This window comes from Mastigoproctus giganteus, chromosome 11 (genome assembly GCF_048544385.1).
Source record: "Mastigoproctus giganteus isolate SK-2022 chromosome 11, ASM4854438v1, whole genome shotgun sequence".
Taxonomy (NCBI): Eukaryota; Metazoa; Arthropoda; class Arachnida; order Uropygi; family Thelyphonidae; genus Mastigoproctus; species Mastigoproctus giganteus.
The window spans coordinates 18,919,533-19,207,890 of record NC_143585.1 but is presented as its reverse complement, the minus strand read 5'-3'; the positions used below and the strand labels follow the sequence as shown (position 1 = coordinate 19,207,890).

The window sequence follows — 288,358 nt, the reverse complement described above, 5'->3', positions numbered from 1 at the left end:
ATGTAATGTATAATGTAATGCATGTACAATAATGCAATGTATAATGTAATATATGTACAAGAATGTAATGTGTGTACAGGAATGTAACGTACAATAATGTATTGTATGTACAAGAATGTATAATTTACAATAATGTAATGGGTGTACAATAATGTAATGGGTGTACAATAATGTGCAATATAACAGAGCCTGTGGCAAGAAAACAGTTGTTATTTATAGCGAACTCACTAAAGAAAAGATTGCTTGCAGCGAGCGACAGAATATTATTCTCTCTCTCTCTCTCTCTCTCTCTCTCTCTCTCTCTCTTTCTTTCTCCCTCTCCGCTTCTCCCTCCCCTTCCGAAACCGGAGTCGCAGCAATTCTTTCCGAGTCGCCTTTCTCTTCTGATAACATCGCCTCGAAAACGCCCGCTTGACTGCGTCGGGGTGGCTTCGCCGTTGTGAAAAGGTACACGGTTGGAACGCTACGTGCCGCTACTCGCCAAACACGTGTAGCTGGTAATCGAAGACGTCACCGGGATATAAAGTTTCTGTCACAGCTCATTAATGTATTGAGCGAGACGCGTCCTCCGCGACAGTTCGAAGCCGTCACTTTCAATCTCGCCAACACTCCGCTTTTCATCTCGGCCAAGTCGCGGATGACGGACCATCGCGATGCTGTCGTCTTCAGACCCACTTAGCCGTCGATGACCAGATAAGTGGACTCTTCGCTCGCGATGGCTGCTTCCAGAAATTGACTCGAGCACTTCATTTCGAAAACAAAACTGCAAATGCTCGCTCGTGCGTAGCTCAAAAGGCAGACCTGTACCCAGTACGAATAAAATTTTGGAGTGCAGGTTTTTATGGTTTTTTCCCCTTCTCATTAGGGCGTTAGGATACGTCTCAGAATTTTTCACGAATACTTTTGAAACGGTCTGTATTAAAAAAAAAAAGAAGAAAGAAAGAAAGAAGGTCACCCGTTAGACCTCCTGCATAGTGGAAGTGGGAAGCTAAGTGAGTGATCCTGAACCGCCTGTTGCTTTCTCTCTATTTAGTAAGGAACGTGACTAGCTGTAATGGAAGAAGAAAAACCCCTGGTAATGTGAACTTAATATCATCCATAAACATCTGTTTATGGATGATATTAACCGCATATTTCATGAATTATACCCTTTTTTCCCACCGGTACCCGCACTGGTCATTTTTAAGCTTTCATTATTCTCACCTGTCTTAACGTTATGTCAAATTTCTCAGCAGCTCACTCAAGCGCTGTATGACTAGCCACGTGTGCAATAACAGTTTGTGCTCAGTTTATTGAATAAGATATAACTCTAAAAGAGAGAAATTTAAAGTTATTTATGTATAATATACGAGGGGTGGTCATTTAATTCGCGGACTGGTGCAAGATCTTATCTTAATTTTCATTGCATAAATATTATGTGGATTTCTCCTTCTCGAAATACTCTCCCTTGAACTTTATACACTTTCATCCTCCTTGTACCTAGGCATTAAATGCGTCTTGCAAGCCAATTTTCGAAAGACTGCGAAGTGCTTCCGTTGTGCCTCTGGGAGCAACTTTGTGTCAGACTTGCCTTTTAGAGCTTTCTTCAGACGTGGAAACAGGAAGAAATTACCCGGGGCTAAGTTCGGTTAACAAGGGGGATATGACGCAACCTCGGCCCCTATGGCAGTGATCACTGCCTGTACAATAGTAGCTGTATGTTGCCTGGCATTGTCTTGTTGCAGAAACCACTTCACACCAGAATATTAAGAGCTTAATTTAGTAAATAGTTATTGTTAGGTTAGTTTAATAAAGTTATAACCTCCAGAAGCAGGAGGAAAACATCTGATCCTCTGGCCGAAGTGCCAGAGAATCAGATGTTTTCCAAAGTCTCATTTGAAGGCGGCGGAAGATGCAGATGAACAATTGTCTGACATTGCTTGAGCCCCTGCGCCCGAAGGGGAGCAAGTCAAGTGCTGCAGATGCAGCAAAGAATCAAGCTTCAAAGACAGTGAACATGGAGAGGTCTTCAATGGTCTGGGAGTTCGTAAAGAAATAAGAAAAAGGCTTAGAGATCTTCCAGATGAAGAACTTGCTCTTTCAAGAAAGGTGATCAAAAGGGTGCTGTCCTCTTGGGATTTCGTGGAAGAACCAATTCAGGAATTGAATCTCGAGAATAAGACCTTGGAGGCTAAATTGAACTTATTACTTGAAGGTCGAGAACCTCAAGTAAAGACTTACGCTGAGGTAGCCAAACCTCAGATAGAGGAGAGGCCAAGAACTGAGTCAATTATTGTGAAGGCCAAATCTGAACGATTTACTTCAAGAGATCAAATTAAGACGGAATATGTTTGAGAATGTAAGACCTGTTCTTCCAAATACAAAGATAACCGCTTTAAGACCGATATGGGATCGACGAGTGGCGATTGAAGACGCATCGTACCATGATGTGGTCAAAATAATTGAATGCTCGCAGGTAAGGGAGCTAGACCTGGAGGTAGAGCCCCTCAGGAGTTGCCCAAAACTTGTGGTTTTCGACGTTGACAGGATTGTAACAAAAGATCATTTTCTTCAGGAGCTTCTGGGATGGAATACCAGAAGCTCCTGAAGTGCTTCACTGGCCCCTAACTATGTTTGGAGTCTCTGGTGCCATTAGAAGAATTAGCCTGCAGAGTGGTTATGTTTGATTGTTGCTAGCTGAAAGGATTGTTATTTTAGTAATTTATGATGAGGAATTGCAGACAGCAATTGTCAACAAATGTATGTTGAAGAGAGCGATCCTCCCTTCCCCTACCAGACTTGAGTTGGTCTCTCGAGCAGGACTGGAGTGATAAATGCTCGCTCTAATAAGACTTATAGCTGGCGGAACAGATTGTATTAAATTTTATTTGATTAACGAGTTGTCAATCGTTAAGAAAAGTTCCCTGGAGAGGGAGACCTACCTCCTCGTGGTGGGGACGGTAACTCATGGTAGAGGAGGAGACGCCATCTCCGCTGCGAGCCTAAAGGTCGTTTCTCTTCTTTGTTATTAGTTATGTTGAATATGTGATGCACTAACCGAGGCAGGGTTAGATATAGCCAAAGCTGAAACCATTCGGTTATGGAGAAAACAGGGCATCTTGTCAATTTTCAGAGAGGTTTTACTGTTGGAGCATCTTTAGCGGGAGCCACATTAAGAAAAATGGTCAAATCTGGAGGCAGACTTCCTCAGACAGGTAATGGGATCCACGCCACGACTTGTGCGGCTATAATTTGGGGAAAAAAAAAAGGTTTGCCCTACTAGATATTGAATGAACGTTTTTAATTTTTTGGCTTCCTCAGCGAGATAGCCACATCTTCAATACTCAGGATGGTAAGTCATCGCCGTTTTGATCTTGGAAATGGTGGGCCGTTGGGCGACTTGAAGCCGGCCAATCGCAGACGGAGGTGGCACGTTGGCTTAATGTGTCACCTGGGTGTTGTCTAGCCACTAAGGAAGCAGTTTCAGGCGACAGGAACCATTACAAGATAGAGCTGGCCATGGTAGCCCGAGATTACGTCAACTAGAACACACAGCTATATGTCCCTATCAGCAAATCGGAACCCTACGATGTCCTGTCATCAACTGTCTCTTAGGTTGCTGCTGCCAGAGGTGAAAAAATTTCCAACTGAACTGTTTTAAGAAGGCTCGATTCCGTGGACTCCACGCAAAGAAGCCAGTGGTTTGTATCCCATTAACCCCACACCACTGCAGAGCTCGTCGAAACTGAACATGTGACTGTTTTCTGATGAGTCCCGTTTTAGCCTACAAGCGGATTATAGACGTTATTTCATCTGGAGATAACGATAAATGCGGTACCATTCCTCCAACATCAGAGAAAGGGACACTTACGGTGGAGGTGGTGTTCTCGTGTGGGCCAGAATAATGATCAATGGCCGCACCCATCTTCCTGTTTTAGAGATGCGGCTGAACTATACGGGAACTATAGTTACCCCTATAGAACTATAGTGGTACCATAACTGCGCAGAGGTACAAAAAACTGGTCTTGGAACCCTATGTACGACTTTTAGGGGTGCTGTTGCCCCAAATTTTATTTTCATGCACCACAAGGCCACTGCACATAGATCTCAAGTGGCGGAGGAATATCTCGACACTGAAGATATCCAACGACTGCCGTGGCCCACGATCACCACACTTAAATTCGATCAAATATGCGTGTGATGCCATTGGGCTTCGCATTGCACGCAAATAGGCAACTCCTCCGTCACTTGGTGAGCTTTGGTGGACGAATGAGATTTGTTGCGTTCAGTCTGCGTAGGTGGAAGAATGGGATTTGTTGCCACAGAATCTTATACACACCTTTATATCCAACAAGGTTCGCTGCTGTTAGACCTGTGCAGCCTTTGGAAAGAATCATCCGCAGTACTGTTATGCGACTATATTTTCAAGGACCTTGTATCGACTTCCATAATGTGACCTTTTTTGGTTATTCTTATACAACTCCTATAAATGTCCCTCATACCTGTCCGAAATTTCATCGCTGTTCTATGCTGGAGGGAACTGTGAATTTATTAATTCATTCTGCATATAAACGTTTTCTTAACTATTTTATAAAGTTTTCCTATTGATTAATTCTTTTTGAGACAGGGAAAACATTTTTTTTATCCATTCTGATCCAGTTAACTTGCCTCGGGTGAAGTCTGCGTGTTTTTTAACTTGGAGTTTTTTTTTTTTTTTTTTTTTTTCATCTAGAAAGAAAATGAAGAAGTTTCCTGGAGTTTTTCATCTCCAAAAGCAACCATTTCTATTGAAGTTCTTCATGCCGAAAAGCAGACAAATCTATTAGACTCTCTCATCCTGAAAAACAAACAGATCTATTGGGCTTTTTTAACCAAGAAAACAGAGAATTCTTCTGGAATTTCCAATCTGAAAAACAGACAAATATATTGAACTTTTCCGTCCTCCAAAATAGATAAACCTACTGCAGTGTTTCCTGCAGAAACAAAGACATTTTTTTTTAATCTTCAAAAATACAAATCTAGTGGAAATTTCACGCAACTATTCCCAATTCGAAAAACCAGAAAAATTATCGCAGTTTTTTATGTTGAAAAACAAATAAATGCACTGGAGTTTTCATATCTAAAATAGACAAATTCATCTGTTTTTAAGCTCGATAAATAGAGAGCCCAATTTTTCATCCCGAAAAATAAGCAAACAAACAACGGCTACAAAGGAACGATAAATATTTTTTTTATATAATTTATTTTAAATACAATAATTTCAATGTTTATTCGATTCGCGATTTCCAGGATCTAAAACAGCAGGGAGGTCCTCAGAAGACCGAATCCTCAGATCTTTTTCCTTTAAACTGCATTTCAATTTCCAGAAACAGAAAAAAAGTAGCATGGTGCCAGATCAGGTGAATATGGAGGCTGTTCCATTGTTGTAATTACCAATTTTAACTAAAAAATTTAATAACAATTCTTTGCTCTAAATTTTGAGCTGTCATTTTTCTTTCTAAGGGTTATTCACTTAAAGAGGCACAGTTGAATCGATACTTAACCGATTACAACGAAACAGAAACTGATCTGTGCAGGATAAAACAAGCTACAACATGATATGAACGTTATTGACATACGCCGTAGTAAAGCGTTGCTAAGCAACGATTCTCATTTCATTTTAACCCACCTTGTATCTCCCGTAGTTTTTCATCCCGAAAATAGACATCTGTAGATTTTCACCCCGAAAACGCAGACTTATCTCCTGTAGTTTTTCATCCCGAAAAATATACACAGTTTTTTATGCTGAGAAACATCCAAATATGCAGAGATTACAACCTAGTAAATATATAAATCAGTTTTCATTCACAGAGCAAAAATGGGTGAGGCTCTTATCAGTAAATATAATGAACAATCATAGAGGGCGTTGTAGAAATAAGATGAAAAAAAAACGCGAAAAATTGAAAAGTCAGTTTGCCAGCAAAGTAGCTTTCTCCATCCGGTTCAGAGAGAGAGCAGACAGGGAACACACTCTCCTGTGAATGTAACAAACTAAATTTCTCACTACCTCTTATTGAGCCCCAATTTGTCCCCAATTTCTTTCAAGAAATAAGATGGACCAATCTCCTTAAAGCGACTACTCGCTTTTCCAGATTGTCCCGGAGAAAATATAAAGGAGGAGAACATTCCATCACTGCTCGCGAGAAATTTAATCGGCCGTGTCTTCGACAGCTCCCTAGCACGGTTGGCCAATGTCAGGAGATAAAAAGAGATCATGAAGATGGACTCATCATTACTGCAGTCCCGGATGTCCAAGTAATATTCTTAGAGTCGCAGCTGGGTGAGTGCACTGCAATACGTGGAAAATAGGATTAAGAGAATCGCAATCTCCACCGTTGTTAACTAAATCTTCCTCTGAGGAAGCTGCTTCCTGGAAGACAGAAATTTAAAGTCTTCTCGGCTGTTATCTTCCTTCAGGTCATGGAAAATCAAATAAAAGCAGACAGCACACGGAAAAGATAAAAACACAAAAGAAAAAATCGTTCGAGTTGTACTGCGATGCGTTTTGTTTCTGAGATCTTCACCTCTCTTATGTTAAATCTTATTTATCCAATTTATTCTCTTATAATTTGCTTTGCTTTATTTAATTCGTGTCTATTTAATTATTTTTATTTATTTTATGTATTTCTTTTACTTTATTTAATTTTATTTATTTTATTTTCATTAATTTTCATAATTGTATACTTTTATTCATTTTTTCTGAGCAGGCGAGTTGTCCTGGTGATTTGTTTACACTCTGGATCCGTCCAATAACGCCACATGGTGTTCCTACTTGTAATACTTTCAAAAGAGAATAGAATATTGGACAACCACCAAGGACCATCTTTAGGTAATCTTAATATTCATCATGTTGTTCTTAATGGCCAATATCGCTGGCAAGTGATTTATTATAGGATTGCGACGGTAAAATGGACAAGTGACGTGACCTAACTAACTTCGAACGTGGAATAATTGTAAATGACCAGAGCGTAGGTCTCAAAAAATCATCGCGGCAATGATTTCGGTGCCAGGAATGATATGCGGGCGATTTTTAAAAGTTGGAGGCTTTAGGAAGGGTTTAATTGAGGAGTCTGGCAACATGTTTCAACACAGTCCTCTTTGGAGTCAATACACTTTTGTCACCGATATTGCAATGTGTTGATTCCAGCTATGAACAAAGTTTTCTCTTGAGCCCCCAGGAATATGTCCACTGTGGCATAGGCATCACTGTCTATGAGAAAATGAATGACAGATTGGAATGTTTTCAAATTAGGAAATAGGTGAACGTTCAATGATGCAATTTAGCCATGGCAATGACAGTCTTATGAGCAGGAACGTTGTCCCGGTGGAACAAGACTCCTTTGCCGAGTTTTCCTGGTCTTTCTCTTCGATGTTTTCATGAAAACGTCTCACAAAGTCTGCGTAATAGATTCCTTTAACTATGTAGTCTTTCTGTAGGCAATCCACTAGCAACACTCTATCAGCATCCTAAAAAAAACGATGTCATCACCATGCCAGTAGGAAGAATCGATTCGGCTGTTTTTGGATGTGGAGAAGAGCTGTGTTTCTATTGTTTGGACTCCGTTCTCTCTGGCTGAAAGTGATGGATCCATATTCGTCCATTGATCTACTGTTAACAACTTTGCGACACGTCATGTTGGTGCATTTTTCATAGAGAGAACGTCTGTTCTTACATGGTACACAAGTTCAGATGAGACGCTCAAGACTTGGTGGTACATTGAACTATCACTATTCGGTAACCCATTACCAGATCATGAACACTTTTGGAGGAATGGACATTGAAGGTCTTCCACGGGCGGGCTTCCAACTTCCAGGCTCTTCCTCCCTCGTCTAAATTCTGCTTCCCACTTAATAACCAAGAGCACCTTCCTCCAAAGTTGTAACCATATTCTCATGAATTGCCTTTGATGTTAATCCCTTTTTTCCCCTAAATGTTGGATAATTGCACGCTGAATGATTATATCCATCTTTCCTCATTCACACAATTTGTTGAATTCAGGAGCTGTAATTAAAAAAAAAAAAAAAAGACAATGACCCCATTGACCCTGTCTAATTTCAGTGGAACTGGACACTAGAAATGGATAATACGTCCTGACCAATTCCATCAAGCTAAAACACGACAAGGACAAATGTATAAAAGAAAAGCGTGAAATCGTGCACTTATCATCCTTGGTTAAATATATTCTAGGTGGTCCGGCCAAGTTATGATATAACATGCTTGTTTTGACAGACACTGGCCATCCTTTGATGTCGGTGGACCACTTTGCAACCCGGTCAGGGTACTTTAATACTGTTATCAAGATAAATCCCATCATGGTAAATCTTCCAATAAAAAGCGGTTAATGGAGTAGGATGGTGTTCCTAATAATCCGTCTACTTAGTATATATTAAAAAAAAAAAAAGCTGTAATTACTAATAAATTATTTTCACGTATTTTAGCTGCTTTCAAAATAATGACAAACAGTGCCCTCTACCGCAAATAAATAACACTAAAGGGAAGAACAGGGACCCGATTTTGTGATATTAATATTCAGATGTTTATTAAACTAGAATTTTTCATCTTCTCTCTCTCTTCTCACCTTTGAAAATTAATCTTTCATCCACTTCGTGATAGAATATCATGAAATATTTAAACTTCACACCACCTTGAATAGAAAATCTCAATTTTGGTCTTCTTGAAGAATATAATCGAGCCACGAGAATATTATCACTCATCCAGGGGGTTCATTTATCACAATCATCTTTTGGCGTCGTATACAATTCATAATATTATTATCTTATCACTTATCTGACACTGAGAAAACTTTCATTTTTCATTTTAACCTCAATAAAAAAAATCCTGGAACGTTTTAAATTGAACTTCGGAAAGAAACAGTTCTCTGGGTTCTCCGGATTTTATCGTCTAATTTTTGTATTTGTTAAATCTTTTGGTTTTAAAATTAATTTAAAATTAGCGTTCTCGTTCTTCACGGATCGATTCCTTGTACGTGTCTTAAGATAATATAACCTGACCTTAGAAATTAATTAAACGAATTTAACATTTCAAGCAAATTTCTTCTCCCAAACGAGCAGAAATAAAAAGAAAAGAAACAGTAAAGAGATTAACAGCGAAAGTGAAGTAATTTTAAAGTTTACACACAGATAGGCTGTAATAAAGCTGAGAATCGATGCTCAACCAGCTTTACATGGCTTCGAATAATGTGAGGGATGTGGAAGTTGTAATCCTTTGCAGCAGACGATCGTAGTGACTCCCAGCTGTTACATGTTCGCACTCAAAGCGAGCATGATGCGTGAAATGGACAAGTTTGATGTGACGCAACAATGGAACAGATGTTTCCTTTCTTTTCCATGTCACTGCCTGAAAGCGTCTGCTTCTGGCGGAGTAATTGTAAGTGGTGTCAAAAAAGTTGAGTTACTCCATTTTTATCTTCATCGTGCACGTGAACAGCCACAGCGTGATGTTCTGCAACAAGGAAATAGGCGACTGTTTCTCAGAATTTAGGGTGCAAGTTGAAACTCGTAAAATGGACATAAATTCACTCCATCTTGGTAATATGCGGGGAGTAATAAAAAGACGCAGAATTTAGGAATTATTTTTCCATCTTTTTTTACGACAAGAAAGTGTCGTTTGGTTATGTTTTTGAAGAAAAGGCGTCCAACATAAAAAATTCAGTATTAAATCGTTTTATTGACGCATTTAGAGCAGATTCTTATCGAAAAACAAGATTAATGATGCGATGTATACACTGACCTGATAGAAATATCAGGACGCCCCTCCCTTGATTGATGGTTACCATGTTGGTTACGTTCTACCCAACCACCACATGTCAGACAACAATAAATAAGCTAATAGGCCCTAGAGGAGACCAGTATGACTCTGAGTGCAGAGATCGATGGAGTTAACAGACTTCCATCGCGGCATGAGAATAGGATGACACATAATTAGCATTAGCATTAGCATTAGTAGAGGCATTTGATGCAAGAAAGCAAGCTTATGCAGCATCAGCCAAAAAAAAAAAAAAAAAAAAAAAACATAAGCAAGAGTGATGGCTGAAAACGTTACCATACGACAGGGGAAAAAAATCTATGAAGCTGAGGAAACGCGGGCGGAGAGCTCTACAAAAAAAAGTCCGCTCGGAATACCAGTCAACCTTGTCGCAGCATATACAGGTCTTGCATAGTGTTATAGGATAGGCGCCTACGGTGGTTTCCCACATCCGCACTATATAAACTCTGTGGAGATAAACTATCACTGTGGAAGTCAGAAAGTGTCGTGTGTTGTAAATGAAGTGTATTTTGTTGGGTATCCTTGTTTTGGCCGCAGGGCCTCTGGAGGGACCCCACTTTGCCCGCACACGCCACTAAGAGGTAGCCAGATTGACCATAATTGCCTGGATACAGGTCTTGCAGTGAGACAATTGAGCACAAATCTGCACCAGTATATAGTGTTTCTTGTCTAGTGGCACCCGGGGGTTCCCCCTAAAAACGGCGAATTATGTTTTGTGGCGCAGTACAAACTCTGTAAATGCCAGAGATAATGTAATTATTTCTGTTGGTTTGCGTAGTGTAGAGTGGGTTTATGTTGGTCTGTTGTTCCTTCGGTATTTAACCACCAGCGACACTAGTGTACCCCCGCGTTTCTGTCCACCCCCTCAGAGAGGCAACCGGGTACACTAGAAGAAAGACTTTGCCAAAGGTGAACCCTGGACTGAGTCTGAGTTCAGTCTAGTCTCAGTCCTGAAGAAAAGACATGAATGGGGGTGACAGTGGAGGAGGAGGAATCCTGAGGAAGATGCCCATCATCCACACGGGGAGGACTGACAAAAACAGTAAAAGATTCGTGATGGTAGGAATCACCAGGCGAAAAATAAGGATGGGAGGTGGGGAGGAGAGTATGGGTAAGTTAGAATAAAGCATAGGGCTAGGGTGCCCTATGTTGGGCGAGTCGGCACCAGTACAGTGAGCAGGTAGATGCATGATATGGGTTACTATGGTCGTGCGGCTGTACGCAAGCCACTCATTACTCCTAGGAACGCCAGATGCCGCCTGGCTTGATGTAAGGTGTGCCATTCTAGGACCATAGACCAATGGAAAACTGTGTATGGTCGACCAGTCCGATGGTTTTGGCTGGGTGTGGTGGATGCCCAAAGAAAGCTACCTGCTGGACTCTGCAGCCTGATGGTGAGGTGCTGTTTTTCATTTCTAAGGCAACTAATGGCTGAGGACCACTGACTGTATTGGATAAAACCATGAATGCTGAGGGCATCTAGATGTCTTGGACAATAAGGCCTTACTACATTGTAGAAACATGTGGATGAAGGCCCATACCATATATCAGTAGGACAACGCTCCAGGTCATACTTCTCGTATTGTGAGCGACTTGTTTGAGAACATGGTCGGCGGAAAGTTGGACTGACCAGGCCAGAGCCCTGACTTCAATCCTATAAAAATAGGATTGAGGTGAATTGGATCTGAGATGAATTGGATCTGGGATGAATTTGGATGAGATGAATTGGAACTGGGCTGAATTGGATCTGGAATGAATTGGATCGTCCGGTCCATGTGAGGAGGGACGGCCCAATAAACAAAGTTGAACTCGTCGTGGTTTGGACGCTGAATTGTAGAAAATATCGGAGGACATCTACAAAAGTCTGGTGGAGAGTGTTCCACGGAGACCACAGGCTGTTATAAAGGCTAAAGGTGTCAGAACTCTATTAGTTTTCCTGTAAAGAAAAGGTCTTTGTAGATATGCAGTTGTTCGGATTTTTATGGAAGGGCAGTGTATAATAATTTGTCATTTGTCTGATATTTTAATATAAATTGCAGGAAAGACTCTTAAATGTAAGACACCGTTTAAAACATCGCATTTTATTAATCATAATAAACATCGATAAGTATTTCGCAGCTTATGATGAAGCGTGACGTATGCGATCATGCTTCAATCATGAGTTGAAGCTTGTAATAATTCTGACTGTTTCTTAACTTTGTGTAATTATTCTCAGTCTTTCTTAACTGTATGCAGAGTCACAACTTATTTCTCTTCCAACTTGATCAAAGAATGAATATGTGGATATTGCAGTGTACATCCAAAGGCGTTTTTTAATCTTCCAAATGCTGTATAAAGCTTGATCGATTTTCTTCCAGGAAAAACGAGCTTTTTTAGAATGATTTTAATAGGAGGGAACCAACACAGCTTCATTTCCAATGCTGCTAACAATTATTTTTATGTGAGCGTACTTTTGATGTTTTTTTTGGCTCAAATCATATTACTGATTTCATTTATTTCTAACTTTAACCAAGATCTTTTTTTTTGCCTTTTTCAGGGCGGTGTGGGGGGAGGATATTCAGCTGGTTATAAAGCGAGAGAGAGAGAATGCAGTACTCATTAAAGCAGATGTTTTTTTTACCCTCGTTTTTTAATGGAAAATCAACATTGAAACCGGATATTAGAATTCTAGCTGGAGATGAAAATGCAAACACGAAATTGTAGAGCTTTTTGTCAAATCTCTTTGACATTCGAAGTGCAGTTTTGACCAACTGACCTTGCTAAATAAAGGCGCAATTTCTTTAAATTACAATTAATTAATCATCATTAAACATCGCCCTAATTGGCAAAAATATATATGGAACTTCGCCAGATATTTCAAGCTTTGTATCGCAAAATGATGCAGTCTATTTCTTTAGAAAGAAAGAAAGACAGAAGAATTATAATATGGCAGATTAAAAATACAATTCGATGGATTACTAACGAAATAATTGAGGTAATTGGAAATTCATGGAAAATTAAATTAAAATATGTATCCATATGTACACTGGGTGGCCATTTTATTAGACATACCCCTTTCATGAAATAGACGTGTTTCTTAGCAACATCATCACGCATTCGTGGAGTGTGACATGTGGGTGGATACGTAGGGGTGCTGTGTGGGAGTGATTAAGTGTGAGAATACGAAAATGACTTTGAATGTCAGCAAAACATGCCCCATATTAAGTTTTTTTCTTGTCAGCGAAATATGCCTCATATTAAGCAACCACCGGCACCAGCCTCGACAGTGGGCTCCTTCCACGATGGGTCCATGGGCTTGTGTTCCTTGAGCCACACACCAAGGCGTCTGTCGGTGTATTGCATCAGGTATTTGGACTCATCCGTCTAGCACACTCGTTTACAGTCCTCCAGTGTCCAACCAGAATGGTGTTGTCTGTTGTGGAACCTCATACGTCTCAGTGTGGGACGCTTCGTCATTTGTGACATTGTTCTTGCATATCCTCATATTCCCCATCATAAACAAAGATACTGTGGGTCCAGATGGTGTTACACTTTTCTTAATAAAAATATGTAGCGCATGCATAGTAGACCTTTCTTTTACATCTTCAAACAAATTCTGCAATCTGGAATCGTTGCATCAATTTGGAGATCATATGACGTCAAGCCTCTTCCAAAAATAAACCAAAAAGAAAGGAAAAAGAATATTAAGTAAAATTGGATTAGGTATGTGATGATGTCAGAGAATTTATTAAGGGATGGAAGTTATTGGAGAGCAGTTGGGAAGAGGCCGAGGAAAAGAAGGAAAACTGAAAGATTTGTAGCCTGAAGCAGTCTTTTAACAACGCATAGGCCATAACCGATACCCTTCTTGATCAGATAAAACATGCATTGAAGAAAATGAAGAACCAAAAAGCCCCGAGTGAAGATGAAGTTATTGTAGATTTGTTAAAATTGGGAGGAAGAGACACGACACAGAAATTGGCAAAGAATGGAAGAGAAGCTAAGAACGACACAGAGAAGAATGGAACGAATTATATTAGGAATCAAATTGTTGGATAAGAAGAGAAACACATGGATTAGGCAGCAAACTCAAGTAAAGGACATTCTTATCAAAACTAAAGAACTAAAATGGTCTTGAGCAGGACACATAGCTCGAAGACATGATGGCAGATGGACTAAGAAAATAACAGAATGATGCCCAAGAGGAGCTAGAAGAACACCTCAAAGACAAAAACGGAGATGGACAAATTAAATTCAAGAGTTCGTGGGCAGTAAATGGATGGCCATTGCACAAAACAGAAGCAAACGGAAAGTTGCTGGAGAGGCCTTCATCCTGCAGTGGATTGAAAATGGCTGATGATGATGACGATGATAATGATGAACAGTCTTTTAGATCGCATTGATCTACAGAAATATTTAAACATGATCCGCTCGTGGGTTTTGGCAAACAACTTAATTATAAATAAATGCAAAGTCTTATCATTCAGTTGTTGTAGTAGGGTTTTAGGAGCATCAGCAACTAAGGCCATATTCCTCCTGTATACTGTCTGTAAATTGCGTGTGTTCTGTGTTCGATTTTCTGTCGTGGGAAGTTTTTAGAATCCCTACTACAGCTTGATCAATAAAGAGTTCTTTTCTCTTCCACTAATGTCCCAATACATTTGATAACATAGTATATACACTGATGAAAGAGATGCCCTTTAAAGGTTTTGTTTATATGGCTGCACCTGCATATGCTCCGGGTTGTGGAATTAAAAAAACAAAAAAAAAACCACTTCACTTCAGATAGCAGCGCTGATCTAAGAAGTTGGATGTATAAAGATCTATGATATCAATCTTATTGGGACAAAAAGATGCCATCAATAGCAGAATTCGTGTGAGCAACGCAGAGGACAGTACATTTCGGTAGTCTTAGCGAGTATCCTCCCATAAAGGCGGAAGAACGCATGAAAGGAACCCAGGCGGACATTCTTATTGACCTCACAGGGTTGTCCCTTTATATAGCACTGAGCCGCGTGCAGCAAATAAGCTGCCGATCTATTAGTCCTTTCTACCATCAGAGGCATTACTAAGAATAGAGCAGGTTTCCCAACAGACGAGATCGAATTTCACCTATTGAAAGAGCTACTGGCAGTAGAGGAGTGAGGGACGGAGCAGTGTACGTGCTATTGGCTATTCGCGAACATCAATACAAGAGAGAGCCACTAGTCTGTGCCCGGACCAGGCTAATCGAGGTAATGGGTTCCGGCTGCTACTAAAAAGGACCCGCTTTTGTTGTTACTTTACTTGCCAGAGCACCCTCCTAACTAGTAAAGGGATCTACGAGAGAGAGTTTGTTGTTAAACTATCGTATCTTTTGTTGGCCTGGCAGCAAGGGACCTTTTTGGAGTGATTAGAGACTGCAGAGAGGGGAAGCTGCTTGAGAATGTGATGCGGAGTGAATGAATAAGAAAAAAATGCAGTCACGTGAGAGGGGTAATCTCTACAGCTGCCATTTGTTCGCCGAACAATGAAGGAAGCGCATTATTAAGCCGAACCACTCACGTTGGAGAAAAAGCAGAGAGCCAGTAAACTGAGATATAAAGACACCATTTTTGAAATGACACCTTGCGCGAGGCTACAGTGAACGGGTGCCAACTCGCGTTCGTTTTAACGCTTTATTTTCTATAAATAATACTGATCCTTTTCGCCTTTAGCTGCCAATTCACCGTGATGTTGTGCTCGGGTAAGTCACGCTTACCATAATCCTTCTACTGAAGGGATTCCGGAATCCATTTAAAGTAAATCCAGACATGCATCAACGTTTCCGCAGGTTTCACCAGGGTCTAAGCAAGCGTTGGCTCCCTAATTTTGTAGCCAGTGGGTTGATCAGTAATATCGAGTGCTAGTACCGGAAATGGCTTCATCCAATAAGCTACAAATATCCCGGGTTTAATTTATGTTTTGGTCTCACTACAGTTGTCAGAGATAAACAAAGCTGGAGCTGTTTAAATATACGAACTGTCTTGGAGATTTCGAGAAGCCCTTTGAGTAGATTAACCAGTGGGTTGTTTCATTACCTTACTAGATATCGATGGAGCGCGCTACACCCCGTAAAATAAGGTAGACGTTTCAATGCGTCATACTGTGATGCGAACTAACGCTTTAGTGGAACTAGGTCTAATTTGAATTTTATTTTTATTTTATTAACAACAAGATACACAACAGGTAACCATTAACAGTGTATCTGAGAGAAGAACAATGAACACAATTGATAACAAAAATATGAAATCCAACAGGAAGATAAACATTGATGTAGATTTAAAAATTAAAATCATATGTACAAAAGAGGATTGCATTAAGTTAAGTTACCGGTAAAATAAATAATTAAGTAATTAGTTAGAGAATAGTAAAATAATTAAAAATAATAATAATAATAAACTACAATAATTAGATGAGAGCTAGTCACTTTGCAGTTTAAGAGAAGAGGCAAACTTGGGGATGGAGTTCGTCATCAGCGATTGGGAGTTGTCAAAGAAGTCAATGAGAGAGTCATTTGCTGATTCTGTTTAGTGGACTGAACTTACACATGGAGTCAGTGGTCGCAGAGTCAAGGCGAAACAGAGTAATGTTCCTGACTTGTCTACAAGGAGCATTGAAATTTATTTTACTCAGGATATCAGATGCTTCATAAGTTCCAGTGAGTACTTTGGCTAGAAGGATGATGTCAGCAATAACTCTTCTTTTGGTGCACAAAGGTCTCAGATGTAATTGCACAGCGATTCATAATACACCGAGTGATAGAATAGAGGATTACGGAACGTAAGGTAACGGACAAAATTTTTTTGGACTGCTTCAATTTTGTTAATTAAAGTTTTTGTGTGAGGATTCCAGATGGGTGAGCTGAATTCAAGGACTGAGAGAAGTATAGTTTTATATAGTTTTATAAAGGATGATAGCATATCTGTAGTTTTTGAACTTGTAGGTGTTCCGTTTGATAAATCCCAGTGTTTTGAATGCTTTGCTGGTGATTTTAAGGACATGGGCATCAAATTTAGCACTGCTGGAGAAGAAGAGAATCCCAAGTCGTTAACTTGGTCACGCCTTTCGATGATCACAGATTTAATAGTGTATGTACTCCGTATTTATTAGTTGTGGAGATCTGCAGGATGAGAAAGAGATTACTTTGCCATTCGAGGGATTAGCAGACTAGCCATTCAGAGATAGTCACAGAGAGAATTTATTGAGAGCACATTGAAGCTGTTGAGAATCGGTAATCTCCTTCACTGCTGAGCAGATCTTAAGATCATCTGCATAGAGAGCAACTTGAACATTGGAGGTGTAGATGAAAGAAGGAAGATCATTTAGGAAAACAATGAAGAGAAGGGGACCTAAGGGGGAGTCTTGTGGTACTCCACTTAGTGGTATAAAACAGTCTGAGTTCACTTGATTGATGATAACGCTCAAGGAACGATGCGTAATATAGCTGTGTAGCCATGAGAGCAAAGGGTACGATATAGCTTAAGTTTTTCCAGAAGTTGTTCGTGCGGGACTTCATAAAATGCCTTAGATATATCTGTGTAGACTGCGTCAACTTGAAGGTGGTTATCAAGGACTTCAGAGGTGCATTGCCAGAAAGGAAGCAAATTTATGACCACTGACTTGCCACTGCAGAAACCATGTTGGTTCTGATCAATGAAAGGCCTGAAGAATTCGAAGAGATGTTTGTGTACTGCTGTGTCGAAGAATTTAGCGAGACTGTTTTGCTAGGATATGGGTCTGTAATCAATTACATCGTTTTTATCACCTTTTTAAAAAAACATGGAACTATATTGACCTGCTTAAAGTGCTTAGGATACTTCCCCTGCTTCAGAGACAAGTTGAATATATTCTCAGTATGAGTGGTTTTAAGGTAGCGACAGTCATTTTCCAGAATAAGCTAGGAATGTTATCTGGACCTCTAGTATATTCATTTCTCGTGCTTTTTAATGCTGATTTTAAATCATCATCTGTGATAAAGATATTGATGAGAATATCATCTTTAACGGGTGTGAAGTCAGGAAATGAGGCAGGTCTCAATGTATCGTTTGTTTGGATTCTGGAAAAAATGTTTGGCAAACTCTTGAGCAATACCGAATTCGTCCGATAAGAGAATTCCATCTGCGTTATGCAGTTGTAACTTTCTACTGGTTATATTCTTTTGCTTCATGAAATTCCAGAATGGTTTGATATCTCTGTGAGTAAGCAGACTATCCTGAACTGACTCTGTGTACATGTTGTAAGATATGAGGGTTTTCACTTCTTTTCGGAGTGGCCGAATATTTCATAGTATCGACTAATCACCTGATTGCTTATACTTGTTTCTATAGAATTCTTTGGATTTAATTTTATGTATTAATTCGCTGTTAAATATTACAATTTAACCCCTTAGTTGAGTTTAAAACTGTTTGAACACTGCTTGTAATAAATAAATCATTTATCACAATATACCCCCCACAAGAATTTCACAAAACTACAGAATACAAATTTATTTCTTGAATATGATATCCTGGAGGCGAGAAACGTCTCTGGGCAGGCAGTCTTCTGATCTTCCGCGCGTGTTTCCAATTTCAGATGTGAAGTTCCCTGAGCAGTCCAGAGTGGCTACCAGGACAGCTTACGGGGTTTTATCAATGATATTCGGGAACTTTGTTAGAAGGAATAAGAAAGTGCTTGTCCCATTGTACCACACCTTGAGTACTGCATGCAGGTCTGGAGACCTCATTTTAGGAAGGATCTGATGTGCTGGAATGAGTGAAGAGAAGGGCAACGAGATTGGTGAGCGGAACAAAGGGGGTAGTCTTACCAAGAAAGGCTTTAAATTGCAGGGTCTGGAGATTAGGCACCTGCGAGGTTATTTTATCGAGGTGTTTAAGGCTTTAAATGGTTGATCAAGCTCAATGCTGATGGAATTCTTCCTCTTGCTCAGATGCTGCACCTGGTCAAAAATTCAAGTTGAGCAAGGATGGTTGTAGGCTAGATGTGCTGGAATTTGCCTTCAATCAGCGCAGGTCGTTTATCATTGGTACTAACTTCCATCTGGTGTTGTGGAAGTGGGTAATTTGAATAAAATCAAGAAAGAATCTGACACACTGTTAGAAGGGATGGATAGGTGATATGGGAAATGTTCTCTGTTTTCCTTTTTTTTTTTAAACTGATGCCGCACAAGCTTGTTCTTTTTGCATTATTTGTCAATACTAATACTATCCCGCCCTCAGTGGGAGGGCGGGATTATTGCATCAAGAAACCTTTAGTGTTTCTAGAGTTCAAATCGCAACTTTATTTAAAAAGACTGTTCGTGAAACAAATTGCTTTCTTCTACGCGTGTTTGTACTACTTCAGTGTCACACTTGTCCTTTTTGTTACACGACTTTATCCCTTTCTTTCTGGCTTTGCAAGTGACAGATGTAAATTGAAGATGATTTTTAACAAGCTTTTCCACTTTTTGCATTACACGCAGCAATTTTCTGAGACTTTCCTCGAGTGAGAAACCGAGCTGGTAATATATCTTCATTCTCTAAACGACAAACTCGAACCACTCTTGGCCTCTACTTACTCACCCTGAGAAATAGAATAAAGAGTGACTACTTTTAAATCAGTGTGTCCCTTAGGAATCGGTGGACTTTACAGACATGTGACACTCGGTGCTAATTAGCAGAACTACACAGAAACCTACAAAGATACCAGTAGAAGTCAAGTATAACTGGTACACATCTTTTATGATTGGAAATCACACCATTTATGTGATTGAAAAATTACTAAAGGTTGATTTACATCATAGATAGCTTTCTCTTGTTAGCGAGGGTGCACCTTTGAGGTGCTGATATATTAAAGCAAGGTTTATTGCCAATGTTCATCTGGCGTGGACCTTGGGAAACAAGCTAACATTTTACACGCATCTGGTACACTTGGAGAAAAAAAGTCAGGAACTGTGTTCAAATGATAGCTAATAATAACTGCGCTGACTAGGGCTTGAAGAAGAGGACCCTATCTCTTATTTATAAGGTAATTTTCCATCCAGCAGGCATATGGTTCTCTAGATTCATCTTAGACAAAAACAAGAAGAAAGTAAATTCTATCCAAAGGATCATTTTATTAACCATCACGAGGGCATGTTGCACGGTCAGTACACCTGCTTTGCAGGCCCTGGCAGGAACATTGCCCATAGATTGGAAATAATAAGAAAATGCCTCAACTATAGAATAAAGAGGCAAATCCCCATTTATCTCGAGAATAACACTTTACCTTTCAACAGATGTAAAGCATCAAAGGAAGAGAATCTTCTGTATTCTTTACCAGCTGTGGCAGAATAGATGGAAAGAGACATCTAAAGGAGAGTCACTAGGAGGTTTCTGACTCAGGTAACCCCAGTTTCTCCCAACTCACTTTTCTGGTTTGCCTCAGGACCTGAATGGCCTGAAGAACAACAGACTAACACATTCCAACACTACTCTACGCAGAATACATAAACACATATACACTATCTCTGGCCTTTACAGAGTTTGTACTGAGACACAGAGTAGCCTACGCGTAGTTGGAGTTTGGGGCCCTGTTGCTTGACACTGAACACTGTGTGCGTTATCTGCTGGAACACATCTCTGCCATCCACGAAGAGAGTCACCATGAATGGGAGCAGCTGATCAGCCACAATGTGTACGGTAACATTCAGGGTGCGGTCTTTGGGTATGAGTACTCCAAGGGATTCCTAAGGAAACATCCTCCATACCAATATACTGTTGCCACCTGCCTGGATATCGGAATGATTCCTTTCCGGTTGTCGTCTCACCATCCATTTACCATCCACACAGCATAGCAGGATTCATTCAGAAAAGGCAATTTTTTCCAGTCATCGAGATTCCAGATTCAAACTTTAGGCGCCGTTGTCGATGGCTGTCCATAAGCATGGATGGATGGATACCTTGAAAGGGTGCATAGTCCGAAGGCCCATACGGAGGAGGGTTTGTTGGATCATGGTTTGAAAACACTGCTGTTCGTTCCCTGGTTAAAGTCCATAGTTCCACCATTTTACGTCTATCGTTCACACAAGGCGGAACAGCCTACGTTCATCACAATCGACGAAGCCTGGGAGCCTGCCATTGGCAGGATGACTGCTGCTCTGTTCACTATCGCTCACTTTTGGAACACCTTAACTACAGCAGCAGCACGCGAACAGCCCACAAAATTCGTCGGATTCAACTCAAATCGCGTCCTTTGCCCATATTGACCAGGTAATTTATACACACAGTTTTGAATTTCGTTAGTATCGAGGAATTTTCAGAACCTTCGACACCCGTCAAACGCTGTTCTGCTCCACGATATCGTACTAATTCTGCGCGTTTCAATTAGACCTGCCGATTGTGAACATCAACCCCACCTTTCATGACCTTTAATGATACCTACGTCTGCGCACTCTTCAAATAATTAAGAAATGGCTCCCATTTCTTAGTGTCCCGATACTTTTGTCGACACGGTGTATATATATGAAGGAGTCCTCTCTGTCAGTGTGCTTTGTTGCACTCATTTTCTATCTTTCTCTACAAATACAAAAACTTCGCCGGACTCCATTAACTTTGTAAGAGTTCTGCTTTCACGAGAAGCCGATCGAAGTTCATCAGCTCAAAGTCTTCCCGTAAAGATCGCTGCAGATCATAACACTCGCACACACGCGCGCCGTAACTATTTCCTTTTTAATACCGCATCATTGCCGAGGTTTGGAGTGAAAGGTAATTTCCACTCTGGGGTATTCGCTGCTCTACAGATAGAGAGCGAGAGAGAGAGAAAGATATTCGTCTCAACTCTCCCTTTGAGGTCGTGTCCTTTCATGCGAACGAACACGCTCTTCTAAAAATATCGTAAAACACGTGTTTCTTTTAACGCTGCCGCAACTGAAAGTTTCCTGAAGGACTATAAAAAGGGAGGTGGAAGTTTGTTTGCTGTTTTTTTTTCGTGCTGGTTGTAGGCTTCTTTTTTTTCCCGGATGGCAATTGATCCGCATAATTTCCCCAACAATTTGTCTTGTTTTTTGTGGGAGTTTTTCCATCGAGGATGAAAGAGGGTTGGCGTAAAGTTATGTGGAAAAAAATTAAATGAAATTTGCGTAAGAAGTTTCTACTTATGATTTCCTCTTTAGAGTTTTTTTCAGGATTCATTAATTCTTTCAGATAAATAGGTTTATATTTTAAAAGCCCACCGCCCGAAGATAATCAATGTTGATGTGTTTACGCGCTCTTCGAGTGACATTTAATAGACTGAACACTCAGAAATGCCCTGGAATTAATTAATAAGTGAAGAAATGGGGTATATTTTCCCAGGTGGGAGAAATAAGATTTAGGGATCACAGATATATAATATTTTGCAGGCAGTGATGACTGGCATAGATGCCGAGGTTCTGCAACATCCCCCTTATTCAGCAGACTTAGCCCCATATGATTTCTTCCTGTTTCCACGTCTGAAGGAAACTCTGAAAGGCAAGCCACAAAGGATACATTTCTCAGTCGTTCGAAAAATGGCTTGCAAGAAGCATTTAATGCGTGGGTACGAGCGTGGCGAATGGGTTCAAGGAACAGTATTTCGAGAAGGAGAAATCCATAGAAGATGTAGATGGTGACAATTAAGATAAGATCTTCCACTAGTCCACGATTTAAGTGATCACCACTCGTAATATTTTGGAGAATACCAGAAGACCCAATGAATTTATTTTGAGCAGCGTGTTGTAGGTCTGCGGGTAAAATATTTATTAATGGCTGAGGTGGAGAGTTTGGTAAAGTTTAGTGTGGAATTAGGCAGTCGCTGTTAGCAATGGGCAAAGTATGACTGATTTACGAATTTTATTTTTGTCAGATCTTAAAAAAGCCTGCGTTCTTGTACCGCTTAGCCTTTATAATGATAATATTTCAGCGTGAGTATTGGAGGGGTGCAGGTGATGAGGTCAAGAACATTTGAGGTCAACTTTAAATTGGAATTTTCGCTGAAGATATTATTCCATCACATCTTTAATGCGTTTTATTAGATTTGAGTGTAATATAGGCTTTTAGAGCCGTGACTGGGGTAGGGGATGACGTTCCCTCAGATTGAGGGAGCGTCATTTGATGTTGAACTTAAAATAATACTCATAATCTTTCTATGAAGTGATATTCTGCTTAATTTTGAACAGTGATTAAATATATTAATCGTTATCTAATTCAGAATGCGATCCCCACTCTAAACTCCCCACTAAAAATATTTACAAAATTAAAAATAATGTTTTTCAGTTGTTTTTCATATCTCTACCAGCAGATGTCGCCACTGCATGCCGAGTGATGAGCTTTTCAAAGAACCGTGCGATCCTACGTTGTTTTCTAAAAAAAAAAAAAAAAAAAAAAAAGAATCCCAGAGGAAATAAAAACTATATTTTGATGCAAATTATTTCCCATAAGCACTCAGAGCATCAGTGTGATCTTTTCCATTGAAACTCTTCCACGCTTTCAACAAGTCAGTGTCCGCTGTTTCATTCGGTACCCCGCTCTCATTCGGCGTCTGTGTGCACGGAGGCACAATCGAGGAGGAAATCGCTCTGTCGGTGGCCATTATTCACCGCCGCGAAGGGCAGGTCACGTATAGCAATCCACTCAAGCTCGCAGCATCATCAAAGAAAGGAATATTACCACGAAAACGATCCACTTAAGGAAATGGGAACAGGTCGCACGACAATGCTCGTGACTGGGATTGGGTGGCGTGTTTACAGGTCGCCCAAGGAGAGGAAAATGCGATCGAGAAATCACCGGAAAAGGCGGCGGTACAGGGGCGGCGAGTTCGGTTACAGGTGAGCACATCCCTTAAACCTTCCACGGACGAAGAGCTGATTAAACAGTCTTATCCATTAGAATGTTCTTGTGGACAATCAATGTAATGCTCCACCTCCTCCTCCCCATCTTCATCTCTCGCAGGAGCATCAATTGTTCTCTGCTGTATACTTTCATCCTCGCGTTTCTCATATGTCCAGATGCGAGCTGAGCTCGTTATAGCTGTCAAGAAGTACTTCTCGTAATGATCTTAGAGTTGTTATTGGCACGTTCTCTTCTTCTGCAACCCCTCTCGTTCTCTGGGGTCGTTTAAATTGATGAGGGCAAGAACATTTCTTTTAAGTTTTCCGCTAGTTTCGCGAGTCTCCAGATTTTTAACTTCTTTTCTCTTCTTTAAGATATATGACACTCGCAATGTAAGACACAATCTTCTGTCTCGAAATGTGCATCTGAAATGAAACAAAAAAAAAAAAAAAAGAATTCTGACTCGTATTTCGCGTCCTTCTTCTCTTAACCACAAGGGTATCATACTTCGAGAATCTTAAATTCTTTTTCCATTGAAACATTCATTCTGTAAGACAACTAGACTTCGTGATCATTTGTAGAACTGTAAGACATTCCAAGTAAATTGAAAGAGTTTCTATTTGTTGATTATATCGAGGCAACGTTAAGTGGCCTTTGACGTCATTGCAAAAAACTGTCTCGACCACTACCAATCTGAGTATTCGCACATATCAGCCACCCAGAAGGGTGGGTTTATTACCACCCTGCTTAACAGGGCATATCAGGCGGCCATGTTAAATTGGAAGCGCCATTTAAAGATCATCCCATGGTGGACTCCAGAATTCACCTCTCTCCGGAAACAATTTAAATTCTCCAGAAAGTGAATTCAAAACGAATTCAGAAAATCGTCAGAAATAAGCTCAGCACGCCAGAAATCATTAATTCAACAACTGAAGAGGGATTTTTGGAAACCACTAACCGGTCTGACACTATAGAGATGAATTATGACCCATATCAAAATTCTCCACAACAAGATGCACTAATAGCACAAAACCAGCTTTAAGCTCAAAATGGCCAGAGTCCATCGTGCTCTTCCCTATCCTAGCGAAAGTGTTGGAGAGATTCCTCTTGCCTACGCGGCTAACTTACTACAGAGCCAAAGGACTCCAGGCGCAAAACCAATGAGCGGCCTAACATTATCAGACGAATCAAGCTGAACCAACTATCTCCAAATGTCATCAGTCTGTAAAACACAGAATAATGGAAATCCAAATTGTCTCTTATGGGGTCCCAGTCTGGTTTCGCAGAGTAGACAAAGTCACAATTGAAAACAAACTTAGTCATATCCAGAGACTCTTTGTCCTTAGAATGATTAGGGCCTGTCGTACAACCTCTAAGACAGCCCTACAGATTACCGCCGATATGCTACCGCTGGATCCATATATCGCCTTCCTTGGACTGACACACAGATTACATCAATCAGTGGAATGTATAGGGCTCTCTACCATGCTCCATCAAGAAACAGAAAGAAGCGGCTATGGGCCAAAGTACACAAACTTTGGCAAACTCGGTAGATTCTTATTAATAAAGAAGGGCTCACCTGGAACTTCATTCCTCAGATAAGCTTCCTCACTCCCAGCACCCTGACCTGGCTAACCCCTAATTTGGAAACCACCTACATTATAACTGGCCACGGTTCAATTAGAGCTAAGTTAACGTATCTGGGACTGGACAATGATGATTGCTGTTTTTTGCGATGAATCAAAGGATTGGATCCATCTCTTACAGAACTGTAATATTTATCTTGATCTCAGAAACTAACTTGTACTGTCTACCAGTCTTACTTCGCTTGAGCCTTACCACAGTCTCATCAACAGTAAAAAGCCTTCACTGCTGAAATCTTTTTTAAGAGAAGTTCGCCCCCTTGAGGGGCAGGATTGTGGAGTAACTTGGTGACTCCACTCCTGCCTCCTTTTAAACTGTCTAACTACCCTACTCTTCCCCCCACTTTTAACTATTACCCCTTCTATAGGGCTCTCTACCCACTAGTGGTTTTTCACTTTTACTCACTTGGGACCGACATCCCTTGTTTGTCTCCTCCTTTCCTTCCACTTTACGTCCACCTCTGTTCTTGAGACATTTTCCACCAGAAACTGTTTACATCTTGCAAAGTCGCCTTAAACCAGCAATTACTGTGATATACCATAAAATTCTAGAGGTCTGCACTAGTAGCTAGCAATACCAATAAGATTAAATTTAGCGCCTCTCTGAAAGACTCTCCAGCGAAGTCTTATCTTATCTGCTCGTATTGACGTAACTTTTTCCAAGCTAAGTGGAAATTCTCGACGAAGAACGAAAACACGTGACCCCCATTGGGCTTCCGAGGTTTTATTATTATTACACCACCGCACTGGGGTTTCTATTTGTGCAAAATTCTATCTCACAAATCTCATACTTGGGAAAATGATAAATATGCAATACATTCCTCCACGTTTTTGAGATAATTTCTTCATATGTACAGAGTGGGCAAAAATATTGAGCCCAGTACGAATATATCAAATTACAGTGGTCGTATTTGGCTCAATATTTTGCTCTCTGTTAACATTTGGAGTGATTCTTGTAGATTTGACGTTGCTGAATTCAAACATGGCAACCATATTGCTATAACGCCCACCAATTTTAAGGGAGAAGCGATTGAATTCAAAAACTAAGATTCTAGTACTAAATATTGAATAAAGGATCTACCTTATTCTATTTACAAAAATGTTTATCTGATAATAGAACACTTATTTGTCATTTATGATCGTCCATTGATATCTCCTGTATGAGATTCCAACAGTAGTCGGCATTTGGATTCCACTTGGAATCCAATCACATATTTGGACTCCATTTTCCCTGGTATCTTTTTTTTTCCTTTTGAGAAATATATTGGTGAAACCTTTCACCGTGTTCGTCTGAGACCACTCCCAAGTTTTCAGGAAAAAAGTCTAAATGGGATTGTAGGAAATTAAGCTTTAACGACATGCTGCATCCCAACCCTCTGTACACTAAAATTAATTCATCCATAATTTCGCTGACATTTTGTGATTTCTCATTGCCTAAAACATTCCGGCAGACATTTTCCAATGCCTTCCAGGCTCTTATTTTTGTAGCATTTAACTTTTTAATGAATTCCTCTTCTTGAAACAGCAGTTTGATTTGAGGATCCACAAAAATTCTCTCTTTTATCTTAGCCTCACTGATTCGAGGAATATTTTGCATCAAACAGGAAAGTCCTTCTCCATTTCCGTCCATTGCTTTCACAATACTTTTATCAAAGCTAGCTTGTCTGAACGGTCTGTCCATATTTTACGCTGTAGTGGCAATCCTTCGCTCGACATTTGCATAAAGAACAGAAACTGCTCTCAGACTGACCCTGAATGAATCAAAGAAAAGCCTCCACTGCTCTGTGACGTGCTCCAGATGTAACTCTTTCGTTAATTCCTGTAAATTATTACAAAAAACCAAAGCACCATCCATGGAGTAATAGGCCGTTATGTTAGATTGCCTCGTCCTATAAAAAGACATCTTGGCACCCTTTTCAAGATTCCACTGCGGAAGCCATGATCCTAATAATTGAACCTTGGTTTTGGAGATAATAAAATCTCTGACCAAATCATTCAATTCTGCCTTAGTAATTAGATTCGGCTTTTCAGTATCGAGTTGAAAAGTCTGGATCTGTACTCGTTCTCTGTTCTGCATCTTCTGAACACTCCTTTTCAGATCCTGAATCAGAGTCAAGTCTATAGGTTCCTGGTAGCTTTGGCACTGGCATTTATCATAGTGAGAAACCGGCCTCAGAGCAGAAAGTATGTTGGAGTAAGGTGCAAGGTATGTTAGTGTTTAACGGCTCCTGGAATTTCTCCCATCTCCGCGGGTGTATATTGTATCGGGCCAGAGATTTGAGGTGTGTGGGGGTCATGTGCTGTGTATTGTGTTGTGCCCTTTGTTCCTCCGGTCTATTAGCCACCAAGCCCCTAGTGGGACCCGACGTTACCACACCGTGCCACGGGGAGGCTGACCGGGTGTACCACTGATGCTAGAGTTCTCTGGCGGGTCCTGCCACCTACTTTCCTGGGATTTCAGTAGCTAGGGCCAGATTTGAGAATGAGATGATCGCTGTTTCTTGAGAAACGGTTGTAATTTTAACAATAACACCACAAGGAATCATGACAACGTCATGGGAGCAATCCATGATGAATATCTTGGATACTCTCTTTATCAGCGACACCGATCATCTCACAACACAACAGCAGCAAATTTGTCTAGATAATGACAATTACCACATTGACTCTGTGGAGGAAGACTTTAATACTGAAGAACTGCAGCAAGCCCTTGGCAAAATGAAGGATAAAAAATCCCCAGGACTAGATCGCATTGAACCAGAAATACTAAAAAAGTTCGCTCAGGTAAATCCCCAATTTCTGCTTAACCTGTTCAATAAATGCCTAACCCAGGGATCCTTCCCAGAAAGCTGGAAAATAGCTGAATTAAAGTTAATACTGAAAAATCCATCGAAGCCTCCAGAACAGCCTAACTCATACCGACCCATTGCCCTCTTGTCTACATTGAGCAAACTACTTGAACGCCTCCTCCATACCAGACTCCTAACACACTACACAGAAGCTGGCCTACAGTCCAATTCACAGTATGGATTTCGCCCAGGACGCTGCACAGAGGATGCTCTCTACCAAATAACCCAAGCTGCAGCCAACACTAATTACAAGTACTTTCTCCTCATAACCATTGACTTTGCCGGGGCCTTTGACATGCTCTGGTGGCCAAGCATTCTTCGCAGGCTAAGATTAGCACGCATACCAGCCAACTTATACAGGTGTATAGAAAGTTACCTTTCCAACAGGAAGATCACCATCTCCTCACCATACCAGAAGCTCACCAAATCTATCTACAGAGGCTGCCCACAGGGTTCGGTCCTCGGCCCGTTCCTCTGGAACATCGTCCTTGATGAGTTACTTGGTCTGGATCTGGGCATTGTTACTATCCAAGCATTCGCAGATGATATTACCATCTCCATCGCAGCGGACACCAGAGCAGCTCTCGAGGCCGCTGGAAATCAGGCACTACAGATCTTACAGGACTGGGCAACTCTACACAAGCTCCGGATTTCTCCACAGAAGACACAATCCATACTTCTCAAAGGCACCCTACATATATCAAGGCCACCTCAGATCAAGGTACAAGGAAAAACCATCAAGCTGGTAACTTCCCTAAAACACCTGGGTATCATCCTGGATTCAAAGCTCTCCTTCTTCCCGCACCTCTCATACCTTCAAGTAAAAATCAGAAATTATGCAGCCTTAATCGTCCGAGTAAGCAGGTGTGACTGGGGTCTGAACCGGAGAACACTCAAACTCCTGTATAACGCTATATTCCTCCCTGTTATTACATACGGATCCGGGATTTGGTACCATAGAGCAATAATTGTTCGCAATAAATGCAAACTGGAAACAATTCAGCGAAGTATACTGCTTGCCATTACCAGGGCCTGTTGCACAGTAAGTTCTCCGGCCGTACAGGTTCTTGCAGGTGTCCTCCCCCTTGGCTTGGAGGTTATCCGTCGAGGATTGCACTACTGCCTGTTGCGGGGAATCCCAGCTACCATCTTTGGACATACCATCGACACCCGCACTGACTGCAAGCAAGAAAAGAAAAAACTAGCTGCCATGCTACTACAAATCTGGCAGACAAGATGGGAGGAGACAGACAAGAGCCTGATAACTAAGAAATTCATCCCGGATGTCAAACTAGTTTATCCAAAGTCGCCGCCTTGGTTCTCTCCTGGCCTCTACTGTACATATATTATAACTGGACACGGTTCTATAAACCATAAGTTGACTACCTTGAGAATCATCAATAACCCCTACTGTACATGTGGAGAAATTGAAGATTGGGACCATCTTCTTTATAACTGCCCAATTTATAACGATCTTCGAGGAACACTGTACACCAGGCTACAACACATACCTCAAGGACAGGAGCACCTGCTAATTTCTGAAGAACAATATTATAAATCATTAACTGAGTACGCACAGAACCTCTTTTCTAGGCGCAGGACTCTACAACCAACTCAAGCCAGGGATAGAAACCTGTAAAGGACTTACTCAAACTTGAAATAAAAAATCTGTACTTGACTGTATCAGCATCGACTTGCTAACCCTGGAACATCCAAAGTAGGTTTTTTTTTTTTTTTTTTTTTTTTTTTTTGATTTGGTAGTTGTTGGCGCATCGGCTTCTGTGGCCATATTGCACCTCCCAAGGTTTTTGCAGTACTTTGATCCAAGCCCGAGGCGAGAATCGAACCCGCGACCTTTGGGTTGCCGGGCAGGTACTTTACCCACTCGGCTAGCCCGGTCGGCTTCCAAAGTAGGATTACCTGCTAAATTTCTATATGGTTTGGTAGGCTCCAGTGGTCTTGACCACTCCACCACAAAATATAAGTCACACTCAGCACTCTCGCTGAGTGGTTTTTCTACCCTTCTGGAGTTATCCCCTCCCCCTTTTCTCCTGGTGGGGCATATGCTCCACCGTCAATTTACGGGATGCCCTTACCTACATCCCCCATCTTCTTCCATACACCCTGTATTGCCGCACTCTACCTTATTTTTTATTTATTTTTATTATTTATTTACTTATTTTATTTTATTTATTTATTTATTTTTATTTTTTTATTATTATTATTATCATCGGTTTTTTGTTTTTTTTATTATTATTATTTTTTTAAATTTAATTTAATTTTATTTTTTATTTAATTTAATTTAATTTTATTTTTTTATTTAATTTAATTTTTTTAATTTTTATTTATTTATTTTTCATTAATTTTTTTATTATTATTATTTTTTTTTAATTGGTCTCCTTTCAGAAATCTCAGGCGACCCTGACGGAGACTGCCAGAGAATAATGGGCAGCCTGGCTACCTCCTAGTGGTGTGTGCGGGCAACGTGGGGTTCCACCAGGGGCTCTGCGGCCAAATGCCAGGACACACAACAGAACCCAACACAAAACTACACATTCAACACAACACTTTTTCTGGCATTTACAGTGTTCTGTATTTCTTCACAGTGTACATATGGCGCAGATGTGGGAAACCACAGGTGGCGCCCGACCCTAACACTATGCACACTATGCAATTTTAACGGAGCGTAGGGTTGTTCGCTGATAACTTGTTCTAGGGCCAAATAGGTCGGGCAGTAATTTTGATGTTTTTAGATTTAGACCTGTAGGGCATATATACAAAAACATTGTATATATGCAAAAAAAAAAACATTGTGTAAGAGAAAAGTAAGAAAAGTAATATATATACACATATATATATATATATATATAAAAAAACAAAAACCCGTTGTGAAAGAGAAAAGTAAGGGAGGAAGGCAGAAGACTGGAGGGTAGGAAACAGAAGGAAGGGGCCGACAGGGAAGATGGCCCCTGCTGACAGTGTGGCATGCCCAATGCCTGACCAGAGGGAAGAGTGGGTTGGCAATGGGGAGGGTTGAAAACCACCCAAAAAAAAAAAAAAAAAAAGAGAGAGAGAGAGAGATACCCCGCAAGTGCAGGGTAGGTACAGCTAGCACGGCCAGTCAGTAGGAGCCGACAACTTGGTGGAGATCCGCCAGCGTGAGTGCTGCTATGATGGATGGATCGGGTTTGGGAAGTCTAGTCCAGGTGTCGTCATTGGGACTCCATTTGGCGAATCTGTGTCGCATCCAGATTGAAGGCTGGTCCAGTATTCCATGATAGCGAATAGTGGGGAGGTCAAAACCAGGAGTCCAAGATAGGATGGTCAAGTCCACGGACCAATGGTAGGTCTCTTCTTGATGAGATGTGTCACGACCAGTGGGGAGAAGTTGGGCCAGGAGTCAATGATGAGGAATTTGTCAAGGTATGCGAGGATCTTGTCTTTGATTGCACCGCTAGTATTGTCACAATCAAGTGTGGGGAGACCAGTTGGCTACTCAAGATGTGAGGGAGCAAGTTGGTTTTGTACTCCGGATGATTTGTTGGTCAAGTCTTGTGTAAGTTGGTCCAAGACGTTAGCATCCATGACTCAGCGATGGGCAGCAACAATTGGCAGCCATAGTTGTTTTGATCTGTTGATTCGGACACTATGGTGGTGGTCGCGTTTTCTGCCTGGTAAATAGGTCCATTACAAATTAAGTCAGGGCTCGGTAAGTTTCTTCATTCTGTAGGATGAGGTTTTCTTTTTGGTAGTTGAAGCGTAGTTTCGTTATTAGGATCCTCCTGAAGTCCTCGCAGATTTCACAGCTGTGGGCAAGGTACTCCCACGTCTGGTCCTCTCCACAGTGGCAGCGGGGTGAGTCTGAAATTCCGAAGTCATGTAGTTTTTTCTGGAAGGAGCCATGTCCAGTGAGGAGGTATGTAGCATAGAGTCCCGGTGAAAACCAGCCAGGTTCACACCTGGCTGGTTTTCACCGGGACTCTATGCTACCTGACATTCTACTACCTGACATTCGGGAGAAATCTTTTGGTGACAGCGCCTTTACTTGAAGTCTGCCATCTTTCTTGCCATGTGTCTGTTAGATGTTCATTAAGTCTCTTCTTTTCAGTGTTTCTATTTGCTGGGTCAGTGGTGAAACCGGCGCAGGCAACTGTTCTTCCTTTGGCTAATTGGTAGAGCAGCCCATGACGAACAATTTTCAGATCCAGTGAGGACCTGGAGAGCATGGGTGCTGACAGTGCGACAGGCACGTGAGGACAGAAGGAGGAGAGAGCGCTGGATAGTTCCTAGGCGTGATCTGTTTACAACTGTATTGGCCTTCTTGTACCAAACTCCAGAGGCATAAGCGATAACCGGGATGAAAACTGCCTTATAGAAGAGGGAGAGCGTTCTACTTCTTCAAGCCCCCCCAGTCCTTCCGGGCAACTCTTGAGACTTGGGCAGCATACTTCCTGATCTTCATTCTGAGTTGGTTTAGATGAGGGGTGAAGGAAAGGTTTTTGTCTAAGATCAAGCCTAGATATTTAAGCTCTGTTTTTAGTTTGACTGTAACACCACTGACCTTGATTTGGGGTGGTCTTCTCAGATCAAGGGTACCTTTTAGTAGGATCGAACTGGTTTTCTCCGGGGAGATTTTTAGGTTGTTATGATCTGCCCAAGATTGAAGGGTAGAGATGGCCTGGTTGGCAGTCGCTTCCAGTTGGGCTCTATTATTGGCAGAAAAGAGTATGACCAGTTCATCCGCATAGGCCTGGGTCTGTACATTGTTGAATTTGGTGTTCAAGAAATCATCCAGCACCTGATTCCAGAGGAGAGACCCCAGGACAGACCCCTGAAGACTGGTCTGGAGACACTGCAGTGGGGAGCGGAGACTGTCTCATTCTCCGTGCAGAGCTGTAGCCGTTCCGTTGTGTGTGTGTGTGTCAACAGGCTGCTGGAATGTAGCGTCTAGAATATTATTGGCACGATCTGGTGTAAAGACCGTTCGGTAATTTTGTGGTTGATACGACCTGGCCTCTGGGCAGCTTGTTTGTGGTCACGTTGTCCACAATTCCCCAAGGATCGGCGTTCCCTTCAGTGCTTACCAGAGCTTCCCCTCAGCGCCTTTTGTGCTGTTTTATTGTTGTGATGTACTGAGTCCTTGTCACACGATATTGCTGCAGTAAAGCCTCTCTTTCTTCTGGAGGCCATGTTCTCCTTGCACGTTGATAGCGTTCTCGTCGTTAAATGACTTCGCGTCTAAGAGCCTGGAGTTCTGGAGACCACCAGGGGAGACAGTACCAGGCGTGAATCTCTTCTTTTTGATAGCCTTGTTTGCAGCATTGGTGATGAGCTGTGTAATTGCACATTGACGCTGGTCTGGGCTGAGGCCGCTAGAATCGAAGCGGCTGGATGCGCTGGTCAATTCTTCCTTAAAAAAGGTTCCAGTCAGCCTTATTCAGGGCATATCTTCTTTGTTGAGTTTGGTTGGTTGGTTAGATGACTAGTGAACGGTCTAGTTGGAAGGTTAGTACCCTGTGGTCAGAGGTGGTCCAGTCCTGGCGGACTGTCCAGGTAGCAAGGTGCTGGACTATGGAGCTTGAGGTTAAGGTCACATCTATGGTAGCTTCTCACAGGGTACTGGAGAAAGTTGGCAGGCAGTTAGGTTTGTTTAGAATGACCAGGTTGCTGTTAGACAGATAGTCCTCAAGACGTTGGCCATTTCTATTTCCTCTGTGATCTCGAGTCCGGCTGTGCCAGGCTGGGAATCTGCAGTTAACATCAGTCCATACAATGAGCTTTGCATTTGGAATTTGTAGCTGGATGGTTTGTAGATATCGGGTAGCAGGAAGAATATGTTCTCTCGGTCGACAGTATATCGAAGGTACTTAGAATTGCCCTAGTGGTCAAATTACATGGACGCACACAGCCCAGCTAGTACACAGATCGGTGATTTTCGTGACAGTCAGTTGGGGATTGCGAACGACGGTCGCGGCCCAGGGTGTGTCATCATCAACTTGGACCACTTTAAAAATCTCAAGGGGTAGCCTTTTACCTCCTTTTTGTGAGCGTATGGCTCCTGAAGGAGCAGTTCATCTAGGTTCTCTTCATCTGCCTTTTTAACCAGTTGCGCAGCAACAGCTTTGGACCTCTGAGCGTTATGTTGTGCTATTTTCACGGTGTGATTTAGGTTTGGTCTGTTACTCCCATTATTCTTGATTGTTGAGCGCTTCTGGCTTTGAGATAAACTGGGCAACTGCTGTCACGAAGTGAATGGTTGGCTGACACCTTTAGGGCCTTGCGATTGGCACATGTGGGAGGTTGAGACCTTTTTGGGTATGTAGCGTATTCATTCCCCATTTCGGCACAGTGGCCACAGGTGGACTGATTTTGCCTGCACGTGTGCGTGGTGTGGCCGAAACGACAGCACCTGAAACATTTGGGGACGGCCTCATGCTCCTTAAAGCGATGGCTGCCACAGTTGATGTAAATTCTTGTTTGCTGGGAGAGGATCTTCCAGGCCTTCGGTGATAGCTCAAGGACCCAGTTAGTGGCGTGCCCAGCTCTGTGTTTTGTTTGGAATTTAGGGACTATGTGAGAAGTAGGTTCTTCTTCCGGGAGTTCCTGTGGAAAATTTCGTTTTGTAAGTCCTCTGGTGGGAGATCCTTCTCCACGTCTAGTACCAGCATAGTAGCGCCCTTTTTTCTGGGGGCTCGGTCAGGAGTCCCAGAGATGGTATTTTAGCTTTCTTAACAATCAGTTCAGCATCCTCTTTTGTGGCTGTCTCTACAATTACTCCTGTATTTCACGTTTTGCGAATTGACTTGATTTTAGTGTTTTTGAAGTTATCTGTCAAGGAGTCCATGACGGTCTTTTTGACCTGCTCACTGGACATACGACCTTCATTGGTGAGAGGTTTAAGTACCACTAGGTTAGGTCTGGGTGACAGCGTTTTCTTCAGTGTAATCTATAGGTTGCATCCGAATTTTTTGTCTGGTAGCCCAGCTCCTGAGATTCGGGAATAAGCAGCGATTCCAGATTATTCCATAGGGATTTCTGTCTTAAGAAGAGTTGTAACTCTGTTAGTTGGCTCTTTGAGCAAGTTCTCCAGTGCTACTTTGAGTTGTAGCGATTTTTTGGATAACTGTCCCCTCGGGCATGTTGGGGTCCAGAGGGAGGTCAGGTTGTGTCATGTCTGTGTACTCGGTTTGGGAGACGGGGGGGAATCCATCGTCCCTCTGTCTTTAGGTTTTGACCTGGTTTCCCGATCAAATTTGGTACCGATTGGTTTTTTGTTCTTCTTAATGGGGGGTTCAGTTTGAGTTTCTTCGTGTTGCTCTGCTATTTTAAGGTTGTCGATCACTGGCAGGGTTGTGTTCGCAGCCGATTTTCTCGATTTACCCTCCATTTTGAGCAGATACGGATTGGCGAGTTCACTGCGGATGAGCGAGTGGCGAGACAGTCTCAGGAAGGAGATCAGAAAATGAGGGCAGATGATACCCACTGCAAGTTAGTAGTTGAATCAACTTATGAAGTGCTACACCACCAATGGGATTTGCAATATAAGTCACGTGCTATTCTATATCGCTATTATGTTATTACTGCGTGTCCCGGAGGCACAACCATTTATCTTAAATATTCTGTACTCATTTGCATATTACGTTGATTATAAAAGTCAATCGTTATTACCTAATTTTCACTGTAGTGCAGTTGGTGATAGATCTCAGCCAATGAGGTGGTCAGTTTTAGGTCACGTGATATGACATCAAGAGTCAGAAAACAACAGCAGTGAAGGCCCTTTGTTCTTAGCACTCGAAGAAGACGATATGGCCGCCTCGAAGTGACATAATTATTTCACACATATACGTATAAAATTGGCAATAAAAACCAGATGTAGTATCAATCTTTATAAAAATCATATTTTCAGAAATCGGTAGTTTGTCTTGATATCTGAACTCAATTAAAATTAATTATATTGAAGGAACAGAGCAAAAAGCATTTAACCAAGGAACAGCGTATAAAGCGTTGCCATATTGCCTAACATACGGCGAAATCAAAATTTTGAAAAAAATAGTCATATCTTTTGGTTACCTTTGTCGATCTTGATGACATAGATGTCTGCAGATAGATCTCGACGAGTGGAACACTCAAAACACAGAATAAAACCAATTCAAACACTTTGGAACCCTATTCGACACAATATTCTGAGGAGCACAAGAATTGCATGTATGGCCAAGCACGACTGTCAGCGCCCTCCCTAGTATGTTGGGCTACTCTACTTTATGCTTGGATTTCCCCAAAAAAAACCAGAAATATTAGTCAGGAAAAGTAACAATCGTTTATGTGGTCTCGTGGTTCTCGCCATATCACTGGAAGTGCAAAAGATATAGATTTATGACTACATCTAAGTCAGCCTGTTGATGTCCTTGAACGTGCGTTATTACAGGAAATCTTTGAAGCCCATACTTTATCTTGATCTCAATATTCTTGAACGTTCCGGAACATTTTCGAATGTTGTGGTAGATCTCCCGAATATGCTATAAAAAAAGAAAAGAAAAATAAATAAAATAAAACAGATGGAAAAGATGATTAAACCAACTACAAGTCTTGGTTTTCTATCATTAACCAACGATATTTGAAAACTGAGGGAGCTGAGAAATAAATTTTTAAGTATATATCTGAGTTTTTGAACATATACTTCCCTAACATTAATATCCGGACACCCCTCTGTGGATGGGGAAACAGGTTCTATGCATACATCGTGTCACAGAACTTGCTATAAATATGCACACTGGGCTTCGAACAGACAATTGCAGAAGTGGGCATGCAAGATGACACGTTCAACAGAATTAACATGGTGTAAGGAGAGCGACTCCTGGACTGTAGAGCAGTGGAAAACAGCCATATGGCCAGACAAGTCGAGGTTCGCACTCTGCCATTCTGATCGCCGTTCCTGGGTGTGGCGAATGCCAGGGGAACAGCTCCTTATTGATTGTATCCTTCCAGCGATGAAATTTGGTGGAGGCAGTGTCATGGTATGGGGGCTCCTTTCATGGTTTGGCTTGGGCCCATTAGTCGTTATCGACAAAACAATGAATTATGGCAATACTTCGGTGAAGGCTCATACCTGAATCAGCAAGACAACGCGCCATCCATACTGCTCGGGTCGGAACAGAGTGGTGTAAGGATATGGGTGTGGAAAAGTTGGATTGGTCAGCCCAGAGTCCTAGTCTGAACCCTATCGAGCGTCTTTGGGATGTATTGGGTCATCGGGTACGTGTACGTGATCGCCCAAAGAACAAGGCCGAACTGGTGGCTTCCTTAAAAGCCTAGTGGAGGAACATATCACGTTACATTTATAAAAGGTTGGTTGAGAGTATGCCACGAAGATTGAAAGTCGTTATAAAAGCAAGAGGTTTCAGCACAAAATATTAAATGACTCAATAAAAGCTCTTTTTTGTCTAAAGGCAGGTGTCCGGGTATTAATGGTAGGGTAGTGTATTTCCTACGGAGAATCTGTGGAGATTATTTCAGGGAGGAATTGATGTCGAGCAGTGTAATTTTTATATTGGATAGAAAATTTATTTAATACTTAAAAACACGTGATCTCTTAATATTCGAATGATTTGTAGTTGATATATTTTAAAAATGCAAAAATTGAATGAGTTTATGACTCAATGAATCCTCCTTGCCCAATAATAACGCATATTACTTTCGTTTTCTAGGTTAATAATTTTTATCTCTCTTTCCTGGTATCAATTTTTCCTTCGTGATCGCTCTCCTGGCAGAAAAATTCCAAGAAAATGGCGATATTATTGTTGAACAGTTTAACTATTGAAATGTAATCAAGATAAGAGAGAAGATCAGAGAAATGATTAGAGTTATCTTTACTACCTCGAGTAAGAGAGGACACTTTTAAAAGTGGAATAAAGATTATGATCATTTACAGCCTCGCGACAAAGGTAATGCATCCAAGAACTGCATAAATGTAACACGATTTTGTTTATTTCGAGAAGCGAAAAGGATGCACATCTGGAGAGCTGGATCTCAAAAGTATTCCCATTCCATACACATCAAAGGTAATTGCGAGTTGAGGAATGAAAATAATCGGAAAGAATTCGATCGCAGCTGATAATGGGCATAGTTTTAAAGTTCACTGACCATGTTTTTCCCCTTTAAAATAGGCACTCGATCAATAGACATGTAACTGAATGCATTACATGTGGTAATGGGCCATCGAGGTAGTTGTTTATCGACCGAGGTCACATCTAGGGGATTTACAAGTAGCGCAAGAAAAAAAGGAGACAATTTTCGAACTTCGACGGGAGATTAAAGTTTGAGGGACTCTTATTTCAGTTGAAAAATCCCGTTATAATTGCTTCATTCGCGTTGCGACATCGCTGAACTCTGCTAAAGCGGGATGAAGGATTTTTAGTAAGAAGAGCACCTCAAACTGTAGGCAATGTACCTTTAATTTCTTTAATGCGTTGCCCTCCCACATTTCAAGAAGAAAAACGGAACGAGGCAATCCCACACACGAAATATTCACTTAAGTTGGATTCATTGATCAACCAATTAGAAACCTTTTGCAACTGACGTCAAAATTAAACGTACGATATGCAAATGCCAGTTGTCGCATGGTATGATCACAAGTTCCTCGATATCAGATAAATACTGTACGCTTTTCAGGAACCCAAAGGGCGGTCAGAATAGAATCTCCAGTGTGAGGCAAAAGAGTGGAAAATTTAAATGTGCAAAGAAAGACCCGCTTCCAAACGAATTGCGCGGTGGAAGCTGAAAAATTGGGGAACTGGTAGTTGTGTACCTTCATAAAAGCCACTTTTTTCTGTAAAAAAATAGAAAGATTGGGTTGCTGGTATCTCTAGTGCCAAAACTGGACTATAGAACAGTGGCAAAAGATCATATGGTCTGATGGGTCTTCATTTACACTGTCTTTTTCGCGCCACTTATACAACGAAACGGTAGAATGATCCTTCATCATGAAGTCGTCAATCCAGACTAGCTCATGTACACCACTCAAGCGGCTATCATGGTATGAAGCATGTTCTGTTGGTAGGAATTGGATCCGCTCGTACCATTAGACGATCGCATTAGCTTCATTGAATATCATTCTGTCGTAGAACGAATTTCTCTCTGCAATACTTCATTTTGACTCGATTCCGATGGATTTTTTCAAGACAACAACGCAACTATCTGTCTTGCAAAAATCGTATCTGAATGGTTCAAGGAACATTCTCAAAATTTGCGATATCTACCGTGGCCACCTGATTCTCTAGATCTGAATCCAATTTAGAATATCTAGGTTATGTTGGAAAGGGCAGTTCCCCTTCTCAGTTCTCAACATACCATAATAAAGCAGCTGAAAGATATCGTGATGAAACAATGGTCAAATATACAGCTAGACTCCATCAGACATCTAGTGGAATCCATGCCACGATATGTACTTGTCGTAAATAAAGCAAAAGCGGCCATTTTAGATATTGAATAAATGTTTCTAATTTTTTGGCCAGTGAAGTGTTAATATTTGAAGGAGTGGCTATATTGAAGGTAGAATTAGTTGTTCAACGATTAGGATTTAAAAATTAAAATTATTAATTTTAATGGTTTTTAAATTTTTATTTTAAAATTTAAAATTTAAATTTAAAACCATCAACCTCATCATTACACCAAGACAACTCATCATCAGCCATAAATCTTTCCTATAGGAGTGCGTTATAACGCAAGGAGTACCGCAGGCAGGTGTCCTGTCCGGTCTGCTGTTCGCTGCTGGCCTTGAACCTTTCCTCAAAAGATAAGCTGATTTTACATCATATGCGGACAACCTAAAATTATACATAACATCAGAAGACGCTGAACAGACTCACCTCATTAATCAGCGAGTCACCGCCCGGATTAACAACCTTGTAGTCTGACTACTGCAAATAGGTTTGGCGCTAAACATATCTAAATCAGCTGAAATTACCTTCACGAAAAAGAGAATCAGAATTGCATCAGAATTGCAACGGAATGTAGATAAAGACGTGAATCTCACACAGACCTCAGCTTGACGGTGGAGATGAGTGGTACCCCCTGGGCCGTTAGGCACAAAACACTAGACCTCAGCTTGACATGGGACAAGGATCTCACGTTTCAGAACCATTTTTCGGTCATAAAAACGAAAACTTACTCGGTGATGTAGTAGTAGTAGTAGTAGTAGTAGTAGTAGTAGTAGTGTCATGTGATGCAAGAAAGCATGTGTATGAGCTTATGCAGCATCAGCCAAAAAAAAAAAAAAATCACACCATTCCCTCCAAATGCGTCCAGTTCCTCCTTAAATTTATTCAAAGTATCAACTTCCACAACGACAGATGGAAGTTTGTTCCAGCAATTAATTTCCGCACATTTATTCTACATCTGTCCTTTCTTAATTTGAATTTATGCCCCCTTAGGTTCGTAATCTGAACAAGTGGAAGGATCCCATCAGAATTCAGCGTGCTCAACCCATTCAAGGCCTTATATACCTCAATCAGATCACTGCGCAGGTGCCTAGTCTCCAGCCACTGCAATTTGCAGAACTTAAGCCTCTCTTGATAAGAGGATCCCTTCATTCCCCTCACCAATCTTGTTGCCCTTCTCTGTACACGCTCAAGTAAATCTACATCCTTCCTAAAATGAGGCCTCCAGACGTACGCAGTACTCAAGGCGTGGCCTGACAATTGCCTTATACAGAGGGACAATCACCTCCTTTTCCCTGCTAGCAAAATTCCTATATATCATTGACAAAACCCCATGACCTGCCCTGGCAGCCTGTCTGCATTGCTCAGAAAACGTCATATCTGCCTGCACAATTACTCCCAGGTCGTCGATGTAGTCGGGAGATCGTCCAGCGGTGCCTACAACCAATTGCGCCGTACGCATGGCCAATTTGATCTTCTGTCCCGCCATAGATTGTAAAGAGATTCCTGGCAGTGAAATACTGGATAATGGGATGGATCGATGAATGAATAGGGTCACGGTAAACCCATTCACCATCTCCAGGGTTGTTTTCTATACCAACTAAAATATAACCCCCGGAGAGTACAGATAACATCCAGCAATATTCTTCTTCTATCTCAAATGCTTACTGGTGTGATTGACGCGCCGAGTCTTCAAGGATTTACCTCTACTCCACGTTCTGGACGCATCAATTGCAATCCCTACGTACCGTTACATTCTATACCGTCCAACCGCTCCTGGCTAAAGAATTTAATTCCAAACAACGCAGTCAACCTTTTTAATTCATTGGCAAGCATCATCATCATCAGCCATTTTCAATCCATTGCACGATGATGGCCTCTCCAGCAACTTTCCGGTTCCTTCTGTTTTGTGCTTGGCCATCCATTTACTACCCACGATGAATTTCATCTGTCCATCTCCGTTGTTGTCTTCAAGGTTTTCTTTTAGCTCCTTTTGGGTACCATTCTGTTATTTTCTTGGGTCATCTGTCATCATGCCTTCCTACTATGTGTCCTGCTCAAGTCCATTAGCAATAGACCCTGTGAAATACTCTCAAAGCAAGCAATACAGAGTGAACAACCTATCTGAAGCCCACAGCATACTTCAACTATAAAAATGGGATCCCCCGTGGTAAAATTCCTCGGATAAAGAAGCTGGAACGGGACATAATACTCTAATTAAGAAGCAATTGCCTGTAACAAGTGAAAATGTATCATAAAGGCAAAATAAAATCACTGTTGAACTTTTACTCTTTAAGATACTGTATATAATTATTTCTGGTAATACTGTCAATAATTGCATTTTGTAAATATTGTTCATAATTGATATTCTTGCCTTTTCGTTTACCCATCTAGCCGGTAGGCTAAGTTCAGACCATGTGTTCCAGTTGGGGATTTCTCCATAATGAAATTATTTTCTTTTATTTTGCGTGGGAATTATTTTTTTCCCATGCTGGCAATCCCATTATCTAGAGTAATCCATTTTGTGACTTGTGCACCAGCAATTTATCCTTCTGTCTGGTTTTCTGCCAAGGGATGAAGTGGACGTGTGTTGGTGAGCTATTGTACCGCAGAAATGTCCACGTGGTATCGAAGAGAGAGTCGGGTATCGTCCTGTACTTAGTAATTAACGACCCAGATAACAGAATAATTCCCCGGACGATTGACACTCCACCCCGATGGACATGGTGATAGATGGAAGCTTTCTCTTCCACTGTCTGTTTATATGATTAATTACACTCAGTGATATGTTTCTGGGTCACTGTGTCATCTGAAGGGTGTCGTGGCCAAGATACAGTAATTCTTAATTTCTTGGTTATATGTCTTTCCAACTTTATCGCTTTCTCGAGGATCCTTTTTCACCTTTCTAGGGACCATAAACTCTTAAAGCAAGTTTCCAGATTCTGCAGTTTTTGATTTAAATAAATAAATAATATTATTACGAATTCACCACCAGTATTACAGCCATCCGAGAGCGAACTCGTCTACCTATGTGTTTGTCCAAAAATTGAGTGTGTTCTCTGGTCGGGTTGCCTGAGTTGCTGGAGGAAAAACCTTGCTATTCGCGCCTTAGACCGACTAGTTCACCAATAGAATGAAAAAGCTCATAAAGTTCCGCTCGTCATTGACCGAATTCGAATCAGAGGTTTTTACACCCGGTGTGGGGAGGATGATGATTATAAACATTGTGCAACCAGCGCCGACCGCCGTAGGGATGAAATATGTTTACCAAGCATCGTGTTTTCGTTGTGGTATTTTACTGATAATAACTTTATATCTGTTGGATATTCCATAGCCCAGCCGCTGTCAACAAAGTGTCACATACGAAGGTCGTTTATTCAGGAAAGGCCTTGAAGCAGGACACTCTTCGGTGACAGCAATATGCGTCATCACCTGCTACATTCAAAAGGGATGGAACTGAAAGCCATTAGGAAAATACGCCACTCGTACATTTGCGGCTGTATACTAACAGCCGCAAACCCCAAGTTATATATTTCGGTCTGGAACAGGGAAATCAAAGCGTTGGCTCCGACATCTGTTTTGCTGACACATTTTCCAGCCGCCTAACGGATGTAGCGTTAGTCTGTCAATCGATATTATGCTAACCCCTGCATGCAAATTGCCCTTCACTTCTCATCTGTTATATATAGACGTATATTTATAGTGGCTGCGGAAATTAATTCTAAACGAGAATAAATAAATATAGTCACTGACCAGGAGACTATAAACCTTTATTCAGCATTTAGTAGGGCCAAATGTTTCCCAAATTACAGCCCGTACACGTCATGCCATGGATTCCATTAGGTGTCTGAAGAAGTCTAGCTCCAGATTTGGCCATTCTTCCATCAGAATACTTGTCAGCTGCTGTGTGGTGATCGGTGGAGCACTACAAACTCAAACTGTCCTTCTCAGTTGGATTCAGATCTGCAGAATTAGTCGGCCAGGGTCGATGTTGGAAATCTTGGCAATGTACCTAGAACCATCAAGATACAATTTTTGCACAGTATATTTCTGCGCCGTTGTCTCCAAAGAACCCGTCGGATTCCTGCTAAGAATGAAGCATTGCTGACTGAAATTGGTCAGATACGAATGAAAGATGCTCTTTGGAGGTAATACGATCTTATAACAATATAAAAGGACCCCGTCCGTACCCACAGAACGTACTCCATACCATTATACCATCTACAGCCGCTTGAGTGGGAGACACGAGAGTAGTCGGGATGCATGAATGAGTTCACACCACTCTTCCATCCTACCATTGGTGCAAAAAAGGGTAAATCGAGATTCGTCAGACCACATGCTCACAAAAGATCGTGGGATCAAGTACACTTTTATGGCTGACACATATTCTAACGAATTCTACAGTAAAAAAAACAACGGGTACAGGAAAAAATGCCTGCAGACTGCTTCTTTCGAATAGATGACACATTTGATATCACTCTCTGGTCACTGGGCTGATTCTTATGAGAATTTTGAGATCATCTGAATAACAGATGACCTCAAGATTCTCTTCTAGAAAGGGAACGAGTGTAGTTACGAGTACTAATCCCGAGAGAAGACATCCCATCGCAGTACTCCTGCTGAAACGTTTCTTGACCACGTGTTATGATGATGTTGGAGAATAACTCTTCTTTCTTGTAGGATGGCACTGAAGAACATTACCTGTGGTTGCGAAATAATTGCCGAACAGATAGATGAGAGTAGGGATACTCACAGTATCAAATGCTGTTTGGAGGTCAAAGTACGTGATTCCAGTACGAAATAACTTCTGTGGTGATGGCTGAGGAACTAGTAATCGTCGATTTTCCGTGGCTTGTACAGTGGACGTTATGATGGTGATATGCTAAGATCTGCGTAGTTATGTTGGGAGGATTGCCTTTTGAATGACTAAGCAGACTGAATGCAGTTCCGATGAAACGGACCTGGTTAACGATGGAAGCACCTAGGCATTTCGATTTCAAAGTTCGGTTACACCAGGCTAGGTCTGAAACAGCATATTCGCTACAACAACCACATAATCCTTTTCCATCCTAATGATGCCACTGTTAATGCAGCTTACTACCAAGAAGATTGAAAGCTAAGAAAAGCAATCTACCATACACCGAACTTTTCCATCACACCTGATGATTATTATTCCAAGGCTTTGCTACTACCTTAGCTCAAATAAGTTGCACACGTTATTCAGAGATAGTTATGCATCTCCCTCCTAGTCACACTAGAATGAAAATATATAATCATTACTGAAATTAAAAGAAAACACCGCCTTGGGTGGCGAACTTTCAAAAGGAAAACGGAATATCATCCAGCCCTAGTCTTAATTCAAACATACGTAGAGATCCCAGGAAGTTCTGCCTTCCATCCAATTACATTCATCTGGATGCACGAAAGAGCTTTCAATAAACCATAGAGAACTCACAAACTGGGAGGAAGTTTATTCAACTGTTTATAAATTTTAAAATAAGAGGGAACTGAACTATTAATCAAAGAGCAGGTTTCGGTATCGCATACAGCACGAGATCACTAAATAAATACTTGGGAGCAGCACAACCATCGAAGACGCGGCCTGAATAAACTTAAAGCTCTTCTCAATTACAGTATTATGGTATCAACGTGCGGTCAAAGACCTTTAACATAGATTCATCACCTTGCATTGTCGATATGCGGCCTTCCTGTCACAAATTAACGCTAGTTACAGAATTAATAGTTTCTTAGCGAGGTACACCCACAGGGCACTTTATATCGGGGGGAATTGCAAGGACAAAAGTTACGGTGGGAAGAATCGATAGGCTTGTTAGATGCGCAGATGGCTGTGAAGTAATTGTGACAAATTACCAAACACCTTAACTCTTCCAACAGGATGAGTTCAGTGGAGAAGATTAGCACTTTCTCGTTTTAATGTGTTTTTCATAAAGCAGATTAACACTCCGAGATTTAATCAGTTTCAAAGGAGGTTATGATAATCGTGTTAGGACTTGAATTTCTTTAGATTGTAATTTTCAGGAAATACGTGTGAAGGAAGGTTGTTCCAGAAAAATGGAAGTTGAAGGAATAAACGAGAAAGATGAAAAATTGGTTCTGTGAATTTGAAACTGGAGAGATAAAGGGAGCTTACTGGTTCAAACATGTGCTTGGACTGTTTTCCAAGTGAGAGGGAATTCAAGAAGTCGATTCAGATGAACAGTACCAATGGAAGTATCTATAGAAAAGGTATGCAGCACAAACAGAACAAATATGTGACAGAGAGTGGAGAGACTTTGTAAAGGATGGATCGTTATCCTAACTGCTCCCAATTGAATGGAGTTTAGAAGCCCGAGAGAGGTTATGACGACACCCACCCCAGATGCGGGAACAATATTCCATGGTAGGATGGATTTGAGTTATATACGTAATTAATGCGAGCTGTATGTAAGAGCACTTACAAAATCGAACACCCGTCATTCTGAAAAAGTGTTTGGTGTAAGTTTTGTGATAAATATGGCAAGAAATAAGAAAAAAATAGGTGTTTCAGTTAACTGAATACAGACTGCCATTCGACTATTGAAGGACAATAGCAATTTAAAGGCCAAATCCCGATCAGGTCGACTTCACTAAGAACGGAAGAACAAGTTAAGACCATAACACTGATTTCGATAAAAGCAATCGATGACTTACTGCACCTGAAATCATAATCATAACCATAACACTGATTTCATAAGACCATAACACGACCATAAGACCATAGCACTGATTTCAAAACGCAATCGATGACTTACTGCACCTGAAATCCGAGCTGAGTTCTATAGGAGCAGAGCAACTCCCGTTTCTACATCCATTGTAAAACTTCGTCTTAAAAAGTAGGATTTCATTATCTTGTAGCGGTCCGAAAACCCCTTATTGAAACCGGGAAATCAAAAGAAAAGGTTGGCTCAGGCTAAGTGCCATCAACGTTGTGCAGTTCAAAAGTGGAAAAACCTGCTATGGACGGATGAATCTCCAAATTTGAAATTTTTGGATTCAGGCGTAGAGCTTACGTGAGAGGATCAACTGAAGAAAAAATGGTGTGACGTTGTCACGTTTTGATCAGTGGTCAAAAAGCGAGGGAAAATGTGCAGAAAATCATGCAATTGTGGTGGTCACACCACAATTGCATGATTTTCTGCACATTTTCCCTAGCTTTTTGACCACTGATCAAAAACGTCTCCACAGCCCTTTTTAGAGTATCTTCAAGAAAGGGAATGCAGAGCTGGAGTTATGAATTTGAAGCATTACTATAAAAAATACTTTGAGTTACAAGAAAACCACTTCGAAAACAAAATTGTAAAGTCAACACCAGATAATTTCTTCTGTGCTGGACTAGAAATTATTCAAACGACCCTCGTATTATAACTCCAAATGTCAAGATAAACGTAGTTTGTAATGTTCTTGTTTATACTCCGGCTCGACCACCAGGTCAGCAGAGTTTACCATAAATCATCAATACAAACGTTAATCGGATTTAGCAGTCACGGGCCCGGTCCACTCAAACAGCGTATGCTACTGCACTCTCGCTCCTGACCACTCGGCTACGTCAGGCCTTAATTGGTACCATCTTAATCCTCCCCAGACCGGGTGGAAAGACTTGAGTTCATGGCTGAGTTACTTGATCTCGGGCGCGGGCATTTGTACATTTTATGGCGTGGTTGTGGCGCACCATAGCCTTAGGCGCCAATAAAATCCAAATCCAACCCTACCCAAATCTCGGGGGAGGGTAGCATGGTTTTTATTCTTCTGGCAATTCGGGTTTTTCATCCAGCAAATATAATATAAGTGCAGTATTATTTATTATTATTATCGACTAATATATGTTGCAAGGAAACCTGAGGCTTATGATGCACCAGCCAAAATAAAAATTCCCAAGGTACCCTGAGAGATAGAGAGAGAGAGAGAGAGACAGAGTTTTATTTTTGCTGTGCGTTAGAAACAGCAACTAGAAATCAAGCACCGTAGCTGAGCCACTAGGGATATAATCGTAAATGATCAAAATGGACGAGGCCTAACCAATCTACTCAACTGGATGTCGTCACGCCATTCTAATCAATCAAAAAGACATTGCTACCACGTCCTCCCAGTGATAATTCTGCGTCTAATTATTTTAATAATTCAGACGGGCGGTTCTGTGAAATGCCTCGAAATAATAAACATTATGCTGATGAAAAGTCCTAGAATGAGTCATCAAGAAAATGTCTTTATCGATCTGGTTTTTCGTATAAATCGACAACACCGTGCACAAATTCATGACAATGGTATTCTGAAAAAAAAAAAATCTCGATTTTTTAAAAAAATATTCTACTTATTATTCTTGCTTTTATTTTTTTTATTTTTTCATCTTTAATTTACACTTTAATTAAATCTCGCCATAAAGTTCTTTTGAGTTTGCTTTTTTTCTATTTATTTTTCCCATTTCAGAGATTTTCTTAGTGTTTTTGTTTTCTATTTCTGCAGCGCCACCTTTTTTTACGTTTATTGATTTCATTTCGTGACACTGAAGTGGCGCTGCTTTAATTATTCCATTTCCTTATCTCGCGCATTTTGCTTTCGAGGCTACTTAAAATTAACAATGCGATTAATTCCAATATTGCACGCTGTTCTCTCGCTGTTTTCTAAAAATTAATGAATGTTTTCAGTTATTTAAATTAAATTACAAAATACGCTATAAAAAATAAAAATATTTGTTGTTAATGTTTTGGAAAGTGTTCCCAAATAGACTGAGCTGTGAATTCTCTGAAATTTTTCATTAAAAAACGAAGAAGAAAACATTTTCTGTCTAAAACTGAGGCTCTGCGCTTGGATTCTCTCAAAGTAATGGTTTTGTTGGTTTAAGAGATATTACTTCTTTGAAAATCATCCATCTCTGTAAAGTTTTGAGAAAACACAATTGTTCACTGTATTACCATGAAGTTATTTTGTTTCTGCGTAGGCTGATGTTTCAATAGGGGGTTGTTCTCTTGTCTCTACAAAGTATTCTTTTGTTTTGTTTTTACAGGTGCGTTTCTCTAACAGAATGATACACAAAGTACCAGCAATAAATTAAACGCACACTTACCTAACCATGTGGATGCCAGCTATTCTTCTCGCTCATGTTGCCAGGGTATACACCAGGACAAAAGCAAGCGAACAATCGTTAAACTAATGAAGCCCCATCTATCTCTCCGGTCCTCTCTCCGTCTTACATTTTCGTGGCGCGCGTGGCAGTTCAATAAAGATGAATTTTATGGTGGGGCGCAACCTTACCGATAACAAGAGGAAGCCCAGGTAATCAGTCGGGGCCCCGCTAATCAATGTCCCTATTTCAGAGAAGCTTTGCAAATATCGGGGTTTTGTAAACTAATAGCTTTCCATTATGTTTAAGATTAATAACGTACTAGGTTTTTCGTACGAGGCTATTAATAATCTTGTTTATGACCTTCCAGACGTTGCTGGGAATGAAAAGCAGGGCTATTCTGGTAGTGATTGAGTCGATCATGTGTAGAAAAGAATTGGGATGTTTAACCTTTGCGGGATATTCAGAAATATCTTTGCGATTAAGTCGGTGACCTTTCTCTTTGGTACGTATGGCCCATCTTACAAAGTGTAGCTGCTCTGCTATGGTTAGAAGGCCACCAATCCATTCTTTAAATTGCCTTAAATGTTATTTTATAAACGCAATACACAAATGACTCAAAATACTTTAAGAATAACATTGAAGCCAATATAGTTTCGCCATTGAAGTTGCAATGCGTTGATTCCAGCTACGAGCAAAGTTTTTTTCTTGAGACTCCAGAAAGGCATCCAATTCAGCAATGACGTCACTGTTGGTAGGAAGCTGGATGCCAGACAGAGTTTTTTTGTTTCTTTTTCAAATTAGAAAAGAGTGAAAGTCCGATGGTGCTAAATGTGGTGAAATGGGAGATGATCCAAGATTTAAAAACTGCACTCATGTGGTGTAACCATGGAGCGTAAACCTGGTGGAAAAATTACTCACTTACTGAGTTTTTCCCTCTGCGTTTGTCTTTAATGTTTTTATGCAAATGCCTCACAAGGTCTGCATAATATGCTCCTGTGGCTGTTTGCCTTCTTGAAGGTAGCAACCCTAGCAACACTCCAACAGTATCCCAAAAAACTAATGCCATATCCTTGCCAACAGAAGGTATCGACTTGGCTTTCCTTTGGAGGTAAGAAGAGAGCTGTGTTTCCAATGTTTGAACCGTTTTGTCTCTAGCTGAAAGTGAAGGAGCGTTGTTTCAACATGATCGCACACATTGCAAGGACATTTGGTCGATCTGCTTGAAACTGATGCAAATATTCCCTTAACTTCACAACTCTTTCGTTTTTGATCTGCTGTCAACAACTATGGGATCCATTGTGCTGATACCTTTTTTTATAGAAAGAACTTCTGTTATTATGCGTTGCACACTTTCAGATGAGATGCCCAAAGATGCTGGTAATGTACCGAACTGTGACTAATCGATCACTCATCACCAGGTCACGAACACTGTCAACAGCTTCTGGAGTGATGGACCTTGCAGTCTTCCACAGAATGGGTCATATTTCGGGTTCTCCCTCCTTCATTTAAATTCTGCTGTCCATTTCTTAACCATGAAATATGAAGGGGCACCCTATCTGATTGCATGGGGCAGTATAAAGAAGGTGGAAAAATGACCAAAGATTTAAGAAAATTTAAAGGAGGCATAGTAGGCGTTTCCAAGAAAACCGGGCAAGTGCATTTGAGAAACTAGAAGCCTGTTTGGGTTTTCTGTAAACTCCAGTAAGGTTGTAGATTGTTATCTCGTGTGAATCGAGATTGGTCCAAACCAAATAAGATAAGTCAATGGTAGTCTTGTGCTTGGAAATAGTTCTTCATTTGATCTGAGACCATCTAATTTGCAACAACTGTGGGAAGAAATTGCATCAACATAAACCAGTATCCCTGTAGCACGATTACGATAGCTGAATGTTGAAAGGAGTCCAATGGGGTCCATGCCATGACGAATCAGAGTTGTTCTGAGGACTAAACGGGAACTTTTCATTATTAGGTTGGTGTATTTCTAATGATGAAGATCTGCCACAAATAAAACATGAACCAACTGAAAAGTTAGAAGAATATTTGAGTTTGGGGATACAAACAGAAAATGTCCAAAATTAAACTCCCTAGGATACAAAGCAAAAACAGCTCAAGAATATATTTTCCCTTTATAACAGATTAATTGTTTCACTCGCTTCCTTTTTATAGTGCTGCTTAACTACCAAATCTTAGAAGAATACAAAAAAAGGTAAAAAAGAAAATACAGCTCACTTCGAGAGAGTTCTTTTTCGGGACAACGCGGACAGACTTGATGATAAAATCAACAGCGGTCATTATCTTTTTGGATATCGACACTGTTCGCGAATCAATCGCGAATATGGCGAAGAATAAATACAAAGTTTCTTCCTTCCCCTAACTATCCGCCCCTAATCTCAGACTTACCCACTTAGGTAGTTTTTTTCTTTTGTTGGCAAATTTTTCTGAAATACAAAATCTGAAATTGTATATGTGATAAGTGGTGGCAAAAACAGAAGCAACAAAAAAACTTTCCCTCTTCATATTACGCTGCCGGTACGAATAAGAGAACGAACATCGGAAATTCGATATAGAAACGCTAGCCATTAAGGGAAAGTTTGGTATAATTTGCCTTCAAGGTAGTTGGAAGCTGTCTTGCGAAAGTAAATACAAGAGATGACTTTTATCGGGTTTGTTATAAGTGACGATCCAGTGAGACGAACGTCGGTCGACTACGAAATGGGTAACACGATTTGGATTGGAGTTTGGTGTCCACTTTGTTTCTGTCGGGATTAACTTGCTGACGAGAAATGCAAAAATCGTCAATGAGAGGTAAAAATAAGACGGACAGCCGCATCTTTATATGAATAGATTTATCTGAAGAAAATTCAAAACAGAGAGCGAGTTTGCATTGTTTTTACACTGGCTTGCGCCAGCACCCTTCGAAGGTACCGACAGATATTTTAAATCGAAAATTTTTAACTTCGCATGAAAAACTAATACCGTATATGTCCGAGTATAAGACGTTACGATACCGAATTGGCCGAGTATAAGATGATATTTGATCAGTTGGGTGGATGTTGTAGGATTTTAGGCGTATCAGCGCCTTAGACCATATATTATGCCTGGAAATAGTATTCTGTGTTCGATTTTCCCTGCTGGACGAAAAACCTGAATTTCCGGGCGGAAAAACCATGCTGTCCTCTCCTGAGACCGACTAACATAGCCACGCTGCGAAAAAGACCTATAAATTTAATATATATTGAGAATGGCTTTAAAGTACACCCCTCCACAGAAATAGTAGAGAACTTTTCTAACAGTACGTAGATCCACCTTTAGGGCAATACTTCATGGCATGGATTCGATTAGGTGTGCGCTGATGCCGCTTAATAAAAAGGTATTACATCGCAATGGAATCCAGGTATTCCGCTCGTACTTTTGCAGAAAGAATGTGATCTTGATATTCAGATTTATGCTCCCCGGTGCACAGGCAACTATGAGGTCGGCCTTTAATTACTCCATCAACTCACTGTAATTGTTCTTATAGGTTCTCTGTGAGGGTGTTTCTTCGCACTTTTATATTTACAAATGTTCAAGGTTCGACAATTTAGGTTGGAACTGAGTCCATTGCAAAAATATCTAAACAGCTATGACCAGGTATGACCTTTATTAAATATCTAGTAGAGCCACCTTTTGGCGAAACACCTAAGGTTTCACCAGGTATCTGAGGGAGTCCAGCTCCAGATTTCACCATTGTTCCATCATGATATTTGCCAGCTGCTGTATTGTGGTTCAATTTGAAGCCGAACTGTCCTTTCTAATACATCACAGACATTGTCAATTGGATTCAGATCTGGAAAATTAGGCAGCCAAGGTTAGGAGTAACATTGAGAACATTCCTCGAACCATTCAGATGCAATTTTCATGGTGGATAGTTGAGTTGTCATATTGAAACAATCCAAAGCGATCCGTGGTGGATTCGAGACAGTCTGAATTCATGGCTTCATAAGGTTCACAGAACGCATTCACTCTGCCATTGGTGTAAAAAAATCTAAGCTGAGACTCTTCAGACCTTTTAGAGCTGCATTTTCCTTTTGTCTTCCATTCAGTATTAATATCGAGGTAATTCCTTTCGATTTCCTCTTTTTTCTCAATTGTGACTCGTGCTGAACGTATTTCAACAATAAAACTTTTCTGAAAATCGAAGAGATCTTCTTTAAAACCACAGATTCATCTGTGGTTTTAAAGTATTCATCGGACACCAAGGAACTTGTGATAAAACCACATGATGACTTATACTGTACATTAAATTATCTATTGACGCTAATTGCAAAAGGTTTCTAATATTTTGGACAGTTAGTGCATATGTATATGGTTTATACAGCTACGTGTACAAAATGAAGAATAATTTATTGAGGCTATCGTAGTAAATGTTGGAAAGGACGCGTGATTTTAATGTAAATTAATTATTGTAGAAAATTTGCTCTCAAACAGCCTTTTTCCCCTTTTCTAAAATTAATTACCCTGCCTGGTTTCTCCTATTAGTATGACAATAATGACACACGAGGGAGCTGCTGTTTCCATTGTTGTGCCCTGTACGATGGGACTCCCAGAAGAGATTCAATAGCTTTATAACCATCGGAGGATCCTTGGTAATAAAGCCAACAAAAGGTGCTTATACAGAATCATGTTACCTTCATTAGTTTCGAACCTGCGCTTTATTGCCTGCCATTAATCATAATCAAAATTGAATAAAATTGTTCTGAGCTTTCCAGGTGGAAGAGCAAAGTGCGCATGTTTACATGCAGAAACATTTTCATTTTGTATTTAGGAATGTTTCTTATTGTCTTTGTCTTATCTACAGAAAGCCTGGAAGAACATTTTAAAGCATTTATCAACTAATTAAATAATACTGAGCAGTTATGTATACATCTAATAATAATTATCGCGCTAATTAGAATAATTAACAATCCCCTAGAAAAAGCAGAGTATTTCTATCCGGTAAGTTAAATTTTTATAGAATAAATTGTCTATAGGTACACAGGCCGTTTAGTTCACTGAAAGGCAGCACCACCGTACAACCACTGAGGTTTGTGAGAACTACCGATAGATGGCAGAATAGTATAAACTGCACTATCAATATCCGAAAGTCCTTCTGTTGATAGTTCTTGCATCCTACAGAAGCACCACGTGATAGACACAACTATAAATATGCTCGTAGACCTTTGAGGACACACTAGTATGGTTGTTCATGCAAGAGGCCGCGATTGAGAGAGTTAACAGAGTTCCAGCGCGGAATAATAATAGGTTACCACATAAGCAATCGGTCTGTACGTCATATTCAATGGCACTGAATATCCCTAGGTCTACGAGGGGTGATTAGATGAAACGATCGGGAAAAATTCCGAAGTTGACAGAACGTGAGAGGAGGGCCCTGCAAAGAATCGTCTGTTTGCAGAGCAAGTCGACATAGTCCCAACACACAAACCCTCAGTGAGAGGATTGGGACACATGTCAGCACCATATACAGTGTGCAGGATGCTGCATATGGGTTACCACGGTCGTGCAGCCGTCTACAAGCCAATGATCATCCTGACTAAAGCCAGACGTCTTTTAGTTTGGTGTAAGGTCCTACTTTGTTAGATTGTAGAGCAGTCGAAATTGTGATTTGGCATGACGGATCACTGTACATGGTCCACCAGTTTGACAGTCACCCTGGTTGTCCTTTCCGGAGGATGTCTGGGAAGGCTGGCTATTGGAGTATATCACACCAACAATGAAATTTGTCGAAGGCAGTGTAATGGTCTCGGGCTGCTTTTCACGGTTTGACCTGGGACGATTGGTTATTTTGGCCAAAACCATGAATTCCGAAGTCTATTTAAAGGTCCTGGACAATAATGCATTGGTTGGGGAAGGTCTCATTAGATCCTCCTTGTCTTGGTGTACTTTTTCACAATTATCCATCCACCGACGTCAATTCCTCTTGGTAAGCTTGCTTGATAACTCTCTTCATGGAAATAAGGTGCATTAAACAATTTGGAAAGAATGGCGAGGTTCTTATCCATTAGAAGTTGATTCTCCGGGGTAATTTCCAGATAATTAGCGTCCAGTGACTCGGTAAAGTCATATCATCTTCCAGTATTTTATCGTCCTAAATTTCTTGATGAACCATGGTGAACTGGTTTGGGTAAACTAAACAGAATTTAAAATATATTAAAATTATCTTTAATTATTTGATATCCCTTCTTATGGTCTGAAAAATCGAAATTAAAATATAATGCTACTGATTCCGTGCAATGTAAACAGGCCGCTAAGATGGTATATAGTGTTCTTGTCTATAATTTATTAGACCTTTGGAATTAGGAAGCAGGACGTCATGGTCTCTCTGTATAAAAGGACGATGAGATCTCATTTAGAACATTGAATTCAGGGCTAGTGTTTGTACCTAAAAAAAGACGTAGAGTTTTAGAAAGGATTAAAGAAAGGTGACCAGATTGGTGAATTGCACCAATCGATGTCTGTATGAAGAACAGCTTAAAAGGTGCTATCGGTAGGTTACTGGGCTTCTTGGTGGGACCTAATTGAAGTAATATAAGACCCAGAAGAGGACCTTAAAATTAATACAAATATAAAATCGCATGAAGTTTGCCTTCGGACAGTGCATTGTAGATCGCTGGAATAAATTACCTACCAAGTGGCAGAGGTGGAGAGTTTGGTTAAATTCAAAGCTGGGATGAATGGTCACTTTTCGGGGATGGAGAAATTATGAGTGATTGGGGAATTTAATTATCTTCACTCAGTGATCAGTGAATTATGATTTCCCCATCCGTAAGATGGATGTTTGTGGTGAGCGAAGGGTGGAGTGCGTAGTACGGGCCACACCAGCATGTCAATGTGTGACCGTTGATATCGCAGTATCATATGGGGAATGGAAGAACAATACATCAAAGGACGATGCGGCCCACACTCAAAAATATTGAGTTCCATAGCAGATTATATACAGTAATCTAATTGGTCTGATATATTAAATGAACTATGAGTAGACACAATTTGGCCACAGTCGCCCTTGTGTCCCTAAAAATCATTCTAACACAAGCCTTCGCGGGTTGCTCAAACAACACAAGTTCATGTAACCATCGTACATAGTGCCCACTATTAAGACAGGTGGCGGTAGTTGCTTAATATGGGGCACGTTTTGCTAGCAAAAACCAGGATCGCTGGTGTGCATGTACGAAAGTTTCACTGGCGAGGTCTACTGGCAGCTTTTAGGAGACTACAGCACCCTGTCACATTACATGCTTTCCCGGACAGAAACAAGATCTTCCAAGACAATAACGCTGTGTCATCTGGCGCGCACTGAGTAGGAATGGTTCGAGGAACACAATGAAGATATCACCCATCTTGATTGGCCTTCAAATTCGCCTGACCTCAATCCAATTGAACACATGTGGGATATTTTGTAACAACAACTGAGACGTATTGACACACAACCGTCATCTATTTTGTCATATGATGCACCCTATTGGAGTGTCCCACTTATATGACCAAAATCCTCATTCTAGTGAATTTCCTCCATGGACGCATCCTCCATGGAGCATGGACCATTGCGGAAAACCTCACTCATTCATCTACTCTGCTCAGACCTCTATGGAGCAATTCGCCGTCCTCTCTAGGTGGAACCGAACTGAAGTCCCTCCAAAAGCTTTTTCCCATACAACATACTTGACTCCTTCAACCAACTCCAGATTGTGGGATATGTGTGAAGAAAGTTTATCTGACAACAACTCTCCATTAAGACGTCCTCATTTTTAGCCATCATGATATGAATTCGGACACCCCCTTCGGACCAAAGAATACATACAATTGGAGTATTGCAACGTCACACAAGTAATGCTTTAGATCCTGCCCCGTTGGGCATTGCAGATGCAGACTCATATACGTGATTTTAATAATCTCAATAACTTACTACTGCAATTGTTCTTTTCTGCATCCTCTGACATATGTAAATACCAGATGAAGTGATGTAGGACTCAAACAACAGACAATTGAAGATCTGAATGCTAAAGATATTAACAATCATTCTGATACTAAATGAGCTATGGATGTTTTTTTGTTGATTTCTGTTTCTGATCATAAGAGGAAGAAGTATCCAATGAGAAGTCGATGTTTCTTTTTGCATCATAAATGAGAATGGACTTCGCGTGGATGTGCCAAAGAGGCTACAGGGATAGAAAGTTGTCTGTTGTCATTTAATGAAGGTTTTAATATTTAATTCATCGTGACATCTGCGCTAGGATTAGAGACCAAATTACGAAGACTCGAATAACAATCCGAATTAATTGATTATTACTCAGAGGATTAAAGTGATTGGTGTCCCTTATTTCAGAACTGCCAGACCTTCAGAAGACCATGGAAAGAATGATTTTATACGACATATTTTTGTCGTGCAGCGAGGATATTGGGGACGGTCGCTAAACACCGGCGTTGTTGACTTCGTAAGTCGCGTTTCTGTTCAAAAATAATTCTTCGAAAGATGTCAGGAAATGAATCAATTATGTGGCTTCGCCGGCAGAGAATGAACGCAGTTTCTCCTGCGTTGCCAGATTACTGCACGTGCTGTAGGAGATTAGGCGTGTCAATAATTCAAAAGTATAATCCCTCATTAAACATACACACGTCATGAAGGAGATTATCGAGTCACACGTCAGAAACTGAGGATATATTTAGAGGTATTTTTAAGATTCACATTAGATCTTCATTTGGACCAGTGTGTTAGTTGAAATCAGCATCGGATTCGATTTTTAAGGAATCCTGTGTAGAGTTATAGTGAGCTGGTTATTTACAATTAAGCCAAGGAAGCTATGGTCATAATGATCCAGCATATTATCTCTAAGGAGTCCGCCCAGGAATGAGTTCTCATCCTCTCCAACGATCAGGAAATGTTTCAGTAAAACGTTGTAATCTCGTTGTGAAAATAAGGCAATGAGGGGACGAGCTGTCCAGTTGAAGCAAAGCATCTGGTTTTCCATCTAGCAGTTGTATCGGTTACAAATCTATTGTATCCTAATATACACCGAGTGACTTAATATAAGCCACATCTACCCTCGTTGGGTCACCTTTTGCCCATAATACAGCTCGTAAACGCCTTGCCATGGACAACACAGGGTGTTGCAGGGGGGGGGGGGTCTTGTTGTAGTGCCACCATTGCGCAGCTCATTGTGTTCACTAATTCTCGCACTTTGTCTGATGAATGGGCGTATAATCGAATCTCCTTTCCAGTAGCTCCAAAACATGCTCGATTGGGCTTAAAAAAGGTCCAGATGGGCGATCATGGGATGATGGAGAATTAACTGTCATGTTCTGAAACCAGATAGCAACTTGCAGGACCTTGTGACATGGCTCATTGTCTTGTTGACGGATGCCCTCTCATCATGAAAGGATGTACTTGGTCGGCGACGATAGAAAGGTAGGCATTCCATCAAGCCATTGATTAATCGTGGCCAGAGGAGACAGAGCATGACAGATCAGTCCCCATCACCGCTTCCTGCCTGCCGACCACCAATAGTGTACCTGGTTGGATGCACTGTTGGTGGTCGGCTGTTGAGTAAGTTACGGTAGAGTCGTGACACCATAGAACGGGAGCGCTGAACCATGTTATCGAGATACTGGAACCTCCACGTCTTTCCCCCACAATCAATCCAAGTTCGAAGTTGGAAAGATCTCGATAACCACCCATCCTTCCTTGGAGACACTCAAAAACTGATCGCCACTCGTGCGAACTACAAATCTATATCAGCCGTTCCCGACTTCGTGCCTTCACCAGCATCACAGACCACTCCATTCCAAAACAAGGGACGTTGCTGATGCAAAGTAAACTCACCATTACAGATCATATATCCGTCAGCAAGATAGACCATGGTGTCAATCAGTCATGTGAAGTGTTCAGAACAAGTAATAAGCTGCCTAATCACTGGGTGGGTATGACTTATACCATACCAGATCACACTACTGGCAAAGCAGGAACGACATGCAGTTATACAGATTTTGGGTGCAGAAGGCTGTCAGCAGGAGCAGATCCACACGTTTTCTTTCTAAGAAAAAAAAATCCAGCGATGTAGTCGAGGGATGAATCGTTGACCACTTAACCAACATAAAATCACACGACTCCAGCATTCAAACAAAACCTTACTAAAGAGGCACATGTTCCCTAAACCACCGTGTTTCCTTTCTCACCTCTTTTGAAATCAGCTACTGAATAAATTGAGAGCCGAAGCAGATAATTTTCAAGTAATTATTATTTTTTTTTTTAATCGGGAAATCCAAGGTCTTCTGTGTCTCTTTAATTCTTTAATGAAAAAGATAGCTTAAAAAAAGATAAGAAAAATGGAGATAATTACCTACAACCCACTATTTATCTTGATTAACTGCAGAAAGTGGGAATTCTCTGTTTAATTCGTTCGTGGTGTCTACACCCCTTTTAAAGTGCACATCGCACCAATACGAAAGACGCCATGAATTAATTAATTAATATTTATTGCTTGTAGAGAAATTAGACAGAAAACAAAGCCCTTAAACTTAGGGGTAGCCGGGAATTTCACTTAAAATGGATGTAGCGAGATTAGATAGGACCGCGTTTTATTAAGTTTCGTTAATTCTGCGTTATTTTTAAATTACGAGTTAAAATAATGTACAAAAGAGCTCAACCCGCATTTATAAAACAGGTGTGCACGGTTTCCGTCAATTTGTTTATCTTCCCTAAACAGACATTGCTTAAAACTCATTTTAAAGTGCCCAAACAGGTTAAAAATCGAAAGATGCCATATCAGCACTATACGGAGGATTTCTGATATTTCATATCTAAATTTTCACTTTTCCAAGTGCGGTCTTCCAAATGACTTTTATACTGGGACAATGAACTCCCTATTTAAAAGCAAATGATCGATAGGACATCATGGACCTCTTAGCCACCTGACTACACTGCTCAGAGAACTTCGTGTTCTCTAGTATCGTACACCCCAAATCCTTTTTTCCTTACTGTTTTTAATTCAACCTCGCGAAGTGTACGAATTATTTTAAGGTTACTGTTTCCGAACTAAAATTATTAGGGCCATCCGAGGATTAATTACCTCTTCTACCCATGTGTATTAGTTCTGTAAATTACGTGCGTTCTCTGGTCGGTTTGTCTGTTTTACTCAACGAAAAATCCGAGATTTCAGATACAAAATACTTGCTGTCCTCGCTTGAGACTGACTAACTCGGCCATGGAATGAAAAAAGCCCTTAAACGTTCTTCGCATCATTGACGAGATTTGATACCCCGTCTCTTTCACTCGGTATGGAGAGAACGGTGATTATAACCACTGTGTTACCAACGAGGACGCTATTCCCCAAGCATAAGACCTTGAATTTTATAACCTTTAAACTTAGCCTTCCCTTTTCTGACTATCGTTGAAGTCTATCTAAGTCGTCCTGATACGCTCTGCTTGGCGCTTACTGCTACCACTCTCCCAATCTTTTCCCCACTTGCAAATTTCGACATCACGCCGTTTATCCCTTTGTTGACATCATTTGTGAAAATCAAAAACAAAAGTGATCCCTGAACTGATCCTTGAGGATCATAATTCCAACTTTAGACCAATTTGAACAGTAACTATTAATCACAACCGCCTGCCTTCTGCACTGCAGCCATTCTGAGATCCATTTAATGATTTTCCATGTGATTCCAGCATGTTTCCGTTTATTTAACCAATTTAATCTGTACGAGGGACTAATTCCAAGGCTTTGCAGCAGCCGAGATTAACATTGGCCAACGTCGAAAATATTTTCTTTTATCTACACGGGTGTGCAAAACTTAACGACCAATCAGGTTTTCACCTGTAGCTTCTCATAGGAGTGGCCTGGATATGAGAAAGGCATACCAAAGGAACCTCGTGAGGTACAGAAATCACGAAGGAAACAACATCGACACAAAAACTGAAACAAAACGGTACAGAGGGACTTTATTCAAAAATGGCAACATAGCACTGGCTGCCATGATACAGATGCATCACTGCCAAAGATGGAACAAAGGGAATAGGTGGTCCTCAGTAGGAGATATATCACCCCCCCCCCTAATGTCGATGCAGCCTTTGCATCGCCTGTCCATACTTAGAACAATGTTGTTGATAAGTTCTTGTTGTAACATCGTCCATTCCTCTGTCAGCGCCATCTTCAGCTGGTGAGCATTTTCTGGTGGGTGTGGACGTTCCGCTAGGCGTCTCTCCAGAGCGTCCCATATGTGTTCGATGGGATTTAGATCGATGGAACGGGCAGGCCAATCCATACGAACAATGCTCTCACTTTCCAAAAGCATATCAGCAGCTGTAGTGCGATGGGGGTGTGGGATTACCATCCATAAACACGAACTCGGGGCCAATGGCACCACAGAACAGACGCACATGGGGAAGGATTATCTCTGTACAGTAGCGTACACCGGTTACAGTACCGCCTTCCCGTATCTGGAGTTGTGTACGTCCATCCAAGATAACGCCTCCCCAGACGAGAACACCTCGACCTCCATATCGATCCCTTTCAGTGATGTTTGTGTGCTGATACCGTGTGCCAACCTCTCACCAGATTAGCTGACGTCCAGAATCGCTACTGAGACTGAATCTACTCTCATTAGTAAAGGGTACCTTACCCCATGACGCTACTGTCCAGTCCTTGTGTTCGATGCATCACTGTAAACGGGGTGCCCGATGGGCAGGTGTTAAAGGGACACAGCGTACTGGCCATCGGGCAAAACGTCCACCTTTATGGAGTCGCCTGGCCACAGTAAACCGCGATATCCTGCGTCCTGTGTAGTTGGTTTGCAATGGATCCCGATGTCTGGTGTCGGTCCCTCTTGGCCTCTAGGAGTATATAGCTGTCATGATTGGGCGTTGTTTTTCGTGGACGATCACCACTGGTCCTTCGAACAGCTGTGCCTGTCGCTCTGAAGGCCGACCACGTACGTGAGACAATGCTATGGTCGATACCAAACTCTGCAGCCACACTCCTCGCACTTCGACCTTCCCAGTTAATCGACCCCGGGTAAAGTCATCCAGATGTTGTCTACTGGCCATTTCGTTGTCTGTAGCACTGTATGAAACCAATCGAACGTCTGTATTAATCGTGCTCACCATTCGGTAATTTGCACATAACTGCTGAACTGTTACTTTTATCTGTTTATGTGAGCCCTCTCATCACAATTCAAATTTTTGCATGTGCTTTCTACTCAACGGCCACAGTTATTCAAATTGCCACAGACTGTTTCGATTGATTTTCTGGTTGTAACCTTTAGAAACAGTGTTGGTCCTTAAGTTTTGCACACCAGTGTAAATGCCAGAATTCCATTTTTATCTAAATGACCCTGTCATTTAGATAGAAATGAAGTCAAACTGGAAACGAGTGTGATCAATTGAAGTCAAACTAACCGGCGTGTAGTTACCTACTTCACCTTTGTAGCCTCCTTTATATATTGGCAATACATTGACACTTCTCCAATCCAACGAAATCTCTCTCTCGGGTCCAGTGATGCCCTCATAATTAACCTCAATGTTCCAATGTACTCGCCGGCCGCCCCCCTCAAAATTACTGGGTATATTCTATCAACTCCAAGAAGCCATACTTACCTTTAAGGTCAAAAGTTTTTCTAATAAACAATCATTTGCAATTACTCAATCTCTACTTTTATACTGCTCATCTGCCCAATCCCTCTTCAGCATGAAGGGTCTTTCATCTGTAAAGATTGATGCGTAGAATCTGTTCAGTTACTCAACACCATCAGCTGGATAAACTCCGAACTTCCCACATCTATAACAAGTGTCCGATATGATTCACTTATGGTTTCTCATACTCAGACTTCTCCAATTTAACCTTTCCTGCAGTATTGTTGCAGTTCAACTTGTACCTGTTGTGGGCGTCATTAATTTTCATATTTTTGTAACTTTCCCATTCCATCTTCTCTATGCTATTAAAATATTGAGTTCCATATTCGTCCATCTCACAATACCGTGTTGACCACCGTTCAGAGGGATAACAGCCTTTATTCGCCTAGGCATTGACTCGACTAGATGTCTGAAGACGTCCACCGTGATCTGCATGGGCGTCTGTATGGGCGTCTTCAGACAACTGCAAGGCTGCAAAGCTTTTCACAGTGTTAGCATAGATGACGGTTGAGTGTCCATATGCATCCCTTCCTGGACCAAAACTTCTAACAGGAGTTCAACTGTATTGAGGTCAGACGAATTTGGAGGACAATCAAGGTGGGTAATATCTTCACTGTGCTTCTCGAACCACTGGTGCACAATGCCAGCTGGTGAAACGACGCTTCGTCGTCCTTGAAGATCCCGTTTCTGTCCGGGAAAGAATTCCAACATGGCATATAGTCTTCTAAGAAAAGCCGGTTGACCTCACCAGTGAAACGTTGGTGTTACGCAACCACCACCACCTGGCTGGATAGTGGGCACCGTGCACGATGAGTCCATGAACTCGTGATGCTTGAGCCACACACAAAGGCATCCATCGTCGTGTTGCACCAGGCATTTGTACTCATCCTTTGATCTCACTCGTTTCCAGTTCTCCAGTGTCCAACCAGGGAGTTATTGACACCAGAACATTAGCCGTCGACGATGATCAGCAGTGTTGATGAGTGATGATCTTTGGCCAGATCATCACTCATTTGAAAAGTCAATGTCAGCGCCAGTTCTGCCAATTTTATATGGCGGAAACTACAAACAAGTACACCAATTGGCCAAAATTTTGGAAGCCTTTATTCAATATATATGTTACCACCTTTTTTTCCCCAGAATACGCTGTGATTTGGACAAAAGGTAGACCTATAATATGACACGCAGTATATGTAAAGGAAATTTTTAAAACTCATGAAGTGGCATCCCGTTTGCAGCACCCGTTTAACTGCCGTCTTCTGTTTTTGAGTTTCCTTTTTCAAAATCAAACTTGCCCTTAAAAACAACCCGATGGTTAAATAATAGCGGAACAGATACAGGGCCGGTCGGAATTTATTTTACTCCAAATTCAAAATTAACTTTAACCGTGGAACAGTGGAAGATGCTTATAGAGAGCGATCCTGTCTTTGTTTCGCGCGTTAATTTTTCTTTTGGCGTCTGATGTGCGGGGCCTCCGGGGAATTATTAGCTCTCAGAGTAGCAGGGAATGGCTCACTTAAGCCTACTTGATTTCTTTCAAGTGTGTTCTGATGAGGAGGAAATGAAGCTGAGCTTGTTAATTTAGGGCTCTGAAGCAGCTTGGGCCCTGCTGCACACGATCTTAAGCTTTGTTGTTTTGTTTTTTTAACTTTTCACTGGTTTCTTCGGAACCAATAAGTCGATGGAAATTGGTTGTTATCTCTCTACAGTCAGCAATAAATGAACAACTTATCTACCAGAGTTTTAAACAGACAAGGACTCTTTTTTTCTTACTATTTGGTAAAAAGGAATTAAAGCTGTGGTTTAGGTCTGTTTCAGGTCTGTAAATTGGATTTATTGTGACTATAATTATTAAACAATAACTCGTGGAAAGTATTTCAACGAATGCTACGAAAAGTTAGTTAATCATTTTTTTCAGTGTTGGGGTGGTTGTTATGTCCTCTTATTATTCTTGGTCCATGGACTCTGAACATCCTACAAGTGTTCACCCTGTTCCCTGCGTTGATGTACTGGATTGTTTCTGGGGCCAAGTGACCTCGTTGACATATGTCATGTGGATTACTTGGTCCTAGCGAGCATGAATACTTCGATGTCTGGGAGAGGGTCCCGATCGTGAATCATGCGTTCAAAGGCCATATTATCTCGATTATCTTGATGGAGGTTGATGTCTACCATGGAGGGTCCATCGTGATCTGCAGTTTATATGAATTCTTCTGTTTATATGAATAGTATTTTCTTTTTATGGTTCCACGGTGCGTGCCGTTTGCCTATCTTCCATATGGCTTGATGTATTGTTCCATATGGCTTGATAGATTGGCGCTGGATTTTCCTGGAAGTAATCCCCCAGGTTCTTAATCGCCTTCTTCTCTTGTTTAATGAGGTTTCTCAAACCCCTTCCTCCTTCTTCCAGGATTATGACCAGTTTCTCGATGGCCAACTTTGGTTGGTGTTGACGGCACTTAGGTTATGATGGTTATCCTGGTCGAGCTGATAATCTCCTCGAGTTCACTGTTAGCCTAATCTGTGATCCCGAAGGAGTAAATTTGTATTAGGACTGCGTAGATGTTTATGGCTCTAACCATTTCCCGGCAATTCAGCTTTGGTTTTAGCAGGCTTCTCAGTCGTTGATGGTATTTCTTAGTGAGGCAGGCCTTGATCTCCTTGTGTTCTAGCTGTTGAATCTGCATCATCCCCATATACTTCTAGATTACTCCCACTGTCATGACTTAAATCTCTTCACCGGTTTTCAGTTGATCGTTCGGCCGACTGGATTTCCTGATGCAATCCATGGTCTTGCATTCGTCTAGGCCAAATTGCATCCTGATGTCAGTACTGAACTCTTCGGTGATCCGGAGTTGCTTTTGGAGTTGATTCTCTATTGCGGCATACAGTTTGACGTCATCAATGTAAATCAGCTGAGGGAGGGTGTAGATGTATTTAATATGAAAAATTGTAATAGTGCGGCTAATCTAAAGACACTTGGTGGATAAATACGTTATCTTTAACTGGTCAATTCTTCTTATACAGTTCTTCACTAGCGGTGGCGCCCGGGATTAAATTTCCCTTCTCTTAGGGTATATCCGTACATGCCGTTGTTGAGCATAGTGGACAGTGGTTTGAGTGTTACAGAACCCTAGTGGGTTCAGTGCATCTCCCTAGAAGATTCCCCTTCTGATTGCGATCGGTCTGCTCTTGATGTTCTCGACCTTTTGATGGTGGTCTTTAACGTAGCTATGGTTGCTTCTAGGAAGGGTGTCAGTGTCGTGTTGACTTTGTAAATATTTAGCGTCTCTATCAGCAGGCTATCGTGCAAGCTGATGGATATTACATTTAAAAGGAATTACAGGTATTATTACTTTTTTTTTTTTTTTTTTTACCTAACACTGGTTGCTATCCTGTTTGTAGCGAAAACGGTGGTGGGGCACCTAACAGGTGACTATTTTCCTTTGGATTTTTGGAAAACGCATTTTTTTATATTCACTTGAACAATGCCAATATTTTATCTTCTCTTAATGGATTGTAGTACTTATTGTATGTAACTTTTTAAGTTAAAAAAATAAAATTAATAAAATTTTTAAGAAATTAAAACAAACAACTAAAGTTTTATAAAGAAGCCTTGTGTTTTACATCTTTTATTAGGAAAAAAACAAAAAAATAATAATATTCCTTTTGCTAAAAATTACAAAGCAAATATAAGAAAGAAAGTCTATCTATTAGGTTTCCATTTTCTGATTTAATATATTTTAATTAAATCCGTGAAATTTCAAGTGGTATATTCATTTTTCAAGTTTTTATTATTCGCTTTGGTAATGGCTTAGCTTTATATTTCTTAGTGCTATATCAGAGTCGCGAGTTGCCTTGGTATAGCACTACGTTAATTAAACCGCACTCTATAATCGTTGAAATTTGGGGAAGGGAGATCAAATTGGGAGTTCTGGTGACTGTGGAGGCCATCGTAGTAGACACGTTCCTGTATCAATCGTGTTATATCCACTTGCTAATCTCGAGGGCTGCCTGGTCGGAAACAATTTTGAGATAACCTGTTGCATCCAAATATTACTCTACTATTATCAGGGATGGGATGTGCACCGCAAAAATGTATTATCCATCCATCTGGTCCATCCATCAGCGTGGCACAGGAGAAACCGGGATTCGTCCCACCAGCAACATTTTATTCAATCCTCCATTGTCCAGTATTGATGTATCTGAGCCCATTGTAACCGCATTTTCTTTCTTGCTGACAGGAGTAGAAACCAGTTCGACTGTTGGCTGCTATACTCAATTCATGACAAGATAAGACGATCTGAGCTTCTTTGGTTGTCATTGTTGTACTGGATGCTTATTTGACTGAGTGTAGCATCGCCATTGGCTCTTTTATCAATAATATACACACACTAGCCAAAAAAAGGCGAACCTTTGTATTAAGATAGTCACAGAAAGAAGAATCTACACCAGTGTTCAGCAATTAAGGTAACATGCTTCTTTTTTGTTGTTAATGTATCACGATATATCCCGGGATGACCCCAGTATGGTCCCAAGAGTTGGATAGCGATAGACATTCAACGTTCTTTCTTTCTCACTGTCTCACACATACATATAATTTTGTATTCCTACAGCAATGGATGGCAGAGTGGGTCGAAAAATGGAGTTATGTGTACCTTTTGTACACATAACTCCATTTGTCCAATAAATCGAATCCATTTGTCGAATAAATCGTTAGACATTCATAGGAGAAGATAAGTCGTAGCTCACTTTTGATAGGAGACTGATAGGCCACACCGCATTAAAACCTTCCATTTATAAAGAAGCCGGTCAAGTTGAATTAAGGATTCTATTTGTTCTTGTAGAAATATTTGAGAGCAGTTCGAAGCCACTTTAATCCCCTCGTAATGCCCTACGCTGTCAGCATCCGCTCGAATAGCAATCAATAATATTGTCAACGTTCCATAACATTAATACACAAAGGATATTTCAGTCCACTACACGAACATGATCAAAAGTGATTGGCTGGGAAAGAAATTTGATTAATTCATCCACACTAGAACATGACAGGGCTACTCTACTCAAAGATGGCTTCCGAAATTTAATCCCGGGCGCCACCGCTAGTGAAGAACTGTATAAGAAGAATTGACCAGTTAAAGATAACGTATTTATCCACCAAGTGTCTTTAGATTAGCCGCACTATTACAATTTTTCATATTAAATACACCGTAGGAAAGGGTTCCTAATATATTGGCCACTCAGTGTATGATAGGTTCACACTACTCTGTTTATTTATCGTACTTGTGTTTTTCCTGTGCTGCATTGCAATAACTATTTTGCCACTATAGAATAGTACGATTATTTCTCAGAAAAGTGTGTTTATTCCGCATCTCCATCTCATATACACTATCCTATCAAAAGTTATGTGACACCCCTCTGCAGGAACTTGCTTCTAAAAGAAACCTTGCAGCATTTTAAAGTGTTCTGCGTTGTCTTTATGGAAAATAATGAGGAAAAAAGCCATTTTTATTTCATATCTATTTTTAATTTATGCAAAAGAATCTGTTTTGTTTTTTTGTGTTTTTACAAAATCTTCTGTATACAATACTAGCCAAAGGAGGTATTCACAGGGTTCACAGGACACGTTATTTATTGATAGACCAGGTGAAAACAGCGAATGTGTACTTGTATTTATATATATACATATCGATATACAAAAAACAATTCGGTCCGCGATGACTGTGGTCATGAATAGGATGATGAATCAACTCTACAAATCGTCAATTATACCAAAGCTGGAAGGAATTCGTCTTTTTTTCATTTTTCCAGAGAAAATAGTCCTCAGTGATTTGGCGCACGCACACACACACACACTCACACACACACACATGATGAAGAAGTGAATCAGATTTGAAATGTATGAGCCTCTGAAAATATGACTGACTCTGTCTGTTAAGGAACCCCTTTAAGTCTCCTCACCCTTAATAACATAATTAAAGTCTTTGAAGGAAAACTGTTTCCCAAAGTTCGTAATTACATTGATCCTAAGAAGTCCATTGAAGACTCTTTATTTCTTCTTGAAACCTAAGAAGTTTGATAAAAGGAGATTACCGAAGAAAAAATATTTAGTGGATGTATTTCAAAGGAGACTTTTTTTTTGTTTTTCCCTCACCGAAATGGAGTTTATTTAAATAGCATTCATTTCTTGGTCTTCTCCGTTCAACGTTGATCACTGGCACGAAAGACAGAAAGAGATAGAGGCACGCGCACTTAATTTTCCCTATGGATGCCTCCCGTAATCCGTTCATCGAAGTACCGAAAGAGCCGCAGTGTCGCGTGTCTTTGAATTCGCTGTTGGAAAACTAGGAGACGCAGATATCTGACTGCGTAATTAGTTTTGGAGAGGGGGGAGGTTCCTCTGAGGGCCGGCGATTCGGTTTTCACTTGACGCACACCATATGGGAGTACATGTCACATTCAGCATCGGATATTTCGTAGGAATCACTGGCACTTTCTTCGCTTATGTTGTAGTCCCTCTCTTGGTTGCACTCGTGAGTAACGTACCTATGAAAATAGATCAAGATCGATGAGCACCCTCACAACATTTGAAATATCAAATAAATAAATAAATTTCAGTATAAGTTATATTATTTAAAAGAACGTAATGTTTATACATTTGTACTATTAAATTTTAAGGAACTTAACAGGAGAGTTCTGTAAAGAATCATCCGCACAGAACGAAGGTCGAGGTTGTCGCAGCACATATAGGACCTCAGTGAAACCATTGAGACACGTATCAGCATGTACTGTGCGAAGGATGCTGCATGATATGAGTTACCACAGTCGTGCAGCCGTCTACAAGCCACTAATAACTCCGATTAATTGCAGAAGCTGTCTATTTTGATGGAAGATCCACCATGTTTGGAACGTAGATCATTAGAAAGTCACCTGCCAGGCTGTATCGTCTCGACATTGAAGTTTGGCAAATGTAGAGTGGTTTGGAGCTGTTTTTCATGATTTTGCCTGAGTCCATTTGTTGTTTAGGACAAAATCATGAATACTGAAGTCTATCTCGATGTCCTGGACAATAGTGCCTTATTATGTAGGTTGTTGCAGTAAATATGTTGAGGTCCACATATGTATCAGCAGGAAAAACACTCCATGCTATATATTCGCGTTGTAACATACTGGTTTGCGACAGAATCTTCGAAAAATTAGAAAAATTGGATCGTTTGGTTAGTGTGAGGAGAAACTACTCAAAAACTAGAACGGGACTAGTCACTTGAAAATATTGGAGGATATTTATAAAACAAAGAGGTGTAGAGTGGCCTTCAGAGACCAGAGGCTGCTATAAAGGCTAAAGGTTTCAGCACAGATTATTATTTTTCCTATAAATAGAGGCTATTTTTAGATGCACAGATGTTCTGATATTAATGGTAGGGTAGTGTACATACAAGGCTCAGCTAAATGAAATGAGAATCGTTGTTTGCTAACGCCTTACTACTGCGCATGTCAACAACATTCTTATCATGCTGTAGCTTATAAAGAATTGTTATTAATTTTTTAGTGAAACTGGTAAAAATGGTGCAGAAACGTTGAAGATGTTATAGAAAGCGTATGGTGAGGAACCTATACGGCAGATCACAAGCAATGTTTGATGATTTAATGTTTTTTTCTATGACAATTGAGCTTTGCGACATCGTGTACAAAAATCGAGAATGTTAGAACGAATAAATAAATAGCTTGCGTGAATAATCAACATCAACAATAATAATTATGGAGAGAATGCTTCGAGCAATTTTGGTTTTTTTTCGGTGGAGTATTTAAGACATTGTGTAATGACAAAGTCTGTTTATTATTAATTTGCATGGTGACAGTTTCATGAAAAATTGCTGGAGAAAAATAAATTCCCCTAATTTGTAAAGAATAGAAGGACACATGCTGTTTTGGTGAAAATCTTTTAACGAGTTTTTATTCTTTTTAATTTACAACCCACCGCAGGATATTCAAGTTAATTGCTCCTACTTTGTGCCTGATTTAATTACACTTTAAGGCGCCTGCGAAAAGTTACATCTAAAGAGGTATTTACCGTTTACCTCCAATTATGGCAAAAAGCGATACCTGGAGGCTGCGTAAATCTCTCTCTCTCTCTCTCTCTCTCTCTCTAGAAAAGTTTTTGAGTATTAATTACAACACGCGATGCTGTATATACATTCGCGAAGACCAAATTTCGTACAATCTTTGGATTTTAGCACGTTTTGATTGATAGAAAAAAATGCAGTAAAATGCATATTTTTATACGCGTGTTCTTTGGCAGATTTTTTGTTTTACTGGATGAAAATCCCGTGTTTCCGGGAGAAGAAACCATGCTAGCCTCGCTTGAGACCGACTAACTCAGCCACGTTGTGGAAAAGGCCCATAGGAATTCGTCTCAACATCGACGGGACTCGAACCCAGGTCTTTTCCAAGCAGTGTGGAGTGGATGACGATTCTACGAACTGTGCTACCCACGAGGGCCTTTTAAGACATGAAGTTGTGACTTAAATATGTAATTCCTTTGTAACCCTGATTCAATTGGACAACTGTGGAAACTTCTACTTCTATATTTGAATGATTTACGTTAAAAGTCTCTAATTATTACACGGATAATGGCAAGAAACCTTGAAAATTTAAGAACCAGAGGATTCTCGTTTGAGCATTTTTAGAATTTTGCTTATCTAGATTCGTAGATAGTTCAATAGGTCTGTTTAATACTTAGCCATCTTATTCAGGGTGCGGACATCGTAAGATTTGGGAATAGCCAGAGACACCACTGGTTAGGACATGTCATGAGAATGGATGATAGCAGAACAACTGAGAGTATAATGAAGTGGAAACCTACAGGGAGGAAGACCATGAAAGAGATGGATGGATGGATGGATGGATGGATGGATGGATGGATGGATGGATGGATTATAAAAGGACGTAAAGACCATGAGAGTAGGACGGTGAAGAAGTTTAACTTCTGGGAGGGGTTATTGATGGAAAATCTTCGAGAAGACTACGACTCACCTTTTAGTATTTTGATGATCCACGGATAGTCTTTCAGCAGGTCAACGAACTCTGTTGAGCAGTGAACGCTGTTAACCAATAGTTTTTGTGTTTTGCTCTTTCCACTGGAAACCAAGCACATTTCTGCGAACTAATCAAGACTGATTGCTCCTTCAATTTCAGTTTTCTTAGCTGTTTGCCCTTGTGAGTAGCATAGTTGGTAAAACCACCGTCCTCTCCACAGCAGCTGGAAAAGACCTCAGTTCGAATCTCATCAATGACGTGAGAAAATTATGAATCTTTTTTACAACGTGGCTGAGTAATCAGTCTCATGCTCGGGTAGCATGGTGCTTTCTCCCTGAAATTCCATTTTTTGTCCATAAAACAGCGAATCTACCACAGAACACGCGTAATTTACAATGCAATGGGGCTTAAGTTGCTAATGCGCCTAAAACCATACCACCAACTAGAAACTAAACTACCTCAGGAAGTTTCCACGAGGATTTAAGGGGATCTATCTAGTTCCTCAAAAACATTCACGTACTCTTCTTCCCTTTAAAGCTAATAAGGGTTTAAAGCTTCAACCCTTAACTGGGATCGATTTTGACACGATAAGACCGTGGGAGAGTTCAAAGGCTAATAACTCCTTAAATAAAATTATAATTTTTTTGAAAATTACTGTAGAAGTTATTTTATTTCTGGAACTAAAACACTTATCACTAAAGTCATGGATTGAAAAGAGAGGCACCTATTAAAACATTTAATATTCAACGCCTTGATCAATTTCCAGGAATCGAAGAAAAAAGAATGACAGTGGAGATTTATTTTGCGAGTTTATGAAAGAAAAGAAATTAATCTAAGCCAGCCTCAATTGCTCTTAATGAAAGGCCTAAAGCTTGACGTATTATCAGGCTAATTGGGGAGCTACTGAAATGCCTAACCGTGGTTTAATAAACAAGCCAGCGTTTGGAAATACTGATCATCAGCTGCATCCACACAACACTTTTCCTTCGTCCAGTATTTTAGGAGAGGAAGCGTGAACATTTTACGTTAGAAGCAGCTTTCATTAATTACAACGTTTAAAATTAAGTTGATTTTAATGAAAAGTGGATATACAAAGCAATAATGGTGTTTTCATTCAGGATTTTTAAGAAAAGAAACATTTTTTTAAAAAAGGATAGGTCCCAAACATGCTCAGTTGGGTAGGGATCGGATGAGTTGGTCAGCTATGGGAAATGAGAAAGGAGAATCTATTGTCATGTCCTTGAAACCAGTTAGAAACCTTCCAGGCCTGGTTGCATGGCGAGTTGATGGACGTTGGAGTTGTCTGGGTACACTGCCATCACGAATGGGTGTTCTTGGTCGACGACAATAGAAAGGTAGACATTCTCATTGAGCCTTTGATAAACGGTGATCACAGGACCCAGGGCATACCATGAAAACAGTCCCCAAACCAAAACACCAACACCACTGCTTCCATCATGCCGATCAGCAACAGTGCATTCTGGTCTCACGTTTCTTTCTCCAAATGCAGATACGCCCATCAGTGTAACAGAGTTGCAAACATTCATCAAACCAGGCGACAGATTTCCATATGTCGGTGGTTCAGTGTGTGTGTTGGTGCTGTCGTGCCCATGCAAGATGCAATTTCTTGTTTCGCACTGAATTTGGGAACTCATGACGGCCGTCAACTGCAGAGTCTATATAAGCTACTATCGGGCGCAGAGTTATGTGGATATTCGTTTTGCTGTTCCTGTGTTTCACTGATTTTTTTTTTTTTTTTTTTTTTTTTTTGATTTGGTAGTTGTTGGCGCATCGGCTTCTGTGGCCATATTGCACCTCTCAAGGTTTTTGCAGTACTTTGATCCAAGCCCGAGGCGAGGCGAGAATCGAACCCGCGACCTTTGGGTTGCCGGGCAGGTACTTTACCCACTCGGCTAGCCCGGTCGGCGTGTTTCACTGGATGGTTAGCTGGATCAATAAGCTGTCCAACGAGTGAGCTTGAATGATAATTTGAACGCTGTGGATTCAGTCACAGTAGACTTCTGACACCGCAGAACAGAGCATATAACCATGTTGACAGTTATCGAGATACAGACACCTGTACGTCTCGCTCCCCACAGTCACTCAATGTTCAAATAGGGAAAGATCTCGACGCACACCCATTCTTCCTCTCAGACACTGAATTAAACTTTTGTCGAGACGATCTGTTTGAAAGAATTCAGAACAGAAAAGTTGACCCTGCCTGAGACCGAAGAACTCAGGTTTTTCCATCCCGTGTGGGGAGGACGGTTATTCTACCAACTGTGCTATCCACTAGGGCTTGATGTAGAGGAAGCAATATTTGAGATGTGCTTATACCAAAGGGGATTAGAAGTTAGGGTAATCCCTAATAGAGATAAGTGGTCTTGTCCAAACATCGGAGCAGCACACTCTTTTTTTTGAATAAGACATGATTGACTTCTAGAAGGACTGCAGTCAACTAAGTTTTCTTTGCTCCATTTGAGAATTATCTGAAGCTCAGCATTTAAGGAATTGGAGGCAAATATTTGAGAAGCTGTAGTTTTTTATGTAAGGCAAGGTTTTCAACGCTGGTAACTAGAATGGAGTGCGTTATCATCAAATAAAATATAAATTATATAATGTAAAATAAAAAATATTCATAAAAAAATAATTTTTTTATAAAATTATATTTTTAAAATATAATTTTTTGCCTACATAATTTTAGGGTTACTTCGTAAATTTTTCTGTAATTGTATATATGTTTTAAATTATATAAATATAAGTGTTTTATTATTTTATATAAACATAAGTATCTTGTTATTTTATACGAATCTTATTATTTTATATAATTCTTTCGATTATTAATTAAAATGACTAAAATTTCCTTTCTAAATTTTAAATTTTCCAATTATATTTTATAGAGAAGATTCTAATTTAAGAGAATGCGATTTTTGAGAAATATTATTTCCTTATACGTAGAATAATACTCGTTTTTTCCTTTAAAGCCTATTGTGATCTTAACTTGGTTCTCAGTAATGTTTTATATATTTTTAATTATTTTAAAGTCGTCTCATAGAAGCAAAAAAAACCAAAATAAATTTAATTTAAAGGACACATTTATTTATCTATTTAAATAGAGAGCAAAATTAAAAATAAACAAATATAAATTATAATATATTGCATATTACAGCAAACTGGATAAAAATTTAAGGTCTTGCAAGGAAAAAAATATTAAAATGAGGTATTTCTTTTATCGTGCAGAAACCATTCAATTTGGTAAGACAGAATGAAAATTATAATAAAATAAAATGAAATAATACAATAAAAATATGAATTGAATAAACAAAACATTTAGAATTTTATTTAAAGATAAACTAACTAATACAAACGCTTAGGATAGGTTACCTAAAGTAAGCAAGAAAACCATGCCTTTATTGATTAAATAAGTCAGTGCACATTTTATAACTAATAGTAAAATAATTAACAAATTTTAATGACTGATATGTGGATTGAGCGAATTTTGAATCACACTATATGACTATTTGCTTCTAAACGTACTTTTGTTATGTTTAATATAACTTTTTTTTCTAATTTCCTTTTGTAACTTTCCAAACTATTTTAATTTAATAGATACAATATTAGAAATATACTTAATTGAGAAAACATTTGACCAATATTTGAAGACACCTCTCGAAAAAAATAATAGTTGGTTGGAACAGAAACCATTGTAATTAAGAATTAATGAATACAATGGCGCAAAATATCCATTACACCAATGTATATATTCCTGGAATGTTCATGAACAAACTTAAAGAAAAAAACCATTTTTTTAATACAACGCATTATATTTTATTGGGGGGAGGGCTATTGATTTTCGATTATATCGTAGCTTACGAGGAATCAGAGATATTCGCTGCGATTATTATTTCAGAAAGTTCATTAAAAATTAATACAAAAACGTATTTCAGACTTAATGGTCTTAACCATAAACATTAAGCGTACCATAATGATACTTTCAAACATTACCCATAAGACAGAATAAATTATGTCTTAACTGTTAAAAACCAGAGAAACTTACTTTGGCCTGAGATCATTGCCCAGACTGTAGACATCACGAAGATTGTGTTTTTCCTTGAGTTTCCTTCGAGATCTGTGTTTTCTTTGTGGATGAAGATAAATGTATCCTTTGCTATTTATTGAGTTGTCCGTGAAAAAAACCTTCACTCCATTTGGCCTGTTCATTTCTAATCTCTGAGGTTCATCTACTAGTAACAAGAGAAAGGGAAAATAATAATAATAAAAAAAGAACATTGGTTCTACAGTAAAGAAAAATTTCCATTTAAAGTAGGAGTCATTCTCCTCTGTACCTGCTATCAGCTAATGACAGGTTTTCTTTTGAAGTGATGCACAGAGGGCGAACATAATTTTAGCGAAGTTTAATCTTGTGGTATGAATAAGATGGAAGTTCGAAAAAAAACAGGAAAGTAGATACATCTCGGTTGGCACAAAGGGTATTTTTGGGTTCTATTGAAAAGGAAACCTTTGAAACTTGATAAATTATATTGTAATGCTATCACTCTTCGATGTTCTTTTAGAAATCGGATTTTTTTGCTCTTTCTTCAAATGCTCATGTTTTTCTTTCGGGAGTTCATATTCAAATTGACCACAAAGGTATTTCGATCAAGCAGAACATCGATTCTTTATTCATATATTGAAGTGCACGCGTAAAATTTATCGATTATTAAAAAAAGTAATAAAAATAAGCCAAAGAATATGTACCAAGAACTGTACGATACATTCTTCTGTCCAATAATGCTAATGCAATACAGGAATTCAATTCTCAAGATTTGTTAAAAAAAGAAGTTGGAAAAGAAATTGTTTGTTTAATTCCATTAGAACGATTGCTGTTTATATTAATAAAAAAAACTACGAAATGAAAAGTGGATATAAGAATTTCTGACTTATTATTTTGGACGATAAACGCCTCAAAGTGGTCCATTGCAAATTTGGGGCGTTTATCGTCCAATATCCTGTGTTTAAAAATAAAATGTGAGCTTTTGAAGCCTCTACTTGAAATGGAAGCCAAAATTTGGTATGGTGGGTACAATATAAGGGACATTTACAGAGGTTGCAGAAGAATTACCAAAAATATCACATTACAGAAGTCTATACAAGATTCTCGAAAATATGGTCACATGACATCAACTTAGACGTATGATTCAAGTGACCGAGGCGTTGGCTGTCTGCGTGCAATGCGACGCCCAATGGCCTCCCACACAAGTTCGATCGGATTTAAGTCTGATGATTGTGCTGGCCACGGCAGTCGTTGGATATCTTCAGTTTCAAGATATTCCTCTACCACGTAAGCTCTACGTGCGGTACCGTTGCCGTGAAAAGAAAATCTGGGCCAATCTCACCTTTAAAAAAGTCGCACGTAGGGTTCGGGGTACCTGTGCGCAGTTACGGTAACCCTATCAAAAAACATGAAGAGTGGTGCAGCCCTTGATCATTATTCCACCCCCATACGAGAACGCTGCCTGCACTGTTAATGTCCCTTTCTCTGATGTTGAAGGGATGGTACCGTGTTCCTCGTTGTCCAGATGAAATAGCTTCTACAATCTGTCTGTAGGCTAAAGCAGGACTCATCGAAGAACAGAAGTACACCACGAGTTACACCTCGTTTCTACATGTTATGTTATTTTTTTCGAGCAGTGTAGTTTTGTTGTTGTCACATATGTCTCTCGTACTCTTCCCAAATATGAAAAAGATTCTAGGATGGAATAATAAAATTTTCTAGAGGATAAGGAAGGAGATTTCTGCAGTTCACCGCCATTGAGCCAATGGTAGCTGTTTAGTAAATTCTTTTTGTTGCCAAAGTGAGGTATAGAAACTGTTGCATCTGTTGGAACACGTGCAGAAGAACTGGGCCTCGAGATTTTGATCCTTGAAAATGACTTTTTGAAGTTCTACGCAACACATGGAATCATGAATATGGTTGACCGAGAAAAAGTTTCTCAAAAAAGTGCAGCGTACAAGATGTAATCTCTTTTTTTTATTCTACTTATTTGTAGGAATCACTGTTTTCAGCCATTAACATGTTAAATCAAAGTACAGATTTAAACTTACTGATGTCACCTTGAGGACTCTGCGTGAAAGAACTCACACTGCATTCCCAAATTCGATTGAAATATAGTGTCAAAGATCACATTGGCTTTCCATGGGAAACTCTACCAACCAACCAACCAACCAAGCTCATATGTTTGGCTAGTTGGTTCTTAGAGTTTCCCATTATTCTGTGGTCAATTTGCTGTTTGATGGACTAGAAACCCGAGTTTCAGGAATCAAAAACCATGCTGCACTTGCCAGACACCGACGAACTCAGCCACATTACGAAAAAGATCCATAAAACTCCTCGCATCATTGACGAGATTCGAACTCAGGTCTTTACCACCCGTTGTGGGTGGGGAGGACGGTGATTATACCAACTGTGCTACTCACGAGGGACTACTTGTAGGTATAAAAAGGTTGGAATTGCCGGTAGGCATAAAAAGAAAGCTAGATGAAAGGACTCTAAGTTTTATGTAGCTAATATTTTATTGCATAAATAATAGCTGATTGAAACAGAAACCACACCAAAAATATTAGGTCAGTAAGACAATAAGAAATAAAAATATGGAGCCATTACAAATGGTTGTTAGGGCAATTGCGGATATTGAAACATATTGTTGAGCATTATGATCTTTATGTCTAATCATTGTCAATTAAGATAATCTGTTTTCACGTAAGACCTAAGACCATTTGGTCCTTGAGCCTTGTCACAAACATTCTCTCAGGTATGACACACTTGGGCTTGATACCTGGGAGTCTAAAATGCTGATAGAACTGATATTCAAGTGAATTTGAGTCAGGCGGACTGAATTTTGGTGAAGTCCGGTCGTTCTGTGGCAGCCAAATCCTCTGCTTTGCATTTACACGATAGTGGGACTGTTACGCCGGGTATAACCCATGTGCGCAAATCTTGAAATGCTTCACCTGGTATACGGGTTACGTTGGCTCATGCCTGGTGGCCACCCAGGCATGAGCCAACGTAAACAGGGATTGAGGTTTGATGTCCACAGCGCACAGAGGAATGCCCCCTCTGTGCTACTAAACAGTAGCCCTTCGGACCTTAGCCGAAGCTCACCGGACCGAAGCTCACCGGACTGAGCTTCGGCTAAGGTACAATATGGATACTTTCACTGTTCCTATACTGTGGTGACAGTTTGAGGAAGGGTTCTCTTTGGTTTCAGCATGACAGAGCTATGTTGAAGGAGGAAGAGGTCATCGAAGGAAGGCTTAATTAATTTACTACTCCTTTCAATCGCATAGTTTTAAAGTAAACCAACCTGTTATTTTATAACGCAAGATAAAGTTTTTTCACTTGCTTTGAAAACAACGAAAACACTTCCAACCAATTACACTGATGACAGATTCCTCCCATATAGCTTAGAGTCCGTCTTACCATACCTTTGCCGATTTTTAAAAATTCGATTTTAATTATTAAAAGCTTATTAAATATACTATTATCAAATTATTAAATGCTAAATTTCTACAAAATAAAACAAAGTTCAAATAATTTCTTTAATTAAAATACTTATTTAAGATATTTACCAGCTGTGATATCCCAGTATCTTCTGATATCTTCTTTGGTGACCTGGGTCTTCGTATCCTCTGGCATGACTGTCTGCACAATAAATCACTGAGTCTGGGTATGAACGAGAAAGGTCCAATTGCGTTCCAAACCAATTTATGCACTGAAGTTTCAAATAATTCTGCTTGCAAACAATTAAACACTTGGAAGTTTTTCAAAAATACAATAATATCTCACCACATCAAAGTTAGTCTGGTTTAGGGAATTCTAAGCGTCATCGGGGGTAGCTCGAAATTTCAGTAGCACTACAATATGAAACAAGACGAGAAGTAACTGTCGTTAAATAGTTTATCTTGGACAGACTCTGCGATATTCCTATCAACTACACAAACACGTTTATCAGATCTCGGTGTTCCCCGAGGAAACTTTAATTTAATTCATTTCGAAATCAAGAGTAGAATGGTTTCCACTGGAAACAAAGCCGGTGTATCCAAATCCCCAGGAGAAGAGAAAGAACTGCTTTCTTGTTTCAAAAGGTCTTCAATGATTTCTTTTTTTTTCTCTATTTCTCATTACATCTTCGCTCTTTTCTCTAATTTCTAAACTAAAGCCAAATTCTTCATTTTCTCATTACGATACCATGCTTATTTTAAGCAAAAACAATTTAAAATTTCTCAATTTATTTTCAAACTCTTATAGTTTAATCAGTATTCCTTATCGTAATTTTTTTATGAGGGCTGTTCAAAAAGCAGTGGAAACGTTCGCGAAAGAAGTGACAACATTACTGTTAAAAATAAACTTTATTTAGAAAAGTTTTGTTTAAAAATATAATTAAAAGACGGATAATCAACAGTATGTCAGTGGGAACCCCATGAACGCCCTTCGTCCCTCTTGAACTGATGTTCGGAGAATAGACATTTCGGATCGTTGAGGATTTTTTTTTTGAAGGAATATTACTTATAAGTACACTGTAATGAAAGTTCCTTTTTTACAACAGTGTATTATCACTACTTTTTAAATAGCCCTCGTATTAAAAACAGTTACCCTTTTTATCCTTTCTGATGACAGCACGTGTTCAGTAATGTTCTGTTATTTTAATCCAGAATCAGTTCTTTCTTTTACCCTTTCTTAGCGTTGAATATTTACTGCCATAGTTATAATAATTATAGTATTATAATTACGTATATTATCCTGTTAGACCACACTTGTTCCATTCATAAAGACAGTCACCATGAAGGGATGTACCTGATTAGCCCCAACGAATGGTAAGTTTGTAGTAGAGTCGGTCCAGGGATATGAGGACTCCAAGACATTCCCAGGAAAATATTCCCTATACAAAAGCAGTGTCGCTAGGAGCCTGTTTCTGTTGAATCAGGACATCGGAGTGATTCCTCTCAGCAGTTTATAGCCGTACCTTCCACAATACAAAGCAGGAAACGTGTTTAATTGGAAAAGGCAACGTTTTCCATCATCAGTGGTCCAAGGACGCAGTTTGGATAGAAACTTTAACCCTCATTGGCTATGGATGGCCATGAGCATGACCACCTTGACTGGGCGGAGGAGGAGGGTTATTTGGATTGTGGTCTTGGAAACACCGATAGTCATCTCCTGGTTAAAGTCCATGGTCAGCCGTTCCACAGAATTCCGTATATCGGCTCGCACAAGGTGGACAGCATACGTTCACCACGAAGGTGTGGGCACCTGCCATTGTCACAGCGATTCCTACTATGTCCGCCATCCATCCACTCTTGGAACACATTAATTGCAGCACTTCTAACAGTCCACAATATTCGCAGATTCCGTTATACTACCATCCCTCAACCGGTATGCCGTCGAGCTCACCTTGATTAATTAGAGCGGTTGCTTATGTCCAGTGTATAAGAAAAATGCTCTTTCACCAGCTAGCAATGGCCAATGAGTCAGAAATAAGATGGCAGAACCAATATTCAAATAAAGAGGTTCTATTTCTTTGGTTCGTTGGTAGTAGACATCGACCAATAGGCTTACACAATATGTACCCAAAGGCTAATCTGTGCTTCTAGGAGAACTTCAATTTTCAATTTGCTCGCCTAATATGATTTCTTATTTGGGGAGAAGTAATAGCAAATCTCACAATGCTCCCTTCTCCTAAAAGCTCTTTGTAAAACCAGCTTTCAGATTCTCCTCTAATGATTCGGTAATAAAATAATCCTATTCAAACGCTGTTAGGGATTTTAAAATATAATTTACTTCCAAGATCAAGATTAAGCAAGGACTGATTCATTTTACTTTGTCCGAACTTGCATACCTACTATACGTATATTAATATCGCACATACAACAGCGTCCCCTACAGTAAAAAAGAAGATTACATGAACTCTATCATATCAAAAGTTAATTCCGGGACTCCTTTTTGTAAACAAGCAAACCAGACCAAAATGATTGGCGTCTCCAAGTATCTTTACAGCCTGCATCTTTTCCGTCTTTTCTCCAAGCAACAAAATCATCCAAATACCAAAGAAAATTCCTTTCAGACATTATTAAGGAGACCAGAAAAATATTGCACGGTTCATAGTTCTTGTGTATATTGGATACTAGATCCTATATTTATTAGACGGTGCTCAAAAGATCAAACCACAGTCTCGAATCTTTTACTTTTTTTTGAGAGAGTGAGAGAGAGATGCTTCAAGTTTCTAGAGAGTACAGTACTATAATTAACTTGTAATTGCATTTGGGGATTGCTAGGAGAAATACTGAAAAGTTACAGAAGATAATCATTTCATTTTGACATCATTATTCTCGGACGAGTTAGAAAATTGTGCAATAACAGTATTAATGGATAACCAAGGAAAATTTTAGTAAAATATTGTTTATACAAATAATGGATTTCAAAAAGACAAATTGAATTCAAATCAGATTTATTAAAATTCCTACTGATCCATAAATTAATGAAATATTCAAAATTTATTAAGTTAAACATTTTAATATGTTAAACGCTATTGATATTTTTTGTTTGTTTACCTGTCGGCTTGCTCTAAGCTCTATCATGAAATTTTGCAGTTCTGGGAGCTGCACCACAACGGACAACTACTTTAATAAGGGCTCACGAAACTTCCAGACAAGTGGAATCTATCGATAAGTCCGTTAATGCGTCTACCTAGATGTCCTAGACTTTATGGATGATATTCAAGTTGGGGGGAGCAGATGAACAATGAACCCTTCTCCCACAGCACCAATAAAGCGAAAGACTATGTCGCAGAATGATGTAGGGGATCTGTACACCTCCTACAAGTGCTCCACCACCATCGAACTGACCATTTACGTACAGAGGGTTATTTTGGTTTCCTTTTTCGCACCACGATAGTACCCAATAAGAGAACCAGAAGTAGATTGAGAAGACGGGCGCTCTATAACAGTAATTGGTATTTTTACAATAATTATAGCATTCAGCAAGGACAATAGTACTCTGCAATAGTATTTAATGATCTCTTAATCAACAGAATGAAAAACACACCATTTTTACGTTGTCCTTGGTCCAAGATAGGCATGCCGATTCGCATTTTGCTGAACATGAGGAGGTGGACTTGATGGAGAATTGCTGTCTTGTAGGCTTTCTCCAAACATATGGGTTCAAAGCCGATTGGAGTTGGTTGAAAGGAGTGAGCATATTGCATGAGAACAACTTCTGGAGGGACTTCAGACGGATTCCAGTTAAGAACGATGGCGAATTGCTGCTTCGTAGTGGTCTGTATGGAGTAGATGGCTGAGTGAGAATTTTCTTCATGGTAGGTACCTCCATCGTATGCCAGACGAACTTGAATAGAGTGAAGATGTTGGTCTTTATGAGTAGAATTGACCAAGGGGTCCATTTATATGGAAGTGTAGAAGATGTTTTCAAAATGGAGAATGGCCTTCCCAGGGAGCGATTTAACCAAAGCATAAGCCATAGAGCCACGCCCTCACAGTGGAAGGTTCCCTTAAGCTCCATTTGGTTCTTGACATTGTACCTAAGGCAGTTCCAATGTGCGCTTCAAAGGTCAAATGAACATTTCAAACTATCCCAAGTCGGGATGTTTTTTTACTTCTTTTGATGCTGTGTCCTTATGATTAGGACCAATCCAATATTGTTGAGGAATCTGACAGACGCAGTTGTATTTCACGAATGAGAGGAGTCAGCGACATGGTCGAGTATTTAACGAATTTGTCGAACGCCTGAATTTGTACGTTCTTGGACTGACGGGTTGCAATGACCCATCAGTCCAAGAAAATTAAAATATTCCAGGTAATCTGCGCCCCTCCTCCCCACAGAAAACAAATCTTTCCCTTTCAGAAGGATCTAAATTTAATTCGTTACCTGTTTGGATGGAAAGGGAATCTCATACGTGTGTTCTCCCTCAATAGGCATTTCAGGCCTCCACGTCGACGGTGGCGCCCCCTCGAATTCACCGTTGGTAGAAAATACAGATATTCGACTTGTAGCGTAAGGGGAAGGAAAGTATAGCTGCTCCCTACTTTGACCTAGACGAATGTCTGCCTGTGACCTTTTCTCCCACACGTTCAGAGGAACATTGTCAACTATTTTCATATTCTCGTGCTCCCTGGATTCTTCAGCTATGGAAGAAATTAATTTATATAATATTATTGCCATAGAAAGAAACAACAACAACAAATAATAAATTTGATATAATATTTAACTAAAAAGACATTTTTTTAAATTAAATAAATAACTAAACCTTAATTTTATTTATATAAATACGCTTTTAATGGCGGACTGTTGTGATGATGACATTTGAAAGTAGTGTAATACTCAGGCAACTCGTGGTAGAGGAGATTTACCCGTTACTAACAAAATTGTAATTTTATTTATAGCGCAGATTAATTCAAGGGAAAAAAACCAAATTTACGAACAAAAGTAGAGAATTATACCCACGATCGTTTTATCCCAAGGGATAAAAAATATAAATTACTTTTCTCACATTCACACACGAAAATATAAATAGCAATTAAGTTGGCAACAGCCATAAATACATCGTTGTGTGATTTCCTGTATGCTAATCACGTTTACCATTTATGGAACAGTAATGGCTTCTTTCTATTATTCACAATCCTCCATCCAAATTAAATTTGTTAATTTTATTTATTAGTGGAGCTTTACATTGAACGTGTGTTACTCTATTTTGACGGTTGAATGAGCCCGAATCGCTCTCAGCAGTCAGTTATTACGCCAAGCATCCCCCAGACACTAATAATTAAACTACCAGTTTCATACGCTATTATAAAGTTAAATCATTTCCTTTTCAATTACACTTTAATCAATTCAAAACGAATGAAATTCCCATTAATAATTACTAATGTATTAACTGCTCATTCTATTTAAACTATTGTTTACAAAACGTATCAATCTCTTAAAATAGAGAAATTTATATTAGCCGAAGAGAAATATTAACATTATTCTAAACATAAAAGGACATACATACATATCTCAAACGTTTCGGGCCATTAATTCTAGTCCTTCTTCAGTGGTGAATACTAGAGATAATCATTTATTTGTCCATTGTTATCTTTATTTCATTATTTGTTGATTTTTAGGACACGGGTGGGGAAATCAACTTGATCCAAGTTAGGGGAGGGTTCGTAGGCTGTCGACCACTGAAATACAGTAAATTGTTAACCAATAAGGCATGCGTTTCATAGTTCAATGAGTTCACGCGTTTTTTAAACGTTTAAATACAATGTTCTGTACAATATTTTTAAATGCAAAGTACTTTTATAGCTAATGGCTGCGTTTGTTTCATTTCTGAATAAAATATTTTCATTAGAGAACATATTACAAAGGCAAGTAGGCAGTGAGGCGTGAAATTCGTGCATAAATCAATGCGCACAGGCATCTGGGTATTGACATAAATACGAGCATTAAAAATATTCTCTTTTCATTTAAACAAGAGTTTAAATTTTACTTTCAGTTCATCCAGATTGAACTTAATATAATAAGGAGGAATAAGTCACGGTAAGTAACATTCTATTTAAACGACTGTTTACACAACGTATCAATCTCTTATTATTAAACTGAACTATGGAGGAATTAGAGAATATTTCTATAATAAGCCAAAGAGAAATATTAACACCGTTGGATATTAAGTCGGTTTATTCTGAACATGGCAGGACATACGTACATATCTCAGACGTTCCGGACCATTAATTCTTGTCTTTCTTCAATGGTGAATACTAGAGATAGTTCATTTATTTGTCCATTGTTAATTTTTATTTAATTTTTTAGTTGAATTTTAGTGGACGGGTGGGGAACTCGACTTTATCCAAGTCAGGGGAGGGTTCGTAAGTTGACAACCACTGTAACGCAGTAAATTTTTAACCAATGAAGCATGCATTTCATAGTTCAACGAGTGCACGTGTTTTTTAAACGTTTTAAATACAATTTTTTCTACAGCCTTTTTAAATTAAAAATTACTTTTATAGCCAATGGCTGCGCTCGTATCATTTCTGATTAAAATATTTTCATGAGCAGAACAAGAGAAGTGGAATATATTACAAAGGCAAGTAGGCAGTGAGGATTGAAATTCTTGCACAAATCAATGCGCACAGGCATCTGGGTATTAACATAAATACAAGCATTAAAGATAGTCTCTTCCATGTAAACAAAAGTTGGAATTCTACTCTCAGTTCATGCAGATTGATATTAATGTAATAAGAAGGAATAAGTCACGGTCAGGTGCCACTTCACCACATTCAGAAATACGAAAAATATTTCTTTAAGTGTCCTCAGTGCAGAATGAATTGTAAGAGAATAAATATTCTTACAACTTTGCGCATTAGTGCTATTATATCTGAATGCTATTCCTATAGTATAAACAGATTTCAATTTGAGTAAAACTGCGGTTCTAGTCAGCCTTAGGACACAACTGAATAATTTAAAGAACATTCAACCAGTTAAGTTCATATTGACAAACTTAGTAATGTACTTTGTAGTTCAATAATGTAGAGAAGAGAGGCTTTGATTTATCAAGGGTACTAATTGCCTTGGGGAATTGCGATTACAGGAATCATTGTTTGGGCAACTGGAGTACTCCATCAAATGTTTAACTGGCGCGGAATAGTTAAGTTCTCAACAGACGCTCTGCCAAAATTATCTGCCAGCTACTCACAATATGCAATGGCAATAAATGCTGTGTAACTAGCAATATCCATAGATTTGAAGAGCTCGAGGTTCATATGCATCTCCATTTTTCACTCTACTTCCCATAATAAGAGGGCTGTTTGTAAAGTAAGGTGGCGGTTGTTAACCATGCTTTCCCAATAGTGAAACTTTGCATGACTAAAGGTAGATCTGTTTCGTTTATTTTAGTTACTGGACGTTGTACACCTTCGTTGACATTAGCTAAGCCAACAACCTGGCCACTTGAAATTCATCAAGGATGAGTTGTGTATGGTCCAACAATCGAGGCCGAGAAAAAAAAAAAAAAAAAATCTGTTTATGGTGCATTCCGTTCAGGCACTGCTGTCTGAACACGATGATTACAACATTGCAGATGGAGTATGCATGTGACCTTACTTTACAAACAGCCCTCATATGTGCTATTAGATAATCTGTTTTGATGAATTTTGAATGATTTCTAAATTATTTAAGAGTTAAAAGATCTTTAAGCCATCACCAGCTACGCTAACAGAATACAAGATTTCACACTGGATTTCAACACTAATACTGCTCATAATAATCTGTGCTTCTTTTTAGGCACGAAAGAATCCGTTCCATTTTGGGACACAAAGCTGTAAATATGTGGCGAAGTTCAGTCCATAAGTGTTCTAATCAGGGCTTGTAGAATTTAGAAGTTTATTTTAGTAATAAACATAATTAAAAGGGTAAATTTTAAAGGGAATAGAAAACCAAAGAGGAAACAAAGTAAGGGGTTCACTTACCACTTGGAAATGGGTGACTTTCACGTCCGTTTCCTCTTAACCTGATATGTATAACGCATGCAACGGTTACGATGATCACCAAAACAACTGTAGTACACACTACTGGGATGATTATCTTCAGATGATGCAAAACATCATTGTCCCTCTCCGGAGTTGCTGGCAGTGGAGAAAGCGTAACTATAGCAACAAAACAAAAGAGAAGCAAAGTTGGAATTTTACGTTGTCTTTCATATGGGAGTATCAATATAGATTAACATAACAATAAACTTGTACTTTTGATGTGAAACCATCTCTGGTGGCGCCTACTACATTTTTCGGACTGATGTAAATCCGACCGGTAACGAAAATGCGAGACGGAAATTACGCAAATGACGTCACTTCCTAAACGATACTAATGACGCTAACTCAGTCACTAACGTTGATTCGGAAGAGTAAGTAGTGAGCGTGAGCTAAAACGTTACATCGTTCATAACTTCAGTTCCAGCTGTTCGATTTTAAAAATTTAAACGGAAAACTGACGCTAATGACGTCACTTCCTAAATTACAGTAAATCAGTCATAACGTTGATTCGGCAAAGTAAGTGGGTTTTAGCATAAAACGTTACATCATTCATAACTTCGGTTCTAGCAGTTCGATTTTAAAAATTTAAACGGGAAATGACGCTAATGAGTCACTTCCTAAATTACAATAACTCAGTCACTAACGTTAATTCGGCAGAGTAAGCGGGCGTGAGCATAAAACGTTACATCGTTTATAACTTCAGTTCTAGCAGTTCGATTTTAAAATTTTAAACGGGAAATCACGCAGTACACGTCACTTCCTAAATGACGTCAACGAGAGTAACTCAGTCACTAACGTTGATTCCGTAGAGTAAGTAGCGGGCGTGAGCACAAAACGTTATATACTTTATAACTTCGGTTCTAGCTCTTCGATTTAAAAAAAAAATTAAACGGGAAATTACGTAAATGATGTCACTTCCTAGACGACGATAATGGCACTAACTCAGTCAGAAACGTTGATTCGGCAGGATAAGTAGCGAGTGTTAGCATAAAGCACTACATCATTGATAACTTCGGTTCTAGCTGTTCGATTTTAAAATTTTAAACGGAAAATGGCGCTAATGATGTCACTTCCTAAATGACAGTAATTGAGTTACTAACGTTGATTCGGCAGAGTAAGCAGCGGGCATGAGCATAAAACGTTACATCGTTCATAACTTCGGTTCCAGCTGTTCGATTTTAAAAATTTAAGCGGTTTTTGATAATCCTCAAATATGTTGTCACATAAAATAAAACATCTTTTGTGCGTACAGGGAGCACACGCGTTTTTTTTTTTTATTTTTTTTTATTTCACTTCTCCCACGAACATAAAAGAAAATTGCATTCTTTTGGTTGTGTGGACTGCTACGAAAAGTAGATATAATTTAAACGTATTTATACGTAAGGAAAGCATTGTGTACACATACGATGTAAGCGCGTCTGCTTCATATCTATTCTCGTTTGATTTCCACCGCATTGGACCTCCAGGCGAAAAGGCAAACGACCCTAATTTATCCAACTCCACAGCCGGCAGCGAATATCAACATGTATAAGCGATGTAATTAGGCTTACCATGTCCCGCAATTAGTGATGTTATCAGAGATTCTTTCGCCAGTCGAAATTTATTCGGGGGAGGGGGGGAGAGATAGCATTCGACATTCTGACGTATACGGAACTTAAAAACGCACGGCGGACCCACGACGGGGATAATTATCGTCTGCTTACGGATTGAGCGTTTGTGACTTTAAACATTTTATAACTGTGAGCTTGAACACAAGGGAGAATTGTAGAAAATCATTGGCATCGCACTGTTAACCTCCCTCTGTATGTCAGTGCCCCTAAAGAGGTGTTGGGGGGGGCGGTGAAATACTTCTGCTAACTGACGATCGATTTTCTGCATACCGTGAAGCATCGGCGTAAGATTACGGTAATAACGAAGCAGCGTACAATAAAAGCGACTTACCAAATTCGCTACACTTTGATAGGCCCATTTGCGCCTTCCCATAAGTGAGATAAAGGATTAGTTAACTGTCTTTTCACAGCCCGGGATTTCATGGGACCGTTCTGGGTGATCAAGGATTGAACTGTGTGGTTTGGCAAATTGCCAAGCATCTCTTAATGTTCTTTTGTTCGAAAAGGGCAAATATAAAGTGTCGCATTTTAGCTGCGTTGTAATCGAGGAAACTGTAAATATTTAATGGATAGAATATTTTGTAAAACGCAACGACTTTTATGCGCAAACCGAGAAAATTTCGTTTCTGCTCATCCGCCACATTGGCCATTAATTGTAGCTAGCACAAGGCAGCAAACATGGCAACAAATAAAAAAAATAAATAAATAATACTTATCGGATTTATATTTCAGTAGTGTGTTATCCTATAGGCAAAAAAGACATCTGCCTAGGGCCCCGATCCGAGGGGGCCCCAAAATCACTGTTTTAAAAGCTCATTGCTGTTTTTTACTAATATTTTTTAAGCTTTTTTTTAAATCGGAAACTGAACTTTCTACCTGCCAAGGTCAATGAACTTGAAGATTAATTTTAAAATTACGTTTTTTTCAAAAATGATTTTTTAACCGATTTCGATGAAATTTTATATTTAGTTGTTATGTCAAATAATTTGTTTTGTTGTCACAATAAAATGAAATTGAAAACGTTCTTTATTAGTTTTTTTTCTTTAGATGGGTCCCCATGAAGGTATAACGCGCCACTGACGATTTTAATCTACTGTTTTTTCTAATAGAGTGAAATATGATCGTTTGTGAAAATCCATTTGGAGTTGATTTATTGCATGCGGACGGACACACAAAGAAATAATAATTGTCAGATTACTATGGACCAGTTTTAATAGAGAATTTGAAATGTCTTGAGAAATCTCTTTAAAAGGTCGAAATATAAAATTTAATGATATGCGGATGGACGGACGGACATGGTGAAGACATCAGGCACATTATACGTATATGTCAAAAAAAAAAAAAAATGTCTTACCTCCTGTTATTGTCAAAGTGGCAAAGATATATTCGGCCTCAGTGGATCCTGCATCATTGTGGGCGGTCATAAATAATGTATACCACGTGGCTGGGATCATGTCAGGTATGATTAGAGTCTTCTGATCTGGAGGGATGTTATTAGACACCAAAATCCACTCGCGTTGATCCCTTGGTTTGTACTGAACAACGAAGAATGTGATCGGACAACCTCCACTTTGCCAAGATGTCATAAGAAGGGTCACAGAGGTCGTGTTCACTCGTATGAATGATCTCCTGTCCGGAGCCACGGGTGCTGTAATAATAATAAAAAAAAATGATTTACATAAAAGAATGAATCTAAGATAAAGTAGTTTATATATTTCACTTAAAACTTTACAGCCTCTCCATTCTTCCTACACTATGGCTGCAGTATGAGCTCAGCCCTTATCTGTTTCAGCATGACAATGCGCCATCTCATACTACACGGCCTGTTGTAATAGTTTGAAGACACGAGCTTGCCTTAGCTTCATCGACCTGCTCTCAGAGCCCGACCTCAATATTAGGTTTATTTAAACTTATTTGGATTGTAGATAAAGAAAATTAAAATGAAACATCTGTACTTGAAATAAATAAGAAAAAATGCAATCGTGTGCTGAAATTTTACTGGAAATAGCAGGGGAAGCATGAACCTGATTAACACCGGACATTTAGCAGCCCTAAGATGAGATGTGTCGACAGGGAAACTCACTTAACCAAAGAGGTACCATAAATGGTATAATAGGAGCAAATTAAAACCGAGCATTACCATTTAGAAGGAGGATTTCAGACACTCAAAAGAATTACTTATGCGCAGCTTGCAAACTAAAGATAAAAATGGCTTATGCAGTTCATAATTGTTATTACAGTCTAATTGCAGCCATACAAAATGAGTTGCAATCTTCTTAAAGGAGAATTCTGCATCATTGTTACCATCATGGCCCCAGAACAATTAGTTTCCTTTATGATACCAATTTTACTCGCAAACTCTCTCTCGACAACACAGAGGGGGATCGTTAACGTGGAAATATTTGGACATTCCAAAAAAGAGTCTCAGAACAGACACACTTTCTTTGAATTAACTTAAACAAGCTCGAATATCAGTAAAAGAAAGCCGTAAAGAACCTCTGGCCAGCCACTACTCTACTAATTACTCTAATCAAGTTCTGAGCAGAAGATGCTTGAAGGGATTTCGGCTAAATTGGAAGTAACAAGGATCAGGTGGCACTCGGAGCTGAGAGCCAGAGAAATAGAAGCTGCTGCTAAAGCGAAGTAAAAACTGCAAAGACAGATTAGCAGAAGCCATTGGAGTGCAGATAAGCGCACCGAAAGACTTTCCTTCTAGGATTTTTACGACTATGGTTAGGTTGAAGGAAAAGACCAGAAGATGGCCAACTCTATGCGTAAAGAGGGAAAGAGAAAGAGAAATAAGAATTATGCACTCACTGGCCAAAATATCAAACACCTTTTTCTGTTGACGTTAACAAATAATTAAGTGTATGGTATGCAAATATAAGTTGTCTATGGTATGATCACTGAAGAACGTCTTTGTCTTTTGTGGTCAGTATTATTACAATGTGTGCTCCAAGCTGCAACTCAGATTTAGTAAATCATTCTCTTCTTCTGTAGTTCTCATAGCAAAGGGACTTAGAGACCATCTTGTAAACCTAGAAAGGATGCGTGACTAATACCAATTTCTTCGTAAACACCAATCAAATCAGAACAAAAGCAATTCTGAAACAGCGTTAAAATGTGTTCATAAGTGGCATGTCTTTTTTTGTAAGTGGAAGTCTTGGAGCTTGGGTCCAATAGATTTCACTCTTTTAAACGCGATTTCAGGAGTTCACCATTGGATTTTATTAGACCCGATTTCTTCACTAACCCATCCAAATGCCCTCGTGAGTAGCACACTTGGTAGAATCGCAGTCATTTTCACACCGAATGGAAAAGATCAGTTCGAGTTTTGTCGATGACGTGAGGAATTTTTATGGGCCATGCTCACAACGAGGTTGAGTTTGTCGGTCTCAGGCGTGGGCAGCATTGTTTTTTCTCCCAGAAACTCGATTTCGTCCAGCAAACAGAAAATCGACCACAGAACACGAAATTTAAAGACAAAGAAATTCAGATATTCGAGAGAAATTAAAATAAGATAACGATAGTAAATGACATAAAGCAGTATCAGAAAATATGGATCAGCCACGTAAAAAGAATTTAGAGAGAGATGTGGGGACAAGAGAGATGTGGGTTGGGCAAGACAATGATGGCGAGATCAAGAGCTACAACGGAACAGGTCTTAAAAGACCTAAGCAGAATCAAGTTCATGACGATGATTAAATTATTATTATTGACTTATAGTGCAAAGAAGCCATTCTTTTGCTGCGTCATCCAAATAAAAAATAAAATTAATCAATGCATTTATAACGTAAGATATCATAAACTAATTTATACTATCTTATATTTAGTGAAATGTTCTTTTTCTCATTTTGTCTTAAATCTTTACGGTAAAGCCGAATTTTTGAAATAAAGTGGAAAAGCGTTTTGTTGTTTACTGAAACACTAGAGCTTTTGTAAATGAATCAGGAGCAGAAAGAAACAAGAACTAAAATTCATGATTTACCCTTTCCTTCCGTTTTGGCTGACATTACGTCACTCGGTTGTCCCCTTCCTGCTTTGTTGTACGACAAGATGTAGAACTGATATCTCTGGCCACAGTGTAATCCTCGGAAAGTGTACGAGTTTCTGCTCTCGGGAACCAGCGTCTCGGTCCATTCTCCATTCTCGATCTTGTGGAAGATGATGTATCCTGCTTTAAAATGCAAGCTTTAAAAAGCATCCCACAGCCAAAGCATCACTTCATATGACAAACTTGAAATGTATGCACATAATATAAATACATTTCCATATTCGGATGGACGAATGGAAGCACTCGGGAATTAGCGAGTGACAGCTATAAGCAAGTGCGAAGCAGACATCCTCTCAAAATACATACGCGTGATTTTAGTTTCGCATTTCTTAGGGATGAGTTTTTTAAGTTGCGAGAACTTTAGATTTACAGAGTTTGATGCGAGATTTCCTTCTCCACTTACAAGTCAACCGCACATTTCCTACTTTAAAAATATATATATTTAAAGGTAATAAAACATCAATTAGTTCAGATGGTACTCGTTTAAATAATAATCGGTTTAATATATTTAATTCTATTATTATAAGAGAACATCTGCTTCGATGGATTGTAATTATTATCAAAAATAAACTTTTGGATGTTGCACCTTACCCGTAACTGGATTGTTTCCTTCGTCTACTGAATCCCAGCTCAGCTGAATGGTTGATCCCGTAGATGAGATCAGTTTTAAGTCGGGTGCAGTCGGTGGATCTGAAAAGACATTTTAACATTCATCATAAACGAAGACACAAGTCGAAATTTGATGTGTGGAACACCAATCTATAAACCCTAACACTGTTTTATTTATTTCGTATTTATTACCCATGTTTATAAACAGATGCAATTAATTTAAACAGAAATTACCAAATTCCAGAGTCTGTGTGATCGTTTCTTCGGATGGTGGCCCAGCCCCTTTGCGATTGAACGACTGCACAACTATACTGTATTTAGTGTACTTCTGGAGGCCAGTTAACTCGCTTTCGTGCTTCACACCTTCTCCTGTTGCCACTGTCTTGTAAGCAAAGGGTTCCGATGTCCCAGATACCTTATAGCCGACGTAGTAGCCTTCGATAGCGCCAACACCATCCTCGCTGTACGAAGGCTAAAGAGAGAGAGAGAGATGGTGGACCATAACACTTGTTGATTGAAATTTGAATCAGATTTCACTAATTGAAGCTTAGTAATATATTTTTGCTTATCAGGTGAATAAATATATTACTAATCTTGTAATGTTACCAAAAACACCATTTATCTTTTTTTGTAGAGCTTAAGTAGATTAAGAATTATTACCTTCCACGTCACTCTCAGAGAACTGGAGCTGGTTGCAATTACTCTGACATCCACTGGTGGGCCAGTTGGGGCTGTTGAAAAAACAATTACATAAGTTTCTTTCAGTACAGCGAATTAACTTAATTTAAATAAATATTTAAGTACATATTTGATCATTCGTTCCACGTCACCCCAATTACTGATCAAATATGAGACGAAGCGGACGGACAAACTTGTGCCACAAGCTATACACTCACCAGATGTCAAATGACATTTGACAGGTAATGCAGCTTTATACCGTGTTCGCTTGTAAAGTATTCTGTCCTCCATATGCCGATGATCAAGTAAATACCTGTCATTTTCTCTTCTTTTCATCTCCAGAACCCCAAGCACTCCTTCCTTGGTGTCGTTCATGAAAAGATTACTTATCTCAAAGAGCGACACTGACATCGTCTTGTAGCCGTAGGGGACAAGCGTCTGTCTCCATTGCTCCCGAACACCCATCGATGGATGTCACACTGAAATATTAAGTCTCTCCTTATTTCAGAAGCTGTCTTTTTAAATCAAGAACATAATTTACCAAAGGATGTCCTCGGGCTAAACTTGGTCATATTATTTGAAGAATACCTTCACTACAGATGCAGCAAGAGGAACAAATAAACAGAACTGATTTCTTTTCTTTACTTTTTAAAATGTTACTGTTCAGCAAATATTAATTGAAGTATCGGCTAAAAACAACCTTTTCGAAACTCATTTTGAAAGGATTCTCCAACTGCCGGCTTTGAACTCATTTCAAACTATACACTGCATTGCTTGCTGATCGAGTCCCATCGCCACTTCAGTTCAATAACAGTCTCCTAATAAACAAACTGCCAACCAAACTAGCAATAATCCGATTTCAATTCCACCAACTTTATACTCCAGCATTGAAATGATTGAGGAAATAGAAGCGTACTGAGTGCCTTTGAGCTTCCAGTTGTTTTTATAAAATTTTATAAAATATCGGGAAAAATATTTAAAAAGGGGCAGATTTGTTTATTCTAACTCTCGTATTGTGCCCCTGTTCATTAGAAACAGGGCAAACGAGCTCTCCTGTTTTTATAAAACGAGTTACCCTGTTTTAAAAGATCAGTGACCCAATACGAGAGTTGGAATAAACAGATCTGTCCAAAAGTATCGCACTGTGTGGGAGTTGCTAGATTAAACCTCAAAGAATTATTTTTAATACCACTTTCGCATTTTATTGGGTAATTGAAGACGACAAAATTAATTATTTTAATAAAGAAAAAAACATTATTTGTCAGTATCGTATATCGCACAGGGAAACGAGGAATGTTTAAGACTTAATTATCTTAAGCATATAAATAAGATGAAAGAAACCTAAATTAATCAACACATAGGACATAAATCGATTTATTTTTGCAAAACTCCGAATTCAGTAACTCAATTAGGACGTTGGATTCTTTCTCAGCGACCAAATCTAATTGTCCAAATTCCATTCTAAGTTAATACGCTAATTTTCCATTCTCCGAGTCTATGATCAATTGCTGGAAAAACAAACCAAAAAGAATGCATTGATTAGCGTTTGTTGTATTCTGTAGAAGTTACAGCCCCTCTCCAATTCACTAAGGACCCACAATCATTGTCTCTAGACTAACTACGCCGGTATTTTTGGCCACTGCTCTCAGATAGGAGGCAGATCGAGCATTCTAATTATATTGCTCTGTATTTTTATTAAGTTAATAATCATTATAGTAGTGGATATAATCCGGTTTACCAGATGTAAGTCCGCATTTCTGTTTCATGAGGGATTGTCTATTTTCTGTGGAAGAATTTAAATCATTTTTTGTAATATTTCTGGCAACTGTCCAAACTTGTCTGACGCAAGATAGTAATGAGGTCCCCAAGTCACGCGGGCTTTGTACCAAGTCATCAGTGTGTGTGGGCTTAAAAAATCGCCTTCATAATGTTATTCTGTGGGGTTTCTGCTCTAGAGAACCAATTCCGTTGGCTTCTATGCATAACCTTTTGTCAGTATCAGCGACAAAAGGCACTTCCTACCCAACTGGCTCACCCTTCTTTGTCCCAGTCAGTTTTTCTTTCTTAATGTCTTAGCTAAGTCAGGAAATGAACTGCGAAGTAAAAATTTCATTCCGATGTTCCGTTTAAAAAGATTTTTTTTTTTTAGCTAAAGAAAATGATGGATTCAAACCATTTTCTTGAGATACGTACTCAATTCTTTCATCTGTTTCTCTTGGCAAAAGTTCCTTTCGTATTTAGATATCACCCATTTTCAGTGACTTCCTAAATGCATTGGCAATTTTTTTTATAATATATATATTTTTTTACTTTTATATGCCACTATCAAACCAAGATGCAAAGCATACACCAAATAGGCTTAGTCAATTTTAGAATTAAATTTTATGAAAAATAGGCTTAATGTTTTTTAGAATTAAATTATGAAAAATAGGCTTAATGTATTTTAGAATTAAAATCATATATTTACTATATCTTAGTGTCGAATTCAAATTATCCATCACTGAAAAAAACTTGGGGAATTAATGAACTACACCATTTATTTAGATACATAATATTTTTTAAGAATTATATATTTTTAAGACTTAATCTGTAGATGTCGCTTCGATTAGAAGCGACATCTACCGAATAAATCATTCCCCAACATTCAGTTAAGAATTTATAGCTTTTTTTATTATTAAAATGTTGTTGTTGTAGTTTCACACTCATCCAAGGTCCAACTCAATTTCGAAATAGAGTGTAAATTAAAGAAACAAACTATTCTTCTTTTATCCAGTAAGATGAAGAAATAAAGATCCTTCTAGAGGATCCAATGAAAACTGTAATATTTGCTCTGCTTTTGTCAAATGTGATGTTTCTTTCCTCTCAACTTTGCAATTAACCTTATAGGAAACGGCGCTGTTTTTAACAAAGATCTTACCTTCATCATCTGTCATGCCTGATACCACTTCGCTGGGTTCGCTGGTCCCTAGGGCGTTCTCCGCTATCACTCGTACGTGATACGTTGTTTGAGGCAGAAGGCGAGAAATCACATAAGAAGTATCGCCACTCTCAACTTTGGCAGGTTTCTTGTTCTCCCAGGTTTCTGAAAGATTAGGGGATTAAAGTGAAGAAGAGAAAGACTTTTGACTTCGTCCTGGATCAAATGGAATTACTCTTGTAATACTATAATGAATATACAGTTATTCGACGAGAGCATTGCACTGTTTTGTTCACTGCTCTGTATTGCTATTCTTATTTTAAAAATTTTGAAAACAGTTTTTGGAGAGAGACAAAACAGGTTTATCTTTTATTTAATGTTCACTCGAAACAAATTATATATTATTATTGTACAGAAAAATTACACTCATTATGTATAATTTTCTTAATATATTTCAATATACGGTATTTTATTTTCGCACGTGTTTTATATACACTTATGAGCCAAAACATTATGACTACACCTATTTTCACGAGTAGACGCATCCCACAGTACCTGGGAGTGACATCGTCGAAGGGTGCAGCATGTACAGTGACTGCAGGGTGGTGCCTTTCAGTTTATCACTGTAAAGGTCGTGCAATAGGGAAAGGGAAGGACCTGAGAGAGTTTGAACAAGGAATGATTGGAATGAAAGACTAAGGGAGTAGGCGACCTGTTCATGTCCGCATGTTGAACGACCGACTGTCATCCACCCCTCAGCCTTCAGTGGGCACGAGAGCACCGTTCTTGGACATTGGACGACTGGAGAATAGTCGCCTGGTCTGATGAATCAAGATTCGAGCTCTGTCGTTCTGGTGGGCAGGTGCGTATTCAACAGTGAGCAGGTGAATAACTCAACTACTATGCACAGTTGGACGAAAATAGGCATGCCACGATGGTATCATGATTTGGATGAGGTATTTTTATGGATATAACTGTGTCCCCTGATTCTCAAAGACAACATCCTCACCTCTAGAAGAATCTAGAGGTGAGGATGTGTATCCAGCTGGTATTGAACTCTTTCTACAAGAAAACGCACCATGTTAAAAGGGCCGCATTTTGCAGGAATCGTTAAAGGATCTTGTCGAAGTATTTCGTGTGCTCTCTGGCCGCCAATTTCCCAGGACATCAATCCCATAGAGCATTTGTGGTACATGGTGGAGCTTCATATTCTCCAGTCCACGCAGTTGCCTAGCTGCATCGTCGAACTCTACGAAGTTCTTCTGTCCAGCTGGTCCATAACACCTCAGGACACCTTCCACGGTCTCGTGAAGTCGATACCTCGCCGTTTCAAAGGCGAAACGCGCCCAACACGCTACTAGTAGGCTTGTGCGCATATCATAATGTTTTACATTCTGTAGTTTTAATGAGCAATGGGTTATTTTATTTAAGCATTAAATAATTAATTTTAATAAACAAAATATTTGGTAGAAACAAACAAGTTGAAGTTGATAAAGGATACTACGTACCATTGGGCTGTTTGTATTCCACTTTATACCTTATTATCGGACTATTTCCACTATAGGGGTGTGTCCAGGACACAGTAAGGCTCCGACTTCCAGATCGGGATATGTACATATTTTTAGGAGGGTCCGGAGGTTCTGTAACAATTAATGAAACTCAAATGTATAAAAAAAACACCATCCAGTGAGAAGAACGCAAATTTACTCTTATAACAAAAAGAATTTCTGGATACTTTTTCAGTCCAATAACTTTCGAGTCGCATAAAAGAAAACATCGATATTTAAACAGGAAAATGAGCACTACTTATTCTCAACATAACTATTTCTAAGAAAGTCTAAGACTTTCTTAGAAATGGAGTTATATATAAAATACTTCGCTCCGTTTCCATTGTACATCACGGTCTAAAACTTCTTTCATATTGAAGTTTCTCCCTCTTTCTCTCCTTTCCTCGATCTGCCCATCGTGCCGCTTGAAATATAGCAGAAATGCCAAGGAAGAAGCGAAATACGCATGGAAGCTGTCTGTCTATTTCAAAGAAAGATAGGATTTGTGATGCCACGTTAGTCAGTCAATAAGTAAACAGGGACCTATCACCCCTTCTCTTCCCCACTTCCGCCTGACGGATCAGAAAGGAAGGGCAGATATTGAACTGGGTTTCTTATTGGTCACATGTTCAGGGAGAAAGAGAGAGACAGACAAAGAGAGAGGAAATCAAGTATGAAATAGCAATAAGGGATAAAAAGAGACGGTTGATCGCGGCGAAGAGTTTGCACATCAAGAACAAAGATTTATTTTACAAATACTTGCACATGAAACCACGCTGGACCACCTTTGAAATGCTCTTTGAATATAAATCGAGAAATAGATATATATAGATATATAATAACTACAGCTAAGGTCAAAGCCTGTTGCTGTCACGGTACTCCACTTACCGGCGTGTCTAACTGATTTAATTATGCCAATAAATATTTATAACAGCTTGCATAATTATTTCGCGATTTGTGGCTTGATGGAGGAGGTTTGGTTAGAACTCATTTAGTCTTTTTACAACCCTAACTACATAAAGAACCTAACTTTTATGTGCGATCAACTGCTGTGTACCTCCCAAAATCCACTGTGGCGAATGTTATTCAAAAATGGGAGCCCATGGATGGTCTGAACAGCTTCACAAATCGCAGATCATGATCAGCGAAAGGGGGGGGGGGTAGTTTATTCCTCACGCATGTCATCTGCAGAAAACATCAATTAGTGAGACCAAGAGGCCATAGGCACATCGGTTAATAAGTCAACCAATCCTTAGAGAGTGGTACAGCCATAGGTTTAAAGTAGTCTGATGGCACATATGCCAATATCACGGTTACCAGTGTACTCAACCTCCGTGAACTCTAGAACGGAGACAGAATGGAGTGACGAATCGCTCTGTTTGCAGAATATTTTGTTCCAATGGACTTTGAGTATGGTCAAAATCAAAGTCAAAGATGGCTCTATTATTTATAAAGGTTTTTGAATTTTTTTGTAAGCGAGGTGCGTGTTCCGAATACTTTTTGTCGTATGATATAAAAGCAATCACAATAAAGAAAAACGCAACTAGGCAAGACAGACAAAAAAAGGAATAAATATCAGAAAGTCGCATAAATAGACATCTCGAGAGAAAGAGAAAATGCTAGAAGAAATCGCTGGATCAAGAGAAGGATTGTAAAGAAATGGAAAGAATACTTCCATCATGGGTCAGATGTACCACTTGTTTTCGCGTACCATTTTTCTGTTCGAAGCTGGATCTTCATCTCACGCACATAAACCACACCACCGCAGATAATTTAAAGACGGAGAAAAATTGCAGCTGCAAATGAAGTAAGTATAGGTGGAAACTCGGTTCAGTATCGCATTTGTCATAAGCATCGGGGTTTTTCCCGTGATGTTATTAGCACACCAAGTTTCCGCTGCGAAGCACGCAATAGCCCGCTGCTGGCTGTCACGTTAAAGTTTTAGAAGCATGCATAATACAGACAGGTAAGATAGCGAGGGGCTTATTGCTCCAACACACAACGGCTGGCCGAGAAGATTCTTTTTTTTTTTTTTTTACTTTGGCTAAGATTTAATTTCTACCCACCTTCGTGAAACCTGTACTCTCCCTTCAGATGAGAATACTTCCAGGATGTAATGGATTTCGGGTGAGAATACAGCTAGGAAACTTTTTGCATCCCATATCTATTAGTGGAAGACGCCAGGAAAAATCTTACCCTTTTCTTTAGCGTAAAAGAAAAGGGTAAGATTAGGATATATAAAATAAACGTGAAATGATTAAAATGTAAAATAATATTCACGAAAATGCGATATTCTCTCGTTGCAATCTTTACTGACCTTGCTCAAGGATGTGATTTTAATTTTATCCTTTAAACATTTTAAAACTTATCGAAGTGCTGAGGGCATTTTTTCTCTTGGAAGAAAAACCTTCGAAATTCGCACAATTTTTTTTAAATCACGATGAAATGAAACGTACTTCCATTTTATAATGAGCTTGGTATATTAAATAAAATTAATTTCAAAATTTTGATTTTTTAAATTTCAAAATTTTAAGTTTTTAAGTTTATAATTTTTAAATTGAAAATTTTGTTTTTTTAAATATAAATTAATTTTTAAATGTTTGATTTTTTTAAAATTACAAGATTTTTAAAAATATTTAAATTTCTATTTTTTTATTTTAAAATTTATATTTTTTTAATTTCAAAATTTATATTTTTTTAATTTTAAAATTTATATTTAATTTTTTTTAAATTTTCATTTATTTTATTTTTTGAATTTTAATTTTAAATATTTTTTCAATTTTCATTTTTTCCAATTTTCATTTTTTAGAATTTAATTTCTACATTTTTTTATTTTTTTCAATTCTAAAATTAATTTTTAATTTAAATTTAAATTTTTTTTAAATGTTTTTAATTTTATTTATTTTTTAGTTAAAATTTTTGTAATGTTAGCTTTTAAATTTTTTAAATAGTGCCTTTTCTCTGCTTAAAAATATTTTAGAAGAGTTGAAAGGGAGAAATTAGGATAGCTTAAGAGACCTAGTTATGGCGGGAGGTTTTTAGTCTCCCACCATAACTAGATCTCTTAAGCTATCATCATTATGGTGGGAGGCTCAATTGGACTGAACACCTCATCCCACAGGTGTTCAGTCCAATTGAGAGCTTATGGGATGAGGTGAACCGAACTCCTTGGATTAGAGATCCATAACCATCCAATTTAGAAATGTGCAAGCAAATTCAGGCGGTACGCACCACACTCCTGTGGCACTCTTTGGACGTCTCGTTGAGTCCATGCCATTAAGAATCGAGGCTGTCTGACTGAATAATAATAAAAATTATAATAATGAAGTTTTTTGTATTATATTTCCTGAAATTAATTTAAAATTCTAATTTATTTAATATTTAATACTCAAAATTATTTTATTTATTGATTTATCTGTAATAGTTGAGACAGAATTAAGACTGGTTACCTCTTACAACTATCTGGAAGTTTGACTCATCTCTTCCGTAAGAATTTTTAGCGTGGCAAGTAAAGAGAGAAGAATCCTTTCTTTCAGCGGAAGAGATTCTGATGGTGGATTGGACGGAATCAACTGATACATGCTCTTCGATGGAATATCTGAAAGGCACAAACAACATAGAATGCTCTGGTTTTCCTTTAACTATTTAAATCACGCTTAACTCATTATAATCATCGACTCACCTGAGCTCGGTACTGGGATTGAAGGCGTGTCTGTCTTTGGTCCAGACGAGAGAAACTGGTTTATCTCCATGAGCTTTACATTCCATCGTAACGCTGTCTCCTTTGCTAACGGTTTTAGCTTGGAATTTGTGCTGAACATAAGCTGAAACTAAAAAGAAAGAAACTAAATGAGATTTTAAAAAGCTTCACGATAATTATGTGCTTTAATTTTTTATTAATTTTAATTAATAAAGATATCGTTCTAACTAGCACTTTGGTTGTCCCCAACAAGACCAAAGAATACTTTCAATCCAGTCAACACATTATGACCACCTAAGTAACAGTGGGTAGATCATCCTCTTGCTAACAGTACTGATGCGGCAGGGCTAGGTAAGAACTCTATAGGACCTTTGAATATTGCAGGAGGTATGTTTTACCATGTGGCCAGGGTATTGAATCTCGTAGATATGGAAGCATCCGAAAGTGGCTTCGGCATTCGGCGAACCATTGTTGAACAATACTGGCAAATTGAAGGCGAATTATCCTGCTGGAACATAGCTGTGTTATCTGGGAAGACAATCACGATGAAGGGGTGTACCTGATCAGCAACAATGAATAAGCAATGTTTAGCATTCGGAGTGCAGTCTAAGTGTATGAGGGTTCCAAGAGATTTCCAGGGAAATACCCCTCATACCAAAACACTGTCGCCACTTACCTGTTTCTGATGGACCAGGACATCAGAGAGATTTCTCTCCGCAGTTTGTCTCTATACCCTCCATCTCCCTTCCAAACGGAAACTTGATTCATCGACTGAGTCGTCAATGGTCCAACCTCACCGTCAGTTGCAAACTTTATCAATCGTTGGCGTTGGATGGCCGTAAGCATGGGTACCTGTACTGAGCGCCTGCTCCAGAGGTCCATAAGTAGAAGGATTCGTTGGATCTTGGTCTTGGAAAATCCATGTTCAACGGTTCCACCATTTTAAAGCTATCGGTGTGCACAAGGCAGGGCAGCCTTATGTTCACCACGACCATCGATGAAGTGTGGGCACCTTCCATTGACCAGGTGATTGGTGCTTTGTCCACTATCGGTTCACTCTCGGAGAACCTTATATACAGCACTCCCTGAATAACCCAAAAGATTCGCAGATTCCGTAATATTGCAATCAACCTTATTGAGAAGTCAATCAGATCACATCCTTTTGCCCATGTCAATCAAGTACTTCGTATGGACTGCATGCCACTAATCTGCAGTGTCCCAACTATCGGTTCTCAGAGGGCCACCAGACGGGAGGAATGCTGATTGCTAAACACGGAGTGGTCATAATGTCTGGACAGTGTAATATTATTTTATTTATGTGTATGACTTATTTTAATGATTAATTTTTGGAATTAATCTTTGAAAATGAGGGACAATAAGTTGTGGGTAACAACAAAGAAGTACGAACTTACCAGTCTGCATCCTCTAGTCACATCATGGTGTAATATTTCATCAAAGATGCAGATAAATTTCTGATACTTTGTTGTTTATGTTTACATTAGAGTTTGTCTTCTAAGTTGGATTTGTTATGTGAAAGTAGCATTCAATAATTAGGCGTTTCTTATGCAAGGTAAAGTTAGATCCGCTTTCTCTTGTGGATGAAAGCATCGTGGATGCACACAGGACAGAAGACTGGTGATTGAAGAATGCGCAGGTATTGTGAAGTACAAAAGAAAGGCAGCAGTGCTCGGTAAACATCACTCAACCCATTTTACGCTCTAGTTCTTTACAAGTCGTAAGGAAATTTTGCAACCAAACTCTTCTGGGATCTCAAAGCTTTCAGAGGTTCTGGGAGTCGCAAACAACAGAGTTAATGGGAAAACTACGTATGCTCCATCTAGTGGTAAAGAAGAAAAACAAAGTCTAATCTGCATAGCTGTAGAACTGAACAGAATACACGTGCGTTTAAATCGGTGTTTGTTTGTTTATTTTAACAAGCGAAAGATCGAGAAGGTTTATTTTTTGTTTACTTTTAGGATGCTTTGCCCAGATATTTACAAATATGGAATAATAAACAAACAGCTGGAATATTTTGTGTTCGGCAAACAACATTGCTACCTCATTGTTTCGGAATTAGCACCAAGGTACCTAAGGATCTGCGGTTACTATATTATGTCTGTTAAAATTCCTCCTACAGGAGCCCAAGGACAAAAGAATATTGATATTGGTATTTATGTACTCACCATGGACGGTTAATTGAACAACCACACTAATTCCTGGTCCGACCCCGTTTACTGCTTGACACATGTATCTTCCTGCGTCTTCCTTGGACGTTTTTACTACTGTAAGTGAGCCATTCTCGAGACTTTGGATAGTAGCATTGCTGATGATCACGTGAAACTCGCTCTGAGCGCCACCTAGATCATAAAAAAAAAATGTACAATAGATGGCTCCTCTCAAGGTGAAGATCTGAAGGCATCATGCATAATGGGTTAATGTAAATGCATTTAATATATGTTTAAATAAGTAGTGAGGTCCATCTTAATGAAACAACCAGTTCTTACTTGGAGCCTTCATCCATCTTATAACTGGTTCTGGATATCCACTGGCTTGGCAGTCAAACGTCACCGGATGACCCACAACTACGGCCTTATCAGTAGGCGAGACAGTCCACTTCGGAGGCACTAAAATACAAATACCATGAAGTGAAAAATCGATACATTTAATTAAATTTATTTAAATAAATATAATGAGCCAAAAGTGATCTTACCTCTGCGGAAGGATATGTATAACGGTGTCCGCAACGTTGAGTGTGTTTAATGCGTTATTTTAAATTACACACCGTACCGGTTGAAGCGGTTTTAAAGTTTATATTTTAAAGCTTAAACTGTTTTAACTTTATTTAAATTAAATAATTTAAAATTTTGAAACTCAACGATTTTAATTAGACCTATAGGATAAGCATTCTTTTTAAATTTATAACGTTCACTAATATAACGTGTTAAAATGATTACAATTTATTTATTTAATTTTAATTCGTGGTCTTACTTCTGAGGAAGGACTTGTATAACGGTGTCCGAAACGTTGAGTGCGTTTATTTAAATTTTAATTTATCGGCAAATATCTTACACGAATTAATCTGTGGTCTGAGATTGTCAGATATAAATGGAAAGCAGGATCACTACTAAGAAAGATACTTTCTTACTTTTAAAGTCGTTCGTTTATTAGATCACAAAGAGACCACCTGCTGATTTTCTAATAGCAAAGAATTATATTCTTCGATAAAAAGACTTGCTACAGGAGACAGATTGTTCTCGAGATGGCAGACAGATGACCGAAATATAAATCTTTCTGGCCTTCATAGAGAGCAACATTTTCCATCCACTCAGAACTAATCACTGAAATAAGTTTATGCTCTGGAAAAAAGAACAAAGTCTTTTGTTTGTCCTAAATTTGCCGAGAGGTTTGGCAGGCATAAACTATGCGAGTGTGCCAGCGAAAATTGGGTCATCGTGTCAAGGCATAGGAGACATTTTAGAGGGTCGTTATCGGCTTCTTTGGTTCAAACGCTAGCAGCATCATAACTCTGAATCTTATCTCGTTTATTAACGAGGGAGAGAATCAAAATATCGACCACCCTCGGTCCAAAGACACCAGCAGTTGCAGAACAATGCTGGGGAAAGTTAATTAGAGACAAGTGGTTTGCAGAGATTGTCACTCTGTGGGCGGAGAGTGGTGCAAAAGGGATGTTTGATTAATACGCATTATTAAAGATGCTCGAGATGAATGCACACTGACAAAAGGATGGCTGTCATCAAGGGTGCAGTTTCTCCGCGGCTTTGTTAATGTATTTATATCGGCGAGATGTTAACCTCCCACCAATCAGAGACGCTGGAGAGAGGACCGTGTTTAATAGTGTTCGATGCGATCCGGCGCGCAAACCCAGTATTTTTATTGGTTTTTCATTTGTAGATAATTTGAAGGAGGCGCTCTCTGCTAGAAATGAATCCAGCCGTTCGAAATAAGAATGTCTGAATAGAAGTCGCTTCTTTGGCCTGCATCTCTCTCTCTCTCTCTACAAATTGCCACAGTCTGTTCCAGGCGATAACACCCGTCTGGTAATCAAGGGAACGCCACTGAAATTCTTCACGTGTTTCTAGACATAAGTCCGATGATGTCTTTCCTGTAATTCATTTGATTATTTTGTCGATGTACAGTAACGAGAAATCTCTGTCTTTCCTTCCCTCTTTGTCTGTTTATCCATCTGTTAATCGTGTCTTATGAAATCTGCGAGGTGCTACCACAGAGTTTCTTCGATCTCTTTTTGGTTTAGGATGATGGTATAGAAATCTGCCGCTAGAGGGTGAGAGTGTATATATCTAGATTTCTTCATTGATATTTTAAGTACCTGCGGGGAAGAACGTGCTGAGTACCCTTCAAGATTTTTTTTTTTTTTTTTTAACTAGGAGTTGGAAGAAGGACTTTGTACTATAGCATGTTACAACTTGGACTGAAAGGATGGTTCTGTGGAACTGATTCTGTTTAACTCCATCGAAATTCTGGTTTAAATTCTGAAACGCTGTCCAAATAGTGCCCCTTCAGGTGGGGTTTCACTCTGGGGAACAGAAAATAATCAGCAGGTGCCAAATCTGAAGAATACGGGGGATGGTAGTGCACTGTAACGCCCTTTCGTGTAAGAAACGGTTTGTTTGACAATGGTTGTGTTTTGTGAAGGTGAATTGTCATGAAGCAGGACCCCATTCTTCTAACTAGGCCACTTCTGGTCTACTTGCCAAATTCTTGTCAACAGTCTATCCATCACGAATCCTTTATAAAACCCAGTGAAAAATGTTGGATCGTGGTTGTACCTCATGTCGATTAGCTGCATTCACCATTGCAGCCCTTTAATTTCCACTTTTTCCTAGTTTAAAAAAAAAAAATACTGCATTCTCTACGTCCTTATCTTTAACTTAAAAGTCCTTATCTTAAAAGTTTTTATAAGCATGGACAATATGGTGGATGCCAGAAAAGAGAAAATTCTCGGTTCACTTATTGCGCATCTACTAGAAAAAAAAAATGGCTATTTAGAATACGTTTGCTATATTTAACAGAAACAGGGCGTGCCATTACGTCATATACGTCATACACGTCATGAGCTGCATGCCAAGTCACGCTTTTGTGTGGGGAGTTTATTGAAATCTGTACTGTCAAACTTATCACATTTATTCTAACTTTACAGATTTGTTCAAATATATTTTTCTCTGTAATTTAATATTATAAATAAAAAAAGGCTTATACGAATTAAACGAGAAGTTGAATTTATAGGAAAGATAGATAGAGGTATTAGACTGCAGTTGAGGGATGATGTCGAATACGAAGCATCTCGAAACAAAACAGTTTAATACAAAGCAACATGTTGCCCGAAGTGGTGTCGTGGAACATGACAGCAATCCATGCAAAGAATAGGAAAAAGGCATTCACAGGAACAGAGCAGACTACAATGAATGGGGTCTTCGCAAAGAGAGGCGAGTATTGGCGTTTGTGAGCTGCAGTCTGATATTTCCTTTGCGGGTTAGCGGAGCAAAACTTTTCCATTACTTCGTGCAGGTTTTATTTTTAAGCAGAGTGAGGTGAAGAGTGTCTGTCCGATATTTCAGCACTTCTATTCACACACACACACACACACTGATAATCTGCAGCCGACAACGACGGGTATCCTGAAGTAAGTGGGTCCTAAAAAGTAGGAAAAGGAAGATGGATGTAGTGCGTGGATAAAAGGAAATGAGACTGTCTCGCTTTCCGGATACCATCTCCACATTCCGTGACTGCATTAGCGGAGTTTGTTTCCTCCTGCTTCAATCCCCCATAAATTGTGCACGACAAGAAAGTTCTGCTTAAAGTCGGGCATCATCGGACGATAGCATCGCGGCAACCTTCGAGAGGTAAATCCAATTTAATGATTACCGACAATAAACGTAGCCAGTCGCACGGGGTGAGGAGGTTGGGGGGGGCGAACACGGTTTGTTAACGAGATGGAGACCGCTGTACTTTCAAACATGTCACTGGCTCCGGGGGTTAAATGATTTATTTCACCGAGTCGACTGTTGGTAGATCTAACAAACAAGTGAGCAACACTTTTTTTTAGACAGTACAAGGGAGAAAAGAAACAAAGAAGGAAACAAATGGATAGAATAAGACAGCTCCCAGAGGGAGACTGTAAAAAGAAATAAAGAGTTGCGTTATGGTACTAAAGTCTGGGTATCCACCATCCTTCTAATTCCTAACGGGGCAAGGAAATTGAGGACACGAGACATTTGCGTATACGTAATTATTGCCTGATCGTTGTCAAAACAGTGTACGCCAGCAGCAGATGTTGTCCACAGTGGCACTTCCCCGCTTTGTGAAATACGTCACAGAACCGATTTCCAATTATGTATGGACCAATTAGGATGTTCGTTGCGCCTATAATGCAAGAGGAGACTGCTGATTGCGGTTGGTGCTGTTTGGCTTATGCGCCGCCGCTCTCCCATAAAAACCTGTGCTTTAGACCGGTTGACGTTTTAAACTGCTGGTTAATGTTTTGTAAAGATATCTAACGAGCTTGTAGTATTACCCTTCTAAGTACCACTGCCACGTGGAGTGAACTTCCATGGTTTTTTGTGCATTGCACGACAATGGAGACACTGGTGAGTCATTTGTTTATCTGGGTATGCCCAATGGACTATGAAAGCCGAGGTGTCCCAATACTTTTTTTGGATCTAGTGCACAATATATATCGTTTTTATTATATAGGAATTTATTTTATATGTCTGCGAATCTTGATGAGCGTTTCTTCAGATTTTATATAAAAAATATGTATTTTTAAATTTCATTTAAAATAATAATAAAATATTTTAATTTTTAAAATTATTAGTTGGAATATGCAAATTTATTAAAAACACTTCTTTTTAGAAAGAGTACTTTAAAATATCACAGTAGAGGCACTTATTAACTTTTCGTGATAAAAGAATGCATGCCCTTAATGAATTTTTTTTTTTTTTTTTAACAGGTGCGTTTCGAAATGTTAAGTTTCTGCGCCAAGTTTTTTTTTCCGCAATATTTTAATTTTATTTCTTCGAGAGAAGCTTTGTTTGCTTTGCACGTGAACACAGAAAGCTAATTTCTTCATCCTTTCCGAACACAATGAAATTGTGAAATACCGCCGGAATGTTTGGCAAAAATGAATTGTCATCAATTGTATCTTGCCTCGCAAGGGCCGGGTAATGCAGCCTAGACGCTGTAATCCTTTGCAGCTATTGGTGGACAGTAGGGGCGTGCATGTGATTGATCAACAATAGACGTACACTTTTGACAATTGCGTAATAACCCCTCGCAATAATATTAATCTCGCACGAGGTTGTCTCCCTGAAAAAAAAAAAAAAAAAGAAAGAAAAGAAAAAAGACAATAGCATGGTGGGAAGCATTTTATGTGATGGGCCTAGATGTCATTTATCAAAGCGCTCATATTAATAATGGAAATATGGAGTTTGCGCAGTAAAACACTTCAAAGTATTCTCGGTTATGATTCTCAGTTGAATCATTGAATAATTTCAAATATCGATCGTGCCTTGCTGATGAAGTACAGTAGTTTAAAAAAAAATGGGCACTCTCGAAATGCAGAAGTACTCACCTTGCACCACCATAGGCGCTGTGTAATTAGCAGAAGCCACTGGATTTGTGGCTACACACGTGTAGTTGCCAGTATGAAGTTTTGAAACGCTGGGGAATGACAGAGACGCTGTAAAATCGGTGGCCATCCCAACCATCGGCCTTAACTCGGAAGTTATTGGTCTTTCATCTTTTAACCAGCGAATATTGATTGGAAGATCCCCCGCAGATACCACACACGCTACTGCTGCTCTTTGACCTTCAGTTAACTCGGACGGGAAAGAAAAAGGCCCAACAGCAGGTGGATCTAAAAAAAGAAAAGAAGAAAGAAATCAATTTTGATAAAAAAAAAAAAAAAAATACTCATTTAAAATGGTCATAAAAAACGCAAGAACTCCTTAGTTTAATAAGTTATAAATCAAGTAAAAAAAACTGAGTAGAACACACGCTCAATTGAAAGCAGTCTGTCACAGGGGGCGCTCATTACTCGTGAAATGCACAAGTGCATAAATGCAATTGGTTAGTGCAATTCTCCCTAAACACGTGGGAAACAAATGAACGCAATTTGATTATCTTGCGTGACTGCCTTTCGTACAAGATACAAAAACTTTAGCGAACAAACTAATGATAATAAAACACGCACAGCTAAAACTGGAAAGCTATTTGCTATAACTTTAATTACTACGTAATTATGCAAAAAAATCAGCGCCATCTAGTGTCTGTTCTGATTAGACTTTATTTGGCTGAAAAGTCAAAACACCTGGTCCGAGACCAGTCCATACGACACTTACTCATGATAGTAACGGCAACGTCTCTCCTCGCGCTTCTACCTTCTCTGCCTTCTGCTAGACACGTATACACACCACTATCCACAGAAGCTTGAAGAGCTTGTATTGTCAAAGTTCCGTTTGGAAACACCCTCTGGCGGTGGTTCTGAGGCAACCTTCGTCCATCTATTAAAAAAAGGAATTATTAATAACCAAAATTAAATAAATTTTTCAAACTAAGAAATTTACGCTGATGAAGGTTAAACGAGAGACACACCGAAACGTTAAATAAAAAAAAAGTGACTTATTATGTCGATTAGCTCTATTTTCATGTACAGAAACATTTAGACAGTGAATAATTGATAAAAATAAATAAATGAGGTAGAGTTTCAAGGGAAAGTGGTTAATATTTGAACAGCCAGCGGTGGATAGGTTATATACTTAACAGACATGGCTCATTATATGGAATAAAAAATAAATAAACAGAATGCGTCTCTGGAGACTTTGAATGTAGGGTTTGAATTAACAGACTCGTTCTCCAGATGTGACCTAACTCTGTACGAACGTGCTAGTGTCAATTTTATTCATTCTCTCTCTCCCTCTCTCGAGTAGCTGGAGTCATCTAAACTAACTCGCAGAATAACGTTAATTATTGAAAGGGCAAAGTAAAAAGATGCTGATAATGATAATCATGTGTTCATTACGCTGAATCTAATGAGTACCTGTACAACAGCAATTATAGTAATTACACTTATTTTATGCGTTGTGTCAGGAATGTCGCGATAAGGATAATTAAGATGGAGAAAACATAACACTCGTTAGAGAACGGGGTTTTGTTTCCCAACTTTTCTCTAAAAGAGCAGTTAGATTTTATTATGGTACAGTTTACGCAGAAAAATTGTACTCGGCCAGAGTACAATTCAGTTCAATTTTAGATAGCGAGTAACAAATTGCTTTTCACTTGTAAACAAAGAGATTTAAAGCGCATGCGTGCTTAGAATGAAGAGGAAAGCCGGTTTTAAATGAATTGTCAGTTTAATTCGCATTTATTAAACTTAAAAAATAATAATAATAAATAAAGCAATAATTATATACACGCATGCGTGCTTTTAACAAAATCAGACCGAATTTTTAATATCTGCCAATTTAATTCGCATTTATTAAAATTGGCAATACATATAATGATAATAATAATAAAAATGCGCATGCGTACTGAGAACGTTCAGATCATTTGGAGTTCTTCAAATATAAACGCCCAACACGCATGCGCGCTTGTAGTCAATGAAAATGTAGTCTAAAATTTCATTTACACTTAAAAAAATAACTAATTGCTGAACTGCAGCATCAGCAAATCAACAGTGTAACAAATATATTTTAAAATTTAGAGTCACTAATGGAGGAACGGCCTTATTTAATTTTTTTTTCTTTTTAATTTTTTGGCAACGGTTTAGTAGAACATTTCTGCAGGATGTTCGCTTTGACATTCATCCATTTTACTTTGACAGGAAGATGCAAAATGATTCATGAATGCAAAACAAAACCACATCTTTTGAATGAAACTGGATTTTTTTTTTTTTTTTTTTTGGCAAGGAAGAAGAAGAGAAAATAGACGCATGGTAGATATACAGTGCAACTGTAGACTTGTAGTACTTAGGAGACTTGCCAAAAATCTGTATTCACCCAAAGAAAGATACGGAATTCTTATGGAAAAATGGACAATACGATTTCCTGTCATCGGCTAAGAATAACAAGGGAAGAAAGAGTACTACCAGAGAGGGAGGACTGACCCAAACTGAAAACTTGATGATCAGACTGCCACTGAAGCCATTTTGAAATCTGTGGGACGCCATTGCACGCATTACATCATCTCGATGTTGTGATGACGTCATTTTCTTATCCGATAGGATTATAACGAGTTAGGCAAATAGATTGGGGATGGATTCGAATGGGATATTCAATGCCGCATTCAGTACGTTCCATCCTATTAAGAGAGGTTGACTGAGTGCCCCCTGGTGATACGAATACACACGTTTGAGAAATGGTTTTCTGCGTCCGTTGTTATTCGGAGAATTTAGCGACATAGTTGGAACCTTGGAAAGGTAGAATAAACGTAGATTAATTTCGTTCTCTAGAGGAGGGTCTCGAAGCGAGTAGTATTCTATGGCATTAATTCTACGGGTGAAATGGAAGCGGACTATTGAAAATCATGTATTCATTTACATAATCGAAATTGCTGTGCTATAATTGTGGAGAGTCACGTCTCCGTGTAAACAATTATAACCGGAGAATTAAACGACAAGGCTGATGCACATCTGCAAATATAGTGGGGTTGCCAAGCGCATAAATTCCGAAAATAAAGGATATAAAAGTTCAAACTGTAGTCTTTGTGTCTCGTAAGTCAAGATGGCAATACCAAAATGTGTAGGGTGTAACTAATTATGCTGCGTTGCATATAATTAACGCATATATTATGCTACCACAAATATTAGGCACATAGATCGGTCCCTTCCGGAGATATTAGCTAACCAACTTCAAAATGCAGCCAGGACCAAACTTAAATCCACACACACAAATAAATAAATAATTACAACAAGGAACCAATTGTTATGTTTAAAAAAAAGATCGTTATCCCCTCTCTCCATGATTCTCATGGTTTATATACTGGATTCGATCGCTATCTATCTACACCGTGGAGAAAAAGTCTGGGTTTTACCTCAATCAATTTTGTATTAGACTTTCATCCAGGATTTGATGAAATCGTATTTGAAACCGTATTACAAGGATCTTTACATCTTTTCTGGTGGTTTATTTGGTGACTAACTTTCTTGTTATCTACAATGAATAAACCTAAATAGCTTAGTAAGAGAACGAAGCAGAAAAGACAAAATAAAATCCTCATTTTGGCTTCCTTTACAAACATCATCCGTTTACTGTACAACCTTCCAACAAGGTAATCGTTATCAGATATATGACATTGGACAACGGCTGGAATTTCTGTTTATTCATGAACCTAACCCTCCCATAAGATCTTGCCTTCGGTTAACTTAAGGCGAAAGTTTTAGGAGATTTCTAAGTGTTCCATGCTATTAATTATTAATATTTTGAGTAACTAGTTGCTCTTAAATGCGTCCTCTGAAGAATCTTTCACGGGAATGGATGCTTCTAATGGATCCGAGATGCTTTCAGACTCGCGGACTCTTCGGGAGTATAAAGAAAAAAAGTAAGAAACCCACTTGGCATGAAAGCTTTTGAAAAAGATGAAATATTCAAGATGTTTTTAAACTTCTCAGAGGAATGGATCTATGAACGAAGTGTAGTTCATTTGTAGCTGAAGACCCAGACGAGCAATTTTCTAGTGTACGAGAGAGCGAGAGTGAGACGAAGTATTCTAAGAGTTCGCAGATTGTGTGTGGTACTGACTAGCGAATTTCTTGGTCGCCGGGTGTTCGTTCTGTGCTTTAGCACGAGATAGCGAGGGAGAAAATTATACGTGTGGCATGAATAATCGATGGAGACGTATCCTATTCTCTGGCAGTCCGCTCTCAGAGATATACGAAGCGGGATTGTGTCAGTAATGACAGATTTGTCCACACATGCTTTGCTGGAAGGAATTTGTCTTCTCAAAATATCCCTTCGGTAACTGAACTCGTTTTTTTTTTGTTTTTGTCCTGTGTTGAGGTATGAAGAAGGGGGGGGGACTAACTGTTTTAGTATTCCAAATTTTAAAGAAAGTACAAAGAAGTTGGGTGTTATGCAAATATCGAGCAATGGATGTTTTGTAGATGACTACGCAACAAGGTAAGTTTACAGCTTTTTGCTGTTATGGAAGAAATGTGGAAGTACATTGTTTTTATTCTTCAACCTGATGGCTAAGTGGATGAAATTTTATTTATAAATTTCCACGGATTACTAAGACACTGGGTAATATCGAAAAGTAGATTTTTCTTGTCTTTCTTTTTTATCTGAACATAAAGGAGTTTTCTAGAAGAAAGTACTCTCTTTATTTTTTTTACACCATACTTTCCGTTTATTTTTATCAGCGTTTATAAATGTTGCATTCGTCTTTCAAAATGCACCATTTCCAATCTGTTTTTCCAACATGAAATCTAGAAGGAAATTGGAATTGCTTAATTAAATAAATACGGGGCAAAACTTAAAATGATGGGAAGCTAAGAAAGCTGTCTTGTTGGTATATGCGTCTGTGGCCATCAGGATTTAAACTATCCATTTAAATCATTACTCACAGAACAAACTTTGCTTCTACGACTGGTTGCCGTGGTATGGCATTGTAAATAGAAATTAGAGAAATCTGACAATTGACAGGAAATTTCAGGGACAGGATTAGTGGGGTGTCCCTTATTAAAAAAAAAAAAAAAAAAAACATTGTTTGACCTCAATATTTCAAATTTCAAACGATGTCTAGAGCTCGATCAACAAAGCAAAGTTGTTTATATTCGCCGATGACTCAAAAGGTGGATTTTCTTTTTAAAATTAAGATCTATTAGAAATGTATCGAGTAATACAAGAAAGAAAAAAATGTCTAAAATCCAGGGGAAAGTGTCCTTCTTCGTCCATCAAAACCTACTCAGAAACTACTTTTAATTTTATAATCTTTGAAGCACCATGGCTTTCTAAAACCTTCCCTCTTTGAGCATAGTCGCAGTGGGCGAATAAAGCTCCACTTCGCTCTTCAAACATTAGGAATTGACGAAACAATCACTATCTATCTTGGTCTACAATTTTCTTTAATGGAAAAAGAAGACTACGAGAGGAAAAAATTGAACTGATTTTGTTTCTAAACATCATAAGATCCCTGGGGTTAGCAGAGAACGGGATGGAAATAGATGTGTGCGTTCCTACAACCAAATCACCTTGCAGCTAAATCCGTAAAATTTGAAATCTTCTGAAGTGGAAAGTTCGAATTCTAAAGTTGCTTTTTTCATGTTATTTTTTTCTTTTTTTTCTTTTTTAACTTCCTCCTATTTCAGTGGCCTGGAGCGTGAAATGAAGTGATCGATAAACAACCCAGTCCATGTTCAGTTGTATGTGTTCATCCCAGCATTGCTCTCCTACCCGACAAATCTTAAAAGAAATTTTTCGAATGTTTGGTAGATATAAAGCCATAAAATGTACTAGTGCTCGAGTTTTATTATATCGTGTTTCGGTATGGGGCCAGAAAATTCGATTGAAGTCATGTTTTGAAAATTCTATTAGAAAATTAGATGAATTTTGATCACTTTTCAAATTCAGTAGAACCGTTAAAAAAAAAAAGAAACGGTTAAGAATCAATCTCCTGACGTCCTGACGTCACATCAACCATTAACAATCAACTCTGCATTGTTGATCGCGCGCAATGACGTCACAAACAACTCTGCATTGTTGGTCGCGCGCTATGACGCCACTAGCAACCATTAACAAGCAATTTTTGCATTGTTGGTCGCGAGCTATGACGTCAGTATCAACCATTAACAAGCAACTCTGCATTGTTGGTCTCGCGCTGGTGTTTTGAAATCTAAATTTCTAAATTTTGATGATTAAGCGGCAGACGATTGAAATCTACATTTTGACCCGAAGTCAAAATTCTGATGATCACGGGACAGACGCTGAAATCTACATTTTGACCTGCATTCAGTCGTCTGGTTTGCTTATCGTGATTTCAACTTACTGTTGTAAATTATCTACGCTTGCGGTAAAACAACATTTTATTTTTGCATGTGTTTATTTTATTTTCAAGAAACTAATGAATATTTTGCATGGGCCCCATAGAAGAAGCAATTTTTGCCTACCTTTTATCTACCACTATTTACATTGTGCGATTCCGTTGCCTATCTCACCAGGATATTTATCACAGATCTAATTTTAGATATCTGGAAGAAATAACAGCCTTCTTATTCCCTTTTCTCCCGCCCACTAGCACGCGTTCATCTTTGTAAACGGGCAACCCCCCCACCGCTCATATCTTGCATTCTTCCCATCCCAAAATAACATTGTTTTATTTCATGACAGGCTCGGGCCGTTAATTTTCGGAATAAAATATGGCCGACTCGTAAAACCCAGCATGTCAGCATTTATATCTGCTATATTGCCGAAGGTCGCGCAGCAGAGACAGCAGGCAGGTCCAAAGAGGGGGATATCAAGCGACTTTTATATGCATTTCACACATGCCTATGTTTGCTAGGGAGGTTTTTCAGAAAGTATTGCCTTGTACTTGGACGCTGGCTGAATATAAATTTTAGAATTAAATTCGCAGCATATCTTGGAAAGACCGAAGTTTTGAAAAACTTGTGGCAGATAAATGATGGTGCTGTTTATATATATATATGCATGGAACATTGAAGTTGTTTTTGGTGTTCCGATAGTGGAAACTAATTTAGGTAAACGCTGGGGGCTAGATTTTGGGGGAGAGAAAAAAAAAACTAATGGATTATTTTTGCTTCAGTAGAAAATTTCATCCTTGTGTTTAAGGCACGTAGATCTAAACTGATGCGCAATAATTTACTTTCGAGTATATTTAAATATAGAGATTTATCATTTTTTTTTATTACTTTTAAATTCTGTGGATTTACAAATGATATTGTTGGCAAAATGTAAGCAGACGACTTTGCAATACTGATCGCGCGCTAGATAATCTATTGTTTGAAATCTACATTTTTATTGAAGACAATTGTTACTAGTTGCTTATCTGTAAATGCGACTGATCTTTTGGTTATTTTTTATGCTTGCAGCAGAAGCTTCATTTTTCTTTTATTTTCCAGAAAATAAAGATTATTTTCCGCAGTAAAAGAATTTTTAATTCTAATTTACCTGACAGTAAAACTCATAAATTTAAACAACACTGTGAACATATCTTGCATTTAAATACTTTGATAAATCTTAAAGTATCTTTTCGTACCCCAGGATACTGTTAGAAACAGTTGTTACCTTCACTGTTATGGTAGCCACAAAACGGCGAAAAGTTGATATTGAGTCAGCGCAGAATCCGGATTTGAATGGCAGATCAGAATCACAACTAGTCTCTTTAAGGCTAAATCTAATGAGGATAACTCAAAGACATTGGAACATATAAGATACTAATCCAAAATTTTAAAAGAAATACTTTATTCGCCAAAAATATTTCAAAACTAACTTTAAAATAACCCTTTAGATTTAAATATTAACATTAATAACTATACACCAATTTTAAGTTCATATGTTAAAATAGGATTAAAATAGAAAAATAAAATTCTTTGTCCTGTCCATCAAAGACCGCAGAAACAGTAGACTTCAGTTCATTTTCATCAACAAAGCGATGTCCACGTGCATTCTTCTTTAGGTGTTGAAACAGGAAATAGCCATTAAGGGCCAAATCTGAATAGTAAGGTGGATGGGTAAGTTCTCTAAAGTTACAGTCTTTCAAAACAGCAGCAACCAAATGTGACCTGTGTACTGGTGTGTTGTCCTGAAGAAGCAGCACATCTCTGAAATGTTTTCCATGGCGTTTTATTCTTTAGGTTATACAGCAGGGATGCATATGACTCCCCAGTGACTGTCTGCTTGGATTCCAACTAGTGAATGTACAAAATTCCCTCAAAAAATGGCCATAATCTTTCCAACTGAACGTTGTGTCCGAAATGTTTTGGGTGGGGAGAACCATTAGGCTGATTCTTGCTTGGTCTCAGGATCCCAGTAATCAACCCATGCTTCATCACCCATAACAATTCTTGAGATGAAAGTTTCAGGATCCATTCCATAAAGAGAAATCTGGGGACCCACCTTGCACTAACCTTAGCCATCCACAAATGTTCATGGAGGATGGTTATAACCGTTCTCTCAGATCATATTTTCTAGATATTTGGGACATTTTTAAACATCTGTAATTCAGTACAAGGGTTTCCACAGCTTGGCGCATTTCTGGAGTGGTTGCTGTCATAGGCCTTCCTGGACGTGGATCATCTTCGATGGACTCTCCATCCCTCTTGAATTTTTTTTTACCAGAATTTCACCTGATACTCTGAAGGTGCACTGTTGCCAGACACAGCCACCATCCTTTTATGAATGACCTTTGACCTATTTCCTTCTTTGGTGAGAAACTTGATGACTGAACGATATTCCAATTTCAGCAAATCCATGATTTGATACAAGTGTCTTCCTTCTTTCTGTTACAGCAGCACAACCTAAAAATTATGGAATCAAAATGAGCTTGATTCAAGTTGAGATATGTAGGGACATGATAAATCATGAATCATTGAAATATAACTATGGGAAGTACCTTAGGTAGATAATTTATTGAACGCCCCTCCTATATAAAACGTAACAAATCAAAGAATAAGTAAATCTGATAGCTCTTAATGTCCTGTAAAATAACATGACAAGGTACAGCTGTTCATATAGAAAATCCAATTCTGTATTTATTTATAATTTTTTAAGCATTTTAGGAATAACACTTTTTTTTAAGAGAGCACTTTTAATATATGGCTACAAGCATTTAATTGGGGATTGGTACCCTGCCCTGACAAGATTTATTAAACATTTTGAAAGTAAAGCTATATATAACGCAGATACACAGCAATTATCCATATATTGCAATGTGAACAGAGCGAAAACCGTGGTTCAATTACATCAATGTGTGATCTCACCTCTTTCCCAAGAGATCTTCTCTATTGGGTATCCGACCACCGGACAATGAACTATGAGGGTGTGGCTCGCCAGTGCCGTCATGTTGCGTAGCGGACGAATGTACGGAGGCCCAAAGATATTTAGTCGTTTGAAGTGGCTGACTTCTCCCGCATCGTTTTTCGCCACGCAGGAATAGATGCCAGCGTCTTCGATGGTAACACTGCTAATATTGACATAGCTGTTGACGTTGTATTCTTCGTTGACATAGTCGCCGATCCGCACGCGAAATGCTTCGGGAACGGCCACTCCGTCTAACGCCCACGTGATCTGCGGTAGGGGATTGCCCAGGGCCGAGCACTTTAAAGAAACTGCAGTTCCGGGTCGAACTGACTGCTCCTGGAAAGTGGACACGAATACAGGAGCATCCTCTGAAAGAAAACAAAGTAAGATAACGAAAACGCAATATGCGCACATCGATTTAAATAAATGATTAACAGACGGATGTTCTGTTCAGGAGGTAGAAAATTACAACATATTCAGGAGATAAAAGATTACAACAACCAACCTTTTTCTTTTTATTTCAGGAGAAATAGCCCTCTGCAGCTATTCAGCAATGGGAGTAATTTGCATTTTATAGTGCAAAACGAACTAAAAATAAATCACATTACTATATACACTACCCTCCAAAATGTATCGCGCTAGTGATGGTATGCACAGCCGAACTAATGGATTTCGAGAGAGCTGTTATTTTGGGAAGTCACATTTCCAGCTTGTACATTTGTGCAATTGCTCAACGCCTATCCATCCAGAGACCATCAGAGGTGAAATGGAAATGTGGCGGTACCACTGCCATCAAGCAACGCAGAGAAGACTAAGGAAGTGCTAGTCAGGTGACCAGAGGGTACTCGGAAGGGCCGTACCATAATCTCGTGGAATATCCCTGAAAAACGTCATCAGGCTTTTAAGCCGTCAATAGATGAGGTTTGTATGAACACACTATAGGAAGTTCACAAGTTCGGTTTTCATGACAGAGAGGCGGCGCATTAGCCAAACATAACTAACCGCAATCAGCAGTTTTACCTATTATGGTACTTCCAACGCTGTGATTGGTTCACAGATCAGTAGAAATCACTTCTATTGTGACGAATCGAAATACGTCATATTCCGATTGATGTGCAAGATGTCAGAGTGTATTATTCCAACATTGAAGTACAGAGGATGTGGGATTATGATAGTGTTGCTCATGAAATAGCCTGGGATCTGTGCTAGTTGTCGAAGGAAACCATGAACAGCAACGCCTTCCTTAAAACTTTGGACAGTTCGATGCTACGTACGATGTGATAGTTCTTTGGTGAAAACCGCTGTTTGTTTCAACAGGATAACACCCTCTGTGCTGTTCGAGGATGGTTTCATAGGCATGGAATGGCCTGCGGAGATTCAGATTTGAACCTTATTGGAACACCTATGAGATGAACTGAAATGTCGGATCAGGGCCAGACCAACATATTCCACATTGGCGCAACTGGTCACACGTCTGCAGGAGGTATGGAAGACCTGCTGCATTCTATCACTTTTTGATGGAAAGCTTATTCAGGAGGGTAGAGTGTGTCATAGGGCAAAGGGCAAACCCGACAAGGTACTGAAGTGAGTTTCAAGGACGTCAGGATGATACGGACGTCTGTCCAGATACTTTTTTGGAGGGTAGTGTACAATTATGAGCACTTTAAAGATGATTTTATAGGTCTTTATATACATCTTGATATATTAAGTATAGAAGCCACCCTGATACAGTTTATGATAATTGCGTTAAAGATTTATAATAATTAAAAATTTGTTTTAAGCTTTTAACCCTAAATATATATATAAAAGCGTAAATATTGAAATTAAGAGAGCATAATGAGAAGAGTTAAAATAAAATAAAATAAAATAAACAGATTAATAAACAATTAAAATGATTTTAGTTTATACATAATTTAAGAAAATATATGAAACTGTAAGAATTTTTTTTAATGATATTACGATTTTTAAGATTAAACATAATTAATATTTTTATCTGGACTATTTAACTGCAAGTTAATTAGTTCATATAAACAATAAATGGAAAAAGAATAAATCAGATAAATAGTCCAGGATAGTTAAAATCTTAATTATAATTTGTATATATAAAATTTGCTAATTTCAAACGTAGAATTTAAGCCAGATAATAAATAGCTGTTTAGCAGAAAGAAAACAAAATTATCGTAATGAAAGTGAATAAACAAATAACGAAATCAATTTTAAATGAAGAATGTAATTTAAAATATAATAGAGAATAAAATAAATGCAAAAGAAACCATAAAAAAGTACAGAAAAGAACCTTCTAATGAGTTGGATAAAGTAATATTAAGCTTTACAGAAGTGTCGTTAAAATAAAAGCACGCGAGAACTTTGTTTCTGGTCGTTAAAGGATAAATTAGTTTTAAGAATAAATAAATAAAATATTCCTGAAAGTCTAACTATTGACATTAGCAGTAATAATTAGGCTGCAACTTCAACCATCGAATTAATTGAAATGCTGAATTAAGTGCTGTTTAAGAAGAGCAAAAAGAAATATAAACCAGAGTGATATTTATACACAAATGATAACGAGAGATTAGAGCGCAGGTGGCGACATCTACTAATTTGTAACAAGTGAATATTTTTTTAATTATTATTTTCAGGTTAATTTGGAATGCGTAAACTTGTGAGATCCGCCAGAGGGTGTTTGGTATATCATAATCGTCTGCGAAGGCCTAACCCGTTATTTATTCTTTAGTCCATATTTAAATGACCACTATAAACCAAAATAAATGCAAAACTACAATTTATTTAACAACATAATTAATATTTTATTCATTTTCCCAATTCGAAAAATTTATGGTGTTTGCATCGAAGTTAGGAGCCGTTCATTAGTATAAATGCGAATAGAAATGTGTGAATAAGTTGAACGGTGCAGTAATGTGTGGCCTTTGGTCGTTGATAATTTTAACTTTGTTGGGAAACCCATTGGGTCATAATTACCTCTTGAGCGACATTCCAATTCTGGTCCGCTGGAGCTTTCCCAACTTAATTTGCGGTCGAAAGCGAAATAATTATTTCGTCCGTTCCCAAATGCTTCAAGTGGAACATCTGATAGTGAATTTGCCCGCAACAAACATGTCGTGATAGCGGCGGGAGAGAGAGAACCCAGGCTCGTTACTATGGCAACGCCATCATTTCGAAATGCCGTCTATTTCTCCGGTTTTCAATGCGGTTTGTGGCACGTGACTATCTATCAAGTTCACGAGTTTCGCGTGAATGCTGTTTCACGCGAGCACGGACTAAAACTGATCAATCCTATCGCATGCTGGACACGCTTGGGCACGAGGTTTGTTAACAATGTAATGCACGCTGGAAATTATGCTTGGATCACGCGCCAATTTGTTACGTCGTTAATCTCGGACGTACTTGAAAGCTAAAAACTTTTGGTTTAACTACCTGGTGGTGTTTAAATAAGAACGCTGCGAAATTAATAAATAAACCGCGTCATGTGATGTTTTTACCTTCGATGAAAAGCTCCGCTGTCCCTTGAACTACCTCGACGTTATTATGAGCGAAGCATTGGTACATTCCTCGATCTTCCCTCCTCACGGGGAATATTTCTAAGGCGTGTCCTCTGCTTAGGGATATTCTACTGTTGATGAGCAACGGCTGCGCGTCTTTAAACCACCGAACAGACTGAATGGGATGGCCGGAAATTTTACACGACAGAGCCGCTCGGCGTCCGACATCAGCTGTTTGGATACTGGGGTCGACCTTCACAGATAGCGTAGCTGTAAAGAACGAGAAAGGGATGTTAAAGTATTCGAGAAAACGAGTAAAATACATCTAAATGTACCACGGCTTTTGACCTGCCGAACTTACATCGTACTACAAGCTCCGTAGACGACCTGTCTTCTCCGACGCTGTTGTTCACGTAACATACGTAACTACCACTGTCCGACACCGCTGCCCTTTGCAATACCAGTACCTCCCCTCTCTGAATAACGTACTGGTTGGACTGTAAAGGGGTCAACAATTCTTTGTCTCTTCGGAACCAAAAGTGTTGCGGTGCTGGATGACCCTCGCTTATACATGGGAGATGAACTTGCTCCATTTCTCGCACTGGGAAGAACGACCTGCTCTCTGTGATTCTTGGAGGAAGGGATGCGTACGGTTCTGTGGGAATATAATGGGGGTCAGTTTTTAAAAGAAAATTAAAAGGAATTTAATTTAATCAGTTATTAAATTTTTATTTATTGACATTAAGCATTAAATTTTAATTAAATAATTATTTAAAATATTTTAATAAATTATATTCTATATTTTATTAATTTTAAAAATAATATTTTATTAAATTATAACGTGTTTCATTAAATCATTTATAAATTATCAATAATAAAATAATTCATTTACTTCTTTAAATTATTTTTTTATTACTGGTGTGAATAAAGGGATGGTTGAGTGGGATTCGAGTGGTTAATGGACACTACTCTTCGTGGAATAATGTTATTAGGGCTCCTAGGGCTCAGTGCGGGGTCCATTATTGTTTTCAATATTTATTCATGATGTTCATTAAGGTATATCAGGCATAATGTCTAAGGTTGCAGACGACACAAAGGTTGGCAGAGTGGTTAATGACAGTAATCAAAGTAAGCTACTACAACAAGATCTAGAAAAACTTGAGCAGATTAGCTGAGAAATGGCAGCTCATCTACCCAAGAAGGGCTGCCATTAGCAGTACATCCAACTAATGGAAGTACTTGTTGACGTAAGAACTCGATGGGAGGCATAAGGAATCATGAAGCCTACCAAGCAGGCCGCAGCTATCAGTGATTACGCATGCGGTATAGAAGAAAGTGACCTAAATATAAAGTCCATGCTATTGCTGTTGTTGGTTTTTAGGAGCATCAACGACTTTGACCATATTGTTTCATTGTGTATTATTTCTATACAAATGTACGTGGAAAACCCAGGAATAATTTAAGGAAAAAACCTGCTCCCTCCTCTTGAGATCAGATAAGTACAGCCCCAATTGAAGATAGAATCGAACGCAGACCACTACACTGTCACGGAGGACAAAGTCCATGTCCACGATTTCGTGCTGTTATGAAGGCTAAAGGAGATGCTACTCATTATTAGATCGTTGTACACTCACTGTCCAAAAAAATATTGACTTTTTGCAACTGGCATCAACAAATAATTAAAGGTATGTTATGCAAATGTAAGTTTTTACATGATTCGACTGGAGTAGTACCTCCAATGCCAAGGCTGGACTGGACTGTGGAACAGTGGAAAAAGACCATGTGGTCTGACGATTTTTGATTTACAATTTTTTCCCCCAATGGTAGGCTGTGAATCTGGCTTGAACCTCATGACGCCATGCGTCCAGACTGTTTCGTGTATACCACTCAAGTGAATGGAGGTGGTGTTATGGTATGGAGCTTGTTCTGTTGGCATAGACAGAATCCACCCATGCCTTTAGAAGGTCAGCGCAACTATCCGTCGTGCAAAAATTGTTATCTGAATGATTCCAGGAACATTCCAAGATTTATAACATTTAGAGTGGCCAACTAATTCTGTATCCAGTTGTAGATCTGTATCCAGTTGTTGTCCAGGATATGTTGGAAAGGTCAGTTCACCATCGCAGTTGTCTTCCGACCACAGTGTAGAAGCTGACAAATATCCTGTTGGAAGAATGATCAAATCTGTAACCAGACTCCCTCAGACTGGAATGGAACCCACGGCACGGCATGTACTTAATATAATTCAGGCAAAAGATGGCTTTAATTGAACAAAGTTTTCTAATATTTTAGCCAGTGAGTGCACCTAATAACCTGGCCGTCCAGAATATGTCATCCGTGATAAATAGAAAAGCTGCTTTCATATGCCCATATGAGTTTGAATAAAATCAGTCTCATTACTCGGTAGTGTTATTATAAAATAGAGGCGTGGCTTACTTCGTAGTAGGAAGACAGAGATGACCTATCGATCGAAGTAATGCGAATACGCCTTCAGCCGAAAGCGTATTCGCATTAATTATGTGGTATTAAGCGAAGCGGCTGGAATCAAGCAAATATTGGAAGTAAATGCCATCTGCATATGAGGCAGAAAGATAAGAAATCAGTCCTAGGAAAATTCTTTCGCTGGAAGAGATTATTACAGCTAACTACTGTCTTCTTTGGGGATACTGTGATGTGTAATTGTCGGAAGAAGGAAAAAAAAAAGACATTATCGTTCGTTTGTGTGCGGATGCCAAGGGATTACAGTATAAGTGAATTGCACATTTAGGACATTAATGTATGATGACTCGAATTTCGAGGGAGGGAGTTCTAGGAGGGGAGGGATAACGACAGTTGAGTAAAGAGGGGAAGCTTTAATATCGAGTTTAACTTCATACTGTTTTTTTTTGCATTTCACTGCAAAAAAAAAAAGAGTTGGAAACTAAAAATTCAATTTTCCCAGCATTAGACCCAAGCGCTATTTTAATACAGCGGATTGTACAAATGCTTTTAGAAATTTGTGCAGTCTACTTAAGGACAAAAAAGCTGCCTTTTATCTAATTTACCAAGAGAGAGAAAGAATAAAAACAGAAGCTATTGTTACAAATAAGAAACAGGGAGATCGAACAACGTGGTCAGGAAAAATATCAACTCTAAGTAGAGTTGAATTATTGTCAAGTGCTTTTGTAATATCAATTTATTTACTTTTTGACTGGCGTCTGTATCAACCCACTCGTATAAAATAAACTCGTTTGCGTTTTTGTACATAGTTGGGATGTCCATAATACGGTCTAGTTATTCACCAATGAGGAGGCGATAGCTGGATTCAAATACGATTTTCTTGAAACTGTTAATAAGTTTATTGAATGTCGTTGTCACTGGAGATGAATCTTGGACTCTCTACCATGATCCGGAAAACAAGGACAGTTGGAGGAATTCAATATAGTGAATACAATATCGGGTACGGTTAATATTGCAACTGTCTCATCAAGGCCAGAAGACAGGGGCGCACGTCAGAGTTAAAGTGGATGCAAAGATGAGCATTCTTATCCATATAAAACAATATGGCGACAGACATTGAGTTTTGTTTTAAAATGATAATTAATGTAGTTTTAGCCCTCCCTCCTTAGGATACTTCGAAATTTCTTGAATAAACATCCACTTTATTCAAAGTACTGCACCAGAACTGTATAATCTTAACGGAGAGTTTTTAAAACATGCATTTAAGTGGTTGCGAAGTGAATGAGGTATGGACTGATACAAATTTTGAAGCCTAACTAAACACACAAGTATTTGGTTCTGTGGAAATTCTCCGGATGCTACTAGAAGTGGGTAATACAATCACTCCAAGTGGAATGAGCGTAGAGAAATAAGATACGAACACTTAAAGGCCTTCTAGAAGAAAAGCTAGCATTCAGCGAGTAGCTGGCAACGCTCCAATGGTGTGTTCTAATTACCATAATTATAACGCTGGCTGTCGACTTTATTTAAAGTAGACTATGAAGAGTTCATATTTATACAGCATCCCAGCTCTTCTAAATGACACCCAAGAGGATAATGTGGTGCAGAGTCGTATCTCACTTCAGCCACTCTCCAGAAAAAAAAATAAAAGAAAAATGAGATCTAGCGAAACGCGCAAAGTTTGTCTGATGTTGGCTGATAATTGTTTGGCCACACTTCGGGACAATTTAATTATGCGCACAATGGAAGCAGTCTGTCGAGGATGATGGGATGCGGAGGATGCTGCATCCTTAATAAATAGCCACTTTAATGCAGTTGTGTATGTCGTTTATGGCTTCGATGGACTATTTAACACTTTTGTTTAGCATCGGCTACATACGGGGAGTTTCCAACACCCTCGCGGTATTTTTAGTCAAAGTCGAAGTTTTCTTCGAACCATTATCGTCAATAATTTTGGGATGTTTCGCTGATTGTCGACTTCAGGTGGTCCCCTAATGCGAAAACTCTAAAAGTCCATGAATCTCCAACGGATGGATCTGTGCCAGCTTTATCGGAGAAGATATCTTTAAGTGCACTGACGACCATTAGAAACTTTCGCCATCCCACAATCGTGTAAGATTGTTGAAATGTTCACACACTGGATGCACATCGGCCCCGTCTCTAAATTAGAGATTAATTAGTCGACGCCTAATTAAAAGCCTTTCCAATGTTTGCGCGAGGAGGGAAACCCTCCTTTGACTACATCGTAATCCAGTTAGAGATTAGGGAAAGATGATAATCGACGTGTTCCTGTTCCTGCAAACAAGCACTCTCAAAGCTGATTTGAAAGCGAATAAGATACGCAGAGGGATTATTTTCAGAAATATTGACTGCGTGAGCAGTTTTTTAATGACGCTAATCTTAAAAAGTGAAGGAAAAAAAAGATCAGAAGTCTTACATATTCATAATTAAAATGTGAAAGAGATTTTTTATCGTTGGATTTTCTTCTGCTTATGAAGGGGTGTAAACGGGGGTGGGGGGGGGGTAATCGGCTGACAGCTCTGACAACGCTACGAACGCGAAGGGTGCTTTAAACTCCAAATTCAATGAGCACACATTCGAAACGAAAAAAAATGCGACATTTTCATTTGGCTCTTCTTCGCTTTAACTATTTTCATCTCACCTTCTGTCTTTTTTTCTTCCCACTGGATTTCTTCTGTCACCACTTTTTCTCTCCTTCACTTTTCTTTTGCGGTGTTTATTCGAACTTCTTTCTCACATTTTTCTTCTGTTTTCGCTGCTCTGTCCGATAGCCGTTTCAGTTCTCTTTTTGTTGGTACACCTATCTCTTTCTTTCTCTCGTTCTCTACGTACACATCATTTTTTCATCTAGTTTTCGATCGTTTGCTCGGTGTCACTCTCTCTTTTTCGTTTTCCCCTCTCTCTTTCTTGCTTTCTCGATTTATCTCTGCTTCCATCTCTGTATTTTTCGACCATTCGTTCTCTTGCAATCTAAAGTCCTTCTCTCTCTAGCTACACCGATCTATCATTCGATAAATCTCTTCTGTTCTCTCTCTCTCCATCTATTAATCATCTTGGCTTCAGGGTAGGAGGCAAAAGGTTGTGATAAATAGTTATTCCTCTGATTGGGTTGATGTAAGAAGTGGGGTTCCCCAAGGATCAGTATTAGGACCATTGCTGTTTTTGATTTTCACAAATGGCATCGATGAAGGGATAAAGGGCGTGATGTCTAAATTTGCAGATGATGTAAAGATTGTTAGAGTAGTTAATGATGGTCGTTGCCAAGCAGAGCTTCTTCAGAATGACCTAGATAGACTTCAGGAGCGGTCAGAAAAATGGCAGTTATGCTTTAATCCAGTAAAGTGTAAGGTATTGCACCTGGGGAAGAATAACCCCAAAATAACTTGTACACTTGGTGGAGTTGAACTGAAGTCAGTAGTGGAAGAATGGGACTTGGAAGTTACGATACAGTCAGACTTTAAGTTGTCTGAGCATTGTAAACAGGTTGTGGAAGGCCCATGGTGTCCTATCGATGATTTATCGAACAATTGCTAGTAGAGATAAGGACGTCATAATCCCATTAAAGAAGGCTATTGTTAGATCACACTTGGAATACTGTGGTCAGGTATGGAGACTGTACCTAAAGAAAGACATTCTTCTTCTTGAAAGGGTCCAAAGAGGGGTAACTCGCCTGGTCAGATCGGCAAAAGTGCGTCCATATGAGGAAAAATTTCGAATATGTGGGTTGCACAGCTTGGAAACCAGGCACCTTAGAGGAGACTTCATTGTGGCGTTTAAGGCTCTGAGATGCAAAAGTAAAATGAATGAGGACTGAATTTTCACGGTTATAAATGATTCTAAAACTAGGGGCCATAATATCAAGTTACCGGGGGGAGACTGGATTGTAGGAGGTTTTATTTTAGCCAGCGAGTTATAAATTACTGGAATAAGTTGCCTACATGGGTGCTTGAGGCTGCCAGTTTGGGAAAATTCAAAGATCAGCTGAATAGTTACCTACGGGAGGAGGGAAATGAATAAGTTGTCCATTTCTTTTTCTCTTATTATTATTTATTAAGTATTTATTGTATTTAATTCTATTATTATTTATTTTTATTTATTTATATTTTTGGCTGGCGATTACATACGGCGATTACTAATACTAACTAGTTCATTCTTTACTCTTCTCTCAATTTACAAGTGTTTTTATAAATCTCTGTGTTAACTTTATAAGCAGATAATTCTAGAAATATTTTGAAACATTGCTTTCTGTTTCTACCCAAAGATTCACTTTAGATGTCCAGAGAAGAGCAAATATCATCAAAGAAAATGGTGAAAAGTTGTTACCACTGACACTACGATTTCCGTCCCCGCAAAGTGGTAAATATCTTCATTCCTGATCGTTAAACTTAAGACAGAATCTGATGAAAGAATACACCTACGAAGAAAATAATTTATTCTAGAGTTTCCCCAAGAATATCTTTAAAAATGTTTCGCAATTTTTATAATGTATTTTCCCGTACAAATAGTCTCCTTCCCTTTGATGACTCCCCCGGCGTTTTCCCTCCCACAGAAACACGATGGTGTTCAGTGCAACATCCAATTTCAAGTGTTTGCGCACTGCTGAGATGTTGACTTAATTCTGTAATCAATCCTCCCGGTTGATGCAGCATCCCCTATTATTTGTCCCCAGACATCCCGCTGTTGCCTTACCTTTTATAGTCAGCTTGCCAGGGGTGATGCTCCTCTTCGTGTCACCTGTGAGACGGTCGTGGACCTGACAGTGGTAGCTCCGGAAAGCGTCGGATGGTGCCGTGTTCCTAATGAGCAGCTCCCCCGTGGGCAGCACTGCGTACTTGTCTCCTGCAACACACAGAACACGTGACGTTACTCTTTCCCCAAAATAAATTGTCGCCTGCCGCACAACAGCGAGAAAATAAAATGAACCAACACGGATAAAACCTCAGTGACAGTTCGAGTAAGAGAAAGAAAGATAGAACTGAAAAATAAGAAAGAAAAACGTAAATGAAAAAGATAGCAGAGAGACAGAGATTTTTCACAGATACAGCTACTCACCAAGTGCAAACATATATATACGTACGTACGCTGTCTGTCCAAAAGTATCTGGACACTCCAAAGTATTTTTAAAATGAGATAATAAATTTAGTAATTAAAATTCATTTATATTTTTCCATCTTACCTGTTTCTCCCGGAGATCCAATCGTAACTCCATCATCCCTTATCCACAAGGTGACCTTGACGTAATCCTGTACAAAGGCAGGAGCGTGACATCTTAGCACTGCTGTATTTCCTTGTATCACAAACTGGTTATACACGTGGACTTCATAAGGCTGTAGGACAACTGCAACATAGAAAAACTGAACGATTTACTGACAAACTATAATTAATATATGGTTGGAACAATACAGATGTACAAGGGAACATTCCAACTACTCTAGAAGATGAAACTTGCATCGTGGATATCATATTTTATAATGCGAGATGGTTCTTTCCAATGATACATTTTATTGCCCAAGGTCTGATGAGAATTACCCAATCCTTAGTTAATGGCTGTGTTCCACGGCTCCCCAGAGTGCATTTCTTTATTAGAAATAATTCACTTCGCCTCTTCTGATTACTCAGAAGGAGACATTTAAGAGCGTTAAATGGCATAACCTTCAGCTATTTTGCTATTAAAACTAATTTATTTTCACCTTTTGGAATTATATTTGAAAAATAAACTGACGTTTGAAAAGAAATTAGAAAGGGATGGATACAGAGATTTGAGAAGAAAATATCTCCCTGTTCATAATGAAACCTTTTTTTTATTAGTTATAATTTAAAATGACCAGACATTCGAGGAAAAGTAAATTACTGCTGTACGAATGAATTAAAAATGTAAGCCATCTGTGTGGTGACGTCACAGCGAGAGTTTCGTATTTTATTGTTCGCACGAGCCATGGCACACGTGATCAGCACTTAACTCGCTAATTTACATACAAAATCCAAAAAGCATTTTGTAGAAACCAGAATTTTTTTTTTAAATGATATCAAACGTTGTTAATTGTTTTGGCGTAATTAATTTTTTTTCTATTTAATAATAATCCAATTACACCGTTTAATTAATTTACACTTTAATAGAAATCTAGTTTTTTGTTGAGAAATAGAGAATTGACAACAGTAATTTATTATTCGTCTCAAACATATGCTTAAAACATAGAGATTCAATTAACAAACTTATATAAATGCATTATTCTCACATTAGTAATGACTTCTAGTGTTAAATTGGCTTTTTTTTTTTTTCAAGGATTAGAGAAATTTTAGAACTTTTACCCTCATACGATAATAATGACTTCAGTAATTTAATTGGATTTTTTTCAATATAATACTTTTTTTTTTTGAAGATACCTTTTCATTGAAGAACCGCTTTTCCCAGGGTGCATGATTTTTAAAATGATTAAAAATTAGCTGTATATCAAATTTTATGAGAAAAACCTAAACAAAACTGAACAAAATATTAACAAATTTTACCAATACAGTGGTATTATATACGAATTATAATTATATTATTAAGATATTTCAACAATTTAAACAAAATTAAGCTCAATTTTTTTTAAATATAACTTTTTTGTTTAAAGTTTATTTATTTATTTATTTATTTTTTGGTAATACCTTTTCTTGAAGAATTGCTCTTCTCAGAGGGTATGGTTTATAAAATGAGTTAAATTTAACTTTATATAAAATTTTAAGGAAAAACCTGAACAAAATCTTACGAACTTTTCCAGTACAGTGTTATTATTTGCGAATTATAATATATCACTAAGAATAATTCGAAGATTTAAACAAATTTGAGCTGATTTTTTTTAAATATTCCCAGAGGGTATGATTTTTAAAATGAGTTAAATTAAACTTTGTATAATTTTTTTTTCAGAAAATCTAAACATAATCGTAAGAAAATTTCTGATACAGTGTTGTTATATACGAATTATAATTATATTATTAAGAATAATTCGAAAATTTAAACAAAATTCAACTGAATTTTTTTTTATATAATATGGTCCTTTTTTTAAGTTTTTTTTTTTGTGATACCTTTTCATTGAAGAATTGCTTATCCCATCCCAGAGGGTATTACTTTTAAAATGAGTTAAATTTAACTTTATATAAATTTTTTTGAGAAAATCTAAACAACATCTTAAGAAAATTTCCGATACAGTGGTGTTATATACGAATTATAATTATATTATTAAGATATCTTCGAAAATTTAAACAAATTTTTTTTAAATATAATCCTTTTGTTAAAAATTTTGGTGACACCTTTTCATTAAAGAATTGCTTTTTCCAGAGACTGATTTTTAAAATGAGTTAAATTTAGCTTTATACCAAATTTTATGAGACAACCTAAACAAATTCTTAAGAAATTTTTCCGATACAGTGTTATTATATAAGAATTATACATATATTATTAAGATATAATTGAAAAGGCCTATGGTACCGGGTTCCATGGATAAATGAATAAACAGTACAGTACCGGTTGCACTGTACTGTTTATTCATTTATTAAGATATATTCGAAAATTTAAGCAAAATTGATCTGAAAATGGCAAGAACCTATTTGAGCTTTTCAAGATGCGGTACAGCTGCCATTTTGTGTAAACTTGAAAACCATAACAACTGCTATTTCTTATTTTCACCCATTAAGAACGAACAAGTTGCAGCATTTGATCATTTTGCCGGTATATTTAAACTTTTGGCACTCTTCTGTTTTATTTTATATTTTCGGTGCGAAACTGCGAGGGACACCTAGTCATTTGTCAACCACTTGAAAGAATAGTAAGAAAAGAAGAAGATGGAGAGAGAAAGGGAAATAATAATAAAAAAAAAAACTGCTTTGCTCTTCTCGATCGACAAAAGAATGCTGTGTTCGCTTGGTGAGATGAACACGTTCAGCCAAGGCACTAACTCGGTGCAAAAACTAATCGAGTATTCTGTGATGCGCAGAGCGAGGGGTCGCTCTGATATATGATAGTATCCATGTAAATAGCTTGTCACGACCATTACATCGAGTTTGTATAATAGGATCTGCCACTAGGGATGAATGATGACACTCACATCATCCCCTGTACGGTCCATCTCTGCTTTAGAAAATCAGCAGGGAGCCGGTTGTTATCTGGCGTGCTAGGTGTATCTATTGGTTTTTCCTAGGAAGTTTCGAACGAACTATTAAGTGGGATAAGATTTTTGCATTGCTAGCCCCGTCTTATTTTTAAAAGTAACGCTATCAGATGAGACCATCGGACCAACTTCGTAGGATGGTACAGTTGGTCATGACTGGAATCTATGTTTAGTAGTAAAATTAATTAAACCGAAAAAAGAAAAATTTCTAAATTTAATGGAATTTTATCTCAAAAACTACGTGGGATATGATTTTAATCATTATATACAACGATACTTTATATAATCATTATTACACAATAATTCATAATTACTTATTTTAGTGTATTCGCTAAAACAGCTATTTTTAGTTAATTTATTTATTTTATTAAAAAGAAACAAAAATAAATATTAAGATATTTTAACTGTTACTCTGGTATTGAGAATACAATTATTTTTTCTAATAATGCCTTAAAACTGTTACAAAATTAAAGGTAAAATTTCCAACTGTGGAAATTGCTTACAAGAATTATGGAGTTAAGCATGAATCATGTGGTCAGTATTTGCCAATGATGTCAGGTATTGACTATACAACTATGAATCCCCCTTTTCAATTTTTAAAAATTGAAATTTAGAAAATATATTAATTTTTATTTTAAAATCGGGAAATTTCTGAAATTGAGAGAACATAAATTTTAAAAAATTTCCAGATTTTAGAAAAGTATGCTTAGTAGTTGAACAATTTTAGAGTACTGCATTTTAGTAAATAAATATTTAGACATAAATAATAATACTGACAGCAATGATTTGCTGTAGTATTGTTCGCCCTGGTAATTGCAGCTTTCATAATTGTGATGTACTGCTTCTTTATAATGAGGGACCAGTTAGTTGAGAAACAGGCTGTCATGGCAGTGTTATCTTTAAAAAAAAATGAGCATTTAATGTTTTGGTGAGGCCATCTGTTTGAAAGTAGTACAATACCAGGTAATACGATGTAAAGGGAATGTCTGAGAATGACCACCGTTGAATTACCTATTCATTTAAATTTTTCTGTGCCCTCAAAAGCAGATAATAGGACAAGTTTGTCCTTTCAAACATTTATAAGAAGAAGAAATGTCAATATTTTTTGCACAGATCCTTAAATACATCAAACGAGTGTTGGATTATTTTACAGACTTCAAGGTATATCTTAAATAAAATAATTCAATAATTTTAAACTTGGCTGAAAGAGGGCGTAACACATTTCTATTTATTCCTATCTAACGCGGCTTTATTATATTGCTAAATTATAATTCCTGCATCATTGTATGTAATTTTAAGCTATTTATTCCAGGATAGCTCTTATTTACTTAATTTCTTCTCTATATATTTCTGTAAATTTGCTAAATTACGTGACTTTCCACTTTCTCTGATATAAATTTAAACCAGTATTTTTTTGGTTTTGTTAGATGAGCTTGGAAAATACCTAATCCTATCAATTTTTATCACCTATCAGTTTCTATCGGTTTTCGAGTCATTAACTGGATTCAAGATTCCATACAGTTTAGTTATCACTCACATACTTTGGTAATAATTCTTGTCCCACCAAGGACCTTAGGAAATAACCTCGTAAAGCGAGATCTTCTTTGAAAGTGTCACAGCTACTTTAAAGACTGTTTTCAGCCAGGTTTCGATTGCTCCACTTTGAATGACGTTTCTAACGACATCCTCCTGACAGTATTGGGTTCGCCATTTGTCACTCGTTTCCAGAGGTCTTTGTATGAATCCCATCGGAGACTAGAGGATTTTAGCAGACCCTTTCAATCGGTGTTGTACTTAGTTGACCTCAGGCGAGGGAGTATGGATTCCTTCATCTTAAGTTATTTCTGGTTTTACAGACGCAGAACTCATATTTGGATGCAAGTTGTCTGGGAGAGTTATAGGCTATTGCTTGACACTGCTTCCTACGATAATTTAAAGAAAATATGTAATAAAGTCACTGATGTCGCTTTTGGTACAGTTCCCTATGGGATGTAATTGTACTTGTACAGATTAGAGTGGGTCCAGATAACAGGTAATATCCATCAGTAGATAGTAGTAGAATATCCATCTACTTTACTCCAGTTCATTCTTATATTAATTATGAAGGTAAGTTTTGGGCAAAATTCAGTCTCTCAGAGATCAGTCTTGACCTTTTTGTAAAAAAAAATTAAAGCAATCATTGGGAAACACTACTTGATCAACTTTGATTTAAGAAAACGGATTCTTGGAGGTAAAGATCCTGTTTTCCTACCAAAGACTTTAATGGAAAATTTGAATCCATTAAATTTTTTTTTTAAAAATTCCTTGGATATAATTTATTATGACACGCTAGGAATATTAGGTTGGACTATCAGGTATCTTGTTTGCTGGCATATTCTGAATGATTATCATCGGCTAAAAATAACTCCGAAAATAGACATTAAACAGGGAGGTGATGCTAATCATTACCTATGACTCTAAAGGTACTATCCTTCTCCTCATTCCTTTAGTACCATCAGTTGCTTTGCACGGCAATGCATGACATCATGAGGAATCACTAATGGGCCGCAACTTTTGCCAATCTGAACTCCTACGACAGTTAAAATCGTGATGGTTCGATTTCCTCCTCAGCTAAAGAAAAAGCCGACTGTCTAGTATCCTACTTTTCTTACAACTCTTGTATTGACGATCTTGGGAAACCACTTCCTAGCGTTCCCAGTACACTCCATTCAATTACTCCTGTGATATTCTTTTGAATTTCGTCAAAAGGATGTCAGAAGGATTTTGAACAATCTTGTTATCCAAAAATCTCTAGGTCCTGATGGTTTTTTCTACACATTTTCTCCAAACCTCTGTACTGAGCTTATTCCTGTTTTCTCGTATCCAGCCAGTTCCTTTTAAGGGTAACAAATCCTTCTCATCCAATTATCTTCCTATTGCAATTACTTCTACTCTTTCTAAAGATGGAGAAATCAATTAATCGGTAACTCTGAAACTATCTAGAAACCTTCCATCTGATCAACGATTGCCAGTATGGATTCCGTCAGTGTCGATCCACTGGTGATAACCTGGCTTATGTTACCCAAATATGGACAATTCAATGGAAAAGTTTGGTGAAACTGAAGCAATCGCTCTTCACATTTCATATCTTCCATCGTATTTTTCATACCTTCCATCATTCATATCTTTCATATCTTCCACAAGCGAGTGATGGAAGATGATTCTCTGTCCCTTAACATCTCTGGTAATGCTTGGTGTTCCCCATAGTTCAGGCTTTCTCCCACTCTTTTCCTCCTTAAACTGGAAAGTAGATTGCAATGCTGATAGCGCATTGCAATCTACTTTCCAGTTTAAGAAACCTTGCCTTGCACAAACAGCTTAAACTTCTCAAATATCCTTTATCAATTCCTTAAAATCTGATCTCCATGGGACAAAGATAACTTAGTTAAGTTCAATCCTCCTAAAACTCAGTCCTGTGTTATAACTGGAAAACAAGTATTTACTACTCCTGTGCTTATATTCGATGACACTCAGTTTTCTAGATGAAATCACATATCTCTACTGGCGATTAATTTCCCTGATTTCTCATCTCTCTTGGCATAAGCACTCACAAATATTGCTTCCTATGCATCTAAAAACCGGTTTTCTCTCTTTCTCACTCGGCATTACTCTTCTTCTAAATACCTACTCACTCTGTACAAATCTCAAATCTGTCCTACCATGGAATATTGTTCGCACATCCGGTGGGATTCCTCTAAAACCTTTCTCTCAGGCTGCTGGACTCCATTGAAAAGTGGGCAATCAGTTTAATTAATGACCAGTCTTCTGCGTAGTCGCTCCAGTCTGTGTCTTATAGGCCTCCTGTTTTTGTTGCATCTTTTTTTATAGCTACTCCTCAGTCTTCGCAGTTGGGTCAGGGTTATAATCATCGTCCTCCCTACACTGTGTGGAAAAGCTCAAGTTCGAATTCCATCAATGACGTGAAAAAATTTTGTGGACTTTTGTCGCTTCATGGATGAGATAGAAGGTCTGAGGCGTGGATAGAAAAGTTTCCCCTTCCCTTCCGGCAGGGAAATCGACAAGGGAACACACGCAATTTACACGTGGGCAGATAAATTAGTTTTCATCTGGCCCTAATATTACACTTTTTTATTATAGATACTTCCATGGGGCACTGTTCTTCTGAATTACCAGCTCTGGATTACCAGCTCTCACTTAGAACCTGGTCGAAACACGATCCGATTTAAAACTCACAGAACCGACTTTTCTTCTTCCTCACTTATCCCTTCAACTTCATCTTTCTGGAACAACCATTCTTCACGCGTATTTCCATACAATTACAATCTCCAGAAATTCAAGTAGGATGCCAACAAATATCTTCGTCGGTTTTTCCAATTTTAACCCACACACGTCACCAAGTACTACAGCTTATAATATCTTTAGTGTTTGGGGATTTTAATAAGAAAAAGGGATTGTATCTAAAGAAACTTGTGTGATCAAAGGTAAAAGCAAGAGATTCAACTTCAAAGGAGTGGACTCTAATGGACTGAGATATTTTTTGGGATCTATTAGTTGGAATGACTACTTTGTGGTATTGGATACAACTGTTTTATTGGAAATAAGAGATTAATCCTCGAAGCCACAAATCTTTTCGTACCGGTGATCAAATTCCTTATACTTAAGATACCAAAATGGTTGGCAAGTGAGGTTTATGTACTGTATATGCATTTGGGCTTATATATATTCAGCTATAATTAAAACAGGCTTCATGTGAACCTATCACACAATTTGGAATGCTAATATGATCCTCATTAAACTGTGTGAAAAATATACTTGGACTAGAGAAGAGCTAATATCTCCTCAATAAACAAGGGTGGTGCAAAGAGAAATTGGGTAACAATCGGCCACTGAGTATGACTTCCGTGGTATGGAAGGTCATGGAGTTTGTAGTGAAGGATGTGATTCAGTACTATCTTAATAAGAATGGTATCTTGAATAAATCACAGCATGGGTTCGTTCAGGAAAGATCACGCTCAATCTATCTGATAAATTATTCAAAACATTTGGATTCAGATAATAGCTTTGTGATTATATATCTAGACTTTAGTGAAGATTTTGAACCGTTTCTCATGGAAGGCTGCTATATAAACTGGAAGAAATAGGAATTACTAGTAAGTTCCTACGCTGGATCGTAGACTAGCTGAAAGATAGAAGATAGAGAATTTTTATAAATGGTCAGTCCTCAGGATGGACCAGCCTAAGAAGTAGGATTCCTCAGGGATCGATGTTCGTCTCCTTCTGTTTATAATTTTCATAAATGTTATAGAAGAGGGTATTCAAGGAAAGATTTCAAATTCTGCTGATGATTTGAAGGTGAGAAAGATGGTTAACAATTAGAGCCAGGCCATGTTGATTTTTAAAGGTTAGATCGGCTACATATATGGTCTGAAATATTTCAACTAAAGTTCAATGCTTCTAAATGTAAGGTTATAATAATTTGTTGATGTTTTTTTATAATAGTAGGGTTTTAGAAGCATCAGCGACTAAGGCCATATTGTTCCGTTTATACTGTCTGTAAATTGCGTGTGTTCTGTAGTTGATTTTCTGTTTGTTGGCAAAAAAAAAAAAAAAAAAAAAAAAAAACCAAACCTCTGTGACAGAAAACCATGCCACTGTCTCTTGAGGCCAACTAACTCAGCCAGGTTGTGAAAAAGGCCCATAGAAATTACTGATATCATCGACGGTACTGGAACTCATGTCTCTTCCACTAGGAGAACGGCGATTCTACCAACTGTGCTACCCAAGAGATCTATAATTTGGGAAGAGAAATTCTGGAGTAACGTGTAAGCTAGAGGGGAGAGGAGCAAAAGTGGTTCAAGATGGAAAATGCTTAGAACCGCATTTGAAATATAGTGTTCAGGTTTGGATACGGCATCGGAAGAAAGACATACTACTTTCAGAGCGGATTCAAAGAATGGTGACCAGAGGATTCAAAGAATGGGGACCGGATTGGTGATGAATGCAAATCGATACTCATATGGAGAAAAGGCCTGGACTACATAGTTTGACAACTAGACATCTGACGATCTGATTGAGATTTATAAAGCTCTGAAAGAGTTGAGTTAAGTGAAGGTCTGTTTGTAATTCGTCGTTGGTGAGACAAGAAGCAGGGAAAACAAATATAAAATCTCAGGAAATAACATAAGATTCGATCTCATGAAGTCCACCCATGGGCAGCGGGTTGTTGAACAGTGGAACACGATGCCTCCCAAGGTGGAGGAAGTAAGGATGGATTCTGACTCAATTTAAAGCAGAACTGAGTGAAAGAGAACTTTCACGGAAGAGTGTAAAAATTCTGTTTTATTTGAATTTTTATTGTTTATTAATTAATTTATTTATTATTATGAAAATTATTTATATATAATAATACATTAGCACATCTTCTCTGAATGATTCTGTTCTTCAAAATGGACTCGCACATAAATTATTCTAATGTGGGTTTCTTCATCCGCTTTTAAGATGATAAAGTGGTTTAAAGAACCAACCATGGAAATTTCTATTTTAAAATTCCATCGTCAATTTTTACAAAGATATCTTCAAACAGGCCTATGGGGCTGGGAAATTCCATACTGCAATAATTAAAGACCAACACCAGCCAGGAATTAAAAATTTTACTATAAAAATAAAATATACAGAATATAATGAAATACTGTGATACACTATCGGAAGACTAAAACATTACAATAAAATAAACTACGATAAAATGTTAAAAGTGTAGTTTGCAATATTTTTTTTTTAAAAATGGTGAACATATCTCCACTCGCGCATGGGGAAATCCAACTGATGGAACACAATGGTTTCCAGTTCCTCCATTGCCAAATTGGCCACAATGGCACTAATGGGGGAACCCATTGCCGTGCCATGGACCTGCCATGGACCAGTTTAGTAGTTAAAGATAGCAAGGAATTTGTAAACTTTATAAGAAGCCAGTCTATAGGTGAAGATGAACGTATGATCTCGTTTGACGTTGTATCTTTGTTCACATGTATCCCCATTAGACATGGGGTGCATTGTGTAAGGTTGGTCTTGGAACAGGATGATAAATTAAGTGCTAGATGGTTACTAAGTATCGATGATATTTGTAAAGGCGTTGAGTTTTGCCTCGCTAGCACTACCATGATCTTTTTTGAAAGATCACTACCATGATCTTTCAAAAAGTTACGTACAAGCAGGTCCATGGCAGTTTATTTTATTGCAATATTTTAGTCTTCCGATAGTGTATCACAGTATTTCATTATATTCTGTATATTTTATTTTTATAGTAAAATTTTTAATTCCTGGCTGGTGTTGGTCTTTAATTATTGCAGTATTTTACAAAGATGATTTAAAATCATTCTGTACACCGTATCTCCAGAGGACCTTCTACGAGCAGGTTTCGATTGTATTTCAATCAGATTGCCACTGAATAATAGATATCTTAATTTATCCAAGAGTGAGTGTTGTCGCTTTGGTACTCTTTCTGCTAACGCATCTTCGTCGACTGTGAGGATATTGTCTGGTTTCGGTACTAGAAGTGCCCGAATGACTGCCTTCGAAGGGTGGAAACCCATTTTATTCTTTTCCTGTTTCGCAGACATCGCATATCGTTTTATCGTAGGGATTTCTGAAAATTGAGAACGGCATTTATTATCATCCTTTCTTTGTCACAATTCCCTAAAAGCAACTGGGTTTATACTGAAATGAAATTTCCGTAAATTGCAATTCTGGGAAGCACCCATTTGAATAGTTCTCTCCAGAAAAGAATGGGATACATGAAGAAACAGAAGAATAAAAGTTAGTTTGATAAGATTGGATTCGGACTGTTTTATTTATTTAGGGGGAAATTAAAAATAAACTAGAACTGCTCACTCAGAAGAACAGTGTCCATTCCATAGACGTATGAGTAGAAAAGGAAAGCACCAGCAGAAAACGCACAGAAACTAGGCTGTCTTACCATTAACAATGAGAACCACCTCTGTTGATGATTGGTCACGTTTTACCCATGCACCACACGTCAGACACAACTATACACAGGATTTCAACTGTACTGAAGATTGATTCTTTGGTTAATAATTGGTGATGTGATCTGCAAATGGCAATGGACTGGTTATGATAGCTTCAGGAAACTACCCGAAAAACCTCCTAAGTTGACGAAACGTGAAAAGAGAGCACTGCAAGAATCGTCAGCTCGGGATGCAGGTCGATGTAGTCGCAGCACACAAAACCACAGTGGAAAGATTGGGGCACATGTCAACACCAGTACAGTGCGCAGGGCGTTGCATGATGTGAGTTATATCATGGAGCTTTCCACAAGGGTTGTGCAGTCATCCACAAGACGCCGCATAGCTTCGTGCAAGGTCCACTGCTCTTGGACCGTAGACCAGTGGAAAGCTATGCTTTGGAGTGACAAGTTATGGTACGTGGTCTACAGTCTGATATTGCCTGGTTGTGGTGGATGTCCGAAGAAAACCAGTTGTTGGACTGTATTTTTCCAACAAGGAAGTTTGGTTGAGGCAGCATGATGGTCTGGAGTTGTTTGTCATGGTTTGGCCCGGAACCATTGGTTGTTTTGGATAAAACCATGAATGCTGAGGTGTGTCTAGATGTCCTGGACAATTGGTTTGAGGACATGAGCGGCAAAAAGTTGAACTGGTCAACCCAGAGCCCAGATCTCAATCCTGTAGAAAGCCTCTGGGATGACTTGGGTTGTCTGGTGCGTTTGAGAAGAGACTACCCCAAAAAAAAAAAAAAAAAAAAAAAAAAATCAGAGCTGAACTGGCCGCCGCTTTGAAGGCTGAATAATGGAAAACACTGAAGAACATTTACTTACAAACCTCTGGTGAACAGTGTTCCATGGAGACTGGAACACTCTCCACCATTGGATGCTAACAGTTTCAGCATACTTTATTATTTTTCTCGAAAAGAAATGTTAATTATAGTCATGCATGTCCGGTTGTTAGTGGTAGGGACGTCTTCCTGATAGGTCAAAGACATCAGAATTAAACCAAAAGATTAAGTCCAAGAACAATGAAAAAAAAAAAAAAGATTTTCCCGGTTTAAGAAAGATAAATTTTGTCTCTGAATAGCAGTGAAGTATCGTGTTTAAAATAAAATTGATGTGATTGCTTTATGATTATATCTTCTTTTAACAACAGGTAATAATAATTCTTTGCTGTTGCAATCAACTTTGTAAATAAATCGGGGGCTCTTTCCAGCCATTTTTATACTCAATAAAACTTTATTTATGAACATATTGCTCTCTGTGTCGCATATTGGAAAATATTAATTACTAATCCATTTAATTAGAATTTATTATAACTAATATCTTTCACGGTGAATGTAGCTTATTAATTAATGCCAGAGAGGGAAGCGTTTAAGTCATAAATTCTAATTAGAGAGGAGGGGGAGTTTCTAATTTAGAAGGCACGTGTGAAAAAGCAGGATGCGTGTAAAGTGGAGTACAAAAATTATGCATTACCAGTTTTCCTTAAAGTTCGTTTGTTTTTTTTTTTTTTTTAATTTTGGACCATTTCCAAAGGATCGTAAAATAAAACGATATTATTAGGAAAGCTCTAAAATTTCTGTGTATTAGCATGGCCAAACAATAAAGAGATTATGTATGATGTATAATTAAAATTCTGTACATCATTAATCTTTGCATTTTATCCCGTAAACCGAACTTCCTTTGTCCTTATCTGAGCTTTATCTTTCTGTACTGTAGTGATGGGGTTTTGTTTTTGGCCCAAAACTGAATTCTTGGAGAAAATATGAAAAAATTGGGAAAAAATTATCGTGTTATCCAGTAATATCCGGACATCTGCGTATCCACAAATAAAGTTTTTAATTACCTTTAGCTTTTTTTGATAGCCTCCAGTCTCCATGGTACACTGTCCAACAATCTATTGTAAATGTCTTTGGATATTGTCCTCCATTCGGCCTTCAAAGCAGCGACCAGTGCAGGTCTGTTTCTTGGGCAGTTTCTTCTCATAAGCACTCCGCCATACCAATTCATCCTAGAAGTTCTCGAGAAGATTGAGGTTAGGGATCTGGACTGGCCAAGCCAAGTTTTCAGCATTCATATGCTCAAACCAGTCCGCCTTCACCCGAGCGATATGACAACGTACGAGCTAGCACAACTCATTATTGTCCAGGTCATCTAAACAGACCTCGGCATTCATGTTTTTGTCCAAATAACCAATGATCTCAGGTCACACGAGGGACGATACATCCCAGCAGTAGTTTTCTCCGAGTATCTTCCTCATCCAGGAACTACCATCAGAATGGTAGACCATGTACTGTGAATTGTCTCTACAAAGCAGTTTTTCTTTGGTTTACGGTCCAAGACCAACAGGCCTTGCACTCTGTTATAATTCCATGCTGGAAGCCTGTTAACTCGTGCCATCTTGTATTCAAAATCGTACTATGGTGTCCCCGAAGGACTAAAGGGCACATTTATAATTGTGTCTGTAGATGGTGCTTGGGTAGGAAGTGGTTGATCATCAACAGATGATTGCCGGATATTTAATGGACAGTGCCATCTTTTTCATGTACGTTGTTTTAATTAAAAAGATTAAAACTTTTAAAAAAATTAACAGTATTTGGCTGATAGTAGTGAAACTCATCGAAAAGAAGTAGCACATTATTTAAATAGATTTTTATCCCAAAGGATACAGCAATAAAGCGAACTCAAGCCAATCACAGACCTTAGTAGAGCAAGGTATATTAGCCGCCGGTTAATAATCCGGCTGCAACTGATTAATGTTTCTTTAGGGTAGGTTATGTCAAAACACGCTGTGGAAGTGTTTCGGGGAAGTGTTTAAAATCTTGTCTCTGTGGGCGTTGTTCTTGCTCAGTAGAATCCCTGTAATTTAAAGCTATGTAGATGAATGACTCTTCAGACATTCCAGCAAAAGACGATTAATCTAATTTCTTATACTCTGCGAGTTTTTCTCGAAACAAAAGTAGCTGCAACGTCTGTGGCATCATTAACACAATTTCCAGCTTGCTTCGCTTGCAAAGATCTCTTCTTTATTCGAATAAACGCTAGGGCAAACAAGCGAAAAGAATTAAGAAACCCCCCCTTCAAATGTTCATCGAGATTTAAAGACATTTCTATTCGTTCCACCCAAGCAAAGATAAAAGATAGGTTTTGTATTTCACTTATAATCTCAATTTAAAGAAGTAAGGGGTGTTATCTCCAGAATTCATTAGCGGACACCCTAATTAAGAGGACAACACTGCCTTTTCATCCTTAACTGCATTTGGAACTGTGCCAGCTCAACAGATTCTAAGAGGACACTTTTAGTACGCGGATATTTTTCGCAATCATGCCAAGCTGTTACTTAATACTTGATTGTATTTTAAAGACAGGACCCAAGTTCTTAATAAACAATTAAAATTAAAATCACACCCAACTCCAGCGATTAAAGAAGAGTCTCTTCTTTGCCGGTTCTTTCATAAAGAAAGTTCACGTTTCTGTTAGTCTCTGCCTACTTACAAGGCGTGTAAGAAGAGAAAACATTCTTCAAAAAGACCTCAAGTAGAGCTCCCCCTGCCAGCTTTATTTCCACTGTATGCATATACACAAAAACGACTGGCGTTTGTTATTTTTTCCGCTACAATCTTGCAAGGAGCAACATAAAGACTTGGCCACTGTAATCGATATCACCTGAGAGATGTGACAGAGAAAATACCGGATGGATGAGGCATGCTCCTCCTGTTTTCTTGCTTCGAAGCACTTTGGTGGTTCGTTTTCTTCTACTCCCACAATCTTCTCTCTCTTGGCATGATTTTTTTTCCTTGTTCCTTCGTACTTTTAGCTTTTCTTTATACCTTCACCAGCTCTTTTACGGCTTGTACAACTGCTAGACTTCTCTTTCAGGGCCCCAATAACAGTCTACTGTGATATTAAAAGGCTCGAGAAGTAGATGTTTTACTGCTGGATTTATTTCTGCATAAAACCGGGTTACTATAGATACGAAGAGATAAAGCTGACGCTAGTACCCTCCTCCTGACAGATAGTGAACATTGTGCTCTGAAAGCGCTCGAAAAGAAGCTCTTTTGCCATATATCGGATAACATGTGCCGGTTTCCATGACAATACCTTCTCACAGTTATATCCACCTATTGTTTACAATTTTTTGACAATAGGGGGTTGTTTGAAAGGAACTTATTGACTAGGCAACTGTGGCTTTTGTGAAGTTTGATGATCAAACTGCTGCAGATTATAGCTTCGGGTCAATTGTATTTGCAATTCCTCTTTAAAGCTTTTCTTCAGAATGGTGTGCACTCTACTTGATTATGGGAAGATAAATAAGCCAGACAACTATACCCCCCCCTCTTCGTGTATAAATTTACGACAGTTCTTCTTTACTGTCACTCCAACATTCATTGTCCATTCTCTACTATGCCCCAAAGTCTTTCCATTTGGTTATCTGATGTCACACGCACCGCCTGACTTGAATATAAATATATTTTTTGTCCACTACTGTATATGCCGTTTTCAAATCCTTAAGTCTATGTGCAAAGCGCACACTGGGGTGCATTCAAGTGATAGAAAGCAAGATAGTGATAATACAAGAACGTCATTCTATTTAGCAGTCAAGTTTATTGCTAAATATAGTGATGGTCAACTGAAACGCGCGTACTACTCTACTCTCTCGTTTCACTACTCGAATTCGGATATCTTACACTAAATAGAAATAATTGGAAGTAGAAATTGAATCGTTATGGTGCTATTACAGCCGGAAAGGGAGCTCGAGAACGCTCAGAAGAGCGGTACTTATATCTCATCAGTTCTCATTGAATATTGCCAATCAAGAGTTCTGTGGCTGGCCACAGAATCTGATATTAATACATGGACGATACGTAGGAAGTTACAGATTTGAATCCTATGGAACACTTGTGGGATGAACTCTTTAACAGTAAGAACTCGAGATTTCTTTAACAGTAAGAACGCATATTTGCTAAACTGAAATGTGTTATGTTTGCTATATATGCGTGTTAAGCAAAAAAGCAACTAAGGCTATGAGGAGTCAGTATATTGTCTGTAAATTGCGTGTATATGCCGTGATCGATTTGCCTGTTTGCTGGATGAAAAATCTGCCCTTCATCTAGCTCAAAGTATGACGTTTTTCTCGTCAAAGATGTTCAAGACGTCGTTCAATCACATTGTCTTACGATTAAGAAATAAAAGTTGGCATCATTTTTTTCGATTTATGAAATGTCTGTACGAATTGTGTGCACTCTTAAGAAATATATAGATTACCGGCAGCCAAATACGAATTTTGTAGAAAGCCATCATTCTTATTGTAGACGTCAATCTTTGAAGGTTATAACAGGAAGATTTATGTATCGAAGTGTGTCTGGTGGAAGCAGACAGGGATACAACGAAAACAATAAGATCGATGTAAAAGTCTTTTCAGATTTTGTCATTGCTTAGAGATAGCTTACAGGAAATTTGTTATGTACGTGCAAATTTAAGAACACAGATGTCGACACAATGGTTGCATGCATTCAATGCTTGGAATATGACACTAATGGAAGCGCCTTTGCTATATAAACATGGCGGTGATGGTTGTGAACTTCTGCTTCTTTCTTATTTGATTAAAAGGAGTCGAACATGGTCTTATTTCGATTATTTAGTTAACAATCTGTTGGCACGCTTTTCTGATCAACAGTCAGCAGGTACTATGTTTTCATTTGCACCCACAACGAAACAGTAACACTCACGGGTCAAAAAAATATAAACTTTTGTTCAATATCCAATAGGACCACCATTTTCTGGAATCACATTCCATACACGTCGTGGCATGAATTCCACTAGGTGTCTGAAGGAATCTATCTCCAAATTTGGACCATTCTTCCATTAGGTATTTGTCAGCTGTTGTATTGGGATCCATAGAGATCTGCAAAGCCGAAACTGCTCTTACCGACATATCACAGGCATTCTCAATTGCAATCAGATCTGCAGAATTTGGTGGCCAACGTAGATGTTGGGATCTTGAGAATACCATTCTTCGGGAATGGATGGGTCTAGTATACCAACAGTGCATACTCGATGTCACGGTTGAGCATCCAGCTGCAGCTCTATGTCCAGCCGCTTGAGTATTGAACACGAGACGGTCTGTATGTATGGCTCCATGAGGTTCACGACAAGCTTTCTCCCTGACATTGGTCGCAAAATAAAATTGTAAATTGAGACTCATCAGATCATATGTTTTTTTTTCATGGTTCCACAGGCGCCTTGGCGTTGGCAGAACAACTCCACTCGAATCTTTCGATATTTTTACAGAAAGAAGCGGTTTGATTATACACTGCCCTACCATTAATATCCGGAAACCTTTTGCTTTTAGACGGCCTTCAATCTTTATGGCATACTGTACTCTCATCCAGTTTTTTTTATAAATGTCAGGTGATATGTTCTTCCACTCTGCCTTTAATGCAGCCACCAGTTCGGCCTTGTTCTTTGGGCGATCTCGACGTGCACGTACCCCACGATCCAATACACTCCAAAGATGCTCGATAGGGTTCAAATCAGTACTCTGGGTTGGCCAATTCAACTTTTCCACACCCATGTCCTCAAACCACTCTGTTACGACCCGAGCAGGCAGTATGGCATGGCGCCTTGTCTTGCTGATACAGGTATGGGCCTTCCCCGAAGTATTTTCATGATGTTGGAAATGCATACTTGTCCAGGTTGTCCTTGTATTGCGCAGCATTTATAGTTTTTTCGATAAAGACTAATGGGCCCGAGCCAAACCATGAAAGGAGCCCAAAACCATGACACTGCCTCCACCAAACTTCATTATTAATGGGCCCAAGTCAAACCATGAAAGGAGCCCAAAACCATGACACTGCCTCCACCAAACTTCATTATTGGCAGGATACAATCAGGAAGGAACTGTTCCCCTGGCATTTGCCACACCCAGGAATGGCCATCAGACTGATAGAGTACGAACCGCAACTCATCTGTCCATAGGACTGTTTTCCACTGCCCTACAGTCCAGGATTCCCGCTCCTTACACCATATTAATCGGCATCTAGCATTTGTTGAGATGATCAATTCTGTTGAACTGTTGAGGGAAATCTGTTGAACGTGTCATCTTGCATGCCCACTTTCGCAATTGTATATTCGAAGCCCAGTGGGCATATTTATAGCAGGTTGTGTGACGTGTTGCATGAATAGGACCTGTTTCCCCCCATCCATGGAACGGTGTCCGGATATTAATGGTAGGGTAGTGTAGTCATGATTACCAAATCTTAGATCGTTACACTCCCACCGCATAGTTCGTTTGAAAATGGTCCTTTCTTTGCATAATTCAAAAAATTTTAGTCATTTTATACACACTGGCCATTTTATTCTGACACATAATTCGCTTTAAATTCTTGGGATCTCCTCTTGGAGTACCTCATTCTGCATCATCAATTCTCCTTTTGGCTCCCATACATTGCATACTTTATTTTTTGGCCAGTGAGTGTACTTGTGTATTGGCATTACGAATATTGAGCCTTTTATCAAGACTTGTGAAGTCCTCTTTTTTCAGGTGGAAGATAGAAAAATCCATTTGATAATTGCAAGATGAATGTGTGGTTCATTAAATGAGATGAACGCTTTAGAGAAAGAGGTTGTCTTAAAAAACAGCGTGTGTGTGGAGGGGGGAGGGAACGGATTATTCGATACGAAGTACACTTCCTTCCCTTTCTTTATATCCCAAATCACTGATGAAACTGAAATGCAAACTTTGTCCAGAGCATATTTGTTTATGCTAATCGCAATCTGAGCAGCGTCTTTGTAATTGGCAGCAGGACGGCCACACCGTGCTTCGACCATGTACGAATTATGCGACTGTGATCGCCAATAATTCCTTTATTTACCCTCCTTCGTGTAGCTGCGTAATTAGCAACCCGCTCTCTTTTACCCACTACATATTAACGTATACCCACGTTAACAACATTCAGTGCCAGAGTGTACATTCCCCGAGAGATTTGATTCGAAGTCAATTTATCAAAACAGAGACAAACAAGAACGTTGGATAGAGCGAATACCAAGGAATGTCTGAGTGGAGAGAACAAGCCCCCATTTTCTTTATTGCACAATGATTTTTTGAAGTCGAGTTTTCTGCTGTTAACATCCGATTGAAATCAGATATTCGCAAGGTTGCTGTTTAAAAAGTAGTGGATTGTAAGGGTGCTGTTTGAAAAGTAATGGGTTATAAGGTTGGTGTGAAACGAATCGAAGTTGTGAGGCTCTTCGTCTACTGTCTGTCTGTATTCTATGGTCCATTTCGTTCTCGGATGAAAAACCCGATTTCTGACATTAACTCTACAGTCGCTGCTTCCTAATTGTTGCAAATATGGTAGCGCTACACCTGATCGGTGTAGCTTAAATGATTTGAACTAGAAATAAACAAACAATTCCAAGCTAGGGAGCATCAATAGCAGTGAGTTCCCACTGTACAGTCACTACTAAGTAATAAGTTAAAAAATGTGATGGGACCCTACCTGTTGGGTACAATGTACAATTGCACCCAAATGCTTCCTAAAATTGTTTTGTGCAATTTTAGGAAGGTACAGAAAATTATTTTCAAACAATTAACGCGGGCTCATTATTTCTAGTTCTACTTCACAAGTGTAGCCCCACAACTGCAGGGTAAAAAGTAACGATATCCATAGTAGAATGATTAGTAATCGAGAGATTTCAATAATCGAATGATTTGACAAAAAAGTGAAGTTCTCTGACCAGTGCAGACAGGCTTCCAGGAGAGCTAATAGAGTTTTGTCAATGATATACATGAACTTTTCTAGTAGAGATAAGGAGGTAATTATTCCATTGTATGAGGTCAGACTACATCTTGAGTACTGCATCTGACACGTCTGGTGGCATCATTTTAGGAAGAATGAAGAGCTGCTGGAACAAGTTCAGAAAAGGGCAACGATATTGTGGAAGAGAACAATATGGTGGACTGCAGTCTTAAGAAGAAAAGCTTCAGTTCAGAAAATTGAGGTTTTTATGACTTTTAATGGATTAAGTCGAAACTGGGGCCATGAACATGTGACTTGGAGCCCTGACAAATGGGGTACATTTCTGTTCTCTGATGAGTCCCATTTTAGCCTAGAAAGAGGTTCTTGACTTTACTTCATCTGGAGACAACGAGGAATGCGGTACCGTTCCTCCAACATCAGAGTAAGGGACACTTACGGTGCAGAGTCGATGTTCTCGTGTGGCCCTAAATAATGATCAACGGCCGCACATCAAGAACAGATCCTTGAACCCTATGTGTGACGACATTTTAGGGGTGCGGGTGCCCCAGATTTTCTTTTCATGCTCAACAACGCCATTGCATTTAGACCTCTAGCGATGGAGGAATATCTTGAAACTGAAGATATCCAACGATTGTCCTGGCCAGCACGATCATCAGACTTAAATCCGATCGAGAATGTGTGTAATTGCATGCCAACTTGGTGAGCTAAGTGTGCGCTGGTGGAAGAATGAGATTTGTTGCCACAGAATATTATAAACACTCTTATATCGAGCATGGTCCACCGCTTTCAGTCCACCTTAGCCGTTGGAGGGAATCGTACACCGTGCTAATGTCATGTAACCATAATTTCGAGCATCTGGTATCGACTTCTGTAATGTGTCCTTTTTGGTAATTCTTATACACCCCCTATAAATGTCCCCTAAACTTGTCCGAAGTTTCTCGCTGGCTCCTCATTTCATTGTTATTCTATGGTACATCACCATATCAAATTTTGTCCAGCTTTATCGCAAGCTGCAAGAGTTACACCACGTTTTTGACGTGTTCTGTTACTTTTGCCAAGAAGTGTAGATAGATTATTGGATGGGATGGACATGTGACGTCCATCCGATTAACTCAACTGCCGTTTGAACAAAGCCCTAGACAAGTTCCACATTCCAAAGAGCACGGTCCCACTTAGCTACCTGCGCAGGCTCAGAAGTCATCGAGTTATGATATCATTTGGTACATCATCAGCAATGTAGCCTGGCGCGTGTCGATAACATGTACAAACAATTATCTCCGAATTCCTGATTTTTAAAAAGTTGATTAAACCCTGCGCCCAAATTAAAAATTTTCAACAGATTAACGCGCAGCTATCCAAATGAATAGTTCGTTAAGAAACGCATTGCTCGCCAACCACATCGAAAATGAAAACAAAACAAACACGTGATCAAAATTAATTATTGTTCGTAGTCTTAGGCAACGTATTAAATGTTATCTTTCTTATAACACTTCCTCGCGCGACATTCTACAGAAATTCCATCACATCGGGCTTCTACGAAAGGGCGACCTTTTTTTTTTTCCGGCCCGTTACAAGGAACTTTGACACCATAAATAATCCAGGAGGTATAAAAGATAAAAATTGTCTGAGAGCGTTTCTTTATGCTTAATTACATTTTCGAATAACAACTATTGTAGTTATAATTAAACTCGTGGCTTAAATAGCTTTGTGTGTGTGTGCGTGCGTGCGCCCGTGTGTGTGTGTGTTCGGGATGTGAGTTTCCGCTTCGGTAGGTGCGTTGCACGGTTGCTGAACGAGCTCCGGTAATATATATTCCGTTTTTCTCTCTTCGTTCCATCGGTTTGGACTCGGAATTAAATTATCTAACCTGTGCAGGGTTTGTTAGATGCAAGAAGAGTAATAAAAGAGCGATGTACGATTTATCCAAACACCCGGTTGAATGGGGGAGGGGGGTGCAGTGCCGCGTTTAGAAAGGAGGGGATGAGGTGTGGCGGGGGGGGTCCGAGAAGGTTCGAAGTGTTTATTAACTTCATTACGCAGGCTATGAGCAATTTCCAAAATGAGTTTAATTTAATATTCTCCCTCTTTGGTCGTCAACTGCAGAGTGGCACGTGAAGAATAGAGCAGAGGGCGCTTGTCAGACGCGATAAGAGAGAGGGAAGATGAAGAGCAGTTTGGGCGGAATCCTTGTTGGGGCTTATCTGTGAAGAGTGGAAATATCGTGTCTGAGGGGAAAGGCCACACGAGTGTGACGAGAATATTAGAGCGGCTAGGAGAAGGGGATTGAGAGAGAGGGGATTCGGGAGGGAAGGGAAAAGAAAGTGGCAGAGATAAAAAGAAGGTTGCGTGGAGTTTTTTGGGACATCGACTATTTCGATCACTGTGGCCCGTTCTTGTGGGTTACGCACTGTCTGTTAGGAGGGTGGACGCGTGCATTTGTGTTCAAGGGACAATTTGTGCTTTGTGTGGACTGAGAAACTCGGAATAATTTGTTTATCGGATGCGCATTTCCTCCACCAGGGGTCCGGTTAACCACAGCCGAGTGAAGTAACCCTTAAGAATTATTTCAATGCACGAAAGGGTTCGAATGCGGACTTCTACAAACAAGGAAAGTTTAGTATGCTGTTATGCAGAACCAAACAGAGAGAGAGAGAGGGAGAGAGAGAGAGAGAGAGAGAGAGAGAGAGAGAGAGAGAGAGAGAGAGGAGAAATGAGAATGACGGTTAGAGAAGGAATAAGAAAATGAAAATGACAGGAAGAATTGTTATTAGAAAGAGAGATTAGGGTAAGGAGAGAAAGGGAATGAAAGAAAAACAATATAAAGAATGAGGGAAAAAAAGTTGATACAGATGGTAAAGGTGATAACCAAAGAGAGAATTAAAGAGATTGATGCGAGAGAGCGGGAAAAATTAAAGAGAGAGAGAAATGAAAGATGAATAAAGAAAAATTATAGAGAAAGTTAGAGATGTTCACTAACTCATTGTAGCATCTGGCTTTCTCAGCTTTTCAGTTGGCGTCAAGATCAAGCTCGATGTCAAGGAACTTAGTGGGGATGTTGTTTTTAATTCTAAATAATAGTCCTCTGTAGGCGGCACGCTAATACAGAGGAAGAGTTGCAGCTATGACATGGATGGTTGCTGTAGATACTATTCTGAAAACTCTAAGGGTTGCCAGTAGCATTGTACGTTGGATGGAACTCAATGTGTCTCTCATCTTGGCCAAGCCAGCTTGGTGAAACCAGGCATCGGCTGCATATGTCACGATCAGCAGGAACACTGCTTTATAGTAGAAGCGAAGCGTCTTCTTGGAAAGGCCCAGTCATTCATGGAGGTACGAATGATGGAGCGGGAGAGCTTCTTGAATTTTGATCTGAGATGGGTGAGGTGTGGGAGGAAGCTCATAGCTTGTGCTTAAAGAGCATCATTTTGGTTTTACTTGGGTTAATGAGGAGTTTGTTAATCAAGGCTGCCCAGCTAAAGAAAGGTTTATATAGTTGATGGGAACAGGAGGGAGACCGGAGGCTCTAAAAAGGACCTCTTCACAGGAGAGTTCTGGTGTGAAGCCACATTGACGTAGAGAGATTAGAATTTTCGCCTGGAAGAGTTCCAAGACTCTGAGGACCATGAGACGTTCGAGAATTTTTTCCATAGATTTGCCAAGACCGCAATGGGACGGAAGGACAAGGATATGAAAATCACTTATGTGGTATCTTTATCAGGCGCAAAAGAGCAGTTTTCCTAGCCTTGGGAAATAAACCTTCCTGGAGGCATTTATTGTACAACAGGAGGAGGTATAGCGGCCTTAGTTTAAACAGAAGGAAGACGAAGGTGTACTCTGTGAGGTCTACGCCATGGCATTTGTTTTGGTTTACTTTGTATAGTACTGCGAAAGGCTCTTCCAGGGTGAAAGGATCCATTGGGCTTTCAGTGGCGTAACTGCGATTTGCTCTTCTGATTGCTGTATGCTGTAGGAGATCCTCAGCAACATCGTCTGAAGTAAACAACCTATCAAGGATTAGGTTGACTGAATCGAATCATGCCAGTTGGAGGCTTCCTGGGAGTTAGCCTGTACAGTGTTGAAAATTTCAGGGGTGAAGGTTTTTTCTCTCGTGAATTTATATACTAAGCCCCAAGGGTGGAGTTCTCAGTTTCCTTAACAAAACTCTGCTGGCCGTCGCTGGTAGTAGCGGCGGCCCACAGTACCAATCTGAGAAGTTTATTGTGATCACTGGTCCACTAAATGTAGACAACAGGTCGGAATATTTTATTTTTGGCAGATTTATAGGATGTTTTGAGGATTGCTTGTTGGAGAGCAGTTACCAGTTCATTGGCTTGTATGGATTCATATAGATTTGGATCACTTGCAGGGAAATCTCATTTAATAGAACGTTCAAAGGATTGCCAGTCGGCATTTCTGGTGGAGAACCTCACAAGTGCAGGCTGTCCTTTTTAAGCGGGGTTAAAATAATGAAGAAAAGTATGACTCTGTGGTCCCTGAGGGTCCAGTTTGGGATAAGCTTCCAGTCGGAGACCAAAGGTCCAAGGTCCCTATGGAGCCGCTATACGTGGTGTAAAGACTAGGTTGTTGTGCATTGTGAGGTTTCTATTCAGGAGAAGGTCCTCCAGAAGTGATCTAGGGACGTCAGCAGTAGGGCAAAATCAGAACCCGGACTTGACATTAAAGTCAGAGCAAATAGGAGAGATTCTGACCCGAGGAATTCGAGAGCATATTCCAGGAAGTTAAGTGAGTTGTTGAAATCAGCTTATGGGGGACAATACGGCGACAGCGGATAGAATGATCGCATGACATATGTGATCTGCACGCAAGTGGCAAATTGATTGCAAAGGCCATGTATTACGAGGACGTCCAAATCCTTGTTTAGAACGACGATGCATGTCTTTGGGTTCTCCAAGATAGGCTTGATGACTCGAGTGTGTATTGAAAAGCCGGTGATTTTGGATGTGTGGTTGGATTGGTTTTTAGCAGCATAAGGGTCCTGGATTGCAATCACATCCACTGCATGCAAATGCGGAGCCACGCGAATCTTATCGACAAGAGCTCGAGACCTGTGCCCATTGATTTGTATGGCTTTGAGGCATTGGTGGCCGGGTGTGACCGTGGCAACAGTCTCCGTTGGAGGGGAGAGAGTATTTCCTGGAGGCCGTTCTCTAGTTCTAGTAGGAATGGCTTTGGGGATATTCATCAAAGGTCCTTAGCCCTACGAGTTCTAGAGCGTTCTGATATTCCGGGCACGCTGTATCCCGGACTGAGTGGCACCGTTGCCTCTTGCAATTGAAACACCTTCAATTGCTCCTCCTCATAGTGCGCACAATTAGCATGTACATGGCCGCTCCTAGTGCAGTGACCACAGGATGGGGAATTATGGGAACACCTCTGGGAGGTGTGACCATATCCAAGGCAGAGGAAGCATTTCGTAACTGTTTTGAACTGGAGTAATCTGTGTACGTAGCAGCCTAAGAAAATTCGATCTGAAGAGAGGATGTACTTAAAGATTCGTGGAGTGAAACTTATTACGTTATGTCCAGTAGCACTAGACTTAGATTTGGTACTGAATCTAAAGGTAGTCTCCGTCTTCACTTCATCCCAAGTAAAGTCTATTAGGTTCTTGTGGAACAGGTCTTCTAGCACCTCTTTAATAAATCAACTTTTTTTCCTCCCAAATGAAATCCTTTCAAAACTTTCGCCTCAACTCAAAATGTCTTGTTTCGCGCCGCTTGGCTGCGCTGCAGACGTTGTGGGCCGGCTAAAAGCTTTCGAGATTAGTTTGCCGTCGGGGTTGTCTGATTCGATATTTCGCTCGTGGATATTAAACGCGTTTAATGTTTTGATAATTTGCCGCTGAGGACCGAACGAGCCACGGTCCGGGGAAGATTCAATTACTCCGAGTGAGAAACAACTGTTATCTGTTGCGGCACGACTTAAAGCAGGCTCGACCTGCACGTGAAAGGAGCTGCGGGAAAGACTGGTACGCGTCCAGTTTGCGTGTACAAAAGCGGCGCGCGCATTGCGTTATTTGCCGACGAGATTTGTCTCATTGACCGCTCGCGAAGCGGATTGAAATGCGCGAGATGGAATCTGACGGTTAACCCTTTGTTGAGTAATTAATTTGTCAAATGACAGAGAAACGGAGGCATGATTTCTCGGGTCAGAGGTCAACGAAGATCCAGAGGCCGCTTGATTAGGTGTCAGCGATAATGAGGAGGACAGCGGAGTAAGCGCGTGCGTCAGAAGGGGTCAGCAAAATGTGCGAGGGATGGAAAGGGTTAATGAATAACTGAAGATGGTCGCCCGTACTAAGAACTGCTTATACGCAGCTTATCCTTCGAATATGATGTTCCCATACTTTTGGACATGATATGTAATTTTATTTTTTATAATAGATCAAAGGTAAGAAAATTTTAAAGTTTATTTTAATATCAATAGATGTTAATCTTTGTTTGCTTCCAGGAATTAAATTTTTCTGTTGGGCTCCTTTTGGGCTAAATTTCAACTGTTTGTTATTCGGCTCCACTTAGGTCTGGGCAACCTGAGCACGGGGTTTTTCATCCGCTGGTTTAGCACTGTCTCCAGTGGATGCTGATTTCTGCGCCTAGCACAGAAAGGGACTGAGGCCCGGCTCCTCGTGCCGAGGAATGGACACCAGGCAGCAACTGCCCAAGTGTCCACTGGAGGCAAAGTGGCCTGACACACACAGCAGTACACGCATAAACTTATACACAAACACGCATGTGCTATTAATTAGGCCCGTTTTACAGTTTCTGTATGCCATATGATACAGGATAGACATACATACATATGTCTGTCTCTTTCTTTCTGTCTTTATTTCTCTTTCTGTCTATCTCTCTTTATTTCTCTCTGTCCCTCCGCCTATCTGTCTTTCTCTCTCTCTCTTTATATCTAAATTTGGATCTCTTTCTTTGTCTTTTGGACTCTTTCTCTCTCTATGTCTCTTTATTTCTCTTTCTTGCCATCTCTCTTATCTTTTTCCTTTTCTTTCTCTATCCTTTTTCCAGCTTTTGCTCCGTATGCTTGTCTTTTTCTTTCACTTTGTTTGTGTCTCTTTCTCTCTCTTTTTCTATTTGTCTCTGTCTGTCCGTGTCCTTTCTGTGTATCTTGCTCTGTTTATTGTCTCTCCTATCTCTTTCGTTGTCTGTCTGTTTCTTTCTCTGTCCGTCTGTCTGTCTTTGGCTTTCTCTGAATCTTTCGCTTTTCCCCTTTCTGCTTTTTTATCTATTTCATTTCCTCTTTCTCTCCTTGTCTATCTGTCGGCCCCTCTAACTTTGTCTGTTTTTCGTTCCTTCTCGCCTCTCTCTTTATTCTTTCTATCGCACTCTCTCTTTTTGTTTTTCTATCTTTTCCAGTATTTTTTCTTTCTTTTCTCTCTCTACTTCTTTCTGTCCTTTTCCTTTCTTGTCTCTCTATACTTATTTCTCTCCTTTCTTGTCTGTCTTTCCCTTTATCTTTATGTATCTATCTGTCTCTTTCTATCTGTTTTTTCTTATCTTTCTGTCTCTTTCTTTCTTTTTATTTGTCTTCCTGTCTCTCTCTTTCTTTCTTGATCTACCCATCTCTCTTTTTACCTATCTTTCTCTTTATTTGTTGCGTTCTTTTTCTTTCTCTACCTGTCTGTCTTCCTATTTCTGTGTCAATCTATTTGTCTCTCTTTTTTTCTCTTGCGTTTGTATGTGTCTCTCTCTCTTGTTTTTCTCTTAGTCCCTACGTTCTGTTTCTCTCTCAATGTCTCTATCTTTTTCTCTGCCTGGCATTCTATTTTCCTCTCTCTCTCTCACTTTCTCTCCTATCGTTCTATTTTCCTGTCTGTCTCTCTGGCCATCTCTCCCTCCTATCATTCTCCTTTTTTGTCTGTCTGCCTATCATTCTCTTTTTCGTTCTTTCTGTCTGTCTCTCTTTATTTCTCTCTGTTCCTCCGCTCTCTGTCCCTCTGCATCTCTGTCTATCCAATCATTCTCCTTTTCTGTCTAGCTCTTTCTCTCTCCTGTTTTCTCTTTTGCTGTCTCTCTCTCCCTACTATCAATCTCTTTTTCTGTCTATTTTTCTCTCTCTCCTATCATTCTCTTTTACTATCGTTTATTTCTCTCTCTCTCCTATCATTCTCTTTTACTATCGTTTATTTCTCTCTCTCTCCTATCATTCTCTTTTTCTGTCTGCCTGCAACTCTATCTCTCCAATCCTATCATTCTCCTTTTCTGTCTATCTCTTTCTCTCTCATGTTTTCTCTTTTTCTGTCTCTCTCTCTCTCTCTCGCTCTTTCTCTTCCCCTATCATTCTCTTTTTCTGTCTGTCTGTCTCTTTTTCTCTCCTATCATTCTCTTTTTCTGTCTGTTTCTCTCTCTGTCTTTATTTAATTCTCTCTCTCTCTCTCTCTCTCATCAGTTAGGTATCTTAGTTGTAGTTTTCCCAAGAGTGGCTGAACTGACTCATGAGCACCAGTAGCATCTTTCATCTTTCATCCAGGCCGACTGAAGTCGAATTGCGTTCATTAAGCAGACGCCGCTGGAGGGATTCATTGGCGCCGACCCTTGACGGGCATCAAACACCGAGATTTGCTGAAGGCAGACTATGGCAACCATTGTATACAACCGCAATGTACAACGATGGAACGCAGATTGTTATGGCGGATTAGTCATTTCGATATGCGGAATTAGTGGGGGGGGAAATTAGCGTTCGACGGAATGAGCTCTCGAAATGGGTTGTTACGGGCATAAATTGGTTCAGAAAATGTCCCGACGAATAATAAACACTCAGCCGATCTCGAAGATCCTTAAGCCCAACATGAAAGCCAAAATGCGGCAGACGTCTGCGTTTCCCTTAATTAGTGAACCGTTCCCTCTATTAAGGGGTTACAGCAGTGCACTATTTTGGAGAATGCCGGCATCATAATTACTGCATAATTATTTTAAATAAATAAAAAAAAGTTTTGCAAGTTTACGAATATAAAACTGTGTTGTTCGTTAAAGAAAACGTAAATATACGTTCTGCGTAATTAATTAATTTTATTTAACTTTTTTATTAAAATCATCAATTTTCATTAAACAAATAACGTCAGATTTAATTAATTAACCATTAGAAATTATTAATTCTCTAACAGCAAATTCAATACAAGCTCAATATAAAACTCGCATTTTGTTTTCTAAGTTACATTCATAATTAATTAGAAGATGGACACGAGTAGTTAATTATCTGCATAAAATGAATTCTGGGAACCTCCTGCAAATAGTAAGCATTGCACAAGAAGCCACTCCCTCTGCACATCCGTGTCTGCCCAACAATAACAATCTCTTCAGAGTGGCTGGGCAGAGCAGTACGCTAAAAAACAGTATGGATGGCGGATCGGAACTTACAGACTTTTGATATGGAATGATGATTGAATGCCACATTAGCATCTCGTTTGGACCTCCTAAATTCACCTCCTCTTATTTAAAGATGGCAGTACTTAGGCGATACCTCAACCAAGAAAATGTTTGGACGACTTCACAAAATCACGACATTGAATGCGCAGGAGCGTTCTACGCATGAAACAGCTAAAAGGATTCAATGTAATCAGTCAACGATGGCACGTTGAGTACGAAACTTATCAGAAACTGGCAGTCTAAATAGAAAGAAAGGAAGTGGATATCAGCGAATATCTTCAACAACGCAGAAAAGACATCTCTTCAGTCTGTGTTTGCGAAACAGAAGATCCTCATCGACAGATCACAAAACAACTTGGGAGGAGGGGTCAGGAGTAAGGGCAAGTGCTGCTGCAATACGTAGACGCCTTTCCTCATCGGGATTAGTGGCACGGCGCCAAAGAAGACAGCTACCTTTGACATCTAAAGTGGACAAAAGAACATGCTAGTTGGTGTCAGGATCAGTGGAAATATGCTATTTTCTCTGATGAATCAAAATTCAACTTGAATGGTTCGGACGTGCCAGATGTTAAAGTTAAAGTGTTACTGTTAAAGTAAGAAGGAAGGAAGAATTCTATCTCGACTCTACTCTCTCCACAGTGAAACATTCTTCATCTCAAACGATATGAGCTGTATTTTACATAGAGGAGTTGGTCGTTTTGAATTTGTGAAGGTACAGTGAATGCTAGGGTGTACAAAAACATCCTTAAGACAAAACTGCGTCCCACAATTAGAGATAACAAAGGAGTAAAAATGGTTGAAGTATAAATCGATTCTCACAGTAACATGGCCTGGGAACAGTCCAGACCTTAGTTCAATTGAAAACTGTTGGAAAATGGGTGTGAAATAGAAATCAAAAACACTTAGAGAGCAGCACGAGATATTAATACGTGTTTGGTACCATGCGATTTCCCAGGAGTACACTCAGAAATCAATCAATCAGCTCCAGTTCGGTGGTGTCACTAGTGTACTCTGGCTGGTTCGACAAGGGTTGAACAACTAGGCAAAGGTCACACGTGGGACAGCCACGTGTAATCGACATCCGTGGTAAGCGTCGTGTGTTTCGTCTAGTAACACAGCATGATACAGCACAGTGGCCCAACTAACCACCCGGTACAGCATAGGAACAGCAAGACCAATATCCACACGGATTATGTGCGGGACATTAGCATGTACGGCAGTTGACGTCCGTCACGAGTACTTACGCTTATTGTGAGTTACATGAATCTGCACCCTGCGTTGGTACATCAGCACCAACAGTGGACCAGAGACACGTGGAAATATTTCGTCTGGTCTGATGAATCCCGTTTCCAGCTCTGTTATACTGATGGGTCTATCCGTATTTCGAGAAAGCAACATGAGGCCATGACATCTGGATGCACTGTTGGTGTTCGGTAAGTTGGAGGTGGTTGTGTTATAATTTGGGGACTATTTTCGTTGTATGCCTTGGGTCCTCTTGTCATCGTTAATTAACGCCTCAATGTGAACGCCTACCTTTCTATGGTCGTCTCCAAGTACACCTCTTCATGATGATAGGTATCCGGCGTCTATCAACAAGAAAATGGGCTGTCCGACAAGGCCCGGCAGGTTGTCAACTGGTATCAAGAACATGGTAATGAATTCTCTGTCCTTCTCCCATGGCCTCACATCTCAGCAGATCTCAATTTAATTGAGCATGTTCGGGGCCTACTGGACACATTGTGCAACCCTGGGTACCACTATCACAGGAGATCCTGTAACGCTTTGTGGAGTCCATGAATTTTAAGAAAAGAATTGGATTTACTTTGTGGAAGAAATTTTATATTTCAACAAGACAGTGACCCGAAGTACAACTGTAATCTGTGCAGGAAATTTCTAGAAGTTAAACAACAGGTGGGGTATTGCAAATAATGGTGTAGCAGCCCCAATCACCTGATTTAAAGCCAATAGAGTTATAAAGGAATCGTCTAGACCGTCAAGTCCATGAAGGTGTCCATCGTCTCAAGATTTTTGAGAACCTTTGCTCTTGGAACTGTTTCTGATTGAGAATTTTGTAGAAAATGCTGTGAAGTGGGTCAAAGATGAAGAGACTCGTACATTTTATAAGGTGCTGTGATGCCTTTTCATAGCCAGAGATAAGTAAGGCTGGACTGTGATTTGTGGATCAGCCAGGATATCTAGATATGTTCATGGCTAGGATGGAATTTCGTAACATGCTTAATCCAGGAAATCCATGGTGGAAGATTTTCCCTGATCCAATGTTGGATTAAAATATTTCGTAATGGCAATAGACTTATCGATATTGGTCACAGCTCTGACTTTTGAATAAGTGGTTCTACGTTACATTCCAAAACGTATCTAGGAACTCTTGTTTTCATAGGCTTTTGGGAATTTTCGGAGAAACATATGATTCAGTATGAACTGAAGAGATAACTATGAAATTGATCACAATGCTGAGGTTGGGGCAGCATTTAGGGACCAGACTTGAGTTTGAATATTGATTCGTCACCTCCACACATTTTAGGTTCTCATGGTAGAGCGGCGGTCACATAAGCGAAAGATCTCTAACCGCAATCAGGGTTTCGTCTTGTATGGTTCAGTGAACGATGTAACTGATCCATAGAGCAGTAGAAATTGGTTATACGCAGTGAGGAGTATCACTTTATGTGAAATCGACATATGTCCGTATACTTTTTTTCTGGTAGCGTACCTGATTAGTTATCTCTGTCTTTCTGGGTTTTGGGTTTGGACTAGCAGTTAATTTTGCAGCAAGTGCAGTTGAATATGAAAGAATTTTGAGATAAATATTTTAAATTTATAGAAATGTGATCAGAAGGGAAATACATTTCCGGATGTTAGGTGATGTCAAAACGAATCTTCGAAAGGTTTCAATTCGATTAGGATCTCCTAAACTGTGATTGAACAAAGCAAGGCCATAGAGTCAAAAATTGTCGATAAGGAAGGGAGGTCTAGACAGGGCAGATTGTTAAAATTACCTAGCATGATATTCGTTAGAGGGCATCTAATTTACCAACCCATTAGTTACGTCTGAAATAGCAGTTGAGTCAAGAAAATGAACGTAAATTGTGTGTAGTAGGCAAATTTTGAGGTATGATTCGTTTGGCGTGATGGGGAACGAGAGGGGAATGGCAACATGCGTGGCATAATTTTATTCTAGAGGGGTAAACAACCATGCTACTTCTCTGAGACCGGAGAACTCAGCCATGTTGTGAAAAAGGCCTATAAAAATTCTTCAGGTAACCAACGGGACTCGAACTAAGGTCTTTTCCATCCGATGTGGGGAGGCTGGCGATTCTACCAAATGTGCTACCCACGAGGGTTTTGTTATGCCCCAAGTATACAATCCAAATGGATGACTGAAGGCACACATTCACATTTATATTGTTTTAGACATTTTTCTGTTTAGAATACATAAAACACGACTATGCAACGCTCAAGAAAAGAAGACTGCGTATTGCAATGAGGATAATATTGAACATGACATGGGATTATGTTTCCTGACATTGATGGTTCACGTCAAGCAAGAAGAAAACTAACTGCGAGTTACGCTAGCTTACTAGTAAACGTTTCTCTTGGTAATAATGGCGTTCCCTAGCTGGAGAGGTATTTAAGGGAAGTATCTAGAAGATTGAGAGAGATTGTGGGAGCACTATCTCAGACGTGGGAACAATATTCCACGGTTGGATGGATTTGAGGCTTGTACATATATATTCCAGTACCTGCTGAGAGGAAAAGAAACAGCGAAAGATAAAAAGAAAACCCAGTTTTTATGCAATAGGAGTAATATTTGTGATCTACTTATGCCAAGAGAAGTTAGAAGTCAGGGTGATTCCCAATGAAATTTCTAATCTTTTCAGAGAATCGGAGTGTATCTATCGGCTTACTCGTTCTTTTTTTTAAAGAAGGAAGGCAGAGCTGAGCTATTGTCTCTCCAATGCAGAAATACTTGGAGAGCATCACAAGGAACTAATGCTTCATGAGACATACACTGAGCTGCCACTTTATTAGCTACACCTACCTAGTAATGTGTTGAGGCTCCTTTAGCCTTCAAAACAGCCTGAATTCGTCTATGCGTGGATTAAACAAGATGCTGAAAACGTTGTGCAGGAATGGAGTACCATGCAGACATGAAAGAAGTAACCATCTGACTGGGGATAAACTATCAAAATGAACGGATGCACTTGGTCAGCAACGATATATAGGTACGATGTGGCAGTCAGACGTGAATCTATGGGTATCAATGAACCCAACGTGTGACAAGAAAACATTCCCCATATCATAACACTGTCCCCACTACCTTGCACATTAGTCGTCGGACAAGACGGGTCCATGGATTCATGTTGTTTTCGCCAAATTCTGAGCCTTCCATCAACATGATGCACCAGGAACGTCGACTTGTCAGACTAAGCGACTGTTTTCCAATCATCATCGATAGTCCATGGTGTTGCTGTGTCCACATGCTCTCTTGTTCTTCATTGATAACAAAGGTACGTGATATGGCCGTCGGCTGTTGTAGCCCATTCGCGACAAAGTACGACTCGTGGTCGCACTTTGTCGTGAATGGGCTACAACAATGGACTACCTCTAACCTCTCTCATCAAGAAGTGGTTTTCTTCCACAGAAGTGCCATTGAGAGGATGTGAGGATGTTTTCTGTTCGTTGCACCATTCTCGATACACCCTTGAAACTATGGTGCGTGAAAAGTTCAGGAGAACTGCCGTTTCAGAGATGCTTTGTCCAACAAGTCTTGCACCTACTACCATGTCACTTTCGAAGTCCGTCAGATCACTCCTTTTACCCATTTTTGCTACGATTAGTACACTTAACTGATACTAGAACGGTTGTTCTGCTGCATTTATATCCACAACTGTGGTCATGTGACTTCCGAGGTTGCGGGACAAACCATTTGTGTGCACAGCAGAGGTGTACCTAATAAAGTGGCAGCAGAGTGTTTATGACTCCTGAGATGATTTAGATGATGGTTTGAACCAAGAAGAGCAGTCTGCAGTCATCTACCAAACTCTGTAGACGATTTTCATTCAATGAAAGGTCAAGAATACAAGAAGAGAGGAGAAGGTGAAAGATGATTACTTTGAGAAATATCAACATTGGTTGAGAAGTTCCAAGGTAGCCTTCTGAATTATCTTACCAAAAGTATACGAATACCATCACGATTGTAAAACAAAATATCAGTTTTAATGAACAAATTAATAGAGTGTAATTCGCCTTTGGTACTAATGACACCATCGATCCGGTCTGGAACATTTTTGAGCAGTTCCTTACGGTGAAGAGTAGCAATTTATACTGAAAGAACTCCTTTCAGTGCACTGACTAGTACAGCTATAGAAGATGGGTGCATTGGACGCGCCCAGATCATATTATCTGAACAATGAGTCCGTTCTGATTTGGTCGACTTCGTTTTCTTCAAACCAGAGTTTTTACACTGCTCACTAAAAGGGATGTAGCATTGGACAACATTGGACAAAGTGATGGAACTTGGTGTGTTTGTATAAGGAAGTAGCTGCTTACTGAATTCGTACTACTACGATGGAATAAATCAGAATTATGATTAACAACCTAATACATATACTCCATCTCTTTTGGATTTCATTGTGGGCATAATATCCTGCAATCGATGACGTTCCAGACGCTTCCACTCAGATTTTATGTCCAAAGGCTAAAATGTTCACGGACAGAAATGCAAGCTCGAAAACGCGGAATAACTCAAAAGATAAAAGGCACTCTTCATGCTCGTTGTTGTGATTTTGGGTTCTTTATCGGCACCTCTACCATGAAGACCCATGTCCGAAGATGAGGCATATAAGTCAACAGGTGGATAGACACCAATGAAATCTGAATTGGTGAACTGTTTTCAGATGTCAGTATTCGAGATAGTTTGAGTTTGCGGTTGATGGATTTCTCCATTACTTTGGAAAGAGTAGTGGTAAGTGCAACTGTCAATATTTTTAGGAAGTGGCTGGATATGACTGGAAACTAATCTAGTTATTCTAAAATGGCATGAGCAGCTTTCGAAGCAGAAGGAAAACACCAGGGAAATAAGAAAGGGGAAAGAAGACGCAAGAGAAGAGAAAGCTCAGGAGCACAGGTGCTGAGATTTGCCTTCAAGATTTTGATACTTCTTGCTATTTAGATTGCTCATAATTCTGATAATGCCTTGTGAAAGACCACGGTAGGCAATGAATGGAAACGAGCGGAATAGAGGGAAAGAAAGATGATAATAAGGCAGCTATATCTTTATCTGATGATGTACAAAACCATCAGTTTTTAACAGAGGTAGACGTACCGATGGACAGAAGCCGAGTTTAATATTCTTGGCCAGACACCAAACAGCTGACCATTTGGAATGAAAACAAGAGTTTTACTCTTAGCCTGTTCAAAATCGAGTTTGAATTGACCGATAACTTTTTACAACTGTTGCAAGCTTTAGCTTAGCTAGAAAAAAATGTTTAGGTTTGGATACGAGCCAAATGTTGCGTGATACATTCTTATCTTGAACAGCCTTAACACATTTATTGGAAAACCAAGTTTAAATAAAGTAAGAGAGTTTAAGGGGAGCATGAAATAAGAGATTTCATCTCTACAAGAATAATTTCAGTAATACAATTTGTAAGTATTAGAATCTAGAGTCACAACATATAAAACAGTCGCCGAATCAAGGAAAAGTTGAACACAAATTGATAGTGAACTTATTGAATGGATAGACACTGGCAAATTTTGATGTGGATGGATAGACACTGTTGTATTTTAATGCATAATTGTTTTTTTTTTTAAATAATCGACATGAGGTGAAGTTACACTCCTCTTAAACAACCATTTTAAGAATCTCATAAGGCCATCATCATCTTAACAGTTTTAAAAAGTCATGTAAAGAACTTGAAACGTTTATCTTAAGTAGCTTAAACAATCGTTTAGTTTAAATTAATGAAGGAAATTTTTGTAATTTCTAATTATTTGCTTGTAGTGGCGTTAGCCGCTTTTCTTTGTTGGATCGTTATTTTAAATGACCTGCTAAAGCCATTAAGAGTGTGCACTTTGTTACACTATCTGACATTTAATTTAACTTTCCCGTTTCTTCCCATCGTTCGTTCGTTATGCATGAGGTAGTGTGGGCCGCAAATCCAGCTCGTAGAAATCCAGGCATCTGGTGCGGTACCTCACACGGGCAGCGAGATTGTATTCCACTAGCGAGAAGAGGTGTTGCGCTTTATAATTGTGTTTTGCTTCTTACTTCTTGGACAAATAAGTTTGCAGCGAAGGAAGGCCCCTTACAAGAAAACAATCGAAGTTCGTAAGCGATAAACAAGAGGGGTAAGTAAAATAGTAGCAGTTGGGGGGAGCAGATAGCTGCAAGAAAATTGTAAACCGACACTTAGGGAATGTTCTCAATCAAGATGAGATAAATATTCAAATGGAGAAAATAAGAAAAAAAAAACGAATAAGAAAATCTACAATCTAGATGTCGTACGACAGAGGCAACTGAGACATTTGCTGGAATTTCTTGGGAGGTAAAAGAAATGCGATTTAAAGATTTTTACACGATATTCCAGCTTCTCTTGGTGTATCCTCTTTATCTCGAGAGATTGGTGCCGAAATTGCACCATCTTCTATAAAGCGAACTTTAGGTGTGTGCGCCTCTGCGTGCGTATGTGTGTGTGTGTGTGTGCGCGCTTGAGGAATCTTCCCGTAGGCTACAGCGTTCGTAAATCTGGGAGAGGCGAAGCAGATGGTACTGGAAAACCTATAAGTGGATTGTGTGCTTCAAAAGGATTGTCGAACACTTGGAGATCTCGGAGCACAAAAGAGAGAAATAGAAAGAGAGAGAGAGAGAGAGAGAGAGAGAGAGAGAGAGAGAGAGAGAGAGAGAGAGAGAGAGAGAGAGAGAGAGAGAGGCTTCGGAAATGAATAAATTACATTTTGCTTCTACCGTCTGATAATGCTTGGGTTGTTCAAAGAACTGGCGAAGCAGAAATGGTAGGAATTTAGATAAGGGATGTTGTACGGTTGTCCTGAAGGTTCTAAGGTCTAAGGGGAAGAAAAGGGAGCGGTTTTAAGAGTTTGTTTACTTGTAGGGAGGCCGCCTATTTGAAGTACCAACCTCATCTGACATGCACTGCATGTCAATGACTCCTATTTCCGACTAGCAACGACTTGTGGGAGGAATCAGGCAATCATTTCTTACTTCTTCGGCTCTCTCTCTCTCTTTCGCTGGAAGATGCTCTAAAATACTGAACTTATTCCCCTTGTAGATCGCGACAAATTCCCTGATGGTAGTTGCCGATATGTGGAATTTAAAGTGATTAAATTTTGTGGTTTGTTATTTTTATTTTTTAGATATTTGGTGGATAAACTGTATTTTTGTAGCTTCGGGCTGTTTGGATATTTGGGATTTTGTGGCTGTTGTTAGCAATCGTAAAAATATAAACAAGTTCTAGTGGTAGTCTGGGAGTTGAGAAGATATATTTTTTTTTATCAATACGTTTTTGTACAATTTTTATTCTCTACAAGTACGATTGCCTTTTCAAGGTCAGCAAAAGCTGTATGTTTATCTGTGAGTTTTATTTATTTACAAACTTTCACCCACAGGGCATGCAGGTCCTGCATAATGGTGAGAAAGCTGAGAAATACAGAGAATCAATTCAAAGCAGTCACTAGTATTAAAATACAAAGTTTCGATGGTGAAAGACAAGGCGATTTCACTCTTGAAAATCGAGGAAGAAAGCTTAATTAATCCAAGAAGTTTGGAACTCTGAGATATTACATGATCATGATCAACAGGGGAAGAGGGATGAAGGTCAGATCGAAACAGGACACTTAAGTCCTTGAATCCATCAGTACTTGTAATTAGAGAGTTTCCAATATAATAATCAGTAAAGACAGAGGATCTAACTGCACCAATCGAGCGAAAGTGACATAATTTACATTTTAACGGGTTTAGAGACAAGTTATTTTTATTGAGCTAGAGTGAAAGGAAATCAAGATAGGACTGGATTTCATCCATGTCAGTTGCAGAATAAATAACTTTGCGAAGTTTAATATCATCTTCATAAGTTTCCACTCAATATTAACGGGCTGAAATAAAGTTTACAGATCATTAATGTAAATAATAAACAAAAGCGAACCCAAGGGAGAACCCATCTTGAGAAACAATAAACGGAGTTGTGGAGTATCATCGATTATAAATATGATTTCCTTTGTTCAAATTAGTTTGTAGGAAATGGGAGAACAAGGCAAGATTTTTAAACAAGTTGATTTCCTGCTAAGAAAAGCATATTGGTGGTTATTGATAAAGGGTGAAGGTAGGAACTAAAATGTTTATAAAGAAGGAGTTCAAAAATTTTTGCAATTGGATTCAGTATAGTATCAGGTCAATAGTTGCCATGCACAGCTTTCTCACCCTGTTTTTATAAATCAGAATGATATAGGCCTCTTTTAATGCTAAAGAGTAACCACCATGAAGAAACAGTAATTGAAGAGATTTGTAAGAATTGAAAATAAAGACGAACCTATTTTCTTGAAGAAAAGTGCAGGAAGGTTATCAGGACCTAGGAGCAGTGAAATCTTTAAGTCGAGAAATGGCTGAAAGGACGTCATCAGTAGTGAAAATTATTTACCAGGCATTGGTATTATATTCAAACGCATAAAAAAGAAGACAATGTTGCTGTTCGTGAGAACAAAGTTTCGAAAATGGGTAGTAAAAAGATTAACAATGCCAAAGATATTCGGATTGAGAAATTCGAAAGTTTATTGAGATACTCGAATCATTAGTTAACATGGATATTCTGGAATATCTCGGTAGCTGTTTGAGATAGCACCATAACGGTCTGGAATTTAAATTTCGAGTGAGTTCAGCTTAAACTGAGTGAAGATAATCAGAATATTCAGAATTCGTTACTTTCTTAACGTGACGTCCAAGAGAAGAGAAGGAACAGTAGCTAAAGTTAGTTTTGAGTTGTAAATATGTTTTGTGAAGGTAATTTTTGCGATGAATTAGATATACAAGCTTGTATTCAGCTGATACGTGAGAATCACTGAAGGAAACTTGCTTAGGATGTAAGATAGTAGGAAGAGGTACTGCGCGATCCATCTGGATGGCTTCTCCATGATTTCACATTCAGAAGAATCAACAATGCAAGACTGATTTCTAGTATTTGTTGGGTGAGGCTTTGGATCTTCAGTAGTCCCACAGTTGAAGGATGTGAAGAACAATTTTGGGACGTTACATCGTACACCATGAACTGGAGAGTGGCCTTGAATATTACCAGTGGGTCTAGTGTAAGACTGGAGCAAAGAGAAGTCAAAAGGGTGGAAGTTTGTATAGGAAGAGGGTGAGACCGAAGCGTGAACAATTTTAGCACTGGTCACTGATTCATTGCTGGGAATCCTGAAAAGAAGATTTTTTTCAAAGGTACTCAATTATGTTTAGCTAGGATGAAACAGATCTGTTTGTAGTGGTAGGAGACCCACTAGAAACTGATATCGATTGACTATTAGGGGACGACTGGTTAGAAAAATTGGTGTTGAATGAGAAACGTTCAGAGGGTCGACAGAGGGTGCTCTTGAAGTGTAGTAAAATATTATATCGGAACAGTAGACACAAACACGAAATGAACTGAGGGATCCGCAGTCTTCACTTATGGTAGAACTGGAAACAAATCTTGAGTAAGTCGAAGAGTAATGATTAGAATCCTTTGTGTACATTTGAAATAGGTTTTCGACGTTTCATTACTAGCCTGTTCATTTCACCTATACGATTATTTCTTACTGTAATTTCCTTCCGACTAGGCGAGATAACAAAGACTGCTGCACTGTAAAGATAGCATTTCAGATGGAGTTGTTGATAGTTGATATAACAAGCCTTGTAACTGTTTGCTGGATGTAATATTGACAGCACCACAACATTCTCTAACGGAATTGTGTATGTTCTTTAAAGGCAAGCTTCGGATCATATAAGTGACTGACTAAATCTCTTTTAGAAAACACATTCTAAGAAATATCAGTATTAAATGAACGAAAATTGGAAGAGTAAGTGGAAGATTTAGAGATGGAGAGGCAGTTCCCACACTTCCAACGGTTATGGGCTCTTCTACATAGCTTGCGATTGACAGGAATGAAGCTAAAGCAGTTGAAGAGCGAAGCAGTTGTTGATTCACCACGCATAAAGTATAGAGTCATATCTGCGGGTCCATTTATGCAGAATAATGGTATTCAAAGAAATAAAAGATGAATTCTGGGAAAGCAGACACTATGAGGGTGATGGACTAAAATATGTCATATATTTATACCAAGCTACTAGCTATTTAATCAAGACAAAACAAAATTTTGTTTTAATTTACATTCTGAACGTAAGCATTAAACGAGGCTCTCGTGATTCTACAGTAAGGCCTAACAATATTATGAGAGTAAACTGATATGAACAATTTACGAAATTTGTTAAAATTTTAGCAAGTTAGGGAATAACTTACTACCAAATTCTTCATAACAACTGAATTAAATATTGCACACTGAGCACTGTTAGTAACAAACTAAAATATCAACCATACGAAGAGCGACACCAAAATAAAATATTTTATACTTTTATACTATTTTTATGCCCAAAAATAGTTATTAAAATAGCAAAAAAGCTAATAAAATGTATAAAGAACAGAAATAAAAACGAGGCTAAGACGGTTATAAAGTGTATCCTCTAAGTCTAAGCAATATATTTTAATTAAAAACTGATGAACGACAGATTTTATAAATTTAAGATAACCATCCCACTGCATTACAGAAGAGAGATGCAGTGAAACGACATTCAAAGGGGGGCATATATATTATACAGTATAGAGATGAAACTCATCACAAGTTTATGTGCAACGAGATTTGGAAAGTCGCTTGCATGAACTGGACGTGTACATTAGGTACGTCACTTGTCAGTATATGACCAGTAGATCATATACATCATCTTGTATAGTATATAACAGAGCTATGATGTTCAATACGTTCTACGTTGATATCAATATTCGTAGAAGAATAAAAGAAATTTACCTCAATATGATACAAAGAACGCTTCGGTATGATACACTCCAGAAATTGATATAATCCTTTGTCTATATATTACTGGTAGGTTAGGTACGTCACTAGTACGAGTGTATATGACGTATAGGTTTGGTACGTCATTTTGTCTGTTTAATGAGTGCAAGGTAGGTACGTAACTTGTCTGTAAATGGCGTGTAGTATGGTAGTCATTTGTCTGTATACGACATGTAGATTATATGCGTCAGTTTCTATATATTACAGGTATATTAGGTACATCAGTTTTCTGTATATGATATGTAGATTATATACGCCATTTTTCTATATATTACAGGTAGAGTAGGTACGTCAGTTGCATGTATATGACGTACAGTTAGGTAGTCACTTGTCCATACACGACAAGTAGTTTATATACAGTATGTCATTTTTCTATATATTACAGGTAGATTAGGTATGTCACTTGACTGTATATGAGTGCAGTTAGATACGTCACTTGTCTGTATATGATATGTAGATTATATACGTCACTTTTCTATATATTACAGGAAGATTAGGTGCATCACTTATCTGTATATGACGTGTAGATTATATACGTCATTTTTCTACATATTACAGGTAGATTAGGTACATCAGTTTTCTGTAAAAGATATGTAGTAAGGTCTGTATACGACATGTATATTATATACGTAATTTTTTATATATTACAGGTAGATTAGGTATGTCACTTGTCTGTATATGAGTGCAGTTAGATACGTCACTTGTCTGTATATGAGTGCAGTTATATACGTCACTTGTCTGTATATGACGTGCAGTAAGATAGTACTTGTCTGTATATGAGTGCAGTTAGATACGTCACTTGTCTGTATATGACGTGTAGATTATATACATCATTTTTCTACACATTACAGGTAGATTAGGTACATCACTTGTCTGTATATGGCGTGCAGATTACATACGCCATTTTCTATATATTACAGGTAGATTAGGTATGTCACTTGTCTATGTATGACGTGTAGTAAGGTCTGTATACGACATGTAGATTATATACGCCATTTTTCTATATATTACAGGCTGATTAGATTTATTACGTGTTGTCTGTATATGGCGTGCAGATTATATTACTGGATATGTATATGATGTGTAGATTTTGTATGTCATTTGTCTGTAAAATACTTGCAGATTAGGGGCATCACTTGTCTGTATATGACGCTATGTTAGGTAGTCACCTGTCTGTATGACATGTAGATTATATGCGTCATTTGTCTATATATTACAGGTAGATTAGGTACGTAATTTGTCCATATATAGCAGGTAGATTAGGTACGTCCCTTCCATGTGTGTGCTGTGTAGGTTGGGTACGTAATTTGTCTGTATAATACGTGCAGAGTAGGTATGTCACCTGTCTATATATGACGTGCACTCAAGTACGTAACTTGTCTGTATATGATGTGTAGAATTGGCATGTCACTAGTGCTTATTGTTACGTCATTTGCGGTAAAGAACACAGATCAACGGATTTTCCTATATATTACGTGTAAAATTTCAGATGCATATTATATACATCATTCGTCTGCATGTTACGTGTAAAAATACATGCATATTATGCGTATGATCTGGGTGTACATGACGCATAAACGTCACATGCACACTGATGATAAAATCAGTAGATGAAAAATGCATCACAGTTGAGAATCATGATATACATATGTCACTGGTCTGTATAAGACGTGTTAACGTTATATGTGGATGCGTGTATATGACAAACGAGTGTATATGATGAGTGAATGAGTGCATATCACTCGTCTGTATATGACGTGTAAACGTCATATACAGTGAGAGACGTGATAGTTATCATATGATTCTCAAGCTGTGATGTATTTTTCGTCTACTGATGTTAAGTTACCCATTTGAACATAGAATACAACTACTAGCCCTTTGTCGACAGATGACGCTAAAGCTTGATGGAAGTTGCACATGGAGTTTTATTGTTTTCTGTTTCGGCTTATTGCAGCTCATCAGAAAGATCTAATAAACGCGGAGACACAAAAATTATAATTTACTACAGAATTAGAATATTTAAAATATCGTAAATATTCGAAGAAATTCGATATAATTTTATGCAGGTGAAAAGGTTTTCGAGGCGCTCTGACAACATTTCGTTCTCTCCTAAGCGTTTCATATTATATTTTTCTTAAAATAGCCTTTAAATCTCCAATAGCAAACGGAAGCGGGGTTATAATTAAGGCGCGCCTCTTCGGGAGGAGAAATGACCTGCTTGAATAGTCTATTGCTAACAATGCAACAATAGTCGTTGAGAAAAAAAAAAAGAAGAACGCTGACAGTTCTGCGTGCGGACAACGCACCATTGGTGAAATGTAGCAAGAATGAGAAACGACGCATCTGGCGCGAGCTCAAATTAGAAACGCTCTACAACAATGTTTAAGTGATGATTGCGCGCATGCTGAATATCGTTAAATATTTATATTAGTTGTCTCTGTGAAATGGCCGCTCAGAAGAAGAAAAACAGAAGACAAACATCCACAGAAGATTTATTAAAGGATAGTCGAAGAGGCGGAATAACAAAACTGAAGACATAAATGGCGGTAAAGAACACACACGAACGGATTTTCCGTTCGTTGAATAGAACGATTTTTATGACAGACCGGAAAGTTACGTTTTATTATGCCTCTCTATCTATCCATTTTTAATTTTGTTTTCCTTTATCACTTATTAATTAAAACAACCCTTCATTGTCTCTTTTGTTGCATTCTTATGCATGGAAGAAACGGAAATTTTTGGGAAACTAAGTTGTGGATACCTGACGAAGTCCTGTGAGATATTTATAGCTTCACGAATAAGAATAATACACAAAGTGTGCGTATACTTTTGAGGATATAGTGTAGGTTCGTTAATGAAATCCTTGAAATCCCTGATTGTTCACTTCGTTAATTGAAATGCTCGATTGTTCACAAGATAAATGCCTCTCGCAGTGAACCAACAAACTTTGATGTGTTTTATTTGCCACGTTTCTTCTACAAATTTTACTTGAAAAAGAACACGATCGAGATTTCTAAACGTTAGTTGGCCGGACGCTTTTTTTCCGTTTATATTGACAGATAAAAATGTTTGTACGCCTCATTAAGAAGAGTCCAATGTTCTACTCTTGTAGCCTTAAACGGCTGGTGTTGAACAACTCTTTTCTCATTTCTTTGCTGCGAATCTCTTTAAGATTATGAGACAGAAACACGAACTAATTACCAGGTGTAGTATCGACGTGCTTGAATGAGCAAAAGGAATCGAGTCGGCTCTTTTGATGCAATTAATTGCCTTCCTGCGAAGTACTTTTTTTTTTCTGCGCTGTGTGGAAGATGCTAAACATAACTTCATCGCCAGCCTCTTTTTAAAAACTTTGTCGTGTTAGCTTTCTCAGAAAAAAACTATGAACTATTGATCGTTTACAGCAGCTGAGGAGCTTCTGGAAACAAACGTTTTGCTGGAACTGCCTCCTTTTTTGGTATTTCTGCGAAAAGTGTGATTTAAGGAGTCACATGTACACTAAAATGGAATAATAAAAACGAAACGCATGGAGAAATACATTGAATATCTTCAAAATGTAAAATTTAATTTTTATATGCTAACCGGAAATGTGTATCAACTTCCGAAACGTTTATCCTTCTCTGGCGAAAACTTTAACAACACAAACCGCTCTATTAGCCTTTCTTTTGCCCTTATCGATTTACTCCTTAGTGCCCCCTATCGGACACATTACGAAATGATTATTATTCTCCCTTTTTTCCTACTGACCTTTTGGTTCAAGGATATGTCGATACCATTTTGATAAATCTCTTCCTCTATTTGACAAATCGGCTGACTTTTTCCCCTCTTCTATCCCGTGGAATTTGAAGGTAAGATAAAAGATTACTTTACCAATGATGTCAGATCTTTGATGAATGACTTTCTGGGACGTAATACACCATCAATTCTGTCTCAAGGTGATGATGATTTTTTTTCTTTCTCTGGTATCAGTGCCCATACCTCGTGTGTGTGTGTGTGTGAGTGTGTGTCCAGCTGAGCTCTCGTAAGAATTATTCGTGGATTTGGAGATATTTCCTCTAGAAATAGCTCATAAAATTCATGGGGTAGCGAGAATTTGTGGATAATTTCTCAAGAGATTCTTTTTCTTATTTATACTTTATTTTTTTTTTCTTATGGATAACACACTTTTTGAGGGTAACTTAAAATAAACTGTTTTGGAACTTGATAAACACATTCACATTCATATATATATATATATATATATATATGTATATATAATTAAATAAAGTGCATTTCCATTATAGAGAAGAATTGTAGCGATTGTATGGACAATTTCTACGAATGAAACTTTAAATTGCTCGCCTACTTACCGGCTTTCACACGAACATCCCGACTTCTAACCTTTCCCACTGAACTGGAACACACACATCTATAAACACCATCGTGCACACCACGACGAAACCTATCTGGCCTAAATGGCAGGAAAATTAAGGAACCATCTGCGCGCAGTTGACGAACTCCTGGAATATCCGAGGTCATCATTCCATCTCCCTGTTCCCAATAGACCGTCGGTTTGGGGTCACCAGTAGCGGAGCATGGGATGATTGCTCCTGTAGTGTTCGAAAAATCTACTCTAGTTGGAGGTTCTTGAATAAATGATAATCTTCGAGTGCGTCTTGGCTGAATGGTGGCAGAAACTGAAAGAGATAAAAATCACAGTTTTCTTAGAAAAAGAAGTTCGTGTCTTTCAAATAATTCTCAATTTAAATTGCATTTCATTGATTTCATATCAATAAGCGGAGCAGATGATAATTTTCTAAGCCAGTTCACTTAAAGACTTTGGAATCCTTAATGGTACTAAAAGGTATAGTACGATACAGAAATTATAGATTTTCAATCACTCATTGTTTTTGTATGGCGGATATGTCAAATACAATAAAGTTATACTGCAGAAAACAAACTAAATTACCCCTTAGTATATAGTTTCACCGCTTTACTATACTGCAATGCGTGTCTTCCGATAACAGAATATCGAAATTAACCGTTTCGTTCTGTTGTACAATGCCTTATCAAAATATCAGACGAAACTGGAAAATGAAAAAGATATTTTTTTCTGGAATGCAATAGCATCCTCTTAAAAGAATTCTCTGGTATCGCAAGGGATGGTGCCAGTGCAAATCTTAAATAATTGCACTTCTGCTTAATGCTGCGCAAAAAGCAGTAGTGCAATCCTCGACGGATAACCACCAAGTCAAGGGCGAGGACGCCCGCAAGAACCTGCAGGGCCGGAGAGTTTGCTGTGCAGCACAGGCCCTGGTAATAGCGAGCAAGATACTTCGCTGAAAGTTAATTAGCCATTTTTTAAAGGATGATGCACAACTATTGAAAACCATTTCAGGATTAGTACTGGCGTCTTGTTTTGTTTGAGTATGGTCACTAGAAACCACCTGATAACTGGTCAGGAAATGGCGAATCCTGAGGCACGCTGGCATAGCAGCACCTCATATTTTAAGAAAATGGATAATTAACCTATCGGCGACACCAACTGTGTGAAGGTAGTGCAATAGTGTTCACTACCTTCTTTTCTTGCTTACAATCATTGTGGGTGTTGATGGTATATCCAACGATGGTGGCTGAATGCCGCGCAACAAGCAATAGTGCAATCCTCGATGGATAACCTCCAAATCAACGGGAGGACGCCTGCAAGAACCTGCAGGGCCGGAGAGCTTACTGTGCAGCACAGGCCGTGGTAATGGCGAGAAAGATACTCCAATGAATTGTTTCTAGTTTTTTGTTTATTGAGAACAGTTATTGGTCTATGGTACCAAATCGCGGATCCGTTTGTAATAACAGGATGGAATGTAGCTTTATACAGGAGTTTGAGTGTTCGGCGGTTCAGTCCGCAGTTGCATCTGCTCACTCGGACGATTCCAGGACAACTCGTTCCAATGAAAATTTTGTTCTGCTGTGAACAGAACAAACAAAACAAAGACCATTGAATTATCTAAACAGTTTAAACCCAGCTAAATACTTTATAGTCTATTATCTAAAGAGTTTAAACCCAGCTGGCTGAAAAAACACATAAAAGTACAAAATAATCATAAACGGTCCGTAAACTTTTTTGTAGGTTATATAGCACCATCCAACTTTTGAATCTCGCTATTAAATGCATCTTATATTATGATAAAGCAGTATATATGAGGAAAATAAGAATAGTAAAGAACTTCGCGATATAAAGCAGCTTCAATTTGCATTAATTATGATTATGAAATAGATCATTTTCAGCGAATAACAGAGTTGATCTAATTACACCATGAGTTAATGCAGTGGAAGTGATACCTTGTTGAGGTTTCTAAGTCAGTGCAAGCCATAAAGCTTTTTCTTCAGTACACCTAGCCCATAAACACGATAGCGTTACATTCTACCAGGAAATGACCGAAGATAGCCTCATTTCTCCTTTATGTGCTCCTCTTGGTCGTATTCTCTTCTTTGAAATGGTAGGCGCTCTCAACCTTTTTTGAGAATCATTAGATCGGTAGACGTGATATAAAAGCTTTCAACAAGGGATGCGAAAGGGTTTTCCGTTGATTCATTCCTGTATTTACCAGCTGTTAACACGGATTGTGGCACAGTGTCATTACTGGCGTTTTCTTCTTTTTCTCTCTTTATGAGTTTCCTGTTTGCTTCCACTACGTCGGCTGAATGACAATACTTCTTTCTTCTCTCCCGCAAAGAGGGAAGAAACTCCAGTAGAGATATCTCTACACTAATGTGGTATGGCCAAAGTTTTCTACGCTTCGAACGGAAAATACCTCATTTAGAAGATCCTAATGATCCTAAGTAGAGAATTATTTTTTCACAAGACTCTTGAAATTGTGCAAAAATAACTTCAGGCTTAGCTTTACTGCAAACTATACGCTTAATAGCAATAAGAGTTACAATTATTTATTCATATAAATGTAATGAATAGTTTAAGGTGCGGTATATAACCATAACCGAATAAGTTATTTTCAATAACGTCTCCAATTATGGTTGCACTGTGCCCCTTCGAATGTCGCTTCACTGCAGTCCTCTGGTGTAATGCTGTGTTGCGTATGTTTACAATGCAGAAAAGTATTTTAATAAATAAATTTTCAGTTTATACTCGAGAACGACCTACGGTCAAAAAAGTTTACAAGGTAAATAGAACACAAGAAACAGCATTGTATTTAGCAGTCACAGGCGTGAACTCGGATTACTCAAGACACATCTACTTCTGCACCCTCTTACCTGACTACTCGGCTATGGCTTCATTGGGATCAACAACACTTCCCAATAATACTTATTGTTAAAGAAACGTTGCCAAATAAATCGTTTATCTTGGAAGTATATTTGCTTTATTTTTTTGGAAAATTTATAAGAAATCCTCAGAATATTTGCACAGACAGGCCTATCAAATATTTTTTTTTTCAAAATTATGGCTGCATTTTTTAAACAATTAATTTCTACAAACAATGATGATGAGGATCGTGTTTAGAAAACAAAATAATAATATAGACGTGGTAAAAACCATTTTAGTATGTAAATTTTCTCAATTAAATATTGTATAGATACAAATATAGTTTTCTGGGTATTGCATTTTTAAATATAGTACCCAGAAATAATTTCGACAGATTCTTGTAGGTAATATAAAGGTTCTCATCACCCCCAGTTTTCAAATATCGTAGGTTAATTACAGAAAACTAAGTTTATTTGCTTGCTTGCTGGACGTTAAACCAGGGTTTCCTGGAGAAAAGGCCATGCTATCCTCGTCTGAGACCAACTATCTCGGTCACTTTGTTAACAAGGCCGATCAAAATTCTTCACATCATCAACGGGATTCGAATTCAGGGCTTTCTAATCCAGTGCGCGGAGGAAGGCGATTTTACCAACTATATAATCCGCTGGGGCTAAACTTTATAAATCAGTTTTGACATGTAGTTGGTGGAAACTCAAATTAGAATTTATACAGTAGTTTCTGTAAAACTGAGCACTAATGTTATATTTTTTTTTTCAGTTTTAATGAGTTTATAGTTTTAATGAGATTTTTTTTTACATTTTTATGTAAATTACTACAGCAGTTTAAATTAGATTTTATCTCTGTTTGAAAATAAAAATAATACATAAATAACAATAAATAAAAATTTACTTTATTTGGAATTCCGCTTTCTCTTTTATCCAAAGAGAAAACCGGCTGTTTTTTTTTTTTTTTTTAATATAAACTTTCTGAAAGCTTAACGCATTAAAAAATATCAATGATTTCTTATATACATATATTGAATGAAGAAGGAATGATTTCGATTGAAAACATCATTAAAATAGTATAATTCTGAATGGCATTACCTTTTTTTCCACTGAAAATGTTTTGAGAGATCTCAGTGCTGTTAGATGATTGCCCGCTTCCAGTATGGCTAAGGACCGGTGATAAACTATAACATGACAACCGTTAATAACACGTTTCTTGAAGTTCATTGACTCTTTGCAAATGTTGGTATTCCGTTGCATGCCTAAGCAAGACACTTTGTACAAGGAAATAGTATTTTTATGATAATATTCTAAACATATTTTGACTAAATGATTTCACGGTAATGGGTCCTAATGGTTCGCGGGATGCGTTAATGGTCTATTATCCACAGAGACTTGCTTTGTCAGCGGCAATGCTGGCATTCCACTTGAGGACATTGACATACATTCCGAATTTATAAACTTAATTTGGCCGTCCCCCATAATATCGTACTAGACTAATTACCGACTATTCGGAGGGAGTTTGTTGTCCATAATCATCTGGAAGTTAGAGTTAAGACGTGTATATTTCGGATGATGAAAATCACTATATTAAGCGCCATAATTTTAGTTGAAATTGAGGAAATGTTATGAATCAGAGATCGTCTTACAAATTATGAACAAAAGTCATAAAACTGAGGGTTACATTAACGTTTTAATCGCAAACCAAGAACACAGGAAGCGATTTTAAAGAAAATCAGTGTTGAATTCTTAAGTAGGTTAACATTACGAGAAATGATTGTACGTTACTGTAACATTTAAAAGTGTCAGAATCAGGTGTAAGTGATACAGTTTTCCATCATGATAATAAATGATAATTATAGATAATTTCATAAACTCATTAAACAGGAATCTTTCTATTAACGTACGAATTTGAAAATATTAACAACCATGGCACGAAAACTTGCCTTAGATATAAAAGGAATTTTATCGGTTTATTCCATAGAATGCACAACAGAGCCTCTCACAGAGCTCTCTTACTGAGTTTCCTATTACCTTCGGGGGGATGGGAATAGCGCACACGATACGAATATCCAACTTCCAAGCCTTCAGTCATGTAGAACATAACTGAGATGATCTACGTATGAGAGATGCCGGCCACAGCCCCCCCCCTTGCCGGGAAGCCTTTCCTTTCTAGGATATTTTTCTATGGATTTCGAACACACGATTTTGGACATTCATGAACTCATTTACATAATTCTATAATATCAGATCTGCACTTCTCAGGTCTTTGCACATCACTAACACACTTTCAAATGTCCTACAAATATCTTTTCAATCTAATGAACGTTTTTTATTTATTTACGTTTGTTCCATAACTTTTGAGTAACAGTATATTCTTGTGAATTAAGATCAAGTGTACTAAATTTAACAACATAGAAATTTCAGTCACTGGTAAAAGATGTTCAACATCATGTCTAAAGACTACTTTTGAAAATTTCAGGGTCATTTAGCATTAAATGTTCTAGGTCAAGGTCATTAGTATTGAACTTGCTGAAGGGAAGATACACTTAATACTCTTTGAGTCACCTACCAAATTACAATAGGGGTAAAACTCTTCATATTTTCTCTCAAAAGTGCCGAAGCCTTGAAAATTTCCATATCACTAATAATAAAATAATCACAGTTCAAGGTCACTAACAAGTATAAAACGAGCAAAAATTCTTCAACATCAATAACAATAAAACAAGACACATTCCAGGATTACTAACAATAAAACATGTTCCAAGATCACTAAAAATTCCTTCGTGGTAGCACAATGGGTAGAATCGCTGTTCTCCCCAAACCGGGTTGAAAAGAGTTGAGTTCAAGTCCTGTCGATGAAGTGAGGAATTTTTATGGGCTTTTTTCACAACATGGCTGAGTTAGTCGGTCTAAGGCGATGGCAGCATGGTGTTTTTCTTCCAGCAAACAGAAAATAAACAGAAAACAGAAAAAAAGATACATTCCAGTATCATTAACAATAAAACAATAAGACACATTCCAGTATCATTAACAATAAGACACATTCCAGTATCATTAACAATAAAACAAGAAGTACTCCAGGATCACTAATAATAACACACATTCCGCGATCATTAACAGCAAGACAAAAAGCACCAGAGGATCACTAATAATAAGATAGTATCGCTAATAATAAGCCACATTCCAGTATAACTAATAATAGGACACATTCCAGTATCATTAATAATAAGACACATTCCACTACCACTAATAATAAGACAGGAAGCACCCCAGAATCACTAAAAATAAGACAAGAAGCACTACAGGATCACTAATAATAAGACACATTCTTGGTTCACTAACAATAAAACATTCCAGGATCATTAGCAGCAAGATAAGAAGGACCAGAGCATCAATAACAATAAGACAAGAAGCACCAGAGGATCACTAACAACAAAACAAGTCAAGAAGCACTACAGGATCACTAAAAACAAGACAAGAAGCACCAGAGGTCACTAACAACAAGACAAGACAAGAATCACCAGAGGATCACTAACAACAAGACAAGACAAGAAGCACCAGAGGATCGCTAACAACAAGACAAGACAAGAAGCACCAGAGGATCATTAACAATAAGACACACTCCAACATCATTAATAAAAAGACAGGCCCAGTATAACTAATAAAATGACACACTCCAGTATCACTAATAATAAAATAGGAAGCACTCCAGGATCACTTAAAATAAGACAAGAAACACTGCAGGATAACTAATAATGAAACACATTGTTGAATCACTACAATAAAATACAATCCGGAATCATTAGCAGCAAGACAAGAAGCGCCAGAGGATCACTAACAATAAGACAAAACGAGTTCATGGATCAATAAATATAAGACGAAGCGAATTCAAGGATCAATAACTATAAGACAAGGATAATTCCAGGTCATTAACTACTGTGTAAGACAAGATGCATTCGTAGATCAGTAACAGGAGAAGGCGTATTTAAGGAACCCTAACAACAAGACAAAACTCATCGCAGGATCACTATCAGCAAGACAAGACTCATTCGGGACTCAGTAACTATAAGACAAGACTCAATACGGGATCACTAGAAATAAATCTAGACGCATTCCAAAATTCTTAAAAATAAAAATAGCAACATCCCAACGTCACCATCAATAAACTTAGACATTTTATAAGGTGTATAAAATCAACTGGAATATCGGAAGGCCACTAATATGAAAATTTCAAATATTAAGGGCGCAAAAATTGTAAAGTATTTTATGAAAGGGATGGGAGGTGGAATTTATACTTTTTGCTTATACTGATCATTTCATCAAAGAACTTCTTCAAGACGTCGCCGATTTGCAATTATTGAAAGAGATTTTCATACAACAGGGTTTGGCACCGTTAGTTGGCATACACCCGACTAATATTAAGTTAACTGGAATCCTAAAGAAGCCAAAGAAGACGAAAAAAGTGATCCCGTACGTGGGTACTGGACCGAACCACATTAAGACATTCAAGACTTGAAGTGTGAATCAATTACGGAATAAGGCGTAAACATCTTGAAACATTTGTCCAATGGCAGTCAAAAGCCGGAAGGGTTGAAGTACGACACGTTCTTTGCTTCTAATGACAGAAGGAACAAATGTTGAGAATTAGCCGGAGCTAATTGCTATGGGAAAACAATAGACTTAATTGAATAGTAGGTCATTAGTAGGTAATTACTTGCTAGATAATTGGACAATGGAAAGTCCTTAATTTAATAAAGGGAACGGGGGTCTGAGTGAGAAATTACTTCGAAGATATTGGCTAATGTTCGACGATTAGGAACAGCCTCTATGATAAGTCAAAGTTATCGATCTTTCAAAATTCATTTCGGAATGAGTGCGAGTCCCGCAGTGGACTGTCAGAAAAGTCATAAAGAACACCTCACGGTTGGGAACGATAATCGAAGTGGAAATTGCCCATTCAGAGAAGCTTTTGTAAGATGGGGAAAGAAGCGTTTTGGGGAGACGCACACACTCAGATGATCTCAGAAATGTAGAGTGATAGAGAAAGAAAAAAGTATTGTGCAGAAATCCGAAAAGGGTCAGGATGAAAAAATAATTAAAAAACTGTTGGGAAAAATTAAGATTGATTTGTCTCGTACCTCCTCTGATTCATTCGGGATTATTTGTGTATGTACAGTTTGTACAAGGATAAGCAACCCCCAAGGGGTTCCTCTTTAAGGGATGCAAAATAGTATCCAAGAGGGAGCCGATATTCAACTTGCACAAATACTTTCGAATGAAACAGAGGAATGAAGAGAAAAAAAGAACATTATTTGCATTAATGTTCATTATACAATCTAGTGTAATGAACTGGATCTGTTTTTGCGTGTATATCACTTCCTAAGGACACTCTCCAGACACTTCAACTCTTTCTGTCACTCTGATAAAATGCCAAAGTGGAAGAGTGCCAAAACTCTCCCAGACATATCCAAACACTATAAACAGCTCCTAATGGCATAACACACAGCATAAAATATAAAATATGACGCTGTTTTAAAATGATTCAATGGCTCTCCTGATTTCTACATCAGTGGACATTTTAGGAAGATGAAACCAATGTCCATTGAGTTGCATACTGGTCAAACTCGGAACTTAAAAATGGCCTCCGGAACACAATAGCAAACTGCCGCATCTTCCACTCTTTCCATCAGGACTACAAGATGGGTGGCAAAAGAATGGTGCAGAATTCATCCATCCTGGTATGCCTTTCATAAGCTGGTGGGATTTATGATTCTCTACATCTAGGATGTGATTAGCCCACTGGGTTTCTTTTGCCACAAAACATGCCGAGAATTTTTGCAGAGAGAGAGAGAGAGAGAGAGAGAGAGAGAAAGGTTTTAGAAAGGTAGTACGTGTTGCAAAGAAAGGGAGAAGGGTGATTGGAAACAGAGAGTAAGAGAGAGAAAGAATAAAGAGGAAGAAAGACAGAAAAGGGAGGACTGAGGGACAGAAAGAGGAAATATAGGGGAAACGAGACAGATAGAGAGAATAAAGAAGAAAAAAGACAGAAAAAGGTAAAATTAAGAAAGGCAGAAAAAACAAGAAAATGTTGGAGAGAAAGAGAAAAAAGAGATATTAAGGCAGAAAGAGAAGAGAATGACAGAGATGAACAGAATGGAGAGTTTGTCGAAAAGAGTACAGCCGATAAGATGTGATAGAGAGAAAATGAGGAATGATGGGCAGAAAGAGAGAAGAGTGAGAGATAGAAAGAGAGAAACAAAGAAGAAGCGAGTCAGAGAGAGAGGGAGATAATAAAGAGGAAGAAAGACAGAAAGAGGGAAGACTGGGGAAGAGAAAGAGAAAAATATAGAGGAAGCGAGACAGACAGAGAGACTAAAGAGGGAAAAAAGACAGAAAAAGATAAAATTAAGAAAGGAAGAAAAAACAAAAATGTTGGAGAGAAAGGGGAAAAAGAGATAGCAAGGCTAAAAGAGAGAAAAAAGAAATAGTAAGGCAGAAAGAGAGAGAGAGAATGACAGAGATAAACAGAATGGACTGTTTAACGAAAAGATGCAGCCGATAAGATGTGATAGAGAGAAAAGGAGGATTGATGGACAGAAAGAGGGAAGAGTGAGGGACAGAAAGAGAAAAAATAAAGAGGAAGCGAGACAGATAGAGAGAGAGTAAAGAGGAAGAAAGAGAGAGATAAAATTAAGAAAGACAGAAAAAAACAAGAAAAAGTTGGAGAGAAAGAGTAAAAGAGATAGTGTATTACAGAGAGAGAGAGAGAGAGAGAGAGAGAGAGAGAGAGAATGACAGAAATAGCGAGAGAGAGAGAATGACAGAGGTAAAGAGAGAGAGAGAGAGAGAGAGAGAGAGAGAGAGAGAGAGAGAGAGAGAGAGAAAGGAGAGTTGGAGGAAAAAGGTGCAGCTGATAAGATGCGATAGAGATAAAGGGAGGAATTATGCACAGAAAGAGAGAAATAAAGAGGAAGCGAGCCATATAGACGGAATAAAAAGGAAGAAAGACAGAAAGAGATAAACTTAAGAAAGGCAGGAAAAAAACGAGAAAACATTGGAGAGAAAGAGAAAAAAGAGATAGTAAAACAGAAAAAGAGAAAAAATGAGAGAGAGAGCATAACAGAGATAAAGAGAAAAGAGAGGTTGGACGGAAAGGTTGCAACCCAGACAAAGAGGCAGAAAAAGAGAGAGAATTGAGCGATAAATAAAGTGTCATAAGAAAGAGAGAGTGTGTGTATCTCATGAATTGAAAGAAAAAGAGAGAAAGAAAGCGACTGAAAGAAAGAGGGAAAGTGATGCAGAGAAAACGAATTAAATGAGAAAGACAGAGAGTAAAGAAGAATAAGAAAAATTTGGAGAGAAAGAGAAAATTAGAGAACGTAAGGCAGACATAGAAATAAAATAGAGAGAGAGAGAGAGAGAGCACTGTGTGAAGACAGTTTGAGTTCAATATGGGATTGGGGAAGTCAAAGCTGGAGTGAATTTTTGAGCATGCGCAATAGTCTTTGGTCGATTGGTGGCGATGACGAAATGGAAAAATGGCCACGAAAGGCGATTTCGTGACGAACCGAGTTAATGTTGTGTTTATGACATCATCGCCGCGGGGAAATTGAAGCCGCTTAAGAAGAGACGCCACCTTCCTTCACGGCGGCATTATCCTCGCGAGTAATTGCCCCATTTTAAGGTATTTATTACATTTTGCGTCGTGAGAAAGGAGGGTTCCTTTATGCGCGGCCCTCGAAGCGGCGAGCGTTAAATTGTCCAGCTGGCTGGAATGTCAGCCATTAAGAAGCCAGGGTTGTTTCAATTAAATCTCATCCGCAACAAACAATGGCCCGATGAACGAGGCAGCGGAGTACACCTTGATGCCGACAACACACTTCGCACTCACTTGAAAAGTAATTAAAATAAAATTCGCCCTCGCGCAGATAAGAAACGAACTGCGTCTCCGATTTATTATCGAAAGCAGAAACGGAGCACGCAGACGCTGTTTTAGGATCACTTTAATACCTGCCCAATTAATTGAAGGCAGCTTTCTCTTTCTCTCTATTCTCTGTCTCGGCAGACGAGTGCCAGAGAGAACTGCAGACAATTTTAATTTTATTCCTTTTTTATTTTATTTACATTCTTGCTGTTTGGCTTCTGTTTGATTTGATAGCTTGTGAGACTTATTCTAGCTGCTCACGTATATCCCATAATCCCCCTTGGCTGACGCAGTGTGTTTCTGAGAAGGGAATAACCAATGAAACATCTGTACCGGTAGTGGCACTGAAAAGCGAGTAGCTTGGATTACTGACCATCATCATCAGCCATTTTCAATCCACTGCAGGATGAAGGCCTCTCCAGCAACTTTCCAGTTCCTTCTGTTTTGTGCAATGGCCATCCATCTGCTGCCCACAAACTCTTGAATTCCATCTGTCCATCTCCGTTGTTGTCTTCCAGTTTTTCATCTAGCTCCTCTTGGATACCATTCTGTTATTTTCTTAGTCCATCTGTCATCGTGTCTTTGAGCTATATTTTCTGCCCAAGTCCATTTCAGTTCTTCAGTTTTAATAAGAATGTCCTTTTCTTGAGTTTGCTCCTAATCCACGTGTTTATATTCTTATCCAATAGTCTGATTCCCAACGTAATTCGTTCCATTCTTCGCTGTGTAGTTCTCAGCTCCTCTTCCATTCTTTTGGTGAGTGCCCAAGTTTCACTTCCATAAGTCCTGGTGGGGAGTGTACATTGCCAATCGACAAATACTCCACCTTTAATAAGCTGGGATATATCCAGAAACTCCAACCGTTGGTGACATGTTTTACGTCATAAGTGACGATCATAAGCTTCTGCAGTACTATGCATCAAGTTAATTATTCTGTCTCTCCAATATGTCATTCAAATCACTGTTACTATTTCTCGCCGAATGTTTATGTAATACAGTGACAGGGCACCGTATATTAGCAACCACGATGACCAATTCACTGGTCCCTTTGCACATTAACTGACATCTAATTAGTATGAAGGGCTCTTGAAGCTGATAAGGCAACACAGACCAAGAAACGTTAGTATATCTACACTCACTGGAAAAAGAAATTAGAAACTTTTGCAATTGGCTTCGAAGGATAATTAAATCTATGGTTGAAAATGTAAGTTGTCACATGGTATGATCAAAAGTTAAATGGTATCAGATGAATGCTGTAAAAGTATTCAGCTCTAAAAGAATGAAGGGTGGCAAAAGTTGATACTCAAAGAATGAGACCGCAAGAATGTAAAGCAAATTGGGAGAATGGTCCAGTCCAGTGTGTTTAAAATGACTGAAAATTTCAATTTAGGGAAAAAGACCCATTTCCAACCAAACTATGGCCCATTTTGGTTGGGTCATAATTTGGTTATGACCCATTTTTGAAGCAGGGGCCTTCAACTCCTGCTCCAAACAGCCCTTAATGTCATAACACACAACATAACAACATAAAATATGACGTTGTTTTAAAATGAATCAATGTCTGTCCTTAATTTTACAACAATGTTTTGGGGCAGAAGTTGAAGACTGGGATTTGATAGTAGAGTGTCCATACGAAAGTCAGTTATTTCTATAGAAAAGCGAAAGATTCGACTGGTGGTGCTGCTAACTCCAGGAGTGGACTGTGCAATAGTGCGAAAAGATTGTGTGGTGTGTGGGGAGTCTCAATACCAGCTTCACCTTAGAATGCTTCGTTTCTTGCCTTTGTTGCGACGGATTCTTCAAGACAACGCAACTTTCCACCGTGAAAATCTGTATCTGAGCGGTTCGAAGAACATTGCCAAGATCTTATTCCAATCTAGAATGTAGGGAATATGTCGACAATTTCGTGACTGGAAGGATGGTCAAATCTGGAGGAAGACTCCTTCATATTTATGCTGACGAGGCTACTAGAGACGGTCGTTTTCAAAGCCGCTAAGTGGATTTTTCTTATTTATTGATTTGAAATTATTGTTTTTCTAAAACTTTTGATTTAAATTTAGTAGTATAACATTATTTTGTGATTTTCTGATTAATTTGGTGTATTTATTCTTTACTCGGCCTTGTAATTGCATAAAAGTATCGGTAAAGGTTTCCACGTGTTTCAACTCCGCTAACCGTTCGTAATTTTCCCGCCTTTGTGATACGATATACCGTACTAGATAGCGTTAGTTGAACTTCGTTAGCAGTTAAATTGTACGTTTAAATAAATACATATAACGACTTAGATTACAAACGTAATATAATTAATTTTATTTAACATAATTAATTATACATATAACCACTTAGGTTACGTAACATAAATAATTAGTAAAACAAATAATTAATACATAACTTGATACGAAAGTTATATAAAGGGATTTCGCAGATAACACTCGTTACTGAAACGTAAATATTTCGTAGATAACACTCGTTACTGAAACGTAAATATTCCGTAGATAACACTCGTTACTGAAACATAAATATAGCGTTATAACTGTGTTTGGATACAAGTTTAGGATTTAATTTTGTACAGAAATTGAAATTTTATTGAAAGTAAATCTAAATCATGACTCAAACCAGAGCAGCAAAGCAAAGGGCTCAAGCTAATGGGAATGCTGTGGACCAGGGGAGAACTGAGGGGGGCAGTTGTCCTCTGAATCACAGCCTTGTAAGATGCACTATTTGCTTGATGTTTGCGGAGCAGTCAAGTATGGGACATGATACTGCCATGGGGGATGTCTTTGTGTGTGTGCGATGCAAGGAGTGTAAGGAGATAAGGCGACAACTCAGCGTTGTTATGGGCCTATATGAGAGCTTGAAGGATAGGGTGGATGCCCTCGAAGGATTACAAGTGAGGGGCCCATCAAGCTCTCAGCTGCCCACACCAATGCCAGAGCTTGCACTTGGTCATCGCGGAACACAGCGGCAACCCCCAAGGCAGAATGCGCTGGTCCCACAGGAACTAGTAGTTGTTGGTGACTCTATTGTCAGGGAAACGGGAAACATGCTTTGTAAAAAGGATAGGTGGAATAGGACCAGGGTATGTCTGCCAGGGGCAAAAGTTGATGACGTTGTAGAGCGGATATCATCTTTTAAGGGCACAAAAGGTGATATAGTTGTACACGTTGGCACTAATGACATTAAGAGTAGGAGACCGGCGGAATTACTTGACAAGTACAGGTCACTGATGAAAAAAAGCCGTGAATTAGGGTTGAAATTGAAAGTGTCTGCAATTCTGCCCAGACACGATAGGAGGGAGTATATGATGAGAGCCCTGTCAATCAATTCGGCCCTGGAAAGATTGTGCAGGGCTCAAGGGGTAGAATTTTTTTCAGCCTGGTCTGTACTTGTTAACAGGAGAGACTGCTTCTACAGGGATGGGATACACTTAAATAGAAAGGGTGCAAGAATGTTTGCTGATGCTATCGAGGCAATGTTAGGTGGGTCGGAAAACTGCTAGATTGGGGGGATACAAGGACTAATAGATTAACAGTAGCCACTGGCAGAGGTGAAAGTGATTCTTGCACTGCTTCTATTGGAATGAGCCGCAGCCTGGAAAATAAGATGCAGGATATTTCAGAGACTGCTGGGAATCATTGGGGTACAAGTAAACACATGGGTTGTGTTAGGGTAGCTAAGAAAAAGAACAGGTGCATGTATACTTGTGTGTACACCAATGCTAGGAGTTTAGTAAATAAATTTGATGAATTTGAGGTATTGCTCAAAACATCAAAGGCAGATATTGTGGGGATTTCAGAGACGTGGTGTCACACAGATATAAGAAATGCAGAACTGGAATTTGGGGAGTACAATGTCTACAGAAAGGATAGACAGGATAGGAAGGGAGGAGGGGTTATGCTATTAGTTAAAAAACACATAAAATCCAAGGAAGTGAAGCCAGTCGACATCGCTGGACAGTGCAGTGTCGAGTCAGTTTGGTGTGACATAAGCATTGGGAGATCAAAATTGAGAGTAGGAGTGTGCTATAGGCCTAATGACTCTGATGAGTATAATAAGAAACTGTTCGGAGAAATAGAGTGGGCCAGTAAATCAGAGAGTCTTATAATGGGGGATTTTAATTTCCCAGATATTGACTGGAATTTGGGGGCTGGTCACTCACACAGTAGCAAGGCTTTTGTGGATTTATTGGATGATTGTTTTCTACATCAGCATGTTCGGGAGGCAACTAGAGGGAGTAATACTCTTGATTTGATTATCAGTAGTGATTCTTCATGCATTAAGAATCTGCAGATAAATGAACCACTTGGTGGCAGTGATCACAGTGTGCTGAAGTGGGAGTTACTCAAAGAGGTAACTACCATTAGGGGTAAAGGGAAGGGGTATTGCTTTCGTAAAGGCGACTACAATGGACTGAGACAGTATTTAAATTCTATACAGTGGGATCAACTGATGATATTGCCAACAGCAAATTCAAAATGGGAAGCATTCAAAGAACTTATTGTGGAAGCTACTAGGCTTTACATACCAACTAAGAAATATTGTTCAAGGTTTAGGCCTAAATGGTTGTCAGATGAACTAATGAGACATGTGGCAGAGAAGAAAAATGCATGGGATACATATAAATTAATGGGTGACATGGAAGCCTATGATAGATACAAGTTGATCTGTAACCAAGTTACAAAGGAGGTTAGGCAGGCGAAGGCAGATTACGAGAGATCCTTGGCAAGGGATGCGAAGAAAAACAGCAAAGAGTTCTTTACTTATGTAAACTCTAGAAGGAAGGGGATGAATCAGATTGGTCCACTTGAGATCGATGGGTCAACTGTTGATGACCCTGCTCGGGTAGCTAACAAACTAAATGAATATTTTGCATCGACATTCACACATGAGGAGTTATTCAGCGAGGGGAATGCCAGAGGTGTATTCAACTCTAGCAGTAAGCTAGAGAATCTTGTAATAACTGAGAGCAAAGTGGAGGAGAAAATGTTGAAGATAAACACAAGAAAGGCACCTGGGGTGGATGGGATCTATCCAGTTATATTAAAGGAGGCAGCAAAGGAGGTAAGCAAACCCTTAGCCATAATTATGAGAGCTTCCTTGGACTCAGGGGAGGTACCCATTGACTGGAGATGTGCAAATGTGACCCCAATTCACAAAGGGGGATCAAAGGCTGACACAAGTAATTATAGACCTGTGAGTTTAACTTCTGTTCCCGGAAAATTAATGGAGGCACTGGTGAAAGAAGCACTGCAGGATCATCTAGACAAGACTTCAGTTATAGCTAGGACACAGCATGGTTTTGTTAAGGGGAAGTCTTGCCTGACCAATTTGATTGGATACTATGATGCAGTCACAAAAGAACTGGATGCAGGGAATAACTTTGATATTATATACTTGGATCTTAGAAAGGCTTTTGATACTGTTGCACATGGAAGACTGCTGCACAAATTGGAGCAGTGTGGCATTGGAGGCAAGTTGCTGCTATGGATAAAGGGGTGGTTGAGGGGGAGAAGACAGAGAGTGGTAATCAATGGACACTGCTCATCGTGGACTAATGTTATTAGTGGAGTCCCTCAGGGTTCAGTATTGGGGCCTTTATTGTTTTCTGTATTTATAAATGATATTGATGATGGTATATCAGGCTTAATGTCCAAGTTTGCAGACGATACGAAGGTTGGCAGGGTTGTCAAGGACACTACTGACACTATGCTGCTGCAACAGGATTTGGAAAGGTTGAGCAGATGGGCTTCGAGGTGGCAAATGAAGTTTAACATTGACAAATGTAAAGTACTACATATGGGAAACAGCAACCCCAGAGCAACGTATCAACTCTGTGGTACTACACTGACAGTGGTAGAGAATGAAAGGGACCTGGGGGTGGTGGTGCAGGCAGATATGAAGTTCTCTGAGCAGTGCAGACGAGCTGCAAGAGTAGCTCATGGTGTATTGTCAATGATATATAGGAATTTTTCTAGCAGGGATAAGGAGGTGATTATTCCCTTGTATAAGGCAATGGTCAGGCCACACCTAGAGTACTGTATACAGGCCTGGAGGCCTCATTTCAGGAAGGATGTAGAGCTGCTGGAACGAGTACAGAGAAGGGCAACTAGATTGGTGAATGGGACAAAGGGGTTCTCTTACGAAGAAAGGCTTAAGTTTTGCAAATTACAGTGTCTGGAAACTAGGTACCAGCGGGGTGATCTGATAGAGGTGTACAAAGCCTTGAATGGTTTGAGCATGCTCAATGCTGATGGGATTCTTCCTCTAGCTCAGAAAAATCACCTGAGAGGGCATAAATTCAAATTGAGGAAAGACAGATGTAGGATAGATGTGCGGAAATTTGCCTTTAGCCAGCGGGTGGTTGGTGGGTGGAACAGACTTCCATCCCTTGTCGTGGAAGTTGATAGCCTAAATAAGTTTAAGGCTCAGCTGGACAGGTATTTTGAACGAACAGAGGGGTGAAGTGGAAGTGGGTTTTTTTTTTTTTTTTTTTGGCTGATGCTGCATAAGCTTGCTTTCTTGCATCAAATGCCTCTACTAATGCTAATGCTAATGCTAAAATATATCTAGTGGAATCCATGCCATGTGTTTGCCCTCCAACAGACAAAGAGCCCTACTAGTACTGAATGAAAGTTTTTAACTTTTTGGTCAGTGAGTGTACTTTCTCTAGCGAACCTTTTGGATAATTTTACATTATAAGATTTATGTGCATTACAGAATATATTCCTCTTTTATTGAACAAAAATGGGAATGCAGCATATTTGCGTTGTGGTGAAGGCTCGAGTTTGCTCTTAACGAACCGTACCTGCCCGTTTAACCACGTGACTTGAAGTGGAGATAAATGAGAAGAGTAAAGAGAGAGAAAAACAGGGTCCAAGGCTGGCTTAATGGGTAGCATTCTTGAGTTAAAGATCGAGTAAATTAGGACGTAAAAGAATACGTGTTTGCACCAAGGGGGTGTTTCTACTTGTAGAAGGGTCACCTGGCAAGTAGCATTAATCTTAATACCATTCCGGGCATCTTTCTTCGTCGTCCGACTGGAGTGTTTAATATGTTTCACAACGAATCACTCCCTCGAGGTTCCTGACCACAGCATCCCCGAGCAAGTGATTCTCGGGAACATCCGCTACTCAATTACACTCAGCTTACGGCATCGCAGGACACGGAGCTTAATATTGCCCGCGAGACGATCCGCAGGGGCACGCCTGCCGGAGGAAGTTGTGTGAAAGTAATAAAAGAGAGAAGTGCGAAACACTTCAAGGCGTTATGAGGATGAGCCAGAAGCACTCGCGCAAAGATAGGGGTGCGCATGCGTATCTTACTGCTCGCTAATAACGTTAGTTTTTTTTCAGCGCAGTTTACATCTTGGAATTTCTTGCGAGTGTTTCATATTTTATGATATTAAAAGAGGAGATCGTGTACCATCTTTCTATCCTCTTATTAAAAACAAAAACAAAAATCGTAAACAACTTTTTATGGTTGCTTGTATAAGAAGATCTTAACGGTTTCTTGAATTTGTGAACAATATTATGATTTATGTTCAATATTTAAAGAATTTAACCAATTTTAAATATTTAAACCAAGTTTTGACCAAAGAGACGAAAAATTCTAAAGAATTTCTCCATCAACAGATTTCTTGGATTACGCTACTGTTTCAAGATAGTCGACAGAGTTCCAAAGAGAACGAGAGTCACTTAAGGATGACCCAAGGTCTGATCCTCTATCTGAAGGAATTCATTTTGATACAATTGCCATCGTCGAAGAAAGATGGCCAGAAAACAGGAGAATGAAAGTGTCTGAATGCGAAAAGGTACTTAACATTTTCCACCGAAGCATTTGTGAATGTCCAACGTTTGTACAAGGTGGGCCTTGTACAAACGCCTTGTACACGAATGGAAACCTTGCCATTCATGATAAACACTAGAGGATGGAATCATCAAAATAGAATTTAAAATTAATTCTTGCTGATCCAGATGGATTTTATCTCGGTTGGCGACTGGTGATGAAACTCGACGACATTTTCTTGATCCTGAATCCCAATCAGAAAGCATACAATGGAAGCACAAAGGATCTGCAACCCCGAAACAGTTTCGAATCCAATCATCAACTGGAAGAGTGTTGGCCTCAATTCTCTGGAACATAGAAGGGATGTTGTTAATTGATCATCATCGGGTTTGGCTTCTCCATGACAATATACCTGTACATAAAGACCGGGTTCAATATGCTAAAATTCATAAACGTGGATTTTAAGCATAAAACCACTCCATCCATGTAGCGTAGATCTGGTCCAAACTGATTTATCTGTTATGAAACCTAAAGTCTGATTTTATAGATGATGAACTAAAAGCAACTGGCGAAGCATGGTTGCTTTTAGTTCATCATCTTTAAATTTTAATTAGTTCATCATCTTTAAAATCCAACATGAAGAATTGTTTTGAAGGATTAAACTCTTTGCAGATTAAATACAATAAGCGCATTGAACTTCGTGGTGAATACCTTGAAAAATAAAAAGAATATAGATTTTTTTTACTTATGTCTTTTATATTCCGTTCTCAGAACTTTTTGGCCATCCCTCTTATGATTGGATCGCAACTGGATGGTAAAGAGGCTGGCGGTTGTTTTAATGTACAGTGAAAAATGTGTGGTGATCCTTCTGGAATATGAGTTATTTTCTGTTATAAAAATTTAAAATGATAAAGAAATTTAAAAGAGAGCTCGAAACGTAGATTTCTAAAATGTATTTCTGAATACAAATGGCATTTTAGAGTGATAGAGGTTTGTAAATTGAACTAATTAGTTCATGGACAATCAGATATGCATTGTGGCGTCCATTTTTATTAAGCTGGTAAATTTACAACGATGTTTTCCATCAGAGTGAAAGCGAATGTGATGAGGTTGGTAAGACATTTGCTTGACATGAGTTGCAAATGGTGATCTCGCTCAGATTAAAATTTGATGTTAACCTTAATCACTCTACGGTGGGTAGACTGGCAATCGCTAATTACGCTGCCTATCCATCCGGGTCGCGTGTCTGACATCATAATGAGTGACTGTAATTAATGTACTCTTCTGGTCAATTAAGGCTGCGACCTATTTGCAATAAGATACACAATAGGTCCTCGGGGCGAAGTAGTTGGTCGTTGGCGTGATTTGGTCATAAATCGAAAAGATAACAGCGAATCGACTATTGACATCCACCTGATGAGAATCGATATGTATCGGATAAGAGGACAAAAGCGCACAGAAAACACTTTGATTACGCTTATTATCCAGATGATAATGATGTACTTAGCATTTTCTGTGTTTCTGTCTAAAGTTAAATGAAAATTGATGAATTCGGGAATTCTCTGATCTACTTGTTGATTGATGCTGGTGAAAATACGTTCTTTATGGAACACAGACTAACCTTATTAAGACGTAGGATGGAACTGTTAACTGCGGTTACTAATTAAAGCAATGGACGTACCATTGATAGGTAGCAAAGGCGGAAGTCAAATTTGGTTATCAAATGAATGTCATTTGTCCAACAATATTTCCAATATCTTTCAAACGTGGACTTCATTTATACAAGCTGAAAATGTCACGGCATAAAGCGCATCTCATCATCAATATCCTCACAGTGAGTTAAAGGCTGAAAGCATCTTTAGACTGATTCTTTTGACATTCCAATGGGTATGCATTCAAATTGAGAGAGGACAGTTATTGAATAGATGTTCGAAAACTTTCCATCAGTCAAAGAGAGAGTGATTGTTGTAGTGTGTACGTTAAACGCCTAAGCAACTACGGCCATGAGGTGTCAGTATGTTACGAGTTTAAGCCTTATAGAATCTTATATCGTGCATGGTTCACCGATGTCAGGCCTGTTTAGCCGTTGGAGGAGATCTCATACTCCTTACTGATATACACTGAAAGGACAGAATTCATGGGATACCTGGTTCCTGGGCAACGCAACGCTGCCACCCTCTCAGTAGTGGACGATCCCACCACTTGGCTGGTATATAGGTACATTGCATTCACGTAGACGATAATTCGATATCAGTATGGATAAACGTCGTGAATTAACCACAGAAATTGCATTATCCCCGTTCCACAGTATCAAGAGTGAATTGGGAATACGCCATTTCCGTAATAACATCTCATCGTCGATAGCGCTGTGGGAGGAGAAAGGTGGTGGATGAACGCGGTCGTCTATGTCTGTCTCGCATTGTTTCAGCCAACCAGAATCGCGACAGTTGCACAAATCACTGCCAACTTCAAGGAGGAAAGTGCCAGAAACGTCTCCACCAAGACCATCAGGCGATCATTAGCCGCAATAGGTTATGGGAGCCACCAGAGTCCCATTGCTAACACCCCGACACAGTACTTTACGCCTCAACTGGGCGAAGGAACATCGGCACTGTACCTTGAATGATTGGAGACGGATCTTCAGGTCCGATGAGTCCCATTTCCAGTCATTTAGAGAGGACGCGAGAATGTGTTTCTGGCGGAAACCGTACGAAGCTATGCACCCATCATATCAACAAGAAACTGTTCGGACAGGTGGGTGGTCGGTAATGGTCTGGGGCATGTTTAACTGGCGCATGTTGGAACCTCTGGTACGTCTAGACGCATCTCAGAACACTCCAGGTTAGGTATCCATCCCTGCAGACCATCTGCATCCCTTCATATTCATCGTGTACCCACAGTGCAACGGGCTCTTCCAGCAGGACAACGCGCCACCCCACACAGACGGGGTGACCAGAACATCGTTCGAAGAGCATTCCGCAGATTTTACCACCGTGGAATAGCCTCCCTTTTCACCGGACATGAACCCTGACGACCATGTTTGGCATGTTGTGGAAAAGGCTGTTCATGGATGCATAAACGGACCTTCCTACACAAACAGCAAGCATGGATGGAAATAGCTGTGGAACGCTTTCGTGAACTAGTGGACTCAATGCTTCGCTGTGTGGCTGCCCTTATCTGGTCGAAAGGTGGGCCTACCCGTTACTAGGTAGGTGTCCCATGATTTTTGTCCACTCAGGGTACAACCCTATAAGTGTCCCTTATATCTCTGCGAAGTTTCTCGCTGTCTCGTCATTTCATTGTTATTCTATGGTACACCACCCTAAAACATTCTATCTTGCTTCATCTCAAGCTGAACGAGTTACACCACGTTTTCTAGGTGTTCTGTTAATTTTGTGAAGCAGTGTAAAGTCGGACGCTAATTGATGAAAGGAATTTTTCGCCGTTTATAGAAACTGCTTCGATATGAACAAATGTCAAAGCAGAAGAAACACCCCTGTGGAATGAAAACGTGTAAAAAACGACACAGAGAAGGACTAAGCCCATGGGCCTATTTTATTTAGAACGTTAAAATCGACTTTATCTTTAACTGTGGCTGCAATAGGGGCTGCAATTACTCCCGTGTTACAAACTGTAACAGGGGAGGAATATACACCACTGTGCTGCCACTTTATTAGGCACCCCCTGCCCTGCTGTGCACCCAAGTGGTTTGTTCCACAACGTTGCAAGTCACATGGCCACAGTTGTGGATATAAATGCGACAGAACAACCTTTATAGTACCAGTAAAGATTGTAAACCCTAGAAATAATGGGGAAAAGTAGTGATCTAACGGACTGTGAATGTGGCATGTTAGTAGGTGCAAGACGTGCTGGACAAAGCATCTCTGAAACGGCAATTCACCTGAACTTTTCACGCACCACAGTTTCAAGGGTGTATCGAGAATGGTGCAACGAACAGAAAACATCCTCTCGATGGCGCTCCTGTGGAAGAAAATCGCTTGTTGATGAGTAAAGTGTAAAGTGTATTTAGGGTCATACGGCACCAGGGGTTTCCCCCATCTCCGCGTTGTTTACATTGTGATGGGTGTGCCAGTTTGCTGGAAATGCCAGAGATTTAAAAGTGTATGGATATTGTTCATATCTAGTGTCGTGTACCGTTGTTCATCTGGTCATTTAGCCGCTGGACCCCTACTGAGGCCCAACGTTGCCCCACTTTCACCCCGTGGAGGCAGACCAGGTACACCAGTATTATAATTAGTTTACTCTGGCAGGTCCTGCCACCTAATTTCCTGAGATTTCAGTGGCTAGGACCTTAAAAAAAAAAAAAAAAAAAAAAAAAATATATTTCGCACGTTGTATGTTGATCACATACATGTTTCCCGGTTTGAAGGGGTTGCATTTGAAAATTTAATGGCCGAGGAGAGGGCGAAATAATTTAGAGAAGCTAGAATTTTGGTGTGGGTCTTGCGCTGGCATAGAGATAGAGAGGGGAGGAGACTGAAGGCTAGGGGGGGGGAATAGCTAGGAAAGACTGGGGTCAATAGAGTAGACGACCCCAGCATGTGCCAGTGGGGCATGCCCATGCCCCACCAGAGAGAAAGATGTGGGATGGCAGGGGGGAGGCAACAAGAAGGCTGTCGCCTCCCCCTCTGCCAGGGAAGGGAGGAAAGTGTGCCCGGCAAGGGAGCCGGCACAGGTCGCCATATGGCCTGGCGGCTGCATGTCTGCTTGAGTCAGGTCCTTGTTGTCCCATCCGTGTGTAGGTTCCTGTCTGTGGTTGTCACTTGGCAGCAGGACAGGTGCCTTAGTCAGGTCCGTAGTTGCGGGTATTTAGTCCAGTCTGTACTTATGTCTCTATCTGGAGTCATGGTCATTAGTTATTGGATCCTGGGTCCATTTGTTGGATCCGAGTTTGTCGAGTCCGGGTGTTTTTTTTTTTTTTTTTTTTTTTATGCTGTTTCTTCCTGGGATGCAATCCCTTTGTGGATTGTCTTGATGGTGACTGTCCGTGCACCTTATATGGTTGTTTGCAAAGTCATATATTGTGGGCCTGAGAAACGCTATTGTGGCTGTGGGGGCGGAAGAGTATGCCTTCTGTGAAAAAGATCTTGTGCAAAGTTTGCCAGTGCTTTGTAGCTGTGCTCCTCCTCCAATAAGCGTTCCTCTTGATTCTCTGGTACATAATGTAATTCTGTAATTAGTCGGCATCGGAGGTCTTCATAAAGCTTGCAGTGGTACATTAAATGCTCCCACGTTTCCACTAAGCCACAATGACAGAGGGCAGTGTTGCTCAGTGCAAAGGTCATTAGTTTGAATCTGATGGCGCCGTGGCCAGTTAGGAGGTACGTGGCCAGCAATCCTGGGGAGAGCCAGCTTGGGTATTTTGGATATACGACCGAGACAGTTGGGAGGAATTTTCGCGTTATTTGCCCTTTTGTTGAGTTTTGCCACCGTGTTTGCCAGGTTTGCTGAAGATGTGCAGTTAGTCTTCTTTTCTCTATTTTCGGTTCGCTGGCTACATTTAATGTGAAATTTAGGCAGGTATCCGGTATGCCTCTGGAAAGGCTGTAGAGGAGTCCACTGCGTATCACTTCCAGGTCCAAGGGGAGGGCACCCGTGAGCACCTGAAGCGCGTGTGTACTCACTGTTTTGCAAGCTCGTGAGATAGTCAGTAAGATGTACCTCTGTATGGTTTCTAGTTTTCTTTTATTAGTTGCAGTGGTTGCTTTCTTGTACCAAGACACCAGAGGCATAGAGGATGACTGGCAGGAACACAGTTTTGTGAAAAAGAGCAAGGGTTTTCTTCTTTATGCCCCAGTCCTTGCGGGTGATTCTTGCAAATAGTGACGAGTAATTTCTGATTTTATTTCTGAGATAGTTAAGATGGGGAGTGAAGGATAGGTTTCTATCAAGGACAACCCCAAGAAATTTCATTTCTGTGGTCAGCTTGACGGTGGTTCCTTGTACTTTTATTTGGGGGGGGGGTCTCCTGGTGTCCAGGGTTCCCCGAAGTAGGATGGAGCTTGTCTTAGTGGATGATATCTTCAGGTTATTTTCGTCAGCCCATTGTTGTAGAGTGGCGAGCGCCCGGTTTGCTGTGTTTTCCAGCTGTGCCCTGGAGTTTTCTGCCAGTGTCAGGACAAGGTCATCCGCATACGCATGGGAGGTTGCATTTCCGAGGTTGAGGTTGAGGAATCCGTCCAGGACAACGTTCCAGAGCAGTGGGCCCAGGAGGGAGCCCTGTGGGCATCCTCTGTAGATGCGTCTGGTTATTGTACAGTAAGGAGCAGTGACTTTTACTGACCTGTCGCATAGGTAACTGCTGATGCAATTGTATAGATTACTTGGGAGTTTGGCCTCACGGAGCCTGCTGAGGACGCTTGGCCACCAGAGGGTGTCAAACGCCCCGGCAAAGTCAACCGCGATGGCAAGAAAGTATTTGCGGTCTGTTTCTGTTGCAGCGTTGATGATGCTGCGTAGGGCATCGGTGGTGGAGTATCCTTTTCGAAATCCAAATTGTTTGGGTGACTCTAGGCCTGCGTTTCTATAGTGCTTCTCTATCCTGTTTCGCAGGAGGTGTTCAAGAAGCTTGCTGAGAACTGTCAGGAGCGCTATCGGGCGATAGGACCCTGGGAGGTCCTGCCTCTTCGTGGGATTCTTCAAGATTAGCCGGAGCGTCGCCACCCTCCAACTGCACGGGAAGTAGCCTTCTTTGAGGCATTTGTTGTATAGTTTCAGTATTTCCTCCGGGATAGTGTCCACTGCTTTCTTGATGATCTCTGGCTCTAGGAGATCTTCCCCTGGGGACGTTTTGTTTCTCAGCTTGGCCGCCGCGATCTCCAACTCAATCTTGGTAAAAGGTTCCTCAATTTGCTGGGTTGTGTATATCCTGTTCTGTTGGCAGAGCAGTACTTGTTCTGGCGTAGCGGGATCAGTGTGCTCCAGAAACATAGCATCCAAAATATTGTTGACAGTTTCATGCCACGTCTTTGTGAAACCCCCTTGTGGTTTCCTCATTGCTGGGAGTACCTCGCCTCTGGGAAGCCTATTTGTAGTCACCCGATAGACCACTCCCCAGGGGTTGTCATTTCCTGTCGTGGAAACTAGGTGCTCCCATGTACGCTGTTTTCTTTCTCTGATTTTTGCTGTGTATTGATTCCTTGCAGTACGGTATCGTTCCCGGAGCGCCTCTACTTCTGCATTAGGCCAATCACGTCTAGCCCTCTGGAATTTTTTCCGACAGGTGTTTGCTACCTGCCTTAGTTGCTGAAGCTCAGGGTTCCACCAGGGTACCGCCCCCGGAGATGGTTTCTTTCTTTTGATAGATTTGTCCGCCGCTTCTGTGATAAGTCTCACCAGTTTTGCCTGGTGTTGGTCTGGGGTTGTCTCTTCTGTATTGAATGTGTGGGCGGCCACCCGTATGGTTTGTTGGAATTTGGGCCAGTCTGCTTTTCCTATGGCGTATCTGTGCTGTATTTGTCTGGGTGTTGTGCTTCTGGCTATTGTTCGGTTTAGTTGGAAGGTTATTGCTCTGTGGTCCGATGTTGTCCAGTTTTCCGTTACTGTCCAGGCTGTGATGTGATCAGTGACGGATCTTGTGGCAAGGGTGACATCAATTGTTGTCTCCCACATAGTACTGGAGAATGTTGGGAGGTTGTTTGGCTGGTTAAGTATATTATAGCAACTGTTTGTGAGGTACTCTTCCAGATGCTGCCCGTTCACAACGCCTCTCCGTCCTGGGGTTTCGCTATACCATGCCGGTGAGCGGCAGTTTACGTCTGCGCCTACAATTATTTTGGCGTTCGGAAATTCTGTGTGCATGGTCTGTAGGTAGTTAATTGTTGGGAGGATATCTTCCCCCGGTCGACTGTATATTGAGACAGCATAAAATTCCCCTAGTGCAGTGACTATGTGGGCACACGCAGCCCAGGGGAGGCAGTAGTTTGATAGTTTAGTCACTGTGTAATCCGGATTTCTAACTAGGATGGCTGCTGCCCACGCGGTTTCAGCATCAGTATGCACAATCTTGTATTGCATGGGGTATCCCCTGACCTTTTTGCTGTGCGTATACGGCTCTTGCACGAGCATAATGTCGACATTTTCTTCGTTGGCCTTTTTTACCAACTGGGCGGCAACCGCCCTAGACCTTTGCGCGTTGAGATGTGTGAACTGAACTTTTAGTTGGTTATACTGTTTAGGGCGTGCTTCCATAGTCGAGTCTTGTTTGGTATACTCCCTTGGCCTTTATGTATGCAGGGCACTTGTTGTCACGGATTGAATGGTCTGCCTGGATCTTGTGCGCCTTGCAGTTTGCACATGTTGGTGGATCCTCTCTTTTAGGGCATGTCTCAAATTCGTGTCCTACTTCAGCACAGTGCCCACATGTTGGTTGCGTTTGGGCGCATGTGTGGGTGGTGTGTCCGAAGCGGCCACACCGGAAGCATTTGGGGACTGTCACATGTTCATTGTAGCGATGACTGCCCCAGTTTATGAACACTCTGTTGTGTTTGTTTATGGTATTCCAGGCCGCAGGCGAAAGCTCAACCACCCAGTTTGTGGCGCTACCTATTCGGGATTTGGTTTGATACCTCGGATTTATAAGTGATGCTGGATCTACCTCCGGGTGTTCTTGCTGGAGGTTTCTCATATACAGTTCTTCTCGAAGAGCTGTTGGTGTGAGGTCTTTGTCCGTGTTGAATATAATTATACTAGGCCCTCTTTTTTGGGGGGGCGCGGCCTCCAGGCCAAGAGTTTGTATTCTCGGATTGGCTATTATTTTTTGGGCATCTTCCTGCGTATGCGTTTCGATTATTATGCCTGTGTTGCGCGTTTTCCGTACTGATTTAATTTTTGTGGTCTTGAGATCCTCTGCTAGTTTTGTCATTACTGTGGTTTTGACTGCTTCGCTGGAGGTGTGCTCCTCTGTGGAAGTTGGTCTGAGGATGACCAAATTCGGCCTTGGGAGTAGTGTCTTCCGTCTGGACGCCGATTGGAGTGTCGTCTTTTTATTTTTATTTATTTTATTTTATTAATAACAAGATACACAACAGGTAACCATTAACAGTGTATCTGAGATCAGATCAATAAACATAATAACAATAATGTGAAATCCTACAGGACGATAAACATTGATATAGATTCAAACAATAAAAGCATATGTACAAAAGAGGATTGTATTAAGTTAAGTTACCGGTAAAACAAGTAATAATTAATCCGTTAGAGAACAGAAAAATAATATAACAAATAATAATAAACTACAATAATTAGATGTGAGCTAGTCACTTTGCAGTTTAAGTGAAGAGGCAAACTTGTGGATGGAGTTCATCAGTGATTGGGAGTTGTCAAAGAAGTCAATGCGAGAGTCGTTTGCTGATTTGCTGATTCTGTTCAGTGGACTGAACTTCATAAAGTCCGTGTTGGCAGAGTCAAGGCGAAACGGTGTAAGGTTCCTGACTTGTCTACAAGGAGCATTGAAGTTTATTTTACTCAGGATATCAGATGCTTCGTAAATTCCAGTGATTACTTTGGCTAGAAGGGCGATGTCAGCAGTAACTCTTCTAGTGCACAGAGGCCTCAGATGAAAGTAATCACACAGCGATTCATAATACACTGAGTGATAGAATAGAGGATTGCGGTACGTGAGGTAACGGACAAAGTTTTTTTGGACTGCTTCAATTTTGTTAGTTAAAGTCTTTGTGTGAGGATTCCAGATGGGTGAACTGAATTCAAGGATTGGCAGAACAATAGTTTTATAAAGGATAACCGCATATCTGTAGTTTTTGAACTTGTATGTGTTCCGTTTGATGAATCCCAGTGTTTTGAATGCTTTGCTGGTGATTTTAAGGACATGGGCATCGAATTTAGCACTGCTGGAAAAGAGAATCCCTAAGTCGTTAACTTGGTCACACCTTTCGATGATCACAGAGTTAATACTATACTCCGTATTCATTAGTTGTGGAGATCTGCAAGATGAGAAAGAGATAACTTTGCACTTCGAGGGGTTAGCAGACAAGCCATTCAGAGATAGCCACAGAGAGAATTTATTGAGAGCACATTGAAGTTGTTGAGAATCGGTAGTCTCCTTCACTGCTGAGTAGATCTTAAGATCATCTGCATAGAGAGCAACTTGAACATTGGAGGTGTACATGAAAGAAGGAAGATCATTTACGAAAACAATGAAGAGAAGAGGACCTAGGGGAGAGCCTTGTGGTACTCCGCTTAGTGGTATAAAACAGTCTGAGTTCACTTGATCGATGATAACGCTCAAGGAACGATGCGTAATATAGCTGCGTAGCCATGAGAGCAAAGGGTCACGAATACCATATAGCTTAAGTTTTTCCAGAAGTTGTTCGTGCGGGACTTTATCAAATGCCTTGGATATATCTGTGTAGACTGCATCAACTTGTAGGTGGTTATCAAGAGCTTCAGAGGTGTATTGCCAGAAAGGAAGTAAATTTGTGACTACTGACTTGCCACTGCAGAAACCATGTTGATTCTGATCGATAAAAGGCTTGAAGAATTCGAAGAGATGTTTGTGCACTGCTGTGTCGAAGAGTTTAGCCAGGCTGTTTTGCAAGGTTATGGGTCTGTAATCGCATACGTCATTTTTATCACCTTTTTTGAAAATAGGAACTATATTGACCTGCTTAAAGTGCTTAGGATACTTCCCCAGCCTGAGAGACAGGTTGAAGATCCGCAGTATGAGGGGTTTCAATGTAGTGACAGTCCTTTTCCAAAATAAGCCTGGAATGTCATCTGGGCCTCTAGTATAGTCATTTCTCATGCTTTTTAATGCCGAATTTAAATCTTCATCAGTGATAAAGAGATTAATGAGGATATCATCTTTAACAGGTGTGGTCAGGAAATGAGGCAGGTCTCAATGTATCATTTGTTTGAATTCTGGAAAAGTGTTTGGCAAACTCTTGAGCAATACTGAATTCGTCAGATAAGAGAATTCCATCTGCGTTACGGAGTTGTAACTTTCTACTGGTTATGTTCTTATGCTTCATGAAATTCCAGAATGGTTTGATATCTCTGTGAGTAAGCAGACTATCCTGAACTGACTCTGTATACATGTTGTAGGAGTTTAATATGAGAGTTTTCACTTCTTTGCGGAGTTGGCTGAATATTTCATAGTATTGACTGTCACATGTTTGCTTATACTTGTTTCTGTAGAATTCTTTGGATTTAATTTTACGTATTAGTTCACTGTTATACCAGTGCGGGTAGGTAGAGCGTGCGGTAAGATGGGATTGAGGAACAATGTCAGATATAACTGAATGGACACAGTTAATCAGGTTGTTGGTGAGCACATCGATGTCATCCATAGCGTCAGCGAGCTGCTTGTCTACGTTTCTTAGAGCTAGGTTGAGCAGAGGCCAGTCAGCCTTTCTGAAATTGAATCGAGGAGTACGGGAGCTGCATTTGAAGTTATGAGAAGTCACTGTGATGTCAAAAGTAATCGGTGAATGATCCGAGTGAAATATGGGGTTGTCGGTGTGAACATCTATATGAGTAGAGGAAAATATTAGGTCGAGGTAGGCATTTTCTCTGGTTGGAAAGTTGCAAATTTGTTCCAGACCATAGCTGTGAAGCATATTAAAGAGAGCCCTAGTCTGCAGTGATGGAGAAGAAGATTCTAAATTGGCCATTTGACAGTTAAAGTCACCCAAAACCATTGCTATGTCGGCAGATTGAATTAGTGGGAAGATTGATTCCAGCGAGCTTTCTAAGTACTGGAGGTCTATATTAGTTATGGGAGGTGGAAAATAAAGCAACACTATTAAAACCTTTAACTTGCCAAGATGAAGAAGGCAGTATACTGATTCAATATTTGTGAAATTTGATGTAGTTTCACAGAGTATATGGTTAGAATGTATAATAGCTACTCCGCCTCCACGAGATCCTCTGTCCTTTCTATGGATTGTATATTGTCCATCTATAATCTCCTGATCATCAATATCAATGGAGAGCCAGGTTTCAGTGAGCAGGTAAATGTCGTAAATATGTGAGCCTTGGATTGCTCTGAAGTGGTTTAGGTTGCTAATTATACTCCTGCAATTCTGAAGGTAAACACTGAACAGTTGGGATCTGGGGATTCTATGACGAGAGGAGAACGTAGTATGTGTAGATAGCAGGGTATCTGATTGCTATGCCGGTGGAGAGGAGATTTTGGACTCCCTTGATGGTCTGTCCGTGAAGCGTTTTACTAGAGCCCCTGATAAAAGGGATCTTAGATTCAGCACTTTTTCTGTTTGTGATGGAAGGCATGTTATTATAAAAGATGAGTAGGCGGGACATCGTGTCTTCAGAGAACGGATATCTACTCCGAAACCATATTCTTCTTTAATTAGGTTGATAAGATCTTCAGATTTAGTGGAGGGTCCAAGTCTAGAAAGAAAAATTCGGTCTTTTGTGGGAATAATTGTGATATTATACTTGTGTTTGAGTAACTGAGATTTTTCTGCAGTAGTTACATTCTGTGTTTGATGAGTTATGGCTGGAAGCTTGGAGAAAGTACCTTGAGATATAGATGCTTTAATATTTTCTGACGGTTTGTTCTGTTTTGATCTTTGGTGTGATATTTGAGACTGGCAATCAGAAACAGGTTTGCTCACTGTGGCGGCAGATCTACAGACAGGTTTGCAGACCTCATTAGATGTGGCAGCAGTTATTTTTGCATATGTTGCCTTAACTGATGTTGAAGAGGATTCCGCTTGGTGACTCTGAGCTTGTGAAATAGAAGTACATACAGAACTGTTCCGCAGAGGAGAGTAGGTGGGAGGAGTGGTTCTATTTACATCAGAAGAATCATCTAACAGAGTCTGTTTGGCAATAAATTGCTCAGTTGAATGACTTGAGTCATGAATGTTGGCAGGCTTGGGCAAATTAATATTTGCAGCAGTAGAAGTATTGAGGCCGGTGGAAGGTGAAGATCTGGTCTCAATACTGAGGGCATCGTCAGTTAATGAAGAATTCGTATTCACTTTGAGCCCATTGGTGTCGAGAGTAGGTTCAGAATTCTTCCTAGCTTCCCTTAAGTGGCAAGACATAACTGATGTGAGATTTTTAATTTGGGCGTTAATGTCAGAAATTTCGGCCTGTTGATTAGTTAATATTGTTTTTATACCACAGATCTCCGTGTATAGCTCGCTGTTTCCTTCATTAAGTGTATTATAATCCAGGAGAATTTCAGAGTTTGCAGTATGAGGTGCGCTGATTAGATGAGTTTGAATGAGGATTTTCTGCATAGTGTTAAAGAGTAGTTCCTGGAATTCAGTTGATTGCAGAATACCAAAGGTTGGATTCAGAGTTTCCGTAGGGAACGAGTTAGCGCTGAGATCTTCTGACAGCACAGATATATTTGTTTGAGTTGATGCATCTGAGATTTGATGCGACCCCAAAGACAACAAAGAAGGATTAGAGGCTTCATCCATGTACGATTCAGAGTCGGTATTTCTAGTTATTGGCATGATATTTGTCTCAAATGTACTAGAGTACGGCATTTCAACTTTGTTAGCGGAAGAGGAGGAAAGTGACTCAGGTTCCGTGCTGTTTGGCGTTGCAACAGTTATAGGGCTTTTCTGAGAATTTCTGAGTCGACATCTATCACAACAGTATGATTTCCGCCGACTTTTATTTAATTTTTTCAGGTCAGAATGGGTACAGTCATTGCATATTAATTGTTTGCACTCAATACATTGGACAATGGGGTCAGAGCTGGTCCCACAGATGGTGCAGACGTTAGAATTTTGACAGGAGGTAGTATTTGTCATATTGAATTCAGTTACTGTAGTTTTACTAGATAATTTAATATCACCACAGTTGTGGTTTAGCAAGCAATAGGCACTGTGACCAGCCGGTCGCCTTAGTTGCCCTGCAGTGAAATCCACAGGGAGCAGGGGTCTAAGTAGGGAGGGAAGAACAGAGCGGCTAGGCAAAACTAATGCCTGGTCAAGGTCAAGTGTCTGTTGGACACATGTATAAGTTGAACAACAAGATAATGGCTGAAAGCGCTTGTATGGAGTAGCGGAATGAACATGCAGAAATTCATTTAATACTTATCTGTTGTCCGTTCAAATAATACAGTACTTGCACCTGTCAATCCAAGGGCTCTATCCTTATGTGATGGCACTAATAGGAACTTAATACTTTAAATAAAAAACACACAAAACCAGAAAAGTTTACGGAGCATATCATACAGACAGCCGGACACAAGCATCCCCCTAGCGTCTCTGGTGGTTCCTGGGTTCTGGTCCTCAGCGCTTGAGCGTATGTGGAGGCGCGCTGTGGCATTTGGTTTGCCCCACATTCCATGTATGCTTGTAGTCGCGAGGTCGCTCTTTCACATTCGACATGAGTGTCTAGGAGTATCGTTTCCATTTTATGGAAGATCGTAACTATTTGGGCCCTAAGGCCTGTGGATACTCTGTTTGAGTGGTCCTTGAATAAGTTTTCGAGGGCCATCTTTAGGAAGAGAGACTTCTGGTAGACAGTACCCTCTGGGAGAGCAGGGTCAAGTAGTGAGTCCTGTTGCTTGTCGTCGTTCTGGTCCTTCTGTGAGGTTGTGTTGTGTAATTGGTCTCTCGCTTCAGTCTGAGACCGCGTTTCACGTTGTTCTGATTTTGGTGCCATTCGTTTGACATTCTTCCGTTTGGTTGAGAGGGCCCCCGGGCGAGTGTCCTCCAAGTCCTCTGATTGCTCTGCGGTTATCTGGATGTAGTCGCATTGATTAGGTTGCTGTGTGTCCTTCATTTTGTCTGTTTCCCCGTCCATGTCTACAAAATTCGGATTAACGGGGTCGTCCGAATTAGCGGGATTTTGTTGATAGTGTTTGCTAGGGCTTGGATTTTGCTGGCGGATGATGTCAGCCACAAGTTTGTGGGTATATTAGTTGGCTTGCAGTAAGCCGTTGAAGTTTGGTTTGTGCCCCCAGTTAGATTGTGGGGGGGGGGGAACAGCTCGGTACAGAAATACTCCTGGGAGAGCGGGGTCACTTTCTTTGCGGTTTTTAGGGACGACGAAGTTTCTGGTAATACTAAAAAGTTATTTGGCGCCTCGGGAAAAGATGACATTTCACCATTGTAAGTCTACGGTAATGGAGGGGGGGGGGAACCGTTTTGGTCACTGTTCCTTAAAATGAAGAGTACGAAGATCGCTGAAAATTTGGGACTAGGTCACAGTCCGAGGTTACTAAGCTTGGGTCACCTCCCCAGTCAAATTGCTCGATAGAAGCGTGGCGACCGCGTTATGTCGGTTGCCTCTCTATATCCCAAATGCAGCCACATGGTGACCATGCGGTCTGGCACAAAGAATACAAATAGTGACGCTTCTAACCAGCCAAATTCCCAACAAAGCACAGAAAGTTTCTCACCTTGAGAGTCCACTGGAGTTGAGGAATCACTGTATATACTTTTGATGAGAAAAACACTTTAAACTGAGATCCACGAGTGTGAAATGAACAACGTGTCTGGCAGCCATATTAACGATCGTGAAGGCGGCCATATTGGCTCTATGCATACGCACTGCATACAAGGCACAACGCTAACATATGTAAGAATTTAAAAACTCACATAAATTCTTTAAATCCGCACAGAAAATCACATAAAATCACCTGATGATTCAGTATCGTTAGTTCTTCAAGTCCCAATCTTTGGCGAATAGTAAATCCATGTTTAATCAACACTAAAATCCGCTTGTTGATGAGAGGGGACAGAGGAGGATGGCTAGAATTGTGCAAGCAAACAGACGGCCCACAATGTCGCACATCACATCAGAATACAACCTTGGTACGTAGAACAAAATATCCCAACGGACCACTAGTTGCACTTTGTCGCGAATGGGCTACAACAGGCGACTGCCTCATCGCGTACCTTTGTTATCAATGAAGAACAAGAGAGTACAGCTCTTGTGGGCACAGCAACACCAGCACTGGACTATCGAGGACTGGAAAAAAGTTGCTTGATCTGACGAGTCGACGTTCCTGGTGCATTATGTTGATGGAAAGCTCAGAATTTGGCGAAAACAACATGAATCCATGGACCCGTCATGTCTGACGAATACTCTGAAAGGTGGTGGGGCAGTGTTATGGTGTGGGGAATGTTTTCTTGGCACACATTGGGTCCATTGATATCCATAGATTCACGTCTGAATGCCACGTTGTACATAAACATTGTTGCTGACCAAGTGCATCCGTTCATGTTGACAGTTCATCTTCATTTAGATGGTTACTTCCAACAGGATAATGTGCCTGGGCACAAAGCCCGAATCACTATGGAATGGTTCCAGGAATATGACAATCAGTTTTCTTTGCTGCAGTGGCCCGCAAAGTACCTGGATCTGAATCCTATTGAACATTTTTGGGATGAGCTGCAAAGGGCTGTTCGCTGCAGGCGTACACCTCCGTCGAATATCAAGGAACTGCGAGACACATTCATGTCTGCATGGTATTCCATTCCTGCACAACGTTTTCAGCATCTTCTTCAATCCATGCCTAGACGAGTTCAGCCTGTTTTGAATGCTAAGGGAGGCTGAACTCGCTGCCAGGTAGGTGTACCTAATAAAGTGACAGCACAGTGTAGTTTGAAGGGCTTTGGTCAGAAAAAAAACTCGACTACCGTTTGGACAAGAAGCAAGTTTTCTACTCTTAGCCTGTTAAAAAGCTAGTTTGGACAGATTAATAACTGCTCTACAGTTATTGCGACTTTAGTCTAGGGCCTAGACTCTAGGCAGCAAATGAACCTGGAGATTTTCATGGACGCCAATTGCGATATCAACATCTTCAACAACCTTAGCATATATATTGCACATATATATTGGAAACGAAACTTTAGATAAAGGACGAGATTTTCAGGTGGACTGTGGAATGAAGGATTTCGTACTTTCAATAATAATTTTACCGACGCGATCTGTGCACACGTTGACATCAGAAGATTTGAAACGATAATTCAGTCAAGGGCAAGAAGATTCGAAATCTCGGTGATCATCCCATTGAGCATTTTTGTAATGCCAAACTGCATGACAATGGCCACGAAAGAGAGACTTCGCAGGGGATGTGACCAAACCAAGTTGTGATCTGAGGTGCCTAGGACTAAGGATTACTAATATTGACCATATATCTTGAAGGGTTGTTGAAGAGGACAAGATCAAGGATGTAGGTTTTGTGAGAGAGAGATAATCTTTAATGCCCTTCACGGCCAAAAAGCCAGGGGTTTACACTTTGTGTGCTTAGGATTGTCTGGTACCTCTTTAAGTAAATGTACAAGTTATGAATGTTTATTAATAATCGCAAAAGCCTCAATGTCTGGACTAGCTTATTCCGTCTAACTAGAAAGTTGGAGGCAGCTGGAGTTGTGAACATAAAAATCGATGTTAGGAAAGTTAGACTGGAGAAAAACGAGCTTCAAAGAAAGGAAGTCAATGAGTTCCGAGTGATTATTGGAGTTGGGAGAACGATAAAGATTGCAGATGAATTTGACTGAAAGGGCAACAGATATTTTAAGCTAGATGAGATGATAAATTAAGAGATTCAAAATTTAGACGTCTCTGACATGGGATATGAGAGAGGACTTGCGCTCAACTATCTCCTTTGAAGCCAAAGGAATCAACCCGCAAATAATTATGGTAACGGGTGATTGAGGTAACCAGCAGTTTGAATTCTCTCAGAAAAGGTAAGTCGGGCTTGACAGATTGTGATGGACATCATTGAGATTGGAATCGACATCAATCTCAATGAAAGGGGAAATGCTTGGGTGGTTTAAATCTTTTCATAGATAAGTTTTCCTATTATTTGCCTTTTCATAACATAATATATTCAGCAGGTAAAAAGATGGTGAGAGAAACCAACTACAGGGTTTCTCTCTCTCCCTCTGCTTTATCCCATATTTTTCTTCCTTTTTTTCTATCTCACAGCTTCCTTTTCTTCTTCTAACTGTCTCTTTTCTTTCCGATTTAACTATCTGTTTCTTTCTTGTTTTCACTCTTACTATCAGTCCTATTTCTCTTTCGTTTTCCCACTCTAAAAATTGGAGATATCGATTTCTTATTGGAAGAAGAAAATTAAGAATGGTCAATATTTCAATTTCCTCCACTGCATTCCACATCCACATTTAGAGGTGGCGAACAAACGCCCCTCTGAACGTGACACTTCTAATTTCTACCAACGACCCTCATCCATTGCTAATCCCTGAACTTTGCGTGCCACTTATGTCGCTGGGTGTGCATCAGAGCCCCGTGAAATTCTATTTCCGATTTTTGACCACCACAGCGCTTTAATGATCCAACCTTGTCCCCTCTAATGATCTTTTAAACGGTCATTAGCATATTAAGTATTTTCCTGATTACTTGATCTTTGCGGTGGCACTTTTATAAAGTAGAGACCCTCAGACAGCGCCTGGCTCGTGAGATCCCAAAGAGTAATTTGCTCCGAAGGTTAAATCCCTTTAGATGATGCATATCGATTACATTAGTTGTGATAAATGAAACAATTTATATTCAGATTATGTTCCTAATTATTTATCATTCTGTCATCATTCTATGCGCAGACTCCTTTTTATTCAAAGGCGTTCCTTGGATTTATAATCCACTCAATGACCAGGATCATTACATCCAGTACAATCAAAGGGTTCCCCAGCCCATGCCATGACAAAAAACATCAAATCATGACCTAAACCTACAAATATACAAAATTACTTTTAATAAGAGATATCGCTACCGTATTAGCTGGCGAAATTTTTGTAGAAAAATATCGTTTGGTTATTGTTTAGTTTATAAACAACAAAAAATAAATCAAAGAGTACAATTTTAATCAAAATTGTAGACAGGAATGAGCTTTTAGTCTTCCGGACACTCCCTAACTGACTTTTGAAAAGAAATCTGGGTGTTGCGTGAAAATATTTAAATTGCTAAGCAACGCGTGAGGAGTAAAAATACAGGCGATAAATTGTGTAGCAGCAGTTGGATTAGAAAAACGCCAAGTGGGACCACACCCCCTTTAATTTCATGCAGTTAGTTCGGGTGGCAGCAGACGATTCTTTATCAAAGGACATTTAATTAAGATCGATTTGCCACTTGCAATTCCAGAAGTTGAGATGAAACAAAAAGAAAAGTGGGAGGGTACACACGTAGATGCAAAAGGTAGACAGATCAAAGAGTAAGAGATGTTCTGTGCGCATCAAATGGGTTTACGTTGTAGACAAAATTAATCCACTGAATTTCACCAAGCCAAAGATGGTGGCAATAATTTCTAATCGCGCTGGACATTTAACACTGTGATACTGAAGATTAAGCAGTTTGATTCAATTATCTTAAGAGAAAGAAGAAAAAAAATTAAAGACACGAGACTGAGTGAAATAGACATTGAATGAGGGAAAGAATAAGGTGGGATCATGGGCGTCTACCTTGTGCAGATAAAGAAAACATTTCGCTTCTATCTCGTCGTAAACATATTTCTGAACACCTGCAGCACTCACTTACAGTTCTCCATCTAACGAAGCAACTTTCTCATATCTGTACTTGAAACTGCTGCTTCTTTTGTGTATAATTGTGCTTTCTTCTTATATGTGTTATTTACCTCACGTGATGTTTGCTTCAGAGCGAGGGTGCATTGTAAATTGTCACTACTTTTTGAACAGCCCTGTTATCTGTATCGAACATTTTAGTTTCTAGATTGTGGAGAGAGGTTACAACGTAAATTAGAGCTCCTCTTGTTGCATGTAGGCTGTGTGATTCGCTCGAAGTTAAAAATAAGGATATTTCAATTCATGGTAGCCTAGTTTCTGGATTTACTGGTTATTGGATTCTTAATATGCGTCTCGATACGTGGACTTAACCCCTTCAGATGAAGGAAGGAAGGAAGATTCAATAAAATGAATCCTTATCTTTTAAGATCCACTATCATATGAATAAAAGATCTTCACAGAAATGAAGGCACATTCAGACAAGATGAAATCGAATCCTGTAAGATCTCCCATTGAGAGAGAATATCCAGACTTTAACCATAAACTAGTTGAATAGAACAGAACACAAAACAGCAACAGGAACTTTCTTTTTGGTCCTAAGCCGAATCCCCAGAATTAGTTTTCAATTTCTATATGAAGACACCATTAGGTTAGGAGCTTGTTAAACCCCAAAGAAACTAAGATCATGAGGCATTTCCTGGAAAAAACTACTGAAGCTCATAAAAATCCCTCGCTTCATTAAGACAATTGGTGTGGGAAGATGGTGATTATAACAAGCAGAATGTGTCACATCCAATTTCATTCAGTAAAATTAAGTATAAAAAGCGAATATGTTGAAGTGGATGTTAAATGAAAAGGATTTATGCTCTGGAGTTCTCCAATATTAGAGGATGCCAACCACACATTTTCTCTTTTCGAGAATTTACTTTTTTTAGAAATTCTTCATCGACCGTAATAAAGTATGTTTGACACAAGCATCAATATCCGAGAGGTCACAGTTAGCTTCAAAGAGAAATGACCTCTGAACACATTCCATCGCGACAAGGAAATAACCATAAAAGGGTCCTCAATAAAAACTAAGTGTCTGGGGTGCAGTCAGAGGTTCAAATGTCTCTCTTCCTGATAGAAATACGACGAAGATGGAAACGGAGATCGGCAGAGACTAGTGACTGATGAGATGATATACGGCAGGGATGTTCGGCCACGGATGGGAATAGCAGAGGGGGAGATGTGGTCACGTAAAGATGCAGCCAGTAATGCGAGGCAGTGATCAAGAAAGCATACGCGTGATCCCGAGCTGAAATTGCCCGATATGTCCAAACTGTTATGAGTCTGACAGTTACAAAGGAGGACATTTAGAATTTCGACCAGCAGCCTTTCACAGTGATCGAACATATATTAGCGTGGTCGAGGGGTCTTTTATAAAGGAGTACCATATCATATTTCGAAATGGAAACAGCAGTCCATCCACAAATATTTAATATTAAAATTAAAAACTGTGGGGAGGAAAGATGGTTTTACAAAGACAATGAACACTACTCTTGGTGAACCCTAGGAGCAGTGCTGAAAAACAGATATTAGAGTTCATCAAGAGTCGTGTTAATTGTCTCTGTAAAACCATCTTTCCTGCTCATAGTTTTTAATCTTAATATTAATTATTTGTGGATGGACTATTGCTTCCTTTTCAAAATATGATATGGTATTCCTTTATAAAAGACCCCTGCTGCACGAAAAATCTGAGTTCCCGGGAGAAAAACCATGCTACCCTCGCAGAGACTGACTAACTTAGCCACTTTGTGAAAAAAAGCACATAAAAATTCGTCACGTAATCGACGGGACTCGAACTCAGATCTTTTCTCCCCGGTGTAGGGAGGACGGTGATTCAACCAACTGTGCTACCCACTAGGACTGACATCCAGTGGGCAGCAAATAACATACGAATTCAACCAAGCACAATACTGTCCTATTTCAATTCGTACCATGTGTAGGGAATTGAAGATATTGGATACTGGCAGTCGCCTGTCTATAAGGAAGCCATTTGTCTCAGGGGAATAAAATCCGCTTGCAGTAGTGCCGATAATGTCGTAATTGGACAGTGGAACAATGGAAGAAAGCCATGTGGTCAGACGAATCACGGTGCACTTTGTTTAGCACTGATGGTAGGCAGAGGGTGTGGCGATAACCTCAGGAAGCGACGAACCCCGCTTACCTTGTTAAGAGAACCCAAGCATCTGGGGGTGGTATCATGGTATTGAAAATGTATTTTGGCACGGACTAGCTTCGGTTATACCGATGGAAGGTCGAATGTCGTCCGGAGAGTACCTAAATTTTGTGTCACATCTACTGCATTCTGCAATATTATTGTTTATCCCTAAGGTGATGGGCACTTTATGGATCATAACGCATTCTGCCAGAATGTTCAAGAATGGTTCCATCATCTTCTCTGGTCCCCACACTCACCTCACCTGATCTCAGTCCTATTGAGAATATATGGAAAATTCTGGAGATAACTGTTCGACAACGAAGTCCTCTCCCTCCAACTTTGTCGCGGCTATGCGATATTTTGCTGGAAGAATGGTTATAGTTAGAACAAAACGCAGTAACCACCCATTATAGAATCCATACCGCCGCACACTTGCTCTTATTCGAAACAAAGGCGACCCGATTCGATACTGAATAAAGGTTCGTATTTTTCTAGTCAGTGTGTGTATTTTGAGAGAAACTATGTGGAAGTCATTGTACGTCAAGTGGCCACTTTGCTAGATGCATCCACCCTTTTATTGAAATAGAGCACTCCCTTAAGATCATTTCTTGCTGGTATCATACGAAAAACAGTAGGTGGTTAGATACGTAGGGATGCTGTAATCAGTGTAATCAATGCCCTTTCTAAGGAATGACAAAGGATTCAAGGGACTTTGAATGCGACAGGGTAATTCGCTCTATCGTAGCTGAAAACCGAACCGGTTTCGTGCTCTGTCAGCAAAAAGCAAGATACGGTTACAATGGGCTCGGAACACCAACGCTGAACAGTGGAGGTTTTTAAAAATAATGGCCTGGTTCAATGAATCCTAGTTCTTGCTACTTCACGCTGATAGAAGAACCAGAATATGGCACAAAACAATGCGAATCGATGGACCCGTCGTCCTTCCGGTGTCTAATATGCTCATTCCTTGAGGGGTGCAGTGTATTCAACTGGGAATGGATTATTACAACAGGATAATGCGCCATCGCACATGGCCAGAATTTTACAGAACTGTTCTCAAGAACAAGAGGGTGAATTGAGCCTCTTTTGGTCTTTCCAGTCACAAGTTATTGCCACGTTATCTATCTTAATGGCAAAATTCTCGTGGTATAATTTTGTTTTATTTCGGTAATTATTCTTTAATGATGCGGCCTCACGTATCTATCCTCTTCCAGCTTATTATCTCCATCAAGGATGATCAGAAATGTTTTAATGCTATAAGATGTATTCATAATGGAAATCTTCATCCCATATCTCTGGATGGCACCGTCTCTCTTAGTCTTATTATATCAGTATTAGTTTACCTGATCAAAGTTCATTTGATAAGTCAAGTTCGTTTAACAAGGGAGAGGGAGGAAGGGTTGTTACAGTAGTCCTCTCTCTCTCTCTCTCTCTCTCTCTCTCTCTCTCTCTCTCTCTCTCTCTCACTCCCTCTTTCTGCCTCCCCTAAACTATTTCATGTATAGTGTTGAAACTACAGGAATATGAAAGCAAAAATCATTCCTAATTATATACCAGAAACGCTGTTTGAAAGCAACAGGACGGATCCCAAAGTCTGATCAAGTTCAGTCACAAGTTGGGTCCGTGGAGGCTGAAGTGACTAGTGGTAAAAGTTAGATGATAAAGGGATGTGTTATACGCTATGCGATTGCAAAGCATAATATAAAAAATGTCTTTAGATAGCTTGAGTAGGCAAGCAAGAGCGAATACATGGTCGTGGAAAACCATAATTGACCTCTTATGGATTAGACATCGTGGACAGGCAGTTCACATAGCGGGAGTACTTCTAGAATCAGCTAGTTGACTGATACTGATTGCAATACGTCAAACAAAACGCAAGGGGTTCAAAGATAGTTGACATAATTCTCACGAAGGATCCAATCACCGTCAATAAAATGACAAATAGAGGGGCGTGACCATAATGTCATAAAATTGGTGGTATCTAACGATATTTTGGTTGACCGAAGAAAGTAATGTGTAATGTGCGTTTAGGGTCAAACGGCACCAGGGGTTTCCCCCATCTCCGCGTCCTGTTCATTGTGGGTGTGAAACAGAACACTGTCAATGCTAGAGGTTTAAAAATGTATGGATTTTGTATATGTTTAGCGTCGTGTACCATTGTTCATCTAGCCATTTAGCCGTCGGATCCCTATTGGGGTACACCGTTGCCCACACTTTTCCCCGTGGAGGCAGACCAGGTACACCAGTATTTTAAATGGTACTCTGGCAGGTCCTGCCACCTAATTTTCTGAGATTTCAGTGGCAAGAGCCTATGTGAAAAAAAAAAAAAAAAAAAAAAAAAGGGAGAATTACGCTAGAGTTTTGCTAGGCCGGCGAAAGGGTCATGAGCGATTTGAATTTGGATATTTTTAATTACCACTGTGTGGGGCGTATGCTTGTGTGAAGGTAGAGTTGGGGGGAGGGACTGAAGGCTGGAGGGAAAAGTCAGAAATATGAGGACAATAGAGAAGGCATCCCCAGGAGTGGCCTGTGGGGCAGCCCATGCCCCACGGGGAGGATAAAGAGGGGCGACGGCGAGGGGAGGAGACGTAGATGCCGTCTCCTCCCCCCAACACCACGGAAAAGGAGTGAACGTAAGCCAAGCAAGGGCACCCGGACCCGGGTCAGATCGCCAAGAGGCGTATAGCGAGCTCCAGAAGTCATCATAGGATGGTGTCCCGTACAGGATTTTAGGACAGTAGTTCTTTGGTTGATGTCCCTTCCACGATTCATGTGAAGTCTTTCATGGGATGGTGTCCCGTACAGGATTGATAGTCTTGTCTGGGATTGGTATGTCTTCCTTCATGGGATGGTGTCCCGTCCAGGATTTGTGGATAGTCGTTCACGGGATGAAGTCTCCTCCAGGATTTATGTACGTGCATGGGGTTGACATCTGTTGAGGTGTGAGATCGGGGACAATTTGTAGGCAGGGAGAGGCTTGCTGTTCGCTGATGGTCTGCCAGAGTCCAGTGGTTCAGTCAGTGATGCAGAATGCACAATTGATTGGTTATTGTTGCAGTTGTGGCAATGGATACGTTTCACGATGGCCACAGTAGCACAGAGCGGTGTCGGTGAGTCCGAAGCCTTGTAGTTTATCCCTTATTGTCCCATGTACAGTAAACAGATAAGAGGTAAGAAGTTCTGGGGAGAGCCAAGGAGGACAGTTGGGGTAAACCACTTGTATGTTGGGTATAAATTTCCTGGTTATTTCTCCTTTAGTTCATGTCTGACAGGGAGTCTGGTCTGCCAGGCCTGCTGGAGGTATGTGGAGAGACATTTTTTTTTTCAATTTTATAGTCATTTGCGGGATCTGTCGTGAAATCTAGGCAGGTGACACTTCTGCCCTTTGAAAATTGGTGGAGCATCCCACAGTGGATGATCTCCAGATTTAGGGGAAGGGCCCTGTCAGTGCAAGGAACGCGTGAGTGCTGACGGTGCAGCAAGCTCTCGAAATGGTAAGAAGGCAGAGTAACTCCTGATTTTCCTCTGGATATAGGTCAGGTGCGGTGTATATGATCGGTTTTTATTCAGCACAACGCCGAGATGCTTTAATGCCATGGTCAGTTTTATGGTAGTTCCTTTAATCCGGATTTGGGGAGGTCTGCTTATATCCAGGGTCCCTTTTAACAGTATTGAGCTTGTTTTGGTCGGTGATATACGGAAATTGTTGTTAACAGTCCCGTCATGTAGGATGTCTTTTGCACGGTTAGCTGAGATTTTCAATTAGGCCCTGGTGTCCTCAGCCAGCATCAGGACCAGGTGATCCGCGTAGGCCTAAGATATGACATTTCCAAGATCTAGGTTAAGAAAGTCATCGAGAACTATGTTCCAAAAGAGGGGATCTAGAATCGAGCCCTAGTCTGAAGGGCTCGATTCTGGACGTCCTCTGAAAACTTGCCTTGTGACGGAGCAATATGAAGCTTGGACAGTGACAGATCTATTTGAGAGATATGATCTTATGCATTTCTACAGGCTTGCAGGTATGTTGGCCTTCCGGAGCCAGCCTAGGACGCTTGGCCACCATAGGGTGTCAAATGCCCCGGCAAAGTCTATTTCTATAACCAAGAAGTATTTATAGTTTGTTGTCGCTGGACCATTTGTAATGTTTTCTGGAGCACCCAGGGTGGAGCAGTCCCGCCTGAAGCCAAATTTATTTTGGGACTGAAGACCTGCAGCAGAATAGGGAACTTCAATTTTATTTCTTAGAAGGTGTTCGAAGAGTTTGCTCAAAACTGAGAGGAGCGCAGTTGGTCGGTATGCCTCCGGAAGGTCCTGTTGTTTAGTAGGGTTTTTGAGAATGAGGCATAGTTTGGCATTTTTCCATGCTTGCGGAAAATAACTTTCCTTGAGGCAGTGATTGAATAGGTTGAGTATAACCTCTGGAATGGTTTCGACGGTCTTTTTAACTATCTCGAGCTCTAAGAGGTCTGTGCCTGGCGATTTTTTATTTCTTAGTTTCATGGCGGCGATGTCCAGTTCGAAATTGGTGAGAGGGTCTTCTGCGAGGGTGGTGCTGTAGGCATCATTATCATAGCATAGCGTTATTTGCTTTGAGGTGGAGGGGGCATGATGCTCCGGGAACATGGTGTTCAAGACATTATTTATAGAATCCTGCCACGATTTGGTGTGGGTTCCCTGTGGTGTTTTAGTTGCAGGGATAGGTTCTCCCCTGGGGAGTTTATTTTTTTTTTCACTCTATAGACCACCCCCCAGGGGGAATTATTTCCTGTTGTGGAGACAAAGTGCTCTCACGAGCGTTGCTTTCGCTGTCGGATCAGGGCTGTATATTGATTTCTTGTCTCGCGATAGTGCTGTCTTAGTTCGTCCACTTCCGCGGCTAGCCAGGATCTTCGTTCTCGCTGGAACAGTTTTCTCCTTCTGTTTAGTTCATGTCTAAGTTGCTGTAGCTCCGGACACCACTAGGGGACACCTCCTGGGGTTGGCTTTTTTCTCTTGATGGAGTTGTCGACGGCCGCAGCAATTAGGTTTTCAGCTGCTGTCTGGTGTTGGTCAGGGTCTAGTCCTTCCATTTGAAGGTTTTGAGCTGTACTATTCAGAAGCGTCTGGAGTCTGCGCGGGTAGCACAGTGGTATCGTCACCGTTCTCCCCATCCCCGGTGAAAAAGGCCCGGGTTCGAATCCCGTCGATGACAGGAGGAAAATTTAATGGGCTCTTTTCACTCCGGGGTTAGTTAGTCGGTCTCAGCGTAGATAACAAGGTTTTTTCCCCAGAAACTAGGGTTCTCGTCCAGCCAAACAGACAAATCGCCCAGAGAACACACGCAATTAACAGACATACGACACAGAACGCAGATGAATTTCATTATTTGGGTGGCCTAACTATAAAAGTTTTTTTGTTTTTTTTTAGAAGCGTCTGGAATAGTAACCAATCTGCCTTCTCTATTGCAAATCTGTGTTTGTCTTGCCATTTTCTGCCTAGTTATGGAGCGGTTAAGTTCGAACGTGATGACCCTGTGGTCCGATATGGTTTAGTTTTCTCTAACGGTTCATGATGTGAGATGATCAGCCAGAGATCTGGTGGCTACGGTGTTTTCAACAATGAATTCCCACATCGTACAGGAGAAAGTAGTAGGGTTGTTCGGCTGGTTTAAGATTGAAAATGGGCTGTTTGTCAGATAATCTGCTAGGCGTTGCCTGTTTGAAGTGCCACGTCTATCGGAGGTTTCGAAGGAAAAAAAACTATTATATTTAGGCCACCAGAATAATTAAATTCATCTGCTGTGCTGTGTCTTATGTCTTTTAATTGTATGTGTTCTATGGTCGATTTGTCTGTTTGCTGGACAAAAAACCCCAGTTTCTTGGGGGAGGGAACCTTGCTATCTACGTCTGAGACCGACTAACTCAGCCACAGAGTGAAAAAAGCCCATTAAAGTTGCTCGCGTCATCGACGGGATTCGAACCCAGGCCTTTTCCACTCGGTGTGGGGAAGACGGTGACGATACCACTGTACTACACGCGCAGACTAGAGGTTTCGAAGGAAGAGGTCAGAACTTTAATTAGAGGAAAAGTGAGATACGAAGGATCAGCTATTTCGTGAGCTCAATTAACTGGAGTTGTATTGTTCGCCATTTGGTACTAATGGCAAACAGTAATAATTCCAGTGAACTGGAGCTGTGCGAATGTATCCCCGATTCACAAAGGGAGATCAAAGGGCGACTCGAGTAATTACAAAGCAGTTAATTTAACTTCTGTTCCAGAGAAAATAATGGAGTCACTGGTACAAAAAGTAATGCAGGATCATGTAGACAAGGTTTCAATTATATTTCAGACACAGCATAGGAAATCTCCATTTACTAATTTTAAAGTTAGGCAATGGACGACTGAGAAATGGCAACTGAAGTTTAACATTGACAAATATAAAGCACTGCATATGGGTAGCAGGAACCCCAGAGAAATTTACCAACTGTGTGGTGTTACACTCAGGGTAGTGGAGATTGAAAAGGACTTGCGGGTAACTGTGCAGTCAGAAGTTCTCTAAGCAATGCAGACAGGCTGCCAGGAAAGCTCATGGGGTTTTACCAATGATTTGCAGGAATTTTTCTAGTAGGGATAAGGAGACTCACAGCTTATTGCTGCCATTGATTTTACATGAGCTTCTGCTACGGCAAGTGCTGATGGAATCCCCCAATTCATTATTAAATGTCTTAGCCCATATAATTTGGATCCCTTTCTAACTATTTTTAATGCTGATTTGCCAAGCCATTTCTTTCCCCAGTAGTAGAACATCTACCTTGTGAAGCCTATCCCCAAAATTCAATCTCCTACACTTCTTAAGCATTACCGGTCAATCTCCAATGCCACAAGACTTCTAAACCTTCTTGAGAAGGTACTTCTCCCCGTTCTAGCTAAACAACTTCTTCCACATCGGCCTCCTCAAATCCATTACTCCCTTCCTCATAAATCCACCGTGACTAACCTCTTAGCCACCACCAGCTCTATCCTCTCTGCGTTTGAATCCCAAGCAGAGCTTGCAGTCACCTATTTAGACCTTGAAGCAGCTTTCGACTCTATAAACGTTCCTGCAATGCTGAAGCTACTTTCAGACCACTACCAGATCAAGGGAGACACTCTACAATTCCTTACGTCACTCCTTCAAAACAAAATACTCCAGCTTATTGTCCATGGGCACATATGCGAGAGAAGTATCTCTTCAGGCGTGCCACAGGGTGGTGTCTTATCTGGGCTCTTGTTCACAGCACTTATCTCTCCACTTGTTGAGTCCAGATATGATATCTTATGTTATGCAGATGACATAAAGCTCCTCACACCGATTTCTCCATACGATGATCTTCTCATGATAACAGGATCAATTAATAATACACTGACGGAAATTGAAAACTACCTCAACCAGTTCGGAATAAAAATAAACCCAGAAAAATCTGAATTTATGATATTCTCTTTAAAGAAAATGCCTTCTTATATTCAGCCAATTCTGTGTAATTCTCCTATTCCCATCGTCAATAAGCATAGTGATCTCGGGGTTGCATTTGATCCTATGCTCTGCTTCAGTTACCACATAGAAAAGCTCCTCACCCTGGCAGCTCGACTCCGATGGATTGCCAAACAGCACCTACATTATATCAATGAAGTCGCAACTACTAGAAAATATACAGGGTGTTTCAGTTAAACGTTTCGGAACTTCTAAGAGGGGTAGGGTACATCCTGACAACTCGAAATCATATAGCAATGTGGGGTCGGAAATGCTTTCCTGAAGCGGTGTTGTACACAGAAGCACCATAAAGAAAAGAGACCGTAAGTGAGAAATCGTTTTAATAATACATGAAAAGAAGCAAAAGGTACATGGATTAAAGTAAGTGTTCGAAGTTTCTTCCACGGGCTACAATGCACGCCTCACATCTCCGACGCATGGACATCCGAACATTCTGGAATACTCCAGGCGAATTTCTTCGGCAGCTACTGCGATTCTTGCAACCAGCTCCTCAGCATTGTCAACAGGGGTGTCATAAACTAGCGATTTCATATGACCCCAGAAATAAAAATCAAGACATGATAGGTCGGGTGACTGAGCAGGCCAACGCACGGGACCACCACGTCCGATCCACTGTTGACCAAATGTGACATCCAGGTAGTTACGAACATCTCCGCTATAATGGGCAGGGGCTCCATCGTGTTGGAACCACATTGTCTGTTGCGTCGATGCAGAAATCTGTTCATCTCTCAAAAGTTGTGGCAATACTTGCTGCAGAAAGATCAAGTAGATAGGTCCGGTTAGACGACACGGTAACAGGTAAGGTCCGATGAGGTGATCTCCCATAATACCGGCCCATACATTGACCGAAAATCGAATCTGTGCTGCACGACGTCGTATTGCATGCGGGTTCTCGACCGCCCAGATATGGTCGTTATGCGTGTTGAAAATTCCTTCCCTTGTGAAGGATGCCTCATCGGAAAACAACACTTCAGCAGGAAAAAGGGGATTTGTAGCACATTTTCCAAGGTACCACTGTGCGAAAGCAATACGAGGTGCATAATCCTCCGGTTGCTGTGTCTGGACACGCTGCACGTGAAACGGATGCATGTCTTGTTCTCGGAGAATCCTCCAGACGCTGCAATGGGAAACCCCGACTGCGTTTGCTAGACTTCGTGTACTCGTTCTTGGATTCCCCTGTACATGTTGCAGCCCATTCTGTTCGACGGCTGGAGTCCGTGCTGTTCCTACCCTGTCCCCGTCAGCTCTTTCAAATGAACCTCTCTCAGCTAACCTCTGGTGCAGTCTTGCAAAGAAATTATGACTGGGAATACGCCTCGTCGGATATCGTTCCGCGTACAAACGCTGTGCGGCTGGCCCACTACAATTTGCAGCCCCGTACGCCAAATGCATATCGGCTAACTCTGCGTTCGTGTAATCATCCATCCTACTAACTTGGCGTTCTTGTGCGAAATTAAGATTCCCTGCACTAAAGCTCGGAATTTTCGATTCTGCCCATTGGTATATGATTTCGAGTTGTCAGGATGTACCCTACCCCTCTTAGAAGTTCTGAAACGTTTAACTGAAACACCCTGTATAAAAACCACTCTATACTCTCCTCTTTTATATGCTGCAGAGGTATGGGCATCAGCTGCCACTAGCACAATCAGGCCACTTTTTTTCTGCTGAGTTTTGGCTCTTAAAATGGGCCATAAACAAACATAAACTTCCTCCACAGCTAAGGACAACTGAAATGGCCATCTTGATTCAAATTTACAGGCTCCCCACGCTGATTAGGGTGAAACGCCTTACCACGACTATCAAAATGATGGCTGGCGAGATTTCGGCACCATCATTCTGGGACCTGTGCTCGTGGAGAGTCCCTCAGTCTTCCCTCAGAGCGACTCCAACTCTATGCCCACATCTCAGCCGTCTCCACCTATCCGATAGGTTCCTGCCTTTTCAGCTACTTTCGTGTGCCCAGTCCTTGGATGCTGGCCTTAATAAGTTCGCTTCTGGCAGGGAATAGAGACGTCTCATCCTTGAATTGTACTTCCCTGTCCCGGATTCTTCTCCTCGAAGCTCGTCTTAATGCTGCAAGCCATCAATACCACCAGATGTGAAGACGGCATACAAACTCTTCAGTATGACAGCTAGTAATGATGGACTACCACTTCTGTTCAGTGCAAAGAACGTTGCCTGTTTATATTACTATTGTATATAAAATTATTTGTTTCCGCCAATATCTTCTTTATATATTGTATTATAAATAACTGTATGATACTTGGAGTGTTGAGTTGTACTTCCACATATGCATTTCCTATGTTTTATATATCAATGCTCTCTATTTATATTGTATTATTACTGTTAACCCCTGGCCTGGTGGCCGTGAAGGGCAACATTGCAATCTATCGAATTGTATTATTATTATTGCAATAAAGATTTCTTTCTTCTTCATCCCATTTTATAAGCAATGGCCAGGCTTCATCTGCAGCTGCAGGAACGAATGCCGAGAAGGACAACAAGAATGGTGAGTGGAATAAAAGGGTGTTCTTACCAAGAAAGGCTTGAGATCTGGAAATTGCAGCGTCTGAAGACTAGGTATCTGTGAGATGATTTGAGGTGTTCAGGAATTTTAATGAATTCAGCATGCTCGGTGATTCTTTCACTTGCTCAGACTACGCTCACGAAGTGGCACACATTGAAATTGAGGAAGAACTGTTGTAGAATAAATATAGTTTACCTTTAGTAAGCGGATGGTTGATTGCTGGAACAAACTTCCATTGTTGTTGAGGAAGTTGATAATTTAAATAAAAGAACTAGGCAAACTATTAGAGGGGATGAATAGGCGAAATGGGAACTTTTTTTTCTGCCTAATGCTGCATAAGCTTGCTTTCTTACATCATTATCCACCACTAATGCTGATGTTTATGGGCGGTGTTAGAGGGATTTATCTTGAAAGCCACAAACACTCGTTCGGGTTGAACAGTAGAGCAAAGAGAAAGATGCCAAAATGGGTGAAAAACGTCTAGAAATATTTTATTAAAATTACAAGCAGTTATGGACTATCGACAGTTATCGCGTGACACCACTTCAATCGCAGGTAATATTGTGGATATAAACTTTCTTTTCCTCCCACACTCGGTAGTAATGACTTGAGTGCTTAATGACGAACGTGGCTGAGTTAGACGTTCTCAAGCGAGGGTTGCATGGTTTTTCTCCCGGGAATTCGGAATTTTCTTCTAGCAGACAGTCAGATCGACTTCAGAATATACGCTATACATGCAATATTTGACACAATACCTGACGCTTCACAGCCTTAGCCTTTGACGCTTAAAAACGCTGATGGTGTAGGACTTATAAGAGCTGAGTATGAAAAGTTTTGTGAAGAAAGCTGAACATGGGAAAAAGGAGTTTTTATTTATATAGCAACGTTAAGATATATAAAGTAAACTAGATAGCACTCTTGCAAAATTAAAATGGTGGTATAATCCTCAATACAACCAACCCTCATGGTAGCAATTTTTTTACAATCATTGTTCTCCCCACACTGGCCAGAAAAGACCAGAGTTCGAGTCCCGGCGATGATGCGAGGAATTTTTATGGAACTTTTTACAACTTGTTTCAGATAGTCAGTCTCAGGCGAGGGTAGCATGGTTTTTACTCCCGGAAATTCGCGTTTTTCATCCAGCAAACAGAAAATCGACCACAGAACACACACGTATTTCACATACAGCACACACGGAGAAATATGGCTTTAGTCGCTGATGCTCCTAAAACCCCACAATGACAACAACAGTTCAACCTAAATGGCAGCCTAGTTGAAACGATATTTTGCAGCTATCTTTACTATTGAAACCACGATAGTGTCAAAGAGTAACAGTGGAATTCAGTCGAACGTTGCAGAATAAGTGCCAACGATATTAGATAAACCCTCATCTGAAAAGCTACTAAGGGTGAGAACGTTAGCCTAGGGACGAAGGGTGCACATCCAGTTATACTTAAGAAGGCAGCAGTGAGTACATTCGATAATTATTAAGTTAATCGGATCATGGAGAAGTGCCAGTATCTCCCCAATCCACAAGGCAGGAACTAAATAAGTGATAGCCATTTATAGACCAGTGAGTGTGACTTCTGTGATCGATAACATTATGGGGTCCATGGTTAAAAACACAAATAAGGAGCATCTCCATAAGAATATTATCCTTTCATTAGTCCCCCAGTCGTTGACTGAATTGAAATCCAAACCTCTCCAAACGAGTGAAAGATGGTGAAACCACGATAGACTCTGTCATGGAGCGCACAAGAAGCAGAAGGTATAGCTGTAAAATCTTAAACAGGAACAGTAGACTAGACCTTATGAATTTTATCTTCGGGAATTGGAAACATTCGAACAAGTTGGCAATTATAGACCAATTAGCTTGTTATCCCATATCTACAAGTTGTTCACAAGGGTCATTACTAACAGATTAGAAAGAATACCTGATGAGAATCAACCGAAAGAGCAAGCTGGCTTTAGGACGGGATTCTCAACTATGGATCACCTTCACGTAATATCACAGCTAATGGAGAAAGCAAATGAATATAAAACACCATTATGCCTGGCATTTGTGGATTATGAAAAGGCATTTGACTCCATACAGCATAAGGCAATGTTTCGGGCACTGGAAAGACAAGGCATAGATACTCCATATATTATGATTTTGAAGAAAATATATGAGAATGCTACATCCTTTATTAGACTAGACAAAGACAGTAGCAAATTTAAAATCGAGAAAGGAGTTCGACAAGGAGACACAATATCTCCGAAGCTGTTTACTGCTGCCCTTGAGGAAGCTTTCAGAAGATTAGACTGGTCGCAGAAAGGAGTCAATGTGAACGGAGAGTAACTAAACCATTTACGATTTGCAGATGACATTGTGGTCATAAGCCACGATCCCAAAGAATTAGAGGAAAATTTTAATCAGTTATGCACAGTTAGTAAGGATTTTGGACTAAAGATGAATATGGCTAAAACAAAAGTAATGATGAACAAGTATGCCACGGAAAGGGAAATAATGATTGAAGAAGCAGTAATTGAAAAGGTGGAGTCATATACTTATCTGGGACAAGTTATTAGCTGTAATAATGATAAATGGCTGGAAGTCAAGAGAAGAATAAATTTTGGATGGATAGCATTCAGGAAATATAGTCACATACTGAAGAGCAATGTCCCAGTTTGTCTGAAACGTAAAATAATGAATCAATGTATACTCCCCACCATGACTTATGGAAGTGAAACTTGGGCACTCACCAAAAGAATGGAAGAGAAGCTAAGAACTACACAGCGAAGAATGGAACGAATTATATTGGGAATCAGACTGTTAGATAAGAAGAGAAACACATGGATTAGGCAGCAAACTCAAGTAAAGGACATTCTTATCAAAACTAAAGGACATTCTTATCAAAACTAAAGAACTAAAATGGTCTTGGGCAGGACACATAGCTCGAAGACATGATGACAGATGGACTAAGAAAATAACAGAATGGTACCCAAGAGGAGCTAGAAGAAAACCTGGAAGACAAAGGCGGAGATGGATAGATGAAATTCATGAGTTTTTGAGTAGTAAATGGATGGCCAGTGCTCAAAACAGAAGGAACTGGAAAGTTGCTGGAGAGGCCTTCATCCTGCAGTGGATTGAAAATGGCTGATGATGATGATGATGATGATGATGATGATGATGGAATAAGTTGCCAGACAAAAATGGCCGAGACGAAGAGCTTGGCAAAATTCAAAGATGAATTGGAGAGGGAGTTTTTGACAGTGAGAATAACATAAGTTTTTTCCATTTTCGGCAGATGCAAAATACGTTTTCATCCTTGCATGATTATGCTATTGCAATGATAATGCTATCTCCAAAGAAACAATAACACTCTGTACATTGAAACATTTAATATCTTCGTGTTATAGACTGGAAGATATTAAATGCTACCAGCCTTGAATTTATAACAGGAAAATATAATGGTAAAACGTTCAGCCTCTTCAATATAATTATTGAAAAGCTAACTGAAGAACATGATTTCGGGCATGAAAATCGATTTACAAGACCTACTTTCACTATGTCAAGTACAATTCTACGATTCTGCGAGGTAGATGTATCTAATAAAGTGGACAAATGTTTTCTTAGGAACATTTAGACTCAACTTTAGCCCTGAGAACAGCCTCAATTCGCCTTGGTACGGATTCAGAGGGAGAATGTTGAAAGCGGCGCACAAGGATGCAAATCTAGGTTGAGTCCATTGAATTGAATAACTTAGAATTCCTCATCATTTCGAAGTAAAGATTAGCAACCATCCCACAGATGAACAATTGGGCTGAGAGTTCAGTTCTGCAGAATTCTGGTCTTTTGTGCATCATTGATGGAGAATTAAGGGAAAGCCGTTAAAGCGTGCCACAGACTCCGTTTTCTATTTGGGTGACATGGCCGATTGTCCTGTTTGAAGAATCCTTTCGAAGATCCATACTGCAATCATGAAGGAATGGTCCTAGTAGGAAAAAAAAATTCAGATAACCAACTATGGTATTCAAATATTGCTTGCTCCTGCAGAGGCCTAGCTACAAAGGTCAAGGATTAGGAAAGCATAAGGGTCCATGACGACGGAAGGGGCCACCAGTCTGTATAATATATTTGGAAATATAAAAGAAAGCAAACTATAAGGTGTAGTAAGGCAGGAGATAGAAACAAGTGGAAGAGAGGTTTGGGATGGAATGTGTAGGTTGATCTTGAACACCAACTATTTCAGGAACCGATGCTCATTTTCAAAATAAACTTGAACAGCAGGGGCAGCAGAAGCCCAGACTTCTGAAGCCTCTCTCACTGCAGCCTTAATTATCCTGTATTTATATATTTCGATGAGGTCGAGAAAAAATCAGATGAAAAAAAGAATAAACAATCAGAGGAGTATTTTTCAAAGCTATTTCAGGTAGTATTACCTGAGTTTACAATATTTATTATAACTGTGGGCTCAACACTTACATATATAAAATATATTATAGCGAAAATCCTAGTTTAAGGGAAGGAAACAAAACCATAAATTTTCCTCCAATGTGGACAGTAGTTGAAGGAATATTATATTCATTATATTAGCAGCGAAGGTGCATAACCAATCTCCAGGTCACTGCGAAATACAATTTCCTGAAGGTCACCAACTAAATAAATAATACATGCTCTTCTTCCTTCCGAGAGAGAGGTACTCTAAGATCATTACCCTTGGACAACACTCTCCATAAATCTAGCATATTTGTTTATGAAGTTCGATGGGTGGTGTTCCGCGTGCATGCAAAAATATAGTTAAGACAGCATAATGTATAAGTCCTGAGGTATAATAAAATTCCATGAGCGAATAAAAGCAAACGGTGAATTTTCGTTTTAGTTTCAAAACGGTTTAATCCATAAAATATGGAAATATACTTTAAAAATATCTATGTATTTATTCAATGATCCACGAGCTTAGACAAACCCTCGAGTACACAGGCTGATAATTTAATTTGCGAAATGGTAGCGCCACTGTACAACTACTCAAGTTTCGGCGAACTACCGATAGATGGTAGGATAGTGTATGTCCAAGAATATGCTAACACAAAGTTGAAAGTTTCTGACATGTTGTCTAGTAGTTGCAAAGTGACCTTAAATTTCGTGCAGTCAGTATGAATCTTTTTGTGAGCTGCTTAATGAAGTCATGTTTTCTCATTCGCTGTTGAGTTCCATGTGGAATGAGTGCTGCACAGAGTGGGAAAAATGTCAGAAGTTTACGCAGACAAGTGTTTGAATAAAACTTCAGTTTCAAGTGGCAGGGGCACGTCAAAGAAAGTCAGAATCTGTGGCCACAATGACCAATCTCAAATACTCATCAAGAAAAGTTTTCTGGAACCGTTCATGAGTAGAGTTAGTCGATCTCGGGCAAGAGTAGCATGGTTTTTTCTTCCATATACTCTGGTTTTAAACTATGGGATCATCGTACACGAATCCAATAGCTGGAGACACATCTAAAATGAAATAGAAAGTCGAACTGAAGCAAACATCCTCATAGAGGGAAGTCACTTTGGATTTCCTGCCTGTCTGAAATTAGACGCGCAACTGAGCGGTCCCGCTGGTCGAATATGCTTTTAAAGTTGCACGCGCTGACAACCTAAATTAAGCGCATGGCGAATTCGTAGGTAAGAAACTTTCCAAGTCCTTCGGTGTCACGTGGGAATAGAATGAGAAAGTTTGTGACAGCGCATGACTCTCTTGAGATAAGTTATCTTAAAAGTAAGTGAACTTTCTCCAGGACAAAAATACCGCAAAAAAATATAACCTGTTTTCCACTGTATTCCCCCAAGACCAATTACGGACTCCTGTATGTGTTACCTGCGCCTCATTTATTCTAAGAAACACATCGAATATTTATGTTTCAATTTTTCTTTTGCAGCTTCAAGAAACAAATCTACCAGAAACATTTTTCTTGGACAAAACAGAACACAAGCTGAGATCTCTTCGGACATCAGAGCGCATCATTTATTCATAGTGTGACCATTCTAGAAAGAAATACGCCGAAAAATAAATTCTGTGTTTGTACACAGAGGTCTTTGACGTCAACAGAACATTCAGTTTCAAATCCATTTTCTTAATTGCAGCCATCAAGGTCCAGCATCTTATGAATAATTGTATTTAAGCTGTAGTGGAACGGTAGAAAGTCATCTGAAACGTTGGATTCTTTTTAAACAAACCGTGAAAGTTTAGCCTCGTGTTTCGAAGGGCTTTCTATTGAAAATTAAATTTTTCAGAATGTGACCTCTCGACTTTTGTAACTCCTTTTTGCGTCATTCAGAAACGCTCTCTGATATCTCATTTGCGTTTGTGAACAGTATCTCATTCTAAGATCTTAATTCTGCAGAGCAGAGTACCCGTGCCACCCTCGGTATTAACATTTGCTAAAATGTCGGGATACGCTTGCAGGAAAAGCCTTTGAGCTTCCTGCAGAGGCCGTTAACTGCTGAAATATTTTATCTGCTGACCTTAAACAGCCCTTTCTGTCAGCGATGAAGTGAATGTGGCATTTGTATTAATTACTTGTCCGTAGAACTGTGAATCCTTTTAATATTCGAGGTGGTGGACTCAGAGATATTTAGAACAAATGGAAATGTTTGTGTTATCCCTCAAGTGATGCTGTTCAAACACAGGTGTAGGCAGTTTAGGCAATGTAGTTCTCAAATAACCATTCCTGGCATGACCCATTTGTTTCTCTACTGTACAACCATTAATATCTGGGCACCTGCATATCTACAAATAATCTTTATTTACAGGTAAACTAATGGTGTTGAAACCGTTAGCTTCAATGAAAGCCTCTAGTTTCCACCGAACACTCTCCATCAGTTTTTTGTAAATGTCCTCCGATATTTTACGCAATTCGGACTTCAAAGAGGCGACCATTCAGCTTTCTCTCTCTCTCTCTCTCTCTCTCTCTCTCTCTCTCTCTCTCTCTCTCTCTCTCTCTCTCTTTGGGAAGTCTCTCCTCAAACGCACCCGACCATTTCATTTATTCTCAGATGTTCTCTATAAGATTGTGGTCAGAGCTCTGGACTGGCCAATCCGACTTTTCAATGCTCATGTCCTCAAACAATCGTTCACAATGCGAGCAGTAGGACATGGAGGGTTGTCCTGCTGATACAGGCATGGGTCTTCCGAGACATGCTTTCGCAATTTAGGCAACGCGTTATTCTTCAGGATATCTGAATAGACCTCAGCGTTGATGGTTTTGTCAAAAATGCCCAATAGTCCCTGGCCAAAATCATGAAAAACAGTCTCAGACAATAATGTCGCCTCCGCCCAACTTCGTTGTCGGTTGATATAGACCGCCAGGTCGTTTTCTCCAGGCATCCGCCAAACCCATATTTCCGGATCTCTCATCCAAGTAAATCTGGATACTCCTCCCTGGAGACATCTGATGACTACAAGAAATATCCTTACTTTAGCACGGCTCATAACGGGGCGAATAGATGTCCAAATTGTACCAGCTTTAATCCCCAGACCAAAGAAGGCGAATTGAGATCATCTTGACTCTTGCCTCCAGCTTCGGCTAACTGTTAACTCTCTGAGGGATACATTTCGCGCCAACAGCCTTGATATCTTCGACAAACTAGGCATAGATCTGGATAAATTCTTCGAAGATAAGCTTTACAGAATGAAAACCATTGGGAATTGTAGCCAGCTGATAAATCTGTGAAGCACACTTTGACCTGATCAATGGCTTTCTAAAAATAATTTTATATGACTTTAAAGTATGTATATGACTTTCAAATTTTGTATATTATTTCAACCTTTTGTATATAAGTAATTTTCTGTGTTTATTTTTCAGGTCGAGCCCGCAGGAGTACAACGGGTTACCTTACTTTTAACCCCCTTCTGGTATATCTTTATGAGGTGTGTTTATTTCTGTTTTCGAAATTAGACAACCTTTATTGCCTCTACCAAAGAAAGCCTAGTACCGGATAAAGAAATTTTGTGGTCACGTGGTGCAGTTAATGTTCGTCACCAGAATTTGTTCTCGAGGACGCCAGCGTCGTCTAAGTGCACAACTTTGCCCCCAGAATACACGCATTTAACGTTTCCTCCTCAACTTCCAATCCACTTACAAACTTAATTAACAGAACTGATTGTTTCCTGAGAATTTAATAACAGTTTGTCTTCTTGGCTGCACAGAATTAAGTCTGTCTTACGAGAGTGATTGTACTTAATTTCACAGAGATTGGGAACTTAATGACTTTTTTGACCGCTCCGGTAAAAACAATTTGGAAGGTGTTATCTTTTACGCTGTACTTCTTATTACTCGACATACCTGGTTAGAACGAGGATTGCTTTTTTTTTAACGTAAATTTTAATTATTCCTTCTTGATTACTCCGAAGAATTTCGTTTCTCCTCGAAGAAAAGAGAAAAACCGAACGTCTTGAGGTTTGAAGTTTCGCCTAAGACGCTAGCAGTAAATGTGGTTTGGAAAAGGCTTAAATAAGATCCCCAAAATATGCGAATTTAATTAATTGTCTTTCCAGCGAACGCATCTAAAGTCGTATAAAATCATTGCCAAAAAAAAACCACGAGAGAAACTAATACGTGATTGGTTATCCGTGCCTCTAAAACAATGTGCACTGCCCTCTAGTGAACAAACATCGAACTGTAATACTACAGATGACGTCACGAGAGCGCCCTCTTTTGTTTTCATTGTTTAATGAAATTGTAGGTTTATTATCGCCTTGGAAACCTGAACTATGCATTGGGATTCTACCACGGCAACTAAAGCAACCAAATTTCTTATTTATTTGAAAAAAATATTATTTGAATGGCTGGATTTTAATTATTTTGTAGAAGAGGGACTTGTGTAGAATGTCATTATTGTCAGCAGTGGATAATTAATTCTAATTATACTCCAACTGCAAATTTAAACATCTCTAATTCAGTGGAGATCGAGATTTTTGGAATTTTCCATTACTTAAAATTGCAACCGGCGTGCATATTTGCTAACTTCACCCGTAAGAGTTTAAATATGCGAAAAGGGAGGACCTTGGAAGTGAAAAATGTCGAGCAACCAGTAAACTTATTAAACGAGGGATAATTGTTCCTACAATTAAGTTTCCGTAATTATGATAAATATTTACGACAACATAATGCAATTGGACAACGCTTGCGATCCACGCTGGCATAAATCTTATTTGCATTTTTCTAAAAGCAAACTTTTACAGCTTTACGCTTCGCTTGCAGAGGTATGCAGAACTCTATAGTGACCTGTTGTCTCGTTCATTACAGGAAAATGAGAAGAGATAATTTGAACTGGGGGGGCCCTGTTCGAAAAATCTCTTTTTTCTTCGATTCGATGAAGCTTTGCCCGTACAGCGAGTATAATTAGTGGTCCAAATTAATCGCAAAAAGAAATTTGCTATGCGTAATCCCGCTGTACAAAAGAAAGACCATTACTAATTATTCTTTCGGTCCCCTTTTTTATTTCCTGTGCTTAAACATAGACGATATCAGTTCATTCGTTGGCACTACCTCGGTTTCCTGAAGTATTATCAGAGATCCACGTTGGAGGGGGAAAAAATCATCCCGCGTGTCCTCTGGGATTTACGAAGATTAAATACAATGTACGGTTCACCGCACCGATGATTTTAATAAAGGACGGAAGCCGAAGTGAGGCTCCAACCCCTCTTGCCTTCCCCTCTAGCTTTCCAATAAGAATAGTTAACTCTTTTGGGTTTCTTTTTTTTTTTTGCTTTTTTCCCGACTGATTGTATTTCTAGTTAGAGAAGACTTTGATGTATCCGAAGTTGGAGTACCAAAATACCACTTCCAGAATTAGTGCAAATGTAATTATTAGTTCGAATAACAAATCGAATTACGCGGCTACTTAATTAAGTGCATTAATGATTGTCCGGGTATAAGGAAAATGCAATTAAGAAAAATTGAAAGTTTCGCATGCGTAAAAGTTAGGAAAGTTATGTAAGTCGATGCTTTTATGTGTGGCAAAGGTAAATTCGAAGAAGGTGTGAAGAAATACGAATTAGAAAGGTGGGAATTTATGAATGAGCGCATCCTTCGCTAATGGCACTTCGCAAGATGTGCCGTTGGTGGAGAGGTAAAGGAGTTCACCCATGTATCGATGCAGACAGTGTCGGGAAAGTAGATATTTGGAGATTTATCACACTGCGTGGATAGATAATGAAATCCTTGGTTCAAGATCTATTTCTTTCTAAATGAGGAGAACATAAATTCCAAATACGGGGCCCATCCTGTCTCTAAGCTCTCTTAATTAAAGAAACGAATGATAAATGTGTTTCCACGTTTTACAAAACTTTTTTCATAATTGCAAAACGTACTTCCTCACCGATTCATAAGAAGGAAATTCTGAGTTATGATTGCTAACGATTTTTTGTTTCTCTGTTAACTCTCAGCCATGCCCGATACATCGCGGGCCTTACACAATCTCAGTTTTCTCGAAATCCCAATTACCGCTGTATCAACCTCTGATGTTCTTTTTAAGGTTTTTAACTTGCAAAAATAAACCATTTGTGACGGTCTTTTACGATTTGTTTGGGTTTCGTTCTCTTTAGAATTCTGATAGATTGATTTTCATTGTCCACTCTTTGGATCACTGCGATACATTCTCTAATACGACAGCCGTTTCCAATTGTGAGTCAAATATTATGGTTTCTTCAAAATTGCACTTTTGTTTTCAAAAGGAAAACAGCTCTGAACATTGCACTCATCTTAATGGCTTCTCTGGATCTGATTCACTCTGATTGGCTGCAATCGATACGTTGGTTGGATACGTTAGTCTCAGTGTTCTGTTGTCTGTCTATTTCCTGTTGTATCGAATGCCACTTTTATTTAAGAAAATATTCGCTCGCATAAATATCTTGAACCAAATAAGAACAGAAGGTAAAATGCCATTTCTTTAATTTACCTGGTCAAATTTCAGGTCAAATTTCTGAACATCTATTTTTAAAAATTTTAATTCCGAGAAATTTCATAAACATTTAAAGTGATTTCTTTTGATTAGTTATAAAATGAAACGTGATATGGAGGAAGTTTTTGACTCTCCTGGGCTGAGACAAGTTTATTAATCCATAAACAGGGATATACCGTTATTATTCTCATTAGGTTAAAGTTTATGTTTAATGTTAGGTTTAAGTTTTTAATTTCAGGTTTAGTTTTGGGTCTGGGTTCTGAATTTTCGGTTTAGTTTTAGTTTTAATTTCTCAATTTTAGGTTTACTTTTAGCTCTGAATTTAGGTTTAGTTTTAGCAATTAAAATGTAGGTTTAGTTTTAGGTTTCGAATGTTAGGTAAGGTTAAATTTCGGATTTTAGGTTTAGTTACAGGTTTAAGTTCTGAATTTAAGTTTAGTTTTAGCTCTTGACTTTTAGGTTTTGAATGATAGATGTTTGCATTTCGAATTTTAGGTTTAATTTTAGTTCTTAAACTATAGGTTTAGTTTTAGTTCTCGAAGTTTAAGTTTAATTTTAGCTCTTCAATAGGTTTTTATGATTAATTTCAGGTTTAAGTTCTGAATTTAGTTTTAGTTACAGGTTTAAGTTCTGAATTTAGGTTTAATTTTAGCTCTTTAATTTTAGGTTTAGTTTTAAGTTTTAAACATTAGTAAGTTTACATTTCGAATTTTAAGTTTAGGTTGTTGAATTTTAGGTTTAGTTTTAGTTTTAGATTAGTCATGTTTTGGAACCTACTCCATCAACAAAAGTGTGTGGGTGGTGGAAAAGGCATATTTTGCTAACATAATTCGCTGATAATATTTTATTTTATATTTTATGTTTAGAGAATAAAATAAAGTCCCCTGCAGCTTTACAATAAAGGATGAATGCTAATTCTAGAGGTCTAACTTTCTTTCCTAATGATCAAAGTGCAGAATCCTCTTGACATCACGCGCCCATTATTGTCGCAAATAGTCCATCTATCCAGTGAGATGGGGAGCAACGATATTGGATTTCATTTACCAGAAGCAGCAGCAACAAAAAGGTCTGCATCGGTGTCACGAGTTTCCCTTTTCTTTTCTAGTACTCTAAATGATTGTACAGGGGAGGTGGGGGATCCAAAACATGCACGTGAGGCAATGAGCAAACAGGAAACACTGATTCACTGACAAAATGTATACATCACATTACTTGGAAGGAGGTTCAGCATCTTGAGAGAGACTCGCGCTGCCTTCAAAGTTGTGTCCCGTGGACGCCGAAGACAGAGCACATGAGCGAGCAGCGCCATCTCGCAGAGACCGCCAGATACAAGCGAGTGAGGACTTGAGGGTGGAGAAGTGCTGGATTCTTCCGGCTTCTTTGATAAATGTTAATCGCCAAGCATTTTTCTTATGCAAAATTCCACATTGTTCATAAGATAATGGGAAGATGCTTGGATGAGCTACTAGAGATATGGATTGCCGGTAATGCTAAGAAACACTCCAAAGATGCAGAGTAAAGCTTCAAGGAAAACCAAGGACCGCAGTGAAGGGAAGAACCAAGTAGGGTTCTCTTGTTACATTTGTGTGGCATTTCGATATCTGTGACAGTCAAATGAGTTGCATTAAGAGTATAGCAAATCCAATCAGCACATTCTTCAAAGAAATAAATGAGTACGTCACATGGCTGATGAAGTGGGAACAGTATCATGAGCATCTTTAGTGGAGAAGCGGCAGGAATCACGGAGATTAAGTGATTTATTTATCATCCAGAAAGAAAATAATTTACAGAGTTCCGGAAGGAGCTCCGCAACTCCATGAAAAGAGTTGAAATCCCCCGAGAGAAAGGAAGTCACAGAGCTGTACAATATAATCAGCGTCATAATTGACTGAAACTGAAAGAAAAAGAAAGAAATGTCAGAGGGAGAAGGATGGGGAGGAGAGAGAGAGAGAGAGAGAGAGAGAGAGAGAGAGAGAGAGAGAGAGAGAGAGAGAGAGAGAGAGAGAGAGAGAGAGAGAGAGAAAGAGCAGAAGGTGATGAAATGAGAGGCGAGAAGAAAGAGGAAAAGATTAGGAATAGGAAATAGAGGAAAAGAAAGAAATTAAGAAAACAAGAAGAAAGAAAGAAAGAAAGAAAGATAAACAATAAAGAATGAAAAGGGAAGATGAAGGAGAGGGAGAATAATAATCAGAATGAGAAAAAGGCGAAGAGAGAAACGTAGAAAAAAGAGAGGGTAGATAAAGTAGGAGAATAAAAGAGAGATGGCTGGAATGAGATACATAAACACAGAAAAAAGAGAAAAAAGCGAACAAAGGACAGTGAGAAGAGTGGAAGACGGAACAGAATGAGAGAAGGAAGGAAGGAAAGAAAGACAGAGACCAAAATGGAGAAGAAATAAAGCACCAAGAATGAAGGAAGATTTGGAGATAGGAAGATAAACAGTGAATGAGAGACTGAGAGAGAGAGAGCAAATAACTGGGTGACAGGAACGAAACCAGTAATGATCCCGATAACAAACTACATAAAGCAAGCCTATATCCAGATAACTTTCGCACTTTAATAACCACAATTTCCACAGAATATCTGCCATAGATTCTGCATTCATTGGCACAGTGGTCATTTGCACCAAGCTTATCTCTGCATTTTGCATTTGCGACTGTCTCAATCCTCTTCTGCTTCCACGCTTCTACCCATTCACATACACAATCAGCAAAGGGTTACGCCACTCTTAATACCTAGTATACGTTAGCATCTTAGAGCATCCAGACGAGGAGTAGAAACGTGTGCCTCCAAATGAGCTCCAGTTGCGATAGTTGCACTGCCAAGAACATCTCAAGAGTCTAAACATCTCTGAGCACTGCTTGCTATTCTTACAGCTCGGAGAAGTGCTTTAACATTAACCCTCACATTGTAAGCAAACCGAAGTGCTTCGTCACGCATCCCTGCTCGAGAGAGAGAGAATAAATATGAACACATGTTGGCTCTTCATAGATTACCGCACGAGATGATAAAGCTCTTTAGGAGATATGGAAACGCTAGAGAGTAATAAAACTGACGCTTCATCAAGTAACAACCCTCCGATTTCACTCATGGTGGTCCGACTTCGACGAAGTTTAGTAATGGATGCAGTAGAAGGAAGTCATTGTAAAGGATAATAACAGCAAATCCCAGTATTACGCTGGTTAGACGTCAGTGTGACATATAGAATGACATACAAATTCCTCAGACGTATTTCTCCACATGGAATTGGTGAGGATTCACGCTCAAGATATGGTGTTATCATCAAGTATGCGTTCCATGATGACACCATAAATTCCGAAGAGAAAATAAAGTAACTTAACTGTAGTTAAAATCTGTGTGGTGCTGAGTATACCGTGGTCCTCAGAGTGCTGGTTCCCAAGGTCCTTGAAAGAACTATTTCAATTGAGAACTCCTGTAGTTGGTCGGTGAAATGAAGAATCAAATTACCAATGTAAAGGTTGCCAAATTAGTTTTGTTAATATTCATTCTTCAGGAGTACTTTTCTAATGAATGTTTCTCTGAAGTACTCCTGTACTTCTCAATAGCCTAACTTTTACATGAGGAGTTTTTGGTTGAATGAGTGAAAGACCTTAGCAAATCCGGTGTAGGAGAGGTGGAGCAGATAAGCTCTTTCAGAAAGAAAAAGAAAAAAGTTTAAGGAGAAAGAATGGGCAGATAGATAGAGAGGGATCTTCCAGATGGACACTTCACTGTCGAAATACAATTTCCAGATAATTAACTTAATGAAATGTAATGGATTTGGTTCTTTAGATCATCTTATTCGAATATGCAGAGTTAAAAAGCAATATTGACTACACCCATCTCTGTGATATATATATCTTAGAATGTGCCATAATTTCTTTACGGGATTATCTTGTTACTATTCCTGTAAAAAGGAGGACATCAGTCATCTTGCATGATCCACCTAATTACAGTGTGACTGATGACCTCTCCGACTATCTGATAGTTTAATATCCTCCAGACTTTTATCATCGAGTCTAGCGTTTGGAATTTGTCTCACGTTTCATGGAAATTCCAAAAATGAATCCAATAAAGACCGAGGGACTTAAAAAAAGCCATTTTTTCCTAATATTGAAAAATATCAGCGTTATTTCTTCAATTTATAAATGAATAGAATTCTGGATGATATATAATTTGCATTATTCTTATTTAAAAAATGATAAAGAAGGTAAATTTAAATTTACAATTTATAAATTAAATACCCCCCTTTCTTGCTAAGCCAACGTTCCAACTGGTCGAGTGGAAAAGCATCCAATTTCGCGCCAACTGGTCCCTCCACATCACTTGTAATCGAGAGATGAGAAGCGCGCTACACGTTCAGGATACTGTTGACATCGCATTGATGTAAAGGATTATTAGCAGCAATGCACTACAAGCAGAGAGAGTTTTGTTCTTGGGAGATTAGAGAGTGATCACTGCTGGGTGCAACAGCGGGCGAAAAGAAAGAAAAATCCATGAAAGTAAATCAGTTGTATTGATTAACCCTTTCGCCTTTCTGTTGAAGCTTAAAACAATCCAAAAGGGCCTTTGACAGGTTGTTAAACCTATTGCAAGTTTATCTTAATTAGAAATCGACTAATTGTTCTTTAAAATTAAAATAAAACTCTAATTAGTTTACGAATAAAGTTTCAGTGGATAAATATTCCATCCTTTAAGTTGTATAGCAACAGATAAAACATTGGACCAGAGATAAGATGGAAATTATAAATTTTTTTTACATCTATCATAGATAGGGAAGAAGTTCTGAGAATTACCATGGCAACAATCACTGATGTATGGATAACTTGCTCTCATTTGATTTTCTTTCTATAAAAACGATTTTTTTTTTTCTTTCTAGGATTATCTAAATGTAGTGAACATTAAGGAAAACATTGATAAGGGGCCCAAAACTTAACCCCTAATTGTAATCTCATCACTAGATTATTTCGAACATTAAAGAAGTCGCGCAGAACTTATAAAAAGAGACATTTATACCTTCTGACACTCCTTAAAGGTCTTCAAAAGTGCACTTACCTAGTTGATAAGCAAACAGCAGGGTGGTAATCAGTTTTCCAAATTGAGGGAATAACATCACTGAGAAACGCAAAAACTTCAGCCGTTAAAAGCGGCGGTACAACACTTCCGCAAGCATGGAACGAAGAGTGGGTGGCAGAACTTGTTCACTGCGGAGTCTGAGCTCATCTAGCGACAAGCGGGAGTTCGCTTTCCGTGCGCAGGTACGTGTGCTCGACGTTTGCCCCACCAGACGGAATAAAGAGGAACTAGCTTAGCCTAGATGTGGAGGAGATCAAAAGAGTTTTAAAGAGAAAACGCCAAGGATGACAGTCTCTGGCAAATATAATTTTCTGGATGATTTGAAGCTGGTGTACGATGGACTCTGGAATAGAAAATTTTTCTCATGAAGTGAGTATAATAAGATCTGCCGAAGAGAAAGAAAAAAAAAAGAGGAGGAGAAAAATGGAAAAAAAAATTGAAATGCAAATTATACCACAGATGACGAATAGAGAAGATTTCACTATAGAAATCTCGCGACAGCCAAATCAGAACCTCATTCCAAAAAGGAACTTTTTTAGAGGTATTCATCCGCTATTGTTGTACAAATAAACTGCAAGAATGGATGGTTAATTATTTCGTTTTGTCCAGCTGATTTAAACACCCTGATTGTGAATGCGCGCAGATGACCACTTCGCTTGTTTGCTGAACACCAATTCTTAAAGTCAGAAATATAACACCTTTAAGAAAAATAAATCGAAATTAAAAATCTAGCGTTGTGCATTAAAAGCAAATAAAGATGGCGTGTACTTAAAGGGAGGACTAGCTGGTGTGACAGGGATATTTTCCATGGTATTATTTATTTACGGGTATCATCGGAGAGGCCCACTGAAAGTGGATTTCGTTCATCCTTTATTAATGGGGTTCACAGTACGAGTGATTACGATGAGTGCAACATTGAATGACCGTGCAGGGAATTGTGCTCGAGAAAAAGAGGATTATCAGGTTATTCAGCAGTGCATTATGGGTAGCCTGTATCTGCTCGAAGGTCTCTGTGTTTTCTACTTATCCGCCTAATCTATTATCTCGAGGATAGCGGAGTTCAGAACGAATAGACTCAATGAAGTGTTGTGAACTGATTAATGGTGGAGTTATTAATGTTTCTCGATGAGTCTGCTAAATCCTTCATCATTATGTAATATCATCACCAAAGTTACGTCTTTGTAGAACGTGACACTATGATCCTGAATAGAGACTTCGGTGTCCTAACCAGCCATGGCTCCCAGGAAGAAATAAATCCGGTCCAACGCTGGTGATGTATAAAGGAGGAAAGATAGACGCAATGCTTTCGGTTGAACAAACTGCTTTTTTTTAAAAAGAAATATGAAAGAATGGATTGTGAGTTTTATTTCAGTGGTCTATAAAATCAGCTTAAGTTAGAATTATAATTAAAAAGACGGGGGATGCTGAGTAAGCGTCCTATTACAAAGTAATCTAATTGTGTCTCGTTAAAAGATTTCCAAATTTCGACTTGAAATCTAAGTGCAGCTTATTATTCTTTTTGGTCTTTGTCCTGTTTAGACATTTCAATGGACATTTACGTTCTCCTACAGGACACGCAACTGATCACTGCTCGCAAACAAGTCACACGATTGACCTTTCCGTGCTCCGCTCACAGTTTTTTGTGTGGGAAGCATGCTGTGACCATTCGCTTTCCAAAAAGGTTCTTAATAAACTTTCCTAATAGAAAAGTCTGTATTTTTGACTATCAGTTATACTCAAGCGCAAAACATAGTCCGTTGATGGAGGACTATGCCATTGCCATTTGAATGATCATCAGCAATGCAGAGATCTGGTGGAGGGATGTAGATAACTAATCATTTATGAAGGTCGTAAGTTTTTCCAATGTGTGCAAGTGTTCACAAAGCAACAGAAATAATTGCAGCAGAGAGGAACAGTTTGGAGTTCTAGTTGTTCCTGTAAAGGATAGCTTTGCTGGTCAAGGTCCTTGTTAATAAAAAGTCTAGAATCACCCTCATCAGATCATCTGCACTCTGCTTGACCGAAAGGTAAATGGAAGGGAAGTGCGACAATATTGTCGCGTTTCCATTCCAATTTTGGTTTTATTCCAAGGAAGGCTCCGAAGGAGGCAGCAAAGAAAGCGGTGGAGAGAGAGAGAGAGAGAGAGAGAGAGAGAGAGAGAGAGAGAGAGAGAGAGAGAGAGAGAGAGAGAGAGAGAGAGAGAATCTCTCGAGAAGCCCTTGAAAATAAAGAAAATTTTACCACTTACTGACGAATTAAAATACCGTGTAGTCACAAATGATCTACAGATATCTTCCTTCCACCATCCAGACGATAAACTAACAACTACAATTACAAGATATCCAGTGATCATGTGAAATCGAGCAATGAAATCAGCCTACAGATCTTTCACAAGGTCTTTCTTGTAAGACTTCTTTTACAATGAGATTCTTTGAAAGTTGGTATAACTTTAGAATTTCAAGGAAAACAGTCAAATTCCTCACCCTTCATGTTCTATTTTCTTACAATGCCCGTCCTTTCTTAGACACCCTTGTCCGACGCGAGGGTTCGCGTTTAAAGACTTTCGTAAGCCGATGTGTGCTGACAAGTTTACCAACTACAGGTCAGAACATGCACGCAACCATCTTCTCGGCATGGCGCGAGTTCTACTGACCCGTGACTGGACACACTCCAGTTCTGAGGATGATAGACATACTGAGATTACTAAAGTTAAGGCAGATCTGGCAAAGTGCGGATACCCTACCAGTACCCTGGATAGATGCGACCTGCAGGCCTGTGATTTATCCCGTACTACCCGAACTTGTCGCAACAAATTTCTAGGGTCCTAAAGGTTCATGGGATAAAGTGTTTACAACTTCCAGGGAGAAAGTTGCGATTCCTCATCTCGAGGGTTAAAACACTAGTATTCCCCACAACAGAGTGGATTGGTGTACCGTATTTCCTGTCGTGATTGCACTGGTTGCTATGTTGGAGAAACCGACAGAAGACTCAGTATTCGAGTCTCTGAGTAGGAGAAAGCCATCTGTTCGGCGGACGTGGATGAGAACGGATAAGTGATGCGAATTTTATACCATGTAAACATTCCAGCAGTCATCCTCTGTTACAGAAAATTTGGGCACGTGGCCAGCACATAATTTTTTGTTGAATCCCTGGACACACTGGAATCCCAGGAAACGAAAAAGCAGATTTAGCTGCCAAAGTGCTTCAAATGCAATCTCACCCAATATCAGGACACATTATGTTGACCGTAAATCCATTATAAGTCAGAAATCAGTGTATTACAGCCACAGTGGTTGATGCACAGCAATCTCAACAACATTTGAATAATCTGTTGATACACATTGCCAAAAGTCTCTAATATTTTGGCCAGTGACGGTAGATCTCATTTAAAAAAAAAGCAAAAAAAAACTTAAGCTTGTTGAGATGCATATTTATTTAAAATACCATTCTGTTTTCCGGTTTAAGAGAATAAGCTTTTGAATATTTGATAACCTCTTTTGTAAAATACCATAAATAAAAGTTCAAACTGTGGTTTATCTGTTGAAGAAGCAACATTGAAAACTATATTAGACGCATTTTTTCCACAATCATGTTTATCCTTAGAAAACAATTTCTCCGTTGATGTAGTTAAAGAATACAGAACCAGTTTCAGAAAGAGATCAACAGGGGTACTTCCTTCCTTTGCCCATTGATCGAAGGTTTAACTGAGCAATTTGTGGGTAGAGCGAATGTTCGCGTATATTTTCTCGTTCGCTGACATCTATGCTTTTGTGCTTCTCTTGTGTTTTGTTTGCTTCCGTTCAGGAAGTGTTCTTTGCACCCCCCCCCTTGCATGAACTACTTCCATTCAAGTCCAAAACCGATAATTCATCAGCCCTAACTAATCTGATTGTGGCACGTTCATCAGAAGGCAAAAATTAAATTAGATATGTCGCTGTATTACTTAACAAAGACCATCTCTGTGTTCATTGAAACGAGCAAGCTTTTTAACATCTCTCCCGACGTTTAGTTCAAAGGTCTCTGCACATAATACGAATAACAGATGGGTCGATGTGGCGCTACGGAAGAGATGGCTCCAGTTCATTAAGTGCGTCTCATCTCTGGGGGTACAGAAGCGACATTGGATTCGTCAGCCAGTTCCAATCTGTTTATGGTATTAGCATTGAAATAATTACACCTGTGACACAGCGCGATCTGTCTTATGTCCACAAGACTTTGTGGCCAATAGACAGATCACTTGTTTGCATAAAGAGGACTACAAGAAGAGAGAGGGTAGCTTTGCAGTCGATAAACAGATATATCGTCAGCAGAGAGAGAATTGCATAAATTGCTATTCCGATCTTTTAATTAGATTTGTTGAGGGTTGAGATAAGAAGTTTGTAAATAAAAGTAGAGTTGAATATTCCTTGGTACTGTTCTGAATTAAAAACAATTTGAGATAAACTAAGCATTCTCTATATACACTGAATACCAAAAATTAATGGAGACGCACTGAATGCCTACTTCTATAAAAAATCAAAAGATTCCATGGAATGATGCTGCTAAGGTAAGATTGGACTGTGGAAGAGTGGAAAAAAAGGTCATATCGTTTGAAGAGTCCCAATTAACCTTCTTTTCTGCACCAATAGTGGATTGAAAGTGTGGCGTGAACATCATCCAGGATGCTTCGTGTCCAGCACTCAAGCGGCTACAGGTGGTGTCATGGTATGGGCTACGTTGTGTTGGTACCAACCCCGTTTATACCAGTAGACGGTCGTATTATCTTCAATGAATATTTTCTGTTCGATTGGACCAAGTTAACTTTACAGTTCTTCATTTTCACCTGGATTGCGTTGTCAAGACGGCAACGCAACTATCCGTCGGGAAAAATTGTATCTGAATGGTGCAGGGAACATCTCCAAGATTTGCAACATCCATCCTGACCACTTAAATGTCTGTGATATGTTGCAAAAGGCAGTTTGGCTTTGCAGTTCTCTACCGACCACAATATAACAACTAACAGATATTCTGTGGGAGGTCAAAGGGCACGTGGCTAATGGCTCAAAAATGAATGGTTATTTGACTAGACTTACTCGAACATCTAGTGGAATCCATGACATAAGATTTACTGGCTGTAATTCGGGCTGAAGGTGGACATACTTCATATTTAATAAACGTTTCTAATATTTTAGCAAGTGAATGTATAATATTAATAAGTACACACCTATAAGTAAAGAGATAATGATGCCATAGTCTTTAGACTATGAAGAATTAAAAACTCTTAGAAAAAGACCTGCATCTTATTAAGAAAAGGAACGAGTGGGACAGTTGAAAGAGAACAATGCAGTGTCTGTTCTTCGTTGGTCTTTGTTCTGAACGCTGACTAAGCAGATAAACATCCTTAGTTTGGTTTGCAGGTCGTGAAGTACTATGTCCTAAGGGCACTCCAAGAGCAGCGTAAGGGAAAGCATTGATAGAAATAAAGCATTCTTATCGGATGGACAAGAATGAATTTTCTGCAGATTAGAGTGATGAAGTATAGATAACCCATACCATTAAATAATAATTTAAGGGTATGACAATTGAATAACGAGACTGCGCACACATGTTCCTTCGCTTTGTAGTGAATTAAGTTTTCATTAGCTTGTGTTTTTGCAGTTTTCTGGTAAAATGACAGACAAAAGAATCGAACAAAGAACAACATCAAATTTTTAACAAAGGTAAAGAAAAGAACAACTGAAGGTTATAAGTTGTTACGTCAAGTTTATGGGGAAGATACCGTGTCAAGAAGTCGCATGTCTGAATGGCATAAAAGATTTTTAGAAGGAAGAGAGAATGTGGAAGATGATCAACGACCAGGCCATTTGGTATCCATGAAAACTAATGAAAATGTGGACTGGATGAGGACATTGATAAGATGGTCGTCGGTTAAGCATTGGAATGGTGGCATTACAACTCAGTATATATAAAGAAGCAGTTAGACAAATTGTGCCAAGATGATGTCAAAAGTTTTGAATGACGATTCAAAGAATAAGAACATTCCAAGTTTCTGAAGACGTGGGGATTTCTAAGATTGTGAAAATGGAATATACAGACTTTCTGATTAATAACTAATGGCGATGAAAGTTGGCTCTTCCAGTATGACCAGGAAACTAAAACACTGTCAATGCATGCAATGTAAGACTGAAAAATATGTCCCACCAAATCAGACTGTCACTCAAATTGATTGCGTTCATACGACATTGAAGTTATAACGAGGCTGGATGAAAACATTCGAAGGAGAAAACCTGAATTGTGAAAGGATGGTTGTATGCTCCATCAAGACAATGCTCCAGCACACAACACGCTCTCTGTTTGACAGCTTCTATCCAAAAACCAAATCCCTTATTGAGTACTTACATCCTACTCAGACGTAGCCCCTTCTGACTAAGGGCACGATTTTCAGTCCACTGAAGACATTCAGAAACACATGGCCAAAGTTTTAAAGGGCTTACAGAAGATGACTTCCAGAAATGTTTCTGTGCTTGGAAGAAACATATGGAAGAGTGTGTGCTAGAGAGGCACTTATTTTTAAGGGGATAATTTGTAAATGGGACGAAATATTTCTCCATATTTATTTTCTTGTAATTTTGTTTCCTACGAGTTGTTTTCTAAATCCTGCTAACTCATTCCCGGGTTGTTTTCTTTAAGAAGCTGCGAAGACGTCGACTCCGATTCGCTTCCTCTCATCGGGAATTAAAATATCTGGTGGTACGTGTATTTTAGCACGTGCTGTGTTCGGGCAAACCGCCCGTATTTTGAAGGTGGGTTTAAGCGCCTTCCAAGAAGCAATCGATAGCCAATCGATACGAGTTCGCTCTTTTTTGCTGAACATGCAGGGGACAGAATAAAATTGGTCACGTTGCTAGAAAATCTCGACTCTTTCACAGCGTGTTAGCTGTGTGTATTGTCAGGGGTCAGTGAGCTCAACTCGCGTGTCTCCAAAAGCAGAAATAGCACACTTCAGTGGGCAGCGAGAAGCGGCAATCATATATATTCACAGACACGGATCCAGATGAGGAATATCGAGTTGACAGGTGCAGAAATAGATGGGCCATTTAAACCCTGGCCAGATATTGGATCCAGGGATGGTTAACAAGCATCGGTGGCGAACCGCTATCTATCTTGCCACCGACAATAGGTCAAAAGGTATTCATTCCCCTACCAAGTTATAAATTGGCCAATAAAAGTTGGAAATTTTAAGATATTCTTCGCAAATATATCTTCCTCGGTTTTATTTTTCCTGTCCCATTTCTGCTGTTACTTTTCCAATATCGATATCGTATATTGGAAAAGGGATGCGAAATGAGCCTTCTTTATGAATAATATTCTTTAATATCCTATTCCGGCAGTCTGTTATATAAACACATATACACTCATGAGCCAAAACATTATAACCACCCCATCTGCACAGCACCTAGTAGTGACGTAGGCGACCAGCGCAGCATACATAGTGACGACATCGTAGTGCCTAGCAGTTCGATGCCCTTACAACGGGGAAAGGGAAGAACCTGAAAGCGAGTGAATAAGGAATGATTTGCAGTGCTAGGAAGGTGGGGGGAGCATCTTATCAACAGCAGGCATTGTCGATCGTTCGAGTGCCCCCCCCAGTGAACGTGTGGCTGAAATAGTTCGAAGAGGGACACACAACAACGTGCCGGGACAGGGAGAACAGGGACAATACCAGTAGTTGACAATCGAGATGAACGACAATTGGCAATTGCTACGTGGGACAACGGACAGCTCATGACCCTCAGTAAATGGCAAACTACAACCAGGGTGCCCAGAGAAACATTTCCTAGCAACCCATCCGGCGGATGCTCTTGCGGATACGGAGTGGAGAACTTGTTCATGTGCCTATATTGACCAACCGTCATTGCCATCTCAGCCTGACACGCCTCCACGTCTCAGGCATACATAACAAGGTTCCCCCCACCAGAAACTGGGGTTTTTCGTCCAGAAAAACAGAAAAATCGACCATAGAACACACGCAAACAACAGACACAAGACTTACACACAGCATGGCAGATGAATTTAAATAGCAGATCTTACAAATCCACATAAAATTTGTAACATTGTCAGCTTTGGGAGAGACCTTGGTTACCACAATACAGTACATAGTACACATTGAAACATTGTAGCATTGTAGAGAACACGGGACCACCGTTCCTGGATATTGGATGTTTGGAAAAGAACTTGTTCTGATAAATGAAGATCCCAGTTCCATCGTGGCGATGGACGGGTGCGTATTTGACTGAGAGAAGGTGAACAGCTGCAACCAGACTGCGCAGTTGGATGAAAACACGTCGGCAGCGGTGGTATCGTGATTTGGGGGCATTTTTATGGACAGTTATCCCCATTGAATATACCCTCACCGTAAGATCCTACCTCAGCATTGTTTCGGACCATATTTTACCCTACATGATGATTGTGTATCCGGATCGCACCGGACTCTTTCAACAAGACAAGGCACCTTGCCCCAAGGCCTGCATTATGTAGGAGTGGCTCTACGATTACATCCAAACATTTCGTATGCTCCCCTGGCCGCCAAATTTCTCCGTAATCAATACCATTGAACATTTGTGGGATTCGGTGGAACGCAGCATTCACCAGTCCACGCCATTGCCTCACTCTGTTGTCGAAATCTTGGGCATCCTTCTGTCTAGCATGCTTTTGAATTTGGTCCAGGATACCTGAGGATACCTTCTGAGGTCTCGTGGAGTTGATGTCGCTCCTGGTGCATGCGTTTATAACGGCAAAAGGTAACCCAACAAACTTTTAGGTACAAAGGTGTTGGGTATTCAATGAGGAGAGCTGTGAATAGATGAATTCGCCAATCTATCGGATATAAGGGAGTATGAGTTTTGAGTTCAGCGATTGAGCAATCGGTGAACATTGGTGGCAACTGTGTAGTTGTACACTATGGTGAGTGTCAGAATCCTGATTTTTATACTGTACCCTTCCTCAAAGCAAATAAGGCAATGAGGAGTAAGCCTCGTAATGTAAACTATATGCGTTCTGTGGTCGTCTGTTTTCTACATATTATTGAGTTGCAGCAGTTATAACCACTGTGCTAGCCACGAAGGCTTGACTATAGTATGCATACTGATATTTTATACTTAGACGTACACGAATTTTATGGAGTGTAGTAAAATTTAATAATATAAAGTCTAGTGGTTCTGAGGTCCTTGTGGTGAACTATCTTTTGAGAAAGTTATTTAAAAAGGAAACATGCCTTAAACTTTATAACTTTCCCTCCATAATCGGTAATTCCCTTCGATCTAGAAACTTACAATGCAATTTACCATGCGCAGTGGAACGTCCCCAAAAAACAGCGAAAGATGTTTGATGCAATACCCGATAGGAGGCCAAACTCTCTCTCTCTCTCTCTCTCTCGACTTACAAGCACTTAATACTACTCACAGGAAATCTCCATCACTTCGCCTCGGTGTTCCACTTTCCATTTCCTCCTTGGCAAGAAAGTCTTTGCTCCCAACCGGAAGTGTCCGCAAGGAAGTGCCGGTCATCTATCGCTTCTTCGGGATCACGACGGATCAGGGCGAAGTTGAGAGCAGCTCTTTGAATGTTTGGGTCTTGGGGGAAAAGATAAGAAGTCCAAGTTTATCGCTCGGGAATGGAGGAGGAGAAGGTGAAGGACAAACCGCGGACAAAGTTCACAATGCGTGTGGGGGCGGATCTAATGATTTATTGGTACGGCATCCCCAAGAAAATCCTTTTTTTTTCTAGGTTTCTTCTGTCTGCCTCTTATCACACATTCTTATGGCGATGCATTTTATTTGGAAAAAAAATCCCTTTGAAGATGTGATGCTGGAATGATCAAAATAACTTCGAATTGTTGGATGATTGGGGTCATCGTTGGTGATATTATTTTTTTTTAATCATGCATTACAGAGGACAGCCATATTTACGATACATCAGTGTTGTTAAATCTAGGAGTGGAGGAAATTGAAAAAAATAAGTGCGTTATCTTATGTGGGGAAATCAAAAGAGGAAAGGAAAGAACTGGAACATTTATAGCCAAGCCATTGAAATAAAGAGCAAAACAGGAAAATAGAACTCAGATTGCTACGTCAGCGTGATAACAGACTCGTTTCTAAACATTCTGATGTGCACCACTTGAAATGCTAATCGTTTACAATCATGTACATCACAGTTATGAGAGAAAAATGTCAGGTAAATCCATTCATTCTTTGTCTGTGGGGTAGCTTCGTTCAATGAGAAGCTTCATATATACGAATATGTGCACACATAAGCCAAAAAATTATGAACACCTCTGTCCCCATGAGTAGATGCATCCCACAGCACCTGGGAGTAACGTCACGGACCAGCGCATCACATATAGTGACGGCACGGATAATTCCTGTCATTTTGTCAGTACGATGCCAGTACAAGGGGAAAAGGGAAGGATTTGAAAGGAGAATGATTTGCGGCTACCGCAGGCACTGACGGTGGTTCGAGGGCGGACGTAGTGAGGGTGTCGCGGCAATGGTCCGAAGAGAGAACGTTCCAGGACGAGGATATTACCACTCGTTAACCATTGAGGAGAATGGCAGGTGCCATGCGTTGTCCGGAACAACAGACCGATCACGATCCAGGGAGCCCACAGAAGCGGTTCTGAGATATTGGACGATGGAAAGGAGTCGCCTGGTCTAATAAATCAAGGTTCCAGCTCTGTGATGCTGATGGATGGGTACGTATTCGACGATGGAAAGGAGTCGCCTGGTCTAGTAAATCAAGGTTCCAGTTCTGTGGTGCTGATGGATGGGTACGTATTCGAGGATGAAGAGGTGCAAGGCTGGACAAAAATAGGGCGGCGGCATTGGTATCATGATTTGGTAGATGCTTTTGTGGACATTAATAGAACCCCTTCTCCCCTACTCACACTAATATGCCAGCATAAACCCCACACAACTAATCAAAATTAACGATGTCTAAATTGAAACTGCAACCATATCAACCTTTCCAGGCTTCTTCCAAACTTAAGTATCCCCTCTTCTTTTTTTTTTTTTTTTTTTGAGGTCCTAGCCAGTGTAATCTCAGGAAACTAGGTGGTATGAACTGCCAGAGTAAAATAAAAGTTGTACTGGTGTACCTGGTCTGCCTCCAAGCGGCTTAGTGTGGGCAACGGTGGGCCAAAAGGCCAGATGAACAACACAATAAGGCCTTGATTGGGTTGAGTACGCTGAATTCTGATGGAATCCTTCCACTTGTTCAGATTACGAACCTAAGGGGACATAAGTTCAAATTAAGAAAGGACAGATGTAGAATAGATGTGCGGAAATTTGCCTTTAGCCAGCGGGTGGTTAATTGCTGGAACAAACTTCCATCTGCCGTTGTGGAAGTTGATAGGTTAAATAAATTTAAGGAGGAACTGGACAGGCATTTGGAGGGAATGGTGTGATTTTTTTTTTTTTTTTTTTTTTTTTGGCTGATGCTGCATAAGCTCCTACACTTGCTTTCTTGCATCATGTGCCACTACTACTACTACTACTACTACTACTACACATATAATATATTGCCCACACACTCTTAAATCTCTGGCCTCAACAGTGTTCTGTTTCACACGACGATGAAAGCAACGCAGAGATGGGAGAAACCCCTGGTGCCGTTAGACACTAGTACACTTTACACTTTACACTTTACTTTACTGGATCCCCTCATCCTCACTGAACATACTCTCACCGCCAGGTTGTACCTCGGCATTGTTTTGAACCAAGTAATGCCCCACATGTTGACCGCGTATCCAGATATCATTGGACTATTTCAGCAAGACAGTGTCACAACCCCAAAATTGATTGGGCAGGAATAGTTGGAGGATCATGTCCAAGCATTTTTCCTCCTCCCTCTGAATTGGCCCTCAGAAATCTGGCCCACCTTCTGGCAACACTAGGTGGATCATAGTCTCTCTTGAGACGATATATTGAGACTAGCCCAGCTTCCCATAGGGTGAACGAGTACCCAGAATCATCAGTCCAGGTCACTGATGCTTCTGGGTAGCCAAGAGGCCAGACCAGAACAACAGAAGACACATAATACACACCAATCACATTTCTGGCCCTTTACAGCTGATTCTGTACTTCACAGCGATACGAGGCGGAGCTGAACTGATGTTCCAAGTGCCGCTCTTACATGAACACCTGTCCATATGTCCAAGCGTTTTGTGTGCTCCCCTGCCCGTAAAATTTCCCCGCCATCAATCTCATGGAACATTACTAGAGTCCGATAGAACGCAGCATTCGCCTGTCCATTCCACTGCCCGTTGCCGAACTCCGAAGGTCCTCCTGTCCAGCTGGTCCAGGATATCTGATCACACTTTCTGTGGTGTAGCGAAGCCAACATTAAACTTGGTGCGAGCGGGTACCACGCAAATGGCGTCCCAACACGCTGTTAGGCAGGTGATTTTGGATAATATGGACGATGTCCATATTGTCCAAAATACTGGACTTAGAGATAGGGAGGTTATAGATTTGTGAAATAAATAAGTTCAATGGAGATAAGAAGTACAACAACGAGGGTAAACTGGGAGTAAACAAAATAGTGGCCCTTACTAGAGAAGGAGAATCGAAAGTATCGGCCCATTTCTGAACATAAGTGTGTTTCAGTTCTTTTATTGAACCCCGAACTCAAAGACTCATAAGCTAAACTCAGCGAGAAATTGTTTGATAGTTTCTTTCAAAGGAAATCCTTTTTGTAATGTAGAATTACGTTATTGACTTGGCATAGAGATTAATTTAAAGAAGATGAAATGGCGTGAGGGTATAAAAGGGATACAGAAGAGAAAAAAATATATAAGGGAATTAATAATAGAATAAACTTTATACAATTATTTTAAAAATAAAATTATAATTTATTTTATAATTTTGTGCTTTTTTTAATTTACTCCTATTTTCTATAATTAAATGTAAATATACTTAAATACATTTTTCTTAAATGCGTAACCCCTTGTCCGTTATGTCTCACCGTGAACGTTTAAACCAAGAACTAAATAATTTATTCTGGTGTGATGGATTCGGATCTCAACTATTCCCAACTGTCCCTCGTTCCTTTTTGCAACTTACCATATGCCATCACATCACTCAAGACAGAGGGAGTAGATCCTGGGGAAATCTCTGCAAGTGGTTACTGATGCTCTATCTGTCACAGCTGTGCTCCAGGCTTGAAAAATGTGATCGAGTGTTTTTCTGCTGAACAAAGAACTTTACAAAAAAAAGAACATTGTCAAGGTGAAGGACATCTGTTGAAATTGACGTGAATCCAGCAAAAGCAGAAGAAACATCTCTTCCTCGCGAAACATGTTTTTGTAAGTTTAATAAGCAATAGTTCAATGTTGAAATTTTGGACGGAATCTTGTTCAAGTAACCTTTATTTACAGGAAAACTAAAAAAAGCAATAAAATCTCATCTTATGATTCTCAAAAGGATTGAGGTCAGGGCATTGGGCCGGCCAGTCCAACTTTCCGATTCTGAAGTCCAAAACCAAACCGTCACGAGGCAAGCAGTGTGACATGGATCGTTGTCGTGCTGATACAGGTATGGACCTTCCCTGACGTACCCTGACATATAAATCAATGGTTCCCAGGACAAAAAAATGAACCATCATCCCTTTCCACCAAAGTTCGTTGTCAGGATGACACAGTCCAACCAGCAGGTAGCTTTCACCACACTCGTAGACACTCATCAGATTGGTAGGCCATGTACCGTGACTCGCCGTCCCAAAACACAGCTTTTCTTTTGTGTACTGTTCAAGAACAGATGGTCTTGCATCAAAGTAGACTGCGTCTGGCCTTAGTCGGGGTGATTACTATCTTGCAGACGGTTGTACGATATGGCAACTCATATCACGCAGCGTCCTGCGCCCAATCATCTCACTGAGGGCCTATGTGTGCTGCGACAACATCGACCTGCGTTCCAAGTTAAAGATTCTTCGTAGGATTCTTCCATCACGTCCTTTCAGCTTCGAAGATTTTTTTGTGACAGTCCGAGCACTAGTCCGCGCTCTTTGCATATCACATCGGCAATCATAGATCTAGTAACCTTCAGTGCTATTGAAATGTCACACACAGACCGATTGCTTATATGGCACCCAAATATCATTCCGTGCTGGAAGTCTGTTAACTCCATCGGTCACGTTATCTTGCATCCAGCCACAGTCGTACTGTTGTGACATGTAATGCTTAAGTAGGACGCGCCCAGCTATAAACCGTGGGGTGGTCTATATTAATGGTAAGGCAGTGTATGTTTAAAATAAAGCCTTTTGTTCTTATTTTGATTGGCTATTTTAACAATTTGCCTGCTAGAGGGACATTTTTTGTTCCACTTCACCTAAATTGTGCTTCTCGACTTCCAAATTTCTTCATCAGAGTGTACAAGACGAGTGTAATTAAAGTGAGTCACTCTGGCCGCCTGTAGGTAGCAAGGCATGAACGTGCAGAAATGAAATCTAGAATAAACAGTGTCTAGACCACGCGGAAATGAAAAGACATAAAAATTTCCAAAGAGTGACACCAAGGTGTGCCTGACACTCCATGCAGTCAGTACGCAAAGTAAATTTCTTGACAAGACTAGCGAGACATGTCTTAGATGCGACAGAAGTAATGAAGAAAGTGAACGTGGTGCTGCAAATGAAAGATATCCTGCTTTGTTGGTAAAACTCTTTTATCAGATGAACAGTAAATCATTTTTTGCTACAAGCTTACTAAGATTTAAACATATCGTATCGGATTAAAAGATATAAAACATATATAAGGTAATAAGAAACAACCCTACATATTGGGATACAGTACTTTAAAGGGGAAGAAATAGAGCAGGATTCTCGCACCCTATTCATAACCACCCCTTTTCCAAATTAATTTTATGTCCCGTTGCGCGTGTTATATGAGAAAGAGTAAAAATGCCATCGACAATTGGTTTAAGTAAGCTTTTAAAGTCGTATACACTTCGATTAGATCCCTCTGAAGTTGCCTGGTTTCCAGAGAATTCAATTTAAAGACCCCCAATCTTCATTGGTAAGGGTACTCTTTTGTCTCCCCATTTAATCTTGTTGCTCTTCAGCGACAGCTCTATGTCCTTCCTGAAATGAGACTTCCAAATCTGCAATAGCCCAGGGTGGTCAATCCTTTGTCCTTGCTGGCAAAATTCTGTGTATCACTCACAAACCCCATTATAAATAAATAAATATAATCTTTATTGTGTACAAAAGGATGTATACAATGTACCCTTCACAGCAGAAATGCCAAGGGCTTCACATTGGCTGGTGGACAAAAGCTTTGAGGACGGGGCCCATATCGAAATTCAGGTTCATCCCCCAGTGCCAACAATATTATAAGTTTCAGTTAAATTATTCACAATATACTCATAAAGATATTATACAGTATTTTTGACATTATATACAATATTATACAGATATCCTTTTAAATTTATTATACTGCGACATTACTGTGCAGTTTGCCTGGTTGAGTTTAGGTCATCAAGGATCTCTCTCCGGTATTTGGGTTCCTTGACAAATTTGTAGAGGTTGCCTTCGATTGCTTGGGCTGTGATAAGCATCTGCTTGGGGAGAAAACGGTCGCTAAGGGCTAGTCTATTATGGTTGGCTATAAGTGTTGAAGCTGACCTCAGTCCACGTTGAGGGATTCCCCAGCTGCACAGTTCCCATATGTTTGGCTCCGAGATTATTCCAGTGGTTATTTTGGCAGTTAGTGTGAGGTGTCTTTCCATTATAAGGTTTGGCAGTCGGGCAAAGTTCAGTGCGGTTGCTATCGAAGTTGTTCTTTGCTGGGGTTGACGATGATGTTTATGTGTGATCCAACGAAGGAGCCAGTATTTGGAGGAGTACACACGCTTGATATTCGTGGGGGCTGCAGATGCCCATATTTCTACACTCAGATCCTTAACGTGGTGTAGTTGTTGCTTGGTAATCCACCGCATTTTGGAGAATTTTGTTATGAGCTTGTCAATGTGGAGCTTGAAGGTCAGTTTGCAATCGAAGACGACTCCCAAGTCCGTATGTATATTTACCACTGGAAGGAGAATGCCATGTAGAGAAGCTTGGACTTCAGTTGGTCGGTGCTTCAAAGAAAAGAAAACTTGGGCTGATTTTGCAGGATTAGTAAGTAGTCCAAATTGATGGAGATAGGATTCTAAGTCGTGTAACTTTCAATTGATGTTTTCATTAATTTTTGAGATATGTTTGCCCTGGTTAATCTGGGTGTGTAGCTTAATATCGTCAGCATAGCAGATTATGTCTTCTTTCTGTTGCAAAAACGGAATAATGACTGCAGTAAATAATGTTCCGGAGAGGACTCCGCCTTGGGGAACTCCCGCAGTGATTTTTCTTGAGATTATATTTTGATCCGCTGTAAGAACAATGATTCTGTCAGAAAGCCGGGTTGTGATAAACCACAACATGTCACCTTTTATATGGAACTAATTTTCTAAGAGGTGAACAAGCGAGGGAATGCTGATTGTGTCGAAGGCAGCTTCCAGGTCGACGTACGTGACGCCAAGTTCTGCTTTAGCTTCTAGTGCTCTGAGAATGGTGCTGGTTATGGATGTTAAATTGGTGACTGTGGATCTTCCGGGAATGGCATAGTGAATTTGTGGGGGTTTTGAGGCAGGACTTGATTGGTGATGGATGAAAGTAATGCGTTCTACAGAAGTTTCAAGAGGCTGGAAGAGCGAGAGATGGGCCTGAACAGTTTAATGAGAGATGCAGATTAGCATTTAGGATGTGGCCTCACAGCATATCTGTTCCGGAGAGGGACGAAGTGGTGCTGCGTTAAGACACGGTTAAAAATTGAGAGTAGTAGACCGATGATAAACGTGCTGAGACACTTATTCATGAATTGTGGCACAAGGTCGAAGCCTGCGGTTGCGGTGGGTGGCAATCCATTTATATTTATAGCAGTTATAAGCCGTTTCCTGTTGATGCAAACGGTGGCGAGCATATCCGTTGAGACGTTGTTGACAGGTAAGTTGCCTGGATATGTCGGGGCCACATTATTCGTGAACCGTGCAATGTGACCCATCCACAGTTCAAGGTCCAGTGTTTTAGGAATTCCTGTGTGCCGAAAGTCATAAAATACTTTGCCTTTTTGTAGGGTTGCTTTTAAATGTTTTTTGATTGCAGATGATTTCTGGTGGTTGAACTGGAGAAAGCAATCCGATCTTGTACAACGCCTGACTTTTTCCACCTCTTATGCAGATTTTGTTTTCTTGAAAGGTTTTGTTCAATGCATGCGTCCACCAAGCTCTTGAATAGGGAGTGATGCAGACAATCTTTGTCGCTCCGTAACTGGCAATGGCTCGGATCCACCTGGTCATGAGGTCTCCAGCCAGCTGGAGATTGCAATTATTGAGAGCTTCTCAAGGGATGGAGGATGCGGCTTCGAGACATCGTGGTGAATCAATGAATTTGGGAGATGTTATTTCTTTTTTCTGTTTTGGGCTTTGGATATCGAAGTTAGGTGCGGCTAAGTGCATTATCTTTCTAGGCAGGTATGTACCACACACTTGGTACATTATTCTGGGATTACTGCTGCTCATATGCAGTACCTTAAATTTGTCAGTGTTAAACTTCATATGCAATTTCTCAGTCTTCTTTTTAGATCTTGATGCAGTAGAATACCTCAATTACCGTCATCAACGACCTTGTCAACCTTTGTACATCGATAATCCTTGACATTATGCTCGATATGCCTTCATTAATATCATTAATAAATATATATAAAAAAACAACAACAATGGGCCCAGCACCGAGCCCAAGGGGACTCTACTAACACCATTAGTCCACGAAGAGCCCTGTCCATTAAACCCATTCTTACTGCTTGCCCATCTCTTTATTTATTTATTAAGATTGAGACAAGGGCCTCACTAAGGAGAATATGTTGGTTAGGATGCTGGATGCTGATGGCAAAGCCCTACAGAATCAATTTCCAGATCGCTGTATAGGGATATTGTATAAGTTGGGAATATGGAGAAGTGCGTGGCTAGATTTAGCCCCGTGTTATGATAGTTAGTCTCTGAAGTATGCTGACTTGTCCGCTTCCTACCAGTTGAGTTGACGTTATCTATGTTTGGAAAATCAAGCGTTATGATATGGCGGAACAGCATGAGAAACTTCCACGTTCATATGTCCAGGCTAGAGTATAATTCCTTTTAGCCCACTTCAGCTATCTCATAAACCAATATTCTATTAATTTTAGGTCCAGCTTTGGATGAGATAAAGGGGCCAATGTACAGATTACTGATACGAAGAGCATTAGGGGAACCAATAATCTCGGGCGCCAACGCAACTAAGGTTATGAGGCATCAGTATATTCTGTTTGTAATTGTTGGTCAGTTTGCTGTTTGCTGGAAGAAAAACCCGAGTTTAGTGGAGATAAACCATGAAACTGTACGCTGACATTGTAAAAACGTCCTGAAATATTCTTTTGTGCATTTCCTGGATTCGAACTCTACCCGTTTCCATCTGGTGTTGCCAATTATAACAGCTGTGTTACCAGTCAGAGCTTGAAATATAAGTATGTGATGTGAGAATTATTCTTTGAATCCATTTCTTTTGAGACAACTTCACAGCATCTAATCAGACCAGGCATGATCTCCCTTTAAAAATGCATGCGGTGATTGCTTGATGGATCCGTTCTTCTCAAGGTGCATTATGTCTATAACTACCTTATCATTTTCAAGGATAAGGCAGTGAAAATTCCACTTTCGTTCATTTTGCTAACCCTTCTCTGACATTATAAACCTCAATGAGGTCACCTTATAAACCTCAATCAGATCCCCTCTGAGGTGATTGGTTGTCAAGTTCTGTAGCCCACGTAATCTGAGTGTTTCCTCGTACAATTGTCTTTTACCGATCTCACCAATCGAGTCGCCTATATTTGAGCCCTTTGAAGAAGCTCGATGTCTTTTTTCGGATGAGAAATCCATACTTGAACACACTGTTCAAAATATCGTCTTGCAATTGCCTTATATAGTGGGACTATGACCTCCATATCTCTACTGGATAACGTTCGATAAATCATCGATAGGACACCATGGGCTCTCCTGGATACCTGTATGCACTGATCTGAAACTTTAATATCTGCCCGTGTTTTAACTCCCAGATCCCCTTCTTCCTCTGCTGTTTTTAATTGAACCTCATCAAGTATATAATTTATTTTGAGGTTGCTATTCCCCAAGTGTAAGACATTCTATTTAGCAGCATTAAAACGTTGCTGCCACTCTCTGACCATCATTTTAGTCTGTTCAAGTCATCCTGAAGGATGACTTGAACAGATAGGTAGAATAATTATTCTACCAATCTTTACATCCTCTGCAAATTTTGACAACAAGCCATCTATCCCATCATCGATTTCCTTTATGAAAATCGGAAACAACAGTGGCCCAAGAACCGATTCTTTGGAGACTCCCTCTGACTTTACACCAAACTGAAGGATATCCATTAATCACAACCCTCCGCCTTCTACCTTGCATCCACCCAGCAATCCATCTTAGAATTTTTCCAACAATTTCAACATGTTAGAGCTTATTCAGTAACCTCTCATGAGGGACTCAGTCAAATGCCTTGCTAAAATCCAAATAAATATTTCGAAATTGTTCCCTATATTTGAGCCATGAGTAATTGTGTCAAAATAGCTTACTAAGTTAGTAAAACATGATTTTCCCTTAACCTTAACAAAACCATGTCGTGTGTTATTCAGAGTGTCATGTCTGTCTGAATGTGAATTGTTCTCTTAATCTCCTGGACTGCACTCTCAATCATTGCATCTAAGATTTTCCCTACCACCGAAGTCAAACTAACCGGTCTGTAAATACCAATTTCACGCTTAGAACCGCCTTTATGTATTGGTGATACGTTGGTTCTTCTCCAATCCAAAGGAATTTACCAGGGTCCAAAGATGCCCTCATTATTAATCTCAATGGTTCAATATGCTTCCTAGCGTCTTCCCTCAAAATTACGAAGTATATGCCATCAACTCCAGGAGCCTTTCTTGCCTTTACGCTCGACAGTTTTCTAATAAAGAGTCATCTGTAATTTCTAAATCACTAATTTCATATGACATAGCCTCAATTGCACAGCCTCTTCTTAGAATGAAGGTTCTCTTGTCAGTAAAGATAGATGCAAAGTGACCGTTCAATTCATCGAAGGTACCCATACGAGCGAATATCCAGCGCAGAGTCCATGTGCATACTGGTCTTGCTATTCCTGTTGTACTTGTTGATTAGTTAGTCCACTGTTACTCACTCAGAGATGCGCACCATGGGTGTCGATCTTTAGTTGTTCGACCACTGTTGAGCCAGTCACGGTAGATTCGTGATACCACAGAACGGGAGTATTTAACTATGTTGGCTGTTGTCGAGAGACTAGCACCTGCACGTCTTTCTCCCATGATCCTTCTGAAAGATCTCGAGGCCAACCCATTCTTTCTCGAAGACACTCAAAAGCTGAATACCACATGTGTGAACTGCGATCTTACATCAGCCATTTTCAACTCATTAATTATGTTAAAAATGCTAATTAACATAAAGAATCATATAATTTAATTATATTATAGAAAGCATCGATACATCTTTTATATACATAAACTCCAGTAGCAAACTTCATCAAGAATTTACAGCTGCGTGTTCCAAAACGAGATGAACTATTTCTTGTATAAGAAAAACCAGATTACAAGTCTGCAAATACGCAAGTAGGATGGAGATAAAAACAGAAATTCGAAGCACTTCAAGCAAGGTCATTTTGCCAGAAATATTCAGACGGATGTTGGAATTAGTGGTGCAGTTCAGAAAGTAACTGCGCATCATCTTTCAAATATTGTCACAGAGAGTTTGAGGCTGACCGTGGTTGTCTTTCATAAACTGTGAGTTTAGCGTTACATCCGGGGAGTGCATTGGAATTGGCAATCTCCTCTGCAAATATTGGTTCTCTTCTATAAGCGGGAATCAGAGATTATATTTATTCCAGCAACGCGATACCTTTTCCATCCTGTGGCTCATTGATACCTCTGCACACAAATGAGCTTCGAATGTACTTTCAAAATCTCCTCTAAAATATTTACCGTTTTTGGCTTCTTCGTATTTTATTCAGCGCCGAGGAGATGTGCAAAGTCGTGTAGGAAGAGGCAGAGGAGCATCTGGTAATAGAGATTTGTTATGGGAGCGTCTATAATATATCGGCAGTAAAACTGACAAGAATTTCTTTCAAATCTCTTTAACCACCCTCCGTTCAGGCACGTGTTGGGTTTATTTGACATCAAAGCGGGCATGAAAATCTCGCGATAATATGCTTTTTTTTTTAAATTTGGGTATTTTTAACTTAAACTGAATTCGTTTTGATGAGCTGGAGGAATTTTAGAGGAGGATGAAATATATTTTAATGCGTATAAAGGGTCCTTTCTGTCAGTTAAAATATTAAGACGTTCTAATAGCTGGGATACTGATTGGTAGTATTAATTATAATTGACGCGTATTTCTCGTTGAATAAGATTAGTGTAGTTTAATATTATTAGTAATCCTGGAGGCGAATTCGGAAAATTAAACTAAGTTAATTAAAGCGTGATCTAAAGGAAAATATATATATATATTTCTTAAAATAAAAACCGTAGTCATAAATACAACAGTCAATAGATATTTCTAATGTTCGAAAACAGAACATCTGACTTTGAATCTCTCTTTTATTTTTTTTTAACCCGGAAAATACGCAAACCGACCTTTAGAACACACGCGACTTAACAGGGAGTTTTTTTGACGCCTTATACTCTGAGTTTGCTTTGTAACAACCCCACATTCCACATTTACTATTAAATGGCAATGTTTAATAATTTATTAGTTTTATTTTCATGAGATACTACAAGGTGAGGAAGAGAAACGGGCAATTTTAAAAACAGTAATTAAATAAAGAATTTTTATTTGCCAAATTACAAATAAGCTACCTTTGATTACATAGCATTGAGTTTATTTTTTGAAGATGATATCCTTGAGGTGGCTTTCGACTCTGCGCAGGCATTCTTCTAATCTTCCATTCATGTTTTCCATGACGCGGCGTAGCATCTCCAAAGAAATTTCGGCAATTTCTTCACGAATTTTTTTCTTTCAGCTCTTTGATATTTAATCTCTTCAATATTGGGAGAGTATACCTTGCTTTTTAAGTCCACCGTAAACAAACTCCCATGCTCATAGGCGTTGAGGACCTCGGAAGTCAAGAAATATTACCATTTCTAGAGATGATGTGGTTATAAAAAAACATTCTTAAGGCGACAATTGACATCCGGGCGGTATGAGACTTTGTACCATCTTGTGGAGATCAACTGGCCTCATTAATACCAAAGCGGCCTGACATCAGAAAAGAGAATTTTAGTTATTCAAAAAACCTTTCATCAAGACATCCATAAATCTTGAATAAACTATTCATCATTATCATCCATTTGAGTTAGGATTTCTTGTTAAGGTTTCTTGCTTTTTTTTCATTTTGCACACCTTATAAGGATGGAAATTTAAGTCCTGGTGCAATATTCGTCGTACACTCGTGTTAGATAAATTCAACCCAATGCATTCCAACGTGCAGAAAGCTCTGGAATCCATATGAGAGAGGTCCTGACAACTATGATATTTTTTGGTATATGGAGTCTTCTTATTCCATCGGAGACTTCACTTTAAGAGGGGAGTCAGTTTCTTCAAAATTGTCTGCCCATCTTTTAATGGGATGAGGAGAAAGAAAGGGATCTCGACGCTTAAGATTAAAGTGAACGCAAAATAAATTTGGAGTTTTTTCTCAACGATTGATAGTGTAAAGAAAAATATTTAAAAAACGTCCATTTATAGAAAGTCAAAGTCATGGCAACATTATTATCAATACCGGTTCCAACATCTGTTGCTTTAAATCATTTTCCTGGTAATCTATCACGTTTCTGGTTAATGTTTCCAAGTTGGCTTGATGAGTAAGCAACTTGTGGTTCTGAGGTCTCTTATTTTATGAGTTTATAAATGTTTCTCAATGCAGCCTACCGGACTTTCTATTCTCGGTCCGAGTCACATTAATTTCCATAAAACTCATCCTGTCAGGAATCTGCCTACAGTGCATCCTCCCGGGGTTGTTGGTGGCAAGATGCTGTTGTCTTTCGCTGTGAGGATCAGCAGATGGTGCGATAATTTCATTTTAGACTGCCATTATTAAATTATCCCTTGGTGAGATCCGGGGTAGTGTTTCTTACTGTGTGTGCGTGCGGTGACATTTATAACTCCAAAACCTCATCAAGCGTGGGTGGTCTGCAAGCTAAATTAGGTTTATTACTCGGGTGTCATCTGGCGTGCGTTCATTTGACTAAGGGATAGTGCGCATGCTAACCTCTATCCGTCATTATTCCTAAGACATTGGAGATAACATGCACCCAGAGCCCTCTGAGATCTCCCCCTTCTCGTATTATTAAGTACTAGGGGGGATCCCTCCGTACCTTTCTGCTTCGACTTTAAACTGAAGTTACAGTTGTTGGTTTGCGATCTACTCTGTTTCTCCTGGCGCATTTGTTTTGTAACTTGCATTATTAAAATCAGAAGAGATCCCCTTGTCTTATCTGGATGCGCGCAATATCTTTAAAAAGCAATTTTCTTTTCTTTTGGTGATGTAAACTCTATTGCAGGATAGGCTCAGTTGGACCAGTTCTAATACATAAGTTGATTGAATGAAAGCAGAATAAATAAAATATAAATATTCATGGTGGATTTTCATGCCTACATCTTTTATGTCCAGCTAATAAGATGCACTCTAAGAGAAAGGGGACTAATTATAACGGGCACAATCCGAAGTTTATGTATGTAAACAGGCACTGTTTGCCACCAAGATCTTTTATAAACAGCTAATGACGAAGTTCTCTGATGGAGAATTACACACCGGCGTAATCTCTGACATCCGCTGGAAGTTTGATTCCTTTTAACACGATCTAATGAACAGGAAATTACACAGAGGGGGATTGTTGCATTCTTCTAGATGGATGATAATGTCTATCCTCTGAGTAAGCCTTAAAAATGGGAATTTTTTAATTTCTATTGTTACTTCGATTCTTTTTAATTAAGTTTTGAGTCCTGCATCTACCGTTCCTCTTTCTTGAACATTTTTAAGGCGAAATTCTTAAGTCATGCTAGGTTTACAAAATAATCCTCGATGTAAGAATTAACTAATTTATTCGGAAAATATTACGCAACTCTTCGAGAAATGGCTGAAGGATAGCCAAAAACAGTTCCAACTTAACCAGAGAAAAGTATAGTTGTTTCAACTTAAACAGACAAAAGTACAGTTGTTTCAACTTAAACAGACAAAAGTACAGTTGTTTCAACTTAAACAGACAAATGTACAGTTGTTTCAACTTGAGCTGACAAAAGTAGTTTCAATTTAAGCCGATTAAAGTTCAGTTGTTTCAACTTCATCCGACAAAAGTACAACTGTTTCAATTTAAGAGGACAAAAGTACAGTTGTTTCAACTTGAGCTGATAAAAGCAGTTATAACTTAAGCCGATAAAAGTACAGATGTTTCAACTTAAGCCGATAAAAGTACAGATGTTTCAACTTAAGCCGATAAAAGCAGTTGCAACTTAATGGAAGTTTACCTGTTCCTTCCATTCTAAGAGTGCAACTTTGCAAAGAACAGGCTGGTAAGGCGAGAGACATCATTCTCCTCTTGAAATTGCATCATCTGCAGCATCTTTATTCCTTTTATGCCAGAGGATGTGGGAAATGAAACTCGCTCAGAACTCACTGAAAATCCTTAAAAACTGCGGCCAACATTCTGAATGATTAGTTCTCCCATTTTACTCTCTTTCACTCAAATGTTCAACTTAATCTCTCTCTCTCTCTCTGTAATTCAGATTAATTCTAATCTAGGATAACTGCTAATCTTACTGCACCTGAGACAGTTTTATGTCAATTGCCTCGTTAGCTAAGCGATCATCTCTCTGCCATTCGCGCGGAGAAGTGACCCGACCCTAAATCAACAGAGCAGCGGAATGATTTTCAGCCTTTCATTTGAAATATTCTTTAAACAGCGTTCGCATACGAAGGATAGGCCCCAATGACAACTCATTCAGCCGTGGCCAATGGAACGGAGCTTTCTTCTTTATTTCTCCACCATTGGGAGATTAGAACATGCAGTGGAGTCTGGTGGAGTCCGAGAAAGGAGCAGTAATGGATTTAGAACATTTGTTTCCTTAGTGACGCGATATTCCTTTTCATGCTCGCTGACTGTGATGGAAATTCCAAACACGAATGGTTCAAAGGATGCGAATCATTCCTCTTAGGGTACGCCTCATCAACTCCATCTACTGAATACTCCCCCCGTTCATTTGACGCAGCCAAATGACAGAACGATAAAAATGCGCTGGAAAGAACACACCGAGTCGGTTCTCTTGGATTTTGCCACATAAGATTGGCGACTTCTAGCTTCTTTATGATCTTCGACTATTGCTCGAGTTTTTTTTTTCTATACCCCTAAGAGAAGCTTCTGCATTCTAGAAGAATAAAATGCTGAAGGATGTAAATATAATTAAAAAGAATAGTAAGCGAAAGATCTTTAAAGTGTACAGCGCCGTATAAGTTTTAAAGTAATTGTGGAATAATTTGATTAATCCAAAGAGTCTAATTATAGATTTAATTTCGAAAATAATTTACTTAAGAACAGCGGTCGTTTAGGGGGAAAATCGGACCCTCACACGAGTTGTAGCTAGTTTACATTTTGATGCTCAAAAATTTTCATAGATGAATGTAGCATGTTCTGTTTCATCCCACTATTTTCTGACATGGACACGGTTCTTTTAATTTAAAATTTAAGATTTGCAATCGCTGTGGATAATAGATGGAGCTTTGCTATTATTTTATGATTAGAGAGTGCACCTTTCCTGCTTTTTTTTTTCAGATAAAAGGCGCATCAGGACTGTTGGAGCAATGAAGAAGAATTTGCACATGCTAATTGCCCTGATGTATATGGACAGGGAATCAGTTCTTTTATATAGAAATATGGTGAATTCTCCTGGCATGCAAATTCTGAGCATTCGATAGAAATTGATCTACCACCTTACAGAGCAGCACATTATGCAAATTATTCATTCCTAAAAAAACAAGGGTTGTGACCAGATCACTTCATTCCCGTTTTTTGGCTTGCTCAGTGGAATAGCCACATTTCCAGTACTCAGGATGGCAAGTCATGGTCGTTTCGATGATTCTTTCAGGTGGTGGGTCGTTGTCTTGAAGCCGAGCAGTCGCAGGCGGAGGTGGCACGTTGGCTTAAAGTGTCGTCTGGGGAAATGGAAGCAGTTTTAGGAGGCAGGAACCACTACAAGAAGAGCTGCCCAAGGTCGCCCAAAGGCACGTCACCAAGAGCAGGCCGCACCCCTTTTCATGTATTTGATAGAGATACCGTAACTGCTCATAGGTAGAGAGAACAGATGCCCGAACCCTGGGTGAGACTTTTTAGAAATGCAGTTGGCCCAAATTTTCTTTTTATTCACGACAACGCCATAGCACATCGAGTTCAAGTGGTGGAGGAATATCTTTAAAGTGAATATATCCAACGGATTTAAGTCTGGTGATTGTGGTAGCCTTGGCTACCACGATCACCAGACTTAAATCCAATCGAACATACACAGATGAGCCAAAACATTATGACCACTTACCTAATATGATTTTGGTCCTCCACGTGCAGCCAAAACAGTTCGTACCCGGCGAGGCATGGACGCTACAAGATTTCTAAATGTGTCTTGTGGTATCTGGTACCAACACGTAACCAGCAGATCCTTTAACTCCTGTAAGGTCCGTGATAGAGACGCTGCAGATCGGAGTTGCTGTTCCAACACAAACTACAGATGCTCAATGGGATTGATAATGGTGGAATGGAATTTGGAGGCCATGGCAATACCTGGAAGTCTTCCTAATGTTCCGTGAACCAGTCGAACCAGTCTCGAACAATCTAGGCGGTGTGGCTTGGCGCATTACCTTGATGAAAGACGGCACCGCCAGAAGAGAAGATCGTTGCTATGAAAGGATTTATAACAATATTTATTAAATTCAGAATTGGATGTACTTATAGCATTGTTTAATAAGTGCTTAACGGAGGGTGCCTTTCCATCCACTTGGAAAACGGCCATGCTTAAGCTAACCTGTAAGCCTAATAAACCTATAACGGAACCTAGATCATATAGACCGATAGCGTTGCTATCTAATTTAGAAAACTTTTGGAACGACTTATGGTTTTACGTTTACTGGAACTTTTATCAACGCATAATTCACTTTCTCCTAATCAATTCAAATTCGAACTGGCAGATCATACGAGGATTCACTGGTGGAATTCGTTTCCATATCAAGAATTCGGCGTCTAAATATATACTTGCAATTTTTTTTGACTTGGAGGGCACTTTCGATTCTCTTTGGTGGGAAAGCACCCTCGAAAGTCTTCGTTTGGCGCATAGTCCTCCACATCTGTACTGTCTTTACAGGAGATGTTTTTCTGGTAGATTAGTTGTAGTGAAATCTAAACAAATGCAGATCTTTCGGGAAGTTTCTAGAGGATGTCCTCAGGGGTAAATTTTAGGCCCTTATATTTGGAATATGGTACTGCAGAATTGGATCTCAAAAGATTTTGATCATACTAAAATAAATGCTTACGCGGATGACCTTACCTTGTTGGTAAGTGGAAATTCTCGTCTCGCCTTAGAAAACAGTGCTGATTCAGTTCTTTTTAATCTGCTAGCATGGACTGAGGAAAATAAATTAACGATTAGTTCTCATAAGACTAAGACGATGGTGTTCGGCTTTAAGCTGGACATTAGGCAACCACCTCAAATTAAAATGAACAATAAACAGACAGATCCCAATGGTTACAGAAATAAAATATTTAGCAACAATGATTGATGATATGTTAAAATTTCAATTACACGTACAGCATACTGCTAAAGTTAAGGAGTTCACTTGTGCAATGGCTCGGATATCACGGACTGATTTGGGGTTATCCAGGAACACCATGATGTTATACTATAAGGCGGGATTCATCCCTATAGTCACATATGCTTCTGGAGCATGGTTTCGTAGAGTGAATACTGTCAGGTTCAAAACTAAACTAATTTATATTCAGAGAACTATGCTTTTGATTATGTTGAGGGGTTGTAGAATAGTATCGACATTAGCGTTACAGGTTCTTGCGGGAACCATCTTTGTGTTATATCAGTACATACGATGTATACATGCACGGATAGACACGATATATTGGTGTTTTTATTATATTTTGCACGTCAACTCTTATTATTTTTGTACGTTGTTAAAAAACAGATCAATAAAATCTGAAAACAAAATTGGATAAGATTTTTACCAAGACCTGGACAATATTTAGAGATTTACAATCTGTTTATGATGTTAGAGTTGTTGGTGGCCACACTTGTCTAAGATGTGGATGAGTTGGTAGTGTAATTTAGAGTTAAACGAGCCGTGGCCCATAATAAAATATGAGGTTTCCATCTCAGGGAAAAGCCATCCTGTTATTTTTTTACCACTAACAAATTTAACATCAGGTATAAATGATCGAGTAACTATTGTTGTATCACTGTTATTCCACCTTTCCTGCCAAACACTAATTCATCCATTACCAACTTTTTAGCCTTTTTACTTTCAATGTTAATATTAGTGTTAAACCCATGAGTGTCAGCTGACAAACCTTTCTCAGAAAGTAATAAAAGGTCCTGTAAAGAACACATAAGTCCAAGGGCACGCATCCAGACAAAACCGGAGAGCATTATTCGATACAGTTCTACAAACTTTAAACAGAGAGAGTAACATTTTCCTTTGTATGGATATTAATTTTTGTTTAAATTTAACTGTCAAAACCCTAGAGAACTAGATATTAACTCTATAAGCAACAATTGGAAGAAATACTGCTTTGTTCCTTAACCCCAACTTATTTATAGTTATTAGTAGAATTGATGAGGAAAAGTTTTTAACCTTTTCACCAAGATACTCCAAATGTTGCGAAAAAGAAAGATTATTATCAATAATGACACCCACATGGTTGTAGTATCTACCATGGGGATTAACGTACCCTCAACATAATGTTTAGGTAGTTGGTAGACGTAAGTGTTCTGTTAATTTTGTCGAGCAGTGTAGTGTGTGTGCTGATTGAGAAGTTTTAGAGTCGAGTTTTCTAGATCTTTCTGTAGTGGTTAGTTGGTGTCCAGAATAATAATGCTCTCTTTACCACCTTAAAATCTAAATATTTCTTGGTGATATCAACTGTTTCTCGCGGCAAAAATACCGTGGTTCCCGTCCACCTATTCTTATTACAATTAATACCTGTAATATAATGGATTCTCCCAATAAAATTAAATCCCCTTTCACCAGAACAATATCCACTTCAGTGTTGTCTTCTGGGGTTCGAATCAAGGGTTATCACCTGGTAGATTACTAGACAGTTGACTCCCTGGCGATTTTCCAGTTTTATTTCTCTCTAGGAGTGCAAGAAGGTTAAATTTGAGATCGGTACACTCCCTACATCCGAGACAAAAGAAAAGAATCGTTAGTTGAGATAGGCTTATCTATTAGACCAACGTTTGGTTACGTGGCACAGATTATACAAGCGATGAATTAATGACTCATACGGAATCGCTTATGGCCATCTCCATCTGATCTCAAAGCAAAGTTCGTTCTGAACCAAATTATTGCATGATATGAGACAGGAGTATTTTTCTCTGGTGAATCAAAGCAAATATCCATGATGTTGAGCTAGATCACCAGCGAGCAAGAAAATTCAAACATCTGCAGAAAAGTAATTCGTATAATCTTCAGGAGCAGAAGCTTCTCTTTGTCGATTTCTCAGAATATGGCCAAAAGGTGTACTATTTTATAATCCTCAATGTATCTAATTAAAAAAAAAACATATTGCCATTTGAGACACTCTGGAGATCGAAGAATTAGTTTCAAGCGTTATCCGCTGAGAACTATTTTTTTTCTGGGAAACACGGAGCAGTCCCAAACATCAACTTCGGAGACGGGGTTTTCGGAAGGAAAGAATTCCCACAAGTTCGTTCGAGGTTTCCACTCAGCATTATTTTTCATGTTTCGGACACACACGAAGAACTCCCTAAAACTAAAGCAACCGACATTTCAATTTGCGAGTTATGATTGAATTTCTTTTACTGTAGTCGAGTTTCAGTGGGCTCTCACTGCACGAGATCCGCAGGCTCCGTAGGCACGCGCCGAAATGTCAGAAACAATAAGAGGAAAACGCATTGGAGCTTGCCTCTAAAGTGTGACGGTTGGGGCGACCATTTTATATTTAATTCACCAGCGGCCTCAGTGCGTATGTGCATGCCCTCCTGTGCGAGTGTGTGTAAGCGGTCTGCGCTGTGCTGTAAACTTCCAGGAACGTATAGAAAACATGGAAGAAACTGCATAGCCTCGTTGTAATGGAGTTCCAATGTCATGTGTGATTTACTTGGATAAAGTTGGATTACAAACCAAGAAATACAGCTGCGCCTGAAGATATATCGCGTGCTTGGCGGACTATGAAATGTATATTTTTCAAATGCTTCCACGTTTGATCAAGACGTTAATCTTCAGTTGTATTTTTGGATGATTGATTTTTTTATATCTAACGATGTCATTGAAGTTGAAGAATAAGTTTAATCGATAGTGAAATGAAAAACAGATCTGCAATCAATTCGGTCTCGTTCTGAAATCTGTTTTCCTCCATTTATTTCAATCCTGGGCTCTGTTGTTTATAACTTTGTCTTGACGATAAGTTCAACTGGGTTGCACACACGTCTGGGCAATTAAAGACGCCAGGAGTACACATAGAAACATCCCTTATCTTGAAGAAACGTGTGTCAACTTGAACAGCCATGCATCAACCTATTTCAATATGGGTTAACTTGCATAAACACGTATTTCCTTGTATAAACATGTATAAACTTGTCCTGTTAGGGCAAAGAAATTACCATAAATCAAAATAACCAGTTGTAACAACTTCTTTAAACAAACACGTTTTTCGTATTACTCTTTTAATCTGGACTTCAGCTTCGACATCTCGCAGACAAGACAGACAAATAACGGATAGATATTCCTTCAGCTTCTTTCTTCATCCTTTCAACTCTGTTTGTCTTTGAAATTCTCGATTCAGACGAAATGTTTGATGTTCTGACTTCTTTCGCTTAAACCCGAAGAACTAGTACGGTGGGCCAAAGTCTGTCATTTTTCATTTCGTTCCCTATCCACTTCTGACAATACGTTCCTCGAACAGTGATGAGAGATTCGCGTGATGATCCGAGGTAAAAGCTCTCTCAATCGTGGATGAAACAGTTCGATCGTGTCTAAATTCACAGCTGTCTTCCGAAATAATTCTTTCGCACCAGTTTCTTAAAAGGACTATTGCTTCGAGGGCTTTTCAGAGGCCGATGTCACAGAGCCGGGTATCTTTTTTTCTGTTATTTGTCGATCCTTGAGAAACCTCTTGTGTAAGAGAAAAACGCCTGTTTATCTTCAGTTCGTGTATGAGCAAACGCGAACACAGATGTTGATATTTGTTACAAGATATCTTTAGCACCAGTATAAGAGAAAAGCAATGCTACACATACCAATCTTTTTTATTTCTCCTGGGACAGAAATTAAAAGAGACACCGGTTCATATATCAATCTTAATCGAGTCACGAATTTTTTAATGTAAAAAAACAAGATTAAAAATTCCTCCCTGTTGTACTTTGCTAAAAACAGATTTCTACACATAAGCAAACTAACAATTTCAATCATGTAAGTGCTAGTTAAGCACAGTACTAATGGTATTTGTCGTTTCCAGGTAATTTCGTAGAATGGAATAAGCAATGTTAGAAATAAGTGGAAAAAATAATTGCCTCCAACCACCCTGTAAACGGCTCCACACACCACTAAACGTTTTTTCCTTCTCTTAGGAAAACAAACAGTCATTAGAAAAAATGTTATGCTTATTACCATTCTTTCTCTTGAACTATTAGCGTGTTCGGGGAAATTATAATCCCTTTTCACAGGAGGCGAGCTTCTAATAACACAAAAAGAGATCAGTTTATAGATGTTAATGATCCTAATTTATTTCAAACGCGGCTTCTTTTGAATAATATGCAAATTTAAATTTTAGCATCGATGATGGCAATGGAAAATTCGGAGCGGAGTTGTACTTTCTTAATGAATGGTAAGTTGTTTAAGAGATTTAACGACTATGTGGATGTGCAATGATCACGTAAAGGTAGTGATTAAAGTGCAGTTCTATTATGTGGCCATAAGTAGCCTCTTTCCCCACTTTCTCCGTAAGCTCCCTAATACTGATTTTGCAATTTTTGTAGTAGGAACATCGAAGTGCGCAATTTTTATGTGTTTATATCGGCACACGCTGGCTGAATACTCAAGAGGGAAAATTTGAATTTTCTTCTCTAATCTTCCAACGTCTCTATCGAATTTCAATGTTCGTATTTTGCATTTAAATTATTTCTCAACGCTCCACCAAAACTTTCTATCGAGAAACTACAAGTTTACATAATTTTAAACGCGCGTTTTCCAAAGATTTTGTCAACTATTTTTTATTCGAAAAAATACTGTGAAAAGCTTGCTAAACACAATTGTTTGACAATCAGGAAGATGATTCTGTATGTTTTCATAGTCGCTCACGATTTCCTTTTTTGTTGGTTTTCTCCAACGGATAAAAGAGAATTCTCTGCATTCGAAAGAAAAAATATACACGTATATATATTGCATATTTTATTCGCTATCTTCCTTGGCTTTTAATAAATAATCGAACTCCGCCTTCCTTCTCCTAATTTTGTTTTTTTTTTTTTTGCATCCTTTAATTTATCGTCAATTTTTGGCTTTGGTCAACAGCGCTTTTTTTCCAATAATTTCTTCCAGAATGGACGTAAGACATAAACCATCATTGTTAGTTGACAACGTCACGTGACTTGCGAAAGCCAGGACATTACAATGAATAGAAGCCAGCAGCAAATTGACATATTTCTTTCACATCCCTGCTCTCATTATCGATTCTGCAATAGATCAACCGTAATCTCGCAACTAGAGGTCAAGAAAAATGTTTCATTAAAAAGAATGTTCAATGCGGTGAGTTAGAATCGATATATTTTAATAACATCGTCAAATTTCGTAAAGAAGATAGATCGAGGGATGTTCTTTTCTTTTCTTTTTTTTTGCCCCAGTAAGGAGCCGTTTCATATTCTTGATATATAATGTCTTAGCTTACATGTTATTATTAAAAACGAGCATTTTTTATCATTTGACTATCATTAAGTTGTGCCATCTTTTTGGGTGTTTACAAAGTAATAAAATATCATTAAACAGATTTTGTAAGATATTACATGCCGTGACATGTGCCACTAAGTTTAAAAATGAACCAGGCTATCGAAGTTTACTGAAAAATAAGAGATTTTTCTCCCAAAGATGTATCTCGCTTAAATTTTGCTACCAACTTCTAATTAAGAAGAAAATCCGTATGGGTACTCTTAATATTTTTGCACTCATTGCACCATTTCTTCTTTAAAAAAACAAACAAACAAAAAACCTCCGGACATTTTCACAAACTTCAAAAAATACCCACAACCAGATTTATAAGATGTCGCTCTTAGGAAAACATAATCTCCTTAAGCAGCAAAATTTCTTGCATTCTGATACCATTGTTATCACAATAACAATAGTAACCAATGGCAACCAGCAAGACAGCTGCAAAGATTACATCCGGGATGCCTATCCCATCACTAATTTCTATACTGCAACAATGTCTGCAAGCGCTTCACACTTGGAAGAGAGAAAATAAGATTATCTTAATAGAAGAGATTTTTTTCTTTTTATATCTCCTTCAAAGAATCACTTTAGCCGTTATCTTGGAACTTAGAAGAGAAAGAGCATACAACCCAAACTGTAATATCCGTTTACTCAGAAGTCGCTACTTTTATCTACTTTATTCTAAACAAAAAAAAAAAAAAAGTCCTGCAGAGAAAACTTTATTTCTATTCGTAGACTCAATTGCACTATGGTTTCTAAAATTTAGAAAATGGATGGAAGTGTCTATTTTTCTTTATTGAATAAAGTCACGCTTTTAGAATACAAACCTGTGGTAGTCTTGATTAGAAGGGAGCACCTGCTCTTTTAACTGTAAGAAGAATAAAAGAAAAGGTGATTGTTCCAAAATTTCAGTTCCTGTAAATGCCGCTTCTCGGTATGCTTTAGTGTATTGCAGCGAAGCGTGTGTACAGGGGTATTCTTTTATCGATTATACACACGACTCTTTGAAGTAATATAAGAGGATATTAAGGCGTGAAATACAACGTAACACTTCATCATATGCAAACAGCATTCACCCATTCTACTAAGCAGGAGAAATATCCAATTATTTATCTCTGGGCTTGCCTTGCTAAAACGAAATTATCTTCGACATAAATTGCTTTTGAATAATACTTTTGACATACAAATCGTCGCTGGTAGTGTATGACTAGGCGCTTAGAGTTTGTATGGAGCTGTTTTGATTCCTATAACATCCACCAAGAAACTAGAATGCGATATTTAAAACACACATGTAAATAAATATTTGGCATCTTTTTTCCCTCCTCATCTTCCAGCTAGCCAGTTCATAAGTAAGGTGGATATTCTAGCTTAAATAACAGCGAATTTGGTCGCACGAAAATGAAAGTCAAGAGAAACTCGCTCGATGTATGAATAAAATATGAACCTTTCCCTTTTTCCATTTGTGTTCTGCTCTATTTTAAAGCCATTTGATGTAACTTAAAAGAAAATCGTGAAAGATGGAGCTGTTGTGCCCAGAAATGCAAACGAATAAATACAATCGTAATACAAATGAATATTTTAACAGATCTTTTTCTCTTTGAATGATATAACCCAGTTTCAGTTTAATTTTTTTTGAATATTTTATTAACTTGTAATATTTTTAAAACTACTGGAAATATTTTAATTTGCACTTTATGGAGTGAATGGATAAGGAAAATCAGGGGATGTTTGTGTTCATGGTAGAATTAAGATAAATGTGCATCAGGTAATGAAGGGATCGTTGGAAATGCAGTATATGAAGCTTTATGCTATTATAGACGGTAAAGACATTCATCATTGAGATACTTTACCTGTTTCTCTCTTGTAGTCACGTTTTAAACCACAATTTTGTAGAATTTTGCCTTCTAAGCATATCTTCCCAGTAGGAGCCCTTTACATCACTTACTTTTTCTCTGCAAGTGTACAGATGAACTCTATCGTAGCCATCCACCACTTATAAGAGAAAAGAACCATTAAATTCTGCGAATAACAGTTTTTGTTTTCAGTTTTATTTCAGTTCAGCTGCGAAGTCAAAGGCGCCTGTAATAATATTGTAGAAAGAATGATATTCCTGTTTTAGAAATTCAGTGTGATTTGGGCTATCTTTTTTAAGAAAGTAAGTCCAAATGGCTGTACAACGAAAGGATGAAAAATACAATAAATAATGGAAGTTTCAAAAGTCACTCGCGCAATTGAGACAAACCGAAAAACCTCTGAGTGGCAAATTTTGTTACTAAACCACAGTTGTAACTTTCTTGAAGAAGGAGGGTCACCAGGAGGTTATAAACGATAAGAAACAAAGTCTTTTCTTCTTATTCTTGTTTTTTTTTGGAAGCTGACACGCCTGATGGTGGCCCAACACGTTAAAAGATAAATCAATGTCGAACAGATATCTCGGAAGTTTTATTTCATCAAAAAAACCACATACACACGCGCACACAGCAGAACCCAATCTAATGGGGTAGCAGCACTTACCTTGGTAGGAGGTTATTCCCAATCGTACAACACCGACAAAGATTCAATGCGTGTTTTTCTCGGCGAACATCACTTCCCAGATGGTATTTTATTGAGATCCTTTTTATTCGACTAACAGACGAGATGATAAAAAGGATAAGCGTTTCAAGCCAAAGAAGATAGCTCAGTAGATGGAATAAAATGCCCGCTCTGCCTTGATATTGTTCTTCAACAGTTCCACTTTCTTTCTCTAAGTTACGATTAAATCTGTAGCTTCTAACAAAGAAATTAAGACAATGCAGTGAAGGTAACTCGAAGATTTTTAAGTGTATTTCTTCTGAATATGGATGGCTCTTGAAGCGTTCTGCTTCAGTAGATAACTGAAGAAAAGTTTCTTCTGCAATCATAATGGAATATTGTAGGAGTGGAATACTGATCAGTTTATTCTTCAGTGGTACACAGTCTGTATACTTGGGCTTAGCAGGATATCTGTCGAATACGGGGAATTGATTCAATCAGAGCTACTTGGCATTCGAGAGGTGATCAGCGGAAGGAAACACAACGTATTATTCCGGGTGGGTGATTGAAAGGGTTGGGTTTACTATGGCAGTAGTGGAAAGTCACTTTGTTGATTCTATCAGTCAGTAAGAAGTACACATCAAAACATCAACTTGTTTTGGTGAGAGAGGGAGAGATAGATTGGGACTAAATGTAGAATGAAATTCGCGCGCCTTACTGCTTTCGATCATGCGTAGAATAAAAGAAAACTTTGTATGATGAGTGAAGTTTACTTGGATGAAACGATCAGCTAGAGCTCATTGCATGCTAGGTAGAGCTCATTGCATTCATTCTTAAGTGAGGAAAGGGACCTTAAGAGTTGATGTGGAATCCTCTGATGGTACATATCTCAGAAATCTGATCTGATGTAGCCTTTAATGAATATTTGGTGGTAGTTAGCCTTCTTTCTTCAATATTTGATTTACTAGTTGTGTAATTTAAGGAATCCGTAGTGTGTACGTCATTTGTGGTTATTTTTACCTACAGGCCATCAATATTCATCCAACCGACTGCTGTCAAATGCTGATGAGGATGATGCAGCTCAAATTTCCGAACATTACCGGACTATGGATTAGTCATCATACAAACGTCTTTGGTGGCTGTTGCAGGATCTTTAACGTCAAGTAGTAACTGAGTTTTTCTATTCATCTTAATTCACGTCGTTTGATGTGAAAGTCTTGAAGATGTCTGTGATACTGTAGTTTAGGTTTGAATAACACTCCTATATCTGTGTGGTAGTAGACCCTCGGAATTATGCATAAAACAGTCAGAGAATTCCCGTCACAAGAAATATTTTTATATATTTAAACCCTACAGAAATATTTATAGTAATATTTCCGCAGGGGAAACTGGGGAGAGAATGCTATGAAATCGGAATTGAACTTAGAAACAACTCAAGGTAGCAATCCGCATTTTTTCTAAGATTCATCAGTTGTAGTAACTATATTTAACCATGGAGTAAGCCACCCAATGACAGGTCATTACGCACATCCCACGGAAGAATCAACGCACTGAAAATCGCCTTTGAGCGATGGAGAGGAGAAACACAATTGGAGAAGCTGTCAGAGGGAAAGAATATCTCTGGAGGTGAAAGCATATTGGTAATGATGTAAACGAGATGGTTCGGTCTCTGGTGGGAAGGACATTAGAAACTTTGAGGACAGCTGTTGAGAGTGATGGCATAATCTTGTTTTCAATATGGTTAAATTGTTGTGGTAGTGTTAGTAAGCAATTACTACATTATGGCTGTGCCCTTTATTGGTTTCTCGACTATGTATAGCTTGATCTCGGAGGAGAAAAAAAAAAGAAACCTTTACCTTGTCTAAGATTAAATCGATTACAGTACACGTACGAATTTTGGATAAGAAGGAGTGATTTCTTTAAAAAAATAAGAAAAATGGCCACAATTTATTCTGATGTTTGTTTTAATTGGAAAAACGCTTCCCATTCTACAAATCGGACATTTGCTCCACATTATTAAAGCGCTTCCATGTTTGCTTAATTTCTCTTTCGAAATTTATGCCATTCTCTGTTCATCATTATCGAACAAATTTTTCAGACCCTCATCGAAGAAACGCAACAGAATTTTCCAAATTCGTTAAAGCCGTCACAAATTTTCATTAGTCAGAAAGAAGCATCACCGAGAGTGGGGGAGGGGGCGCGAAAGGAGGTACCTGAAAACGTAGAGGAACTTCCCATACCAGATGTCTGGGTGTGTTACTGTTTCAGAATGGGATGCACTTCGTTCGCCGTTCTATTTCTCTCCATTTTTCATTCTTAATGTTTTTGCGAACACATCTGAAGGCGATTAAGGAAGCGAAGTTAGAACCGTTGCTTCATTTGCCAACCACAGTTATTGGAAGGATGCTGAAGACTTTAGCCATCCGTTGCCATAGCAGCCGAGATGCAGAAGAATTAACGTGCGACGTTGATGAAGTAGAATGATGTAGAGGGAATTCTGAACGGAGTATTTATTAACAACACAAGCGGACATATTTTAATGACTTCCACAAAAAAGAAATTCTTGTTTATGAACAGAAGGAGAAAGAATGCGGCTGCAAAGATCACAGTGGAAAAGGTCTCTGGGGAGGGGGGAAATAGACAACTGTCCCGAATTCGATGGCTGATGACACTTGAACAGACTTTTCTCTTATTAAATACTGGCGCGGTCTGTTCGCTGCTATAAGCACCGAGTTAGTTGCTATGGTTACAGCGGTTAAAACAGAAAGGAAGATGCGGATATATCAGGAGCGATGCTCTGTCGAAATGTTAAACTCTGAAGCCTCAAAACTGCTCTTTTACGGGGAAGCCACGTGCGATATATCTTCGTGTAGGGTGCCCGAAGTTAGCGTGTGGCTTTTCATTCATCTAAAAATAAACTATTCTTTTCATGACGAGGTCTCATCTGCGCTAAATTAATAGCACAGCTGGTATCGCTAAGAGAATTCCACCTATGAAACCTCTCTGGGGTAAACACGAGCACATAATTGATGGTGAGCCCGGCTGGCTAACTTTTAGTGTGATTTCGTGCCCTCCTGAAACGAGCACTTCAAACAAATATGTTGTTCTGACGTAAGGCAAAGAGGAAGGGCCACCTACACCTGGGAAGCCTTTTCACAACGTAATTTAATGATCATATTTTTGAGAGACGTTGCACAACCAAACCACGTGGGACAATCGCTATTTTTGGAATGAAATCCTTGTTTCACTCAGTGCAGTTAGAGCCAGCTAAAAACATCAGTTATAAATACAAAGTACCCAATGGTCCCTAAATTTTTAACGATTTTATAAGGAAAGAATTAAAATGTATATAATTAATTTAACCTCTCTATTTTAATAAGTGCTTAATTTAAAATTTAAAAGTATTTTAAATTTAAAATTTACTTCTACACGCCCCTCATTTTTAAACCATCTTTAAATTCAAATTCAAACTTTAAAATTGTGATGGCATAATCTAAACGAAAACTTTACGGGTCAATACGGTAATATTTTAATATTCCTTTTTTTTGGTTCCAACGCTTTCAATAAATTAAAACAGTTGTTTTCATAACGTATACTTAGTAATTAATTATTAAAAAAATTATAAATTTATTCTAAATAAGGAGTCTTCACTTTGGGAGTTCTAAACTAATTTGTGTCCGATTCTAATTACACCACGGGTGGCAAAAACATGCGTGTGGGTAATCGCATTCAGTCATTAAGTGCTTGTAACATTGTAGATTCTAAGCCACACTCCACTGAAAATTTATTTTCCACAGTTTCTTTTTTTTGCATGGCTTTCTCTGTTTTAATAATTATCTTAATCTTGTCCGAACAAAGAATTCCTTTTATATTCGCCATAGAGGCTTAAGAAAGTTTTCAATGTAATCCTTTACAAAAATTTTTCTTTGAAATAAAATAAAAATCGCTTTCTCTAATTGGGAATCTGTTGTGGCGAATTCAATTAATCTGCCAACGTTGTAAGTATGAGTACAGAGAGATTAAGCTATCTCACGTAAATAGGCGTTCTTTTTATTCAAGAGGATGATGAGAAGAAGCATTGTATCCATGGTGATATCCACTATGCATACAATTAACTCTGCACGCGATCAATAGCGTTAATAGGTGGCAAAAGTGGAAGTCAAAATATCTTTAAAGTGATGGAGACATTTGCAATGTGGTGCAAGTCAGAAATATTGGACCTCATAAAGCAGCTTCGATCCTGTTGTGGTAAACTCTTTACTATCCTTATAAACACCTCCAAATTTATGCGTTCACTGGAATATTAAAGCTTAGAAGCGCGCATGTGCACATATTGTAATGACAAATCGTGTTCAATGTTTTATGCTTTTCTTCTTCAAATATTTTTCTATAAATTCGTTACTTTAAGAGACAGAAGAAATAAATAACGCAGAGATATGGCCCATAGCCAAACCCAACAAGGAAAGGCTATAATTACTCGAATTCAATACACCGATGTCAGGAAGAAAAATCCAAAGAATCCGAAACTCCTGTAAAAGGTTGCAAAACCCTGTTGTACCATTATTTTCTCTCGAATCATAATAAAAAGAAAAAAGAGAAACTCGAAAGTTTCTCTGGGTTGGAATAGGAGATCAAATAGGTCACGCAAAACGGAAATCACCCGAAAGGGCAGGCTTAGGAGCCTTCGATTTTGCCATTGTGCCTCTAATGTGGCTTGGCCTCAGCGCTCTGCTTGCTACATGAGAACCTGGCTGTTAGATCTATTATTTGAGTGTACACAATGCTTCACCTTCTCTATAACCTACCATCTCCTGAGTATCCCTGCAACCTCGAGGTGTGTTAGATTTTTAATGTTTCTTTTCTCTACCCGAGTTTCTAAATTCGTGAATATATTTGCTTTTATTACTCTTGTTAAATGACTCTTTTTATATTTTATTTTATCATAAATTTTCTCGTGGTCGTTACCTTCCATCAGGTACATCAGAATGTAGGTTATTTAGGAGGCATCAGCCGTAGACTCCAATCCAGTGATTCTTTTCCTTTTTTTTCTACTGCTAGTACTGCGCACAACCAGATTCATGGGAAAAATATTGCATCGCGACATTATTGGGAAATGAACAAAGAGTGGAACAAAATGGTTGGCCGTTTCCGTGGCAACCGCATCAACAATAAAATTGTCCACAATAAGAAATAAATCAAATCGTAATTCAAGATAAAATTCATTAATAAAAACAAACTCGCAACTTTCTGTTATTGCCAAAGTGGTTTGCTCGTTATTTTCGATGGAAAAGTTACCAAGGATGAAATTTCCACCACCTTGAGATGAAGCAAATGAATCCATAGTATATTAACAATGAAGTTGCTGTAGCCCATGTGAAATAAATCAAAACATAATTGTAAAATATCCATTTATTAATAGAATGATTAATTTTAGGATAGAAAGAAAGATTTTAGGAAAAATTATGAACTTGACTACTCGGCTACAGTTGAAACAGTATCTTGAGATTTTTTAAAAATTATTAGATTCCATGGTTTTAATTGTAAAGAGTGGCATAAAGAATATCTCTAGATATTATAAATGGGTTGTAAGACTTTATCGGATAGAAATCTTCAATTGTTAAGAATGAGAACCCATCGGTCCAAGTAGTTTATTCCTCATCCTATCGAATGTTCTGGAACAGATTTAGTACTTAATTTCGGACTTTGAAAAATCTTATTCAATTTGGTTTACCAATGGCTAAATATTCTTTAATCAAATTCAGAGACATATTGAAAGATGGGCTTAATGACTGACTCGAAGAGAATATGACGAAAAATTGGAATTCATGGGATATTTAGTTCCTGATACTAATACTAATACTTTCTATTGCTAATACTAAAGTCGATCTATCGCGGAGGTGGTACAGAAATTGCACTATCCCCGTTCGACAGTATCAAGAGTGTATCGGGATGCCAGAAACGTCTCCACGAAGACCATCAGGCAATCATTAGTAGCAATAGCAACTCGCCTACAAGACGTAAGCGCCTGGCCAGTAGGTACCTTAGTCAAGCCCTACAGAGACAGATGGGCCAGACCACTGGTTAAAAATGATGCAAGGAATCGGGCTCAATAGCAATCAAGAAAACTACCCCCAGCTGGGAATGCAGAACATCACATCCACCTGTTTGTACAAAACGTGAGGAGCATCTCAAATAAGCTCCACACCCTACAAACGATGATGATGTACGAGGACCTGGATTTCATTTGCCTAATCGAAACCTGGTTGGGAAATGGAAAACAGTTAGATCGGCTAACTGCGGCAGCAAACTGCAAATGTGTGGGAACCGGAAGAACAGATAGGCGAGGAGGGGGAGTTATAATTTGCTACCAAAATAAATACCAGCCTATAAGAGAACGAAAAACCAATTCAAATAATTTTGAAGGGATTTGCGTTACCTTTTCAAAAGAGCACGTGAAAATACAGTTATGCATCATATACCTCCCACCTGAGCACTCAAAGGAGACAAGAAACGAACTCTATGCTTGGCTTGCTGCAAATCTAAAGCCATCAGTCGACACAATAATAGCGGGAGATTTTAATTTGCCTTTTCCGAAACACAGGGAGGCCAAGAAAGAGCTGGATGCTACATTGGGTGCATTGCACTTAACGCAGCTTCCGACACCAGTGACAAGGGGAATGCAGCAACTTGACCTGTTGTATCATAGTTCCTTAGACATAAGGCTAGCGCAAAACTGCATAAAATTTAAGTCGGACCACAATCCCATTGAAATAGAAGCAGCACTGAAGATACACAAATACATGCAGGGTAACCACACGAACTGGGAAAAGCAAAGTAAGTATCTTTTCTCCGTGAAGTATATTAAATCAGAGGTCATTCTCAGTCACCTGACTAGTTACAACTGGAATGACCTGCAAGAAAAGCCAGTAGACGAAGCTTTAGAAATGATTACTAAAAAGCTATACCAAACAGCATTGGAAGGAGCAGCAAAAGAAATCAAAATATCTGAGAGAACAAAAGAATGGTTTAACCCACAACTGAAAGCAAGTTTCCTCAGGAAGCAAAAACTGTATAGAAAATGGCAAAGAACGGGTCATCCTGCCGATCACATTCGTTATAAGAAAGAAAGAGCACATTTCATCAAAGCAAAAAGACAGGCACACTGCAGTGTTGTTCATAATAAACTAAAAAGAGCAAAAAGAATTACTAGCAATAGAAATAGCACAGAGAATATGACCGAATGCATTTTCAAGGAATGGGCTAATAACACTTTTAGTAACCTGCATGGACTGAATCAAATTGAGAACACTGATAATGGTAACAAAATTTTTGAATTTTTGAAAGATTTAAACAAGCGAAACCATTCGGCAATAGAGGAACCAACAAGACCTCCTTTGAGTGAAATACAAATCACCAAAGAGAGCGTAATGAAAGCAATCAACGATCTGCCCAATAAGGCCACTGTTGGACCAGACAAATTTCCAATGTTCATCCTTAAGATAAGTAGCCCATTTATAATAGATCTATTACTGCACATCTATCAGGAAATCATCAGGTCAGGAGCTTTCCCGCAAGCCTGGAAAAATTACATTGTAACCCCAATACCAAAGATTAAACACCCAAAATTGGCTAAGGATTACAGACCAATTTCTGTCAGCTGCACCCTACAGAAGGTATTCGAAAAAGCACTGCTTCCCACCATCAATCAACACTGCTTCAGCCATAGACCACCGCATTTGCACTCAGTTATTTCGGGTAGATCAACAATAACAAACTTACTGGAAACCCTTTTTCGCGTGCAGAGAGCACTAAATGAGAAGGAGCAAATTGATATTATTTTTTTGGATATCTCCGCAGCCTACGACAACGTCTCAATTCCAGCGCTCATTGCGATTTTAAAGAATTATTTTAATGTAAGGGGAAATGTGTTAACTATAATAACCAGCCTGCTAGAAGACAGAAAACTTACTGTTAAGCACCAAAAGCTACAATCTTGCTTTACCATCTCGCGAGGAGTGCCACAAGGGGGAGTTCTTTCGGCTACTCTTTTCGCGGCCGCCCTGGAGCCGTTTCTTGCACGGTACTACAATTTTATAACATATGCTGACGATGTAAAATTCTTCATCACTTCCAAAGACCATGAATCAGCAGAAGGTATTTGTCAGATGGCAAATAGCACAATCAGAGAATTTGAGAGCTACCTGGATTGCATCGGGCTCCGTATTAATGCGCAGAAGTCTGTCCAAATGACCATAACTTGCAAGCAGAATAAAAATGACATCTCGATCTCTGTGAACGGGTCTAATGTGGTAAAAGTGCACTCTCACCTGGACCTGGGTCTTAAGTGGGATGACAGACTCACCTTTGCTCAACACTTCGCCCATATGAAGACAAAAATATTCGCCGCTTTATGGGCTACTAGGCAGGAACTGGTAGGAATTAGGGATCCTCAGCTAGCGACCAAGTACATTTTAATGTGTGTCCTGCCAATTGCAATGTATGCCTCGAAAATCTGGTCTTCAGCTCCAGATTCACATTATAAGTCCGTCCTTGGGATCGAGTACTGGTTCTTGCGATGGCTTAACAGAATTGCTGGCCACCCTTTTACTATCTCAAGGGCCATTCTATACTCAAACCTTAACATCACACCCTGGATGCAGCGGACAATTAACAGGAACATACACACTCTCGCACAAATGCTCACAGGCAGAGTGGATGCTCCAGTCCTGGATAATATTCTAGTCAAACCGCGTGCCACTGCTAGACGTTGCGGGGAAGTAAATAATCCACTGCGTCCAGTCCTGAACAATCTTAGTAGCCTGCAAAGATTCTTCCCATCAAATGCAGCGAAAATATTTAACTCACTACACATAGATGCCGAAAAACTGTGTGAGGATGCAACATACCGGAAAGAGATCTTCCAGGATTCGTATAGACTTACCAAAATATGAATCGGCTGCAAAGTACCAAAGAATTTAGAGTAAAAGAGAAACTTTCTGCTTTCAGAACAATAATAATTTGTTGACTGTAAAAATATACCTTCTGTAACAGTTATGTAAATATGTAATTTATAGATGGAATTATTAGTGAATTGTAAATATATCAGTTGTATAATGTATGTACAGAATCATCAATGTGTAAATACTATATATATTAAACATAAAATGTGTATATAATATTTCGGGACGAGACTACGTGTTCAGTATATGTAACCCACTGCACGTAGTATCTCGTACCCTGATATGTATTTAGCACCCTCCTGGCACTTTGCCGTCCCGGGGTGGTTTCCTTATGGAAATAAACGGATAATAATAATAATAATAATAGACTATGGGAGCCGCCGAGCCACCAGAGTCCCAATGCTAACACCACGTCACATGAGTCTACGCCTCAACTGGGGGGAAAGAACATTGTCACTGGACCTCGGATGACTGGAGACGGGTCTCCTGGTTCGATAAGTCCCGTTTCAAGTTATTTCGAGCGAACGGGAGGGTGCGTATCTGTCGGAAAAATTTAAAAATTAGATAAGAAAACAGACAAATAATGCGCTTCCCCTCCTCACTTAGGTAACTGTCATCTGACCCTTGAATTTCTTCAAACTGTCAAGCTAAAGTAGCTGCAGATGTATCTTGTTCCTGTAATCAAGAATTATCTGGCTAAAAGAAAACTTCATACAATGTACTCTAAACCTCCCCTGTAATTTATTTTTACAAACCCCCCTCAAAACTTTATAAACCTCAATCAGGTTTACTCTGAGGTGCCCAGTTGCAAAGCTCTCTAGGCACCTCAGAGTGAACCTTTGCACCTCCCTAGTTGCAAAGATCCCCACATAATCGAAGTATTAACTCGTAAGGTCGTCCTTTGGCCGATCTCACAATAGCAGTTGTCGTCATCGATAGGACACCATATGATTTTCCCTACCACTGAAAGTCAGACTAACCGGTCTATAGTTTCCAACTTCACTCGAAGAACCGCCTTTAATAATGGGCGATATATTGGTACTTCTCCAATCCAAATTAACCTAAGGCGCATTTAGGGCTAGAGCCTCAAGCTGCGAACAAATTTACACTATGTATATAAAGTGCTTAGCATCATAATACACAGCCATTTCTGAATAAACAGAAAATTTTTAAGGTGGCATCGTTTTAGGTTATATCTCATATTGTGAATGCCTTCACAACGAGTTGCCATGATATTGCACTACTTCGAATAAGTAACGCTTCACCTAAGGAGAAGACTAATGTTACTTATTCTCAGATAGGTACCACCACCCAGACAGCACTGTTTCAGGGCTATTTGGCCCTTCGTCAGTGAGTGGGTAGGTACCCAAGTGATGCAATGATGGCAAAAACAGTTATGAAGTATAACTCCACAATATGAGAGATGCCTGATGGTGTATGATGTATTTAGACTAAGGCGCATTTA

At 39.4% G+C, this 288,358-nt stretch overlaps 1 protein-coding gene across 1 annotated transcript; it reads right to left on the bottom strand.

Moving 5' to 3' along the window:
- Positions 1-68,414: 68,414 nt before the first annotated feature.
- LOC150077755 (cell adhesion molecule Dscam1-like) lies at positions 68,415-242,226 on the bottom strand. Its single transcript, XM_090384234.1, has 25 exons — positions 242,078-242,226; positions 175,793-176,119; positions 130,170-130,331; positions 129,683-129,832; positions 122,895-123,188; positions 122,534-122,803; positions 118,994-119,401; positions 110,403-110,564; positions 109,634-109,918; positions 104,529-104,648; positions 104,208-104,381; positions 102,007-102,154; positions 101,774-101,922; positions 98,286-98,417; positions 96,778-96,942; positions 93,843-93,913; positions 93,417-93,654; positions 93,165-93,263; positions 92,508-92,693; positions 89,874-90,167; positions 86,850-87,026; positions 83,272-83,528; positions 78,960-79,032; positions 75,388-75,574; positions 68,415-68,840 (listed from the first exon to the last, which is right to left on the bottom strand). Exons 1-25 carry the CDS (start codon positions 242,133-242,135, stop codon positions 68,717-68,719), a joined length of 4,710 nt encoding a protein of 1,569 aa, XP_090240360.1. The 5' UTR covers positions 242,136-242,226; the 3' UTR covers positions 68,415-68,716.
- Between the last annotated feature and the right edge of the window lie 46,132 nt (positions 242,227-288,358).

Excerpts from the sequence above, each read along its gene's own strand:
- LOC150077755 (XM_090384234.1), bottom strand. The coding sequence starts at position 242,135 with ATGTTATTCCCTCAATTTGGAAAACTGATTACCACCCTGCTGTTTGCT. Across the intron at positions 129,833-130,169 it reads TGGATCTCCGGGAGAAACAG|GAGACAAGTACGCAGTGCTG; the intron begins GTAAGATGGAAA and ends TGTGTGTTGCAG. Across the intron at positions 102,155-104,207 it reads TGTTCAATTAACCGTCCATG|TTTCAGCTTATGTTCAGCAC; the intron begins GTGAGTACATAA and ends CTTTCTTTTTAG.